Raw genomic sequence first — 243,063 nt, 5'->3', positions numbered from 1 at the left:
GGGGTCTCCCTTTTTCCCCATGTTCCCAAGTCTCCCTAGTGCTCTTCCTCTCTCCCACTGTCTTATCAGTGCACCTCCATTTTTCAGAACCATCTTCATTTGCAGCTCCACTGTGCTCCCTTTCTTTCCATGGTTTCAGGATTCACACATTCACCTCCCATGGTCTTAGGGCTCTTCATTGCCCTCTTTTTCCTCCCGTGGTTTCAGAGTTTCCTCATTCATCCACCACATTCTCAAAGCTCCCCAGCACTTCTCCACTCCCTAAATGGTCTCTGGCTTTCCAGCATTTTCTCATGCTGATGGCCCCACTGCCAGCAACCTTTCCAGGCAGGACCCATGGGCAGGTGATGAAGGCAGAAGAAAGGGGAGGACAAGAGCTGTCAATGCTGAGAGAAGGGACGGGCTGTAAATCCACAGGTCTCCCCAAAATGGACAGGTTGAGGACATCAGTGTGTCAAAAATATGCAAAAGGCAGATCCTGCACTCAGGCAGCCTTGGGGTAGCAAAGCAGGTGAGAGCTGGTCTCTGCACTGGAGCTGCATTGGCCAGGGCACACAGGGACATGCAGTGGCACAGTACAAAGCAGTATAACATGTGTTTGCTTGAGTGTGGGAGAGGGGAATAAGGACTGTTTTCCATAACCCTTGCTTTGAAATAGAGACAGTTTTCCCCAGCAGTTTTGCAATGCAATTGAGGCAAAGCGTGCCCCGGGGGCAGGATCCCAGGGTGCACACCCAGCTCCTGGTCCTGACTCCAGGGATGGAGCCAGGGTGGCAGCAGTCAGTCCTCGCCCAGAAAAAGAGGACGAGGCTCAGGCACACGGCTCAGATTTGGGGATTTCTCGCAGATCCACGGGTAGGGTTTGTTACATGGCTGATTCCACATTTCCCCGAGGACTAGTGACCAGCAGTCTGGAGAATGGCGTTTCCTAGGAAAGAAGGCACGTCTCAGGCCAGCAGTGACAACCTCCTCACCATGGACACCGCTTCCCATAGATCCCAGTGCTGCTGGGGCAGGCAAGGCACCTGGCACAGAGAGCAGCCTGAGGAAGTGTGACATTCCTCCTCCTGCTCTTCTTCTCTGCCACTTGGATATTTGGCACTGCACCCCAGAGCTTGGCTCTACCCTCATCCCCCTCCCTTGGGGCACGGCTCATGGGACCCCGTCAACCTTTTTGGGGTGTCACAGGGGCAAAACAGCACCTTTCTATCATGGCCAAAGGGCAGGGGCTTGTGCCAAGGATTCTTGCACTTACGAGGGATGTTTGCTCTCCATCCACATAGATCTCCTTGCCACATAAGGAGGTTTTCCTCCAATCCAGTAGTACGCCTTAGATGCATGCACAAAATACTAGGGGGGAGAGAAGCTGTCAGCCACCTGCTTCATGACCAGCACTTGCCAGGTGCCCAGGAGCCCCAGAGCTGGCTGTGCTTCTCCCATCAGACTGCCAGGATGGCAACCTGGGGCTCATGGTGCCACCCTGGCAGCTCCACAGATAGTGCTGCAGCTGGGGGTCTGCCCAGCACCCACCCTCTGTTGGGAATTTAGCTGATAAGGACTGGAAAAGTACAAAACCATGGCTAATTCCAAGTCCTGCACCTGCACAGATAACAGTGTCCTTGGGCCTAGCTGTGGTATAATAACAAACACTGAAAGAGACATGAGAAAAGAGAGATACCTAAGGAATGAGGATGCGTTAATGCTATAGTTTAACCAATAGATTGCTTGGCTTACAGAATAAGCTTATTATTTGCTGTATAAGTGTTTGATACTTTTTTTCAATAAACTGGACCAGAAAGACCTGAGGGTCCGGGACCGGACTGGACCTGAAAGGCCTGTGATGAACCAACTGGTGTCCTGGTCCCCTTCCTTTCGACAACCCTCCTGGGGTACCACAGCCCCCCTGCTCCATACCGGCACTGTCCATGGTGACCACTCATCCTGGACCAGCAGCTGAGCAGATCTCCTTTCACAGTCGTCCCTGCTCTGCTCCCAGGTCTTGTTTTTCACCGAGATGAAGAGGCACTTGCTCTTGAAGAGTACCCAGCCCCCTGAAGGGCAGCAATCTGGGGGCAGAGGCACAGCTCAGGTGCTCATCCTTCCATGGATGCTTGGGGAACTCAGCCCCCGCATCTCCTCAGTAGCAGCAGCATCACCTGTGCCCCAGCCCCGTCATGCTCTACCTGTGTTCACGCAGGCACGCAGGCTGCTCACGGCCCTCTCGCTGCTGTTGAGCCTCCCCTGCACCTCCTGCATCTCTCTCTCTGTCCTGCCCAGCACCCCCGTGACGCGGCGCAGCTCCAGGCTCAGCCTGTCCAGCTCCAGCTGGCTGATGTTGCCCTCGTGCCACGCGCGCTGCAGCTCCGCTCTGGCCCATGCCAGCTCCAGCTGGGTCTGCTCCAGGCTCTGCTCCTGCGCCCTCAGCTCCTGTGACAGGCGGCCCTGCTCGGCCTTGTGCTCACGGGAGGAGTCCTGCAGGCTGCGGGTGACCTGCCAGTCTGGGGACAGGGTGGGGTGAGCTGGGACACGAGCATGGGGCCCTGCCTGGGGCATGCCTCTGGCAAGGGAGAGTGGGATAAGAGTATCTGGCTGTGGGTGGAGATTGTCCTGGGGGTGCCAGTGGGAAGGGAATGGAAACCCCAGGGGTAGCAGGTGGAGGGGAGACATTGGAAGGCAGCAAGAGACAGTGGGAAGACAAGGAGAGTCGATGAGAAGGCAGTGGAAGGCAGTGGAAGGGAGTGGGAGGCAATGGGAAGGCAGTGGAAGGGAGTGGGATGCAGTGGGAGGCAATTGGAAGCAGTAGGAGGGTTTGGAGGGCAGTGGGAGGGAGTGAGAGGCAATGGGAACACAGTGGAAGGGAATGGGAGGCAATGGGAAGCACAGGGAAGTCAGCAGGAGGTGGTGGGAATAAAATGGGGAGGCAACGTGAGGCAGCGGGAGGAAGTGGAAGGAAGTGGGAGGCAATGTAAGACAGTGGGAAGTCAGTGGGAGGAAACAGGAGGTAGTGATGGGAAGGCGGTCAGAGGGATTAGGAGGCAATGGGAGGGAGTAGGAGGCAGTGGGAAGAAATGGGAGGCAGTGGGAAGACAGTGGGAGGAAATGGGAAGCAGTGATAGAGGGTGGGAGGCAGTGGGAGAGATTGGGAAGCAGCAGAAGGTAGTGAGATGGCAGTGGCTGGGCGGTGAGAAGACCATGGGAGGAAGTGACAGGGAGTGGGAGGCAGTGGGAGGGATTGGCAGGCAGTGGGAAGACAGAGGCAAGACCATGGGAAGGGGTGGGCGGTGGTGGGAAGGCAATGGAAAGGCAATGGAAGGGAATGGAAGAGACTAGGGGAGCCAAGGGGAGATAGTGGTAGGCAGTGAGAAAGGCAAAGGCAGTGTGGGGCAGCTCGTGCAGGCCATGCAGGAGCCCCGGAGCCCAGCCCAGGCCTTCTCCCTGGCAGCCCCTGCAGCCAGCCCTTCTCCCGGCCCAATGCCCTCCCGGCTGCCCCCACCCCCGGCAGCCACCAACTCACGGCAAACGCCCAGGGCCACCACGGCCACCAGCAGCAGCAGCAGCAGGAGCAGGCTGGCTACCAGCAGCGCTGTGGGGACGCGCCATGGCCGGGTCCAGCGCCCTGCAAGAGAGGAGCACCAGCGGCATCACCCGTGGGTATCACCCCGTGGGCATCCCCCTGGTGCCCTGCATCCCCGCAGCTGCTCCTTGTGTCCCCACCTGGGCTGGGCTCTGCTGTCACCAGCCCCAGCGGTGACACGTTCTCGTAGGGACTGTCATCGTCGTCGGGCGCGGTGGACGGCGGCCGTGCCACGAACTTCAGGTCAGCATAGACCACACTCTGGGCCATGCCCCGGGTGGCCCTGCGGGCTCTGCTCTGCTTCAAATGAACACGCAGATGGCTGCTGCAGAAGCAGAAGTGTGGCGAGGAGTGACGGAAGGGAAAGTACGGCCACGGCAGTGGCATCCTGCCATTGGCCAGGCACCACTGTTGGGCTCCCCCTCCGCTCCCCGAAACAGCTCAGGGTCCCCTGGGATGGCACTGGGGTGGTGCAGCTTGGGGCTGGAGAGTGGGGCACAGCTGCACGGCTCAGCCTACAGAGAATCCACCAGATTTCCTAGGGCAGGGCAGAGCAGGTCTGGCTTCCAGCTGGGAACAGGTCGCTCTGCTGCTGACTCCATCCAGGATGGAATTTCTCTCTTCTTGGTGCTCTGCTGCAGGATCTGAGCATCACTGCTCTATTGCCTAAAAGAGACTCCCACACTGCAGCATGAGCTTTCACTTCTCCTCTCGTCAAGGCCACATCTCTCCACTCTGCCACCAATTACACTATGGAAAACCACATCCCAGACACCAAAGTGTCATGATAAATGGCCCCGTTCTCTCCCCTCATCCCCATGCCAGTGCTTCCAAGCAGTAGAAGGCACACTGAGCAGTCACCCAGTAAATCCCACTGGCCTTTCCCTGCATGTCCTCCCTGGGTCTGGGCCCCTGCACGCCCAGGTGGACATGCTCCATTTTCTTCCAGGAGGTTGAGTAGAGGCTGCCCAACTTTTAGTTTTCTAAACCTCCTTCCCGTCCCCTTTAAATCTGGCATTGATTTTTTGATTTCTCCACTGAGGAAGAACTTCCCGTGGTCCTGCAGAGATGATGGACAGTGGCTATGTAACACTGTGCTCCCCCAGCACCACTGTGCACCTCCAGTGCTGTCCCAGGGACTGGCTGTGTTCAGATGTGCCCATCTGGCCATCTGAGAGACAGTGGGAGGCAATGGCAAGGCAGTGGAATGGAGTGGGAGGCAGTGGGAGGCAATGGGAAGCAGTGGGAGAGTTTGGGGGCACCCCTTCTGAAACCCACCCTTCTCTGGATGCAGTTCAGTAGAGACCTCTGAGACACTGAGGGCCTGGAGGGACCAAGACGGTGTTTGGAGGGACGAAGAAGGTGTTGTGAATGCTGGGATTGTGGTCTTGGGAAGGGAAGGCAAAGGGGACATCAGTGGTTTTTGTAGCTCTCCAGGGCTGTTTTGGAGCAATGCCAAAGCTGGGGTCTTCTTTGGCAGGGACCAGGGAGAGCATGAGAGGTAGTGGAACAAAATACATCATGGGGAAATTCCCACTCTCAGAGGCTGGGAGGGGAAATCTCAGTCTGTGAAGATCTCCAACGCTCCACAGAGCTGTCCACGCAGGCAATTTTCTCCTGTTTTCAGGATTGCCCTGCTCTGCCCTGCAGTCCCCAGATTTGGGTCCATCCTTTGCTGTGCCCCTGCAGTGACACCTGGCTGTGCTGCCCTCACCCTGCCCCTGCCTAGGGCGACCATGAGAACTTTTAGGGCGTGGGAGGGGACGGGCTGGTGTTTCTGGGACCAATGAGAGGGTGCTGGTCCCCGCAGCCGTGCCTCACTAGTCCCATCTGCTAGAGTGCAGAGCAAACTTCTGCTTCTGCAGATGCTGGCTGCACTTCTCCTTTGCACCTCTGAGGGACGGCGCAGTCACCGGGAGCAAAGGGGACATCTCAGAGAGGCATCCCCAGGGCAGAGTGGGCTCAGGGCTCGCCCAGCGTTACCCACATGGCCCAGCTTTATGCTGACCTGAGGTTTGCCAAGGTGATGGGAGGCCGGAGCACGGCCAGCCAGGCACTGGAGGCAGGTGAGAGCCCACAGGCCCCACCACGCTGTCCCTGCCGTGCCCAGCCCCTCGGCCTCAGCTGCCCTCCCCTGTCTTCCTCCCACAGCCTTCAGCATGAACGAGGCAGAGAGCCCCTACGAGAGCAGCCAGCCAGCACTGGCAGGGCAGGATGGGGATGGAGATGGAGAGCCCAGCCCAGGTGAGCATCCAGCTGCATTCCAGCAGACCCAGGGTAGTTCTGGGCTGGGTCATGGGTGGTGTTTTGGGGTCCTCCCACTCCCATCACCCACACCTGTGCTGTCATGCCACCACTCTCCTGCTTGTATCCAGGAGGGAGGTCTGGGGGCTGCCAGGGGTTTTCCAGCTCCTCGGGTGATGTCTGTTGTGTCGTGCAGGGTGCTGGTCCCGTCGGTGGTGCATCCCTGTGGGGCTGCTGACAACTTGCCTGCTCCTGGTGGCCACCGTGGCCCTGGGGACTTGCTGTGAGTTGGGGGACTGTGAGCATCTAGGGCTGGGAATGTGAGCATCACACTCCCTGGGTTGGGTTGGGTTGAGGGGCATCTGTCTGGGGTGGGCACTGTGGGTGAATGGAGGCAGCTCATGCACACTCACTGCTGAGTCCCTATGCTGTCTGCCACAAGCTGGCCTGTATCCCTCGCACGTCCCTCACACCGCCTTTGCCTCTCATCATCCCTCTTCCTCACCTTACTTTCAATTTCTGCTCCTTCTTTCCCATCCTGGCACTGTCCAGCCTCATATTGCTGTACCCTCCCTGCCCTTCACCTGCTGTGTCTGCTCCTATGCCCATCCTGCCTTGTCCTGCTCTCCCTGCAAGTTCCTACCCAACCCTTAGCCGTGCACTTCCCTGATGCATCCTTCCCTGCCACCTTTTCCATTCATGGTGGATAATCCTCTGCCTTACCCTGCCCGTCCCACTTGCCTTAAGCAGCGTCAGTCCCACATCCGAGCTGCCCCATGCTCATGTCCCAGCTCACCCCACTCTGTCCCCAGACTGGCAGGTCACCCGCAGCCTGCAGGACTCCTCCCGTGAGCACAAGGCCGAGCAGGGCCGCCTGTCACAGGAGCTGAGGGCGCAGGAGCAGAGCCTGGAGCAGACCCAGCTGGAGCTGGCATGGGCCAGAGCGGAGCTGCAGCGCGCGTGGCACGAGGGCAACATCAGCCAGCTGGAGCTGGACAGGCTGAGCCTGGAGCTGCGCCGCGTCACGGGAGTGCTGGGCAGGACAGAGAGGGAGATGCAGGAGGTGCAGGGGAGGCTCAACAGCAGCGAGAGCACCGTGGCCCTCCTGCGCTCCTGCACAGCCATAGGTAAGGTGCTGATGGAGCAGGGAGGGGGTGCTCCAGCACTGGCACTGCTCAGCAGGTGCCAAGGGCCAAGTGCTGGCTTTTTTGACCCCAAGGCAGGGACAGAGTGGTCCAAGAGCTGAAGCAGTGCTGAAGCAGACACTGGGCTTGTGATGCCTGCTGGGAAGGTGTGGGGCTGTTCCTTGCACCCCCCAGGGCATCTGTGGCTGAGCAAGCCCCTCAGCTGTGCCCCTACCCCCACAGATTGCTGCCCTTCGGGCTGGCTGCTGTACAGGGGCAAGTGCCTCTTCATCTCCTCGGAGAAGAAGACGTGGGAAGACAGCAGAGATGAGTGTGAGAAGACATATTCTCAGCTCCTGGTCACCAAATCCTGGAGTCGTTGGACTGTGCCGGTAGGGTGCTGGGGGAGCTGAGGGCAGGGGATGGTGTGTCCAGCCACGAGGTCCCCAGGTGGGCTAGCACGGTTCTGGGGGTTCCCTGTCCTGCCAAAACATTGGAGAGTGCAAGGCTCTTTTCTGGAGCACATGGCTGGTGGTTGACATGGGATAGAAGGGCTCTGGCACCCCTGGATGCTTCCCAAGCTGGACCAGGGCACCAGGGCTCAAGAACTTCCAGCCCCAGGGACTCCTTGGGAAGATGATCACCCTACTGTGAAGTAAATAGTACTGCAGTACATGGGTGCCATGGAATAAGACATGGAAAAGCACTTTTTCTTCTTCTCAAGACCTTTCTGAAGAATGCAGATGTCCCATACTGGATTGGATTGCAGAAGGGCAGTTTTCCCTGGTACGACTATGGCTGGCTGGAGGAAGAGGACCCAGACAGCGAGGGAGGCTCTGAGGCTTGGTTCTGGGTGGATGGCTCCCTTTATGAAAGGTACATGGCAGCACTGCCTCTTCCCAAAACTCCCCTCCTCTGGCATGGCTCTAGGAAGGGTTTTAAACCCCACCAGTACCCAGCTCGAGGCACAGGCCCTGGGGAACAAAGAGCATCAGAGCAGCAGGGACTGAGGGAAGGTGGGTGCAGAGGTGTGATGAGGTACTCAGAGGACACACAAATGGAAAGCCAGGACTCAGGGGGTGGGTAAAATGCAGGGCAAGAGAAGCAGGAGCCAGCAAGAGTGGACAGAAGAACCCCCAAATTTTATCTGGGGCCTAAGCAAGGTGTTAGAGCACCATGCCTACCTCCCACATACTTTCTTAATTCCTCTCCAAAGGGAGATCACAGCCTTCTGTGGAGAATCCTGGGCTCCTCCCTGCCACGTGCACCACCTCCTCAGCTCACTGCCGCTTCCTCTTGCAGTGTCTGAGAGCACTGGGGAGGAACAAGCCTGTCTGGCCAGGTTCTGGGGTGCTGGCCCTCCATCCTCAGCCCCGCCACGGGAGCTGTGCCCAGAGCGGAGCCAGGCTCAGGCCAGCTCCTCTGGTTGTCCTTGTGTCCTCAGGGAGGACCTGGCTCTCCCCAATGCAGGCATGAACAACTCCAGCAGCAAAGCTAAGAGGGGGCAGGCTAAAGGGGTGTCACAGGCACTGCAAACCTTTTACAGTGTTTCTCATCCTGTCCAGGGAAATGCATGAATGCATCAGCTGAGCCTTCAGCCTGTGAAATCAGTAGGGGAGGACTGGGAGATCCCCCTTTGACTGCAGCATCCAACCCCTCCTCTGCCAGTGTACAAAAGGCAGTTGTCAGCAGCGGCAACTGCCTCGGCAGGGTTTGTAGAACGAACATGTCAGTGCCTGATGTGTTGTTTGTTTCCCCATTCAGGCCGTGGCAGTCAAAATCGAACGGAACCTGTGCCATAATAAGCCGTGGGAGCATCAAACCCGAGCAGTGCACTGGTCCCAGTGACCTGCACCTCTGGATCTGTGAGAAGGCAGCAGGGCCAAGCCTCCCTTTCAAGTGAGGATGGCTGCTGGCCCCAGCACTGCTGTGGTGAGTCCTGCTGAGTCAGGGACACATGGGCCCTGTGGGTTGTGCCTGGAGGAAGGCAGGGAGCCTGCAGCTCTGCCTCTGGGATATCGACTCCCTCTCCCATGGAAAGGGAGAGGAATGCAGTCACCTCCCTGTGCTGGATGGACCCTGCCTCCATCCCTTCGCTGCCATGGGTGTTCTGGGTCTGAGGTAGCTCAAGAGCTGAAGCGATGGCTCAGCTAAGGGGAGAGATGGGGGAAAACCCTTTGCAAGGTTCTTTCCCAGCCCCATTGCATGTGTTGGAGGCTAGGCAGCATCTCACCTTCACGTCCACCCTCACCCTCCTCTGCTTCCCCCTGCAGCACCTGCACCCTGCACCGCCTCTGCTCCAACCTTGCTGTGTCCCTGCCCAGGATGTCCCATCCATTCCAGCCAACCCCTTCCCTCCCACACCCCGCTGCCCCTGGGCCACCCAGGGCCTTCCCTGCGATGCCCAGCAGCATGGATGCCTCCAGCTGGTGTGCTCTGGCCGAGTGGCACAGGCTCCATAGACAACCCCACACCTGCACGGGACACTTTGGGTCCTCCTGAGCACATCAGCTGTGGGCACTGGGGAGCTCAGAACCAGCTACAGAATGGATCAAGCTCTGGAACTCAGCGCTGGAGCCGTGCCACACACCCAGCATGGAGAGAGCTGTGGTGCTGTGGCATGTCAGGAGCAGGAGCTGGGGACAGCCCAGCCCCATCCCCACACAGTCCCCTCCCCACAGCAGGAGTTTTCTTCTTCACCCCATCGCAGGAGCAGCTTGGCCATGGCTTTCAGACAACCCAGCACTCGGCGGCCTCAGCAAAGCTCAGCACCCAAGGAGAGAAGCTGAGCCTGAACTGGTCCCTGCCTGTGCTGACATTTGGGGATTTTTTTGTGCTAATTAGAAAGTAGAGCAATGACCCTTAGGGTCCCATGGTGTGATTGTGCTTTTCAAAAGCAAAAGTTAACTCAGGCACTTGTAGCAGGCTGACGCTTTGCAAGACAACTCATCAGGACTTAAAATAGCTGCTAGACACGTGCACATGTGAAGATTAAGCAAAGCAGCCCTGATGTAACACTGTGGCCAGGTGAGAGCAGAGGAAGTGATGTTCAACCAGGCGAAAATGCTCTCAGTCTATGATAAGGTTGTGTGTGCCATATATAGCTGATGAACTGCTGTGTGAGTAAGCTTGCATGAAGAGGAAAAGGGTGTTAAAGGCAGGCTTTTTGGAGGGGGCACGTGTCACTCATCTGTCTTGTCTGCTGGCTAAACTCGCTTTATACCAATAAAGAGACCCAGTTTTTCTGCTCTTTGTTTTCTTGTACACCACAGCAAAAACTGTGGATTCAAAGACATGAACCCAAAGAACCTAAATAATGAAAATGAATTTGTCTGAAGGCATCTCAATCGCGATGGGTGCTTTAAGGGAGTTGAGATCTTGGGTTGAGCCAGGCTGGTTTGCAGTCCTGGAGGAGTTCCCCAGAGTGCCCAGGCAAGACCACGCAACCTTCTGGGCCCACATCTGACGTGCATCCAAGAGACAGTGCCAACAGTCAGAGTTGCTAGGACATTCAGTTTTTATTGAACACTTTAAATAAGCTGGGTATATATTACTAGCAATTATTATTAATAATAATAAAAAACACAAAGAGTTCTGCATTCACCAGTGCATTGTGCAGGAGGGAGGAAAGCCGGCTCCCACCCTTGCCGGGGGCCAGGCAGCCTAGCTGTGCTGCCCACTGGCCCCATCCCCATGATGCCAGGATGGCATCCTGGCCCCTCTGCCAGCATCCTGCTCCCAAACCTGCGTGCCAGGGAGATGTGAGGGAACTGTGCTGACTCAGCACCCAACCCTCAGCATCGGTCAGGCAGGGACAACCCTAGTGCTGGCAATCCTCCCCATGCACTGCCCACAGGCATTGCCCCTCTACGGTCCCCTGCCCTCTTCTCCCCATGTCAGGGACTGGCTGTGCTCCCCACGCTTGTGGACACACACCACCAGCCCCCCAGGATCCCCAAAAACACACATACACACGCTGACCTCTCTACCCCAGCCCAGTCCCTCTCACCCACCTGGGTGCAAGGAACTCCCAGGTCTCCCAAGGTAGCAGGTTCATTGTAAACCCCTCTGCAAGAGCCTGCAGGAAGGTGAGCCCTTGGGGAAAGGGGGTCCTGGATCCAGGGCTTGAGCCCCGTGGCCCCCGCGGGGGACCAGCCCTGCCGCTCGGGGCAGTGCTCAGGGCAGCAGTGTTATTGCACTTTGGTCCCCAGCAGAGACCCAGCCCACCTCCAGGGTTCCCTGCAGATCCCCAAGGCTGATCCTGGTGGGGTGGGTGCCTGAGTGCCTGGGCAGCGCCGCGGCAGCCACAGCACTTGGCACCACGGCCACTGGTGGCCACCACGTGCCGAGTGATGACAGACTGTGGGGATGTGCCAGGCTCCTGCACTGCCCAGTGCTGTGGCTGCAGAGGGGTGCAAGGGGCAGCTGGACTCAGCCCCACTCCCCAGGGTCCCCATCACTAGGACTGTGCCTCCGGCAGCTTCAGGCTGGGCTCAGCCAGCACTGGCCCCGGGGCTTTCTGGTGTTGGCCCCGGTCGTGGCAGATGAGGCTTTTGGCCTCGCAGTTGAGGTTCTGGTAGCGGGGCGGGCTGGGCGCTGGCCGGTGGCAGATGGAGGCAAAGCTGAAGGGACTGAGGCAGCAGCCAGGGCAGGGTAGCACTTCATCCTGCTCCAGCATGGCACTGGAGCTGTGCCCAGGCAGCATGGCCGAGCGCTCCGTCCGCTCCAGCGCTGCTGCGCAGGAGATACTGAGCTCAGAGGAGCCGTGCTCCAGCCCGCTGCCCCAGGCCAGAGGTTTGCTGACCATCATGTGGTTGTTGTTGATGAGGAGCCCGTTGGGGGCCCGCACGTCTGGCTGCCAGGCCCGTGTGCCCGAGGATGAGGTGCAAATGAAGTTGCTGTTGAGGGGCAGTGGGCCGGGCTGCGGCCGCTTGGAGCTTTCTGGGCCACAGTCCATCTGCTCCTCTGCCTTGGAGCTGGCGCTGGGGGCTCCTCCCCACACTGGGGGACGAAGGAGGGCGGGGGACTGGGGGTCGTCAGTGGGATGAGAGGACCCCATAGCCAGCTCCAGGCCCCCCCGGTGGGGCAGCTCGGGAGAGGAGGGCAGAGAGTGGCACTTGCGGGGGCTGCTGGCGGGCGCTGAGAAGTCGCACTGCACCTCCACGGCGGGCTCGGGTGTCACGGGGTTGCTGAGCTGCAGCGGGGCGGGGGGCGGCAGGTCGAAGGTGAGCGAGATGACCGACTTGCTCGGCGTGTCAAAGAGCTTGATCTTCCCCCCCTTCAGGTCCTCACGCTGGGAGAAGGGGTTGACACGGGGGGATGTCTCCTTGGACCTGGCCCCGCTGTAAGGCTCCAGTGGCTGCAGCAGGGTGGGTGACTTGGAAGGGAACATGTCAGACTGGCTGCGGGACAGGCGCTGGTCTGGCTGCAGGTGCTGTGTCCCCAGCTCACGCAGGGGCGACTGCTCGGTGTGGCTGCCTGACCTCCTGGCCACCCCTGGGCATGGGCACAGGAGAGTGTCACCAGCAGCCAGCAGCTGCCCCTGTGGGGTGCTATGGGGTGTCGAGCACCCAACAAGGTAGGGGTGCACCCCAAGGGAGGAACAGGGACCAGCTCTATCCCACAGACCTCACACACCCCTGTCTCCTCCCCTACAGCTGATGGGGTGGGATGGGAAACCCCACACTCCCCCACCTTTCCACCCTGCTACGGCATGTGCCCGAGGCGCCCACGTACCAGTGAGTGTGGCTGCAGCTCCAGATGCAGGCAGACTCTCCCCGATGCCAAACAGGGGGGTCCTGGCACCCTCGGCGCCCAGCTGGTGCTGCAGGATGCTCTCCAGGCACTGCGTGATTTCCAGGAATGAGGGGCGGGAGGTGGGCTCCATCTGTGGGCAGCAGGGATTCCCCGTCAGGGCTGTGCCTCCTCAGGCACCCCAGGGAGCCCTGCAGAGCAGAGGCAGCTCCCTGCTCGCCCTGTGAGCAGGCCAGGCAGCCTGTCCTGCCTGCCTGCCCTGGCTGGGAAGGGCAGCCAGCGGAGGTGGGAGTCTCACACTGCAGCAGTGAAAAGCCAGCTGGAGGAAGGCCGCTGGGCAGTCAATTCCCACCATGGTGCGGAAAGTGGTGATGTCCAGACCAAAATCCTGCACCAGGGAAAGGAAGAAGAGTAAGGCTGGGTCTCCTAGGGCACCACAAGGCCCAGGGAATCCAACATGGGCTGGCCCCCTACCCCCTGCACTGTCACACAGGACTGTGGATCTGGAAGCACCCCAGCAGGGACACAGCAGGGGAGGACTCTGACGTCACCCCAAATTGGGCTAAGGTTGGGGGATATTATGACACACATACCACTTCTGCCCTCTGCCTTAATGTAACTGCCCTGTTCTCCTTTCCAGGCTCACTGTGGGTTCTGAGGTTACCAGCAGAGACCATCCCTCCCTGGGCAGCAAGTGGAACACAGCACCCTAGCCCTGAGATGTGGGACCAGTTCTGCACATGGGTCTCTGCCCCATACAGAATGGCCCCCCCTTGTTTGATGAAATGGCCCCAGCCCCAGTGCTGCTGCCCACAACTCCCCGTTCCCATCCCAGAGTCACCTCAGTGCGGGGCAGGTAGTCGGGGTCAGCTGGCACACGAGCGATGGTCTCACACAGGATGATGCCGTATGCAAACACATCGGCCTGCAGAGAGTAGGGACTCGTCAGTGCACCCTGCAGCCCCCAGCTGATGTGCCCACCATGCTGCAAGGCCACAGCCCTTCTCCTCCCTGCAGCGCCACACTGGGGCTCTGGCACCTTGTCACCTTAGGGATGCCCAATTCCTTTCCGCTGGATGCACTTCAGGACTGCAAACCACTGGCAGCACACAGCACGAGCCTGAGTAAAGCCCCACACAGGGCAGCCTCACCTTCTCGTTGTAGATCTCCCCACGCAGCACCTCGGGTGCCATCCAGTACGGGGAGCCCACCACGGCCAGCGGCTCCTTCTCACTGCCCTCACTGGGAGATAAGGGGAATATCAGAGGCTGCCCAGTCCCCTACATGCCCAACCTCCCATCCCCCTGCTGCAGCAGCCCAGATCACCATCTCTATCTCCTTTCCTGGGCTAAGCCTCTTCCATGTGCTCTACAAACTTATCTCTCCTCAGTCACATCCCCCTCTTCTCCACCTCCTCCTAGCCATTCCCAAACTGCTCCTGGAGTCTGCCCTGCCAGGGACTATCTCACCACCCCCACTCCCGTGGCAGCACCTCTCTGGCTACAGACAACACTATCGTGGGAGAGGCTGTGAGAAGGTCAGAGAAAAGAATGCTAAGCAATTCTTGTCTTCGCTTGCTGCACCTGTTGTTGAGAACATGTGGAATGTGTTATGGAGAGTTGTTTACCAAACGGTGATTTCTTAACTGGCCACTGGTTTGGATTGAAAGAACGACTGGATTCACCTATATCGTGACCACCTGGTGAGGGTGATGGGTTTCTTAATAAGTGCAGTATAATAAAGTGATTGATCAGCCTTCTGAGAGTCATGGAGTCAATGCTAATTACTGCTCCTTTGGGGATGCCCTGCGGTCATTCCCACCCTTTTAGCTGCATCCCCAAGGTCCATCCCTCTCCAGCTTCTGCTCTGAGTGGGCTCCAGGCATGGGGATGGGCAGGTGGATGCTGCCCACGTACCTGTAGGTGGGGATCTTTTCTGCCAAGCCGAAGTCACCCACTACAGCTGTGTAGCCACTGGCCTCGCAGCGCACCAGGCAGTTCTGTGGGCACAGGAGGACCTGTCACACCAAGTGCACCAGCCCTACCTCCCTGGCCAGTGTTTTCAGCATGCCCCAGCATAGCCTCCTGCTCCCCAGCCTGCCACACCTCGGCCAGCAAGGAAGCAACACGGAGACGGGACAACATGGGAATGCGGTGCCCTGGGACATCCTGTACCTTGGAGGTGAGGTCACGGTGGAAAATGCCCTTGGAGTGCAGGTAGCGTAGGCCATGGGCGATGTCGAGGGCCAGCTTGACACGCATGGACCAGGAGAGGGGCACAGGGCTGTCCAGCAGCTGCTCCAGGTTCCCACCGTTGATGTACTGATGGGGAGAGCCAGGCCATTGCACTACAGCATCGCTCCCCATCTTTCCTCCTAATGCATATTCCAACCAACCCACACCACAGCCTCCCAGCAGGCCTTGTCTGCACATGTCACAGGCCAAGAATGTGTCCCCATAGGCATCACTGTCCCTTCCCCAGGCTTGCAGGAACCCCGAGACTCACGGCTGTTGCCACACTCTTACCTCTGTCAGTGCATGCAGCTGTCCCTGGTGCACACACACCCCCATGAACCTGTGAGACAGAGGAGATCTGAGGGTGGCTGTGGCAGGGACCAGCCCCAACAGCTTATCCACCATCAGCTCCAAACTCCCAGGCCAGGGAAAAGGGGGGCTGGCAGTGGGGGAGCAGGTCCTACCTGAGGATGTTGGGGTGTGAGAGGCGGTTCATGAGCTGCACCTCCCGCAGCATGTTGCCCCGGTTGCTGGTCAGCTTGTTCATCTTCAGCACCATGATCTGCCCCGACTGGCGGTGCCGCACCTGGAGGGGATGCAGGGAAGGCTGAGCCCCACCTCTGCAGCCCCCATGGACACCAGGCTTCACCCGGCTCCCACCCTGTGGGATCTCAGCACCTCAGGACTGAGGTGCTGAGTCACCGAGACCACCCTTGGGGGGCTCGGGAGTCCTGGAATGTTGCCAGAAGTGTCTGGTGGCTGGACTTTGATCCTACACAGGAGACGACACTTGTATGAGGATAGGAGGATTTCACCGGAGTGAATGGTGAAAGGATTAGTTAATTAGAGAGTGAAACACAGGGTTTAGGATTTCTGTACAGGGGGGTTTAGAGAAGTAAGATGGAGGAATTGGGGCGTGTCCTGTCCTTCTTCTTCTTCTTCTTCTCCTCCATCTTCTGTGGTGATGGTGGCACTTTGGGATTGGTCATTACTAAAAGTGCACTGGTCAATAAGGGTGAAAGGTATTGGAGAAAAATGATAAATATTGTACACGTAACTTTGGGTATAAAGATAGGTGACCGCCCGGAGGGCGGAGGAGTGTTCTCATGGCTGGCTGCTGAGCAGACCTCTGTCAGGCCGAGAGAAAATCTTTTAGATAAACAATTAATAAACACCGAGACCGAGAAAAGAACTGAAGCCTCTTCTCGTCCTTTGAAACGCGGGCTGTCCCAAGGCCACCCTGGGCCTTTCCAGGCCATCCAAACAGCCGAAAATTGGACAACACCCCAGCCCAGAGAGGGGAGCTAAGCATCCCACGGCACCCCAGGGACCACCAGGGCTAGGGGGGCACTTTCCCCATGTCTCCAAGCACTCCCAGGACAGATGACACACAGCCCCATCCCTCCTGGGGCATCCTGCCAGACCCTACCAGTATGGGGTGGAGCAAAGAGGGGGTACACTGCCCCTCGGAACCAGCTCTAGGTGTGGCCAGCTGTAGTTCTTGACCCTAGTCTGGCAGGGCATGGAGCCTGGATGAGCTGTATATTTAGCCAGCCCCAGCCCAACACTGTCATGCGATCTGGGGGCCTGGTCCCCCGCCAAGAACAGCAGCTGGAGCATGGCCAAGCACGGACACCCTGTCCACCTGCAGCTCCCTGGCATGTGGTGCAAGGGAAGAGAAGGGGATGCCCTGACCTAACACTGTTGTGGTGGGACCAAACCAGTGTTGAGGGTCCCCTCCTGAGCAGGTGCAGGGGGTGGGATGCCAGCCCCGCCTTGGAGCAGCAGCTGCCCAGGGAGACAACCCAGTGGATCCCAGCTGCCCCCCAGCACACACAGAGCTGTGCACGGAGGCACAGGCATTCCTCAGTGCTGCCGTCAGCTCCCTGCTCTTCTCCTTTTTAGTCAATGCTGGTTGAGGCTGCTGAGCTGGTGCCAGCCCTGGCCAGCCCCACAACACCCCCACAACACCCCTCACGTCAGGGATTGCCTTCCCAGGAAAAACACAGGGGGTTGGCAGGAGGCAGGATGTCCAGCACCCCTGTCCTGCTCCCAGCTTGGCCCTTGTCCCCACCACAACAGAGGGAGGCTGGCATGCTGGCCCCTCCAGAGCTCTCCTCTCACCCCATGGCCAGCACTGCTCCTGGGGTGCATGCCACGATGGGGATCTATCCAGCAGAAAACACCCAGGGGATGGAGCAGCAGCACATCCCTTCAAGAGGCCCTGGGGAAAATGAGTGCTCTATGAAAGTCCTTCTACATGTCTGTGTGCACTGATGCCAAACCAGTCCCAGTCAGAGTGGAAGTGAGAGGCAATAACTGTGTTGTGCCACCATCAGCTCCCTGAGCTCATGCAGAGGCTTTGAATAATTCAGCAGACACCTGCCTGTGGGCACCCTGCTCCAGTTACACCTGTGCCACCTCCAGCCAGCCCCAGAGAGCCAGCTGGCACTCCTGACCCACCGACAGGGGCCACGTGACAGCAGAGCTCGGAGTGGACCCTGACGAGTGGCAAGGGGACACCCGGACACCTGCCACCACAGGCCCCTATCCTGGCACCCACCATGCTGCAGGGAGAAGGGAGGGCAGATTTCCCCACGCCTCCTCCTTGCTGAGCACTGGACACACTGAGCTCCTGGGTTCAGGGAGAGCCTGTCCCAGGGTGAAACTGCAGAGCCTGCTGTGGGGAGCGCCCAGAGCGCTCCCTCTAATGGGGCTCCAATCCTCCCTGTGCTCACTGCTCTGCTCATCACACCACTGCCCAGCAGCACCTGGAACTGCTGACAATGCCATCCTGACACCCCAGGACTCCTTGGTCACACCTGGACCAAGGGCAAGGGGAAACCCCACCCCATCTCACCCATCGCTGTCCTTCCTCCACTGCATCCCTGTCGGTGGGGCAGCTGAGGGCAGCACCAGAAACAGAAACTGGGCTCTCAGCCAGGCTTCAGTGCAGGCTTTAAGGAGGTGGCCTGTGTGACCAAAGCAGGGTGGGCACAGTCTCCCTTGGTCCCTCCAGCTCCCCATGGAGCCGGGGGTTGAGGAAGGCAGAGCCTGGACAAGGCCAGCAGGATCCACAGCCTTGCCCAGCCTCTGGCACTGGGTGCTGCCCAGCAAAAGCTATCATTCCTGACCCAGCTCTCCTGGTGGCAGTGCTTCCTTCCCTTCCCACGCCACGTGGGGCTGGCAGGACTGGCTGGGTCAGTTTGGCTGGCACCAGCAGCTGCCAGACAGCAGGACCGGGCTCAGTGTTGCAGGCAGGCTCATGCCCGCCGGGATGGCTGGAGGCGGCATGGCTCCGGCGCCACGCGCCCACGCCAGGAATGCCGTGTGGCACGCACAGTGCTGGCACTTGGTGGCCACGGCCGCAGGGCTGGCCAGCTCCCTGCCAGCAGTGGCAGCCCTGCATCAGGGAACAGCATCTGGTGGGCGCCAGCTCAGCCCCACACGGTCGGGAGGTGCCGTGGCTGAATTCCTCATTGAAAAGCCACCTGCCATTGGAATGGGCTGAGTGAGGGCTGAGCGCAGTCACATGGGGTTGGACACCTTTAGACTGGAGGAGAGGCAGCCTGGGGGAGGGACGGTCTTGTGAAAGCCGCTTCTTCAGGAATTATCCCAGGGATCCCAGGAGCTCCTGCCCAGTACAGCCCTGCCCCAATGTCTTTTTCCATGATTCCACTCCCATGGGGCATGATGTCCTTGAGGCTGTCCAGTGAACTCACTTGTGAGGCCCTGTTCTGCCATCTCCCCTGCAAGGCGAGCCCACACCTGGGACAGCTCAAGGCAAGCCCAGGCCTGGGACAGCAGGGAAGGAGTTAGGCTCCCTTTCCATGACTCCCACAGGCACTGCCCAGTTTACCCAGTCTGTCCAGGTGCTAGCACCAGCCCAGCACCCTGGCACCCCCTGACACAGACCCAGCAGCAAAGGGCATCAGCTGTGGCTGCAGGGGGCTCGAAGCCCCCCACTAAGGGGGTTTCCTCCCATCCAGAGAAGGCAGCAGGCAGCACAACCTCCTCGGGCAGGAAGGCGTCCCCTCTCGCCTCTCTCATGCACCCTGGCATGGTGCCCAGGAATCCCAGCGCATTCCCCGGAGCTGAGCTCAGCCGGGCAGCCGTGTGGGGCTGCAGGGGGAGGGCATGCCACTTGTCCCCCACCCAGGAAACAGGCAAGCCCTCACCCCTCACCGATGCTCCCCGGCATCCCACATGGCCGGTGCATTCAGGGGTTCCGCAGGTGAGCCAGGGTGCCGTGGCATGTTGGTCCCCATCTGCCACCACCACACAGGGCTGGGGGATGGGCCGGGCTGGCGGCAGCCCCAGCCTGGGCACAAGGGATCTGAGCTCTTTTAACAGCGGAAATTAGAGTCTTATTTAAAGAGCATGCTAATCAGAGCAAGCAGACGGCCTGCTCCCTCCCCACAGCCGGCACTCCCGTCTAGACATGGGGCAAAGCTCCCTGACATCTCCCCATCCGGAGGTCTCAGCAGCCACCCCCCGGCAGCCTGCACTGGGGACAGCCTGGCACACAGCCCCACTCTCTGCTCATTGCCCTGCCCCACACAGGCAGGGCACAGTCACACAGGGACACCATCCTGCACCCGTCACCCCTGAGAGTTCTGTGGGGGACACAGGAGGGGACAAGGGAGCTTGCAATGCCACCGGTAACCCACAGCCACCCACAACAACTGCATCTGAGCTCACAGGAATCACAGTAACACAACAGGCTGGGACTGGAAAGCGTGCTCATCAAATGGAAAAGGCAGAATCAGTCAAGACAGACTTTGAGGATGAGACAAAGCACCTGTTCCTGGAGGGTGCTTGAGCACCAGCATCCCCCACCTTCTGTTCTCCCAGGGCACAGCAGGGGCCGGGGCAGTGCCAGTGTTACACTGTGGTGGCAGATCACTGCCTGGCCTGGCTGGCAAGGCTGGAGCATGCCCTGTGACAAAGCAGGAGAGGGGCTGGCAGGTCTCCAGCTGGTCAGCACAACACGTTTCCTGTGCCCAGGACTCCCAAGCGGCAGCTGCAGGGCCAGGGCTGCTCCCAGCCTTGCCATGGCTGGCTGACCTTGGCTAATTCACTTCCTCCCTGCCTGCCTTAGTTTCCCCATCAGTGTCACGCTGCTTCATTCTGCTCTGTAAAACGAGGCAAGGTCCCTGATGAAGGGCAGCAGATAAGAGGAAGGGACTTGCTCCATTAGTTGCACCGGAAAATTGGAAGTAAATAGAAAACTCCAAAGGTTGGTGGGGAAGTGAGCAGAGATGGGCAAGTGACAGTGATGCCAAAACCCTCTCCTGAGCTATGCCCATGCTGGGAGCTGCTAAACCACACAAACACACATACACAACATGGAAATGGGGTGCTGGACAGAGCACATCATAGAGCTGCACACTGGGAGATGGCATTTCCAAGAGGATGTGCAACATCAGGGCACAAGGCTGAGATTCAGATGAGTGAAGGCCTCTGGATAGAGCCCCAAGGATGCTGCCCACAGTCCCTGTGTCTGCTGCAGCCAGCACATGGGAAAGTAAGACAGGGATTTGAGGAAGAGATGCAACAATGGTTTAAGGGCTGGAGAAAATGCCTGGCACAAACAGACCTGGCTCAATCTGCTCAGTCAATTGGAAATAGAGAGGTGGCTTCCTGCAATGTCTGTGTATCTGAGAAAATGGGGGGGCTAGTGCCTCTGAAATTGCACAGGGAAAGGCACTGAGAACCAGCTGCTCCAGAGGGAAAACAGCCCTGCTCTGCAGCACAGTGGGGAATCAGCTATGAACAAGTGCCATGAAAAAGAGCAGCTTCTTGTCACTGGTGTCTCCTGTTTGCTCTGGACAGCCTTTCTGAGAGAGGTGCTTGACTGGAGGGGCTAGCTTGAGACACCAGGGCTAGGACACACTGAACCCTTTGGTTTTAATGCTGAGAAGACAGTCAGATGCTTGTCAGCACCCTGCCTGGCCCTGGCTCAGCTCCACACCAGGACCGAGCTACCTGTGCAGGGGCAGAGATGTCAAGGTCCCCTCCCTGTTCCCCTCACCCACCAAGGCTGGAATGACACATAGCTCAGGAGCCACACAGAGCAGGCAGATTCAAGTGCCCACAGCCTTGGAAAGCTACAGAAGGAGCAAGGGAGGTGGGAGGAAAATGGGTCCTGGGCTGCCCTGCCAAGCTCTGTCCTCCTTGCGAGCTCTGGCGGCCAAACCCCAGCTCAGATCCCAGGCTTACCCCACCATCCTGCTGAGCTCTTGGACTCAATCCACCGCACGAGCACAAAGCCCCATCTGGCCCCCTCCCATCCCTGCTTCCTTGCCACCATGCACACATGTCGACTACTGATCCTGATCCCTTCCCACCCCTCAACCTTTGCCAATCCCCCAAATCCTATGTGCCAGTGGCCCTACAAGAACCTGAACAGTGTATGGGAGAAGGAGCATTTTGTGGCTCCTGCAGAGAGGGGGAAAGCAAACAGCGAGGCAAGAAGAGACTGTGGCCTCGCTGAGACACCGGAGCATCCATTATTAAAGAGCCATATCCACGCCTGACATTATTAAATGCCTCCCTCTGCTCCAAGGTGTTGTTGTGCACTCCAAGCCAGAGATCAATAGCAGAAACCCAGCCAGCAGGGAGGTCATGGCTCCACTGGGAGCTCCAGGAGGGAGCATGGAGGAGAGGGACCTCTCTGACATTCCCCATGGCCCCTCACAGGACACCTCTTGGGTGGCTGAAGAGGAAACAGGTCTTGGGGTCCCACTGCTGAGTGGGTAATGGTGTCAGGGCTGGAGAGGGACCCCAGGGTACTGCCAGGATGTGAATGCCCTGATGGTTGTGCTGCCTGTGACCTCAGTGACTGTGGTGGCAGGTAGTGGGGGTTGTGCCCAGCCTTAAGCTGCTCTTTGAGGGATATGAAGCCAGCAGATCAACACTTAAGGGCAGTCCTAGCCCGTGGTTTATGGTACCTTAAGTGATGCCGAGGCTGAAAACAACACATGCACACACCTCCCCTCTGGTGAGGAGAGGTAGTGGTGACACCGAGGCACAGCCCTTCATCCCCAGAAGCAGTGCACTGGCCTGGCAGGATACTGCCAGCATGCACCTCTGCCTCACTGCTGGAGACCCCAAGCTCCCCACCAGCACTCGTACACCCCTATCCTGGGCACGGGCCACACACAGGCATCCCCACCCTGACAGTCCCTGAGAGGATGGAGGACAAAGGCAGTTCTGGGGGCTCAGCCAGGAGCCAGCCCCCTGCTCTTCTACAGCATCACGCACCTGTCCCACAGCCAAACACCTTCGTGGGGGTCCTGCGGGGAATCCTGCACACCACCTGCTCAGCAGGCCCGGAAAAGCCGGACATCACTTTGCAGTCCCTAGGAACGCTACCTGGATTGCCTGCCACCGGCACACCCCGGGCGGGCTCGGCTGTCCAGCCCTGTGACGGGGGTCCCCGGGGCTCGGCTGCCGCCACCCGACCCCCCGCGCACCCCACGGCGCGGCGCTCGGAGCGCTCAGCCTCCCCGGCTGTAAACAGAGCCGGCGTTCCCCTCCCCCTGCCCGGGGCGATGGAGCCACAACGCCCCGGCCGGGACGGGGCGAGCGCGGCGTCCCCAGCTCCGCTCGGCGCCGCCCGGAGCAGCCCCGGCCTCGCCCGGCTGCCGGGGGATCCCGCTCCCCAGCCGAGGGCGCGGCCGGGGCTGCGCTGTTGCCGCGGTCCCAGGGGACGCCCGATCGCGGCGGGATGCCCCGCGGCCCGCCATCCCCGCTCCCGCCCCGCACACCTTGAAGACCTCGGAGAAGAAGCCGGCCCCGATCTTCTCGCAGTAGAAGTCGTCGATGCGCGCCAGGGTGGAGACAGCGCTGCGCAGCGCCCGGTACGAGGAGGGCCGCAGCCGCCCGCAGCCCGGCCACGGCCCCGCCGCCTCCCCCTCGCCCTCGCTGGGCCGCCGCGGCAGCTTCTCCCACTCCATGTCGGTCCCGCCGAGCACCCCCAGCGCCATTCACATCCCCGCCGGGGCAGCCGCGCGGCCAGGGCGCCGCCGCTCTCCCGGCCCCCGGGGCGATGCTAGCGGCGGCGGCGGCGGCGGCGCGGGGCGGGCGGCGCTCCGGGGCGCTCCGCGCTCATGGCCCGGCGCCGGCGCCCCCCCGACCCCTGCCGCGGCCCGGCGCTGCGCCTCCGCCGCCCCGAGCGCTGGCACCGGCGGGGCGGGGCTGGGGCGGGGACAGCCCTTAACTCCTTGGGACCCGCCGGCGTCGCCGCCGAGCTCGGCGGGAGAGCCCCCCCCGCCACCGCCCTGCCCCGCCCCGCGCTGGCCGCCCGGTCCCGCACGCCCCCGTGTCCGCGTCCAGCGGCAACGGGCTCCGGTGGGTGCCGACAGGGCGTCTCCCTGCGCGCCAGAGTGTGCTGTGAGGCCCTGAGATTCCGGGGCAGAGCTTGGACATCCCACGGACACAGGGCTGTGACTGTCCTCAACCCCTGGATGCACCTTAGAGGCGTGGGAGTCTTGCTCCCCGGGGTCCCACCTGGATGCGCATTGTAGGTGTGGGACTTCCTTTTTTCCCCGGGCCCTGCCGGGATTTCTCGTTTAGCTACGGGACTCTCTTTGTCTTTGTAGCACCCAGTTCCTGATGGACGGACAAAAGGCATGGAGATCTGATCGGATCTCCCCGTATATCCAGCCCCACCCTATACAGTGTCGTGGGACCAGTTCCCCCATACAAGTAGCTGTTGGCAGTTTGAGCCCCCTTGGTACAGCCTTGGATCTCTGCCCTTGGATCAGGGGCTCGGAGTCTGCCCATGCACCCAGCCTGGGTGGTGTCCCAGGGGCAGTGGATCTGTCTTCCGGAGGAGCAGGCAGGAGCAGCCTCTCAGTGACAGCATGCCCGGTGCCTCTGGCACCTTTTCGCCTTCCTTGTTTTCCTGAGCTCTTCCACTTCTCCCTGGTTTCCTTCTGCTTGCTGCTCCCCCACCTCAGGCCTTTTGCCTGCTCTGAGGCTGATCTGTCCTGTCCTTCCTGCCCAGGGACTTTCTGCAGCTGGATCTGCCCTTGCTCAGTCCCACACATTTTGCTGACGCTCTCCTTGGCATCCACCTGCCTGTGCTGGCCCAGCCCTGCCCTAGCCTTCTCTCTGGGCGCTGCCACAGCCCTGACTCTGCAGCTCCCCTCAAACAGCTTTTCCCCTGTGTGGTAGGACTGGCTGCACATGCTCTGCACCACTCCAGCTGATTTTCCTGCTGGGAAAAGCAGCCACATGGAGTATCTCTTGGTGTGGCTTTTTTTTCTTTTTTTTGCCACCACTCGGCTCCAGGTGCCATCAAGCACGATATAAACACCTTGGACCATGAGCTGGGTTTTCTTCCTTGTCTAAGAAGGGAGAATAACCCTGTGGGCTAGAGCAGGGAACTGAGCCTCCCATTTATTTATAGTGGGAACAGTGCCCTGCCCTCCCCCTAGGAATTCATGGTATTCCTGCTCTTCCAGGCCTGCAGAGGGAGTGGGTTTGTGCAGGGCAAGTTTCCTACATGTGGGAAGGCAGAGACTCGGGACAGGGCTCAGCCAGTCCCTGTCTCATGGGGTCTGAGCCATCCTTTTCCTCACCAGTACCACTCCAGCCTGCCAGGCTGTTGGATAGCATGTGCCAGCGAGGCTTTGCAGCCATGGGGTGGAGTGCTGTGCAACAGGCCACATTCTTACATTTCCTCATCCTCACATGTCAGTCCTGCTGACAGCAGCCTGACAAAATGACAGGAGCAGCTCCACGGATGGGAGGAGAGAACGGCATCTGGCAGTGGGGTCAGGAGGCTTCAGTCTGTGCCCTCCTGCCTTGGTGTCCAGCTGTGGCTGCTCAGATGGGTGGCAGTGGGTGCCCACCCGGGCTCAGCCCTGGGTATCTGAGCATGCTGATGCACCCACATGAGCCCCATGAGCAGCTCCTCAGTGGTGTGGGACACTGCTCAGAGGAGCACAGCATGCCTGGGGCAACAAGGAGAGCCTCTCCCTTCCACGTGAGTGCAGCAGATTCCTGATGGTCAAGGCACCACAGCAGGGATGGGGAGGCCTGGTGAGGCTTCTTGAAGACAGAAACTCAGGACCACTGCCTGATCAGAGCTCCTGCTGCTCACAAGTGACTGGGTTTACATCCAATTAAGTTGTAATGGATAAATTAAAGCCCTGGAGATGGCTCTGACTGTGGAAATTGCTGCTGCAGGATTTGCAGTCCCTTCTCTCATCAGCACTGGTAACTCTACTGTGCTATTTCCATCACGCTCTGCTCCTGCCTGGCACAGCAGGGCTGAGCTGAGACATGGCTAAAAGTCTCCAGTGCCCCAAATCCCTCCCATGGTGCAGGCAAGTACACTAAGCAGCTGGGTGCAAAGTCAGGCTGGGCTGAGCCTGCAGCAAACCCTGAATTAAGCTCCTCAATCCCTGGTGAGGAAAAGCAGGAAGGAGGTCTCCCTGGCTGTACTCTGCTCACGTGGATCTGCAGGGGAGAGAGGAGGGGGGCTTTGTCCTCCTTGCCCTTCTCTTTCTGGGCTCTACACCCCTCCTCTCCTGCAGAGAAAAGGCTCAGGGATTAGTAAACATCTTCACCCTGCCTGCTGGGAATTGTGCATCACCCAGGCAGAGCAGGGGTGGGAGCTTTCAACCAGGCTATGGAGGCTGGAGCTGTAGAAGTGCAGAGTTCTCTTGTAAGGATCAGGGCACACCACAGGTGTGGGCTTGCCAGGCTCTGTGCAGGGCAGTGAGGGATGCAGGGGCTCTCCACGCAGAAAACCTGGTCCTTGCTGCACTCCCACCTCTATTCCACAACAGCACTGGGGGCACTGGGGTGGCACTGGGGTCCTTGCAATGCTCTGATTGGGATGAGCCACCAGTAATCCATAATCCACCCTGACCAAAGCCTTGCCCTGCTCAGAGCCCCAGAGCCAGAACGTGAGCAGTGCCCTCCTCTGCACCCATGTGCAAGAGCCCATCCCTACCTGAGACTCCTTCTCTGCAAATGCTTTGGAAAATCAATGGCTGCTGCTGCCAGGGGTGTGCTGCCAGAGCAGGCACAAGGCTAAAGTGCACGAGGGTTTTTCAGCCTGGAGAGGCTGTGCAGACACAGGGGTGAGCAGGACAAAGAGCACTGGCTGACTCAAATTACTCCCCTTGGTGCTTGTCTCCAGAATGTGGGTGCAGCCTCTTGGTCCCAAATTTCCTCTTTCCTTCCGTGCCAGGAGATCTCTGCTCTTTTCCCACACTACCACACATCACCCTGCACATCTCCACCCCCAAGTCCTCTATGTTCCCCAGCTCCCTGTTTATGAGACAGCTGTTCCCTGAAAAACATCTCATGCTTCTGTCCTGTAGGAAATAGGAGCTGAGGGCCCAGCAGGTGGGCCCAATTACAGAGTGACTGGAGCCTGCCTGGTCAGCTTGAGGAGCCCAGGGTACACGGGAGAAGGTCTCAGCCTCAGCCTGGTGGTGTCCAGTGGCACCCAGTCCAGTGATGCAGCTGGACTACATTTCCCAGTGCCCTGTGTGCTGCTGAGCCCATCAGGGCCATGCATGTTCCACACCCAGAACCATGGCTGCAGGCTGCAGCAGCCCTCATCCAGATGCCAGCAGGGACTGGCAAGGTCCCTGCTGTGCAGGCACATTGCTGTTGCCCCCTTTGCCTTCCTGTCACTCCAGCTGCAAAGCCATTGAGGGACTGTGTGCAGCATGAAGGCTGCAAATATTTGTTGTGTCATTAATATTCTCCCAGCATAGTCAGCACAGCACCTGGCAGGGTTTGCTTGCTGCCTCCTGTTATCTCGTCGATGCTTCTCATGCCTGGGTGCCAGAGCTGTGACATCCATGGAGACAGAATCCACATCCATCCCTGTCTCCTAGTGCTGGACAGTGATTTCAGCTCCCGGCTCTGCTTCTCCTCAAGCAAACACCAGTGCCTGTGCCTGGGAGGCACTGATGCCTGAGCCCAGTTGAGTGCGTGCCTGCTGGGAGCCCCATGGGGGCAGTGAAATTTAAAACATTGAGAGCACTGATAAAAAAAAGCCAGCCATCACCTCTGAAAGGAGGGACAGGCAGCTCTGGCTGTGCCTGCACCACGTGTAACCCAGGGTGATGTGACGTGCGGCCATGTGAGCACAACTGCACAGAATCACAGAATGGTTTGTGTTGGAAAAGACTTTAAAGATCATCTTGTTCCAGTCCCTCTGCCATGGGCAGGAACACCTTGCACTAAGCCAGGTTGCTCAAAGCCCCATCCAACCTGGTTTTGAATAGTGCCAAGGTTGGAACATACACAGCTCTGGGCAACCTGTTTCAGTGCCTCACCATACTCACATAGAAAATTGTTTTCCTAATATCTAATCTAAACCTACTCTTTTTGAGTTTGAAGCCACTGCCCCTTGTCTATCACTTCACAGTTCCTGATGAAGTCCCTCTCTGATTTCCCTGTAGGCCCCCTTTAAGACACTGGAAGGTTGCTCTGAGGTGTCCACACAACCTTCTCTTAAACCTTGAGCATCCCCAGCTTTCTCAGCCTGTCTTCATGGGGCAGATGCTCTAGTCCCCTTATTAGTTCCAAAGCCCTTTCCTTGACTTTCCTTTCCTCCAACAGTTCCAAGTCCACATTCTTGCAGTGATTCAGCACTACAGGGACCTTCACAGATCACCAGGAGCCAGGTCACTTCTTGCCAGGCAGGGACAATGCAACCATCTCCAGCATTATCCAGCCTGCTCCTGAACCAGCCTGAATACCTTATCCCACAGTACCTGGCCATGCTCCCATCCTTCAACACTGCCCAGCAGATAACAGGGCTTTTCGTTGTCCTCTTGACCTGGACCTAGGAAATGTGGCTCTCAACAGCTCCATGCTCATCCCACGAGGTTGTGTCAGCCTTTCTTCATCTCCTGCATCTTGCCAAGCAATTAGTAACACTCCCCAGGGACTTTGCAGCACACCTGAAGGGCTTATGGTTCTGCCAGATGTGAGGCAGGAGCACAGATGCCAAGAACCTGGTCTGGCTGCAGTGCTGGGACAAGCAGGGCCATACTAGAGTGGGCTGGCCTCAGACCAGGTGGTGCCTGTGACCCACAGCACCAGCTGAGCAAGCACCAGGAGAGCAAGTGTCCTGGTTTCATCTGGGACAGAGTTCATTTTCTGCCCAGTAGCTGTTTCAGTGCTGATTTGGATTCAGTTGAGAATAATGCTGATAACACACTGATGTTCCAGCTGTTGCTCAGCACTTTTTACCCTTACTCAAGGACTGCTCAGTTTCCCAGGCTCTGGCAGGGAGCAGGTGCACAAGAAAGCAGGAGGGGGCATGGCCAGGAGAGCTGACCCAAACTGCCCAGATATTCCATGCCATAGAACACCATGCCCAGGAGTTGCTGATAACTGCTGGGTACCAATAAGGGGGTGGTGAGAAAGTGTGTTGTGCCTCATTTAATTCACTCTGGTTTTATCCTTCTCCTTTTAATTAAAATTATGATTTTAAATTTCTATTATTATTAATAACAACAGCAGCAGCAGCAACAGCAACAGCAACAACAATATTGTTTAAATTATTAAATTGCTCTTATCTCTACCCACAACTTTTTCCCGCCCTGAATTTCCTCCCCACCATGGCAGAGGGAGAGTGAGTGAGGATCTGTGTGGTACTAAGTTGCCAGCTGCAGATAAACTGGGACATCAGGGCAGCCAGAGCCTTCACCCTGGTTCATCACTGCCCTTTGATCTGTATGGCTTGATGCTGCTGCAGGGAGGAGTTCAGAAGCAGCACAGCAATGTGTAGGGGAAGTCTGGTGAAGGCATGCATAGCTCAGCACAGTGCCTGCCAGAGATCCTACAGAACACACTCACAGGCACAATTCACCCCCGAGATCCTGACACTAGCAGACCAGCATCCTCAGCTTCCCCTGGCCTCCTTTCCCATCCAGAACTCACAAAAAGAAAACCTGCTAGGGGAAAGAAATGCTGGAGAACCATTCCCCTTTGAGCACTGAGCTTCTGCTTGAGAAGGACACATCCCACCCCAGCCCCATTGGCGTAAGAGAGATGCTCCCAGTCCCTTCTGCTCTCCTGACCCTAAGTCCTCCCAGATGCCTGAGCAAGAGGTGGGTGCTGCAAGGAGCTCCCCACTCTTGAGCCAGTGGTCAGCCAGGCTACACCTCCCTGAGTAACTCCCCCACTGGCCCATGGTCCTGTGATCATCCACACCATGGATTTTTGTTTCCTGACACAGTTACAGCTTGGGCTAAATAGGGCAGGTTAAAGGGAGGTCACGGCTCAGATTATTCACAGGAGAAAATATGAACACAGCCACCTCCAGGTAGAGAATTTGTCTGTGTGCCTGTCCTCCTGTGTCTGTTGGCTTCCCCTCTCTGTGCCAGGGCACAGGGGAGCAGGGTGACCATGCTGTACTCTAGATGCCCATGGGAGCCCTTCAGCTGGAGGTCACCATTGCCACAGCCATGTGGGGGCAGGGATGCCGTGTCCAGGTGTTGGAGGAGCTGGAAAGCAAGGGATCAGTTCCTTGCACGCTAGAAAACTGGGAGCTCCCTGTGACTGCAGGCATTTCCTAGCCCTTTCCCATGTCCTTGTGCCCTTTCCAGGCAGGGCAGGCTGAGGCAGCCCAGGCTGGAGCATGGCCTCCCAGTGTGGGGGGGAAGGCAGCTGTGCTGTGTTTGTCGTGGAAGCTGCCACTTGGAGCCAATTCAATCACAGCTCTTTATTGCTTCCCCCAGCTGTTGAAAATCTCATTATGTTTAGCGAGCTCCGTGAGCAGCCCTGCCAACCTTCCTTGTGTCCTGTCTTCTTCCGTGAGTCCAGGCACCCTGGCTGCTGAGCAAGGGCATCTGCACACTCCATGGGGCCTGGGATGAAAAACCTGCACCCCAGCATATATAGATGGATCTGGCATGAACAAGTGTACTGGGACTTTCCATGAAGACAAAGGCAAGGGAAGGGGGTGTGTTTTCGTAAGTGGGGACATCTCAACAGCATGACAGCAAGAGCACAGGGCTACCCACAGACAGCAGCCTTGTACTCCACAGTGGGTCAAAAATGGGGAAAGAGGGTGGGTCCTGCTTGGCTCTCTTAGTGTCAAATGTGAGGCTGATGGTCCCAGGTCAGTAGCATAAGCAGAGGACAAATAGCAGCAAGTGGGATATGTGCTGGCTCCAGCACAAGGCAGAGCTGAGACAAATGGTGTAGGGCTTTGATCTGATGTGTCCTGCATGCTGGAGCCTGGTTCCATTAATGCCTTTGATTGCCTTGACCTAATTTCTGTCCACCTGTGTCATGGGTGGCTGGCCACCCCACCCTGTGGAGCCCTTGTTCTCTAGTGGCTGATTGCACCAGCCCTGGACTGACTGGTCTCCAGGGGTAATTACAAGAGACACCCGGTGCTGCAGGCTGTGGGTGAGCCAAGTGTGTCACCACCAGCCAGTGCCTGGCATGTAAGTCACACCACGAGGCATGGCAGGCCCTTCCTTATGGGTCATTCAGGAGCATCTCTGTGGCTGCCCTGTAGCCTGGATTTTCACAAAAAGGGATCATAAAAGGCATTATGCATGTTTCTGCTGGCTGAAGGGCCATAGGGCTCCCCACAGGAGGTTGTGGCATGAGACAGAACCTTCCCTTTTCCCCCATGTCTGCTGTGATGCTGCTGTAGGTCTGCTCAGTATCTTGACCTTGGGCTGATCTTGGGCTGGAGCACACATGGATTTATGCACATATTTATACAACAAAGGGCAGCTGCTCTCTAAGCTCTGGGCACTGTGCCACCCGCACCACTCACACTGACTTACCAGGACACAGTGCCCTCTTCTCTCCACCTGCCCAGCCGCTGTGGAGGATCATTCCACCCAAGCTTTGGTCAGGGGCTGGGTGCTGGGAAGACAGCAGGCTCCCAGGACTTTTGCAGGGCCGGAAGAGGAAAGGAGTGAGCAGGGGCCCAGCCAAGACCTTGGCTTTCCAGTATCCCATGTGTGAAGGAAGCTGCTTTGGGGAGGTGTAGCATTCTACGGCTGGCACCTGCAAAGCCAGGACATAGACAGGCATCCCAGGACAAGTCAGGCAGGAGCTGTGCCAGCTCGGGGTCCCACTGGCAGCAGTGATGCCTCCTCCAGTGCACAATGGGTGCAGCACCTGGCAGGATGATGGGACTGTGAAGACCACAAAATACCAGATAACACCACCAGGTGGGCCACCTTATCCTCTCCACCACACCAGTGGCTTCATTTCACTGGAGAAACCACAGTTTGACTTTTTCTTCCCTTTTTGTATGGTTCCTTTTGCAGTCACTTCTCTCAGATACCTGATTGGCATATATTTGGTTCCTCAGGATTTGCTTTTACTTGGAAGCTGTACAGGCTAAGAACTGTAAAATGGGGAAGTCTAAGCCTTTTGTTTAATGGGATAGAAGGAGAGACTCCAGGCTCCACCAAATACTCCATCAGTTCTCTAGGAAAGAGAACTGTGATGGCTGGGGTCAGCACATGGGGTGGGGTGTAACATTTGAATGGGAGCAATGCACAGAGGCTTGAGTAGTGAAGGAGGTACAGGGTGAAAGGTTTGTCAAGGAGACAGAGAGCTGCTCGGGCAGCTGGAGAGACCACTGGCACAATATGCCACCCACGATGGAGAGCAAGTGGTGGGAATAAAGGCAGATAAAGCACGAGGGCAGAAAGAGCAGATGAGGAGCTCTGATCTTGGTGCAGAGAGTCTTTAGGCAGCAGGGTTTGGGGGGAAGCTAGTCTGAGCCAAGATACTGCCCCAAATCTTAAAATTCCCACCTCCTGGGCTTAGCCACGTTCCCTGTCAAAAACCAGGGTGGGATGTGCTGGAGATGGTTCTGGGGATGGGAACAGGAATGACTAGGCCAGAGGTGGAACTGCTTGGATGCCAGAGCTGGAAACATAATTTCTGAGCACATCTTCCTCAAAACAAAATGCAGCATCCCACCCCCCCATTCCCCCCCAGCCTTTCTCCACTCTGCTCCCAGCTGTGAACTGCTTATGTCCAATTTTATGTGCTAAAAATACCTTTCTGGGCAGTCAGCAAATGCACAGCCAAATGGAAGATGTTGGCAGTCTGAGCATGAAGAGGATTTGGGGTGTATTTAGGGTTGGTGTGGGCTGCAGCACCAGGTCAGGAGGGCCTGGATGGCCTGGGCAGTGGCCTTGCAGATTTCCAGAAGGATTTTAATCAGGGTGGCAGTGCCAGAGCAGAGTCTTACCTAGCTTGACTGTGTGCTTCTGGGGAGAAGGCATATACAAGTGGACTCAGAAAGGTGGGGAGATGATCCCTGTGGAAAGAACTCAGCAGGTCCTGCTCCCTCCCCTGGGAAGAGGCGATATACCAGTCATAGCAAAGGGATTATCCAACCCTCAGGGCCTATCCCTGCTCTGCCCAGCACTCAGGAATGCCCTCCTGAGAACCCTGCAACATGCTGGGCCTGTCACAGCTCTGCTCTCAGCACACCTATCTTGGATCAGACCTGGCAGCTCCTCCAGCCACCACAGGAGCAGAGATGTAGCCTTGTGCTGGCCTTTGTACCCTTGGATGAACAGTTGCATAAGAGGAAATTCCTGCCACTGTCCCCAACTGGGTGACAACAAAGGTGCCCCAGTGCTACCCCTCTCTCAGGCCAATGAAGCTCCCTGCAGACCTCCCAGATATTTTCCTGGGTCCAAGGCAAACCATGATAACTGATCATGACCAGGCTGTCACCTGTCAGGATCAGGGCTGTTCCCTCTGCACCCCAGCACTTCTGGGGCTCCCCTTACCCTCCTCCTGCCCATAGGTCTGGGGTTCTGCTCCCAGCTCTGTAGATGAGCTGTAGGAGTTTAAATATCTGTATTCTATCCTCATTTTGGGAAAGGGGCTGGACAGTTCCTAATTTCAGGGTGGCATGGGACATGGGCCATTGTCTCATTGGTGGCACTGCAAGATCCCTGTGAAGGAGCTTTGGGTCTGGTGGGGTTGGGAAAGTGTTGTCTTATATATTACAACAGTTCTATTATCATTGTAGTGCAAGGATTCCATAGCACCAGAGTTTCATACCTCCTCTGAGCACTCCCTGTTCTTAGTCCTTGAAACAGCCATCTGACTCCTCTGGCTTTAGTTCCCACCAATCCACTCTTTTATACCACTTGTGCTTATTTGCTACAGGTGTTGCCTGTTATCATCCGACCTGCTCCTAGTCTTTAGTAATTGGTTTCAGCTGCAACTCGTTGGGGGATAAGATTACATTCTACATTACCTTCATTTACCCATACTGTGCCCCTCTACAGGAAAGTTGCTGGAGCGGTGAGGAAGAACCCACAGTGGGGCTCAAGACTGGATTCTGGCGGGATTCTGTAGGCATTTTCCAGTTCTCCCTGCCAGAACATGCTCTAGGTTCCGGCAGCACAGGCTGCAGCCCTGACTGAGGCAGACTCTGTGTCCTGGAGAGGAACCAGCACCATGTGGGGACCCAGACCAGGTCACACAGGGTCATGTGCAGGGAAAAGAGCCCTTCCTGGCTTTCCCAGGGATGGATCTATCTGGGCTACCCTCCTCAGGCCTGAGCCTGACCCAGCAGCTTTGGGTTGACATCTCAGCCTGGCTGTAGCCCACCCCATCACCTGACCATCATCTGACACCACTATCTGTAGGTACAACGCAGAGTGGGATCCCTTGGGACAGGTGTGAGCTCTGGAGGACACTGAGACCCTAACATACTGCTGCTGTTTGTGAGTTCTGACACAGTAATAGATTTTACTAAGGGGGAACATGGTGGCTGTGTTAGCAGTGCTTTCCACAAAGCCTGATTCTCAAAAGCCACAGCTACTTCTCCTTTTCCTTGTGGTTTTGTGGACAGTTTTGAGCCTTCAGTGCTCTTCTCTATCTGAAGTAAATCTGATTGTAAATTTCAGGTGATTTGGGTTTTCCTCTCTTCAGACTGAAAGTTTGAGTCCAGGTAGTTCTTTGGCAACCAAATGGACCTTCATGAAACAGCCCATCAATCACATTTGCAATGATAATGAATTCAATGCATATGGCTGAGTGTGCTGGCTATCAGAATTTCTTCAGCATTTTTCTAATGGATGCTATACATGAAGAAAAGAACAAATCTCAAAACAATGATAAATTTTTAAGGAGGGACAGGCCAAACACAGATTTCCAGGCCTCAGGACAGGGGTAAAGAAATAATCTCATCAGGGGTATTAGAAAGTCTGTTGTACCACTTGTGAATTTTTGAAGCTTGGTTGTTTAATTCCATTGGTTTTTCTTCTTTAACATACCAAAGAGAGTAAGTGAGAGTGTTGGTGTCTAACACTCTCATTTTATCAGGACAAGACCCAGTGAGTGCTGGCTGTGGCCATTCTCCTGCACAGGAACAAGAAAAACCTGGTTCCCAAAGGACAGGGATCTCCCAAGGAAACAAGAAGGATGTAACTCAATACTGCTGAAAGCTTTCTGGAAGACTTCACCCATTAACCTCAAACAGTAGCATGTGACACAGCTGGACTTGATGCAATGATGTTCCCAAATGGACCTTAGCAGATATCTGGTTTACAGAAAGCCCTCAGTGTTGCTGGATTTCTGGGATATTACAGAGAGATATACCAAGCATTGTCCTGAGGATGGTGGCTCCTGGGAAAGGATCTGCCAGGGAACTCAGGGCCAATGAGTTCCAGCTGAGTGGTGAAAAACACCCTGGGTGAGAGCACCCATTCCTGGAACACTGAGGGTTGCACTGTAGGGCAATTGTGCTTGTCTGTCTAGGAAAACACACACACAGAGACTCTGTAAAGCAGAGTGGAAAGAGGAGTGGCCCAGGAGAGCTGCAACAGCACAGGGAGTCAGGACTCATGGAAGCTTGAAGTTGTGCAAGAGTTTGTGAGCTGAAAAGGGGCTCAGAAGAGAGCTTGCTGGTAACATCTGCAGGAACAGGAGACTTGGGGGAGTGTGAGCGTGTCCCAAATGAAGAGCACCTAGGAAATTCTTTCCCATAGCCAAAGACCCTACCTGACCTCAACTGTAACAGGAACAAGACACCTCCATGCATGTCCAAGGAGACCCTTTTATCCCCACATTGTCCACTCTGTCCTTGTCGAGTGCTTCCCATCCTAAAAGGCACTGACAAAGAGTAGCTCAGAGCAGGAAAGGTTTAGAGAAGAAAGGAAAAGAGAACACTTCCAGGTTCGGGTGCTTGTCTGATCTGGAAACTCTACTGATGGCATTCAACAGCAAGAATGTTGCAGCTGCATCAGTTCAAGGTAATAGGAAGAGAGATTTTTGGAAGTATTTAAAAGATAGGTAGATATGGTACTTTAGGAACATGTTTTAGTGGTGGCTTATTGTGCTGGCTTAGTGGTTAGACTTGATCATCATGGAAGTGTTTTCTAACATAAATCATTCCAGGATTTGAAAGAGAAAGTGATGATGTGGCCTAGGGTGGCATTGGGCACATGAATCAGGGGTGTGTTCCTCAACATCCTCCAGTGGATCTGGAAGGAGAGAGGAGAGAGACAGATCTGAGAAGGTTTTGGAGGTGCTTGTTTTGGAGCAGGGCTATGGGAGCCTGAGGTAGCCAGGAGAGAGGCTGGACTAAGACACCTGGAAGACTGCATGGAGCCTGTACCCACTGTCTGTGGGAGGATGTGTGAGACTCAACACTGAGGCTGGTGGGATGCTCTCCTTCCAAAGAGGAAGCCTCTTGCACCACACGTGATTCCCCTGTGGGGCTGTCTCACTTCTGTGTGAGCGCCCCTCCTGCACAGGGCTGCACAGACACCTTTCCTGAGCGGCCCTCGCCGAGTCCTGCCCGGGCACCTCATGCCAGCATGGCCCTGCCACAGCGGGCCCTGACATTCTTCCTGGCCCTTGCTCCTCTGCTGCTGGCACGGGGACAGACGCAGCGCGGCCCTGTGACTCCGTGGGTACGTCAGGAAGCAGGTAAGAGTGGATTGTGCCTCTCTCTTACGGAAATGGTTTTGCTGCTCCTCCACCCGTGTATTTGCTACACGGCCTTACCCTGCTCAGCCCATAGCTGAGGCTGTGGGAGGGCTGGAGCTGGTGTCTGCATATGCCTCAGACACTCAGGCATCCCTCATGTTGTGGGGGGACAAAGCTCTATTTGGGATGGAGCTAAGGGATGGAGGGCAGCAAGCCTCAGTGTGCTGGGAATTGTCCATGGGGCTTGCAGTGTCCCTCTAGGAAGTGGGTAGCGTTGCTGGGAGCAGGAGGTGGCTGGGTCTTGTCATGCAGCAGACAGATGAACCCAAAGCCATCAGAGCAGTGATGGCCTTTCTGGGCAGCCCAAGCAGCACCCCTGTCACAGGCGATGATGGTGTTCATCAAAGGTGTAACCTGTGAGCTCGGTTAGCTGGGATGCCTGCTCTCTCCCATAGTCCCTGGGATGCAGGGAGCTGTAGTTTGATGGGATTGTTCACATCAGGAGGCTTGTTCTGCTCTGTCTATATGCCAGCAGGGTTAGGGGCAGCTCCTGGGTCTCTGCTACAAATGTGGGCTTTTCAAAGAATGTGGGCTTTCCTGTGGTGATTATATGCTGTGCCCTGGGCTTGCTGGTACCTGTTGAGGTCCCCATGGGGCACAGCATGGCTGGGGGACCTGAGCTGTGAGTATTCTCTCTGTAGGGAAATGGGAGCAGAAGTGGCTAGCCGAATCATCAGATGGGTTGTGAGTCATGCTGCCTATCACTGGTGGCTCAAGGATGCTGCCCTTCCAGCAGTGGGCAGCTCTCAGCTTTCCAGGGCAGGATGGAACCTCTTCTCTCTTACTCTGTACTCATGTCTGGGACTGACCCAAAGGGATCCTGGATGTCACCCTCGGGCAGGGTGTGTGTTACTTCAGGGTGTTTAATGGCAGGAGGGAGAAAGGTGTGTGAAGGGGATGCCTGATGAGGCTGGAACCAAGTCAAGGGTTTCATGTCTGTCAGGTAGTTTTCTGTCAGTGAGGTGTGTGCTCTGAGGGAGAGACACTGTTGAGAGGGAAGAAGTTTCATGTCTGCACTATGTGGTCTAAAGGGCTGGGGCTGGTGACCACTGTCCTTTAGGGTGGAGAGCTGGGAAGAGGGTTGCCATGATGGCGTGGAAGCCTGCTGCCAGAAAAGGGAAGTGGTGAGTGCTGGTGGGAAGTGGGCAGCTGTAGCTGAAGAGAGGTGTTTATCCTTCCTGAGGGAAGTCCACTCCATGCCCACTGCCTCCTCATGGACTTGTTTTGCACAGGGTGAGCAAGTCTAGGCGACATGTCTGCCAGGGGAGGACAAGGCAGACTCATTTTGGGTGAAGTGCAGAGGCTAGGCTGAGCTCATTGAGCAGGGTGTGAGCTTTGTGGTCACTGGTGTGAACTTCAGTGGTCTGAGGGGCAGACTCTAGTTGAAAGCTTCTTTCTGCACTTTCACCCAGTGCAGAAAAATCTGATTAGCACACAGAGTCAAGGGATTTGATTTATTTACAGTTCTGCACAGAAAAGATTTGCTAGGTGGCAAATCCACACAGCCAGCACACCAAGGCAGAAAAAAGCAGGTATACTGACAGAGACACAATCTTACTGAAGTCACTGCTTGCCTCCGTTACTATGACTCATCCTTTCCCCTCTTCACTGTAAAAGCACAGCGTTCCAAGAAATCATGGTACATGCTAGGAGAGTGGTGGTCTTTTTGAAAGAAGGAGGCAAACGAACTGAGAACGTGGGATTTTTACTACAATTAAGAGCAAGGATTCATCACTAGGGTGATGAATAATGTAACAAAATTCGTCAAAACTGGGTGTTTTCTAGCTCATGGGTAAACATCCTGGATGAGAAGGGTGTTATTTTTTTGTTTTTGCTCTTTCAAGGACTTAGACGATTCATTTTCTGCCTGCCTCATTCCTGTTGTTACTACTCCCACTGCAGAATTGCTTGGTTCTTTCTCTTGTTATCTGCAAACTTTACTCCTGTTACTCACCATTGCTGCTGGCACTCACTTCCTGGGACCAAGCTGTGGAGTCTGGAATAGCAGCAGAGACTCCCTGGGCCTGGTGCACTCCCACAGCCCCACTATTTGTGGGAGAGAGCAGCATCTCCCAGGCTGCTGGGCCCCTCTGGCGGGGTGTCTCCTCAGCAGCAGGTGGGCAGGATAACCCTGTGGATTACCCTCCTGCACTGCCCTGAGGGTGTGGGGAGGGATAAAGCACCTGGGGGATGGGGCTCATCCTGGGAGGTGCCATCTCTGCCACCTCTCTGAAGAGAGAGGGATTGGCACCCCTCCGGATGGAACTCCCTCATCCTCATGGATGCTGCTGGAGCCCAGTGACCCTCAGGCTCTGCCTCCTGGCCTTTCCACACAGGAAAATGTAAAATTCCCTCTGACTGGGATCCCAAACTGCGGTTTACTCCGAGGAAGAGCGACTATGCCTTGGACGAAGTGGTGCAGCTCAGCTGTGTTGGGAGGTTTGCACCATCTGTCCCACAGATTGAATGCATTTCCAGAGGGGCCCATATCCTGTGTAATGAGACTCCCACCTGCAAGGGTAAGCACAGCCCTGCACCACCCTGACCCAGGGCCCTGAGCTGGTGGCAGACCCTCTGTGACCTGGTTGTGTAGATGACAGTGCAGGAATGGCAGAGCTGGATACCTTTGGCTTTCCCCATGTCCTGGCACTGACAAGGCTCTTCTTGTCTCAGCACCTTGCTGTAGGCACCTGCTGGGCTCTGTGCTCCTGGGGAGAGGAATCCTTCCCAGCCAGCATCTCCTCAGCATGAAGTAGGAATAGCTGCAGGGGTTCGGCTTTTCCCCTGGAAAGCTTCTCTAGGGTTTGGGTGTCTCTGGTGTGGGAGGCTGGTAGTGCAGCATGGCTCACTTGCGCATGAGGGAGACAAGAAGATGCAGGCTCAAATACCCCATGGAGGGGCCAGAATCCAAGGGAGGCTTGTGAGTCCTGGGGATGGGGTGATGAGGAGCCCTGTGTGCATGGAGAGTGCCTGGGCACATGACACTTGTATGTGTTGGGGTGAACAGTCAGTCATTAGAGACCGGTCCCAAGCCTCCTCTCATAACCTCCCAAAAGTACTCCTCACCCAATTTTACCTGTCTCATAACCTCCCAAACGTACTCCTCACCCAATTTTACCTCTGACACAAACATGCCAAAGGCCTGTTTGGTGGGACCCCAGACTCCAGCTGGCACCAGCCCGTGACAGTTACACAGAGAATGAAGTGACTCTGAGCTGCAACAATGGTTTCCAGCCATCCTTCACCCATGTCAAATGTGCAAGCGGGTTTCAGACATTGAATTATTCTGCATCTCCAAAGGAAGACATGTGGCTGGGGAGAAACAGAAGTGGTGTGTGGATTCAAGTTCAGGGGAATATAGTGTGCATTGGTAAGCAGGGTGTCAGGAAGTGCTTCCTACCAAACTCTTGGTCAATTTCTGCCCTGTTCATCCATCTTGTTGGTGCAGAGAAATGCCAGAAGCCCCAGTGGGACTCCAGGTTTATCTTTGACCAAGAACAGGAGATCTTCGACCCAAATGAAGTGGTGAAGATACGGTGTCCTGAGGGGTACTGGCCTCCACCCATGGAGATCAAATGTGTGACATTGAAGCCAAGGGAAGGTTCCATGATTCCTCGTAGTGGCTGGGGCATGAGGAGTGGCACAGATGCCTGGCACCCTGTGGAAGGGAACTTGACCTGTGTGGGTAAGTGAACAAGCCAGACACTCTCCCAGTGCTCTCAGTCTGTGCTCCCCAGGCATGGAGAGCAATTCTGCACGTGTGGCACAGCATCAGTGCCCCATGCTCGGGGTGGTCAGGGCATGGCACAGAAATCCAGAGAAAATTCTGGATGCATCCCAGGTTTATGTCTGGGCTGTTGGCAACTCTGGCTTGTGTAGTCTGGGAGAAGGCAGAATGCCCTTGCCTACTCTGTGCTGGGGACAGGCTAGCGAGGGAATGGTGGGGTTGGGGGAGTTTGATGTCAAGGCTTGGAGGGGGAGGGAGGGAGTGATCCTCTTGGAATGTTCCCTTCACAGATGTCCGCCAGGTTGTCCCTAAGATCCCGGAGATTTCCAGCACCAGCATCAAACTGAAATGGACCTGCAGGTTCCCTCATATGTGCCAGAATATTCGGGCCAGATGCCAGACGGAGTGGCATTCCTCCTCAGACTGTGAGACTGAGGAGGTGAAGGTAGAGGAGATGCTGCAAGGCTGGGAGGGAACTTTCATCTGCTCCCCTCTGCAGCCCTTCACTGTCTACAGTGTCACCATCTCCCGTCTGCCCAGCACAATCCTGTATGCAGACCTCCACACAACAAAGGAAATGGGTATGTTTACATGAAATGTCAGGATGTCCTTCACCCTGAAGCTCAGCCAGAGCATCTGCTCCCTGCTGTGATGGTCCTGGGATCAGAGCTGCTTGCAGCCTGTGGGGATCTGGGGAAAGAGCTGTGCAGGGCCCTACAGCACAGCCTTCCCCCTCCTCACCACACCATTTTGGCTGCACAGGCACAAGCAGCCTTTGTGGGGGACAAGTAATTGCCATCCAGGCATGATTCTCTTCTCCTGTGCTTCCAGTGCCAGACAAGCCAGAGAAGCTGTGGGTGGATACCAGCACAGGGTCCCTCAGGTGGAAGCCGCTATCCTCCTGCAAAGGGGAGATCACTGGATACCAGGTACTGGGAGTCCATGGAGTGTCTCTGGTCCCCCTCACCGTGCCTGGAGCTCTGTGCAGGCAGCCTGAGGAGAGCTGGGAACCTTCCTTGGCCAGGGCCCACAGGCTGTACCCTGCTGGTGCTCCTGGTAGGGCCAGCTCCCTTCTTGTGCCCAGCCAGCAGTAGCAGCCCCTCTCCACAGAGCTGCCCAGTGCAGAAGCAGGATGTTGGTGCTACTGTCTAGCAGCTCCCTGTTTTTCCTCCAGCTGAACATCACCACCATGAGAGCAGAGGACGGCAGCTTCATTGACTTCAGCCAGGTGTTGGTGAACCAGTCTGTCTCTGAGTATGTGCTACCTCATCAGAAAGCTGGCAACAAATACCTGGTGATAGTGCAGGGCCTGACGGCTGCTGGGGCTGGGCCTGCATCACAACTGGAATTCCAGACCTACGTCCTGGGTAATGGTTGTTCTGCCCTGTGTCTGGTTGGGGTGGCCTCTCAGGGGGTGAGTGCTGAGTCCAGAGCTGTGTGTGCACCCACCCTTCCCAGCTCAGACAAGGGCAGGGAGTGTGGGCACCACCTGGCTCAGCAGTGGGCATGAAGCTGGGGGAGCCCTTCCTTGAGGGCCTTCACTGGCAGGTCTGCAGAGGGCCTGCACCACTTCAGCCATTCTTTGTGCCTTTGATAGCAGACCTGCCCCCTCTACTCTTCCACTGAAGAAGGTGACACTCATCCCTGCATTTGGGTGCACAGGTGGGCTCATGGTCAGAGAGCACTAGGGCTGCTGTGTCTTCCTGCTGAGTGCAGGATGGCAGAGCAGGCTGCCAGGCCCTCCAGCTGGGTTCCATCTCCAAGTTTCCATCATCACTGTGGCCAGGGATGCTATTCTCATGCCATGTCAGGGCCACTTGGATCTCAGGCATTGGATACCTGAGACTATTCCCCTACTGAATTTTGGTACATCCTTGTCCTCCACCTGCCTGGACAGGCCCCAGCCCAGCTGACACACACCCACAGGGAAAGCCCCATCCCAACTAGCCTTGCCAAGGTGTCCCATCATAGCAGATGGATGTGTCACCTTCCCTCTCCTTTTGCTGGCTAGGGGGACTGCTGGGGATTGCTGAGGCCCCACCACATACTCTGCTCCTCCTTAAAACCTCCCAGCCCAACTAACATGCACTTTCACCTCTGCCAGAAACATGCCAAAAGCCCCACTGGGACATCAGACTGGCCCCAGACCAGGAGAGTTACAGGAAGAATGAAGAAGTGATTCTGAGCTGTCCCAAGGGTTTCCAGCCACCCTTCACCCATGCCAAATGTACAGGAAAAAATCTGTTATCAATGGAAAACCTATACACAGAGAAGCTTGGACTGGAAAGGACAGCAGAGGCAATGTGATCAATATTCAGACCAGGTTCAGGGTACAGTGCCTGGCTAAGGAGGCATCAGGAGCATTCTTGACTGGCCTGCTCTGCTCTCCCTGAGCAGGGAAGGCAGCCTGTGGGGGCACAGGAAGCTTCTGGCTCTGTGCTGCCTGGGCAAATGGCAGGTGCTGCTGAAGACAGTGTCGAGGCAGCTCCTGAGTCTGCCCTGGGGTTCCAGGGGTGCCCTGGTGGGGAGATGGCTGATACCAGCTTTAGTCCCCAAGGGTCCTGTCAGGAGGGAGTTTTGGTACAGAGGTCTCTACCTTGATACCAAAGCAGCCATTTTGGCAGTAAGCAGCACTGCCCAAGGCACAGGAGGTCAGGGACCATGCAGGGCTTCAGGCTGTGCTCACAGGGGGCTGGGTGGTGTAAGGAAGACACAGGTCTCCCTAAGGGCTTCTGGCAAGAGCATGTGCTGGAAAGTCAGGGCAACAGTGCTGTAGGTCTGACAGGTGTTTGTGGCACAGGGGACAAGGGTAAAGGTATTTCCCCCTCCCTGTCCCTGCTGCATGCAGTCACTGCAGAGCCAGCTTTGGGGCTCAGACTTTATGCCTTCTCAGGAGGAATCAAGGTGTTGATATCCTGCCTGAGGGACAAACAGGGCACCAGAGTCTCTGGGTAGGCTTTGTGCACAGTACAGACCCCTCATGGTTTCCCCTCAGTCCCTGACTCCAGCTCCTCCTAGCCCTTCCCAGGAGACCTGGGGGGAAAAGTTTGGAGTCCTTCTTGTCCTTATCCTCTTGCCAAGAATTGATGTGGAAGGGCTGCTCTGTGCAGTGTCCTGGAGCTCACCTCTAGCTCTGATGGGCCAGGGAAGGGAATGCTCTGCTCATGCCCTGCAGAGCAACACTGCCCAGCTAACACCTTCCCATCTTGTTGGTGCAGAGAAATGCCAGAAGCCCCAGTGGGACTCCAGGTTTATCTTTGACCAAGAACAGGAGATCTTCAACCCAAATGAAGTGGTGAAGATACGGTGTCCTGAGGGGTACTGGCCTCCACCCATGGAGATCAAATGTGTGACATTGAAGCCAAGGGAAGGTTCCATGATTACTCGTAGTGGTTGGAGCATGAGGAGTGGCACAGATGCCTGGCGCCCTGTGGAAGGGAACTTGACCTGTGTGGGTAAGTGAACAAGCCAGACACTCTCCCAGTGCTCTCAGTCTGTGCTCCCCAGGCATGGAGAGCAATTCTGCACGTGTGGCACAGCATCAGTGCCCCATGCTCGGGGTGGTCAGGGCATGGCACAGAAATCCAGAGAAAATTCTGGATGCATCCCAGGTTTATGTCTGGGCTGTTGGCAACTCTGGCTTGTGTAGTCTGGGAGAAGGCAGAATGCCCTTGCCTACTCTGTGCTGGGGACAGGCTAGCGAGGGAATGGTGGGGTTGGGGGAGTTTGATGTCAAGGCTTGGAGGGGGAGGGAGGGAGTGATCCTCTTGGAATGTTCCCTTCACAGATGTCCGCCAGGTTGTCCCTAAGATCCCGGAGATTTCCAGCACCAGCATCAAACTGAAATGGACCTGCAGGTTCCCTCATATGTGCCAGAATATTCGGGCCAGATGCCAGACGGAGTGGCATTCCTCCTCAGACTGTGAGACTGAGGAGGTGAAGGTAGAGGAGATGCTGCAAGGCTGGGAGGGAACTTTCATCTGCTCCCCTCTGCAGCCCTTCACTGTCTACAGTGTCACCATCTCCCGTCTGCCCAGCACAATCCTGTATGCAGACCTCCACACAACAAAGGAAATGGGTATGTTTACATGAAATGTCAGGATGTCCTTCACCCTGAAGCTCAGCCAGAGCATCTGCTCCCTGCTGTGATGGTCCTGGGATCAGAGCTGCTTGCAGCCTGTGGGGATCTGGGGAAAGAGCTGTGCAGGGCCCTACAGCACAGCCTTCCCCCTCCTCACCACACCATTTTGGCTGCACAGGCACAAGCAGCCTTTGTGGGGGACAAGTAATTGCCATCCAGGCATGATTCTCTTCTCCTGTGCTTCCAGTGCCAGACAAGCCAGAGAAGCTGTGGGTGGATACCAGCACAGGGTCCCTCAGGTGGAAGCCGCTATCCTCCTGCAAAGGGGAGATCACTGGATACCAGGTACTGGGAGTCCATGGAGTGTCTCTGGTCCCCCTCACCATGCCTGGAGCTCTGTGCAGGCAGCCTGAGGAGAGCTGGGAACCTTCCTTGGCCAGGGCCCACAGGCTGTACCCTGCTGGTGCTCCTGGTAGGGCCAGCTCCCTTCTTGTGCCCAGCCAGCAGTAGCAGCCCCTCTCCACAGAGCTGCCCAGTGCAGAAGCAGGATGTTGGTGCTACTGTCTAGCAGCTCCCTGTTTTTCCTCCAGCTGAACATCACCACCATGAGAGCAGAGGACGGCAGCTTCATTGACTTCAGCCAGGTGTTGGTGAACCAGTCTGTCTCTGAGTATGTGCCACCTCATCAGACAGCTGGCAACAAATACCTGGTGACAGTGCAGGGCCTGACGGCTGCTGGGGCTGGGCCTGCATCACAACTGGAATTCCAGACCTACGTCCTGGGTAATGGTTGTTCTGCCCTGTGTCTGGTTGGGGTGGCCTCTCAGGGGGTGAGTGCTGAGTCCAGAGCTGTGTGTGCACCCACCCTTCCCAGCTCAGACAAGGGCAGGGAGTGTGGGCACCACCTGGCTCAGCAGTGGGCATGAAGCTGGGGGAGCCCTTCCTTGAGGGCCTTCACTGGCAGGTCTGCAGAGGGCCTGCACCACTTCAGCCATTCTTTGTGCCTTTGATAGCAGACCTGCCCCCTCTACTCTTCCACTGAAGAAGGTGACACCCATCCCTGCATTTGTGTGCACAGGTGGGCTCATGGTCAGAGAGCACTAGGGCTGCTGTGTCTTCCTGCTGAGTGCAGGATGGCAGAGCAGGCTGCCAGGCCCTCCAGCTGGGCCCATGGGGCAAGGCTCGGTGCTCCAGAGCCTCCCTCTGCCCTGTCCAAGCAGACATGCAGGCAGGGGAAGGCTTACTGCCTGTCCCTGCAGCAGCCAGGGCAGCAGGGCCTGTTCTACATGTGCAGACACCCCGCAGCAAGGCTAGAGCAACTGCTGGTGCATGGCCCTGGCTGTGGCACCCACTGCTCTTTGTGTGTCAGTTTCAGGGCAGCCTATGGGCTCTTGGCCTGGGTCAGCAGTCACTGTGGTGGTGGTGGTGGTGCTGTTGATCCCCTTGTCTGCTGGGATCATCTGGTTCCTGCTGTGCAGGTGGGTTGCAGGAGATTTGGAGTCTTGGTTCTGTCTCGGCCCATGTTGTGCTGTGGGTTATGTGGGATTAGAGAGGTTCCCCAACTGTTCCCATCCTTCTCTGGGTGCAGAGGGTGCAGCTGGCTGGCCCTAACACAGATTTGCTCTGGGGCTCCTAGGTGGGGCTGTAAGTGTCTTCTTCAGGGCTGGGATGGGGCTGTGTGTGCTGAGAGACCCTGTTCCCTTGTTGCTGGTGCAGCCACCATCGCTGTCCCCTGGGGTGTGGGTGGCAATGCTTGCCAGGGCAGAGGGAGGGTGTGCAGAACCCTCTGTGCCACTGCTGCTGGGTTCAGCAGGGTCTGGGCCAGGTCAGTCTCTCCCTGACTCACGACTGCCCTTTTCCTTCCCAGAAAAAAGAAGGCCTTGCCCAGCAAAGTCGAGGAGGATCAGTACACAGGTAGGATCCCCAGCACAGAGGGGACTGTAGGGCTGGAGCTGCGAGGGGAGCAGGTGTATTTCAGGAAGGCCCGGTGGCATTCTGAGGTAGCTCCAGGCAGCCAAGCTGGCTATGGCTGACCTGTCAGACCAAAGTGTTCCACATGTATTCCCAGCTGAGACCCTGCTCAGTAGCCTCATCCAGCAGCTCCTGGCTGGGGTGTCCCTGAGGTGCCAGAGAGGGCTGGGAACTGCTCCTCCTTCTCACTCTCTCTGGGGTAGGGAGCAACTCTTCCCAGCCCTGGTGTCCTGATGATGTGCATCCCAGGATGATCTGCTGCCCTCGGTGATGCTGCCTGCCTGAGGCTGCCCTGCTCCTTTTCTCATAGCCCCCAGGTCCCTCAGGCTGTTTCTGTCCTCTTGTCCCCCCACAGAGCTCCAGCCCTATGAGAATGTACAGGGGGATAATTACTGCATGATCGAGACTTTTCCTGAGAAAGATGCAGGTAGGAAATGGGTTATCCTGCCTGTGACCCCACATGGCCCAGAGAGAGCGGGGACTGCTAGCTCTGATGGAGTTTGAGCTCCTCAGGTTGCTGAGGGCATGCAGCAGCCGTGGGTCCTCTTGTTCTCCTCAGGTAAGTGTGGCCAGGCTGGAGAGCCATTACCCCCGCCCCTGCCTGTTCGCGAGAGTCAGCAGTGAGGAAGAAGAGCAGCTGGAGTGGACATCTGAGGCACTTCTCTTCTCAAGGCTTGGTCCTCCACCACTGGAAGCATGACAATGAATTATCTCATGAGTTATTGCTTCCCCCCAAAATTTTCTTCTTCATCAAGCTCCAGAATCCTCTGCCACACCACAGGAGCAGCTTAAGGCATGGGTTGACCTCCTCATGACAGCAAGGATGTGTCGCAGTAGTTCTACAGTGCTCTGGCATAGCCATCTCACCAGCATCTTGGTGCCTGCAAATATTCCCTGAGAATGGAGGAGCTCACAATTCCTCTTTCCTACCTGTGTCCTTTTATCCATCTAGACCCTGTCCTCTGCTTGAGTTTGGCCTAGCTGTGCTGCCCTGGCCACTGTACTCCTGTGTCTGAAAAAACCAATAAATTGTTCTGGTTTGCAGGGGCTGCCTGGCCCACAAAATCTTCCACCTTGTCATGGGTCCTCCTTGTTTTGTATATGAAAGCCTTGACCCCATGAATCTTCATGGAGGAGCTTGGAGAGGCTTTCCCAGCCCCTGGCAGCACCAAGGAAGCACACTTGAGGTGCTGCACGTTCCCAGTGCAATGCTTTGGGTGACTGCTTTCCCTCCTCCCCATCCTATAGGTGACACCATCTCTACTTACATAGCTGGACCTCTGTGTAGGTCTGTGTCCTCCTCTGTGGGTGCTGGGGCTCATCTCCCATTTTGTGAGGTGCAACTGGCTCTGGCCCTCTTGGGACATCTGTGTCTTGCAGCCTTTGGGATCTACTGGCTCTTGGCTGCTGCTGCTGCTGTCTCACCCCCTCCAACAGGCACTTTCTGTGGGGTGCCAGTGCCCAGTGCAGCCTGGGTGCTGAGTCCAAAGGCTCTCCTTGGTGAGGGCTGCACTGCTGGCAAACGGGGCAATCAACCTCTCTTTTCTCCAGCTCTGAGTGTTGCCTGTGATGATTCCATCTCCTTCTCCTACCCTTGGGCACAGAGGCTCTCCTGAGCTCCCTGGACTTGAGTGTGACAAGCTGGTTCTGGTTGTGCTTTTTACAGTCCTGAAGACAAAGCAGTCATGGTCTTTTGCTTCAGTGTTATCTCCCTCCCTTGTCAAACCTGCCAATACCCAGTGCAGCCTGGAGGCTGAGGGGCAGCCTGAAGGCTCTCCTTGTGGAGGAGTACACTGTCAAAACATAGAGCAATTGACCTCTCTCTTCTCCAGCTTCTTTTCAGCCTGGCATGACTTGCATGTTCTGGTAAAGGCATGTTTTGACAATTCTTCATATGAGTTGTCTGCCCATCAGCTCAGTACCTGCAGCTGGCCCCTGGGACCAAAATATCTCCTTCCTGTGAACTGTTGCTGGTGTGACATGTGTGCCTGATGGAGCAGTTCTTTGTGGGTATTGGGCAGAGAGGAGAAGAGAAATTCAATGCAGTGTGGGTGCTGCTGGTTGAGAAAGGGGAATGAGCAAGCTCAGGATGGGGGAAAACAGTTGCAACCTCCTTGGCTACCCTGCTTCCCACTCCATCCCCCCACCCCTAGTCATGGTCTGGGCTGTCAACCTTGTGACTCCACCTGCTCTGTCCAGACAGTCAGTAAAGGGTTATGATTTGGACAGGGCTACCTGCTGTCCCCAGGGACTACCTGCTGCCCCCAGCACCTGCCTAGTCCCTCATTGCCCTTGTGAGCTGCTGTTCCCTGAGCTAACTGCACCTTGTTGAGGGAAGCCATGAGCAGGACAGGAGTGTGTCCTGTGCATGTGCCACAGAAAAACTGAGGGATAAGTATGGTCTCTGTGCCTCTGCAGCCCCTCATGTCTGATACCCAGGCTTCTAAAATACGAGACACCCAAAGTGGATGGGAGGTTCTGGGGGAAGAGAAAAGCGGTGGCTGTTGATGAGCAAGAGGCATGGTTTAGTACTGTGAGTGTTTTCTCAAGCACACAGCTGGCACTGTAGGGCAGCATGCCCTGCACACTTGGGGACAGAGGAGAGTGTTGCCAGGCTGAGAGGGAGCAGGAGGAGGAGGCAGCTGAGGATAGAGAAGCGGGGAAGGATGAGAGAGGGTGTGGGTTGAGTGTTTCTTTCAGAAGAGCCACAGACTCTTTCAGGCATTGAAGTACTCCTTGCAGTTCGTGTCCTCATTCCTATATGTGCTTCTGACCAGGTCTTTATGTAGTTTCTCAAAGGTCCTCCATCTCCTGTGATCATTGAGGGGAAGTGACTCATCACCACTCTAAAACCCACGCAGTGTCAGGAAGCACTTGAATATTACCTCAGTAACAGGAGTAATGCTTCTTGAATGCCCTGGTAACTAGGAGGGTTTTAGGAGGAAACTCTGGGATCTTGTGACAAAGTTCCTTCTGCTGAGTCCCAGAGCCTCGATGCTCCTGGGGCAAAAATATATCAAAAGGCAGAAGTACAGACATGGATGGGAGGATCCCTGCCCAAAGAGGAAGCCCCCTGCATCTCATGAGGAGATGTGTCTGTTTCCTTCCTGTGGTTGCAAGCCCTGCAGTCAGATACGGATGCCTGTGCTCAGAGGCAGTGAGTGGGGCTGAGATTGCAGTCCTGCCTGAGGACTTCATGCTAGGATGGCCCTGCAGTCACTGCCTCTGAAGTTTCTCCTGGCCTTTGCATCTCTACCGTCAGCACATGGCCAGGAAGAATTTTTCAACATCCAGATAGTGCCCCAGGGAACAGGTAAGAAGTGGTTCTTGCTCTTGGAAGCTTCTTCTGCCTTTCCTCCTCTATGCTGGATATTCATCTTCACTGCCTGCAGCCCTGGGCAGTGTCAGCTGGGGTAGCCTCTGTCTGCCCCAGGGACGGGAGCTACAATGCAGTGTACACTGGCCTTCTGTGGGACAGACAGGACTGGGCTGGATGTGCAGTGAGGGGTCATGCCCTCCAGAAAAGCAGTTTGCCAGTCATTCCCTGGAGAGAGTGGGCATGAATTGGGCATCAATTCACGCACTGTGAATCAGGGGAAGGGTTTTCAAGGAGCTGTCACTTTCTGTATAAATCCTATCCCCAGGTGTGCCTGAGGGGCACTGTGCCTGCTGAGGGCAGTGTAAGAGGGAGCTTGCTGCTGCTTTGCCAGACAGATGGATCAGGGCAGGGTCAGTGGCTGGGTGCCAGAGCATGGGGGGGGGGTTGTGGCCATGTGCCAGGGGGCAAAGCTGCTGGTTGTGGTGCTCAGCTGGGCATCTCTGCTCTTCTGCCATCAGCGCTCTTTGACTGCAAAGCCTCTGCACAAGGGGCTTGGCACAGCGTTTCCCTTTGTGCCAAAGTTGCTCTGCACCTTGTGAGATCCCACGTGTGCCCCTTTGGGTGAAGGCAGATTGTATTTTAAACCCCTTCAGGCCTCACAAACCTTCTTGCAGAGGCTTGAAGGGCAAGGGATCCTTCCAGAAGCCAGCATCCTTCTCTGTAGCAATCATTGCCACAAAGCCTCCCACTGCAGCCCTGGACAAACTGCTGGCACCAGTTGCTCAGCTACTGCCCACTGAGCCTGGGGCATGGTGAATTTGGTGAGCAGGAGGTGAGAAGAAAGAAGGGTTGTGTCAGAGAAAGGGGCAGGGGCATTGTTAAAGCAGGGGATGTGAATGCAGAAGGCACTGCTCAGCCCTGTCCCCCTGCCCAGCAGTGTGGGGCAGGAGGAGAGCAGCCAAGGCACAGAGGGAGTGTGAACAGGAGCCCCCGAGGGTAACAGGGGCCTGGCTGATTCCTGTGGCAGGGATGAGCCCTGGCTGAAGGGCCCTGCATGCCAGCAGCAGCGGTGGTGCCATGGCCCAGCAAGGGCCCCCTGGGCTGGCCTGGGTGACAGCCTGGATGAGAGGCTGGAGGGAGTCCCCTGGTGCAGGGGTGGTTGTGCTGGGAATGTCCCTGCTCTGGGCTTTGCAGGAGGGAATATGGTGCCCATGGACACAAGTGGGAATGGGGCAGGTTCATGGATGAGTGATCCTTCACAATTTCCATGCATCAGGAAAGGGCCTTCCCAACAAGGCTTGCCCTCAGGTGACATCCCAGCAGATGGATGTGTCACCTTCCCTCTCCTGGCATGGAGGGATTTCTCTCCCACCACTCACCCATACACATCCTATCATCTCCAGCCCATCTAACACTGACTTTCACCTCTGACAGGAGGGTGCAAAAGGCCCCAGTGGGACTACAGACTCCAGCTGGAACCAGACCAGGTGAATTATAAGAAGAATGAAGAAGTGATGCTGAGCTGCCCTGAAGGTTTCCAGCCACCCTTCACCCGTCTCAAATGTTCAAGTGAAGTCCAGTCCTTCTCTGGTGGGAAACCTGTATACAGAGAGCTCTGGACTGGAAGAAAGTCCCGAGGTGCCTGGGTCCGCATTCGCTCCAGCGTGGAGTGCAGTGGTAAGGAGGGATCAGGAGCCCTCTTGGCTGCCTTGCTCTGCCCTTCCTGAGCAGGGAAAGCAGGGTGTGGAGCACAGGAGGTTTTGGGCTCCGTGCTGTCCAGAGAATGGCAGGTGTCAAGTCCAGCCTGCAGGTCACCACTGGGGGTGTTGGTAATAAGGGTCTCCCTGAGGGCTTCTGGCAAGAGGATGTGCACAAAGCAAAAAAGCATGGGAGAGGGATTTGTGGTGGAGTTTGTGGCCACAACATGGCACCACTGTTGGAGCAGGATCAGAGAGCTTTACTGCCAGTGTGGCTGTGAGTACCACAGCTTGTTCCATGTGGACTGGGCCCCTCCAGGTTCTGCAGCATGGTGTGTGCAGGCTTAGCACTCTCTTCTCACAGCTTAGGGCATTCATGTTCCCTCCAAGGAAGAACAGAGCTGTTCCTGATGGAATGTAGAGATTATAGGACACACAGAAACCTCAGTTTTGAATGAATGGGGGAAATTGCTTGAGTGGTAGTAGTCCAGTCATTCACCCACATTCATTCCTGTTCAACTCCTCCTGCTCCCCTTTCAGAGGGCTGCAGTGACCACCTTCAGTCTCTCCTTTTCTATCCCATTGGGCTGGGTGATGAGCAAAGTGGTCTGACTGCAACATCCTTGCATGGCTGGGGTGGGAAGGGAATAAAGTGACCTTCTGGCAATCTTTCCTTCACAGAAGCGCTCCAGGTTGACCCTGAGAGCTTTGAGATTTCCAGCACCAGCATCAAACTGAAATGGACCTGCAGGTTCCCTGATGCCTGCCAGGGCATGAGAGCCATGTGCCGGCTGGCAGCGCCTTCCTCCCATCCCTGTGAGGCTGAGGAGGTGGATGCAGAGCAGATGTTACATGGCCAGGAGGGAACATTCACCTGCTCCCCTTTGCAGCCCTTCACTGAGTACAGTGTCACCATTGACTTGCCTCCCAACACAACCCTGTTCTCATGGTTCTTCACAACACAGGAATCAGGTAAGTGCACAGAAATATCAGAGACAAGGAACAGCCCAGAGCTGTGCCACAGGGAGGACAGATAAGGAACAGTCCAGAGCTGTGCCACAGGGAGGACAGATAAGGAACAGCCCAGAGCTGTGTCACAGGGAGGACAGATGTTCCCCTCACCCCTCAGCTCAGCCTGATCATATTCTCTGTGCAGGGATGTGCCTGGGATCAGAGCTGCTTGGGTCCTGTGCAGAGCCCTGTGGGGAAGGGGCTGGGAGAGCCCTGAGCAGGGCACAGCCCCTTCTCATTGTTCCACTGCACCTGGCAGTGTTGTGCTTCCCCCTGCTGCAGCACACACAGCCTTCGCAGGGGACAAACCCCTCAGAGGGAGTCCCTTTGCAGCCTGTCCCCTGGCCAGGGGCTGCTGCAGCCTCCTGTGGCCTCAGCCCCTGCCCATGGCCCTGTGTGTGACCCCATGGTCTGTGCTTGCAGTGCCGGACAAACCGGAGCAGCTGTGGCTGGATCCCGACAGGGGCTCTCTCAGGTGGAGTGCGCCGCCCTCCTGCAACGGGGAGATCATCGGATACCAGGTACCCAGGGAGCAGGGCAGACCCTCACCTCCCGGCCTGGAGCTCTGTGCAGGCACACTGGGAACTGTGGGAAAGGGACAGCTGGCATGAGCCACAGTTCCCAGCCAGTAAATATCTGGCTTTGATGAGCACAAGCATTTTCTGTGTCATTTTCAACATTCTTCATGCTGTAGAGATGCCCAGAGAGGTATGAGTGCTCCATGTCCTCTGGGCTACTTCCTGGGTCTGCTCTGCTCTGGGTTTGGCAAGCTTTTGGAGGTTGGTGTGCAACACATGGTGACATGTCTTCTGGGGTGGCATCCCAGGGTTTCCTGTTCCTCTTGCGTGCTTGTTTCTCATTCCCACCACAGAAAAACTTGTGGTTTGAGTAATCCTCTGAAAGTCCCTCCTGAAAGCCCCTTCTCCAGAGACCTGCCATTGAGTTTTCCTCAATGCATGGCTAGAAGCATCTCCTCTATCCCTGGATTTGGGAAACATTCCACAGCAAAACCCTGCTATCCAGTTGTGTGTGTGTGTGTGTGTGTGGTGGTGACATTGTTCTCAGAATGCTCTAGGTCCTCTCTGAGGACAGAGGTCTCCACAGCATGACAGGGACCTTGCAAGCTTTTTTCTTAGTTCTGTCCTGGAGAAACTGTCAGACAAGCTCTGGAAAACTTGTGAGCCTGTTCAACTGGTTTCCTGCTCCCAGACATCAGTGTTCATGAAAGAATCCTTTTATTCCACTTTCATTTGTCTACACTTTTGCATAACCCAGAATATATTTCTATAAAGACAGCAAATGAGAAGGGACAGGGATCTCATGACAAATTCAGATGATGCATGGGCAAATGGGGACCCTCCATCTCTATTACTCATGGAAATTTTAGTCTTTCTCCTTTTCTCTTAGAGAAGGCCTTCAGAGTCCAGCTTTACACAACAGAAAAGGGAAGCTCGGATAACTTGGGTGGAGAATATCACCACAGTGCCTCTTGTGTTGCAATACACCTGGGGTGACCTATCCTTGGGCTCAGTACATATATCTACAGTGTTTCAAAAGAGCAGCCTCCCTCTTCCCTTCTCAGAGGCCCAGCCCTTTGCTCACAGAGGTTGCTGCTCACACATCCTCAGGGTTGGCTCCAAATTCCTCCTCTCCTCTGTTCTGAGCTCTGCGCATGGGGCTGAGGCTCCCACCTGTTCCTCTCCAGAGCCTTGCCCAGGCTCAGGGAAGGGCAGGCAAAGGGAAGGGCAGGCTGGCAGGGACGTTGCCAGCTGTGGGCATCTTCCCAGCGGCAACCGGGAGCTGCAGCGTCCCAGCTGCGTCTCCTGTCTGCAGCTGAACGTCACAGCCAGGAACGCAGAGGACAGCAGCGTGCTGGAGACCGAGCGGCTGCGCCTCGATGGCTCCGTCACCGAGCACCGGCTGCCGGGGCACAGCCCTGGCAGCAGCTACGCCGTGATGCTCCAGGGGCTGACGGCTGCTGGAGCCGGGGCCGCGCTGACGAGGGAGTTTCACAGCAACAGCAGCTCCGGTGAGCTTTGCTGTGGGGCCGGGCCGGGAGCCCGGGCACAGCCCAGCCCTGCTCGCCGGCCTGCGCTGCCCGAGGCCGTCGCTGCTGCCCGCCCGGCCCTGCCGACGCTCATTCCCCGCTGTTGCCCTGCAGACACTCCGCACCCCCAGGCCATCAGCTGCCGTGGCGCCCGCGACATCGACCCCTCGCAAGGCACGGCCGTGCTCCCCCTGAGCCCCATCGCCCCCGGCTCTGAGGCCGCCAGGTGAGCGCAGCCCCGCGGCTCCGCAGCCCCGCCGGGGCTCTCCCCACGCCGGCGCTGGCCTGCAGCCGCCTCCCTTCCCGTGGCCCCCGGGCCCGCTGCCACTGCCTTTGGGCCCGCAGGGAGCACCAGCTGATCGTGGCCGCCACGCACAACGCCTCGCTGATCGAGAGCATCTGCTCGGAGCAGGCACAGCTCTCCAATGCCAGCGCCTACCGGGCCGCTCTGCTCAACCTCAGCGCCGCCACGGACTTCGTGCTGGGCGACGGCAGCCGCGGGCAGGGCACGGACAACGCTGCCCTCAGCCCGGGCCGGGATTACACGGCCCTGCTGCGCCTCGTCCGCCGCGGGCCGCAGGTACCCTCGGGGGGCTCCTGCTCCTTGCGGCTGCTGCCGCCCGGGGCTGGGCCCCTCGCTGCCTCTGGGCTGCCTCTCAGCCCACGCTCCTGTCCCGTGCCCCGGCACCGTGCTGTCCCTGGGCTCCCGGGCCACAGCCACCTCCCTCGGTGGCCCTGCCTGGGGACCTTGGCCTCCAGCTAGGCCAGTGCTGCAGGACTGGCCTGAGTTCTCCCTCCTGTCTCCTCCAACAGGCAGAGAAGTTCACCTGTGTCTGCTACAGCTTCTCTCTTGGTAAGTGTCTCCTTGCTCCTGGGGCCCAAGCCTCCCTCCTGCCTGCTCCCTTTTGCCAGCCTGACAGCTTCCCTGGACGTGAGCTGGCCCAGCACAAGAGCTGTTGGGTCTCACATGGAACAGAGCAAGATCCCCACGGGGTGATCCTCTCTCCCAGAAGAAACCTCAGCCAGGACACAGGCGTACACACTTGCACATACCCTTTGCCATTCTTGGGGCCATTGCCAGCAGGAGACTGGGTTGTGGATCTCACCCTTGCCTCTGTTTTTGTTGCAGGGCAGACTGTGGGCCAGTGGCACTGGATTGTGATTGGACTGGTTGTGCTGTTGGCAGTCATCCTTGTGGTTGCAGTTATCCTGTGGCTTGTGCACTCCAGGTGAGTGGGGAGGGGACAGGTTCAGCAGGTACAAAGGCCACAGGGTCAGCAGTTTCATACACAATGCCAGTTTCTTACCCAGCACTCCCCTTTGCCTTTCCAGGAAAAGGAAGTATTTGCCCAACAAAACTAAGGATGATAATTAAAAAGGTAGGAAAATGCAATTCTGCAGTCATCCATGGCAGAGGCACTATCAGGGTGTGGGGCAGGTGGGATGAGAGCAGCAATCTCCCAGGAGAACCTGAGTTCCACCAGAAGCAGCAGTTCATACACTGCACTGATACATCTCCTGATTTGCTTTAGGTAGGGATGATCAGGATGGCTCTGCCCACTGAGCCCCACATGGAGGCAGAGCCTGGTCCCAGGCAATGCTCCCTGCTTGCAGCAGGGACAGGGCAAGCAGAGACAGCATCCCGAAGGCTCAGGGCTTTGAGTGACTCATGTCTGTGGCATCCCTGCCATAGATCTGCAGGGAGGATCTCAGGAGGGCCAGGCTGAGGGGCTGCTGCTCTCACCCCAGCACTGACAGCAGCTCCAGGGCCCTGTGGTTGGGATGGAAGAGTTGGGCTGTGGCAGACTCTGCCATGTGCTCCAGCCTGTCTCTGACACTGGGTGCCCTTTTTCTCCACAGGTGAAGGTGGCTAGGCTGGAGATCAGGCACTTCAGCCCCAGACAGGACCATGGAGACATCCAGAGCAGTGCAGAAAATGGGAAGGATAACCCCTGCCTAGTGCTGATGGCTGCCATGTCCCCTGGCTCTCCTGTGACTGTGACCAGCATGGGGCTCTCATGAAATTCATGCTATTCAGCAGGGCAGGAGGAAAATCCAAGGCCCAGGAGAACTGAGCTTTTTCATTCCTCAGCCCCTTCAACTCCCAGGGTTTGCTTACTGCTTTTGCAAGGCCTCTAAATAGGTCTTTCTGTAATCCTTCTATTTAGGCTTTGCTTTCATTTTTGCATTCCTGGAGGGAGGACTTGTATGCTGGATTTCCCAGTCCCAGACTCACACAGGCTCAGGTTGATGGCATTCTCCTGCTGTCCTCTGGGTTCCCAACCCTTCTGCCCTCTCTGCTGGTATTCAGCCAAACCCAGGACTTTGCTTGGCCTGGTTGGACTGCTTTGTGACTCAGCCTGCTCCGTCTGGTCAAGAAATAAAGGCTTATGGATTGGAGAGGCTGCCTGTCCCACACAGCTTCTGCCTGCTCCCCTCATTGCCCCTGTGGAGTGATATTCCCCTGCAGGGAGCTGAAACTGTGCCTTGTTGGGGGGAGCCATGAGCAGGGCTGCTGTGATCCTGTATTCCCCTGGTGCTGCCTGACAGCTTTTCTGACCTACTGAGCTGAGCTGGACAGCTCTAATGTGAGTTTGGAGCAGATGTGTGGTGGGAATCCATCAGCAGTGATGGCTCTCCACACACATTTTGGCCAAGAGTGTATTCTGTGCCCATGCTGTGGTATCTCTGTGCCTTCAGCTCCCTTGTTGCCCCTGTGCCAGGCCAAACCTGGAAGAAAAGCAAAGATCAGGGGTCACCACCACCACAGCCTTTATTGGTGAGACACAGGACAGAAAGCCATGGGGTCACTCCTGCTTCTGAAGGAAGCCTTTGTTTCTGGGGTGCTGCTTGAAGCACATCCAGGATATTCCCGTTGAGACACCATAACGTGGGATTGCCATGGTGCAGCCACAGGCTGATGGGGAGCCTCTGTGGAGCTGGTAGGGCTGTGGCACTTGGAGAAGCACCAGGAAGATGCAGCCCCAGGAAGAGACTGTGTGGGGTTTGAAGGACCAGTTCAGCCCTGCAGGACCATGGGTTGTCCCACTCTTGGCTCTTGCTGACTCTGGGCTTCATGCTTCTCCCACGGCTGGACAGATATCCTGTGCTCCTGAGCACCATGGATCTTACAGCAGTGTGGGACTTCTCTGACCAAATACAATGTGGGTGCTGGTGCTACCCCACTGTCCTTGGGGCTACCTGAGGGGACAAGGGAACCTGCATGGGACAGCTGTGCTCTTCATCCTTGGCAAGGAAGCACAGGTGCAGTCCTGGTGCCTCTGCTCTGGTCTTCATGCTCAGGTGTGATTCCAGATAAGTTCCTGCGCAAATGCTGGGCAGAGGATCAGGTTCCCATTTCAATACTTGGCAAAAATTTGGAGACAGTCTAGCCTGTGTTCTCCAGCCATGGAGGACCCTTTTTGGGTGGTTTTTCAGGGCAGTGAAGCATCTTGAGGTCATGCACATCCCTTTTTTTTCCCTCTTGCTTCAACTGCTACTAATGAAGGGCTGTCCAGGGAGTCAAAGTCCCATCCAGAGACAGGCTGTGGTCATGCCCCTATTTGAAATTCCCATAGGTTTCAAATGAATTCAAATAACTGAGGGCTAGTTCATAGCAGAGCCCATACTGTTCCTGTGGATAAAAGGATGCACTTGAGGCTCCAGTGGACCAACACCTGCAGTGGCAAGCCAGCATTGGTCTCCAACAGCTTCCTGACACAGAGCATGCCACACACAGGTGCACTCCACCCTCCTCCTCCCAGCTGGAATCCACAATCCCTGCTGAGGAATCCAGGCATGTGCTCCAGGAGCTGGAAGGATGGGCTACACCAGCACTGGAACCAGCTGGTTTTGGCAGGAGAGCCAACATCCATGACACCAAGTGTTAAGCAGCCAGGTGGACCAGAAAGGGTCCACTCATCATGCAGGATGCTTTGGTGCCCCCTCAGTTCTGCAGAACCTGACACTGAGGGAGTGGGTGTGTCCAGCAGCAGAAACTGGAGCTTTCAAAGATCTCATTGGCACCTGGCCTCAGGATGATCTGAGCACAGAGGGGCCAGGGCAGCTACTGGGGCCATGCTAGATATGGCTCTTGTTGTGCTGCTGCCATCCCAGCTGGGTTAGAAGTCAGCACCTACCACATTTTTAATGAACTGTCTGCGCCTCCTCTTCAGCATCCTCACAGCCTGCGACACATCCACCATGCCCTCGCTTTGGATCTGCTCACACAGGAAACCCGCAGCACAGAAGATCCCACTCCGGCTGGCTCCGTCCCTGTGGAGGAGGGCAAGGGGAGCTTCATTTGCTCTGGGATGGCAGGTGGCAGGGCTGAGCCTCAGAGCTGTCCCCCTAGACCCCCACACTCTCTCCAAGAATGATCTTGGCCATGCATCCCACATCCAACCAACCTCCACAGGGAAGTCTTCCTCCCTCAACCTAGCTGAATTCATATCCACACATCCACCCCAGATGGAGCTGTCCCCAGTGTCACTGACACAGCCTGAGCTGTGTCCAGCTCTGTGCCATGGCTGCTCCTCCAGTAGACATCACTCACCAGCAGGTGACAAGGATGTGTCCATCCTGGCTCTGCCGATGGTGTGTCTCCACCTTCCCCAGCAGGCTGATGATGGTGTCAGGGTTGGGGGGAAGGTGCTGCTGCATGGGCCAGTCTGTCAGTTGATGTAACTGGATTTCCACTGCAGATTTCTTGGGCTAGTGGGGAAGAAAGACAGGGGGCTGGGCAGAGCAAAGACCTATCGGCTTCATAGAGGGAAGGGGAGGGACAGTGCATGCCCGTCCTGCCTCAGCCACGCACACTGGATCAAGGGAGCAGCCCCACAATGGGACATGCCACTCCAGACTTTGCTCTTCTTCACCAAGTGCTCTGAGAGCAACAGACAGAGCACAAGAGAAGAGCTGAGCTCCAGGTGCAGCTCAGACCTACACCAGTCTGTGTCCAGCTGCCTGCAATAGTTCCCCTTTCGTGAACAAATGAGATGTACAAACTCCATCCACAGCTGCTGTCCTCCAGTTGCAAATGCACACAAAACCACCTCTGAGTTCTACCTCTGCCTGCAGCCTCACTTCCTTGGGAGTAACCTCTCTGACAAGGCAAAAGACTCTGCCCTGAGCAAAAGGCCCACCTGCTGCCTGTTGCTGAGGACAAGTGTCCAGGTTGTGAAGCCAGCCCCAGGCTCCTCTGAGATCAGCTGCACATGGAAGCGGCCGTAGTCATCTTCACCCTGGCTGGGCCAGAACTGCACGTACGTCTGGGGGAAGGCGAGAGGGGCCTGATCACACATGGCCCCGCCTGCACGCAGGGCAGAGCTCGGCCCCTCACATGGGGGGCTCACAGCAGCCCCTCTTCCCAAGGCCACATGCACATGGCTCTGCCAGACACCTGCTGGGCACCAACCCAGTGCTGCAGCCAGAGAATAACACTCCATCACACAGGACACCGGGGTAGGAGTCAACAAAACCCGAGGGATGCTCATTTGCAGTGAGACCGAGGACAGCCCCCTGCTGTGGAGCTGGGACTGTCCAGGGCTCTGCCAGGTGGAGCCCCCAGGCTTGCAGTAGGTCCTGGTGCAAGCTGGGCTCTCATGCTAAGATCCTTGCAGGGGCAAAGGCAGAAATCACACTGCTCGCCCCCACAGGGAACCAGGAGAGGGGAGAGCTGTCAGAGCTTGGGCTGCTGACCTTGTCCAGCTCCTGGAGTTCATTCAGCACAACTACTGATGTGCAAGTGTAATCCCAGACCAGAGCCCAGAAATCCACCAGCGTGGTGGGGAAAGGCAGCTGCGTGATGATGATTCTCTCCTCCTCGGTGTATGTCTGCAAAAGACACGACGATGTGTGTGTGGGGAGAGTCCCACAATGCCCGAGTCCCACAATGCCCGCAGCGGGATGGCTCCCTACCGCCCTGCTGACATGGAGAAGGCCCAGCCGGCCCAGCCCTGCTCAGAGCAGCTCATGTTAGCGCTCCGCTGCCCTCTCAGCTCATCGCAGCCGGGCTCAGCTCGCAGCAGGCTGGGCTGGCACACGCTGCTGCGCTGCCTGCGCAGGCAGGCTCCGCCGATCGCGGTCGCGGGGGCCATCTCCTGGCAGCAGGGCCGGCAGGCACCGAGCAGCAGCCCGAGGGCCGAGACACCTCCCCCGGCCGGGGGCCCTGCCCTGGCCCGGAGCAGGGCTGCGCAGGAGGGACCCGGCTGCCCCGAGCAGCTCCCGCTCCCGCGTAAGGCGGCCGGAGCCTTACGCTGGCAAAGACGGCGTTGATGTAAGCTGGCGAGCCGTCTGCGTTCACCGAGGACATCAGGATGGGCCGGCAGGAGTCCGCTGCGGAGGCAAGGAGCACACAGGGGGAAATGATGGATCGTTCCCTCCCTACACACAGGCAGGGGGCTTTCCCTGCAACAGGCACAGCCAACAGAGCTCCCTGCAGCATGGGCTGGACAGGATTGAACGGACAGGCACCACCACACCCACGGCTGTGACAGCTCAGGCTACCCAGACAAGGGATGCCCAAAAAACCCTGTGTCTGGGGGCACAGCACATCCACCCTCCTCATTGCTCCCTGATATGCCTCATCTGATCTTCTCCACTGGGAAAGTTTGACCAGGGACATATTTATCCCAGGTGTACCTCATGTACCTCCAACAGGCTCAGAAGAAATCAGCCTAATCTGTATTTATTATCTCCTAAGCAGAATACAACAACTGGACCCTGAGCCAAACCTGTCAGTGTCATGTGCCAGGGAGGGAAGCAGCAGGAAAGCATCGTTCCCCCCATGCTGCTGTCAGGCTCTGGCTTTAGAGCAAGAGGCTGCCCAGCCCTGCCAGTGTTACCTGGCAAGATCCCTGGCTTGCGGTTCTTGGCTTGGTTTCTGGGTTTCTCTGCTTCTCTGCATGGCAGGAGCTGGAACAACTCAGAAAATCTTTGCAGGGCCTGTAGAGATGATTCACCCATGTCAGTCCTGCCTGTCAGCAACTCATCTTCTTGGGCCGCATTGGGAGCAACGATCCCCCACCTCCATCCCACTGCTGGGGAGGGGAGCAGGAGGGGGCTGGCATCACCGATGAGCCCCCACAGCACCAGTGCACCGTCCCCTGGTGGTACCTTGAACTCCTTCTCCAGGGCGCTGTTGCAGCCTGAGGTCTCATGGTCCCGCAGGGAGTGCACGCGGCTGGCGATGCTCTCCACGGGCACCCCGGTGCTGCCGCAGAGCAAACCTTCCAGCAGCGCCTCGTACAGGAAGCTGTACTGCTCCTGCGGGAGGACACGCCTCAGCTGCACGGTGTGGAGCCAGTCCAGGAGGAACCCTGGAGCTCCAGATCACCAGCTGTCTTCAAACTGTGCCACAAGCTTCATCCTTCACCTTCCTGCTGCAGATCCCTGAGGCCAGACACTTCTCATTGCAGGCAGCCCTGCTTGGGGACACTGCCAGCAACTCCAGCAACCCAGACAAGATCATCTTCCTGAGATTCAGTGCTCCCTCTCAGACCAGACCCCTGCTGTGGGGAAGGCAGCCCAGGAAACCTGCACACTAGTTAGACCTTGTACAAGAGGCTGCTTGGTCCAGCCCAAGCTGGTTTTCTCTGAAGTGGCCCAGCACTAAGCAGACCATGGGGACATAGTCTCTAGGCCAGGACACTGCTGCCCAGGAGCTCCCAGGTGGGGAGACTTCCTGAAAGCTGGAGGCACTGGTGGACTCTCGTTCATCATCCTGGCCTACAAGACAGCCCTTCTGTGTCAGGGTGACTGATACCTACAAATGCTGCTGATACCTCAGAGAGTCTCAGGGAAATGCAGATTCTAGCTACCTTTGGACACAGCATTGAGAAAAGATTCTTCAGTGTCCATCACCTGGTAGCCCTAGTCCCTGTGGCTAGATCAGGAGCAGCATGGCTAATGTGGTTTTGCATGCCACATCTCTGGGAAGGGTGGTGTTGACAGCAAAGGGTTAAAAGCAGCACAATGCTTTTAACCTGCTTTCATTCAGAAGGAGCATGGTGGATTGTCTCAAGTGGCCTTACAGCTGGGAGCACCAAGGTCTGGAAAATGACAGTGTGAGAAATCCTATAGGTTGTGTATAAACAGTCTACTGCTGTTGAACCTCTCTCTGCTTTGTGGAGTACAATCCATACAGAGGGAATGTTGGTGTTTACAGAGACCTGGAGCCCATTGCCATGAACATGGCTGAGCTCCCTGTTTTGGGACACATCAAAGACCAAAGGTCACAAAGACACAGAGGAGATCACAGCCCAGCTGGTAAATTACAGGTGCACAGGCCTTTGTTAAATGGGTGAAAAGAGCAGCCCCATTGTCCCCCAGGATGGACTGAGCCCGATGGTGCTGGTGTTCCCACTTATGTGTTACCTCCTGGCATCCTCCAGCTAGCGAGGTAATGAAATAAATTCACCCTTGGCATTTCAGCCATAGTTTTGTGGCTATTCTGGCCACTCGCCTGTGTCGACTCCCACAGGTGGGCATTGGATCTGCAGCCCGAGGTGTGCAGGGAGCAAATTCCTCACCTTGGTCTGCACCATGCTGACCCGCTGCTCCCGCAGCTGCTGCACACAGCGGAACACATCCACCTTGCCCTCAGCCTTGCCCATCTTCAAGAGGAAGTCCAGGGCGATGAAGGTGCCTGTGCGCCCGATGCCGGCGCTGAGGACACGGAGCAGCGCGGTCAGCGCTGCCCCCGCTGGCCGTGCCCCAGCACCCAGAGAGCCCCAGCGCGGTACCTGCAGTGCACCAGCACGGGGCCTGCAGGTGCTTCCAGCACCCTCTTGTTCACCACCTCCACCAAGCACAGCAGCTGCGACGGGTTTCTGGGCACCCCGTGGTCCGGCCACAGCAGGTAGTGAAACTGCTCCACTGCTCTTGGCAGAGCACAGCCTGCCTGCAGAAAGGGAGACACAGCTGGAACAGGGAGCTGCAAGCCACCAGGAAACTCGTGTCGAGTGACTGCCTGCCAACCAGGAGGCAGCAGTGGAAAACCACTTGAGAGGGGCACCAGCACAGAGTGCTCCCTCCAGCACCACACCATAAGGACTGCTCCACTACAGCTCCTCAGATACTAAAGGGCAGATTCACCCATGCCACAGCCATACCATTCATTTTGTCCTCTGCTTCACCGTGAGCAGTGAACGCAAAGCAGGAAAAGCAGCTCGTGCCCCAGAGAGGAATGATACAAATCACAGCTTAGGGTATTCCCACAGTCATCAAAAAGCCCTGGCTCGCCCAGAAAAGATGTACCCTAAGGCTGTTACTACACTCATGTGAATGTAGTCACTTGTTACCAGCCATTGCGATTTTCCCTAAACACCACATTCACTTGCCACAAACTAATGCTACATCTCACCATTGGGTGCTCTTGGAACTTTACATTTCAGCTGCATATTGCTATGAGCAAGACAAGAAAGGACAGAAATATGCATAACTGCAATTTCTTCATTTTCTGCCCTTTATCTGAGGTGTAACCTCCACAGGAGCACACATCTTGGCAAGTGACCTTCTGTAGGTTATCTTAAACCATAAACTATGTGTCCAGGTTTAGGGCTGTAAGTGACCAAGGAGCTTCAGTGTGGACCTTCTGCAGATTGATTCAGGTGACAGGCAGGCACCTGTCCCACCATCCTGGATGTGCAGAGATTCCATTCCATAGCCTTTATCTGCTTTTATACCCTTTGTAGTCACCTCACTTAAGCTATCAAGTATCTACAATATTCCCATGTGCAATGTCAGTCCAGACTGCTCTGGGGTGACCACTGGAGCTGACTGACTGCCCTTGCCTGGCACCGAAATCTGGGACTGATGGCCTGGCATGGATTCCATTTATAGCAACCTGCTGACACTGCACCTTTTTGTGCTGGATACCAGGCTCCCCACAGGGCCCATGTTAGACAGCTCCCACCAGCTGCTGGAATCCAAACACATCCTGCATTCCCACCTCAGCTCCATGCCAGGCTTACCTTCTGCAGGCAGAAGATGCGTTTGACAAGGCCTGTGGTGGTCCAGGTGTTGTTGAGTGTCACGGTGAAGTCTCCGTAGACCTGCTCCTGCTCTGGCCAATACTGCTCACACTTGATCTGTCAACACCAGTTAGATCTCTGAGCACAGGAAAACTGACAAGGAGAGCATTGCAGGGGTGCAGTGCTGCTCCCTGTCACTGCTGACCGCTGCACTGGGAGCACAGCAGGTGTGGAAGCCTGGGCTCTGACAATGCCCAAGCTGAGAGGTTTCCTCGGCTGAGAGGTTTTCTCTACCTTGTTCTGTTCCACTAAGCCCGTCAGCATCACAATGACTGAGGTCTTCTCCTGCCAGACCATGTGCCAGAAATCCACCACCGTCCCAGCCAAGGGGCCTTGGGAAGGAAGAGGAGAACCCTATGCAAGTGTCCACGCCATGGGCACATTTTTGGACATTCCCAGGCTTTCCTCTGCCTAGACACAGAGGTACAGCCAGGGGACATCAGCACCTGGAGGGGGTGCTGGCCACATCAGCTTCATCACCATGTTAGAAATTAGGACAAGGAGAAGGGAGGGAAGATGAGCCCATGTCAGGATTCACTGCTGCTTTGAGGGCTCCTGCTTGCAGACCCTTGAGATGACTGTCAGCTGCTCCCACATTTAGGACCCTATTTTCCAAGGAGCATTTCTGCAGCTCTGCAGGAAGCCAAGACCTCCTCAATGCACGCTGCACAGAGTTGACAAACACATCCAGGCTTTACACTACTGGGAAGAGACTGTATCCGAGTGCACTGGGTGCAGACATGCCAGGCACTTGCAGGATTGTCCCTATCATGCCAGCTGCCAAAGGGAACAAACTAGGCTTGTGAGTGGAAGGACCATGTCCTCATACTGGGCAGTGAAGATACCAGCTCCAGCTGCTGCCAAGCTACAACTGAGACCTTCCATGCCCTGTAGCACCTGTAACAACTGTTCAGAGAGAACTGAACAACCTCAGAGACCCTGGAGACACAGGGATTTGGAGTGAGCCATTCACAGCTCCCTGGCTGCTATCCCAGTTCCCCATTTCCCAGATTGATCAGGGTAGTGAATGGCATCTCCTGAGGATGAGGTTAGGGAGCACCTACCTTGAGCTGCAATGAAGAAGCGCGGACTTCGGTAGGTCTGCAGGGGAGAGATTCAAACAGCTCTGATCACATGAGTTAAATGTTTAACAGGGAATGAAATAAAGGATCCATCCCTCAGGCACCAGAGCCCAGAACTCTCAGCACAGTGTGTCCCACAGCACCTTTCCTGGCCAGCACAGACAGTGGGTACCCAGGGGCTGCATCTCAGTTCCTGTCCCCTCACGTGGGTCCCTTTTTGTTAGAGGTGAGAACTGCAGACAAACCCAGAGTATTCCAGGCAGCTCAGAGAGGATTCAGTGGAAGCAACATCCCAAGATCCGCCAGCTTAAGGGCAAAAAGTGCCAGACCTCAGAGCCCCCCATGTGAGCAGGACTGTCCTCCTGCCAGGCACCTTTCCTACCCTTCCCAGGGTAACAACTCCTCACTACCTACATCCACATAGCTGGCGTTGATGTAGCCATTCCCGGTGTCAGAGGGCTGCAGCACCACACGGCAGTGATCATCTGAAAGAGAAGGGAGGTGGGCTAATGCTTTAGGGCAGCAACAAAGAGACTGATTAAGGGGGAAGGCGTAATTTATTAATTATTGTTTGTTGCCTCTCCAGCAGCACCCAAGGCCTCAGGACATGTTCAGGGTTAAAGAACAGCTGATGAGACAAAGGGTGACATGGCACAGCAGGAAGTGCAATGGAGTTTTAAGGAAGATTATGAAATGGCCAAATGTACACACCGTGTGTGGCCCAGAGGAGCTTTAAAGGTTGGAAGAAATTATGTCACTCCTTCCACTTTCCCACAAATACCTGCCTCTGGATGGTACATGACAGTGTTCAGCACTGACTACCATCAGGAACAGGAATACAATGTTTGATTAAGTTTGCAGGAAGATTTGAAGAGCAGAACAAGGATATTCCAACAGGATATAAAAGAGTGGGGCCAGAAATGTCTCTGAGTTTCAGTGGCCATGGAGGATGAGATGAGTAACTCAGTATTTTTGAAGTGCTGGAGGGGCACCTACACCAGCCCAGCATCCTGTGCTACCCCAGCCAGCCCCAAGAGCCTGAGCCAGCCCCTGGAGAGCTCTGCTTACATGGGATGATGCTCTTGTAGCGGTTCTTGTTTTGATTACAGAGCTCCTTTCCAGCATTGCAGGGGTGCAACAAAGTGGAGGACAATTGCTGCAGAGGAAGAAAACAAGCCCACTCAGCACTGGGATATATTCTGGGGCTGTGGCCACAGCTGACCGCATCACACATCCAGGGAAGGAATGAGGAGTGGGGAGTGCAGCCAGGTGGGAAAGCAAAGCTAAACCAGACCTGATATTCTCTAAGAAGCCCAGCACCATGCCTGTTGACTGATTCATCATCTGTCTGTTCTGCCTCTATTTCTTCCCTCTTAAACATCTTCAGAGCCTCCAGCAATTCCTCCACCGGGATCTGTGTGTTTGGCTTGCGTACATCTGCAGAGACCACAAGGACAGGACTTCAGCACCCAACTAGTGCTAAACTGGTCAGTTCTGGAACTCTGCAACTGAGACTGAGATGGCATTGCAGCAGCCAGAACTTCTCCAAACCTTATACTGTCCCTCCCCACACTGGTCCCTTCTCCTGGGAGGAGTCCCTTTCCCTGTGCCAGCCAGCTCTGACCACCTTGTTCCTACAATGAACTTGTGGAACCTGCAATCATCCTGCCTGTGCTTTTAACAGACAGCCTGTCCAGACAAGGCACACAGGGCCCTTGCTCATACTGCACCTTTCTGACATCCTCTCAGGGGTATAGTGCTGCTGTTCTCCAACCCTCTTGAACTGTTGCACTTTAACCTGCAAAACAGCAAGGTAGGTGCACAGACCAGCAGAAGAGAGAGACAGAGCTGAAGCTGTTACCCATCTCACCACCCTGCCTCATCTCAGGCTCCACTTGCACACTCCATGCCACTGCAGGGAGTGTCCAAGGGGAGCTGGTGAATGCCTCACAGAGGGCAGGAGAGGTGAGCCACATACTGACCTGAAGATGACAAAAATCAGCAAAATCCCCAGTGCCAGGAATGCAACAATTAGTGCTACTGCCATAACCACGGGCTTTCTGTCCAGCAGAGATGGTGGCTCCTGCCCTGCAAGCAGCACAGGCCAGGCTCAGGCTCCTGCACAGCCTAAACCAAGCATTGGGACATCCCACAGGGACATGGAGAGAAAAGCAACTTCCCTTGTCTTCCACCCAAGGCTTTGCATTAGAGAAAAGCTGAGGTGGGACAGAAGAAGCAGGTGTTTCCCGGGTGTCATAACCCCAATTGTGGAACATGGGTACCTGAAGGCCCCAAACACTGTCAAGTGAGGTATCTACATGGAGGGGTTGCAAATACACCAGAGGAGGATTACTGGGACTAAGACTAAACCTGTGGTGATGGCAGAGATAATGTGCAATCGCCAGTGGCTACTGGCCCCCACCTATTCAAGAGTCCTGAGGATGTCCAAAGCCCATCTACCATAGATAGCCTCAAAATACAGAGAACTTCTATGAAGACCAAAGTATGGCAATATTCCACTGCATCTGCCCTGGGCCAGCTTGTATCCAGGCAAGCTGCCATGCTGGCAAAAGGGAGCAGGCAGGAGGGAGGCTTGGGCCCCAGGAGCAAGGAGACACTTACCAAGAGAGAAGCTGTAGCAGACACAGGTGAACTTCTCTGCCTGTTGGAAGAGACAGGAGGGAGAGCTCAGGCCAGTCCTGCAGCACTGGCCTAGCTGGAGGCCAAGGTCCCCAGGCAGGGCCACCGAGGGAGGTGGCTGTGGCCCGGGAGCCCAGGGACAGCACGGTGCCGGGGCACGGGACAGGAGCGTGGGCTGAGAGGCAGCCCAGAGGCAGCGAGGGGCCCAGCCCCGGGCGGCAGCAGCCGCAGGGAGCAGGAGCCCCCCGAGGGTACCTGCGGCCCGCGGCGGACGAGGCGCAGCAGGGCCGTGTAGTCCCGGCCCGGGCTGAGGGCAGCGTTGTCCGTGCCCTGCCCGCGGCTGCCGTCGCCCAGCACGAAGTCCGTGGCGGCGCTGAGGTTGAGCAGAGCGGCCCGGTAGGCGCTGGCATTGGAGAGCTGTGCCTGCTCCGAGCAGATGCTCTCGATCAGCGAGGCGTTGTGCGTGGCGGCCACGATCAGCTGGTGCTCCCTGCGGGCCCAAAGGCAGTGGCAGCGGGCCCGGGGGCCACGGGAAGGGAGGCGGCTGCAGGCCAGCGCCGGCGTGGGGAGAGCCCCGGCGGGGCTGCGGAGCCGCGGGGCTGCGCTCACCTGGCGGCCTCAGAGCCGGGGGCGATGGGGCTCAGGGGGAGCACGGCCGTGCCTTGCGAGGGGTCGATGTCGCGGGCGCCGCGGCAGCTGATGGCCTGGGGGTGCGGGGTGTCTGCAGGGCAACAGCGGGGAATGAGCGTCGGCAGGGCCGGGCGGGCAGCAGCGACGGCCTCGGGCAGCGCAGGCCGGCGAGCAGGGCTGGGCTGTGCCCGGGCTCCCGGCCCGGCCCCACAGCAAAGCTCACCGGAGCTGCTGTTGCTGTGAAACTCCCTCGTCAGCGCGGCCCCGGCTCCAGCAGCCGTCAGCCCCTGGAGCATCACGGCGTAGCTGCTGCCAGGGCTGTGCCCCGGCAGCCGGTGCTCGGTGACGGAGCCATTGAGGCGCAGCCGCTCGGTCTCCACCACGCTGCTGTCCCCTGAGTTCCTGGCTGTGATGTTCAGCTGCGGACAGGAGAGGCAGCTGGGACGTTGCAGCTCCCGGCTGCCCGCTGGGAAGGTGCCCACAGCTGGCAACGTCCCTGCCAGCCTGCCCTTCCCTGTGCCTGGGCAAGGCTCTGGAGAGGAACAGGTGGGAGCCTCAGCCCCATGCACAGAGTTCAGAACAGAGGAGAGGAGGAATTTGGAGCCAACCCTGAGGATGTGTAAGCAGCAAACTCTGTGAGCAAAGGGCTGGGCCTCTGAGAAGGGAGGCTGCAGTTTGTACTGAGCCTGAGGACAGGCCTTGCAATATCACAGGAACTGTGGTGACGTGCTCCATAAGAGGAGCCCTGAGCTTCTCAATCTTTCTGTATTTCTTCATGGCTGTCCCTTCCCACAGGTCCCAGTGTGCCTGCACAGAGCTCCAGGCCGGGAGGTGAGGGTCTGCCCTGCTCCCTGGGTACCTGGTATCCGATGATCTCCCCGTTGCAGGAGGGCGGCGCACTCCACCTGAGAGAGCCCCTGTCGGGATCCAGCCACAGCTGCTCCGGTTTGTCCGGCACTGCAAGCACAGACCATGGGGTCACACACAGGTCCATGGCCAGGGGGTGAGGCCACAGGAGGCTGCAGCAGCCCCTGGCCAAGGGACAGGCTGCAAAGGGACTCCCTATGAGGGCTTTGTCCCCTGCAAAGGCTGTGTGTGCTGCAGCAGGGGGAAGCACAACACTGCCAGGTGGAGTGGGACAATGAGAAGGGGCTGTGCCCTGCTCAGGGCTCTCCCAGCCCCTTCCCCACAGGGCTCTGCACAGGACCCAAGCAGCTCTGATCCCAGGCACATCCCTGCACAGAGAATATGATCAGGCTGAGCTGAGGGGTGAGTGGAGGATCTGTCCTCCCTGTGACACAGCTCTGGACTGTTCCTTATCTGTCCTCCCTGTGACACAGCTCTGGGCTGTTCCTTGTCTCTGATATTTCTGTGCACTTACCTGATTCCTGTGTTGTGAAGAACCATGAGAACAGGGTTGTGTTGGGAGGCAAGTCAATGGTGACACTGTACTCAGTGAAGGGCTGCAAAGGGGAGCAGGTGAATGTTCCCTCCTGGCCATGTAACATCTGCTCTGCATCCACCTCCTCAGCCTCACAGGGATGGGAGGAAGGCGCTGCCAGCCGGCACATGGCTCTCATGCCCTGGCAGGCATCAGGGAACCTGCAGGTCCATTTCAGTTTGATGCTGGTGCTGGAAATCTCAAAGCTCTCAGGGTCAACCTGGAGCACTTCTGTGAAGGAAAGATTGCCAGAAGGTCACTTTATTCCCTTCCCACCCCAGCCATGCAAGGATGTTGCAGTCAGACCACTTTGCTCATCACCCAGGCCAATGGGATAGAAAAGGAGAGACTGCAGGTGGTCACTGCAGCGCTCTGAAAGGGGAGCAGGAGGAGTTTGGGGTCATGGTGCTCTAGGAAACTGAATGTGAACCATTGGGTGAATTTCTCCAGTGGCACAGCCGCTCCTGTTCAGTCAAACATCAGGACACCTTGGGGAGAGGAGAGGGAAGCCAGGAGGGTATGTCCCCAGCTGGGCTACATCCCAGCTCACAGGGAGCAGCAAAGGGATCCTGCCTGCCTCAAACCCTCTGAGCTGTGTGGCTGCAGCCATCCTTTGGTGCCATGGCAGAGCACAAGAGGAGACATTTCCTCCTGGCCTGGAAGCAGGAGCTGCTTCCACAGCCTCCATCCTCACAGTGCTGTGCCCAAGGAAAAACCCTGACCTTCCCATGCTGTCCCTTCTCAGAGATGTTCTCAGGATCTCCCCCTGCAAAGGATTATCCTGCTCCAGGCCCCTCCCTTACCGGTGCACTCCACACTGGAATGAATGGGGACCCAGGCACCTCCGGAGTCTCTTCCAAGCCAAAATTCTTCATACCCAAGTGTCTCATAATCACTCTGGAATTGAGTCTGACATTGGATTTCAGTGAAGGATGGCTGGAAACCTTGAGGGCAGCTCAGCATCACTTTCTCATCCTTCTCATAGTTCTCCTGGTCTGGTTCCAGCTTGAGTCTGTAGTCCCACTGGGGCCTTTTACACCTTTCTGTCAGAGGTGAAAGTGGGTGTTAGATGGGCTGGAGATGATGATGTGAGGAAATGGGTGTGGGTGAGTTTTGGGAGAGAAATCCCTCCTGGTACTGAAGGGAGAGAGAAGGTGACACATCCATCTGCTGGGGTGTGACCTGAGGGCAAGCCTTGTTGTGAAGGACTTTCCTTGAGCTTGCAAAATGTGAAGGATTACTCATCATTGACCCTGCCCCTATCCACCCAATTCTCTCTGTGGCCACTCCTGTCCACCTCCCACAGCCCAAAGCAGGGAGATTCCCATCCTCTCTCTCTGTGCCTCTCTCCTGAGCATTGCCATGTACTACCATACCCCCATTGGACACAGCTGTGTCTCTGCCAGGGTCAGCTCTGCATCTCCATCCCCTGATGGATGGCATTGCTCCTCCCCCAGGTCCATCCCATACGGCCTCCAGTCCCAGTGCCAAGGGCTGAACCAGCCCTGCATCATCGGGGCCCCCTTCATTCCCCTCTGCTCCAACCCCTGCAGGTGCAGGAGGTGTCCCCCAGGTCCCTTATCCATGGGCCAGCAGGGGAACAAGCACACCTGTGCATTCCAGGGTGGCACCTGGAGGCACAGCAAAGATACTGGAAGCTCCATGGGCACCTGGCTGGCAGCCTTGGATCCTGCCCCTGGCCTGGCACCCAGCTGGGAGCCCCAGCCTTGGCCTGCTCAGGAACCACTGCAGGAGATTTCAGCTTGCCCGGCTGGTTCTGCCTGCTCTGTTGTCTCCTGGCTGCGTTGTCCTCTTCAGCAGTTTGCTCAGGCAACAGAGCCCCAGGGAGGGTGAAGGCAGAGGGAAAACACGGGAGAGCTGCTGCAGCCTCACTTACCCATGCACAGGACATCCCCCTCAATGTGTGTCCAGGCACCTGTGCTGCTCCTGCCCCACCAGGCATCCACATAGACTGGTTTTCCAGAACTCACTCCCAGAATTTCCTTTGCACATTTGACCTCAGGGAAGGAGGGCTCAAGGCCTTTGGGACAGGTCAGGGTCAGTTCTCTATTCTGTGTGTATTCAGTTTCATTCTCCAAAAACTGAAGTCTTGCATCCCAGTCAGGTTTTGGGCATTTTGCTGTCAGGAAGAAAGTGTGAGAGTCCTTCTCAGTGAGGGAATGCTCGGGCAGGAGAGGGACCGAGGCTTTTCCATGATGAACTGTGGTTAATGTCTGCATTCCACACCATGAGGAAACCCAAGGTACCCCAAGAGCAGAAGAAGAGCATGTGCCTGGGCAAGGAGGTGATACCGAACACTGGGAGAGAGGTGAAAACTGAGGGCAGGATCCTTTCTAACTTCCTTGTGAGGCACAACTCAGGAATAGACTGGGAGATGCAGGCATTGAAAATACCTGTCCCACACTGAATGCTTCTAACCCTCTCCACCTTGGATTCTGCTCCCAGCTGGGACTTGACTCTGAGGTGTGCCCAAGGTGTCCCACAGACATGGCACGATGTCCAGGTCCCCTCTACATTGACAGGTGCACATAGCAGGGGAGACCTAGTGCTTCCCAACTTACCTGTGGTGCAACTCAGTTTCTGAGCCTGCCTGTGCCATTTTCCTGAAATGTCCAACACCTGCCAAGCATTCCTCCAGTTTGCACATCTGATCACAGCAAGGGGAGGAGCGTCATTCTCAAAGCAGCTCAGTGTCACCTCTTCACTGGCCATGTAAAATGTCTGGTTTGGCCTAAACTGGAGCTGTGAGTCCCACTGGGGCTGCTGGCATCGCTCTGGAGAGGAGAAGGAGCTCATGTAAGCAGAATGGGAAGTGGTCTGCTGGGATATTTCTTGCTCTGATTGGACAGGGCTCATTTCCTTTGGTTACCACATTCAACTGCTTGCTTGATCCCTCACTTGCAGCCTAGGACAGAGCTATTGGTGGCAGCAGACCACCCCAAGAGCAGTCCCATCCATGCCTACTACAGTCTTGCAGACTTCCCAACTCAGGCTCCATTTGGGAAAAGCTGGACAGGGACTGAATTCCTTCAGCCAGAGTTCCATCCCTTCCCACCACCTTGGCCATACACCCACTCATTGTTGGAAGGCACAGGGTTTACAGTAGCCCCCAGTGCAGGGAGCCTTGTTCCTGCCTTTGAACCCCTCCCAGGAGCACAGAGCCCAGCAGGTGCCTGCAGCAAGGTGCTGAGACAAGAAGAGCCTTGTCAGTGCCAGGACATGGGGAAAGCCAAAGGTATCCGGGTCTGCCATTCCTGCACTGTCATCTGCACAACCAGGTCACAGAGGGTCTGCCACCAGCTCAGGGCCCTGGGTCAGGGTGGTGCAGGGCTGTGCTTACCCTTGCAGGTGGGAGTCTCATTCCACTGGATCTGGGCCCCTCTGGAAATGCATTCAATCTGTGGGACAGATGGCGCAAACTTCTCAGGATTCTTCGCAACACAGCTGAGCTGCACCACTTCGTTCAAGGCATAGTCGCTCTTCCTCGGAGTAAACCGCAGTTTGGGATCCCAGTCAGAGGGAATTTTACATTTTCCTGTGTGGAAAGGCCAGGAGGCAGAGCCTGAGGGTCACTGGGCTCCAGCAGCATCCATGAGATTGAGGGAGTTCCATCCGGAGGGGTGCCAATCGCTCTTTCTTCACAGAGGTGGCAGAGATGGCACCTCCCAGGATGAGCCCCATCCCCCAGGTGCTTTATCCCTCCCCACACCCTCAGGGCAGTGCAGGAGGGTAATCCACAGGGTTATCCTGCCCACCTGCTGCTGAGGAAACACCCCGCCAGAGGGGTCCAGCAGCCTGGGAGATGCTGCTCTCTCCCACAAATCCAGAGGCTGTGGGAGTGCACCAGACTCTGCTGGCACCACTCATCAGCATTTCTGTCATTCTGCTGGACATGATCTGCTCACACCCACAGGCACACTTGTTTGCTGCAAAATCCCACTTGAGTTGCCACTTTGCTTTTCTTCTGGATGTCACACTTGTTATTTCCTCTGCTCTGTCCCTCTTACTATTATCTCCTGGCTCCCAGCAGCAGCTGCGTCCCATCCCATATCCCTGCCATCCTCACCCAAGACAAGTGACACCCCTCATGTGATTGGGCTAAAGGGGCTTAGAGCACGTAGGTATCCCACCAGCTGCATGTTTGCTTGTGTTTTGCAACATGAAGATTGGGCAATTGATTGAAGTAAATCTTCATATTCATTTTCATTAAATTCTAGACAGGAGTGCTGCTGCCTCTCTGCATGGATCTGCATTTGGGTCTCTGCCCTCTGACCAGGCCCCACTTCTCACTGAACAACTGTAACTCTCTGTGAGTGTTCCTCCACCATACAAATTTAGCTGTAGCTCTCCAAACTTTGTCCAGTGTTACCAGGGTGCAACCAGGCAGGCACAGAGGGTTTGCACTGCTTCCTACAGCACCCAAGTGGCACCAGGACTCCCAGGAAAGCAGGAGTGCTCTGCAGACATCATGCTGTAGGGGACCACACCAGCTGCACCTCCTCAGACAGAATGAAACTCCTGACAAATAAGTGGAAAAAAATAGCTCCAGACTGGCAAATTGAGCATCAATTATTTCAGTTAGGTGACAGCTACTCATGGAAGCAATTCCCATGTTTTAATTTGCATTTCAGGGCCCTGAATTGTAGAAGAAGGCCTGCATGAAGACTATTTACTGAAGGGTATTCTTTGATCCTAGAGGTACCACAGAAATGTGAATAAAGTTTCTTGAAAAGAGTCATGTGAGTCCTGGCCTGAAGCAAGAAGCAGTTTGAGGTATGGAAACTCTGCAGTGGAGGTAGCCTTGGGAGCTGAGGGAATTGTGAATGCTCACGAGCATGTCTGGCCTCTCCCACATGGCCCCACTCTTGACTTCAGTGTGAGGGGACGGGCCTCAGCATTTTTCCTTTTGTAACTGTTCTACACCTCCTGGAAGCTGTGAGAGCTCCCAGAGCACTTAAAACCTACTGGCAGCACCACACATGGCAAGCTGCTCGGCAGGCAACCAGGAGGAAAGGAGAAATTCTCCTTTGCAGGCACTGTGCTGACACAGATGCAGATTTCAAGAGGTATCTGGGACAGCATCTTTCCACAAACAAGGATGCTCTGCTGGCAAGGGTGATTGCAGCTGCACAAGAGCTCTGCCTTGCTTGCAGCTCTCCTTGAGTCTTTTCATAGAGGAAAGCTCTCCGTGGTGAAATAACTGCAAATAAATCTCTCTACACTTGCCAGGCTTCCTTGCAGGGGTCGGGGTTAAGGTGAAAAAGTCACACCTCATGTTTGCTGCTTTAGAAGTGCAATATAAAGCAGACCTACTGTAGCAAAAATCAGAGCTAGTCTTTGTTTGAAGTTTGTAACTTTTCCTTTTACTAAAGGTGCTACTTCTGCACAACTGAAATGAGACATATTTAGTGTTATGCTAATTATTGTTTACAGGCATTTAGGACTCATTCAGTTTTTCATAAGAGTAAAGAAGGGCTTGTGCTGGAAGGCTCCCAAGGAAGATCACTTAGTTCCAGCCCTCCTGTCGTGCAATACATAGGTTGTCCAAAGCCATCCACAGTCTGGCCTGGAACACTTTCAGGGATGGGGCATGCAAGCTTCACTGGGCATCCTGTGCCAGTGGATATCAAAATACTGACTGCAGCACCTCCCCCATGGAGTGGTCATCTATCAGATCCATACATTCCCAGTTTGGAGACAAGGATGTCACACAGGACAGTGTCAAAGTCCCTGCACAAGTCCAGGTGGATGATGTCAGTCGCTCCTCCCTTATTCACAAACACTGTCACTCCTCCATAGAAGGCCAACAAATTACTCAGATATTATTTGATCTTTTGAAGCCATCACAAATAATTTCCATGTGCCTCAGAATAATTTCCATCAGGAACTGCTCCATTATCTTGCCCAGCGCCAAATGGAGACTGACTGGTCTGTAGTTCCCTGGGTCTCCCTCATTTCCCCTTTTTAAAAAGGGGGTTGTACTTCTCCTTTTACAGTCAGTGGGTACTTTACTGGAAGTTGCTGGCGACAACTTCTCAGCTATGATAGATAGGGTGTTTGCTACTTCCTCCACCCTCAGGACCCACACATGCATCTGATCAGGTCCCATGGATTAGTGCACCTTCAGGTGCCTCAGATGGTCTCAAGCCTGGTCTTTTCTTACATCAGGATGGTCTTCATTTTGCTAGCCCCTTCTTTTACCCCCTGCAACTAAGGTTACTTTTCCTTGGTCATGGGCACAAGAACATAGGTGCTGCGTAAGACCCCTGGGCTGGAAGTGGGAGTGAAGTGGCACTGAGCTGGCATAACAGCCACACATTTCTGCCTAGGTGTCCACCTTCACCAGGGCTCCAGCCAGTTATTTCTCTTAGACTAGGCACTTATCAGACTTAATCCTTTGCAGGAGTATCAGCCTCTTCTCTGTTGTCTTTGTTTCAGATAAAAAGGCCTTCACAGATGTGCAAACTTGATCCAGGGCTTCCTCAGTGTTCCTGTCAGTGTCTGCTGAGCTGGAATATGGGATACTGCTGGGATACGGCATGGATTCCAGCACAGCCTCAGGCAAGGGTAGGCATGGGTAGGTGAAATGTGTGCTTCTGCAAAGACCACAAGTGTGCCAGCAGTGTGTTTGCCCTTCAGACACAAAGACTGCACAGGAGAGCACTCCAGCAGGCAAACCCTCGTGCTCCCTGCTTCCTTCTTCTCTGCCCACAGGGCCCCTTGCAAGCAGCAGGGGGATTCCTGTTCTCTGCAACTCATCCTTTCCTTCCCAAGCTCTCTGAGCTGTGTTTGATGCCATGTGCTTGCTGAGAGGAGCTAAGAAAAGCAACCACTGTTTCCACAGAGAAAACCACTGTTTTTCCAGTTGCACTGGAGAGTTGCACTGTAAGCCACTGAGAACAAAACATGGGTCTTACAGCATTTCTCTGAATTTGGGAAGGGAGGTGATCATTTGGCCCCACTTTTTAAATTCCTCCCAGGCTCCCCTGTGCCTTTGGACCTGCCAGATGTGTCCCTGTTGTGCTCGGGGGCAGACAGAGGCTGACACAGCCCCCACATCCAAGCTGGGCATGGACCATGCTGATGGGAGCCCAGGGGCTGGGTGGGAGAGATCAGCAAAGGCAGGCAGAGCCCACAGCTCATTCCCATACTCAAAGAGTCCAGTGGTACACAGAGTACCACTACAGGGGAATGTGCCAGCCTCAGAATTATCCTGGAAGTTAACAGTGTCTGACAGAGGGGTGGGTATGGCAAAAAAAGGTTGCTTGCCTTGCAGAGGGGCAGTGTACACCAGCAGGGCAGCCTGTGGAACTGCCAAAGCCTATTCACCTTGTGCACACAGAGCACCCTGCCAGCAGTGCCCAAACATCACAGCTCCTCCAGGGCCTGCCTCCTGCCCACATTCCTACTGCTGCAGAGGAGCTGAACCCCCTGTCACAGCACTGACACCATGTGCATCCAGGCATCTACAGCTGCTCAGAGTCCCTCCTTGTGGCATTTCTGATGATTGTTTGAGGGTAAAGCCTAGAAAGCTCTGCTCCCTGCAAAATGGGGAAGAGAGGACACTTTCAGTCCATGCCTGCTTTCGTCTCAAGAATATTGTTGATTACAACCCAGCTTGGCCTCACATCTCCAATAAGTCCAAGCCTGTCATGCATGTGATTATCACCTAAGGCTTGTTGGAAGAAACCAATCTATGGCCACTGGGTGCAGTCAGGATGCACCTCTGTCCTCACGCTCCTTACACCCCTTCTCAAGTCATTCCATAGAAATTGGTGTGGGAAAAGAGCACCTTGGAGCAAATGAGCCTGTGCTCTAACCCAGGGTGGCTTCTTGTGTGCTTTGGAGATGTCCGTGGGAAGCTGTCAAGGGACCTCCACTGGAGAGATGGAACTCCCCATTAGTGCAAAGCAGTTGGATATATTTGTGGGGCTGACACACTAAGGGAGAAAGGAGAGTGCTCGACAGAAAGGGGAAAGAAACTCTCAGCTTCCAACCTTGTAGGGATTAACAGCAACTGGGAGAGTAATGGAACAGTTTTCAGACACTTTTTGTTGCCCTGCACAGTGTTATGCAGAGAGCCGCCTACAGGCTCTCTGCCCCAGCTAGAGGAAGGACGCTGAGTCAAGTGAAATTTCAGCAAGGAAAATATAGAGTAGATGTGACCAAATAGGCACCTTTTGTAACATGCAATGTGTGCTCACTGTGAAATGGAAATACTGAATGCCTGAGACAGGAGTGGTAACAAAAGGTTGGTCTATTTGCCTCCAAAGCCAGATATTTACTGTTTTGGATTTTTTTCCTAGTTAATGCTATTAAATGAATACTCTCATTTCTGATATTATTTCTCACCCATGAATATAGAAAGCCTTTTCCAGAAATGTCTGGCCTGCCTGTCCCTGCTGCAAGGAGTTATGAGCCTGGCAGGCTAAACAAAGGCCCAGCATGGGCCAGAAGGGGAGGGTCAGGAGAAAGGAGAAACAGCTATGCTGATAATTCAGGACAGGCTCCCAGGTTCAGCCCTTTGCTTAACAGCAGAAGGTGTCCTTTTTTACACGGTATTACCTCACACATAAAGAAGAAAGGACAAGGTGAAATCTAAGAAGCAGTAGGCGAAGTTCAACCCTTTTGGTAGGGCAGCTCCAAGCTGAGAGAAGTGACAGCAAAGTCTTGCTGTGTTGGGTGCCATGTGCTTGCTGAGAGGAGCTAAGAAAAGCAATCTTTCCACCAGTGGAGAGTTGTTTTGCAAGGCACTGCAAACACGAACACGGGCCTCAGAGCATCTCTGTGCTCCTGACTAGCAACCAAAGAGCTGCTGAGCCAGTCTTTAAGAGTGATGGAGCAGAGAGACCCTGGGGATGCTCCGCTTGGGAGTCATGGCAGCGAAAGGGGATAGCACAGAACGTCCTGAACAAGGACTGAACAAGGCATTGTGAGAAGAGCTGGGAAATGGTGGCACTTTAACCTCTACTGGTCCACCAGATGCTAAAGGACATCTGACACATGTCTAAGGACAGGAGGCAAAAGTCATGTTTCCTGAATCTTTGGATGGTGATGGGAAGTGGAAGCATGATAGAGCACACAGTTCACCACCCCTAAGGTGCTACAAGCCCCAGGCACTCCTCTGCAGTACCTCTTAGCACTCATGTTCCCCATAACTCTGGGCACACTTCAGAATCCAGCTGACACAAACCCTTTCAGATTGGCTATGGCTTAGTTTCAGCTACCATCCTCCCACCCCGTGGTCATTGCAGCTGTGCTCCTGGTTAGAACCTCTTGTCAGCTGCCACTAGATCACACAGAGAGTCAAACAAGACTGATGAAAAAAGCGTCTGAGACAGCTTGTATGTCAGGCCCTATGCACAGAAAACGTGTCCTGGAAGCTTCCCCACCTGCCTTCCAGGTGAACTGGGGCTGTAAGGGGAGAAGAGTTTTGTACAGGTATGGCATTTTAGGGAGGAAAAACTTCCTGTGAGAGCAGCACAGCAAGACAATAAGGTGACAATAGGACAATGACACAATGCACGCTGCACAGTGCATGGTGTCCCCATGATGGGAGGAGCTGAGCAGCAGGGCCAACCACACGTACAAACCACATCCTGTGCCTGTAACTGCACTGCTGTTGCCTTTACTGCTCTCTGTGGCACTATGCACAGCAGATTGTACCCTGTATCTGCCAGGGGATGTGCTCAGGAATCTCACTCTATTGTTCCCTCTCTCTGTCCAACAGCTTTACCTTGCCCCACTGCCTCTGTCAGCCCTTTCCACCCTAGCAGACCCTCCTGCCTCACTCAGGATATTTTCCTTGCCCTGTCCCTCTGCAAGAGAAGGACTCTGACCCATTGGTTGGAGCTCAGCAGAGGTGTCAGGATGGGATGAGCCCACATGCTGGGGATGCAGGCAGGGCTGCTCACACTGCTGGGTGTGGCCAGCACATGTTTTTGTCTTGGTTCCTCTTCTCACAAGCACCAAGGTGCAAACTCAGCAATATCATCTGTGTCACAGGCAGCACCAGACTCCTCTGGGAAGGCTGGGTGACTGAGACCTGCAGAGTGTGACAAGAGTCTGCAGGCCTACAGGAACCCTGCTGCATCCCACTGTACACAACACAGACAGATCCTGACCTTAGTGTGCACCTTGAAAAAAAACGGGAAAGCCATGGTTGCACATGCTGGCCTGGGAGAACAGCTTCAGCAGGGATCTGGGCAATGGGAAGACACTCTGGACAGGAGAATATCCTCTGTTGCAGTTTTTGCCCTTGTTTATTGTGTGACAGTGATGTGCTGTGCTTACACTCTCTGCAGCCAGACACATTTTCCCTGGAAACAGCCTCCCGTGACACCTCTCACATAGTACAGCCCCTGACGCCACTTCACATCAGCAATTAAAGTTTCTGATCCCATTCCCTGTACTCTGTCACAGCCACTAGATCAGCTGTTTTCTGTAGCCTGCATCCACCTGGATCCAACACCACAACAGACCAGGATGACAGGATTAGATGCTAGTTTAATGATTTTTGTCATCTAGCTCCAAGAAAATTAGTTTAGACAAATACTCTAAGGCAGATACAGAAGATCGCAAGGTCACAGTTGCTGCACCCACAGCTCAATTGCCAGGCAGTGCAGCCTCCTGGGAGGACAGACAACATGTGAGCCTGAAAATTCCCCCTGACTCCGCTGGCATCAAAGTGTGCAGCCAGGGAAGGAGGAGCCCAGCAGATCCCTGGCTGTGCTCTGATCCTTCCAGCACCAAGGGAGTGCATTGCAGAGCAATCCCAGAGTATGGTAAGTCCTGTCCCCAGGCTCTCCTGGACACCCAGGGGCTCAGCTCATGGCTCCCCAGGTCCTGGTTGGGCACCAGCAGCCATCTCCTCTGTGGTGAGGACACGGCACCCTGACACTGTGCCAGGACAGAGGGACACCTTGTATTTCCAGCTCCATGGAGGAACACACAGACTCTGCAGAGGCTTTCCCAGCAGCCCAAGCCTTGCTGCCCTCCATCCCCAAACGGAGCTCTGCCTGACCACAACCCAGCTGGTGGACTTGGGCCCCAGTGTGGACATCAGACTGCCCTGATACAGCTGCTGTATCCTGCACACCATAAGGCTGCACAGGGGCTCTGCAAAAGGAGCACAGTAAAACCTTCTCGTGGGGGCAGAGGAGGCAGCACTACTTACCTCTTCCCTGGGGTTGTCCATAGTTGTTGGGATAGGGCTTACCACGATTTTGTGCTGCCTGCAGAGGTGTGAGGAGCAGGAGAAGCATCCATTGCAGGGCCATGTTTGCCTATGCTCCAGGGCAGGACTGAGGTCTCAGCTACCCTGGCTGCCTCACTGCACACCCATCTGATTGTGAGTGGTGCGAGCACGCAAAGGAAACAGGCACGCAGAGAAATCACATATGGTGCAAGAAGCTTCCTCATTGGAGAGGGAAACTCCGCCAGTGTCAGCACTGCCTTCTTTCTCTTTCAGCTCCATGACCGTTTTGCAATTTTGCTGTCTCTAATTTCTTGTCTAAAACCACAGTTTTTAGGTCTTCTGTCAGGACCTGCTATTAACGATAGCTGGGCTGCCTCCTCTCCCAGCACAGATTTCAGAAGGACTTGTGAGGTGTTCTGGTTCATGGCTGGGCTCTCGTCCGACATGGAGCTGAGGTGGGAATGCAGGATGTGTTTGGATTCCAGCAGCTGGTGGGAGCTGTCTAACATGGGCCCTGTGGGGAGCCTGGTATCCAGCACAAAAAGGTGCAGTGTCAGCAGGTTGCTATAAATGGAATCCATGCCAGGCCATCAGTCCCAGGTTTCGGTGCCAGGCAAGGGCAGTCAGTCAGCTCCAGTGGTCACCCCAGAGCAGTCTGGACTGACGTTGCACATGGGAATATTTTAGATTCTTGATGGCTTGGGTGAGGTGACTACAAAGGGTATAAAAGCAGATAAAGGCTATGGAATGGAATCTCTGCACATCCAGGATGGTGGGACAGGTGCCTGCCTGTCACCTGAATCAATCTGCAGAAGGTCCACACTGAAGCTCCTTGGTCACTTACAGCCCTAAACCTGGACACATAGTTTATGGTTTAAGATAACCTACAGAAGGTCACTTGCCAAGATGTGTGCTATTGCAGAAGTCACACCTCAGATAAAGGGCAGAAAATGAAGAAATTGCAGTTATGCATATTTCTGTCCTTTCTTGTCTTGCTCATAGCAATATGCAGCTGAAATGTAAAGTTCCAAGAGCACCCAATGGTGAGATGTAGCATTAGTTTGTGGCAAGTGAATGTGGTGTTTAGGGAAAATCGCAATGGCTGGTAACAAGTGACTACATTCACATGAGTGTAGTAACAGCCTTAGGGTACATCTTTTCTGGGCGAGCCAGGGCTTTTTGATGACTGTGGGAATACCCTAAGCTGTGATTTGTATCATTCCTCTCTGGGGCACGAGCTGCTTTTCCTGCTTTGCGTTCACTGCTCACGGTGAAGCAGAGGACAAAATGAATGGTATGGCTGTGGCATGGGTGAATCTGCCCTTTAGTATCTGAGGAGCTGTAGTGGAGCAGTCCTTATGGTGTGGTGCTGGAGGGAGCACTCTGTGCTGGTGCCCCTCTCAAGTGGTTTTCTCCACTGCTGCCTCCTGGCTGGCAGGCAATCACTCGACACGAGTTTCCTGGTGGCTTGCAGCTCCCTGTTCCAGCTGTGTCTCCCTTTCTGCAGGCAGGCTGTGCTCTGCCAAGAGCAGTGGAGCAGTTTCACTACCTGCTGTGGCCGGACCACGGGGTGCCCAGAAACCCGTCGCAGCTGCTGTGCTTGGTGGAGGTGGTGAACAAGAGGGTGCTGGAAGCACCTGCAGGCCCCGTGCTGGTGCACTGCAGGTACCGCGCTGGGGCTCTCTGGGTGCTGGGGCACGGCCAGCGGGGGCAGCGCTGACCGCGCTGCTCCGTGTCCTCAGCGCCGGCATCGGGCGCACAGGCACCTTCATCGCCCTGGACTTCCTCTTGAAGATGGGCAAGGCTGAGGGCAAGGTGGATGTGTTCCGCTGTGTGCAGCAGCTGCGGGAGCAGCGGGTCAGCGTGGTGCAGACCAAGGTGAGGAATTTGCTCTCTGCACACCTCGGGCTGCAGATCCAATGCCCACCTGTGGGAGTCGACACAGGCGAGTGGCCAGAATAGCCACAAAACTATGGCTGAAATGCCAAGAGTGAATTTATTTCATTACCTCGCTAGCTGGAGGATGCCAGGAGGAAACACATAAGTGGGAACACCAGCACCATCGGGCTCAGTCCATCCTGGGGGACAATGGGGCTGCTCTTTTCACCCATTTAACAAAGGCCTGTGCACCTGTAGTTTACCAGCTGGGCTCTGATCTCCTCTGTGTCTTTGTGACCTTTGGTCTTTGATGTGTCCCAAAACAAGGAGCTCAGCCATGTTCATGGCAATGGGCTCCAGGTCTCTGTAAACACCAACATTCCCTCTGTATGGATTGTACTCCACAAAGCAGAGAGAGGTTCAACAGCAGTAGGCTGTTTATACACAACCTATAGGATTTCTCACACTGTCATTTTCCAGACCTTGGTGCTCCCAGCTGTAAGGCCACTTAAGACAATCCACCATGCTCCTTCTGAATGAAAAACCATTCTGCTGCTTTTAACCCTTTGCTGTCAACACCACCCTTCCCAGAGATGTGGCATGCAAAGCCACATTAGCCATGCTGCTCCTGATCTAGCCACAGGGACTAGGGCCACCAGGTGATGGACACTGAAGGATCTTTTCTCAATGCTATGTCCACAAGTAGCTAGAATCTGCATTTCCCTGAGACTCTCTGAGGTATCAGCAGCATTTGTAGGTATCAGTCACCCTGACACAGAAGGGCTGTCTTGTAGGCAAGGATGATGAACGAGAGTCCACCAGTGCCTCCAGCTTTCAGGAAGTCTCCCCACCTGGCAGCTCCTGGGCAGCAGTGTCCTGGCCTAGGGACTATGTCCCCATGGTCTGCTTAGTGCTGGGCCACTTCAGAGAAAACCAGCTTGGGCTGGACCAAGCAGCCTCTTGTACAAGGTCTAACTAGTGTGCAGGTTTCCTGGGCTGCCTTCCCCACAGCAGGGGTCTGGTCTGAGAGGGAGCACTAAACCTCAGGAAGATGATCTTGTCTGGGTTGCTGGAGTTGCTGGCAGTGTCCCCAAGCAGGGCTGCCTGCAATGAGAAGTGTCTGGCCTCAGGGATCTGCAGCAGGAAGGTGAAGGATGAAGCTTGTGGCACAGTTTGAAGACAGCTGGTGATCTGGAGCTCCAGGGTTCCTCCTGGACTGGCTCCAGACCGTGCAGCTGAGGCGTGTCCTCCCGCAGGAGCAGTACAGCTTCCTGTACGAGGCGCTGCTGGAAGGTTTGCTCTCCGGCAGCACCAGGGTGCCCGTGGAGAGCATCGCCAGCTGCGTGCACTCCCTGCGGGACCATGAGACCTCAGGCTGCAACAGCGCCCTGGAGAAGGAGTTCAAGGTACCACCAGGGGACAGTGCACTGGTGCTGTGGGGGCTCAGCGGTGATGCCAGTCCCCTCCTGCTCCCCACCCCAGCAGTGGGATGGAGGTGGGGGATCATGTCTCTGCAGTGGCCCAAGAAGGTGAGTTGCTAACAAGCAGGACTGATATGGGTGAATCATCTCTACAGGCCCTGCAGAGATTTTCTGAGTTGTTCCAGCTCCTGCCATGCAGAGAAGCAGAGAAACCCAGAAACCAAGCCAAGAACCGCAAGCCAGGGATCTTGCCAGGTAACACCGGCAGGGCTGGGCAGCCTCTTGCTCTAAAGCCAGAGCCACTGTCCTCAAACTGACAGCAGCATGGGGGGAACGATGCTTTCCTGCTGCTTCCCTCCCTGGCACATGACACTGACAGGTTGGGCTCAGGGTCCAGTTGTTGTATTCTGCTTAGGAGATAATAAATACAGATTAGGCTGATTCCTTCTGAGCCTGTTGGAGGTACATGAGGTACACCTGGGATAAATATGTCCCTGGTCAAACTTTCCCAGTGGAGAAGCTCAGATGAGGCACATCAGGGAGCAATGAGGAGGGTGGATGTGCTGTGCCCCCAGACACAGGGGATTCGGCATCCCTCGTCAGGGTGGCCTGAGCTGTCACAGCCGTGGGTGTGGTGGTACCTGTCCGTTCAATCCTGTCCAGCCCATGCTGCAGGGAGCTCTGTTGGCTGTGCCTGTTGCAGGGAAAGCCCCCTGCCTGTGTGTAGGGAGGGAACGATCCATCATTTCCCCCTGTGTGCTCCTTGCCTCCGCAGCGGACTCCTGCCGGCCCATCCTGATGTCCTCGGTGAACGCAGACGGCTCGCCAGCTTACATCAACGCCGTCTTTGCCAGCGTAAGGCTCCGGCCGCCTTACGCGGGAGCGGGAGCTGCTCGGGGCAGCCGGGTCCCTCCTGCGCAGCCCTGCTCCGGGCCAGGGCAGGGCCCCCGGCCGGGGGAGGTGTCTCGGCCCTCGGGCTGCTGCTCGGTGCCTGCCGGCCCTGCTGCCAGGAGATGGCCCCCGCGACCGCGATCGGCGGAGCCTGCCTGCGCAGCAGCGTGTGCCAGCCCAGCCTGCTGCGAGCTGAGCCCGGCTGCGATGAGCTGAGAGGGCAGCGGAGCGCTAACATGAGCTGCTCTGAGCAGGGCTGGGCCGGCTGGGTCTTCTCCATGTCAGCAGGGCGGTAGGGAGCCATCTCGCTGCGGGAAGGGCTCTCGGGCATTGTGGGACTCGGGCATTGTGGGACTCTCCCCACACACACATCGTCGTGTCTTTTGCAGACATACACCGAGGAGGAGAGAATCATCATCACGCAGCTGCCTTTCCCCACCACGCTGGTGGATTTCTGGGCTCTGGTCTGGGATTACACTTGCACATCAGTAGTTGTGCTGAATGAACTCCAGGAGCTGGACAAGGTCAGCAGCCCAAGCTCTGACAGCTCTCCCCTGTCCTGGTTCCCTGTGGGGGCGAGCAGTGTGATTTCTGCCTTTGCCCCTGCAAGGATCTTAGCATGAGAGCCCAGCTTGCACCAGGACCTACTGCAAGCCTGGGTGCTCCACGTGGCAGAGCCCTGGACAGTCCCAGCTCCACAGCTCCACAGCAGGGGGCTGTCCTCGGTCTCACTGCAAATGAGCATCCCTCGGGTTTTGTTGACCCCTACCCCGGTGTCCTGTGTGATGGAGTGTTATTCTCTGGCTGCAGCACTGGGTTGGTGCCCAGCAGGTGTCTGGCAGAGCCACGTGCATGTGGCCTTGGGAAGAGGGGCTGCTGTGAGCCCCCCATGTGAGGGGCCGAGCTCTGCCCTGCGTGCAGGCGGGGCCATGTGTGATCAGGCCCCTCTTGCCCTCCCCCAGACGTACGTGCAGTTCTGGCCCAGCCAGGGTGAAGATGACTACGGCCGCTTCCATGTGCAGCTGATCTCAGAGGAGCCTGGGGCTGGCTTCACAACCTGGACACTTGTCCTCAGCAACAGGCAGCAGGTGGGCCCTTTGCTCAGAGCAGTGTGTTTTGCCTTGTCAGAGAGGTTACTCCCAAGGAAGTGAGGCTGCAGGCAGAGGTAGAACTCAGAGGTGGTTCTGTGTGCATTTCCAACTGGAGGACAGCAGCTGTGGATGGAGTTTGTACATCTCATTGGTTCACGAAAGGGGAACTATTGCAGGCAGCTGGACACAGGACTGGTGTAGGTCTGAGCTGCACCTGGAGCTCAGCTCTTCTCTTGTGCTCTGTTGCTCTCAGAGCACTTGGTGAAGAAGAGCAAAGTCTGGAGTGGCATGTCCCATTGTGGGGCTGCTCCCTTGATCCAGTGTGCGTGGCTGAGGCAGGGCTGGCATGCACTGTCCCTCCCCTTCCCTCCATGAAGCCAGTAGGTCTATGCTCTGCCCAGCCCCCGTCTTTCTTCCCCACTAGCCCAAGAAATCTGCAGTGGAAATCCAGTTACATCAACTGACAGACTGGCCCATGCAGCAGCACCTTCCCCCCAACCCTGACACCATCATCAGCCTGCTGGGGAAGGTGGAGACACACCATCGGCAGAGCCAGGATGGACACATCCTTGTCACCTGCTGGTGAGTGATGTCTGCTGGAGGAGCAGCCATGGCACAGAGCTGGACACAGCTCAGGCTGTGTCAGTGACACTGGGGACAGCTCCATCTGGGGTGGATGTGTGGATATGAATTCAGCTAGGCTGAGGGACAAAGGCTTCCCTGTAGAGGCTGGTTGGTGTTGCGGTGCATACTAATTTCATTAAGTTGATTGTTCCATTGTTAAGTGGTATGTTCAGTTATCCCCCATTTTAACCTATATGATTCTTCCCTGAAAATGCCTTCCTATTTAAGTGTCCCTCAAGTTGCCTCCTCCCTTTGTTCCAGACCCTTCCTTGTCTGTAAAGTCAACCCTGCCCTTTCTGCCTTGTCCATCATGGTAAACCCTGCCCTTTGTTCTAGAATGTTCTTTGCCACTTGAACCAATCCCCTGTTAGAGTCTCTCTCCTCTAAACCCTGATTAGTTTTTCTCCTGAAACCACACCCGAAGAGTTACCCTATTGCTTATTCTATTGCATCCACCTCCTGGTGTTTTGATAGTTGAAAAACCTGTGTGCAGAGGGTGCTCAGGACTCTTGTTGTGTGGGAGCCTCTCCGTTGTGGTCTATAGGAGTGTTGCAGACGGGACGGTCGGGATGGATGGAGACGAGAGATCTCTGCAGCCAGGTCATGGAACCTGTGGTTTGTTGCAAAGGGCCTGGGTGCAGGGCCCTGCTGGGAGCTGCCAGCCACAGCTCAGAGCAGTAAAGAGAAGAGAGGGGTAGAGAGGATGAAAGGGTAGGAGCATAAGGGAGTAAAAAATGTAAGAGCGTAAAAAGGGTAAGAGAGCGAGGTTCCTGTTACAATACAATAAATCTTCTTCTGTGTTGAATATTCTGATTCTCACTAACTGATCTAGTACAATATACAAATCCTATGGCATTTATATACAGCCTATAAGAATCATTACATTACCATATTGTGTTACATTTTAAACCCTAAAAACTCCTCTTTGGACCCCTTCTGCCAAGCTGGCAAGGTCTGCTCTGAATCTTGGACCTGTCTGTAAGCAGAGGGTGTTGTTTCATCAAAAGGGGATTACCTTCAGCCAGCGCACCATTGTTTTCCAGTTGTTCAGTAACTAAGGGATCTCAAAGCTTACTTTCATTTCAATCTTGCTTATAGTTTCTATATTCTCCAAAACTTTTGCCAGGCAATTATATTTATGAGTCATTCCTGTTTCATCTTCCCCAACAGTGGGTATTTCTCCTGGTTATCTTCCATGTTTTCTCACCAATAAACCAGTTGAATGTCACCACAAAAGAGCCTGACCTGCCTTCTTTATCCAGTCCTTACTGCGTCGCCATAGAGCAACTTTGCAGAGCAGTAGGCTCTGAGGTTCTGACTTTAGCAACACCCTACCAGGTCTGTTCCCCACACTTGTCACTGCACTGGAACTTCACCAAGCTAGCCAGGGCTCCGGCCAACAGTGGCACCGTGGATGTGGGATGTGTGCCCGAGATAATCCTGAGAGTGTGGGGGTCTAGGGGCACAGCTCTGAGGCTCAGCCCTGCCACCTGCCGTCCCAGAGCAAATGAAGCTCCCCTTGCCCTCCTCCACAGGGATGGAGCCAGCCGGAGTGGGATCTTCTGTGCTGCAGGTTTCCTGTGTGAGCAGATCCAAAGCGAGGGCATGGTGGATGTGTCCCAGGCTGTGAGGATGCTGAAGAGGAGGCGCAGACAGTTCATTAAAAATGTGGTAGGTGCTGACTTCTAACCCAGCTGGGATGGCAGCAGCACAACAAGAGCCATATCTAGCATGGCCCCAGTAGCTGCCCTGGCCCCTCTGTGCTCAGATCATCCTGAGGCCAGGTGCCAATGAGATCTTTGAAAGCTCCAGTTTCTGCTGCTGGACACACCCACTCCCTCAGTGTCAGGTTCTGCAGAACTGAGGGGGCACCAAAGCATTCTGCATGATGAGTGGGCCCTTTCTGGTCCGCCTGGTTGCTTAACACTTGGTGTCATGGATGTTGGCTCTCCTGCCAAAACCAGCTGGTTCCAGTGCTGGTGTAGCCCATCCTTCCAGCTCCTGGAGCACATGCCTGGATTCCTCAGCAGGGATTGTGGATTCCAGCTGGTAGGAGGAGGGTGGAGTGCACCTGTGTGTGGCATGCTCTGTGTCAGGAAGCTGTTGGAGACCAATGCTGGCATGCCACTGCAGGTGTTGGTCCACTGGAGCCTCAAGTGCATCCTTTTATCCACAGGAACAGTATGGGCTCTGCTATGAACTAGCCCTCAGTTATTTGAATTCATTTGAAACCTATGGGAATTTCAAATAGGGGCATGACCGCAGCCTGTCTCTGGATGGGACTTTGACTCCCTGGACAGCCCTTCATTAGTAGCGGTGGAAGCAAGAGGGAAAAAAAAGGGATGTGCATGACCCCCAGGTGCTTCACTGCCCTGAAAAACCACCCAAAAAGGGTCCTCCATGGCTGGAGAACACAGGCTAGACTGTCTCCAAATTTTGGCCAAGTATTGAAATGGGAACCTGTCCTCTGCCCAGCATTTGTGCAGGAACTTATCTGGAATCACACCTGAGCATGAAGACCAGAGCAGAGACACCAGGACTTCAGCTGTGCTTCCTTGCCAAGGATGAAGAGCACAGCTGTCCCAAGCAGGTTCCCTTGTCCCCTCAGGTAGCCCCCAGGACAGTGGGGTAGCACCAGCACCCACATTGTGTTTGCTCAGAGAAGTCCCACACTGCTGTAAGATCCATGGTGCTCAGGAGCACAGGATATCTGTCCAGCCGTGGGAGAAGCATGAAGCCCAAAGTCAGCAAGAGCCAAGAGTGGGACAACCCATGGTCCTGCAGGGCTGAACTGGTCCTTCAAACCCCACACAGTCTCTTCCTGGGGCTGCATCTTCCCGGTGCTTCTCCAAGTGCCACAGCCCTACCAGCTTCACAGAGGCTCCCCATCAGCCTGTGGCTGCACCATGGCAATCCCATGTTATGGTGTCTCAACGGGAATATCCTGGATGTGCTTCAAGCAGCACTGCAGAAACAAAGGCAGGAGACTTCAGAAGCAGGAGTGACCCCATGGCTTTCTGTCCTGTGTCTCACCAATAAAGGCTGTGGTGGTGGTGACCCTTGATCTTTGCTTTTCTTCCAGGTTTGACCTGGCACAGGGGCAACAAGGGAGCTGAAGGCACAGAGATACCACAGCATGGGCACAGAATACACTCTTGGCCAAAATGTGTGTGGAGAGCCATCACTGCTGATGGATTCCCACCACACATCTGCTCCAAACTCACATTAGAGCTGTCCAGCTCAGCTCAGTAGGTCAGAAAAACTGTCAGGCAGCACCAGGGGAATACAGGATCACAGCAGTCCTGCTCATGGCTCCCCCCAACAAGGCACAGTTTCAGCTCCCTGCAGGGGAATATCACTCCACAGGGGCAATGAGAGGAGCAGGCAGAAGCTGTGTGGGACAGGCAGCCTCTCCAATCCATAAGCCTTTATTTCTTGACCAGACGGAGCAGGCTGAGTCACAAAGCAGTCCAACCAGGCCAAGCAAAGTCCTGGGTTTGGCTGAATACCAGCAGAGAGGGCAGAAGGGTTGGGAACCCAGAGGACAGCAGGAGAATGCCATCAACCTGAGCCTGTGTGAGTCTGGGACTGGGAAATCCAGCATACAAGTCCTCCCTCCAGGAATGCAAAAATGAAAGCAAAGCCTAAATAAAAGGGTTACAGAAAGACCTATTTAGAGGCCTTGCAAAAGCAGTAAGCAAACCCTGGGAGTTGAAGGGGCTGAGGAATGAAAAAGCTCAGTTCTCCTGGGCCTTGGGTTTTCCTCCTGCCCTGCTGAATAGCATGAATTTCATGAGAGCCCCATGCTGGTCACAGTCACAGGAGAGCCAGGGGACATGACAGCCATCAGCACTGGGCAGGGGTTATCCTTCCCATTTTCTGCACTGCTCTGGATGTCTCCATGGTCTTGGCTGGGGCTGAAGTGCCTGATCTCCAGCCTAGCCACCTTTACCTGTGGAGAAAAAGGGCACCCAGTGTCAGAGACAGGCTGGAGCACACGGCAGTGCCTGCCACAGCCCAGCTCTTCCATCCCAAACACAGGGCCCTGGAGCTGCTGTCAATGCTGAGGTGAGAGCAGCAGCCCCTCAGCCTGGCCCTCCTGAGATCCTCCCTGCAGATCTATGGCAGGGATGCCACAGACATGAGTCACTCAAAGCCCTGAGCCTTCGGGATGCTGTCTCTGCTCTCCCTGTCCCTGCTGCTGGCAGGGAGCATTGCCTGGGACCAGGCTCTGCCTCCATGTGGGGCTCAGTGGGCAGAGCCATCCTGATCATCCCCAGCTAAAGCAAATCAGGAGATGTATCAGTGCAGTGTACGAACTGCTGCTTCTGCTGGAACTCAGGTTCTCCTGGGAGATTGCTGCTCTCATCCCACCTGCCCCACACCCTGATAGTGCCTCTGCCATGGATGACTGCAGAATTGCATTTTCCTACCTTTTTAATTATCGTCCTTATTTTTGTACATCAAGTACTTCCTTTTCCTGGAAAGGCAAAGGGGAGTGCTGGGTGAGAAACTGGCATTGTGTATGAAGCTGCTGACCCTGTGGCCTTTGTACCTGCTGAACTTGTCCCCTCCCCACTCACCTGGAGTGCACAAGCCACAGGATAACTGCAACCACAAGGCGGTCTACCAACAGCACAACCAGTCCAATCACAATCCAATGCCACTGGCCCACAGTCTGCCCTGCAACAAAAACAGAGGCAAGGGTGAGTGCCACAGCCTGGTCTCCTGCTGGCAATGGCCCCAAGAATGGCAAAGGGTATGTGCAAGTGTGTACGCCTGTGTCCTGGCTGAGGTTTCTTCTGGGAGAGAGGATCACCCCATGGGGATCTTGCTCTGTTCCATGTGAGACTGAACAGTGCACTCCACCTGAGAGAGCCCCTGTCGGGATCCAGCCACAGCTGCTCCGGTTTGTCCGGCACTGCAAGCACAGACCATGGGGTCACACAAAGGGCCATGGGCAGGGGCTGAGGCCACAGGAGGCTGCAGCAGCCCCTGGCCAAGGGACAGGCTGCAAAGGGACTCCCTATGAGGGCTTTGTCCCCTGCAAAGGCTGTGTGTGCTGCAACAGTGGGAAGCACAACACTGCCAGGTGGAGTGGGACAATGAGAAGGGGCTGTGCCCTGCTCAGGGCTCTCCCAGCCCCTTCCCCACAGGGCTCTGCACAGGATCCAAGCAGCTCTGATCCCAGGCACATCACTGCACAGAGAATATGATCAGGCTGAGCTGAGGGGTGATGGGAACATCTGTCCTCCCTGTGACACAGCTCTGGGCTGTTCCTTATCTGTCCTCCCTGTGATACAGCTCTGGGCTGTTCCTTATCTGTCCTCCCTGTGACACAGCTCTGGACTGTTCCTTGTCTCTGATATTTCTGTGCATTTACCTGATTCCTGTGTTGTGAAGAACCATGAGAACAGGGTTGTGTTGGGAGGCAAGTCAATGGTGACACTGTACTCAGTGAAGGGCTGCAAAGGGGAGCAGGTGAATGTTCCCTCCTGGCCATGTAACATCTGCTCTGCATTCATCTCCTCAGCCTCACAGGGATGGGAGGAAGGCACTGCCAGCCGGCACATGGCTCTCATGCCCTGGCAGGCATCAGGGAACCTGCAGGTCCATTTCAGTTTGATGCTGGTACTAGAAATCTCATGGTCAACCAGGAGCGCTTCTGTGAAGGAAAGATTGCCAGAAGGTCACTTTATTCCCTTCCCACCCCAGCCATGCAAGGAAGTTGCAGTCAGACAACTTTTCTCATCACCCAGCCCAATGGGATAGAAAAGGAGAGACTGCAGGTGGTCACTGCAGCCCTCTGAAAGGGGAGCAGGAGGAGTTTGGGGTCATGGTGCCCTGGGAAACTGAATGTGAACCGTTGGGTGAATTTCTCCAGTGGCACAGCCGCTCCTGTTCAGTCAAACATCAGGACACCTTGGGGAGAGGAGAGGGAAGCCAGGAGGGTGTGTCCCCAGCTGGGCTACATCCCAGCTCACAGGGAGCAGCAAAGGGATCCTGCCTGCCTCAAACCCTCTGAGCTGTGTGGCTGCAGCCATCCTTTGGTGCCATGGGAGAGCACAAGAGGAGACATTTCCTCCTGGCCTGGAAGCAGGAGCTGCTTCCACAGCCTCCATCCTCACAGTGCTGTGCCCTAGGAAAACCCCTGACCTTCCCATGCTGTTCCCCCTCAGAGATGTTCTCAGGATCTCCCCCTGCAAAGGAATATTCTGCTCCAGGTCCCTCCCTTACCGATGCACTCCACACTGGAATGAATGCGGGCCCAGGCACCTCCGGAGTCTCTCCCATGCCAGAATTCTTCATATCCAAATGTCCCATAATCAGAGTGGAATTGAGTCTGACATTGGATTTCAGTGAAGAGTGGCTGAAAACCTTGAGGGCAGCTCAGCATCACTTTCTCATCCTTCTCATAGTTCTCCTGGTCTGGTGCCAGCTTGAGTCTGTAGTCCCACTGGGGCCTTTTGCACCCTCCTGTCAGAGGTGAAAGTCAGTGTTAGATGGGCTGGAGATGATGGGCTGGAGATGATGGGATGGGTATGGGTGAGTGGTGGGAGAGGGAAGATGACACATCCATCTGCTGGGATGTCACCTGAGGGCAAGCCTTGTTGGGAAGGCCCTTTCCTGATGCATGGAAATTGTGAAGGATCACTCATCCATGAACCTGCCCCATTCCCACTTGTGTCCATGGGCACCATATTCCCTCCTGCAAAGCCCGGAGCAGGGACATTCCCAGCACAACCACCCCTGCACCAGGGGACTCCCTCCAGCCTCTCATCCAGGCTGTCACCCAGGCCAGCCCAGGGGGCCCTTGCTGGGCCATGGCACCACCGCTGCTGCTGGCATGCAGGGCCCTTCAGCCAGGGCTCATCCCTGCCACAGGAATCAGCCAGGCCCCTGTTACCCTCGGGGGCTCCTGTTCTCACTCCCTCTGTGCCTTGGCTGCTCTCCTCCTGCCCCACACCGCTGGGCAAGGGGACAGGGCTGAGCAGTGCCTTCTGCATTCACATCCCCTGCTTTAACAATGCCCCTGCCCCTTTCTCTGACACAACCCTTCTTTCTTCTCACCACCTGCTCACCAAATTCACCATGCCCCAGGCTCAGTGGGCAGTAGCTGAGCAACTGGTGCCAGCAGTTTGTCCAGGGCTGCAGGGGGAGGCTCTGTGGCAATGATTGCTATAGAGAAGGTTGCTGGCTTCTGGAAGGATCCCGTGCCCTTCAAGCCTCTGCAAGAAGGTTTGTGAGGCCTGAAGGGGTTTAAAATAAAATCTGCCTTCATCCAAAGGGGCACATGTGGGATCTCACAAGGTGCAGAGCAACTTTGGCACAAAGGGAAACGCTGTGCCAAGCCCCTTGTGCAGAGGCTTTGCAGTCAAAGAGCGCTGATGGCAGAAGAGCAGAGATGCCCAGCTGAGCACCACAACCAGCAGCTTTATCCTGCTGCCACTCCAGCCTGTTTGGATGGAAAAGGAGAGACTGCAGGTGGTCACTGCAGCGCTCTGAAAGGGGAGCAGGAGGAGTTTGGGGTCATGGTGCCCTGGGAAACTGAATGTGAACCGTTGGGTGAATTTCTCCAGTGGCACAACCGCTCCTGTTCAGTCAAACATCAGGACACCTCGGGGAGAAGAGAGGGAAGCCAGGAGGGTGTGTCCCCAGCTGGGCTACATCCCAGCTCACAGGGAGCAGCAAAGGAATCCTGCCTGCCTCAAACCCTCTGAGCTGTGTGGCTGCAGCCATCCTTTGGTGCCATGGGAGAGCACAACAGGAGACATTTCCTCCTGGCCGGGAAGCAGGAGCTGCTTCCACAGCCTCCATCCTCACAGTGCTGTGCCCAAGGAAAAACCCCTGACCTTCCCATGCTGTTCTCCCTCAGAGATGTTCTCAGGATCTCCCCCTGCAAAGGATTATCCTGCTCCAGGTCCCTCCCTTACCGATGCACTCCACACTGGAATGAATGTGGGCCCAGGCACCTCTGGAGTCTCTTCCAAGCCAAAATTCTTCATTCCCAAGTGTTTCATAATCACTCTGTAATTGAGTCTGACATTGGATTTCAGTGAAGAGTGGCTGGAAACCTTGAGGGCAGCTCAGCATCACTTTCTCATCCTTCTTATAGTTCTCCTGGTCTGGTGCCAGCTGGAGTCTGTAGTCCCACTGGGGCCTTTTGCACCCTTCTGTTGGAGTCGAAAGTGAGTGTTAGATGGGCTGGAGATGATGATATGAGGAAATGGGTGTGGGTGAATTGTGGGAGAGAAATCCCTCCTGGCACTAAAGGGAGAGAGAAGGTGACACATCCATCTGCTGGGGTGTGACCTGAGGGCAAGCCTTGTTGGGAAGGACTTTCCTTGAGCTTGCAAAATGTGAAGGATTACTCATCAATGACCCTGCCTCTATCCACCCAATTCTCTCTGTGGCCACTCCTGACCACCTCCCACAGCCCAAAGCAGGGAGATTCCCATCCTAACTCTCCCTGTGCTACTCTCCTGAGCACTGCTATGTATACCATAACCCCACTGGGCACAGCTGTGTCTCTGCCAGGGACAGCTCTGCATCTCCATCCCCTGATGGATGGCATTGCTCCTCCCCCAGGTCCATCCCATATGGCCTCCAGTCCCAGTGCCAAGGGCTGAACCAGCCCTGCATCATCAGGGCCCCCTTCATTCCCCTCTGCTCCAACCCCTGCAGGTGCAGGAGGTGTCCCCCAGGTCCCTTATCCATGGGCCAGCAGGGGAACAAGCACACCTGTGCATTCCAAGGTGGCACCTGGAGGCACAGCAAAGATACTGGAAGCTCCATGGGCACCTGGCTGGCAGCCTTGGATCCTGCCCCTGGCCTGGCACCCAGCTGGGAGCCCCAGCCTTGGCCTGCTCAGGAGCCACTGCAGGAGATTTCAGCTTGCCCGGCTGGTTCTGCCTGCTCTGTTGTCTCCTGGCTGCGTTGTCCTCGTCAGCAGTTTGCTCAGGCAACAGAGCCCCAGGGAGGGTGAGGGCAGAGGGAAGACACGGGAGAGCTGCTGCAGCCTCACTTACCCATGCACAGGACATCCCCCTCAATGCGTGTCCAGGCACCTGTGCTGCTCCTGCCCCACCAGGCATCCACATAGACTGGTCTTCCAGAACTCACTTGTTGAAATTCCTTTGCACATTTGACCTCAGGGAAGGAGGGCTCAAGGCCTTTGGGACAGGTCAGGGTCAGTTCTCCATTCTGTGTGTATTCAGTTTCATTCTCCAAAAACTGAAGTCTTGCATCCCACTCAGGTTTAGGGCATTTTGCTGTCAGGGAGAAAGTGTGAGTCCTTCTCAGTGAGGGAATGCTCAGGCAGGAGAGGGACCGAGGCTTTTCCATGATGAACTGTGGTTAATGTCAGCATTCCACACCATGAGGAAACCCAAGGTACCCCAAAAGCAGAAGAAGAGCATGTGCCTGGGCAAGGAGGTGATACCAAACACTGGGAGAGAGGTGAAAACTGAGGGCAGGATCCTTTCTAACTTCCTTGTGAGGCACAACTCAGGAATAGACTGGGAGATGCAGGCATTGAAAATACCTGTCCCACACTGAAGGCTTCTAACCCTCTCCACCTTGGATTCTGCTCCCAGCTGGGACTTGACTCTGAGCTTGCCCAAAGTGTCCCACAGACACGGCATAATGTCCAGGTCCCCTCTACATTGACAGGTGCACATAGCAGGGGAGACCTACTGCTTCCCAACTTACCTGTGGTGCAGCTCAGTTTCTGAGCCAGCCTGTGCCATTTTCCTGAAATATCCAACACTTGCCAAGCATTCCTCCAGTTTGCACATCTGATCACAGCAAGGGGAGGAGCATCATTCTCAAAGCAGCTCAGTGTCACCTCTTCACTGACCATGTAAAATGTCTGGTTTGGCCTAAACTGGAGCTGTGAGTCCCACTGGGGCTGCTGGCATCGCTCTGGAGAGGAGAAGGAGCTCATGTAAGCAGAATGGGAAGTGGTCTGTCGCAGTCGAGGCGGTCACGACATTAAAGCAGAGACCACAAGCACACTCAGTCTTAGTCTAAGTTGTCAACCGTTAGCATCGTTTGCAACCGTTAGCAACCGTTGGCAACAGTTGGCAACACTTTATTAGTGAAAATGGCTGATGCACTTTCCAGTTGTTTCCCCTCCAGTTGCAGAATGCTCTTATCTTTCTTCTCTTGATCTCCTTGGTTCAGCTTCTTCTTATTATTTCTTGCTCCTTTAGCCAACAGGCCCGCTGCTATCCCTTTCCACAGTGGTCTGCTTGGATATTTCTTGCTCTGACTTGGACGGGGCTCATTTCCTTTGGTTACCACATTCAACTGCTTGCTTGATCCCTCACTTGCAGCCTAGGACAGAGCTATTGGTGGCAGCAGACCACCCCAAGAGCAGTCCCATCCATGCCTACTACAGTCTTACAGGCTTCCCAACTCAGGCTCCATTTGGGAAAAGGCTGGCAGCGATTGAATTCCTTCCCAGTCTTCACACAGAGTTCCATCCCCTCCCACCACCTTGGCCATACACCACTCATTGTTGGAAGGCACAGGGTTTACAGTAGCCCCCAGTGCCTGGAGCCTTGTTCCTGCCTTTGAACCCCTCCCAGGAGCACAGAGCCCAGCAGGTGCCTACAGCAAGGTGCTGAGACAAGAAGAGCCTTGTCAGTGCCAGGACATGGGGAAAGCCAAAGGTATCCAGGTCTGCCATTCCTGCACTGTCATCTACACAACCAGGTCACAGAGGGTCTGCCACCAGCTCAGGGCCCTGGGTCAGGGTGGTGCAGGGCTGTGCTTACCCTTGCAGGTGGGAGTCTCATTCCACTGGATCTGGGCCCCTCTGGAAATGCATTCAATCTGTGGGACAGATGGCGCAAACTTCTGAGGATTCCTCCCACCACAGCTGAGCTGCACCACTTCGTTCAAGGCATAGTCGCTCCTCCTCGGAGTAAACTGCAGTTTGGGATCCCAGTCAGAGGGAATTTTACATTTTCCTGTGTGGAAAGGCCAGGGGGCAGAGCCTGAGGGTCACTGGGCTCCAGCAGCATCCATGAGGATGAAGGAGTTCCATCCGGAGGGGTGCCAATCCCTCTCTCTTCAGAGAGGTGGCAGAGATGGCACCTCCCAGGATGAGCCCCATCCCCCAGGTGCTTTATCCCTCCCCACACCCTCAGGGCAGTGCAGGAGGGTAATCCACAAGGTTATCCTGCCCACCTGCTGCTGAGGAAACACCCCAGCCAGTGGGGTCCAGCAGCCTGGGGGATGCTGCTCTCTCCCACAAATCCACAGGCTGTGGGAGTGCACCAGACTCTGCTGGCACCATTCATCATCATTTCTATCATTCTGCTGGACATGATCTGCTCACACCCACAGGCACACTTGTTTGCTGCAAAATCCCACTTGAGTTGCCACTTTGCTTTTCTTCTGGATGTCACACTTGTTATTTCCTCTGCTCTGTCCCTCTCACAGTTCTCTGCTGGCTCCCAGCAGCAGCTGCCTCCCATCCCATATCCCTGCCATCCTCACCAAGACAAGTGACACTCCCTCATGTGATTGGGCTAAAGGGGCTTAGAGCATGTGGGTATCTCACCAGCTGCATGTTTGGTTGTGTTTTGCAACATGAAGACTGGGCAATTGACTGAAGTAAATCTTCATATTCATTTTCATTAAATTCTAGACAGGAGTGCTGCTGCCTCTCTGCATGGATCTGCATTTGGGTCTCTGCCCTCTGACCAGGCCCCACTTCTCACTGAACAACTGTAACTCTCTGTGAGTGTTCCTCCACCATACAAATTTAGCTGTAGCTCTCCAAACTTTGTCCAGTGTTACCAGGGTGCAGTCAGGCAGGCACAGAGGGTTTGCACTGCTTCCTACAGCACCCAAGTGGCACCAGGACTCCCAGGAAAGCAGGAGTGCTCTGCAGACATCATGCTGTAGGGGACCACACCAGCTGCACCTCCTCAGACAGAATGAAACTCCTGACAAATAAGTGGAAAAAAATAGCCCCAGACTGGCAAATTGAGCATCAATTATTTCAGTTAGGTGACAGCTACTCATGGAAGCAGTTCCCATGTTTTAATTTGCATTTCAGGGCCCTGAATTGTAGAAGAAGGCCTGCATGAAGACTATTTACTGAAGGGTATTCTTTGATCCTAGATGTACCATAGAAATGTGAATAAAGTTGCTTGAAAAGAGTCATGTGAGTCCTGACCTGAAGCAAGAAGCAGTTTGAGGGGATGGAAATTCTGCAGTGGAGGTAGCCTTGGGAGCTGAGGGAATTGTGAATGCTCATGAGCATGTCTGGCCTCTCCCACATGGCCCTGATCTTGACTTCAGTGCAAACTGAAATGGTGTTGAGACCTCAGCATTTTTCCTTTTGTAACTGTTCTACACCTCTTGGTAGCTGTGAGACCTCCCACACCATTCAAATCTGTTAAATAAGAGAGACAAGATCTACCTTCCAGTGATGGTGAGCACTGGAGAGGATGTCACCATCATCACCCACTCCCAGTGACTACTGGACTGGAAATTGGTACCTATGAATAGGGTGATCTCTGGGATTGGAGGAGCTGCCACCTCCATGAGGAGCAAAATCCATTGTAGAGGACCATCCATTGTAGAGAGGGCCCACAGTACCATCAAGCAGGTCATTGATTAGCAGCATGGGGGAGGTTGAAACCTTACCAGTCATTGAAAGATTGTGCGAAGCTCTTCATTTTTTAAATTGTCTTAATAATTCATTTGCAGGGCTAAATCCCCCCATTGTCAGGTGCTTCTGAAATTATACGAGTTCAGCTCATAGAGAAGCCACATGTGCCAATCAAGGGCCCCAAAACCAAACGGATAATGGACCCTTTCCAATTAATAGCTTGGCGGAGAGGATATGCCTGTGTGTCCACAGGATCAGTCTCAAAGTGGATCCTCGGCTCTTTTAGGGATGAAATGGGTGTGTGTATTCTATTCCTGTCTGTGAAGCAGTTATCTTCTGTTAATTAGGCCGTTTTCTTTATCTCTTCCTCAACCAATCCTCCCTCTGGGGAGATATCTTCTGTTAATGGGCCATTGAGTCCCACTGCATGAGATAAAATTACATCATCCCATTGTGAGAAGCTCCACCCAGACGGAGGAGCCAAGCATTTCTATCTGGATATAATCAGAGATTTGTAAAACCGCAGGCAGCATTTTCCACTGGATTCCCAGAGGAAGGCCAGGTCCATCTACACCACCGCTGTATCTTCAGAGGAAGACTACATCCTTTCTATAGGATCACTGCTTCAGCAGAACTACATCTGTCACTCCAGGAGGACTGAAGCCACCATTTAATGGGATGTCTACCAACACCCTGACCAGAGGGTGTCAGGTCATATTCTGACTCTGTCAGTGTTGGGTTTTATTACTGCATTGTTTATTTTATTTTTAAAATTTTCTTCCGTAATAAAGAATTGTTGTTCCTGCTCCCGTATCTTTGCCGGGGAGCCCCTTAAAGGGAGTTTACATTTCCCATTTCAGGAGAGGCTCCTGCCTTCCTCAGCAGCCACCTGTGTTTTCAAGCCAAACCACTGGCAAAATATCAAGCTGTTTCTAGAGCCACTGGATACAGCACCCAGAAGAACTCCTGAAGACCCAGAAAAAGAAGATACAGACCATACACATACAGACTGGAGAAGGAGAAAGAGAAGAAAGAAAAGAACCACACGCTGCACAGATCCAGCTTCTGAAATCAGCTCTGCTTCTCCTGCCCCCTGAAACTGCCTACTGGATTTTTCATATGGGATAAGTTATATCCCATCTTAACATCTTGTTATTTTTAACTTCCTTTTCTTTCATAATACTTCTATTTTATGCTATCCCCTAAGTTGCTACATTAGTTTCACTTCACTCACATCCCTCTAACATAAAAACAGAAAAAAGAGTGAGGTGTTGTGGGAAGAAGACAATAGAAGTTACGAAGTTACTTATTTCCCCAGTTACAAGTTCCATTTTAAGTCTCACAGGAAGAACTCATCTTTCCTAGGACATGACCATAAGTTACCAGCTACTCACCACCACACTCTGGATGTTCCTCACCCTACCACCAGTGACCACGTGGATCGTCCCACAGTCAGCCCAAAACATCTGGGTCACCCTGGCAACAACCCTCCAACAAGACAGTTTGTGTCTGTCCATGGACAGTGTAGAAAATGCACTGTCAACCTGCCTAAGCGGCCACAGATTTTCTACTGCTGGCCCATGGATAATGGCTGTCAAGACTTCGCCACGATGTGCTGTTTTAACTTATCCTCACATCTGAGGCTGGAAGAGCTCATAGAGAAAAGTGCTGAGAAAAGTGCTGATGAACTTACTAAACTCTTTGAAAGATGGGTACTCACAGGATGGGTTTCATCCTTGTCAAGGGACTGTTTTGGGTTTTAATTATGATTGTTGTTGTGCTAGTTAGGTTCCTGTGCTTTATTAAGTGTCTGCAGAGGTCCATGGGAGAAGCCTTTTCAGTTAAACAAGAGAGGGGAGTTGTGGAGGCCCGTGAGCCCATTGGGAAAAGGCTAGTGGGAATGCCCTGGAGGGATCCCCCATAAGTTAGGGGTCAGAAAGCTTCCTCCATGGTGCTTTGCAGCACTATGCTAATTTACCCCAGTTCTGTATTCCCCATTGGCCTGTTGACTGTCCCTACCCCTTCTATGCCTATATGATCTTTTTCTAGAATATTCCCACTCCCTGTTTCCCCGTTGGTTAATGTAATGCTGCCTGCCCAGTCTGGCACTCCGTTTTGGCTCCTGCCCTTTGTACTTCCCCCATGTCCTCAATTGATTGTCCCTGATGCTTTGCTGCACCCCCTCTTTTGCATATTTGTACCCTGGACCATCCATTGTATTCTGTCCCGGACTCCTACAGTGATGGACCTAAATAAAACCCTTGCTAGAACCCCATTCAGAAGATCCTCCTGTATCTCACCTGCCTGATAGCAGTGGTGTGCTTGAGTGCTGGGTGTGTGAATGTCGTGTGTCTGCCCTAACATTCTCCGTCTGAGGACACTTGTGGGGAAGCTAGTGGCACTGACCACCTCGCCTCACCACTAAACACACATGTGCCAGCAGTGTGTTTGCCCTTCAGACACAAAGACTACACAGGAGAGCAGCCCTGCAGGCAAACCCTCGTGCTCCCTCCTTCCTTTTTCTCTGCCCACAGGGCCCCTTACAAGCACCAGGGTGATTCCTATCCTCTGTGACTCATCCTTTCCTTCCCAAGCTCTCTGAGCTGTGTTTGATGCCATGTGCTTGCTGAGGGGAGCTAAGAAAAGCAACCACTGTTTCCACAGAGAAAACCACTGTTTTTCCAGTTGCACTGTAAGCCACTGAGAACAAAACATGGGTCTTACAGCATTTCTCTGAATTTGGGAAGGGAGGTGATCATTTGGCCCCACTTTTTAAATTCCTCCCAGGCTCTCCTGTGCCCTTGGACCTGTCAGATGTGTCCCTGTTGTGCTCGGGGGCAGACAGAGGCTGACACAGCCCCCACATCCAAGCTGGGCATGGACCATGCTGATGGGAGCCCAGGGGCTGGGTGGGAGAGATCAGCAAAGGCAGGCAGAGCCCACAGCTCATTCCCATACTCAAAGAGTCCAGTGGTACACAGAGTACCACTACAGGGGAATGCACCAGCTAGAAGAAGAAGGCTGAGTTAAGTGAAATTTCAGCAAGGAAAATATAGAGTAGATGTGACCAAATAGGCACCTTTTGTAACATGCAATGTGTGCTCACTGTGAAATGGAAATACTGAATGCCTGAGACAGGAGTGGTAACAAAAGGTTGGTCTATTTGCCTCCAAAGCCAGATATTTACTGTTTTGGATTTTTTTCCTAGTTGATGCTATTAAATGAATACTCTCATTTCTGATATTATTTCTCACCCATGAATATAGAAAGCCTTTTCCAGAAATGTCTGGCCTGCCTGTCCCTGCTGCAAGGAGTTATGAGCCTGGCAGGCTAAACAAAGGCCCAGCATGGGCCAGAAGGGGAGGGTCAGGAGAAAGGAGAAACAGCTATGCTGATAATTCAGGACAGGCTCCCAGGTTCAGCCCTTTGCTTAACAGCAGAAGGTGTCCTTTTTTACACGGTATTACCTCACACACAAAGAAGGAAGGACAAGGTGAAATCTAAGAAGCAGTAGGCGAAGTTCAACCCTTTTGGCAGGGCAGCTCCAAGCTGAGAGAGGTGACAGCAAAGACTTGCTGTGTTGGATGCCATGTGCTTGCTGAGAGGAGCTAAGAAAAGCAATCTTTCCACCAATGGAGAGTTTTTTTGCAAGGCACTGCAAACACGAACACGGGCCTTAGAGCATCTCTGTGCTCCTGATAGCAACCAAAGAGCTGCTGAGCCAGTCTTTAAGAGTGATGGAGCAGAGAGACCCTGGGGATGCTCTGCTTGGGAGTCATGGCAGCGAAAGGGGATAGCAAAGAACGTCCTGAACAAGGACTGAACATGGCATTGTGAGAAGAGCTGGGAAATGGTGGCACTTTAACCTCTACTGGTCCACCAGATGCTAAAGGACATCTGACACGTGTCTAAGGACAGGAGGAAAAATTCGTGTTTCCTGAATTAAAGAGCCACATGTGCAAACTATATCCTGTGCCTTGGCTGCACTGCTCTCTGTGGCACTATGCACAGCAGATTGTACCCTGCATCTGCCAGGGGATGTGCTCAGGAATCTCACCCTATTGTTCCCTCTCTCTGTCCAACAGCTTTACCCTGCCCCACTGCCTCTGTCAGCCCTTTCCACCCTAGCAGACCCTCCTGCCTCACTCAGGATATTTTCCTTGCCCTGTCCCTCTGCAAGAGAAGGACTTTGATCCATTGGTTGGAGCTCAGCAGAGGTATCAGGATGGGATGAGCCCACATGCTGAGGATGCAGGCAGGGCTGCTCACATTGCTGGGTGTGGCCAGCACATGTTTTTGTCTTGGTTCCTCTTCTCACAAGCACCAAGGTGCAAACTCAGCAATATCATCTGTGTCACGGGCAGCACCAGACTCCTCTGGGAAGGCTGGGTGACTGAGACCTGCAGAGTGTGACAAGAGTCTGCAGGCCTACAGGAACCCTGCTGCATCCCACTGTACACAACACAGACAGATCCTGACCTTAGTGTGCACCTTGGAAACAAACGGGAAAGCCATGGTTGCACTTGCTGTCCTAGGAGAACAGCTTCAGCAGGGATCTGGGCAATGGGAAGACACTCTGGACAGGAGAATATCCTCTGTTGCAGTTTTTGCCCTTGTTTATTGCGTGACAGTGATGTGCTGTGCTTACACTCTCTGCAGCCAGACATATTTTCCCTGGAAACAGCCTCCCGTGACACCTCTCACATAGTACAGCCCCTGACGCCACTTCACATCAGCAATTAAAGTTTCTGATCCCATTCCCTGTACTCTGTCACAGCCGCTAGATCAGCTGTTTTCTGTAGCCTGCATCCACCCAGATACAACACCACAGCTGACCAGGATGACAGGATTAGATGCTAGTTTAATGATTTTTGTCATCTAGCGCCAAGAAAATTAGTTTAGACAAATACTCTAAGGCAGATACAGGATGAAGCAAGATCACAGTTCCTGTACCCACAGGTCAATTGCCAGGCAGTGCAGCCTCCTGGGAGGACAGACAACATGTGAGCCTGAAAATTCCCCCTGACTCCGCTGGCATCAAAGTGTGCAGCCAGGGAAGGAGGAGCCCAGCAGATCCCTGGCTGTGCTCTGATCCTTCCAGCACCAAGGAAGTGCATTAAGAGCAATCCCAGAGTATGGTAAGTCCTATCCCCAGGCTCTCCTGGACACCCAGGGGCTCAGCTCATGGCTCCCCAGGTCCTGGTTGGGCACCAGCAGCCATCTCCTCTGTGGTGAGGACACGGCACCCTGACACTGTGCCAGGACAGAGGGACACCTTGTATTTCCAGCTCCATGGAGGAACACACAGACTCTGCAGAGGCTTTCCCAGCAGCCCAAGCCTTGCTGCCCTCCATCCCCAAACGGAGCTCTGCCTGACCACAACCCAGCTGGTGGACTTGGGCCCCAGTGTGGACATCAGACTGCCCTGATACAGCTGCTGTATCCTGCACGCCATAAGGCTGCACAGGGGCTCTGCAAAAGGAGCACAGTAAAACCTTCTCGTGGGGGCAGAGGAGGGAGCACTGCTTACCACTTCCCTGGGGTTGTCCATAGTTGTTGGGATAGGGCTTACCACGATTTTGTGCTGCCAGCAGAGGTGTGAGGAGCAGGAGAAGCATCCATTGCAGGGCCATGTTTGCCTATGCTCCAGGGCAGGACTGAGGTCTCAGCTACCCTGGCTGCCTCACTGCACACCCATTTGATTGTGAGTGGTGCGAGCATGCAAAGGAAACAGGCACGCAGAGAAATCACATATGGTGCAAGAAGCTTCCTCATTGGAGAGGGAAACTCCGCCAGTGTCAGCACTGCCTTCTTTCTCTTTCAGCTCTATGACCGTTTTGCAATTTTGCTGTCTCTGATTTCTTGTCTGAAACCACAGTTTTTAGGTCTTCGGTCAGGACCTGCTATTAACGATAGCTGGGCTGCCTCCTCTCCCAGCACAGATTTCAGAAGGACTTGTGAGGTGTTTGGTTCGTGACTGGGTTTTAGCAGGAAGATGTCACTTCCATACTCACCCAGATATTCAAGCAGTGATTACACCAGGAGAATCCTCACCTTTTTACTGCTGTAATTAGGATTGTGACAAACGGGACTTCTGAAGGGCACAGATACTCCTAATTACCTGGCAGTGTGTGTGCCATGGATGGCAACGCCAAGGTTTTGGCAGGAGTGGTTGCTGCTCAGGATTGGACTGAGAGCAGATGTTTGGGCAGGAGGGGACAAGAGCCCTGGCGGTCTCAAGCTCAGCTACTGTGGCACATTGTGTTGTCAAAATTTGATGGGAGCAGGAATGACCATGAACAGGCAAGCAGAGCAGAAAAGGGACTGCTGGTGATGCTGTCTGTGCAGCTGGAAGCTGATGGCACTGCCCACATGGGGGACCCCTCATGGGGGATCCCACATGGTCTGGGATGGCAGACCCAACCATCAGAGGAGGTCCAGGGCAGGAACTGATGAATTTTTGTTTCCCCAGCCACCTTGCTGGATGTGCCTGGCCTGCATCCCAACTGAAACACAGAACCAGGAGAAAAAACAAGCCCTCAAGTCTTCTCTGAGGCTTCACAGCCAGGCTGCATTCCCCTGTGATGGTTCTCCTCTGTTTTTCTCCTCAGCAAGGACTCGTATTCATACACCTGAGGTCAGGCTCTGCTTTCTGCTGATTTGCACACCCTGCAACACCTTTATTCAGCAGCACTGAGCAGGCCAGTGCAGGGTGGCCCTCTCCAAATATATTCCCCCTGGCACACCCAAAAACTAATCCTGAGCAAATAATGGTAGAATTCTTGTTTTCTTCTTTTTCTGCCAACATACGAGCTGCCTGGGAGCAGATAATCCTGCAGTCTTTTACCTCTCAGGAACAGAGCAGGAGACTGCCCAGCCACATTCCCTCCAAGGGTCAGAAAACCAGTCTCCTTTGTCTATGCTTCATCTCTTCCTGTAAACAGAGGCCAGGGGTCCCCACCTCCATGAGGTGGGGCCTTTTTATTTCCTTTGCTCAAATATGAAGCTCACCCATAATGAGTTCACTGTACTCAAACATATCTGTCCTGGAAAAGGTGACTTGGGGTTGCAAGTGCACAGACAGGACCCTGGCATGGCAGCAGGGCACAGCCTGGGAGGTGCCTGGGAGGTAGGTGTGATTTGTCTCTGGTATCTGGAAGGTTTGGGGAGCGGAGGGAAGAAACTGCTGCTCTGCCTTAGCAACAGCAGCAACTCAGAGGTCACCTCTCCCTATCCCTTTGTGCGTCTGGGCCTTTCAAGAAAAAAATTAAAGAGCTGCAAAAGCAAACGGTGTCAGTAGGAATAGGTTCTTCAGCTTGGAAGATCTTTGCAAAAGGAGTAGAAGAATTCCATAAATTAAAAAAGTCTAAAAAAAGTCTCATTCCTGGTCCCACTCTGCAACATTCCCAGCAGAACAATGGCTCTCAGCTCCTATGTTACCAGTATCTGGCATCTCTGAAAATGCTTCATGACCCTACATGAAACCTCAAAAGCCATGGACAAAGCAAGTTGTCAGGAAACTTTCTAATTCTTCACACTTCCCCTTGCTCCACATCATAAAAATTCAGCCTTGAGTGTCACCCAGGCTCTGGCAGGGAGGATGGATGGGTGTTGCAAATCAGTTCTGCTTTCTCTGGGGGGTCCAACATCTTCTGGTCACACCAGGCAGACTGAAAGCCACACAGACACCTGCATCCAGCAAGTCTGGCTCAGCTGGAAGGATGGGCAGGCTGGGTCTCAGCAGGTGTAGGGAAGGAGCTGTGTCCTGCTGGAGTGCCAGGGTCCAGGCATGCTGTCAGGAGTGTGCCCCATTTCACTACAAACTTTGCAGGGCTTTGGCACTGGAGACATTTTTGCAGCAATCGTGTCACCCCAGGGACGTCACTCGGCTGCAAAGACACGCTCTCCTGTCTACCCTACAGACACTGTAGCAGATCTGGAGTTCTTGAAGTCTGCAACAAGGGCTGCTGGCTGCTTTTACAGACTGTTCTTTGCTCACTTTTTTGTTTGCCTTATCGAGAATTTACGTCCTATCTCTCTGATACTATTTTTGTCCTCTAGACATGACTTCTTCTCTTTGAAGGAGCCTGTCTGTTTTGAATAACCTCTGGCCCTAGTCGTTATTCCTGCTGCTTCATCTCTACCTTTTGATCCCAGGAGCTCTGAAAGTTCTGCCTTAACTCTTTTCAGGATTGCTGGACACTCCTGACCGTGACTGTGCTGCTTTTTCTGTTTTCTCATTTCCACATAATTCCCCTTTTTGATGCTGATTAAGGTATGCCTGAGCTTTTCAGTCTTTGGTAATTATGCAGTATCATAGAAACAAAGCATTTTGTGGCTGTCACAAGCAGGCAGCCCTTTCCTGGGGAACATGTTTGGCTCATATTTCCTGCACAGAGCTCAGTTCCTCATCTTCATCTCAGTCTTGTGGTTCATGTGGAAAGCCACACACTGACAACTTGCTTGCTCCTGCCTGGTGTTGCAAACCAGTCATAAGAGGGCTTGAAGACCACCAGCAGTAGCCCTATACCCTGCTCCTTTCTTTCATTTGGCATTTCTGTTCCCAAGGGTGTATCCATGGTGCAAAGAGGTCTGCATCTCTCCTCTGAAGCAGGGGCCCCATCACTGGCCATGCCTTGGAGAATCACAGAATCACAGAATAAGCTGAGCTGGAAAGGACCCACATGGATTATCAGGTCCAAATTTTTGCTGTGCACAGGACTTCTTCAAGAGTCACGATGTGTGCCTGAGGGCACTGTCCAAACTTCTTGAGCTCTGCCAGGCTCGGTGTTGTCTTCACTTCTCTGGGGAGCCTGTTCCAGTGCCCAACCACCCTCTGGGTGAGGAACCTTTTCCTAATACCCAACCTAAATCTCCCCTGACACAACTGTAGGCTGTTCCCCCAGGTCCTGTCACTGTCACTACAGAGAAGAAACAGTGTCTGAAAGGTCTCGGCCTGCAGCTGGAAGTCAGTGCTTGCACCCATACATGATCCTCCCCTGCATGACGCTCTCCAGGAGTGGCATCTGCCTTGCCAACCCTCCCCTGACATGAACACACAGAGCTGCTGGCCCTCACGCCACCAGCGTACCAGCCAGGGAAGTGGCAGTGGGCCGTGAAGGCCGCTCATGGCGCTGCTGCGGTTCACTCAGAGGAGGCCTTGTGGGTTTCAGTGTACAGCTGGAGGCACTGAGGCAGAGAGGGAGTCACAGAAGGCTCAGGGGAGGAAGTCAGTATGGCAGGAGCCAATTTCAGTGCTGAATCCTGGAACAGGGCTGCAAAAGCAGCACTGTCCTTCCTCCGGCTGGACAAGGCCTCAGCCCTCCTGGCCTGCTGCCCCAAGTCCAGTCGCACTGACCAGGGAGCTGGGAAGTGGCTCCTGGGATTTTGGTCTGGGACAGAGGCAGTGCAGGGAGCTGGCCTGTCCCCAGGCTAGGCTGCAGCTGGGCTGACCCAAAAGCTGATGTTCAGCTGTTTTGAGCTCCCACACAGCTCTCAGGGGTTAATACGAGATTGTACTTATATTATGACCCCAAACTAGTGGCCACAAATATGACAGAGTCATCTGCATGCCCATCCCCAGCCTGGCAGGCCCTGCCCATCATGGTGCAGCTGCTGAATGGAAACTTGTGGGATTTCAAAAGTTCAAGGATGGGACTGGATTGGATGGGCCTCAGAGCAACTTGGTCTGGTGCATGGCATTCCTGTCCACAGTAGCATGGGTGGAACTAGATGATCTTTAATGTCCCTTCAAACCCAGACCATTCTTTAATTCTATTAACTGTGTGTGTGTCTGTGTGTTTGTGTGTGTGTGTGTCACTGCCCTCTGCACACTTACAGTCTGAGCATGGGATCTGGCTGCCAGGAAGGAAAGGCATTCCCTTCTCTCTTCCAGTATGTATCAGGCCTTTCCATCGGACACATGCATTCCAGAGTTCCTTCAGCACTGACACCCAGGGTCCATGGTCAGTGCCTTTGACCTGAGGACGAGCCAGGTCCTGATGACCTGGGCAGAGAAGGTCCAAGGGGACCTGTCAGAAACCCCTAGCACTTGACACCAGCAGGTCCCCCCTCCCTCAGCTGGCACAAGCCCCAGATTGTCATGCGCATCTGGGCTCCCATCTAGACTCCCTAAATCTGCCCCAGCCCTGCTGTCACTCCACGACTTTACTCCTGCCAGCACTGGGTCCCATAGTGATGTAAGTCATCCCCCAGCTTCTGTAGCATGTAACTGGATTCTTTTTTGCTTCCCACATGATGAATCTCTGCTCCCAGGGTTCACCCACAGAGCCCAGCACTTTGCTGAGACCTGCTTTGATATCTGAAAGGAAGCCAGGAGCAACTTTGCTGAGCAGCAGATTAGTGATACGTGTGAGGAGGAGGACACTGCTGCTGCTCAGGTGTCATGAGACTGGCAGGACTGACTGCATCTTGGTGCTGGTCCAGAGCTGCCCTGACCTGGCTCTGCACCTCAAGACATATGAGAGACTGGACCAGCAGTGTAAAGAGCAGGAGCCCCCATGATGAGTATCCATGGACACGGTGTTTCTTCTTCTTGCTTAGCATGACCCTGACAAAGCTCATAGGTCCACGTCCCCATCAGGATCCTAGAGATGACCCTCCAGGACCAGGCCACCAGTAGGGCCACCTGGTCAGAGCTCCAGTGCTGTCCCATACTGTCCCAATGTCCCATGCACATTGCTGCGTACTTTCAGCCTTGCAGGATTCATGGGCTTTGTGCCCTGTAGCCAATTCCTCATTGCCATAGGTTATCTGATAGCCACCAACCTGGATCTGCTTGCCTTCAGCCAGATGACCCCAGAGAAGACAGCTGCAAGTTCCACAGCAGCAATCCCAAATTCAGCCTCTGACACTGTAACCACCCCTCTGTGCTCCCCTGCACCCAAGGCTACCCCAGCAGCAAGCACCCAGGAAGCTGCTCAGGTCAGTGCCCACAATGCAGGCAGCTGGAAATCCTCTTTCCTGCCCCAGGGCTGACTCAGCCCCCTAGGGGGCTATTTGCCAGCACATCATCCCCTTCCTCCTTTGGGCCAGCCAGTGAATGCAGGGAGAGCAGGCAGGCTCCATGGAACTTGTGAACAGCCCTGACCATTGAGACCCCTGACCCTCTGAGAGCTTAATCAAAGCAGCTCATGTGCCGGCCCTGCCTGCTCTGTGTTGCTCCCAGACAGAACAGGGGTTTATGCTGCTTCAGTGGTAGATTTTTTTCAGCAGCTTTGATGCACTGCACATGTGCACATCATTTGTCCTCGTGGATGTAACAAACTCTGGAATGGTGCTCTTGCTGCGAAGCCTGGAGTCAAGAGAAGAGTTCTTCCCTTCTCCTTTTGAGCTGCTGAGGGGTAAAGAGAAGTGGTTCTTGGGGTTCACAATGGACTTGGAGGCCCAGTGTTTGTTTTGAGTCTAAGCTTTTTAGAATCTCTGGAGTCCTTCCTGGTGAGTGACCCACAGCCATTGAAACTCATGGCCAGGTTGTCCCAGACTATGGGTCCCAGCCCACAACCCCTCCTTCACCTTCACCTTCCCATGATCCAGGAGAAGCAGATTCCAGGCTGAGATGGTGTGATCTCCTGTCTGAAACTTGCTTGGGTGGCTGCAAGCAATGCAAAAGGAACCCCAAACAGCGCTGCTTCCCCAAGGCATCATTTGTAGTGCCTACTCCTCTACCCCTCAGGCCTGAACTGACAGGTCTGACTGCTGAGGGCAACCTGTGCCCTCCTGAAGTTCTGGTGGAGGCTGTGGTGAATGCAGGAGGAAGCCTGCAGTGCAGTGTCCCAGCACAGGTAACCCACAGACCCTTCACAGGGACGTGCTGAAATGATAAGTCTGGGTAGCAGGGAGCTCAATCAGCACCTTTTTTATTAATATGCATCATAAATAAAGAAATAAATAAAGGCGAGACACCTCATTCTAACAGGGAGATACAAATTAAATATGGTGCAACATCCGCTAAGCGATGTACAAGCAGGAGGTAACCTAGCAAGACCAGGGCCCCTTGCCATGGTGAAGCCAGCCCAGGCACGATGCTGTGAACAGCGTCAAGCCGGCCATGGCACCAAATACTGGCATGGCCTTTCATTAACACTGTTCCCCACCTGACAGGCAGGTGAAGATCCCCACTACAGCAGGCGGCATGAACATGGCAAGGAAGGGGTTGACTGGCATTGCCTCTACCAAGGACCCCAGGACCTCCAGTATCCCCTTGTGTTTGTGCACAACACTTATCCCCCCCACCCCACGGCACTGCTCAGCAAGACCAGAAACCCTGTGCCAAAGGGAGCACCACCCGTCCCTCCCCAGGCTCCCCAGCTCCCTCTAGGAGCACCCCCAATCTACTTGCTGAGAGCACTGCCCACAAACCCCTAGCCCAAGACAGGGACCCTGCCCTCATTCCCTCCCCTCCAGAACCCTCCACTGAGCATCCCAGGGCTTCCCAGGCACCGGTTCCCTGCTCAGTGTGGAGGGCACACGGCCTCCCCCCAAAGCACCCATCTCTGCACAGGGTGGCACTACCCATCCTGGACCTACGTAACACTGAACAACCCCGTGCCTTCCTCACAGCCCCTCACACCCCTTTGCTCCACACTCACACACATACCCCGTCCCCCTCCCCTGGCTGTGGCCACGCACAGCCCCAGCCCTGCAGTGTGGCACTGCCAGGACACTTGTCCCGGTACAACCCACTAGAAACCACTACAGCACACTAGGACAGGGATGCTCCGATGTGAGGGAGCCTACTTTGCAGTGCCCCAATAAACACAACCCATCAGCCCAGCCTCGCAGGGACCCTGCAAACGCAGGGTGCTCCCACCCCTTCAGCTGAGGATGCCGGGGATGATGGATGCTGCAGTCTGCACTGCCACCCCCCGGCAGGGGACGGCCAGCATCCTGCACCTCCAGCACCCAACTGCGGGGCAGTGCTGCCCTGACAGGGACTGCCTGGCTTCCTGTAATGTACAAGTCCATGGCCTGTGGGTGCTGCAGACAGTGAGGAGCGGAGGGGGGGGTCAGGCGGTCCCTGGTGTGGCTGCATGCATGGCGATGCCTGGCAATACGAGGTGCAGCTCACAGAAGACCCCGGGGGGCTAAGTTGGCTTTTGGCAGCTGCACAAGGAGGAGCAAGAAGGAACCATCTACGGTTACTGTATTCTGTAATGGCAGGAAAGGTAAGAAACTAGCAAGAAGCTGTGTTTGTTCCTCTGGCAGGGTAGGCTACCCCAGAGGAGCCCAGGGAACTGTGCTTGGCCTCCTAAACGTATCAATAGTCCTCGTCCTCAGGGTGGGTGACGTACATGATGGGCACCAGTCCCTTCTCGGAGCCAAGGCTGCACTGCAGCCAGTCACCATCCACCTTGGAGATGACCTGCAGAATATCCCCTTTGTTGAAGCTCAGTTGTCCTGCCTCAGTGGCAATGTGATGGCAAAGAGCTTTCACCTCACTGCAGGAAGAAGGAAAGTAGGGTTAGCTCACCTCAGGACACCCACCCCACCCACAGGCCCAGGGGGAGAGGAAAATACCCCTTGCTTCCCTCCCCATCCAGGCTCTCCGCTGCCCCCCCAGCTCCCCATCACCTGCAGATTGCAGAGTTGTGGTGGATCGATGCACAAGCTGCATCATTGCCCCAAACCATTCTCTGGTCCATGACTATAAAGAGGGCCAGGCAAACTGCAACAGGCAGAACCGTGCCACCCTCAACCTAACACATTCCAGCACCTGCAGGATTGTCCACTTGGTGTCACTCACCAGGTAGGGTGAGGAGACATCCCCTGGACTGGTCGTGCCACAGCAGGTGCCTCAGGTGGTTCTGGATGGGGAGGGTCTGGCTCCGGGGCTGTTTCACGCCACATGCTAGCCCCAACTGTCTGGGCCACCAGCTGGAAGACGGACTTGTCCAAGCTCAGCCAGCCGGAGGGCAGCCTGGAAGGAGGAGACAGAAGCAGTCAGTGGCAGCAAAGCGCACCCAAGGAAACGGAGCAGGTGCTCTCATGGCAAGGTCACGCCTTTGAGGTTTGGCCTCACGCACTGAGTGCACTGCTAGGGAGTGCCCCGGGTCTCCAGGCAGGGAGGGCTCAGATCTAACACCACAGCCTGGACTGGGAAGGACATTTCCAGTGGTCATTTTCAGGAGCAGTAAGGGTGAATAGAGGGAGAGGCAGTGCACAGGGGTCTCAGCTACTGGCAACTTCACCCTCCCCCCACCCCTGTTGTAAGCAACAGCAATGGCTCTGTGTTCTGTTCTCAACATGTAGTTTTGGGAGGGATGGGGTGATAATGGTGCCATGTAGCAGGGTTTAAATGCCAAGGCAGTGACAGCTGAGGCAGAAGAGGAAAGCCTATGAGATAGACTGAGCAAGGATATGAGAGGAATTAAGGCAGGCTGGCAGGACTGTGCAGGGTTACAGACCCTTGATGTACCACCATGGTGTTGCCCAGTGGTCAGGTCATGGCCTGACTTCCACCTGTGCTGCCATACTCCAGGTTAACCAGCCCTTCTCAGCCCCAAACCACCCCTGCCCTTACCTGTTTGGTTGTCTGGGCTCTTTCTGTACCTTCCTGGACCCAAACAAGTGTCCCCACTTGATGGGCTGGCTGCCCTCTGATGCACTGGTGCTGCTGTCCTCTTGGGGGGATGCTGCTGCTGCTCCCACTCTTTGCTGAGCCTCCTTCTCCTTGCTGCGCTTTAGCTCTGTAAGCACAGAGTCTGGGGGGCTGCCCATCCAGAAGGGCCAGCTGCGTTCCTTCACCTCTTCACCGACCACTACCTGCTGGGGCTTTTCCAAGGGCTCTTCCACGGCTTCAGGACTTGGCTTGCTGTCTGCCTTGGGCCTCTCCTCCAAGGTGCCCTCAGCAATGGGACAAGCCTCTGCACCCTCCACCACCCCTTCTCGGGGAGGTGGTGCCTTCTGGGTCTCCACTGACCGGGGTGCAGGATTCAAAGCTGCTTTCTTCTTCTCCGAGCGGATGAACTTTGAGCCTTCGGCTGAACTCTCAATGTAAATCTGAGAGGTCTGCATGAGCTGGTACCACCAGCCTGCCTGCTTGTCCTTCTTCCCCTCCCACGTGCTCTCTCGCATCTTGCTCTGCTCTTCCTCCCTGTCACCTTCTCCGCAGGAGGCCCCCACTCCCTTGACCCTCTTCTCACTCACAGCTTGCTGTGGGCTGTGTCCTGGTGAGATGTCGCCATCTCTGGCACCCCCTTGGCATGTTTCAGGGGCGGTGCTGCAGCCATCAGGATCCTCACTGCTGCCCCGGGTCCGCATCAGCTGCAGGGTGGAGTGCACAGAAAGCAGCAGGTCCTGCTTCACACGCAGCAGCTCCTTTTGCTGCTGCTGCTCTTTGCCCATCTGCATCAGGTGGTGCTCGAAGAGCAGGTCTAGATTGAAGGGCAGCAGGGAGAGCGGCTGGAGTAGGAGCAGGAGCTCCTCAAAAAGAGGTTGGCACACACTGTGAGACAGGCACAAGAAGCCCACTGGTTGATAGTGTGCCAGGATGATGTCTGTAGGAAAAGACATTAATTAGAGGAGACACTCTTGCCACCATTACCAAGCCACCACAAAGCTGCTGAAGCTATGAGGAAAGGAGATGCACACCAGTTTTTGGTCATAGCCTGAGGCTCAGGCCTGGGTCAGGGAGCATCAGATGCTCTGTGACCTCTCAGCAACTGGCCCAGACAGAGCTTTCCAACTGTACCTGCACATAGTACTTGCCTGGCAGACTTATCAGCCCAGATGACCTCTGCCACCAAATGCCATGAAAGAAAGATGGTAATAACCCGACAGCCACAGCTTTTGCTCACACTTCCAGGTCTTAATTATGGTCTAATAGATGGCTGTCTTCTGCTTCAGAAAGCCAGAATAAGCACAGACCCTATTCTATTCTATTCTAGTCTAGTCTATTCTATTCATCCTATCCTATCCTATCCTATCCTATCCTATCCTATCCTATCCTATCCTATCCTATCCTATCCTGCTATAAAACAGGCACATCCAGTAAAATCTGTTTTTTTGTATGTCAGGTTTTCCTTTCCATTTCTCCCTATTTTCCATGCCTGAAAAGTTTCAGGTAAGTGCGCACATCTCCAGGCATACAAAACTCTCAGGCACTGGGCAGGGAACATAGAAATTTGGAGAGGAATAGATCTGACCTCCTACAAATGGACTGAGGGATCTGCACTGACAGCCTTGGGTACTAGCTGTGGGTAGGAAGGGGAATGGAAGTCCAGGTTCAGGTGGAAGGAGCTGCATGATGCTTGGACTTCCACCTGGGATTTCCCTGCTACATTGAGACTGTGTAATAGCTTAGTCCTTCACCTCAGGGCAGAGAAGAGCAGCCCAAGCTGAGAGAGCAACAAGAGAAACACATTTCCATCCCATGCTCTATATGTGTGCAGAGTTTGGCTCCCACTGCAACCCACAGCCTTCAGGCTCTTACCTTCATGGTTGTAAAGGTGGTTGAACCAGAACTCCAAGGACCGGATACTGCAGGAATGGAAAATCAGCAGGGTAAGAAAGAAACAGTGAAAATCCATTAACCCCATTCATCCTCACGGATCTGCCACAAGAAGTGTGACTGGGAAAGGGCATTTACAAGGCATGAGCTTGTGAACCTGAGGGAAAGGACAGTGGCTCGCTCCCATCCGCATGCCTTGATCACAGACACTCAGCCCTGTCACTGAACATCTACACAGCTTTAAATGTGCAACTGGAACCACAAATAACCATGATTCCTCACTGTTCTCCTCCAATGTCCTTGATAGAGCTTTGTTTTGCTGAGAAGAGGCTGCTGTGGAAGAGGCAAATGATCTACAAAACTAAGACCAGTGCTGGTAGCTCAGCCCAAAATATGCCAGTGGAGGAGAACGGGGTCACCCTGCGTGGGGAGAGCTGGGCAGAGCTTGCTCCTGCCTGGAGGAATTCTACAGAGTTCCCAGAGATCTTGGGAACTCTGTTGCCACTGCCAGAGCTCTTGCTAACCACCAGAGAGGAGCAGGGAAACACCATCCTAGCAGTACTTATCCCTTCACCCACAAAAACATATTAAACACAGCAGAGTGTGCACATTCCTTATGCAAATTAGAAGGGCCAGTCTGGAGTCCTGGATCAGGGCAATTTCTCCTTCAGAACCTCATGCCTTGGGATCTGTTGCAGCTCCAGGAAACACTGGTTTAAAGAGGAATTTCCAGGAGTAACTCATACATATATTATGTCTAACCTCATATGAAGTTGGACAGAGTCTTCTCACCTGATGTTTGGGGCTACAACAGACTGACCCAATTCTTCACTTGGCTACAGCCACTCATTCTCACTCCTGACCTGGAAGGAGTTCTCTGAGACTTACAGCTTCTTCCTTCCCTAGCCTGCTTCTGGGAAGTGGCTTCCCAGATTCTTAAGTTTGTTTCATGGTCAAATCTGCCTGCCTGCAGTCAAGGACCAACAACTGCTGCCAGCCCTGGACAGGGAGGTGCAGCCACCCCAGGGGTCCTGCTTACTTGAGGAGGCCAAAGATGAATGCGTTGAACCGCATGGTGTGGTTGGTGAGCTCTGTGTACTGACTGATCTTGCTGTAGAGGCTGTGCAGCAACTTTGTGGAGGGCCCTGTGGAGAGGAGCAAATTGTTGAGATTAGCTGTGGTGAGCAAAGCCAAAACTGCACCACAGGATGGAGCATCAAGGCAAGACAGACACTGTCTGGGTGTGCATGCCTGTGTGTGCCCTGCCTCTCCACCACACCAATGTGAGCTCACTCCATACCAACACTTAGACTGCACATGGAAGATGTGCATCCCAAACCACCACTCCAGAACTCTGGGAGACAAAATTTCATTACCACAAGGACCTGCCTCCCACACTTCAGTGCCAATCATAGCCACTGGCTCAAAATCAGCGTGTAAAGAGAATACTGTGGTGTGTGCTTATAATTTGGGGTGTCTGCAGTCATAGAGATAACTGCAAAGCTCAAGATTGGCCATAGTCAGGCTATGAGGCTTCCCAGTATGATGTAGAAACCAATGTGGAATTAATTTTGTTGGGGTTTTTTCCTTCCTTTTTTTATTGGTTTGGCCTGTTACGGGAGAATTTGCAAATTTCAGGGGAAATGATAATAAATACTTGGGAAGAACAGCGCAGAGTCCCTCCCTTCTTGCAAGAAATGGCACATGTGCACCCTGATCCAAGCAGGAAAACGGGTGTTTTGCACCCCCATCCTTAGAGCCAACCTTCCCCAGCACCTCCCAACCACAAATACCACAAGCACTGCTGCCCAGCATCCATACCTAGCTGGGTGGACGCCTCCACCACGCTCCAGGGGATGTTCCTCCTCTGGCCAATGATCATGTCCAGGACGTAAGCCTTGAGCCCATCACTCAGAATGTCCCGGACAGCTGGGCACAGGTATTTCAGGATGAGATGCCCCACATTGGGGCTCACGGAGCTGTTCCCAAGTTTGGCCTAGTGGAAAACAGACAACAGGGAGAGTGTTGCTAACCATTTTCACAGTACAGATGCATGGAAACAGTTCAGTCCCACTACAGACACCCAGCAAGCAACATCCAGGCAACTCCTTGAACATGAGGGTCTTTGCTTTCACTCCTGATGCTTCATACACCAGTTCTGGAACGCTCTCTGCAAGCTCTTCCCCAGGCTGGGAAAAGGCAGTAACTTGAAAAAAGAATATCCTATGCTGGAAGAGGTTATCCCAATGAGAAAGCATGCCTGGGTCTCCCAAGAGGGATAACAAGGCTCTCCTGCTGGAGGAAGAAAAGAGCTGAGAATATTCCTGCTGCTGTAGATTTTCTTGCAGCTAATTTTGGATTAGGAAGCACCAACCCACATAGAACTACCACCACTGAGGGGTTCTAGAACACTTAACTCAGTGACATGTCAAGCTCTATCTCCTGGAGATTACTGTAAATATACAGGTAAGGGCAAAATGGATGGCCAGAGCTCAGACTGAGGTGAAGAGGAGGCATGTAAGAGCCCATGTAAGAGCCCAGCACCAGCAGAGCAGGGACACATTCTGCTGCTTACAGTCTTTGAGCTGCCAAGGGGTCTATCCAAATGGGTCAGGCAATGGTGCTCAGGGCACAGATTTTACCAGCGGAGCTGGAATTATACTGACCAGTTGGCACAGGTTCACAAAAGCCCTGAACTGAAACTGAACTTGGCTCAGGAATAATCCTGTCAGATCCACTGAGCATGGCAGCAGCAGGGATGTATGCTGCCTTTTGACAGGTGAATGTTCAGCCCTGGCACATTGATGTATAAAGAAATGCCAGGTTAAAACCACAGCATTGTCTGATAAGCAAAGTAATGGGGGAATGTTGCAATTATTCCCCAAACCTACACTGCAAGTATTGGAAATTCACAGTGAAGCCCTAAAAAGCCATGGGAATCTCAACAGCTCCAGTTATGCTGCACAGCAATCTCTGCATCAGAAACAGCTGTAATTAGGACAAAATTACACTGGGCTCTGAGATAAGATTGAATGGTTTTGGAATCTGTCCCAGTCAGGTTTCTCCTTGGGGATGGCATGCCAGGAGAGTTGTCATGTCCAAATAGTGTCACATTGCTGCCCAGAGTCGCCTGACTGAAGCCAGGCATTCAGCACTGAGAGGAGGCACCACAAACATGCTGGGTGTCACAGGACTGCAAACAATGCCTGCTGCAAACACAAGCAAAATTGCTCTGCTTCTGTGTTATTCCAGAAACAGGGGATGAGGGAGCACAGGCCAAATACAACCAGCTCTGGGGCAACCTAGATGCACTTCTGTGTTATTCCAGAAATTGGAAATGAGGGGAGCAAGGGCCTAACACAGCCATTTAGATATACTCTAAATACGCTAAATGCATTCATGGTAAGGGCTACCATGGGTGTGACCAGCTGCCCCAGATGGGTGAAGTCTGATGCACTTTTTTATCATTATTAAAATTATTCAGTATCTCATATTAAAATGTGAGATGCTGAGGGATGGGGAACACTGCACTGTACCCTGGCACCAGTGCCAGACCAGAGTCATGGGACATGTGAAGGAGGGAAACACATCTCTCCACTGTGTGAGAAAAAAGAGCTGGTGTGCTGCATCAGATCAGAAGGGCAGCTGGTCTGGTGTTTCCTCTTATGAAGAGCCAGAGTAATTACATAAAGAAAGATTTAAACCAGAACAAACGTACATAATACTTGCCCTTTATACTTTCACACCCTACAACTACTTCCAACTCAGAGTCTAAGCTGGACATTATTCCTATACGTTTAATACACGTAACTTCCCTGTGTTTTTCTGATCTTCCTTTAAATACATCTACATACTGCAGCATGCAGCAGGAATTGTTATAGATTTACTATCTGCTGCACGGTGTGCCATCACCTTTGTTTGATTTGTTTTTGCTACTCCTGCCTTTGTTAGATAACCTGTAGTTTTTGACTAGAAGAGAATGGAGAGGCAATCTTGCTCTCTACTCTCTGTGCCACCCAGAATGGAGTTGGATGCAAGACATACCTTCACCCCTGGATCCCTGCTGGTTCCAAAGTGAGCCACAATCAGGTCAACAGCAGTGTTGATAGCCTTCACAAGACCTAGTGGAAAACAACAGGTCGAAGAGCTGAGGGGCTGCTGGGATGGACTCTGCAAAACACTCCTGGAAATAATCAGATATAGGGGCACTACAAGCCCATGTCTACACACAAGCCCTCTCTGCCAAAAACCATGCAGAAGACTCTCCTAAATCCTCACCAAAACTCTTCCTGCTGGCTCCAGCACTCACCTATCAGGCTGCCAGTAGGACAACCTGTCAATATTCCCAAGGGTCACCTCCACGCCCCATGCCTGAGGCAGCAGAGATGGGATCTGAGGCAATGTGTCTTTTGCTGCCTTGATGCCACAGGCTGGCAGGGCAGAAGCCTTGCATTTGGCAGGTTCTGTCATGACTTTCAGTATCAAGCCAGTGGTGTATAATCTGTCACTTGCACCAGGATAATGTGAGAACAGAACTGAAACAGAAGAGAAAGCTGCCACCTGGTAATCATGAGCACATAGCTGGCAAAGGCATGGGAACCTTTCTGCACATCCCTTGCCTCTGAAATGGTAACAAATCAGCTTTCAAGTCCTGCCAGCCCTGCCCCTTGCATGGATCCCACCACAGCCATATCCTGCCCTGCTTTGGAGTCTTTTCTCCCACCTTTTTATATAATTGATACAATTTTATACTACTTATGTAGGACTGAACAGACTTTTAACCTAAATTACAAAATCTCAGGTTAGCACATTGCAACATCATACAGATACACACAGGTTTACCTTTGTACACAGAGCCTGGGGTGGCAGCATGCCCTGCCTTAGGGTCACACTCCTGTGCTGTCTGCTCTCTCTGCCCATTCCTGTGCACCTAAGATCCTTTCTAATCACATTTCCTGGGAGAAGCAGCTCAAGCACACTCCATGGCACATTACATGGTCCACCAGAGATGGTTGGACTCACCCTTCTTCTGCAGCAAGTCGATGGAGATGGACTCTGTGTTGCCATCTGGGGAGAGGCAGAACTCAGCAGGAGGTTTCTCCGCTAGCGAGAAGTAGTCAGGGAAAAAGTCATTGTAGGTAAGCTGGAGTTGCCTCATAGACTGCCCTGCAGGGATAAGACAGAGGGGACAAGAATCAGCCCCAGTCCCACACACCCAAGCAGCAGTTTTCATGCCACCTGTCCTCTGCTGGGACAGCAAGGCTACAGGCTTGTGGCTACCCCAGCAGTGGTTTGCAAAGTGTGCCTGCACAGCTGATCCCCACGGCCTACCCAATACCACCTCCAGCTTGACTGGGAGCCCACAGGTTCTGGAAGATGCTGTGGGAGGTTCACTCCCATGGGCTAGGGCTAAGGGAAACCTTGCTGCACCAGACTTCCCTTGCTGCTGCAAGCAGGGTCAGAAGTCAGCACAGAGAAAATCATTACTTGTGGCATACAGGCATCCACAGACAACAACCTGCATGTTTGCTGTCTGTTCTCTGGGATGGCCTCTGTTTTCAAAGGGTGACATACACAGGAGTTCTCCATATGCTTGACTTCTGTTTGTTTGACTCTGTGCTATGCATTTTCCCTTGAAAGATGGAGAAACTGTTTGGTTTGGTGGAGTGAGGCATAAGGCTTTGAGGAATTCCCTCCATGGCTTGAGGCTAGCCTGTAGAATGCTCTTCTTCCCACAGACAGACCACACTGTTCTCCCCACAGGAGCGTCAGAGGTTCAGTCAAAAGCAGCCTGCCCCTGTCAGCCCTTCCTGCAAGGTTTTGGAGGACAGGGAAGACCTTAAGGGCAAAGCCTGCAGAAGACAGAGTCCTGGGAAGGTCTTAAGTGTTGTCAGCTGCCTCATGAAATCTACAGCTCAGCACCCAGCACATTGTCAGGGCTGGGGCACTGGATGGTCAGGCACCATGGGGCACAGATCTGAGATCTCCAAGGGCCCAAACTCCTGCGTGAGAGAAACTACAAGCTAACCACAGTCCAGGAGCACTTACTGGGGTCTAAGCAGGCTCTTGGGCCATTCACTCTGCCCTTCAACCCAGCTCAGAGCTGGACCTGACTGCTCTCACCTCATGGAGAAGGAAGGCCCCACAAAGATTTGAACGAGTGAGGCAATTTTCACCTTCCTCTTGAACCCTTCAGCCTCACTGCGAAGAGATGCATCGCCCCTCCTGCTCTGAGCAAGCACAGCAGTGATGAATCCAAGCTTAACCTGAGCCTCAAGGAAACTGAGTCCCAAGGTGACCTCCCTCCAAGACCCCCCGGCAGAAAGGTGGTGCGCACCGTTCAGCTTGCAGTGGAAATGGCTGGTGCTGAGAGCGCCAGGGAGCTCAAGGATGGGGTTGCCCCGGTTCAGCCGAGGCTCTTGCTGCCTCCTGTCCAGGCTGCCCGCTAAGCTGGGCAGCCCTGAAACGCGGTCCAGACCCAGGGGGTTCCTCCGCCTGTACTCCCGCCACTTCAGTGCTTGGGGGGAGAGGTGGTTCGCTGGGATGCCGCGGGCAGTGAGCACTAGACAGGATGACGAGAGCACACGGGAGGATGCAGAAGGGAAACGGGAAGGGAGAGCAAGAGAAAGATGGAGGACAGAGAAAGAGAGACAGCACATTACTCAGAGGTCCAGCAGCATTTCAGGACATTAGCACACGCACATGGAGACAAGTGGATGCCACTGCCTGGCAAAGCAGGGCACGAGCTTGGGTGCCCTTGTGGATGCAGGCACAGAGGCAGCAGGTTCGGGGTGCAAGCACCTGGCATGGGGTCCTATAAGACCAGCAGCCCACACTGCACTCTCTGGAGACACAGTGTAGGAGCTGCGACTGGAGGGACATGCTCTTATTGCAGGTCTTCCTGCAGCATCCAGATGCGCTTTTATCCTGGTCTGTGGCTACAGGAAATGGTGACACTATAGGGAGCAGACAGAGCTACAGGGAGCTGTAGATGCTCCAGACTAGCAGGTCCTGGAGGATGGGTACCTACCATTGACAGGCCGTATTCCCATGCTGCTCAGGGGACCAGAGCTGCTGGTCTCACTGCCACTTCTCCAGTGTGAATCTGCATGGCCTCCTACTCTGCTCATGGACATGCCACCCACCGAGAGGGGCGGAAGCGACCCACTGTGGAGTCGGTATTCAGAGAGTGGTGGGCTTGGCTCAAGCGGGGCATCCTTCTTGGGAATAAGCTTGGGGTTCTCCTTTTGCCTCAGAGTATCAGCTTTGGTGGCTTTGGAGGGCTGCATGGCACTGACAGCAGGAGATGACCTCGTGGGAAGCAGGTTAGCAGAGATGGGGCAGGACCTGCTTCTGGGGGGCTGGCTGTCTTCAGCTCTCTCAGAAGTGGGCGAAGAAGAGGAGTCCACGCTTTGGAAGAAAGGCACGTTGCACCGCACGGGGGAGTAGCTGCCCAGCGGGGACGGACGGGTTGTTTCGGGGCCAGGCTTCTTGATGCCCCCATCGCCGCGCGAGGCAGCTCCGTCTGCTGAGCGCTGCTGGGTCACGAGCGTGCCATGGGCCTGGCTCCCCGCCACCGCCGCCTGCTCTGCCGAGGTGGCCAAGGCTGAGCACTGGGACGTGGAGATCTGCTGGTTGGCAGGCCGGTTGCTGGACAAGTTGTAGAGCTGGGAAAGGCTGGAGGCAAAATGGCTGTGCAGGGCACGTGCCTTGGGTGGCTTGCTGAAGTGGTGCTGAAAAACAAAGGGCTGGATAGGCAGAGTTGTGGGACGCTGGTCCTTGCTGTAGCGTACCACAGGCTTGCTGTCTGTGCCACCACCTTCAGGGAGAGAAAGGGGAAGAAAGGGTGAGGAATGGGCAGAGTAACAATCATCCTCAGCCAAGCAGAATACAGGCAAAAAGGGAATGAGCTGTCTGTTGCAGGAGGAAGAGGATGAGCTAGAGACCAGTTACAGAGTGGTTCAAGTCTGAACTGGTTGCACACATCAAGGGCTGGCAAGATAAAAGACATGTGGCCCCAAGTGCAGAGTTCCAGCTGTTTGGAAGAGCACAGCACCGCACCAGGACCTTGTCTGTCCTGGTAGGGTCACCAGCTTCATATCCTTTCCCAATCTCTTGCACGAAGCCATGGGATCAGGTGCCTGCCCTTGAGCTGCCTCTGCCCAAGCAGTACCACAAAGTCAAGGCCCAACACTTTGTTGTAGAGTCAGATTTCTCATCCCAAAGGACTGTCCCCTCCCACATGCACTGTGGACTTGCATAGCCCAGCATAAGCATTACATGCAATAGCACTGCAGCTCTGCATCTTGCATCACAATATATTGGTGCTGTAGCAAAGGCTGCCTGCTTCCCTTTCTCCCTCCCTATTCTTTTCACTGTAACTGCCCCCACTTTGGAACACAGAGCTTCCTTCATCCTTCATGCCTCCGCCAGACCTAAACAGGACATTCCCAACATTCCACCTCCAACCCTGGAAAGTGCCAGCCTGCTCCGCAAATGATGTGTTAGGAGGTCCTGAGGGAGTGTGGTGGGCTGATCTACATGCCTCCAGCTCCTGGTGGAGCCACAAATATCCTGAGGCACACATCTGAAGTGTGACACACTGTGCATTCAGTGCAAAACACGCAGCACTGGGTCTGTATGTGGGGCTGACTGAGATCCTTGATCAGCCCTGGTATACAAGCTGCCTGCAGGGTATTCCAGACTTTTCTCCCTGTAGCCAGCTTTTAGCAGGGCTTGCTTTCCCTCTAGCCCCTCAGAGAGCCTCTAGGCTTGCACGCTGCTCTGCAGCACAGCAGATATGCCTCCATCTCCAGCTGCAGGCAGGAGCTTTCTGCCCAGCCCTGATGCCTGCCTTGCTGTCACAGTGCAGAAGGGGGGACCCCATTGGTGTGGTGGGCAGCAACTGCTGGGACATTTTATCCTGAAAGCTCCTGTCTGCCCCCTCTTCCCTGAGCAGGGCCTGCTCCTTCCAAGCCCTCCCTCTGAAGCTAAGCCATGCTGCCCTCCCCCAGCAGAGACCTGCTTTCACTGCCAGCCCACACCAAGCACACATTCAGGGCTCAATAAGCAAATAGGATAATAACTAAAATCCTTTTACTCCAAAGGACAAAATCTCTCCTGCCTCTGCCATGGCAATAAACCACATGTTCTCACCCCCTGCTAGATATTTTCAGAACATTAAGTGGAGACAGTCTGTTAAGGCACAAGAATTTTTTGACATAATAGGGGCTATTTACTGCAGTGGTCTAGTTACCGGCATTTTAGAAGGGCTTTTACCTGTGAAGCAGGTATAAAATCTGCCTGGGGCAGAGACAGAAGTCTCCCACAGTGCTGGAGAAATGGCCATACTTCCAAAGGGAATGTCACACAGCTTCCCCATGAGAACAAGTGACAGCAATATCAAGGTGGAATACAACTCACATATTACAGCTTCCCCACAGAGGCAACTGTGACAGCGGCTCCCCCTGGGAACCTTTGCTGCACAAATCCACAGCACTGTGGGAGACATGACCAGGATATTCCAGCAGAGATATACAGATTAGACTCTGAAGGACTCACATTGTTAAGTCCAAGCAGAAACTGTGTGAACTTCCAGGACCTGCATGGAAAGGAGACTGCTGGCTACGCCTCTTCCCTTTCCACCTCTGCCCCACAGAACTTCAAAAAACAAAGCCTGTGACTATGACTCTGCTGAGCATTTTAACATCTCCATCTTAGGAGCCAAGGGCAGGTGGGTCTCATAGAGAAGCACAGTAAATGCCCTGGAAGGGATACAACCCTTCAAGCTGCACACTCTCTCAGTATTAATGCCATGTCCTTGCTAACACAATGTGAGAGATATGAACAAACCCTCAGGAAGCTTTACAAATACAAGGACTAGACACTTGCCCTGATATGAGACTTGAAAGTCTTCTATGACAAAGCACAGCAAGGCTTTGTCCCAGGGTCTGGCAGACCAGGAACCAAACTGCCCCAACACTGGTTTCTTATCACCATGCAGGTTTCCCTGCTGCTCCCCTCATACCCCAATGAGCTGCCTTTCCTTTTTACTTCTCCCTTCTGCCTTGTTTGGCTCCTTACCGTCTGCTCGGGCTCTAACATCTTTTTGTCCGTGGCCACTGGCAGAGCCACCCGAGAAGCTGGCATCTGCCTCCGTCAGCAGGGAGAGAGAGGCTTGCTCACCTGCCCCATGCCCACTGGGGACCTTCTCACTGGAGACGGAGTCTTTGGTGGAACACAAAGCCTGGCTGTCTCCAAAGGCATGATTCAAACAGAAGCCCTCGCAGCTCCGGTTCAGGCCATGGATGAAGGGCATAGGTGGAAGACTCTGGCTGCGCCGAGCTCTTTCTTCAAGGAAGGTTGGGCAGTCCCGCTGAGTCTCAGGGATGGGAGAGAACTCCAGGGAGGAGTCACCGCTGGAGCGGTGCGGTGGGGAGGTGCCGTTCTTCTTCCGTCCTTTAGCCAGCTCAGCGAACGATGTCACCCTCTTGGGGGGAGAGCTCTGAATGGGTATGGCTGGACTCTCACTCAGCTTGACTGGGCAGCTCACCATGCGCTCCAGGGAGCCCAGCCTGCTGCCAGGACTCCGGTCCAGGTTCTGATCGTAGCTCCTGGAGCGCTGCCGGCTTGTGTTGAGGTTCGGTGGTGACACATTGACATAGACCTGACCCTCAATCATGTTCTGGCTGGATTCTCCCTTTGGCTCCTCTTCACTGCACTCTACATTGCCTTCTTGTCTCAGATCGGGCCTTCTGAACAGATAGTATTCTGTGGGCTGGGCTGGGCTAGCCTTGGTCTGGTCTTCTGAGCAGCTAGTTATGGAAGATCCTGCAGGGCTGGGGGATGACTGGGAAGACAAGTCACACGTGACTAACTTATAGTAATTCTGAGTAGCCACAACAAGCCGTGCTTGGCTCTGGAAGCAGGCAGTGAGGTCTGAGCTCTCCGATGTGCAAGGCTCACAGTGAAGGTGGTAGGAATTGCAGTTGGCATCAAGGACAGGTGAGGAGGAGTGTTGACACCCACACACCTTTCCTGAACTTTCTGGATTATGCGACTCGCAAGACATCTTGGATTCAGTGGGTGATGAGTGTAAATCCAGGTAAAAAGCTCCTGTGTCTGAGTGGCTGCAGAAGGAAGAGTCACAGGACAGGTTAGCTGAATTCAGGTTGGACTGAGGCTGACCATTCATTTTGTTGTAGAGAGCACTGAAGTTCACCAGGACCCCATCAGAACTGTTGCAAGAAGAGTCACTGATGTAGCCCATCTGTTGGTCAATCACTTCAGACTGACTTGATGAACTGTAGCAGCGGCAGTGCTGGATCTCTGAGCTGGAACAACTGCATGTCCTGTGCAGGGCATCCTGATTCCTCAGTGGTTCACCCATGTTCTGGTTCCACTCCTGGTCACCACTGTCAAAGGAGAAGTTGGAGGAGCTGCCACGATGGCAGCTGCATTCATCCAGCTCCATGCGCTCCGAGGCCTGATGGCACCTGTTTGCATTGTTCCTCTTCTGGATGTCGTCACTGCCGAGTTTGTCCTCCTGCCCGTCCACCACACCAGACCGGCTGGCCATGTTCCAAGATTTCACAATGTGGTTGGAGTCGTGGAGGTGGAAAGGGGGCAAGGCCAGATCCTGCAGACTGAAGGGAGGCTTGCCATCAACGAGTGAGTTGTGAAGGTGGAAAGATTTTTGACCCAAGTCATCCCCAAAAATACTGAGGTCTTCACCCTCACTCAGCAGGAAAGGGTTGTGTCGCTTACTGACGCTAGGGACAATCAGATCCCTTGCTTTTCTTTCTTTGTGATCTGAGGCCTCTGCTGAGGTTTCAGAGGTCTGGAGAAAGCTGCTGTACACCAAAGAGTCAGTCTGTGAGAGGTCTCTGTCTGGAAGGGCAGAGGTCCGTGTAATGCTGAGCTCTGGCTGGCAGAAGGGGTTGGTCCTTTTGCTCATGGAGCAGCACTGTCTATCGGGGACCTGGCAATGCACCAGGGGAATGTGATGGACAATCAGCGTCTCACCAGTCAGTTTGGGTGGACTATCCATGGTGAGGAATACTCTTCAGGGCATCAGTGAAGCTGGTACCACCCATGAACAGGTAGGGCTGCACATGAGAGGCAGGGAGGACACTTCTCATGAGGGAGTTCAGATACCTACAGAGAGACAAAATCACAGAGGAAGTCACCTCTCAGGAAAGGCAGTGGCTATTTAAAGCACCCTTGGTTTGACTGAAGATTTCATGTGTTGACAAGGAACAAACATACTAGCTCCTTGTCAGCACAAGTCCCTGAGCACAAGATCCTTCTTCTAGGAAACAAACCATCACAAAGTAAAACACGTCACCCTCCATGCGGGCTCCTGGGACAACATTTGTGATTTCACCTGACCCCTCTCAAAGATACCTGAAGAGAGTAACTGATTTCAGTCAAGAGGCCAAAGGGCTGCACAGGATTTGGGCCAAACAAAGACCTCAAACTGCAGATGGCACTGTGTGCTCACAGGAACACCGCACAGGGTCTGAAGGGAAGCACTGCACTCTGGTGAGAGCAGTCTATCTTCTCACACTGGATTGAACAGTGCTTTGTTCTTTGCTTCCTTTTAGGTACATTGAACTTTCCTTCAAGAACCAAACATGGCAAGGTCTTGCAACAGACACACACAAATGTCCCGGAAGAGACTGGAAAGAGGAGCAGACTGGAATATAAAAGCAGCAACAGTCATTCCTTTCCAAAATCCAGGAGACTCCATGAGGTCCTGAGCCCTTTAAATGGTGCCAGGGGGACATGCCAAAATATGCAACCACTTATGTACACAAGGATTTCCCCAGTGAAAAGGAGTGGATGACCTCAGTGGGACCATGGGGAGCCACTGGCATTGGTCAAATAGGTCCCATACAGCACACTGACTTTTGCTGACCTTTGGCTGATGGTGAAACCTCAGCTCAAACTGGTCTCTACTGTGGTCTGGGAGGGATAATATATCTCTGCCACAGTATCTGTGTCTTTTACCTGCTTATTACCTGCTGCACTTCACAACAGTGTGACTGCCACAGTCCCAGGAGCCACACAGGCAGGGCACAGCACAGGCAGGGCACTGAGAGCCCCATCCTCCCTGTGTTCACAAAATAGCAGGTTCTTACAGAGCCAGAGGAATAACAAAATGGTTTGAGATGAAGAGACCTTAAAGAAAATCTTGTTCCAACCCTCATAGGACCAGGCTACTCAAAGCCCCATCCAATCTGGCCTTGAGCACTTCCAGGGATGGGCCAATTTCTGAGTAACCCGTTCCAGTGCCTCTCCACCCTCACAGTAAGGAATTTCTTCTTAATATCTAATCTAAACATGCCATCCTTCAGTTTAAAGCTTTTCCCTCTTGTCCCATCACTCTCTGCTCATATCAAAAGTCTCTCTTCATCTTATAGATGTTCACCAGTGCTTGACTTGGGAGAGCACAGGACAAACCCAGTTCTCCCGCCTCACCTAACCCCAAGGCCCAGCCTACAAGCACCTCCAGCACAAGTCTGGAGGGGGTTTTCCTCTTGCCTTCCCTTCTACAGATCAGATAATCCAACAGAGACAAGTGCATCAGCAGGCAGCTAAGGCAGCAAGGAGAGGGAGAAACCACAAAAGAGAGCAGTGATCCAGGATGAGTCTGAAAGATTAAAAAATGACCTAATACTCTCACAGATCAACCACTTGTTCTGAAAACCTTGGCCCAGGCACCCTCTGTCAGCATTACACATCCCATAACTCATCCAGGCATCCCCAGTGATCACTGCACCCTGAAAATTGCATCCTGGTATCCTGGGATTGCTCTGGACTCCAGGGCTCCCACCACTGGCCTTCAGGCTCCAGAAAGTGGTATTCACAGTGGCTTTTGCCTACCTTACCTCACCTCAGCATTTGTTACTGCGGGGTGATAATGGATTTGGAGCAGACCTGCAAAGGCACGTGGGAGCACAGAAGGGAAAGTGAGAAATGTGGGTTAAATGAAGTTAGAACAAGAGTATGAGCAAAGAGACAGCTACACAGAAACATCAGGAACTTCACTTCTTTCAAGGTGTAAGAATAGCAATTAGAAGATTATAAAAATGATCAAAAGAAATACTTTCCTCCCACGAACAGCAGTGTTTCTCACAGACACAGGATGATGCTGGCAGGAAATAAAAACAGAAAGAGGGACACAGAGCTAATGTTTGCAGTAAACATCCAATAATGCAAAAGTTAGAGAACAGACAGGCCTTCTGGTAGATGGCACCAGAGTCTTACATGGCGGGAACACTCTCCTACATGTCTGCTTCTCCTGGGATGTCTCATCCAGGTTTAGGCTCTGAGGAAGAGAGGACAACTTGGACCAGGTGGTGGATATCCAACTGGACTACTAACTGTGCAACCCTAAACTCCCCCTCATCTGTAGTCTCCCTAAAACCTCTATTAGCCTTTACACCCCTTTCAGGTGTGTAAACACCTGTGTTACACCTTTCAGGGGAGTAAAAGCTGTAAAAAACCTTTCAGGGGTGTAAAAGCTTTTGCCTTACAAGCCAAAGTCTTACACACCTTTGGCTCTTTCCCACAGCTGCTGCCACAGAGGCTGATGTCTACTCAGCCCAGATCCTGGGGGACAGATTTTCTTCATCAAGGATTCCTAAGACCCCATTGCTCAAGACCCACTGTGGATAACAGCAGCTCCTGACTTGAGGGCACACACACACACACTCACACACACACACACACAGACACTCTTGCTGGAAGGGTGTTCCTGCCTCAATTTGGACCCTGTGCACCACTGATGGAACAGCGGGAGCTCTGAGTTTATCTGAGTTTATTTCTATTGCATTCAGCAGGAGCCTATCCTGTCCTCCCACTCCCACGTCACAAGCATTTTGGGTAAAAAGCTGGTCTCTCAGTGCCTATCTTCTCATGTAGTTCACCCCACCTTTGTTCCTGCTGTTGTGTCTGACTGTAATGCTCACATCACATCTCTCCACCAGGCTTTGCTGTATTTCAAGTGCTGCCACAATGCAACCACCTGAACAGCATCATTTTGTAGATACAGACCGGGATGGCAGCGCACTTTGTTGCTGAAGCACCAGGTCTCTGCTGCCTCTAGGAAATGGTTGCTTGAAGCAGGCTCCCAGCACCAGCACCCATCTGCTGACAGGCCCTGCTGAGCAGCACACAATTCACGTCAGCACAGAAGCTGCTGTGGGAGGACAGGCTCGCACAGACACACTTTGACATTTGACGGTGAAATGTCAGCGCTGACATGAAGCCACTTCCCATCTGTCTCTCCGGTGCTCTGGCTGCAACACAGGGCTCTGCCCAGCTCTCTGGCTCCAGCAGCAGCACAGGCTCCCCGGAGGGCTGCACTTCACTGCCCAGCAGAGACCCTGCAGCAGACAGATGCCCATGCTGCCCTCACCCATGACCTGCTCCCAGCGCCAGGCTCCGAGGTGCAGGATCACAGGTGACATACAGACAGCTCCTGCCAGGAGACATTCTGATGGCTTCCCTAGAGATAGGCACGACATTTTGTACCATAGCTACTCCTTTTCTCTGCCCTGCAACCTCTCCTGGTTTCCTCTGGACTTAGGGGTGCAGGGAGGTTGGCAATGGCACTGCCACCAGAGGGATTCTTCAGTTCCCAACACCACAGAATCCTCCCATTAGTTGACCCTTCCTTATTCTGGAAAACTGCAGAAGCATCCTTCCTCTTCCTAACTCAGAGTCTGCTACACTGGGATTGATGTTGGGGAATAAAATGCAGCAAGCAGACCAGTTTCAGATCTTGCTGGTTTTGATCAGTTCTTCATGAAGCCCTCACTTCACTTTTGCAACAGGAAATTTACATATGTGGTTAGGCAGTTCATACCTGAACATTTTTTGCCAAATCAGTTAATTCTTCTTATTGCTGTCATGAATCCTGCTCAATGCTTCACACATGAGAGCAAACACAGCATCCAGCACTGATTCCTGCCTAGGGCACGGTGTAATAGCCGTGCAAGGCAGGGAGACATGCAGGGAGCACCACGACTCTAGACACGCCTATACATCAGCCATTTTATTTTCAGATGTCAGAATTCTTGCCTTCTCCATACTGACACCATCTGCTGCAACATGGCAGATATGGGTTGTTTATTCAGGGAGCTCTTCCTTGAGGTGCTAATGGTTACCTGGAGAAGGTGAGGGCCACATTGTGGATGCTTTATTCCAAACAGGATAATACAGAGCAGGGAAAACAGCTTTTTGTGAGATGCCTGCATTTGGTACAGAATTGCTCATGAATGATTGTTCCCCCACAGAAATAAATACACACAACAAAAACTCCTTAGCTGCAGCAAAGCTCTAGGTAAAAAGCAGGTGAGTGCTGCGCAGCAAAGGATGGTTCAGCACTGATCTGAGAGCTGCCTATCAGGTCATGCCTGAGCCTCAGAGAGGAGGCTGCATGCTGCAGGTAACAGGAGCATGCAGAATCCTTTGGGCTCTGCATGCCATGCCTTTTCAGTCCTTGCTGACCCCCACACAGAGGCCCTCAAATCCCTCTCCTGTCACACCCCTAAGACTGAGGACACTGTGCTAATTCAAAGGTGGCTGGTGCAGCTTCACGGCTCCTCAGCCTCGGGTACCAACTCCTGCCTCTGCAACACTGCTGGGAAGATGCAGAAGGCACCAGACCTGGCTGCAATTGCCTCCAAGGGCTGACAAATTATGTGTGGTGGCTGCACACCTCCAGGCATTCTCTGATACTTGTTATGGCTCCAGCCACAATTTTGGGAGTTCTAGAGCTGAACCCTTAATACCCTGCTCTGCTCAGAGCTGTCCCCTGCACATACATGGGGCAACAGGGTTCAGCTCAAGGTAACACAGGCTTCCTCCTAAAATGTAATGTATTGGAGGAGGCAGGCAGAGATATGAGAGATAAATGTGATTTTAATGTAAAAAGACTGCACATAGAGCACAGAGAATGAGGAAGCAAGCACAGCATCGTCAGAACTGTCAGCTGGAGGCAATGCTGGCTTTTTGGAGGATGGCTTTTCTGAACAGATTATTGTTTCTACAAACCTCAGTCACTTCATCCATGAAATTGAGTGTCCAAAGGAAACCTTTAACTGTGAGGGTTATTGCTGACTCCTTCTGTATGGCTTTGGTTTCACTGTCATCACCACCTTCCTCAGGCAGACCAAAATTCATCATGTCATTCAAGGGTGAAATATGCAAAAACAGGGTTAAAAGCTAGGCATTCAGTTTCACAGAAGAAGCAGAAAAAATTCTTTTGTATTAGAGCTGCCTGTTCTTTGAGGGTTGTTCCATGTGAAGCCCTGACTCCTACAATGCATTTGCATTAACATGCCTGAAGAAACCTCACAGCCCTACAAAACAAGCACAAGTAGCAATGCTGCAAAAAGCAACCGTTTGTGTGATCTTGCAGACAAAGGCACAATACAGACATCTCCTCTTTCCTCCATGGGAGAGATATTTTCAGTTTACTCCCTGCATGTCTACCTCTAAGCAAAAGGGCTGGGAGATTGATCCAAACTGAAAACCACCCTTCAAACAGTATGGGAGATCTCAGGGCTCACTGCATCCTTCACCAATGCTGCAGTTCATCCCTGTCCCAGCTCTGCCACTACAAAAGCTGCCAGAAAGTACTGGATGGTTTTAAACAAGAATTCATTAGGAAGATTCCAGAAAACTGGAGGGCATTCAGGGAGCAGCATCAGAGAAGAGGATGAGTGGTTCAGGGTGAGTGGCCTGGGGATGGGCCTGAACCATGGGAATGTGTAAGCAGAGGGAGGAGGTGAGGAAGCCTGTAAGTTGTTGCAGGATGAGTCTATTTAGTGGTATTTATTTGGACACCTGTTTTTTACTTGCCAGCTAATACATCTCTATCAAATTCACACCTTCATTAAGTGCTTTATTAAATCATCCAGTGAGTTTCATGAAAATAAAAAAGAAAAAGAGGTGTAAAAGGAAATGTTTATTGTTTAATTCATCCTAAACCTCCTGCTCTCCTTCCCTGCCTTAGGGGACAAGGAGCATAGTCAGGGTGGTCTGCATGCTCCCAGCGGGAATATTCCAGCACTTAATGTTTAAAGGGAGCTGCAGAAAAATAGAAAGACTAAATAATTCCTAAACTTCTGCCTCTGCTCAGGCTGATCCCTCTTATAATGCTGTGCAGTGATTCCTGAAAAGACCACTTCCCTTTTCTTTCCACAAAGCCCTGCCTTGGCCAGGGCTTTTTCCAGTGGTTTCCAGGACAGCCTGACTAAGCCCATGATTAATGTATCATTACATCCCAGAACTATATGGGATTATGATGTGTTCCAAATGGAAACCACAGCACGTGATGGTCAGTCACAGCCCTTGTGCTGCTGGCAGAAAGGAGCTGCACGGGCCAGGGGTTACCAGCACACACAAAACTAAGCAATGGGTGTCGTGTGTGTATTGCTGATGGTGACACAAGCAGTGTGAGGCAGGTATTCCCTCCCAGCCAGAGGACAAGAAACCCCAGCTGCTCTGTGCATTTAGAGTTACACAAGACATCAGAAACAGCTCAAGCAGCAGATCCATAGCAGCTAATATAGGAGCCAGGACAGTGACCCAACCAGTTTCTCCCTCTTCTGTGCTCCCTCGCTCTGTGACTCATCATCTGGCATGTGGCACTCGGCAAGAGCCATTTACAGGCCATGACTCAGAGCATCCACTGAGGTGCTCTGGGATGGAACCTGCTCCTCCTCCTCCATCTCCCGGCCCCAGCCCCCAGCACATATGCTCCTAATTACTTTATGCAAATCCGCAGAGAAGAAAAAGACTGATGTTTCTAGCTGTTCATATCACACAGAAATTGCTAATGAATTAAACTGCAGACACAGTAAATCCTTTCTTATCACAGACTCTCTAGTAGCAGCAGCAGTACAGCAGGAGGGACTATGCTTGCATAGCATCTTTTTGCCTGAGCATTCTGAAAGCTTCCTGAAGATCTTACAACAGCAGAAATCACACAGTTCCATTTTGAAGCACAGATCTGACTGGATGCTGGAGACTGGGTTTTGCAGGGTCACCAGAGTACCCAAGAACCCACAGAGAAAGAAAGAAAATCTTTTAAGTGTACGAAATTTCTGGGCACACTCAGTATTCAAAGTTGCCAAGACTACCCCTCCCTAACTGCACAGCTTTGGTCAGGCCTTAGTGATCCTGACCTGTCCAGTGGCTTCCCTGTCCATGGCAAAGGGGACAGAACTGGGTGACCTTTAAGGTCCCTTCCAACCATAGAAGCCATGGTGTGATTCTATGATTTGTGCAAAGCAGGGCTTCCAGCTGGTTGCCCCATCACTGTGCTCCTTCTACTAACCTGTCCAACTGAGGACCCCACAACCCAGCAGCTGCAGCTGACTGGTGACAAAACCACAGCCATCAGCTGTGGGTGAACCTGAGTAAAAGCTCCTAAAAGTCTGGACTGAAGGTTTTCGCACCACCTTATATGCCTAGGAGCTGTGAGCCCAAAACTCTCCACCACGGCAGCCAGAGGAGGAAGGGAATGGAGTGTTTGGCTGAGGGAGTCAGGCATCAAACTCATCTCGGCTTCGGGAATCAAGGCCAGCTCCCTGACCGGTGCCTGCACAGGGTGGCAAAACTGTTCCCTAAGTCTGTCACAGGGCTACATGCAATGGTGAATGGGCAGCTGCTCTTATTCAGGTGTCCACAGCAGGGTGAAGGCTCCTGAGATGACATCAAGAAATGGAGAGGACACAAAAGTCTCAACAGCACTGGAGATTTCTGGGCTTGCTGGGGATATGTAGCATCCCTCTAATTAGAATCACAGAATCATAGAATATGCTGAGTTAAAAGGGACCCATCAGGATTATCAAATCCAACTCCTGGCCCTGCATAGAGAACCCCAAGAATCACACCACTGCAGGGAAAAAAGGCTTGAAAGTGGAAAAATAGGGAAGACGAAAAACAGAATTGTTGTCACTCAAGACAACCTGGCAGCTGGGGGATGCTAAGACTATTCACTGTGGGAAATTTCAAGTATTGTGTTTGCTTTGTGTTGTTTTCTGTCTGTCTTGAGAAATGGAATTTCTGTAGAAGACAACAGAATGCTGTCTGAATGATTTAAACTTCATTCTTCACACACTTGGGTCTCCCCACCGGGACACAGAGAGATAAGAAGCTTGGAGGTTACAGAAAGCACAGAACTGTGAAACACTGCACATGGGCCAGGCCTTTTGAGATGTGGAGGCCCAGGAACAGGCCCATGAGCTTTTGGTCCCTGCTAAGATGGAGTAAGCTCAGCAGGGTATGTGTCCCCATCTGTTTCTGAAACCTTCCAGCCAGCGAGGTGACAGGATAAATCTACTCTTTGCACTGCAGCTGTGGGTTGTGGTCACCTTGGTTTCTTGCATCTGTCAGTTCACACAGCCCTGCACCACGCTTTGGAAAGACCTCTCAAAGAGAAGTGACATGTCACTTGCATTGGATTTTCTTCCCTAACCCTTACTGGAATCTGGCTTCAGGCAACACAGTGTTGGCCAGACCATGGCAAAGCAGATGACCTACTTATCCAAAGCTTATGGGAGGATAATTTCAGGAGCAGTCTTCATCTGCACAAAGAAAAAGCACACAAGGCCAGCTCTACCTCAAGTATCTTCCACCATCTTCATGACGTGGGGAAAAAAGACAAGCTAAGTCCTAAAACGGACAAAGAAAGTCTGTCTTCACTGTGAACAAGGTCTTGCTGCAGTACAGATCAGCACATCCACACAGATTCCAGCCACTCTGTGGCTTTGTATCTTCCCTACCTTCCTTTCTGTGCAGATTAAAACTGGCATTGCACTTCTGTCCAGACTGCAGGAATCACAGCTGCAAAACAATCCCTGCAAGAACAAAAACTCTCCCTGCAAGACAAAAGCATTAGTGACCACTTGAAAAAGCCTGACAAATAAAGAACTCAGCCTTAAAATAACTCCGTAAAAAGAGGCTGTAAAATTATGTTTACTGTCTCTTCAGCTCAAAGCACCACATATGTAGGAATCACTCTCAAGTGAAAAACAAACATTTCTGGGATGGCAAGTTAAAGCTGTACAACCTCATGCAGCTCAACAGAAGAAACAGAACTGACAGCAAAAGTGCTACAGGGGAGTCAAGTAAAACCACAGCCAGGCCAAGCTCTTGGAATAACAAAAAATCACCCCACAAGTCATGGTAAATAAAGCAGCTAGAAATGTCAAAAAGTGCCAGCAGGATTATTTTAAGACAGGAACACAGCTGTGCTGCAATGGTTTGCTGCCACACCCCAGTGAACAGGAGAAGCAGCGCAGGTACGGCATCACCCAGGAGTGATGGACATCGGGTCTGCCAGGCAGCCTGAATGCCTGCGTCTGCAAAGCTGCATTAAATGATGCAATCCTACACGGAATTTAATGCACACTGCGTGCAAACAAATCAGGAGCGCCAAAATCAGGCACAAACAGAGCACATCCCAGCAGCAGCCTGCTTTCACTCGATGTGCCTCTTCCACACTGCACATCCAAATGGTCTTTCAATCAGCAGCTGTGACCAACAGCTGACTCCTGCTAAGGCTGCAGGAGACTTTAACCCTTCCTAGCCCTAGGCTGTTCTACCAAGACCAGAAGAAATGCCTGGATACACAGGAAGACATTTTCCTGTGTCGCTTCTGCAGGAAGACACAATGGTCTGGAGGCTGGCAACTCCCTGATTTGGGGATGACAGCATAGTACAAAGCAAAAAAGCTCAGTAGCCCAATAAAAGCAGCATCTGAGGAATTAATACATAGAATTTATCCTGCCTTCTGAAGGACTTTAAGACCACATATGATATACATGTTGGTATATTATATTATATTATATTATATTATATTATATTATATTATATTATATTATATTATATTATATTATATTATATTATATTATATTATATTATATTATATTATATTATATTATATTATATTACATTATATTATATTATTACTAACATGAATATATATAATGATATAATACAAATACATTATATAGATAATTTATCAATACATGGATATATATTATAATTACACTGATACCCAAATGCTTTTAGACCCAGGCTGGATTTTACAATCTCTTGAAGGCAGCTGGAGGACAAGACTGTTTAGTGTTCATATTTGAAAATGGAAATTGCCTGATTACTGCTAAGATCATGCATTTCTTGACCCTATTTTTGGCCAGGTAGCTGAACAAACAGGTCCTCTGCAGTGATGTCTGAATCTCATTTCAGCAGAGTTCAATGTGGGTAAAAATAAAAAAGGCAGAATTATTCCTGGAATGTTGAGACAAGAAGTGTCTGATGTAGGAACAAATCCTTGGGCCATTTTGAGACTACCCAGTCACACGCAGCTTCCTTCATTTGGAAGTAGTTTACATTGCACAGCAGGTTTCATAACCTGCCCATCGAAATTTACAAGACTATACAATCATCTCTCAGTGTCCCTTTTGTTTTTTGGAATTCTTGCAAATTTTTAGAGCTTGTAACTTCCTGAACCAGTGCCTTCCACTCCAAATTACATGCCACACTAGTGGTTATCTGTCAGTTCTTTTGAACATAGGGATATTTAACTTCATTACTTGTCCTTGGGCTAGGGCAGGGAGAGGATCATATTTTCTACTCAATTTGCCAACCTTCAGTGCCAAGATTTCATTCTGCTCAAGCACAAGAGTATTCCCAGATCCTTGGTCCGATTACGAACCTCTCTCCAAGTATCCTGCTGAAGTGTGGGTGTGTTTGTATGTTCACATGGCTGGCAGCAAAGCAGAACTCAAGAGATTCTGGATGAAACCACAACATCAGTTTATATAACAGAATATTTTCCATGCAGCAGAACTAACAAAAGGCAAGCCAGAATCTTAATAAAATACTTATGAAGCAGACCAGACACTCCTAATGATTACACATATTTTCCTTCTGAGAGGGAAATATATCCCTTGTAGGGGCTGGCAACCCAAACTGAGCTCAGTTTGTGAAGCTCTATTCAGGACAGTTTATTTTAGGATATCACTCCACAAGACAGCTCATGTGCTAATTAGGCTTGGAATGACTGGGCTCAACAGAGCATTAAGGGTAAACTAAATCTGATAACCCTGGATTAACCAAGGTCTTCTGCTGATCATGTTGGGCCACAGAGACCTACTGACTAGGAAGAAAAAAAAGAGGGCAAACAAGGATGATCCTTGACTCTGAGAGCAGTCAGAGTTCCAGGAGACCCACCAAGTCTACTGAAAGGATGGCCAGGTTGGATGGGGCTTTGAGCAACCTGGTCTGCTGGGAGCGTCCCTGCCCATGGAGGGGTGTGGAATGAGAAGGAAACTCCAGGGTCCTTCCCAACCCAAACTATCCTATGATTGTGTGAATAGTCTGCCTTTAATCACTTCAAGGGTGTTTGAGACAACTGAAGAGACACTTTAAGACTGCAGGCTCACAGATCTTTGCAGATAGGACACGTTCACATTTGAACATCTTCTTGAAGCTGCTGCGTACTTTCTGGACCATTAGTCTCAGACAAGACATGTAGCTGACTGTGTTAAGGCCTTGCACTGAGATGGGCCTTAACAAAACTACAAGGTTTTAAAGCTCTGCAACTTCTGAACACATTCTATAAATACACTGGGTAGTCTTATTCACAAGAATGCCAAGCCATTTGGGAATACTGCTGGGCTTTGAAGTTTGAAAGCAAGATTCACGGACTAATTAATCACAGTATGTGAGAGGTATTCATATTATCAGTTTCAAATAATCCTCCTTAATTTCCTGGAGTGCTTTCACATTACAATCAGGGCACCTCATAAATCACTATTTTCTTTCTCTAGATTGTTAAGTATTTCATATCACAAACCCCACAGTTTCCCATTTACCATAAGTAACTTCAATTTTTTCAATCTTTCCTCTTAGGAACATTTTCCAGGGACTTTTTCAGTTTCCTAGGCAGTTTCTCAATTCCCTCCAGCTATGCATTCATGCTTCTGAGCTGGGGTGACTAATTTCACAGTTTTCCAATTGGCAGTGGAATTAGAAGCAGTAAAATAATCTTCCATTTAATTTCTTATGTACATTAACATCCATATGTATTTGCCTGCCAGTTAATGTCCCTTATGTCCAGGGTGACAATCAGTAAGTTTTTGCAGTTTAATAACATCAGTTTAATGAACTGGAATGCATTTAATCAGTTTAATAATTTGGAATCTGACAAAGTGCACTTTTGTGACCATCTTCTCTTAGACACACTTATGTAACTTACCAGCAAGCTAAAAAATTTCAAGATTTACAACAAAACTAGCCTAGGAGAAATTGGGGGATGTTTTTAAACATATCTGTTCTCTGAGGAAAGAAGTTTGTTTTCCCTCGTCTCTGGAGTGTGGGTTTTGGAGCTTGCTCTCTCAGGCTGCATAAATTCTCAGTATGTCAACAAGCAATTTCTCTTTGGGGTCCCTCAAGAGGTAGAAAGGTCCTCAAAGTCTTACTAGGGTCTGTGCTGAGGATATTTCTCCAAAGTGAATTTTTCCCACTAAAGCAGTGAGGTCTAGTGGCCTGCACCCTTGAAAGAATGTTCCCCTTTCATTTTGATGGGCAGGTGGAGAGGTTGTTGTGGTTTTTCTTTTCGACCTCAACTCATGCCAAGGGGAAAGCAGAAACAAGGCACTGGACCAAAATCCTGGCTGTTACATGTACTCTGATTTTGAGCAGAATCAGCCCTCAGTGCCCCTGGAACAATTACAAATGCACCAAATTACAATTTCAGTTTGGGGTGTTTTTCTACCTTGGGGTACCAAATAATGTCACCAGCACAAAGCCTGGGAGGGGTCAGGGTTATGGAGATGGAAATATTCTGTGGAGTCTCTGAAACTTTTGCAAAGTCACCAAGACAACCAGAGATCACAGAAACCCCAGTGTATCCAAAATTACACTCAATGTCTCAACCAGATACAGCCAAGCATAAACTGAATGGCTGTGGCTGGAGCACTGCCACCTTTGTGCATCAACCACGCCCATGCCACTGCCTGTCAGTGCCAGGACACACCTGTTTCCTTGCAGCTTCCCCCCTTCTCCTCTCCTGTTGTGCTACAGGCTGGGCAGCCCTCCTCACCAGGGTCAGGATGCTGGAGGTCTCCTGTGCTCCACGCTCCTCACCTCTCCTCTGACCAAGTGCCAAAACCAAAACCAGCCCCTCTGAGCAGCACGTGGGAGCCAACAGGCTGTCAGGCTTACTCTAATAAGCAGTCACCACCCTCAGAGTGCTTTATACAGTAATTATAAATAGCAAGGGCCTATGGAAATGAAAATGAGGGACATGACAAGGGGCTGAAAGTGGAGGAGACATCTGCCTAAGGACAATGCTCTCCTCAACAGCATTTCAAGCACTGCAACCTGCAGCTGGAGGGCAGTAGAATAAGTTAGATGCCAAATCTCAGCAGTAGAGTAAGTTAGATGCCATTGACTGTGGACAAGTGAGAGTAGCATGTTGCCAGTAGGAAATGGCTAAGTGTAGATGCCTGCTGAAATTCTCTCGCTGGTTTTCTGAAGGGAGCTACAATCACTGCTCAGGCTAAGACATACTTGGGCAAGAAACCCCTTGGAAGCCACAACAGCAATTCACAGGAGACCAAGTGGTGAAGGAGAGGTCGACCAGAGTAAGCCTAACCCCAGACAGATGTGTCACTCCAGGTATCAACCATCACAATGAATTAGGCCAAGCCAAGGAAGATACACTGTGTGGGTCAACAGCACCTTGGGACCAGAGATATGAAATATTCACTCCTCCCACTGCATCTTCTCCTTGTGTGGGCTTATCATTTTGCCACCTGAGTACCTGGAAAAGGTTTGAGGGTGGGACTACAGGGAAAAACACCATGTAAGCAAACACTGTAATGAACCTGCCTGCTAAGAGCAGAAAATTGTGCTAGCGAAATAATCAAGACAGGTCATTCTCCCTGCTAAGAAGGGCATCTGGGAGTACAGCAATGCCATCTGAGCTTACACAGGGGCTTACACATGGGAGTGAAGCCTGAGCATCCCTGTTCTTTGCCATGGGAACCCCAGAGAGGGACCAAAAGAAGTTATCTTGCTGAACAAATCTGGGTGAATTTGGCCTACAGGCAAAAGGAGGCAAAGCATCCATGTGGCTGGTCCTGCACCAGGCAGGCAGACCATAACAGAGAAGAACAAGCACAATGAAAACATTTAGGGCATGTTCTTCCACAGGCAATGGCAGCTACTGGGAGTCCATAAAGAATAAGGTGAGGCTCTGGAGTCAAACTGATGAGATTAGTATAAACTGGGTAGGGAGCAAGGACTCTAGTCTGAGGTAACAGAGGGTCTGAGGAAAGTATCAGCTGAAAACCTGATATTTGCTACGGTTTTCCATACAAGTTTTAATTGAATATTTTTTCCCTACAACTCCCAGAGCAGAAACTCCCTTCCTCCCAAAAAGAACTGGTATCATTCATACACTGGGACATATCTCTGACACTGTCCCCAAAAGCATAACAGGGCCAGTGACACTTGTTCTCTGCTTGCAGAGAGCATTTTGTGTTGGAGCACAGAGTGGCAGCTTGGTGGCAAGGCCAGTTCCCCATCACTTGCCAAGGGTCAGTACAAAGCATTGCCAACATGACTCAAATATTGATTATTTATCACTCAAAGGTACTGCCAGCTGCACAGCCTCAGCACTGCCCAAAAACCAACACATGGTCTCTCTTCCAGGAGTCCAAACTCAGAACTTGAGCCTGAGCAAGAAGTTGCCATCAGCCTCATTATGGCCACTCACCAACACTACAGCTCTGCCTTCCCTCTTCATCTGATTTACAGCAGTTAACAAACACAGCGGGTTTTGGTTGGGTTTTTTATCCCACTACTTGTAAATTTAGCAACCAATAGCCTTGCCCAGTAAGAAGCACTTGCATGCGTCTGAGAGGTAGAAAAAATATTGTCTATATGATCCTGAGGCTGCAACACAACTGAGGTGAGGAGACAAAGAGCTTCTGGGCAGCCTGCTTTTGTGCTCATCTTAACACATATGTCCTGGCTTTGACCCACTTTTTTCAGAAAATAAATGTTAAAATTATTTTCATCAAGAGAGAAAACTGAAGCAGAACCAGAGACCAGAGGTATTTTGACAGCCCACTTCTTTCTTATTGGAGAGTAAGCAATTTTGAGATGAGTGTGAGCACATGCAGGGAACCTGCTTGGCAGATAATAACAACAATGGCAAATCCCTGCTAAGGTTTGTTACCAATACAGCTGTCATTGATCATTGCTACCGATTTCACCCCCTTTCAGCCAAGCTCTCTCAGCTTCTTCAAGCCTTATCCCGCAGTCTCTCACACAGCTGGAATGTGTTGATGGGCTTCTGGCTTTTTTGGGCTCATGGACTGGCCAACCAGAAGCACTTTATCCCCATCAGAACACTGCCCATGAAGCAGCAGACGTAGAAGACAAATGAGGTTTTCCACTGCCAGTCAGTGCTTTCCACTGCCAGTCAGATTCCAATGGTTTCCACAGTAAAATCTTGTCCAGTATGGGCCTTGATTCCACAGCTGACAGGAAGGTACCTCTACCTCCAATCCTCCACCTCTTAAGCACCAGCAGATATCTCCTCATCTCTTACACTGGATCTACTTTTTTGGGTTCAACTATCAGAATCTTGCCTACTGAGATGAGTTTTCACCCACCACCCATGATACAGAAGTTGCTTTGGATTGAACATCTCAAACTGACCCAGTTTATATTAAACAGAATGGTAAAAAGCAAACAGAGCTGTAATGAAACGTTTTTAATTTTTAAAGAGCAGATCTCTGGCGCGTCAGAGCAAACAGTTATAATGCCAACAAGAACAAACAGCTTGAAGAAGTACTGCAGAAAATATTTTGAAATTAAGTTTAAAAAAAAAAATCTAGACTCACCAAGACAGATGAGGAGATTAGAAGAGAAAGGCTCCTGATCAACCTGAATGAGTAACCACACCAAGAAGGATATCAGTGGTAAGAAAAACAGCACCTTCAGTGGTGTTTTGGCAAAACAAATATTGAAGCTGCAGCAACGACAGGCTGGATAATACAGGGGAAAGAAGGGGCAGAAAAGGAAATTAGCTTTTGACTGGAAACAAATTCAAAAAGATGAAAGCACTCAAGTCAGAAGGACAGGATATTCTTGATCCCAGAACAATGAAAGAATCGCTGGTTGCTCACAGCTGGCAACTGCACTATTGATAAAAATACCCATTAGAAAAGAGAGGAAAAAGGTGAAACCGTGTGGCTGACAAATATTAAAGGCAAAAGTCTTCAGCTGTTCTGCAAAGGCAGGGAAAGTGACCCATGTTAGATATATCAACCTGCCCTTACTATTACATAAGTCTTTCAGAAAATGCTAGAAAAGAAAAATAAGACAGGGAAATAAACTGAAAACAGGGCAAAGCGCAAGATGGGGCAACAAAAGTCCGAGTATTGTCTGGGTATCAGGAACCACACCAGAGTGACATCTTTACTCACCAGGAACATCAGACTGGAAGAAAATGAAGATATCTGGGACTAAAAATTTGTTCTTTGTTTGCTCACACAGCCTCAGACACCTGACAAGCAGTAATGGAGCTGTGGGCAGACCATTCCTCAGTTCACAGCATATTCTCTTGGGCCACCTGCACTTTCTGCAATGCAGGTCCAGGTCCCTCGTATCTAGAGATCCAGCTGCACTTTATCTCCATCATCGGCATCGATGCAGTGAGGAAGACACAGTCCCGTGGATGATTTCAGCCAGTTCCACTCACCAGAACCTCTTGCCCATCTTTCAGGCGTCTCAGAGATTATCTGTGCACTCTCACTGCTTAACAGATGCTCCTGTAAGAGTGGTACCTACTAGCCAGGCACAGCCTGTATGCCTTGAGGACATTCCCACCCCACACAGAAGAGGCTGCATCACCTTTTTTTTATTCCTTAAGGCAGGCACTGTACACACATATATACATATACATATATGAGTTTTCTTAGGCATGCTGATGCAGGTATGTGTGTCTGTACATTCTGTTGCACATCCTGCCCTCCAGCCCGTGATGTGCTGCACACAGTCACGCTGCTGTTACCCACCACCCATCTCCCATAGGAACCTGCTCTGCAGCAGCACCACAAACCCAGTCTGCACACCTGCAGACACATCCCGCTCCCTGCTCCCATCAGCCTGAAAGGGCTGGATTCTGGGAGACACAGAGAGGTTTTCCAACGTCCAAGAGCAAGACAGGGGTGAGAAGGAGCTGCAGTTCAGGAAGCCTTATGTTGCTTCCAGGATATTGTCATCGATCTGCAAGAAGGCAACACGCCACTTTGAGATTTTGCTGGAAGCCCTCTCCTCCTCGCCTGGCTCACCCTGCACCGAAACTCTGGGTTTGCCTTCAGCACTGGGGATAAAGGCAGTGGAGCCTTGTCACTCCAGAGGGATGGAGGGGAAGCAACCAAATGAGAACCTGCAGCATCAAAATGGTTCCTCCGGAGAGCTACTGCAGAAAAGGCTGTGCTGAGGATCACCCCCACCCCCACAAACCCTGCAGGGCTGCACACAGCACTGAGCGTCGCGGGGAACACAGTGAGAGGCTGGAGAATGACAACAGAAACAACACATTTGCATTCCCTGACAATGACAACCCTGAATTTCCCCTCTGTGCGCTCTCCCACTGGTCTCCGACCCAAACCTCCTGCTCCCCCAGCCCTGCAATGCCTCCCATCTGCCTTCTCTTTCCATGGTTCCTCTGCAGCTCTGCTAAACATCTACCATTTTATTTACATTTTTCCTGTCATCCTGTTGTTCTTTATAGGCCTAAAAAGCTCTGTCTGAATTATTCCCGGGTCACTGGCAAATGGTAAAAAATTTTCGTAGATAGGTAAGACCTGCCAAGCTCACTCTTTAGCAGCACTGGTATAAAAGGCTGCAGGTGTGTGGAGGTAAAAATACAGATCTCTACTTCCCTTGTACTTTAGTGCACCTTTATGACACCCATCAATCCACACATTGTCTGATATGATATTCTCTGACTGCCATTTACTTCAGATTCACCCAAAATCCTGCAACTGCAACCCCACACACTCAGCATTTTCCATAACTCCAAAAGACTGGATCTGCTATTCGATTATCTCCTTTTGTTATGACATTCCCATTTGCACATTCCCCTACAGCCGTGTCATTTTAACACATATACCAAAATCTCATTCTTTTATACTTTTGCTTTATTGTTCTCACTGTCACATTGCCCCTCCAGCATCTATATCCCTATCCCACATATATCCTTCTCTTTGTTTGAGCCCTTCTCCTATTTGCAGAGGCAATTTAATGGAAGGATTTGTGCGGAGGGTGGGGGAGGGAGGAAGAAGGAAGGCAGGGAGGGAAAAGAGGGATTTGGCTATAACAAGACCATGTAATTAAGCTCCAGTAACTGGTACCCAGCCCGGACCCCTCATTTCAGTAATTAAAAGCAGTAATTCCTCCATTCCCAGATAACCTTTCTCATCTGATCTGTGAAAAGAGGCAGGGAGAGTGCATCCATTTACACAGCCAGCACAGACACACCCTGGCAACACAAAGGACTCCAGCCTGCACAGAGCCCGTGTATCACTCAGCAGAAGGACAGCGTTTTACATGCCACGATATTTACCCTATTGCCTTTTGAACGAATGATTTACCAGTATTAAGGGGAGGGAAAAAAGAAGGGAAAAACAAAAAGCAGTAAAAAGAAGGCAAAAGCCACAGTGACAGCAACCTTTCCTCTGTCTGAGCCCTTTGTCTCTGTCTTTTCATGGAAGCGCTGTCTGTCAAAACAGCTTTTGAGCTGCACAGCAGCATCACCGCCAGGGATGCTCGGCGAGCATGGCAGCGCCGGGACCACAACAACCCCAATCCCTGCGGGCTGGGCTGCCATGGCAGGCACAATGGAGAGCTGTGCGGAGGCACTGCCAGGGCGAAGCACGACTCGCCTCTGCACAGCCAGCCCCAGGCGTGACAGCTGCTGTTTCACAGCTACAATGGACAAACACACATTCTGCACGGCAGCCACAGCCTCCTCGTCCGCTCCCATCCATGACAGCCACAGCCAGCTCCAAAGCAATGCAGCCTCTGAAGAGACAAAGCAATCCTAAAATCCTTAAGCTCCGTCGGCTAGCTGGCATCCTCCACAAAAACAAACCAGCCACCGAGCGGCCTGAAAACCAACAGCACAGCTGACACCCGCCCCGATAATTCATCCATCTCACCTTTCCACAGATCCTCCGTCTCCCGTCAGCGAACACACTCTGCTCCAGCACTCCTGAGCGCTCAGATTCCAGAAGGCTCCGCGCTCTCTCACCAGGATGCTGTGGAAAACACAGAGTCAATTTTTTTTTCTTTTCTGATTTTTTTTTTCCTCCTCACAGCTGCATCCCTGGCAATGCAGAGGGTCTGCGCAATCACATCTCCGATGCTCCTGCTGCTGCTGCTGTGACGTTGCTGCGTGTGAAGGAGCAAGCATGCCCACAGCACCACCACTTCAGCTTGCAGTCAGTCCCTGTGGAACTCAGACAAGGCAGGGGATGGGAGGGAGCAGAAAAGGAGGGGATGATGGAGGATTGATTCTTACAGGAACAGGGAAATCAGGTAGGCAGCATTAGGAGAAATAAAAAGATCGAAGCCTGTGCTGTAAAATAGAGCTGCAGCATCCTATTTTGTGATGAGACTGGATTTCGGATGCTGTGTGCTTGTAGGCTGCCTGATCTCTTCACCCTGTCTTTGCAAGGAAAGCAAAATGGACTGGAGTGTTCCTACTGTTGATAATGGCAGCTAGAACCCTTGGAGATAAAATGGCAGCCTGCAAAGCAATGCAGAGGAGGAGGAGGAGGAGGATGGGAAGACTGCAAGAAGCTTCCTGAAGCTTCTTTACATTTCTGTAGTGCCTTGCCCTAGACAGCTTCATCAACAGTATCTATACAGCATCCCTGAAATGCAGACACCCCCAGAGCAAGACACAACCACCACCACTTCCCACAGTGCTGAACCCACCTGGCAGGGGCAGGATGTCTGCAGTCCCTGCTTCCACAGGGGGCCTCAAATCAAGGTCCCACCAACTTTTAGCTGCAGTTTGTGATTAAAGCCCATGACCTGGGCTAGATCCCAGCCTCTCGCCACTCACATCGGATCTTCCTATCTGAAACAGGGGGTCACCACCTGCAAAGCTCAGTCTCTCGCTGTCTGGAAGGGTTTTTCCATATCTGCCTTTCCAGAGGCAGCTGGTGAGAAGGGGTGATGGAACTTGCTTAATAGGCAGAGTAGTGCAGCTCCTGACAGGGCACAGTAGCTGTGCAAGGGACAAACGTGGCTGCTTTTGCTTTTCTACCCGCTGGGGCATAACCACACACCCTAGAAACTCAGCTGTGCTCTGGCCTGTGCTGTCCCAGGGCAGATGTTTCGAGCACTGGAGCGGCATCCATCCTGCAGGGACCACTCACATTACTGCCCTTTCTCATCCAGCCCCATGCCTACAGCCCTGTGTAGAGCCAAGCACAGCCCAGAAATTGGAGCACCCACACTGGAAAAAGTAAAAAAAAACCTGTGAGCCCCAACCTCCTAAACTGAGGCTCTGTAGGAAGCGAGCAGATCAAAACAAGGGAGAGAAGGTGTAAAATTGTTACACGGACAACAAAATTCTAAAAAATTAAGAACTGCCACATGGCTAAGTACTTTTTACTTTATGCCGTGATGTACCCAAAGCAGCAAGTAACACAAATACAACAACCCAGACAATATAGAACTTTACAATATAGAACATTTATCTCTGGAGAGGTCAAATAAAAAAAAGTTATGACATAAAAAGCTATGACAGAAAAGTGTTAGACTTATTACTGGAAGTGGCTGCCAATTATCTCAGATCCAAAAATACGACAAACTTTTAAAATGTCTCTTCAAGAAATATTTAAATCAGATTTCTGTCAGAAAACCATGGGGCTAGGGGGTGGTTCCTACCAAGGGCTTCAGAGGCAGGAGTCCAGTGTTCCCCCTAGCTCAGGACCATTCCACTAGGAAAAGAGGAAGAGCCTTGGGCTGTAGGCTGTGCAGACTGTTTGGAATGCACTGGAGCAGCATCACACAGCTCTGCTACTCACCTCCAAACCACAGTGAATGAATGATCACTCTACCAGTCCCAGAGGTCAGGCTCCACAGGCCAGGTCCTTCCCAAGAAGTCAATGCACTGGTCCTATCAGCAGCACTTTCTGCTCCCCAGCCCACTGCCTGCCTTTCCTGGGATGCTTGGGACCCACTCCACCAGCTGGTTCTGTTCAAGAGGCAGGGACAGGCCCCCAGGAGGATGCAGGAGCGAGGGACCTACCTCCATGCCTGGCCATTGCAGCAAGCAGAAAGCCAGTCCTGGCAGGCTCTGCTCCAGCCAAGCTGCTGTAAATGAGACTATTTACTGTGCTCCCATTAACGTGCAGCCCCAGGACCCCCATTTGGCCAGTCCCATTGTACTGTCAGTGTTAATTAAGGCAGGCTCAAGCAGACATCTCCGGCCCCTTCAGCTGGGACAGTCAGGGAGCAGCAGTGAGGAAAGAGACGGAGAGTTTCAGCTGTGGAGCTCTGTGCAGAACAAGGAGCATTTGTTACCCAGGAGACTCGTTCCCACAGCAGAGAGGAGAATGGAAACTATTTCGGTGCCCTCCCCAGTCCTCCACAAGCATTGCCAATGCTGAGGCCAGGAGGTACAAATGCTGGCAGGCTGAGTGCTTGCCTTCATCCCTGCCCCTGCCACAGGACACTGGTATTAACCAATTCCCTAACAGCAACGCCTGTCTGGGGTAGCAGACACCCATACTGAGCAGATGGAGTCGGGGGGGTTTTCTTTAAAATCAGAGTAGCGAAGCAGACAAGGGGTTCCTGAAGAAGCACTCCTATTTACAGGTCTGTTCCCAACACAAATGTCTGTACCTTCCTCCCCAAAATACATTCTGCATGCTCCCCAGATCTCAAACTCACATGGCCTCGACCCTCTGCAGCACACACCCCTCTGCAGCATCTCCCTCACCAGTCTGCCTCCCTCAGCAACAGCACTAGGAACTGACAGCCTGTCCCAAAGCTTTGCAGGCAGCAGGAGATCTCAGGTACTAATTAATAAAGAAGAACAAAGCCCTTTCTTGCAGACTGTCTTCTAGGAGATGACTTCTATTTGATCACAGAGATGAGTCAGTGCAAGAAGGGGAGCATGGCTGACTCCATGGTGTCATGCAAGGAGGAAGCAGGGATTCTGCAGGCTGTATTCCTTGGAGAAGGAAGGTGAGAGAGATGGAGGAGTCAAGCCTGCCCCTGCAGTAACAGGGGTTCCCATCTTGCTTCACCTGGTCAAGTGCTTCTCACAGACTCCAGCACCCTGCAGTGTAGGTAGCTTGGTAGGACAAAATTCCTTATTAAGCAATATCAGTCTTACTGTCCACAAGCATCCCAGGTGTTGGGCAGGATTTCTGCCATCTTGCCTTCTTACCCCATGTTCCAAGGCTGTCAGAACTGAATGCACAACCCAATCACCCACCTGTGAATTCCAGTAAGGAGGCACATCCTCCTCCCAGTCCTGGACTGCAGCAAAGCTTACCACTCTACAGGAGCCACAGGTGTTGCACTCACACTGGAAGTGAGCTGTACATGGACATGGAGCTCTTGCTGACAACAGCGAGGTCACAAATAGATCAACTGGGTGGTAGAAAGCCCAACACATTTCAGTCTTAGGCTTATTCCTTCATATACTATGCAGGAATTGGCTGCTAAGGTCAGCACATGCCCACATACAAGAACCCATTCCATTTTTGCCACAACTGTGCAGTAAAATCACCCACCAGCTGACCCAGCCTCCCACCTATTTGCTGTAAATCTGCTCCAGTGATGCATGAACTGGAAACAGCTCAGCCCCAGATTCCAGTCAGCTCTCTGGGCTGTAGCTCTGACACCAAGCACTATGCTAGGACAGGTCTTTAATCACCTCTCACCATCGGGTGTGGGGCACAACCTGCCCACCCTTGCAACTGCCAGGCGGCCCCAGCTGCTGCCTCCAGCTCAGAGCTGTACCCCAGCAAAGGGAGCTGTCTGACACCTCCTCCTAAAGGGTGGGCATTTTGACCAATCTCTCATTACCTTCAGCGTGTCCATGCCTCTTGAGCAAACAGAAGGTGGTACAAGCAACAGCAAGCTCTCCATCACAGCACAAAACCTGTGCCTTGCTATCTGCACATGCAACAGCAGCAACATGCCTAGGATATGCATTCTGGCCACATTTGTATTGGCCACAAGGACATCTTCACTCTTTCCTATGTGCTGGACCACTCAGGAGCAAGGCAAATGCAGCTCAGAGTTTCCACCCTGCTTACCCATTGTTTGTGGCAGAAATCTAAATCCCATGGCAGCCCCACCCAGCACCAACTCCATCCAGGCTGTTTGGGAAATGCGGGAGAGAGGGATGTTGGTCAGAGGTGAACTAAGAGCATGGATCTGCTCAACTGGAGCAAGGGGGAACCAGAAAACAGGAGACAACACAAAAGCAGATGATGAAACTTCGTCATAAAGGAAAACTAAAATAATTCTCCATTCCTTCAAGGTCAAATAACATCTCTCTCTCTGACACACAGAGATCAATGTGGGCTGATTGTTATTGACATACGCTCAGCATCTTTTCTGTTCAGTGGGGACAGACACAGGAGCTTTTGAGTGAGGGGTCAAAAATCCAAGCAGACTAATAAAAACATATGTTAGCGCAGTGGAAATGCCTGCCCTTAGCCCTCACATTTCCCTGGGGGATCACCAACCAATCCACACTGAGACTGCCTTCCAAGGGGAGCTAAGGACAGAGGCACAGGAGTCTGTGAGGTTTTGCCGGTCACAGACACGTTCTCAACATCCAAATTCACCATCCCAGCATGATGACCCTGTGTCCCAGTGAGCCCTGCCCAAAACAGCAGTACTGATTTCTTCAGGGCTAGCAACCCAAGGCAGGAGCCACACCTCCAAATGAGGAAATGGCTTCAAAGGAGAAAGTTGTTGCTGGTTTTTAAAAGTTGGACATTTGTTGTTGCTTGCTGTCTTCTAACAGAATTAATTCCCCGAGTTCAGTCCTCTGATGTTTAAGAACATTCTCTGACTTTCCAGCTTATCTTTATCCATGCACAGCTCACCCCTATTCACTCATGTTCCAAAAATGAGCTTTAACGTCAGCATTTATCCAGCCTGTGTTTAAAGTCATATCATTTGAGTTCTCTAATCACTTCACATTAGGTAGGCTTTCCATTTCTTTGATCATACCCATATTCCTTCTCTGGACCCGACCCAGTTTGCACACAGCCTTCAGAGAGTGACTGGAAATGTTCACAGTCTTCCAAGCAAGGTCTCCCATGCCTTAATATACTAAAATTTCCCTATGTCTGCTAGAAATGCTTTGTCCAGTGTGTCCCATTGGATGACATGTATCTTTTCCATGGCTACATCATGTTAGATGCTGACAGTTACCTTGTACATCACTCTGAGACCCTGATTTTTCCCCCCACTGTCACTTTCCCCCAGTGAGCCTTCAGACAGAGCTGAACTTTTTTTGCTCATTTCTCAGGCACACAGCCATTCAATTTTGAACCATCCAGTTCCCATTTGTACTTTTCCTTAAGGAATAATCCCAGCTCTTTATGCTGAATAACAATGAACAGCCTCTGATGATGCTTCCTTAGCTTTGTGTCTTTAGGAAATATCACTATTGAAGTTTTAGTTTTTGGAGCACAGAGCATTATTTCATGTATTGAACAGCTTCCATTTTGAGGCTGATCTCCACTAACAACTTCCCTTCAGAGCAGTAGTTCCTCTTTCAACATTCCTGTTATCTTCCTCTAGTCTGCTTACTGCCTCTTACTTCTCAAAGGGTACTATGAATGGAAGAATTACACACGGATTAAAGGGAGGCAGGACAGGCACTTGAGAGATCCATTTCAGGTTATTAAACAAAAAAAATACTAGCAAACGTCCGGGAACAAATAGACAGGATAGGGTACTTTGTGTCCTGCTCCCTCTCTTTGCTGACCATCTGCAATTACTTCCAGAAAAATCATAATGAGCAAGGTGGTTCCTCCATCCCAATCACCGTCTGAATTCCCAACTTGCTGTACTGAGGTCAAATCCTTCCTAGTGCTGGCAATTGATGCTTCACTGCCCAGGAACAGAGGCCCTCACAAGCTCCATAAAAAGTCACAGCACCCAGACTGGGCTAGTGCTGGCACGGCTCCGCACAGGGCTGGGCTCAGTTCCACATACCTCCACACCACTGAGGCATCTATGGGAAAACTAAACCCTGCCCACAACCAGCTGCCTGTCTCCAGGCCTTTCCAGCTCAGGATTCCAGTATGTTTGCACCCCAAAGGAGGCTGGGGTAACAGGGAGATGTGAATCATTTGGAATTCTTTGTGAAAGGGAGAAATGACCCTACACCCCAACTCTTAATGTGCATCTTCTACTCCTAATACTTAGTAATGCCAAAGCAAGAGCACAAAAAAGTAGCTGGATGTTTCTAGACATAGGGAAATCAGAACACAAACAGCAGAGCAGCTCCTGGATCACATCTGAAGGCTCAGCTTGGATCTGATAAGCCAGACTCATAAAGCTGCACAGAAAATCTTGAATTAAAGCAAAGCCTGGACATAACTGATCTAGACTGAGGTTTCAGGGTGTCTGAAGTAGGACCTCAGCTCTAAGAGCAAAGCTGTTTCTCCAAGCACTCACTCAGATATTGATGCTGCACTTACTGGGAATATAAACTCTCGCCAGTCAAAACCTTGGCAAAAGAAGCAGAAAAGGTATTATTTAAAAAAAATTTTAAAAGCCTTTTAATCTGGCAAACAATCATTCTGAATCACTCTGAGCAGCCGTGGTAGCAGTGGATATTAAGGTGTTAATGGCTTCACTCCTATTAAAATTAGTTTTCAAAGCAGGATCAATGCTGCCCCCAAAGCACCATTTACCTAAATAACTAGTTTCACAATAACTTAATAGTTCCCCACTGCCATGAGGAAAGCCTTAAGTTGCCACATAACATAACACACTGGGGCTGGTGAACTTGGCACCTACAGCAGCGCTGCATTCTGACCTCAAATAAAAATTATGTACTTCCAACTAAGCAGGTGAGAAGCTGCAGGGCTGAGCTGAATGTGCAGCCCTGAAATGGTTCACTGTGCAGCACGCACTGCCCGAGGACGGTGACTGCTCATGGCTCCCATGATGTGTAGCAAAGTGACATTCCCTGCCCACTCTAGGGGCATGGCTGGCCTGACTCAAAGTGAGGGTGACTGCACTGCACACGAGGCTCAGCTCACAGCAACTGCAATGGAAGGGATGAAGCAGAGAGAGGGCAAGCAGAGGAGAAGGAAAACATCACTGTTGGACACACAAGAGGCCACATCCAAGAATGGAAAAAACCCTCCTGCCCTCTTGCTCAAAGAGTGAGTCATAAACATTTCAGTTTTCCAAGGCAACAGTAAGTATGAAAACTGTTCTGGATTTGCCTGCCCAGGGCAGGGAGGTTGGAACTAAATGATCTTTGTAAGGTCCCTTCCAACCCAAACCATTCAATGGTCATATGATTCACACAGAAAACCCTCATTAACATCACTCTGCACGTGCCAAACTTCTTCCCTCCCATCCTCGCTCTGAGCAACAGCAAAAGTCAAACAGAGACATCCGTGAACTCGCCAAAAAGAACAGAAAGTTCCCAACAGACTTCCCAGCTCTCAAACATTCCCACTCCATTTTGCAACGAAGCCCAGGGAGTACATAACCACTTTATTAGAGACACATGATATCAGTTATGGCTGTCTGTCCTGATTTTCCCTCTAAGTTTCTCCAGTTACCACCCACACTGGACACACAGTGCTGCTCTGCACTGTTACCTGCCCCAGCTGTTTTAGTGGCAAATACAGCAGTGTCCTGGCAGCTGCAAAGCACTCTGTGATTGAAAGACTCTTCAAGATTCACTCCATGCTCACCTATCAGCAGCAACAGAACAGCACAATATTGGCAGGCACAGGGCTCCAGAGCTATACTATTGACTGCCTGGGCTGCTGAGCACCCACATCCCAGCAGGTACCTAAAAAAGCGGCAAAGGGGAGAGGGAACGGGACCACTGAAAACTTCTTGAGGCCGTGTCTTCCACTTGTACATTCACCTGCTGGCTCTCAGATGGAGCAGTTGTCTCTTACCCTTCACCTGTGCTGTCTACAGCCCTGTTAGCTGAGGGGATAAGGGCTATACACAAACAGCAAATTAGCATAAATTATATCCACTACCACAGCACTTCACACAGCACGGACTGCACATCCCCACCTTTAATCACTGTGCACGACTTGCTCATTCAGAAGGGATCTGTGGTAACTGCAGATCACAGGCAGAGCTTGAGCAATAGTGGCATTTTGCTTTGAAGCAGGCAAACAGTATGTAGGGCTGTGTGAATAGGCATGTCTTGCATGTGCAAGACTTGGAGTCATCCTTCCCCTCTGCCCACACTGGCACACAGCTCATGGACGTTTCCTAAATGGACAAACTGCTGAGAGCTTGAAGACAACACGGAAAAAAGGACAGAAAGGAGTAAACTGCAAAGCAAGTGGGTTAGTTCTCAGGGGAAAACCAGGGGGTGCATTAAAGCACTCCAGAATGTATAAAAGGCTTCTGCCAAGGGTAAGTGGACAAGCTGCTCTTCATGTCCTCAACAACAAAAAGAGGATCCCTGAGAGCCACCCAGGGGAGTTGAGGTATAACAGATAAAACTAACCATTCACTATTCCACCAAAAAAGCATAACAGTCAGGAAGTAAATCAGTTTTCTTAAATTTTTCCATGGTCTTTTGTATCTCAGAAGCTCTTTGCTTTATTTATTTAAAGGTATGCACACCTGTTAATCTTCACAGGCCCTTACTGTTAAAAATGGAAAAAATATATTTTTCCAACTTCACTGCAAAACAAATGCCCATGTTACACTCTTGGTCAACTCACAGCATTAGGAAATATCAACAGAAGGAAGAGACTGAATTGCTAAAATGAAGGATATAGCAGGTATGGTCCTGATCAATGGGAGCTTCCCACTGAGATTAAATAAAGAAACCCAAGGAATGGCATAGGAATGGCATAGCCCAGGTCCACTGTGCCTGCTCAGGGAGATGTGATTATTACATGGCTTTTGGAGGTCTTACTGTCGTGTGACTTCTGTTTGACTCAGAGAAACGGGAAGCCTCTAATGCAGGATTAAAAGCTGAGAGCAATTTATTCTGTGAGGCAGAATACCTGGAGAAACACAAACATGATCCTGGAAAGACAGAGCAAATGCACAGGTGCAGCTGCGAGTAGAACAGCACCCTGTGCCAGCTGATCGGGCTGCTAATCCACCTGGCTGTTAAAAACATACTCCAGATGTATCTTTTCCCTGAGCAGAATATGCTCTCTGTGAGCTTTCAGCCAGTGGATTCACCCCTTTTCATCCACCACAGCAAAGAGACCTTTTCCTCAAGAATTCAGTCCTCTTGGAGACGATCCTTGGTCACAGCTGAGAACCCTTCTAAATTTCTCTCTGGTTATTATTAACATCCTCCCATCTACCAGGGCAAGCTGTCATGGATCATCAGTCAGCTGTATTCAAGGTCTCCATGTCAGGTCAGCCCATGATTAAGCAACCTTGTGGCTCAATGTGCTTATCGGTGTACATTTAATTAACACAAAGAGTCTTAACTCACACCTCCCAGCTGCTGTGCAAGTTGTGCAAGGTCTGCCTCCTCCAAAAGTCATGTTCAAACAACAGGCAGCCATACCATGTGCAGACAGGCACACAGAGCCAGAAATGGGAAATTTGTTGGCTGTGGGCAATGATTTCACTGAGGCTGGAGAAGCACCCCCTGTGAAGGAAATGCTGCAGGGATAAAGGGGATCTGTGTGTGGGAGGAAATCCTGCTCTGTTCTTTAAAATAGAAAATAAAAGCTGGCAGAGGCAAAGCCCAGGCAGCAGTGGTGAGACAGGCCACAAAGGCAAAGCAGGTCACAGGAGACGGCTGACAAACGTGCCAAGCTTGGATTGTGTTGGGCAGACTGAAATAGGGCTCAGCCTCCTGTGAGGCAGATGAAAGAGCTGGGGCAGAGCTCCACACGCTCCCCATGGAGACATCTCGGCACCCCAGGAACTCCTGGAATCCCTGGTGTGTGACTCTGGCACCACAGAGACTACAGGAGAATAGTCTAGAAGGCTATTCTAGATAGAAGAGCCATTAGAAAACTATCAAGAAACATCCACCAAAGAGGTGCTTAAGGACAAGAAACAAGACGTCCCCACATACTCCAGACACATTCCAGTGTGGAACAAGAGCATGCCAGAGTGGAAGGAGCCCTAAAAGAGCCCTCAGGAGCTCTGTAATATATGATGATACACAGAGCCTTGGCTGAGGCCTAGTAATAAGCACCACCGTGGTGACTCAGAGAGCTCTTTGCTGGCTGGACACGGGAGAGCAGCAGGAAGGAACAGAATAACTGAGGAGCAGGAAGCCCCTGATGAAGGACTGGCTGCCCAGAGCACGTTCCTGGAGAAACAGAAACATGCTTTTCATCTCCATGACGTACTTCCATGTCCAGACAATTCTGAAGCCTGTGCTTTCAACATGTGCTTAAGAAAGCCTTCCGTCCTGCGCACACACCCAGCCTGTGGCTCTGGACACACAGCATGGAAAAGAGAAGACCAGCCAAAAGGTGAGAGGGCAAGAATGATGGAGCACTGGAGATACAACAGTACAAGCCAGAAGCCAAGCATCTGCTCTGCTCTCTCACTTGTTCTCAATACAACAGCCAGGGAAAATGCTTGGTCATGATGTTCCAACAGGACCTGCTCTCCATCCCTGGGAACATCTGCCAGAATTAGTAATCCCATATCAGAGGAGGTGAAGCATAGAGTGTCCAATAGCACTTGTAACCTTTTTAGCAATTTTCACTTGCTTGCTGCTTTCACAGCAATCTTCTCTTTCAGCTTAAAATAAATGCAGCCCTTCTGAAAGTGCTCAAAGACTACAGAACCACCGAATCACTGAGGTTGGAAAAGATCTCTAAGATCATCAAGTCCAGCTGTAACCACCCAGCCCTTCCCCTACAATGCCAGAAAGTGGAACTGATGTATCTGGGGATGCAAACCTGGGGCAATGAACTATAAAGGGGGATTAATGCTATCATTCTGAATTCTGATGCATCTGAAAGAGACGCATCCCTGTCCGTGATACAGCTGCTGACAACTCAGAGCAAACAGGTGAGCGCCAGCTTTGCCCCTGTGTTTGCACCCAGAGGACATCTCACCTCTTCTCCTGTGCGTGAGGCTTCATGTATTAAGCTGTGTAATTAAGCAATGGGTGCTCTACTCCCACAAGGGCTTCTACATTCCATATGAGACCAGGCCCGAGTGGAGCCACATCAGCCGTCTATCTCCAAGAGGCATTAGCTCTTTCTTCAGACAGGGCTTCTTTGAGCATGAACCCCTCAAGAAGCCTTTTTGTAAGCTCTGGGCTTCACACACCGAGCACAAGGGCTAAGGGAGCTCTGCTGCCTTGCAGGGAGGTCTCCTGCCTTCCAGCATACACCATGATGCTGCTGCAGCTTGGCAGTAGCTGAGTTGCATAACCAGCACAGAACCTGACCAACAACAATCAAAACTCAGCCTGAGGGAAGCAAACCACAGCTCCAGCTTCACAGTGGGATGGTGCATCCTGCACTGGCTGCACAGCTCAAGATGCATGGCTCCCCAGGTATTTCTGCTGCATAGTCCAGCTCTCAGTTATAGACACCAACTACACCATGAAAAGGGAAAAAATTTGGGATAATGTTTGTGTTTATATGGATGCCAAGAATGTCCAGAGCTACAGCCATAATGCAACAGACACTTAATATCCTTTCCACAGTTAAACTAATCTCCAGCTACCAGTCCTCAGGATAAACCTAACCCAGAACCAGAATGCCTCCATATCCCATTCTACAGCCCAAGACTTTCTAATGAGGCAGTGAGCCCCGGCCACCAGCAGGGACCTAGCAGCAGGCTAGATTAAAGCTAGATTAAATTTCCTGTACCTCTCATTAGACTCAGTGATAATGCTCAGAACACACAGGGAAAGCCCAGTGGCAAATAACCTAATTAGAAGTGAAAGTCTCACACCTTCCTGGTGACCAGTACATCTGCTGAAGCTGAGGGCCACAGTCCTTTGTAGTCAGCAGGACAGCAAGAAGATGAAAACAGGGGAAGCTGTTCTGGGCCCCCTCCTGCTGCCCCCACCAAGGGTCCAATGCTGCTCTCTATGGAAGATTCCCAACACTTTGGCTGAAATGACGCCAGCACTTGGGCAGGGCTTGGTGTTATTTTTAACACTTGCTCACATAACTCTTTGGATGAATCCTGGGAAGAGCTTGTCACCAAAATAGTACACTGTGGGCACTATTTATACACCCACTGGCAGCATCGCAGGATAAGCTAGAGCACCCCTTTATCCTCCTCACAGGGATACAGCGGGCCCTAAAACATGGTTTGTTGTTTGTGTTGGTTTGTTGTTTGAGCCCTCACCTGCAGGAGGCCTGGCCCCCCTGTTTTGTCCTGCTGAGGAGACAGACTCTCGTCCATATGGGAGGGAAGCCCAGGTACATTAGGCTTGGGGAAGATGGATGGCTGAGTGCACATCCCAGCTGCTGTGGACTAAAAAGAGAACAGTTGTGCCTAAACACAGAAAATGCTGATGCCTTCCTATTTTATCTCTCCTTGGCTGCTGCAGGGAAATCCAGCAGGGATTGGGTTTCTTGGTTGTCTCCTCTTTTCCCAATGTGGGAGCAGCAAAGGTGTGCGGTGGTGGGGGCAGGTGCCCGAAATGTCAGCAAGGTTCACTGGAAAGGAGGCACCAGACTAGCAAGACTGACTGCCCTTTATCCCTAGGGACAGCAGCAGCTTCAGGCCTTTCCATATAAAAACAGCGTGCCCTGAAGCACTAAAGGAAAAAAAAATCAAAAGCAAACCACCCTTTTGAGACTATGCAAGGAAAAGAGGCTCTTCCCCTGTCTGATTTTCTGGGTTAAAAATAACTTCTCTAAAGCCATTCCCGAGCCTATTGGAACTTCCTTGATTTTTGTCTTCAGTGAGTTTCTCCTCCCACCCCCTTTCTCCCAAGACACATCAGACTGCTCTCTGCTCTCACATCTCCTGGAGAAGCAGGTGACATGACCTGAAGAACATGCACAGGATGCTGCATGAGAACAGACAAGACAGAGAAAAGAAGACTCCATCTTGAAGCAGAAAAGTTTGATTTTCCCAGTATGTAGGTTAAAAAAAAAAAAAGTATATACCCATCGCCTTTCCCTGCAAGAGAGGCTACAGCCTGAGCAGCATACTGGCTGTCTATTAGAGCTACAGAACAATGCAAAATAAACCCACTAATTGACACATGCTGCAAAGGCAGGGGCAGGACTGGCCACATTATCCGGTCATTAATGGTCACATTACTTTTAGCAGAACAAATAGAAGGGATCAGCTCCTACCTTGCCAGACACAACCACCCCAGGACGTGGGCTCAGCTCAGCGCAGCTGGAAGCCGAGTGCAGCAGCACTGGCATGAGAGGCACAGGAGTAACACAGCACGCAGGGCCAGCGATAATCCAAGGGAAAACCAGCTCGTCCCCGTGCGGCTCGGGGATCAGCGAGCCGGGCTGCGGGGAGTCTCCGCCGGCGGCTCCCCTGTGGATGCAGGATGGCGGGCACAGGCAAGATGACAAGGCACTTCTTCCAGACAGGAGCTGGCTGAGGAATTCCCGCTGCTGCCAGCCACCTGCCCCCCGTCAGGCACAGCGGTGCCACGGTCTCACTCAGGGAGCATGTGGGCAGCAGCGAGGAGCGAGGGCCAGAGTGCTAATGAAAGCGCCAGTGTAAATACAGATGCGCACAGGAGAGGGCTATGGCAGAAATGCAGCTCGTGTTACACAGAGCCATTTACAGCAGGCGCGGAAAGCGGGGACAGCGCGGCAGGGCTGTGCGGGATGGATCCACCGCCTGCCTGCTCGGACAGGGAAGGATGGATGGATGGATGGATCCACTGCCTGCCTGCTCAGACAGGGAGGGAGGGAGAGAGGGATGGATCTACTGCCTGCCAGGGGAAGCATGGGGTGAAGTGACCACTAGCGACGGGAGACCTCCCCAGTTCTGCATTCTCCATCAGATCCTAAGCTTCATACGCAGTAAGTGCTAGCAGAAACGCAAACCGATCCCACTCCCCATGCTGCACCCCAGCTGGCACATCCCCACGCCTTCCCTGGGGCAGGGTGCCACAGCAGCCCACCACGCCAGGGAGAAAGGCTGGTTGGAGCACTGCTCCATTCACCTGCCCTGACCCACTCCTGTTGTCCAGGCCTGCTTCCCAGGCTCCAGGTCTCCACATCTTTGACACTTACCCATCTCTCCCCAGTTCAATGTCTTTGGTAACACCTGCCAGGATTCTTCTTTCCTTGCCATCTCAGGGTACTTTACAAGCTGTACTGCAGCTGGATTTACGGCAAATATGGGGAATAGGGACTAGGTTGGCATCACAGACTATTCTGAATTGGAAGGGACCCACAAGGACCATCAAGTCCAACCCTTAAGTGAATGTCCATTCAGGGGTCAAACCCACAACCTTGGCATTATAAGCACCGTGCTCTAACCAGCTGAGCTCATCTCAAGGTTAAGAAGCAAGGTTTAAAGGGTTCAGGGTCTTTTTCTCCACTGTGCCTTCAACTAGAATCAGCAGCAGAGGAGAGATTCGCAGGCTTCATGCATACCCATTTAACAAGCCTTGGAAGATCTTAGGGAGAGGCTGGGAAGGAGCTGTTTCAGGACATTTCAGAGCCCAGCAGGCACTGCCTATAAGCCCTGTGCCAGGCAGGCATATAGCCCACACCAGTGACTCTGGGTGACACTGGCAACAAAGAACAAGGAGTTCTTGTAGTTCTCGAGCAACCACTGTCTGTAAGCATCTGGGGATCTCCAGCTCAGTGGTATAAAACCTCAAGAAGACCATTTTCCCGCTCGGTGCCTCAGTTTCCCCCCTTGAAAAACAAGGACTATAACACTTACCAAGCTGCTGTGGATGCTGCAAAGTTAACTTCCTCATGGGATGCTGGAGCCCGTGAACAGGAATGAGCATTCTGTGGGACTCTCTTCCCACCCACACAGCTGAGATCCCTTGTGGCTTCCCTCAACATACAAGCTACTGCTTGCAGCTTCCTTCACCCTCAGCACAGCAGGTACCCTGCAAAGACAGGGATCCCCATTACCCCCAAAAGCAGGAGCATCAACCCCTCTACCAGCTGCGCCCAGGCCATTTGCCAGGCAGGAATGCAGTGCACCAGCCTCGGCCGAGCTGTCAAAGCAGCGGAAGGGCTGAGGCTGCACTGCTCTGGAATTCCAGAAACGCACAAACACCCTGTCAGCCTGCACCAGGACTCCTCCCTGCCCCGGACCAGGCTGAATCACTGGAAATACCAAAACAACGATGAGGTCACGTTCCCCGAACAAAGAACTGGAGCCAGATATAGCTGCACGGAGCAGTGTGCTAAAAGGGGACTCGCTGTAGGGGCTGGGGGCTCTGGCAGACAGGCACCATGGGCATTTGTCTCGTTTAAAAACAGCTTGGAGCTGCCAGGAGACTTTTTTTCTTCTCTGTAGGGAACAGGGAATTGGCTTTAAAGCTCTATCCTTCCCGCTAAAAGAGGGACAAACATTCTAATGTTTATGAGTTCAAGGAACAAGGCAGAAGTAAAATTATGACTGGATTCTGAGTCGTGTTCCCAAAAATCTCATTGTGATACAATGATCAGGCTTAACCAGTGAAGAATCCACTTGCAGCAAACTGAATGGCAGACAAAATATGGTATGTCCATTACTGCTTTTGCTCCAGCCGCAGCCAGCTTCCACAAAAAAAAACCCCAAACCAAAAAAAAAAAAAAAAAAAAACCAAAAAAAACCACCAACAACAGCAACAACAAACAACACAAAAACAACCAAACAGCAACAACAAAGCTAAAAACAAACCAAACAAACCAAAATGCCAGGAACATTGATTTGGTAAGTTTTCAACAGGATGAGCAGCAAGTAAGAAGGGCTGCTGTCAATGCTTCAAAAATGAGAACTTCATTATCAGCAAATAATGTATATACATATCTCCTTTCCTTGCAAGAGAGGCTACAGCCTGAGCAGCATACTGGCTGTCTATCAGAGCTACAGAATAATGCAAAATAAACACACCACAAAGCCTTTTCAAGGCTTTTCAAGGCTTTATAGTTCTAAACTTTCACAGATCTCTGTGGAGAGAGACTGGAGACATTTTGCTATTTAGACTGTGAAGGAAATTGCAACATAAGACTTGGAAAGGATAAAGGAATTCACAATAGAATTTGCAATAGTCTGTTCTTTCCCCTTTCCGTAGGACAAGACATTTGGATGGATAACAACACCACCCACAGTTATGCGAATAAGAGGCTCTAAGAATCCAGACTTTGCTCCATCAGGGCACAAACCATATTTTAATCATAAGCCAAGAGGGAAAAATGATAGGACTGGACAGCTAATGCCAAGCATGCCACCTGCCTGGCAGGGCAGGGCTCACTGGGCTGGCACACCCTGCAACAACCACAGCAGTGCCTGGCACACCGAGCCAGCCGATGGGCTGTGCCTGCATCAGTCCTGTTCTCCTGGAAGTCCATCCAGATTTGCTAATAAAAGTGATAAGAAAATCTGTGGTGAGCTGTGCGTGACTCCCACAGGAGACTCATGAGAGCAGAAGTGCTCAAAACCAAATCAGTTCATCTTCACCCCACTGTTCCAGCACGCTCTGGTAACCAGAACCACCTGAGAGGGTTGCACCACAAATCCTTCTGGTCTAGTGCCCTATCCCTGACAATGTGGCACTGGCACATAAAATTCACAGAGTGATTTCACTGAGTGCAGTCAGAGTGATCTCTCCCCTAAAGACACATTCTTCCAGCCTGCAACAATCAGGAGCTCCTACAGCTGGAGGTCACACGCTGACCATCATGTTTCAAACACTGAAACACATCTCTGCCATTGAGGTGTCTGGTTCCTTTTGGAATCTGTGTGTATTTTCAGTCTTCATGCCATCTCGTAGCAACATGTTCTACAAATCAACTGTGTTGAAAAAGGACTTCCTCAGCCTCCTGTCTAATAAATTATTTTGCTGGATGCACTTCCTCTGTGCTGTGGGAAATAGCAAAGTTTATTAAGGTCAGTCTTTACTCCTCCCTGCTGAATCCTCTATTACAGATGTTTGCTCTTTCCCAGTATCATCTACTTTTTCTTGTTTCATCTCTCTTCCTACAGAAGTTATCCCAGTCCCTTAATCATCCCCATTACACTTTTCTCTATCATTTCCAGGTCTACATTACTCTTTCTGAAAGAGGGTGACCAGCTGGTATGTCATACCCAGATGCAGGCACAACGTGTATCTAGTATACAAGAATATATACCAACAGATTTTGTTTCCAGTGTTTTTTGGCTACAGCTGAACAATTAGCTGATGTGCTCAGATAACAATCCATAGTGACTCCAAAGAGCTTGTTGTGGGAAGTGAGAAACTGTTTCCAGATCACCATTACATGTGGCATTTATCAGAACGATCTCCCATTTGCTGTTTTACCAAGCTAATAGTTCTGCATGATGCTCCTGTAATTCCTCAAGTAATTTTCAAACCAACCACCCAGACCAAATCAGAATCACTAGAAAATTACAGTCTTCACCCTGTTTTCCAAACCACAGCTGGATGTGTTGCACAGGCACCCCTGGGACCAGGCACTGCAGGTACCAGAGCTGTGATGCCCTGCAAAGCACAGCATTTGACAAGGAGTGCTCCAAGCACAGTGACCAGGAATGCTACATAACCTTTCAGGTCCCTTCCAACCCAAACCATGCTACATTTCCTGGCTACCAGGAACCTGTTAAGAAAATAAAGCTTTAATTGAAAATATGATTCAGCACCATCACCATTCTGCCAAAGATCCTTGAAAGAGCCTGCAGTGTTGGGTGGCAGAGACCATGCTCATCCACTGAGGACTCAGGTGGAAGTGCAGAGTCCACATGAATGCTTAAGTAACCAGAAATAAATATGCTCACCAAACACTCACCCCAGGCACAAGAGATGTGAACTGTGGAAACCATAATTTCCAGTCCAGGCAAAATGAGGAGATGGAGAAACTGTGGGCTTCAGGTGAGCAGCAGGTACCAGCAGCAAAACCTCAATGAGGCTTCATGCTCCAGAATCAGAAGAACAGAGACCTAGAGCCAGCGAAGCTCATTAAACACCCTGCTATGAATCCAGGGCTTTGGTGAAGAGCTGGGAATTAAGTACTCAGTGGAAGGCAGATTACATAAGGAAATAAAGAACTGGGGGTAGCCAGCCTCCCTGTACATCTGGGAGGGACACTACAAGCAGGAAAACTCCTTACAACCAAGTTTAACCTGAAGCACTCCAAGTTGATCTGGCAAACCAGCAGGTTCTGACACCTGGCCTGGCTGCAGCAGAGGTTACCACAGGAAAGAGCATCTACAACTACATAAAGTAATTTTATTTCATATTTTCCCAGAGCTCAAAGCTCAGGAATGAAGTGGAAAAGGGTGAAGGAGCACTTCATCTATCCCTCATCTGTTTTGTACAAAATACTGCTCATACTCCCAGAAGGGAGACAGAAATTAGGTTTTAATAAACCATAAGCCCTATGCAATATCATGGTTTGGGACATTACATTCTCCAGCTCACATTAAAAAAAAAAAAAGAATTATTCCTGGACATTGTCCATTGAACACTGCCCTGTCAACAGATGCACTGACCCATCCAAAAGGCAACACAACAAAGCCACAGAGTTAGGAAAATGCAGGATACCAGGCAGCCTGCGCAGGAAAATGTGTCAGACAGCATCTGCTGCCACAGCAAAAACTGAAACAGAAGCAGAACGGCAGAGATACTACTGCACAGCCATAAACCAGGCTTGCACCTTCTGCATATTCCATGATCCCTTATCCACAGCCTGAAGCTTTTTGAGGGATGACTGCCAGGAGGTGAGGAAGCCTCTAAAGCAGCTGCTCTAGGTGCTGCTGTCTAAGACAAAACGATGCAAACCCACTGCTGCCAGCAAAAGGTCACCAGACTGGAACCCTGCCCAGCAGCTCCCACAAAGCACACTGACTAGCAGAGTCTCAGACTGCAATTTTTCAACATGAGAGTACAAATTAGTTTTCTAAATACAGACCTGTTCTCTTCTTGGAATGAACGGCCTGGATGCCCGCAGGGCTGATGAAGGCTAGCACTTGATGACACAAAAGCCTTCAGTTTAAAATCCAGGGCAGCTACTGACTCCCTGAGTCACCTTGGTGTGCATACTTCAGGCCCCAGCAGCTCCCTGGTGAACGAGGAAATACTGATGCTCCCTGGCTCTCCAAGGAGCCAGAATGCAGTAAAGCTAAAGAGATCTCAGGATCCCTGCCATAAATCCCAAAATTAAGGGAAGCAAACAGGACTGCTCATTATGTGCAAAAGCGAGGCCTCCTCTATGAAGGGCCCGATTTGGATGTGGAGGCAGGATGCAGACAGTAACAAAAACACAGGCCTTCCCTGGAGACCCACTGCTCAGATCACACGATGCTGTGTTTGTGGGGTGACCTGTGGGGCTGGTGAGGGCACCTGCAGGCCTGGCACTCAGGCCTGAGACCAGCTGCTCCGGCAGTGCCCACAAGGAACTCAGCAGCACAGCCCTCACCAGGACACACACAGCTCCCCCACAGCCAGCACGATGCTCACAGAGAACATGCAAAAAGCCAGCAGTTGGGTCATATGTTTTCCTAATTCAGAGGAAGCCTGGCCCAGCTCCGATATCCCACAACATCTCCTGGTGTTGGGAGAGGGGGGTGGAAAAGTCGAGATCCATTTATAGCTGGAAAGTCTAGCAGAGGGCTCAACGTTGGGTGGAAAAGCAGGAGCTGACAGCTCCGTACAGTCAGCTCCACCCAGCTGGAGAGGAGAGGCAGGCTGGGGAAAGAGATAGGGCTATGGAAACCTCTTTCCTTCAATTTGGGGGTGATGGGAGAGAGGCGGCTTCCCTATAGCGCCAGGAAGAGAAAAAACACTCTCTACTTCTAAATTCAGTAAAAGAAGCAGGGCAGCAGAAGACTAGCTTTGGAAAAACTGAAGAGTAGCTATGCTGCAGATACAGCCAAAAGCACTCAGAGGTCAAGCCCAGGCTGCAGGGCTCTGCAGCCTTCCTGTGAGCCTTCATCACATCCTGCAGCAACACACCTTTATCACAAGGACAGGGACAGGGCTGTCTGGGGGCTGTGGCTGGGAACTCAGCCCCACATTTACTGCTGGGAGAAATGGCAGCTCCCTCACTCCAGCATATTTACATCAGCCAACACATCAGCAGATGTAGCAGAATGTCCTTGCCAGCCCTCATGGAAAAAGCTTGGCCCCGAGGACAAGGCACCAGTTTAAAGCATCAGCATGCGCAGACTTATTCTGTGATGACTTCAGCTCCTCCCCATGTTGTCAGGCATGAGAGGAGAGGTATTTATGTAGCTAACCTAATTTAGCTAACAATTGTGCATGTTCATAAGAAAATTATGAAAAATAACCACTAAAACAGTGTTGAAGAACACAGAGATGATGAGGCTGTAAGAAAAGCAAACACAATTCTAGGCGAGGCAGTGAAATACCAGAGCTATTGTATAGGCACTGATAAAAGAAGCATCATGCAAAAAAAATTCTGGTCACCCACATTTAAAAATTATAAACTCAAATGAACAGGTGCAGAAAGGGCCTGAGGGAAACAAAAAACCTATCAAACAAGAAGAAACTTAAGAGCCTGGCTTGTTTAGCCTAGGCAAATGTAGGCAGAGAGCGGATAGGATTGCTGTCTAAATATATCACAGGAGACAAACAAAAGTGCTGAAGCAAAAGTATAAAGCTGGCATGACAACAAGAGAATAAATGCAGTGAACACATTTAGGTTGAAAATTAGAGAGAGAGGAAAATCAACCCTTAGGACAGGAAGCTTTCCAACTGGAATACCTGGATTTAGAAAGAATTTTATCAGAGGTCTCATGGGGTTAGAGATACAGTGCATGTGCCCACAGACATCCAAGAGGGCCTTTGTGCTCCTGGTTTTGTTCCAGCTGGTAATTAGCATGGGTCATTACTGAGATGTCTCCATTCATGCAACAGACTTTGCTGAGTATCCAACTGGAGAGCCCAGGGCAAGCACGTACTGCTCCTCTGCCCTCCCATTTCCTAAGAGCTGCTCACGAGTAAGGACTTCCAGGCTGGAGGTCAGTGGGAGAGAGTTGTGTGGATGCACACGGGCAGAGTGAGAGCTACCAGGCAGCCTGGAATGCAGGTGTTGCAGTTAGCAATGGAGAACACCCTTGATGTGCCTCTGCCCAAACGCACCTGCTGCCCCACGGTATCAGGGACAGAGATTGCTCACTGTCACCCTGTGGGTTCAGGAGAGAGAGCTGTTCCAAGCTCTGCTCTGCTGCAGTGTAAGACAAGGAAACACGTCATCACTGGTTATCAAGAATCACAGAATGGTTTGCATTGGAAGGGATCTTAAAGACCACCTTGTTCCATCCCCCTGCCATGGGCAGAGACACCCTGCACCAGACCAGGTTGTTCAGAGCCCCATCCAACCTGGCCTTGAGCAGTCCCAAGGATGGGGCACCCACAGCTTCTCTGGGCCTCCTGTTCTGGTGCCTCAACACCATCAAAGCACTTTCATTATTATCACTATCACTATCATTATCATTCTCGACCCCCAAACTGCAGCCCAGCAGGGCAGCAAGTACAGGCACAACAGCAAAACAATGTTCAAACTGTGAATATTTATATTATGGAATAATGAGGAGGAAAAAAAGGAAGAGGGTGAAAACAAACTCCAAACTCTATTTCAGGGATTAATTTTTGACATGTCTGTGAAAAGCCAGAGCCTCATAGAAGACCAAATTATAATTTTCAGACACGGCACAGACGATGACACGCGGTCTGACCTGTCCCGGGGAGCCCAGCAGAGCGCCGCGCACACGAGAAGCAGCGGCCCCCCTCCTGCCCGCGCAATTCCCGCACAGTTTCCGCACATTCCCGCACCGCCCCGACACCGTCCCTTACCGAGCGCCCGCATCGCTCCGCTGTTTACAGCCGCTCCGCGGGGCGGGCTCTCCGCGCTGCCCGCCCACAACGGGCCCTCCGCCTAAGGATGTCTGACGTTTCCTCTGAGTTTCCTCTTAAAACATCCTAGCCAGGATGGAAAATTTTGGGAATTTGTGTGCTTCCCGCGTCAGGATACCGGATGAAAAGGGTGGCCGTCTCAAATCCATTGTCCCACAGACCGTCCCCCCACCCCGTGCACTTCTGCGTATAGACTTGATACATCAATTAACAGTGTGCCACGGAATCTATCATCCCAATATTCTCTTTTTATTAAAAAAAAAAAACACCAACAATTATTTTACAAAATCAGGAGTGATGTAGTACAGACATCACTGCCAGCTGATGTGTTTCAGATGCTGATTGTGTCAAACCACCCAAAGAATTGTATCTGGTGCAAGCTCACCAACAGCTTTATTATCCCCTACATGTTGTAGCCAACATTTTCAAATCCCCTTTTAGCCAGAAGGTGAGTACTTTGCACGTAAACTGTATGAGAAGAGAAGCACAGTGTCAGATTTTCCTTGCTCTGTCAGCACAAGATCTGCCTCTGCTGCTCTGCAATATATTCTGCTGCATCAGATAACAGGAACAGCTTTGATAGGACTTTCAATCCACAGACCAGTCTGGGTATCATGGCTCTGTCTGCTTATCTGCACAAATTCTCCTTTTCCCCCTAACCCCAGGGAGGCTGACTGTGAAAAGTAAAATCCTGGTCAGAAAGCCATGATTGTCTCTGCAAAGTGAATGGTAAATCAGGGGGAGGTGACAAGCATGAATTACCAGAGTGGTTTCCTCAGCCAGAGTGCAGGCTCTCACTTTACTCAGGTGTCTCCTTCCAGGGGAGATCACCAGATAATTTACTCCTTCCCTAGCAAGCAGCTCCTAGACACTGAAGTCTGGACCCAGTCCCAGCTCCAGTTTTGCACTGGCCATGCTGAAATTTAATACCACAGTTTGCAACAAGCCTCCCTAAGCAGCAGGTGCAACGGACTAGTATGGTTGTGGTTTTTGTTTTTTTTCTTTCCTGCACTGAGTTAAAACACAGGGAGATGAAACCTTCTATTAGAGCTCAAACAATCTCACACAGTATGTGCTGAAACTGGGACCACAGGCAGCAGGGTGTTCCATGACACGGGGACATGGCTGGCCTCTTGCCATCATACACTGCTTCCTGACAGCTCAGAGACTCAGGGCAGAGTCTCATAAATATCAACTGATTACTGCACAAAAAAAATCCAATTCAAATTATGAAAGGAGTCTAAATTTGTATAATGGAGCTGAAAAATAAAACCCAACCTCAACAAAAAAACAAAACCAAAAAACCACCCCGGTAACAACAGCCAGAGGCTTAGTCTTCTGCACAAAAAAAGCTGCATTTAGACAGCTCAGCAGTGCTGGCAGGACAGACTCTCATGCTGCCACGCTGGCCTTCCACCCAGTAACCCTGCTGATTATGGAGCTGCTGTGACAAAACAGCGAGCAAATCCCAGTCCCTCAGGATCACCACGTCTTTAGCTGCGTCTGTGCATTTTAGGTCCCTCTGCTGGCAGTCAGACTGGTCGGATTTTCAGCTCTCTGCTACCCACGTTTGATAGATAACCTGTTCCCAAGTAAAATTTGAGCCAGCACAGAGAAACACTGCAGCCATGAAACACTGCAGAGACTCCTGAGACCTCACTGAGTTCCTCTGAATTGTGGCCACTCTGCTCATCAGGGAGGGTGAGGGAGCCACCAGGCCATGCTTATCCCTCGCACTGAACCCCAGCACCAGTGGAGCAAAGGCTATTTCAGCTGCTGGCCATGAAATAGCTTTTCTGGCTTCAGTAATTCTGGTGTGATCACCATCAAGCCAGATGTGCACACACCTCATTCTGTTAAGGGGGGGCAGATGCCTCGTGCTGGCAGCTCAGGTGAGCCCTAATCATGGCATGGGCTTCTCAGGGGTCAGATTTCATGGTTTGATCCATAAGGAAGCCTGAGTCCCTTCTGCTCTTTTATTTTAAGTCTAAATTAAATGGCTGGTGCCCAGTTACAAAGCTTGAGAGGGTTCTGAGGACAATAATCCTTTACAAGAGCAGATTTGCAACCCAGATAAATCAGGGCAGGCTGATGACTGTCAGCTCCTGGTCCCTTGACCTACTAAGGGTTTCTCTGAGCTTGCAGCACTTCCTGATGGCAGATGTGGGAAGAGGGTGGTGTTTGGGTACTGGCCATCTCTTGAGAAAGTGGATCACAGTCAAAAGGCTACAAAATCACACTTTACAAAGGCTATGGATTTGTGGGTTGTGTGGCTGGACCTAAGGCACACCTGGGGTCAATACTGTCACCCCAGTAATACGGCCCAGAGTGGATTCATGAAGAAAAACAGAAGGCACATGACTGAGAAAGACATTGCCAATTCAACCTTTTCCTCAGGCTGAAATTCTCTTTGCTCTGAGGTATATAGTTAGAGGGAGAAAAAAACATTATCATTATGAACAATCTCAGGGAGCAGAGATGCCTCCCACAGCACGCTCTCTCTTGTGCCAGGGAGGCCCTCTGGGATACCAGAGCTCCAGCTCACCCTGCTCGCCTTCCCCAGCAGCAGCACACGTCTCTGGAGAAGAAACTAGAATCAGAGAGTGCACGTGGGTGAAAGGAAAGTCCAAAGTCCTTGATTTGGCAGCCCAGAGGGCAGAGTTCTGGGTAGCCAGTGTCTTGGTGCCTTGCAGGCAGCACAGCCTCCTCTCCTGACAGCCCTTTACTTTGGTTTGCTTTGTTAATCTTTAAGGGGAAAAAGGGGGTGAAGGGGGGTGTGTCTTTTTTCTTCTCTCCTTTTTTTCTCCTCCTCCGTTACAATCCTTTGTGTTTATATTTGTCACTGTTGGGTGAAAATGTTCCCGTTGTGGCAAAAGGTGACTTTGGCCTCATGTTCCTCCCGGACATGATGAGGGCTCCGAAGCCATGCTGGTGGGAGAAGGCGTAGCCGGAGCGGCGCGTGCTGGTGCGGCGCAGGCGCCGCTTGGGAGAGGGCGGAGGGGGCCTCTTCTTGGCTTCCTTGATCTTCAGCAGCACCTGGGAACCGCAAGAGAAGGCGGGAAAAGCGGAATCATTATTAACAAGCATCATTAAGTGCATCGGTATTAACAAGCAGAGCGGAAGGGGAGCAGAGAAAGGGAAACAAAAGCAGGGAATCCAGAGGAAAATTTAGGAAAAGGCATCTATTCTATTCTAAAAGGTGTTAATGGGAGCATCATCTGTGAGTCGTGGGAGGGAATGATTTCCATGATTTCCCCACATCTCTGATATGCCATGGTTGGGGTATTGCTGTGGGACTTTCACTCAAATCACCCACAATGTGAAAGTCATCTCAAAAAGTCAAAATTCCAGAAAACTAATAAAGAAACATTCAAGGACTGGCATATTTAATATAGAAAACAGGCTAGTAAAGGGAGTTTCTGATACATAAAAGCTTTTTATGATTACAATGATGAATGTTATAGAACTATGAAATCATAGATGGCTTGGGTTGGAAGGGACCTTGCGGATCATCTCATTCCAACCCTGCTGCCACTATATCAGGTGTATCAACACCTCATGCAACTTGGCTTTGAATGCTTACAGGGATAATTGAGAGATTCCACTATTCCTTGGCAGATGGGAAATAAATACTGCACTTTATTTGCAGATAGTGGCCTTTCTGCTCCCAGGTGGCCACTGAGTTAATCTGCTGCCAAGAACCTTTTCAGAATGGGGCTGTCTAATGCTGCTCTTGAGAGCCTGCGGCTCAGCAGAACCCCCAGCTGCCAGACTCCTGTGCTTCTTGCTTGGCACAATGGCAGCGGCAGGTGCTTGGCCTCTCTAAACATCAGGCCTGTCTGCTACCATCTGGGGGACTCTGTGGAGCTGGAGAGGTGGAAACCCACTCCTATCCTGTGACCATTCACTTCCAAGAGGAGGCAGAGAGGTAATTTTGTGCCAGAGAGAGAGGGATGCTCAACCTCAGCAGTGAGGCTGGGATTCTGTGCAACAGCCGTGTTTGAATTCTGCTCAGCTGGGGTAAACTCTGCCCATTTTTACACCCCCCAACTGCCTCCAGCTGTGTCCCAAGGACCTCCCTACCCAGCAGTGTTCTCTAGCACCCGCCTACCCTCTCTGCAAGGGCTGAGAATTCCCCTGACATGTTCTCCTACAGCCATCCCGGGGATGACCAGGGAGGGCGTCAGCTGCGGAGCCTTGCCCTGGGGCTGTGCTTTGACCCCGATTCGAGCAGCTCGGTGCAGGGAGAGGAAGGAAGCACGAGGTGGCAGCAGCATTCAGCAAATGCTCCTGCTTGGGAGCGAGCCCGGGGAGCTCTGAGTGCGCTGATGCTCTTGAGGGGTCCCTTGGCTGCACTGAGCAGTGTGCTCCCTGCCCATTCCATCGCTCCCTGCCTCTCCCTGCCCTTGTGCCCTCACCTTCATATTCCCAGGGATGGGAGGGAAGCTGGTTCCAGAGGGGGCATACAGCCATTGGCTACAAAAAGTAAATTCTGAAATAAGTAAAAAAATCCCCAGCAAATATATATTCCCTAGTGGAGGGTGAAAGCCTGTGGTCTGCCAGGCTAAAAACTGCACAGCATCAGGGCAGGAGGAACATGCCACTCCTTTGCCACTGAGCCACAGCGCTTAAACCCTGCACCTAAAAATAGTGCAGCTTTCCTGCCTCAGAGCAATCTAATCCACATCTAAATAATCTCAGCCTTGGTCCCAGCTGCAGATGGTTTGAACTGTGCCAAACCCAAAATTCAATCCTTGTTCTCTGGGGAGTCAGGGACACAGATGGCAGCAGTTGCACCAATACAGACACACTGCCCAGGTGATGCCAAGCCCATGAAATGTGGCTCCACAGTGAGCCTAGGCCATGGCAAGCAGGATTTCTGGTTTAATGAGGTATCTCCTTACTTTGTCACTGGGAGTAGGCTTTAACTGAGCCTTCAGGAATCGGAAGCCCACCACAGGCAGCACGCAGAGGGCGATGCTGAGGAAGATGGCCAGCCACACGTTGGGTTGGCTGAGTGTGTTACGAGCCGTACCTGGAAAACAAACAAACGCACACACGATTAAAACTGCAAAAGCAGCAGCTCCCACCATTATTCCCTGCTGCTCTCTGTGATTTCAGAGCACCTGGCAAATAGACCAAAATACAAGGCAGACTCATCTCCAACATTGAAATCACCTGCTGTAGAGAGAACTGCAAAGCCAGTGTCACTGTCTGAGATGAGCAAAGAGAAATGCAATGTCCAGACATGATTGCAGCAACAACCCAGGTGGACAAGGGTGTCAGAGTGAGTCTTTTCTCTCTGTGAAGAGTCAAATCATAGCAAAGGATTGATATAAACATTCAGAAGACCTTAAGCAGCAGCCCAGGACTCCAGTGCAAAAGGAAGAATAATGCTTTCTTGCTTCCCTGCACCATTTCCTAAAGGATATGAAATACTGGCTCTGCCCAGCAGGCAATGGGAATCACTGCCCTTTGTGAGAGGAGCATGTGTTGCTCTGGGGAGCTGCACAGTCAGTGTAGCCTAAAGGAGTATTGGCAGCACCACTGCCACGTGGTGGCATGTCACTGACACCTCCTTTGAAACCAAAGTGCTCATTTCTGGCTTTTACAAAACTGTGGGAATGTAAAATAGAACAAACAGTCTGCAAAACCCTCATTACAGGACTTAATGATGCTGGTGTTGGCAGTATATTTGCTGAATATTTTCTTTCCAGTTGGCCAAATTCTGCTGTAATACAGCTTCACTGAAATGTAAGTAAACAAGTTGTCTTAGTCCAGACTAGAAACACTTTCCTTAAAAAATGGTTTCAAACTGGGACCTTATTAAGAGGCCCTCAGCATTGTGCCTTCTTTGACCAATGTAGTAACAACAGAGCAGCAGATGAGATACCCCTGGCAAGTGAGTTATAACCATCATAGAATCCTCAAGATGGGAAGAGACCTTCAAGATAATCCAGTCCAACTGTCCACCTGCCCTGGGAAACTGAACAGACATTCTGATTTCTCTCACTCAGCATTTTTGATTCTTAAAGCCATCTCAAAGTGGATGTGATCATCTGCTTGAAAGATATGTTGCAACAACTAACCTGGATCTCAGATATTTCTAAGGCCTTTGCTGTTGCAGTGAAGATAGACAAAAGAAGTTTTTACTGAAAAAGTCAGCAAAAAATGAAGGCGTTGATTAATACAAAGATCTGAGACTTGAAATAAAAAGTGTTGGGATTTCATAAGTAGAGACTCATAACAATGTTTTATCTATATTGGCTATGGATGCACAGAGCTATTAAAAACATCTGAATTACTTTTAATTACTTTGCTTACATATAAGTACATGTTCTTCCTGGTCGAAGTCTCAGGAGATGGACTCATTTTTTATCCTTAATTTTTTGCACGTGTTCAGAAATTTGTTGTGTAAAATAACTACAAAGACCTGGTCACCACTGGTATGTTTTGTTGTTGGGGATTTTGCCATTTATCCTGGCACCATAATTACATGGCATTTTTCTCATGTCTGACTGGATGTTGTACTTCTATGCGTTCCTATGCCAAAATGTTAACTTCTTTAAAAAGATCACACAGCTACAAATAAGACGCTCCTATATAGCTGTAAAACCTGGATATTTGGAACCCAGACATAGAAGAGCAGCAGAAAGCATTCCATCCAGCTCATCAGGTTTATTTAAAAGACAATTCTTATGACTGCATGGGAATCTTACACAAGGAAGGAAACATGGCACACATTCACCTGGATGGATGGGATTCAAAATAAATCCCAGCAACCCTCAGAAATATCCTGGCATTTCTTGCAGAAAAGGCAACCAATATATCCTGAAATATACATAGAAATGCTTGGAAACTTTAAGCTCTGCAGTATATCAATTCTGAGTGCAATCCAGATTTGTCCCCAGGCTTACCAATGAAGGGAAAGGAGGCTGTGAAGATCAGGTACATGCCGTCACTGTACATGGTGAAGGTGATAGCAAAATAAACAGAAAGGCTGCCCCAGATGAAGAACTGGTTGACAACTGTCCAGTAAGAGGTGTCCAAGCCAATCTGAAAGAAGAGAGCAATGCAGCTATTGTCAGTGCCTTCCTGATTTAGCAGATCTGTGCTGAACACAGCTTGTCCTCTGCTTTGTACATCTCCCCCTGAGCATGCTATTCATTCAAGCCTCAAGAAATAACAGGTCACAAATCATAAGATTCTGGGAAACCATTGAAGGCAAGATTACTACATTTATCCTGTTGTTCCCTCTCCTCAAGCATTCACTAGTGGCCAGTCCCAGAGACAGGATATTAAGGGACTTTAAAGATCATCCTGTTCCAATCCCACTGCCTTAGGCAGAGACACCTTCCACTAGACCAGAGCCCCATTCATCCTGACCTTGAACACTTCCAGGGATGGGGCATCCACAGCTTCCCAGGGCAACTTGTGCCTGTGCCTCAACCCCCTCACATGGAAGAATTTGTTCCTAGTATCTAACCTAAACCCACTCTCATCTCAAAGCCAGTAACTCTTCTTCTATTACTCCATGCCTGTGTGAAAAGTCCCTACCCAGCTTTCTTGTGGCCCTTGGTAAGTACTGCAAGGCTGCAATGAGGTCTCCCTGGAGCTTCCTCTTCTCCAGACAGAGCAATCCCAGTGTCCTCAGCCTCCTTAGCAGAGGTGCTCCAGCCCTCTGATCAGCTTCATGGCCCTCCCTCTTCTGGACTTGCTCCAACAGGCCCTCATCCTTCTTATGCTGAGGGCCCCAGAGCTGAACACAGTATGTTCAAACAAGTCAGGCTTCATTTCCCCACTCCTTACACTGTAAGTTAGGAGAACAAGTCTGCAAAGACTTCAGACAGCAGGAACTGTTATCCAGGAAAGTGTGATTGATTGGTTTTCTTTTCAGAAATCTCTCTCATCCTGATGGTACCATCTGACTTTTCTACCACCAAGTCTTAGCTATTTCTTCCAGCAAGTTCAGGCTGCGTCACACATACATCATGCACTGGGCCAGGCTGCAGAGACATCTCCATAATGGAGAACCTATAAATAACTGCCTGATGGCAGACAAACAGCCCTGTGCTTCAAACCCTTCCCATAAAACTAGAACATGTCCTTCTCTATTCCCTGCCTTAACTAATTTGTCTGTTATGACTGCAATCTTCCCAAGGCAAAGACTCTTCTTTCCTGTCACCCTGATCTTTTATAGCATACAGATCTCCTGTTCTGTTGAACTTAGGAGACTAATCTGGTGTCAAGAGACTTTTTTTGCAGGATTGCACAATGCAGTAGCAAATGCAATGCTGTCAATGGCCCTCCAGATGCTGCTATCATGAAACAACTAATTCCTAAAACTATTACGTGGGATGCCTTACCTGTACAGACACCACGATCAGTAAGCAGGTCTGGGCCATCAGAGCAAAGGACTGGTAGTCAGCAATGGCCTTCCCATCACTCCTCATTGTATTGTACATGGCCCCATAGGGGATGAAGAAGAGGATGAGGGAGCTGTAGATCCCTTGCAACATGCACTTGACAAACACCACCTTGTTAAAGTAGAGGTTTTGCTGGCCAGGCACATACAGCTGAGGGAACAGCATGCTCCAGCGATCATCCACATCCTGAAAGCAGAGAGGAGACAGTCAGATTTGCTGGCAGCTACCCAGCCAAAGACACAGAGCCAGTTAGGGCTGCCATGTCCCTGTGACATGCATTTCCATGAGAAAAGGCCTAGCACACAATTCACTCCATTGTGCTTACTGGCATGGCACATCCCAAGGTCACCATAAAGTATTTTACCTTTCTTGTGCTAAAAAAAAATTGACAGCTGATAAAAAAAGAAAGAATATACACTTAATCTAAAGCAGACTCCATGGTCTGTTCTCCATAGAATTGTCTGGAAGCTAAGTGTTAGAAAATACCTCCTCATACAGGCAAGGCTGTCTCACTTGGATCCCTTAAGTGTCCAGAGTGGAGCACTGACCCACTGGAAAGTAACCAATGCCCCTTCATTTAACTTGTAAAATGCATATAGGAGCAGCTTTATTGCTCCTTTGTCTAGTCAAACAGTAATAGTGAGGTTGAAACTTGTGTGAAATTACCACAGAAAGAACTCACTAGAAAGGCTGAACTTGCAAAATCTATTTTCAGAGATCCAGTTAATTAATTGTTTTGTCTGGTCATTAGGAAGTCACTTGCCAGGCTTCAACAACACAGGTAGTAGGGTATGACTGCTCCAGGGGAGGGTTGCAATGGCACCTGCTGCTGTAGGCAGCAGCATAACCCAAAAGTCTCATCACACACTGAAACCTATAGGCCAAATCAGGGTAATCATATTTATCTCAACTCCCTGTTCCTCACAGGACTACTTAAACCCAAATTATGTGACTAGAAGGGAATACACCTTCTCTCTGGTGCATCTTTTTTTTTTTGCGATTTAAGTTCTCTCTGTCAGGTTATTATTTCAGAGGTTACCACAGTATGTAGCCAAAAGGTCAGGTGCTTTTGCTTCATGGAACCAACTCAAAATACCTGGATACAAAACCCCTATGAATAAAATCCCCGAAGTGATGACAGAAACAGTACCTGATCAAAGAGACTCATTCCTAGCACTGGGAGAGAGGTGTATACCAAATTGTAAAGTGTAATGAACCACTCATCATAGACAGTCTGGGAAAACAAAAACAAAAACAAAGCAAGTGAAGTTAGCAAAAAGTTGTGCTTTCCATTTCTTTGAAAGTATATGCAATTACCTGCTGCAACACCTTGGTTTGAGTTGATGCTGAGACAAAAGGGATGAGATGACTCAAACTCAGCATCCCTGAAGAGGGGAAGGATCACATTATGCCAGCCCAGCCTGCTGAGCACCCACTGCTGGCTGTAGCAAGAGCAGGATCCCTTTGCACCACCCTGCACCCCCAGCCCCTGATGTCTGCACTCCCCACGTCTGTGTTTAGTTGGAGGCTGGTTTGCCATGAACCAACTCCAGTTTTTTTACTCTGGATGTGTTCCTCTGGCAAGCTCCTGATGCCCACAGGCATCGCAGGTTAAACTGCTTGCTCCAAATATGCCAACAGCACAAGCGTAGATCTTACAAGATCTGCACCAAACTCTAATCTGTGTTATCAGCTGATGGTTACAACCACTTTGAATACTTTTGAAATTCCTGCAAGTGATGCATGTGCTTCATAATGCACCTAAATGCCGGAGAAAGTTTATACTGGATATTAGGGAAAAAATCTTCATTGAAAGGATGGTGAGTGTTTAAAAAACATGTGGATGTGGCACTGGGGGACATACTTTAGTGGTGAACATGACAGTATTGGGTTTTTGGTTGGACTTGATGATCTAGGAAGTATTTTCAAATCTTAATGGTTATATGATTACACAATATATATATTCTGTCTCCAGGTATCCATCCTCCAGCAGCAGCAATGGAGGCAGCAATATCTGCTTTATACCTATGTGGCCAAGGAATACGGACCTGAGTTTGTTCAGTGAGGTGGGAGGAATGGCTTAGTTTATTTCCTTATAAAATGTTTCCAGATACTTCACTTGGAAATGCTAAATGTAGACTTACAGAATGGTTTTGCTTGGAAGAGTGCAGTAAAATTCATCTAAATCAACCTCCCTCCAATCAGCACAGACATCTTCAGCTAGGTTGGGTTGCTGAGAGTCCCATCCAACCAGACCTGGAATGTTTCCAGGAAGGGGGCATCAACCCCCTCTCTGGGCAACTTCTGTGAGTGTTTTACTAAGTTCATTGCAAAAAACTACTTCGTTGTTAATCAATCTAAGCTTAGTTTAAAATCATGACCCTTTGTCGTATTGCAATAGGCCCTGCTAAGAAGTTACTCTACAGCTCTCTTGTAGCACTTTTAGGTACTGAAAGGTGCTCTAAGATCTCCCTGAAACTTTCTCATCTCCCAGATGAACCAGCCCTCCACCCTCAGCCTGTTTTCACAGCAGAACTGCTGCCTATGACCATCTCCACGTCCCTGATGAAACTGAAGCCAGACCTACCTGTGCTGAGAAGCCAGAGAAGAAGCCATACCAGAAATGCACCAAGGTGAAGGCAAAATTCTTGTAGAAGAAGTACTTGAGGAACTTGCACATGCGGATGTAGGACCAGCGCCCGTGGACCAGGAGCAGGCGCTGCAGGTAGCGGAACTGCGCGAAGGAGAAGTCGCTGGACAGGACCGCCTGCATCCCCTCCTGGCCACTGATGCCAACCCCAATGTGGGCAGCTGCAACAAGAAGGTCGTTGGTCACTTCATTATACCAAGAGTTTTCACTGCCCTCTTTTTTAAAATTAATTTTTAAAATGAATTATTCAGCATTGAATACCGTGTTAATTCCCTCACAGCCTTCATAGAAAGTCAGAATGAAAAGTTTTTAAAACAAACAAAAAAAAAATTGGTGCACTAATTCTTTCAGCAGCACTATGATTTTGGCTCTGTGATGCATTTCCCATAAGTGGGCTTTTATTATTTGAATGAAATTATAGGTTCAGTGACAGTTTACAGTTTTTTTCTGAACGCTTTCCAGCAGCACAAATACTGTTGTTTATAACGGCTGCTATAATGAAAAAGGAACTTTAATTTATATTGACATGTGACTTTTATTTAATATGCATGCAAGTCCTTCCAGGAGCCTTAAAATATCATCCCAGACAGGCAAAATCTTCAAACCATTTTAAATTTTCTCAGACACTGTGCTAAAAGGCAGTCTGTAGCCTTTTTATGTTTCCTGGGCTTTATTAGTTCAATCAAATAATAAGATAGAAGAGCCACATATTTTTTTTTTAATAGTAACTTGCGTTTATTAAACATGGACATAAGCTTAATGTGACAGCTAATTATACCGCTTTAACTAATGAATACAATCTTAGTGGCTGAAGGCTGGTTTGATTCAGATGTTTCCACTGAACTGAATTGATAAAACCCCGTAGTCTCAATCCTCTTGTGGGGGGAATGGATTAGTTTCTAATTATTATGTACACTTTAACTTTCTTCTCCTTTCTTTGCTGACTGCCTTGAAGCTCTCTACTTAGCCTTTTCTTTCTTAATTAAGAGGCTCCAGTTAATCAATTCTTGCAAATTAACACAAGGAATATTAGCAATAGGTCTGTCTGAATAATCTTAATTTAATTATACCTAGTTAGGATTTTTTTTCATAAATTCACTGAGGTAATGCAGCATCAAATGATGCTCAAGGATGGAGAGGCCTGGAAGCCTACCATATGTAACTCAAGGGACATAATTAACAAACAGTCCTGACACAAATAAATGCTGAAAAAAGCACCCCACATAATATTATACAGAATATTTACAGGCACAAAGATTTTATTTCTGCCTTGAGTCAGGCCCTCTATGGTCCACACTGTTTGTTATATACATTGTCCTTGCAATGGTGGCCATGCAGACACACTGATTGACATATCACAGCCCAAGCGGGCTTTTCATAGAATCACAGAGCCATTTAGGTTGGAAAACGCCTGTAAGATCATCAAGACCAACCATTTTATCTGCTCTAAGGGAGAAACCAAAGAAGAGACACTTAGTGCAACCTTAGCTCCTGAAGGAGCCCAGTGTGACCCACAAGGCAGGAGACACAACTAACCTGTAGTGAGAGTGCTCTGTAGAGATCTGCCAAAACCTGGGACACACGCACATGTTTCTACCAAGAGGGTGGTACAGGAGGCACTCAGATATGTGTTCCTGCTGCTAGCCTCCCTCAGAGAGCAGGCACCTCTTTGAGTCAGTCTGCTACAGCACACTGGCTGTCAGCCACCACTCACTTTTGATCATGCTGACGTCGTTGGCTCCGTCTCCGATCGCCAGGGTCACAGCCTTCTTGTACTTCTTCACCAGCTCCACCACCTGGGCCTTCTGCAGGGGAGTCACCCGGCAGCAGATCACCACTTTGCACATGCAGGCTGTTCTCACCAGCTCCAGCTCCAGGTTCCCTTCCAGCGCGTAAGCCTGGAAAGGAGGAAAAGAGGAAAGGAGGAAAGGGAGCGCTCAGGGCAGGCTCACAGCAGCTCCTGGCCTGGCAAAGAGGGTGCAGTGAGGTGCCCACCACAGCTGAGCCAGGCCCTTACACCAGTGTGGGTGAATCCATCCACCCAGTCACAGGGAGCATCCACACTGCACATCACACTGTGCACCCTACTCCTACAAGGCTGCACTTTGGGGGCACCACATCTGGATACACACCACAGCTGGGTATGCACCACATCTGGGTATGAACAACAGCTGGGCATGCACAGCACCTGCTCTGGCTGATTTAACCTGACAGAGGGCAGAAGTGTCAAACACCAAAAGCAGGAAGCTGCTGCAGGGCCTGAGACAGCCTTGTGTATCTCCATGTGAGAGAGTCTCTGCTCATCCCTCTTGGATTACTATTTAAGCTCTGGGAGATAAATAGGAAAGATTTCAATTTGTTAAGTGCCTAATTAAAAAAAAAACATGTAAAAAGTTAAGCTCAGGTGGGCATGACACAGCAAAACACAAAACTAAGGAGAAGGCTGCTTTATTCTGAGTACTGACCTTTTAAATCAGTCAGCTGTGTTATTTCTATTCAAGAAGCACTGAGATAATTGGATGTCTAGTCACCCCTCCAGCTTTTCATGAGGAGGAGGAAGCAGTGTGAGCTTTTCAAATTTCTTTCAGATCATGCTTTATGGCTCTGTTCTTTGTTGTCTCTTTTTAGCAGACATGTACGGAAGGAATCTTCAAGGCTCACTCCTGCTCAGAGCCATTACAGCAGGGCCCACTGCCTTCTCTGTGTAAGGGAGACAGTCCTCGGGCCACATATTCTTTCTTTTTGAAACAGAGAGCTGTGAGTCACCAGTGTTCCCTTTTTGCTCTGTCATGGCAGCAGGATTGATCCACAGGAGACCTTTTCATGGTTCAGCCTGAGTAGTGATGGTTAGTGCAGTCAGAGATGGCTTTTGCCTCAATTATCCTCGCTGCACAGCACCAGCCAAATGTTACCACTTTGTATATGTATAATATACCACTTTGTATATTAATGGAGCAGCTGCATACAAATAAAGTGGGGTGATGATGCCATTAAGGATGCTGACAATTTTCTGTTCACTGCTTTCTTCAGGCAACCCCAGATGTGTGCATAGCCCAGCACTGCCCTCACACCCCTCTACAGGCAGGGATAGAGCACTGAGCAGGTGCTCTGTGTGGGACAGTATCACACCATCGTTCAAGCTTGTAGAAATAAATAAATGACATCTAGATTTGCCTGCACTGTCCTTGTGGTCCCCAATGAGGAGAAAGCCAAAATCTTGGAGGAACTCATTGTGTCTACTGTGTGGAGTGGCTGCTCCCACACAGCCCAGACTGTGTGGGACATATCCCCTTGCCAGGGTGTAGGCCAGTGTGTGTTTTTCCAGTAATATAAAGAAAGCTTTGACATCACTGCCAGAGGCTCAGGGGCTACTCTGCAGGCTGAAGGGATGGATTAGGAACAGGCAAGGGGCTTCCAGCTGATGTCCATGCAATGTACATGGACCAAACCTGACAGACCCCTTGTCTGCTTTGCAATGGGAATCCGAGGATTATGGCCCTGGAGTTCAAGGAGAAGTGAGTGTAAAAGAGGGAGAAAGGCAACCTAGGCACTGTCTGACAGTGTTTGGGGTCTATACACATGGTACATGAGCCAAATGTAGAGAAAGATGAGATTTTTTTTTTTTTCCTGGGCTGGTGTAAAGGTGAGAGTGAAAATTTCTGGGCTGTCATTAAGGAAGGTAGCAACCACAGGGAACAGAAGCACTTTGTTTCTGGGGGGTGGCACCTCCCAGAACTTTCTAAATATGTCTATTTGCTATGTCTATTTGCTTTCACTGAGATCTGGGACAGTAAAATACAACAGATAAATAAACCTGACATAAATTACATATTCCTCGCAGACAGGTTTGAATTGATCTAAGTTGTTTTTTCTTTCCTTTAACTGGTTCTAAAAAATTTCCTAATATAGATAATTTATTGCAGAGTTTCACTGTTCTCCCCAGGAAGACATTTCACCCAGAACTCTCTTATCTCAGTTTAATTCCATTACTTGGTTTACCTGTTATAATTTTGAAGAGTATTACCAAGATTGATCAGTGTTCTCCAGGCTCAGAAATCCCCCATGCTTTCCAGATCATGCCTGACTCAGATATTTTTGTACTCTCTCCCAGTCTGGTGTTACCTACTCTCTTTCTAAGCAGTTAATGCAAACACTGAGCACCAAACAGATGTGGGATAACCCTCTGCAGATGACAGCTAACTGTTGTTTTAGATCAACAGTGAGGCCTTCACTTCCCCAGCAGTCTTTAATCTGTCACAATTTCATCTAGAGTGTATTGCTTCAGTTTACTTGGAAGATCATAGGAGAGAGTATAAATGAATTAGTAAAGTCATAATATCTATATCCTATAAATTAAGCATATCTGTTTTCAGCTATATTTAGTACAATATGTCCTTGGCATTGAAACCCACGTCTCAATGTTATCTTCTTGCTGCAAATACAAACCTTGTTATTTTTCTAGTACGTTTCCAGAAATTAAATATGATCCAGCTACTCTATGCCTCTTGTTCACCAAAGACCAAGGCCAACTCTTCTCTGTTCCTGAAACATCTTCTGAAACATTGTCTGTCACCTTTGATGCCTCAGATAACCACTGAACCTAGTCTTCAAAAAGGAGGGGAAAACCCCTTGCCCTCTAGAGTTCAATTTTTAAAGCATTTTTCAGACTTTCAGTATGTCTTGCAGTAAGTTTTTCAGGGAACTCATCCCTGGCAAGGTTCTGAACCTTCCTTACCAGGCTGTGGCCAGTGATAACCAGACCGTACACCCCATTTGCTTGCTCATCAGGTATAATTATTTGCTTTTTTGAAGATTTTTCAAACTGAATGTTGATTTCATCACTGTCCAGAAAGGAGTCTGGCTTCATCTTTTTTCTTGCATTCCTAAAAAAAAAGAAACCAGGATAATAATGAAAATCTGAAAATCTTGCAAATATATACCTATGTTTTGTAAAAGCAACTTTTTGAAAACAAAAATCAATGCTTCCCTTTGATAGTTCAGTCCAATTTTTGCTGTATCCCTACAACACTATGCATTGTTTAGCTGCTGCTGTCTGCACAGATCATCCCCATCTCTGAAACTCTAACAAAGTGTTGCTAAACTTCTGCTGATTTTAAGTCAAACAAACCATCTGAGTGCCATGAAGGATGGTATCCCAAAAGACATGCAGTTTTCTCTGCATGTTGTCTGGCAGCCATCTACTCCAAGAGAAAAAGACTGTGAACCTTTCCCATTTTCCACCTTTACCTGAGAACCTGTGTCTACAGAGGAGATGAGGAAGGAAGGTAAGTTCTCAGACACTGCCAAAAAAGTATCCAGACAAAAGAAATTCCTAGACAGAAGGAATGTGAATAAATAGCAAGAGCAGTACAGCAACAGCATAGCCCAAACCTGGAGCCAAAGCCTTTGTAGCTCAGGACCACTTGTTGGTCAATTTCAGCTGATATTCCCTATCTGACTCTGCTTTTAGAGTTATAAACCTTTATTTAATTTGAGCTCTTGGATCAAGAAGCTTCAGCATTTACTCTCAGAGGAGATTTCTACATTGTGTTTAGCTTCTGGATCTTCCAAGGAGGCAGCTCTCCCTTATCTAAAGGAGAGCTGAATGAACTGCAAGAAGGAAAGCTGACAGGGAAAAAGAAGGTGGAATGATACAAAACACAAATAGTGCTAGTGCATGGCACTGAAACTGTTTTTCAGCCATTTACCTCAGCTCATTCAGTACGTCATCAGATGTGCTACCTTCAACAATGAAAACTTCTTCCATGTCATCATTCAGCAAGTTGCAGGAGTAACCAATATTCATTGCTGTCTCTAGGAAAGGCAAAGCAGGAAGATAATCCATCTCAGCAGCCCCAAATTAATCCATTTCTGTGACCTTTTTGTTCACATAACAAAAGCTCTCTTTCTGACCCAAAAGAGATTGAAGCCTTTCAGAGTCAACAGTAAAAGAACCAGGAGAGCCACTTTGATGGATATAGCAGCAAATTTGACTTCACAAGACCACAGGAAAAAAATAACTCCACCAAAATGAAAAAGCTTAAAATACCCTTTGATAAACATATTTGGAGCAACAAAAAAAAAACCATTTCAGGCTGATTCAAATTTTTTTTTCAGGATTTTTAACTTGCCCTCTCCCTGCTTCCAGAAAAGCACCAAACCACAGCTCTGAAAAAGAATATGACATTTTGCCCATAAAATTCTGGAAAATATATTTTGGTATTTTATAGCAAAACTATTGCATTTGGAACATGACAAAATTAAGTATTTCATTTCTCTCAAAAATTCTCTGCTCATGTTTTGGATGAAATTATTTGCAAATACTTTTGGTCTCCCTGAAGCAACATTGTTTCAGTGAAAATGCTGTATCTCCAAAAGAATTCACTGGAGTCTATTTGCTGTTCTTTCTATCTCCAAAAGCCCATGTTTTCTCCATTTCTATTTGGGATGATAAGAGCCAGAAACAAGCTGAAATGCACCCAACATCCACTTTAAAATTAAAGTTTCTGGAAAGCAGGACAAGGTTTTTTTCCAGCTTCTTCATCACCTGAATGATCAACTGGATGACACCTTTTCACAGCTTATGTCAGGGACTATGGGATGCTTACTGTCACCTCTCCGAAGGCAAAGGATGCTGCCTTCACCCTGCTTCCACTCTCATGACAGAAATTAAGGACAGGCACGAACTAGTCATCTGGTCTAATTCCAGTTAACTGAAATTTTGCATAGCTGGCAATGAAGCAAAGCCGTGTAAGTTTGTCTTCGGTGCAGTTTTCAAAGAATGAGAACACAGGTCCTAGCAGAACCACCCCACCAGTGGAGGAGAAGAGAAGCAGCCAAAGTTGTAGTGCCTTTACCTTGCTTATCTCCAGTGAGAACCCATATCTTGATGTTGGCTTTGGCAAGAGTCTCAATTGTCTGTGGGACCCCATCTTGTAGCTTGTCCTCTATGGCTGTGGCACCTAGCAGCTTAACAGAAATGGCAGGGAGCTGGTTAAGTCCTCCCACTGCTACCAAAGGAGGCAGCATTAAATCTAATTATTTAAGCAAACACAAATGAAATCCCCAGAAATAAGGTTGTACTGATTGTCATTCTTCCTCAGCAAATTTACTGTACAGAGTACAGCCCTAATCCTGCAGATGTTCTAGGCTCTAATCTCCCCAGACTCCAATGGATTATGCACGTGCATGAAATTATTTGCAAGAATATTTGCAGAGCTACAGGCCTGTGTTGCTCCATGTGTTCCCTTCACAGCAGACAGAGCTTTAATAGAGGGACAAAGACACTCTGGATCCAAGAGTGTCCCCAAACCTCCTCTGGTGTGGAACTTGATCCCAGCTGTGCTGTACTGCAGATGTCACATGGCTGCTAAACATCTTCTCCAGCCCTTAACAGAGCTGTGCCTACCCCTGGTCCACACTGTCACACAGCTACACCACAGACTGCTCAGGACACAAACCTTCATTATTTTGAAGTTACTGCTTTTTTCTGCTGTTTGAAGGTATTTGGTAGCTTTAACCTGTCGTCAAAGAGACACGGAGGTTTCACTGCTACCACTAACCTCCTGCTGCTTGGAGACTCAATTCAGAGGTTGGGAATTTAAGCCTGGGATCCCTTTTGGCACCCTGAGATGTCCACGATACATCAGCTATGAGCATTATCAATGTAAGTAACAGCTCTAAGGGAACTTCTCTACAGGGTCCTCGAAACTCTACAATCCCTGTTTTACAGTAGTTCTGATCCAGCTAGAGAGACCATGGAACTTCCAAAGGCCAGCCTTTTCCTAGCTCACACTTGCTTCTTCCCTGAGCACTGCTGGCATTCTGGCATACAGCTAATGGAAGGAGCAAAGGTGTCTGCCAGGATTTCCGGGGTTTCAAGAAAGCACTGCCACGAGTACAAAAGCTGGATTGCTTCTCTTCAGATCACACACATGCTTTTCATTCATTATTCATGGCTCTAAAACACAGGCAAGTCCTCCAGGGCATTTAAAAACTGTAACAACTCTTGGGGAGAGAAGAATGACCCAAAGATCACAGTTTAGCTCAATTTCAAGTTGACATAAACATGCTCATGGATATCATCTACCCATCCTGCCCAGGGCTGGAAGAACAAAGGAAGCACTCTCATGGGCACTGGAAATTATTCACTGCCTGCCATTTCAAAGGCTGGAAAATAAATAGATCAGCCATTTGCACATACAAAGGATGGCTATGAAATATTTGTGTCCACGTCATCTCCTGCAGGCTCTGATATGTCACTTCATCACGAGAAAGCTACTCTGACACCCACGTGAGTTAAAATAAAACCATTCCCCTGAACTGGTGGCTGACACCCCAGTTGTGGGCTCCTGAAGGAGGTGCCAGTGAACACCCAGGGCTGCTGTGTTCTGACCTGCTCCTGTCACACAGCCCACTGTTGCAGAGCTGTTTGCAGAGCAGTGTTTACCAAAGTCATTCTGAGCTGTTTATTGACAAACCACCACCCTTGCTGCCTCCCTCAGAGCCTGGCCCAGATTTCCTGAATTACAAACCATTAGGTCTTTTTCAATCTCCTCATACAGCTCTGACAGTTTGTCTTCCCGTCCCTCCAAGGCAGTGCTTGCTTCATGGTGACGCCTGATCCAACCCTGGAAGTAGTCTTCCTCCAAGCTCTTATAGGCCACCACGAGTGTCCTCAGGCCTTCCCCAGCAAACTCCTGCAAGACAGTGGTGAGACAGAGGATCCCAGGTCCAAGAAGAACAGTCTGGTCACCTGGGCTTACAAAGGATCTTCAGAAATCGGATCGGTAAAAGCATCTTGGTAAAGTTTACAGAGGAAAGGTGAAAAAATGACACCTTAGGCCACAAATGTTGGGGTATTTTTAAATAGCAATTCAAGACCACTTTATCATTACCATCTGTTGTCCTTATGGAAAAAAAAAAAAAAAAAAAACCAACAATCTCAAAAGGGCTGTTATACTTTCTGGCTCTAAATCTTTACACTAACCAAGCATTTGTTTCTCAGGTTTGTATTTCTCAACAAGAGGTTCAAAACAGTGAGACCTAAATAAACACTGAACACAGCCTCAAATTTTGGACGTGGGTTCAGCATTTTTAGGGTATGAATTCTGGATGAAATGTACTGCAGGAGCATAGCTAGTCATGGCATCTCAGCAAGCCCTTATAACTGTGATTTTGATGGACAGCATGGAGCTCAGTGTTTGGTGGAACATCACAGATGCATTTGTGAAATGCATCTTTGGGAAGTTTCCCCCAGGCTTGAAGTAAAGGCGCATCAGAAACAAGTCACAGGTCCTCTAAATGTCATGCATTGGATTTGCCATCTTTGTCCATATTACAGAATCATGGAATGATAGAATATCTTGAGTTGGCAGAGACCTTAAAGATAATCTCATTCCAATCCCACTGCCATGGGCAGGGACACTTTCCAGGAGAACAGGTTGCTCAGAGCCCCATCCAACTCAACCTTGAATGCTTTCCAGGGATGAAGCATCCACAGCTTCTCTGGACAACCTGTTCTAGTGTCTCATCACCCTCACAATAAAGAAATTCTTCCTAATAAATCTAAATCTTCCATCTTTCAGTTTAAAGCCATTAACCCTTCTTTTATGACTACATGCCCTTGTAAAAAGTCCCTCTCCAGCACTCTTGTAGCCCCTTCAGGTACTGCAAAGTGTTATAAGGTCTCCCTAGAGCCTTCTCTTCTCTAGGCTGAACAAACCTAAACCTCCCAGCTACAGGAGATGTGCTCCAGCCCTCTGATTATCTTCATACTGATAGACTCACTCCAACAGGTCCATGTCCTTCCTCTGCTGAGGATGCCAGAGCTGGACAGTGTTCCAAGAGAGGTCTCACAAGAGCAGAGCAGAAGGACAGAATCACCTCCCTCTATCTGTTGACTGTCCTGGAGCAGTCCACACGGCACCAGGTTCTCATGCCTAGGCAACTAATTTGAAACCTAAAGCCATAGAAACTAATTTGTTTCTCTATTCCATAAATTAAAATTGGTGCTTAAGTGCTGTTTCTAAAATCTGGGGTTTTTTTTCCTGAAGACAAAGTATGCTGAAGAAAAGGAAAACATCAAATGCAGAGATGTTGTTGAGAAGGAAGCTCTTACATTCAGGTGTTCTGTGGTCTCCTCTTTGAGGGAGTTGCAGGATGGATGAAGCAGCTCATAAAGAATGGTGTCAGCCCCCTTGCAGTACAAAGTCAGGTCACCTTCTGGACTCCGCACTGTGAGGAAGAGGAGAAGAAATGCTACAAATCCCAGACTGAGTCTTTTGCAGTACAAAGCCCTTCCATCAAAACCAAGAAAAACAGTTTCTACAGGTGTCTGAACTTCCCCAAGTTTTGGCAAATTCCCATGAATCAAGACAAGCTCTGCTTAGAAAAGAGAGTGCAGGTCTGAGCAGACTCTACGTTGTCTCTACAGGCAGAGCTTCACTAAAAAGTGAAGAACTACTTGTTTTTAGGGAAGTAGACCTACTTCTCCTATTTTCCTACCAGTAAACTGTAACTACAATTACAATATTCCTGAAATATCAGAGAAAGTTGGAGTGTTAATAAAGGCTGCAAAAACTTTTTTGGATAATTTCTCCATTTTTTGTTTGGGAGAAATTGGGAATTTGTTTATTGGGAAAAAACTGTTTTCTCAATTTGTTCTTGCTTTCTCCTGTCCTACTTCCTCAAATTTCACTGAAAATTTAAAAGCTGATTAGAAGAAAGGCCTTTCCTGCATTGTAATGAGGGGAGCAAGATATATGAAAAACTAAGGGGCTTGCATCACTCTGGTCCAGATGCTAAGATTTATCCCACCTGCCTCCTTTAAGTATTTTTCTGGCACTGTTGCTGTGTAATTATAAAGTCAAAGCAGCCTATCTCAAATCTGCAGAAACAAATGTTATGCAGATCACATTGCAAAGGAGGTCTTCTAGAAAAATTCTGCATCATAGCAGAACGAGGGACAGCTCCAGAACTTAAAATGTCAGGAAGGAAAGAAAGGAGCAAAGGGAACATACCAATCACAGACATTCGCTTGCGAACATTGTTGAAATCAAGAATAGCCAGAAGTTTGTAGACTTTTGTTTCTCCCATTTCCACAACAGTGATGGTCTCTGGTGTGCGAGCCCGGAACACAAATCCAAAGTTTCTGGCAGCAGTGACTAGGGCTCCCTCATCAGGAGATTGTGCTTGATACACCAAGTTACCTGATATGCAAGAAAAAAAAGTAACATTTTTGACTTATTTCTGAGCTAAAAAAAAAACAACCAGCATCCAAGATATAATGCAGCAGCTATCCCTTTCCTTTTCAGTCTATCCACAGAGGTACAGCACTAAAAAGCACCTTATGTCCACACATCTCCATCATGTCCCACCAACCCATCCTCCAGGACAGGGCAAGAGGCCCTCTGGATTCTTTTGGGGATTTTAATCACTTCTTTGGCATCTAACATCTCACTGACAGGACAAGTTCCTTGGTTTAGCCCCTTCTAGTCAGATCTGCATGTATTTTTCACTTCATACCTGTCAATTAATTATAGCCTTTAAAGCATGGCTTTCATCCTGTCATTCTGACCTAGTAGCTGTGGGAATACTGGGTGAGAGGAGCTAATGAATCCCCAGTGCATAGATACTCAATGTTCTTTGCTTTCTGGGGCTAGGAGCAGAGTAGAGAGAGAGCAGGGCAAGCCTCTGCCGCCTCAGGGCGCTTGCAATTTCCGCACTCCAGAGATGTGGTGTTTGCAGTAGTGTCAGCTCCACCACAGGAACACACAGGGAGTGGAGGCCCTGGTCCTTTCTCTTCCTGTGTTCCATCTCCAAACACACTGATTTATGTGTAGCCTTACACTACAGAAAATCACCAGGGAGCCAAAAGGACCAATAACAGCTTCTGTGGAGAGAAGACATTCTGTGGTGTGAGTGAGCATAACCACTCATTCCAGTGCCCTCAGCAGTCCTCACCTTCCTTCTTCTCCTCTGGCATCACCGTGTGGCAAAGGGAGAGCAGCCGGAAGAACCTGTGGGTCGGGACATCATTCAGCTTCACAGCTTCAACCAGGCTGCGGTCATAGAAGGCAAACTTTGGGTCAGCTAAAGGGTTGTAGGAGAAGTCAACCTTCTGGGTGTTCTGAAAAAAACATGGCTTGGTATTATTTGTTGAGCTCTCACAGGGCTGTACACCAATTCCTGCCCAGCACTGCCCCAGTCTCCTCTTCATGTTTACAAAGGGCCCCATCCTGCCTATGCCTGGCTGCTCCTGGCAGAGATTTGTAGATTTAAGGAAGTGGGAGGTCAGGACAGGTATTTAATCATAGGACAGAACAGGCACTAGATGTGCCTTTCAGAGCAGCACTCAGGCCAAGAACCAATTAGCTAAACTGCCTCTCTGAGCAGCAGCTAATGCTCCAACAGGAGCCCTGCCAGTGGATACCTACAGCAAAGAAGTGCCTGCCTTAAACACATGTCTGCTTGGAAGCATTGTGCTCATGATGTCAAAAGCTGCCTGTGATAGTGGAGTGCAGGAGCCCAGCTTAAAACAATTCAGAAGTCTGTCTTATTCACCATGCTCTCCCAAAGCCAGAAAAAAATTCTGATAGTGAAAAATATAGGACAGACAGGTGAAGTAAAGGTTAAACTCCACAGGCACTACCCATTTTGTCAAAAAACAAGGAGCCCCAGGCAGAGTGGAACACACTGGAGAAATGTCCAGAAGCTTAGCACATGATGTGTCATGGAGTAATGGACTGCCAAGCCTGCCTCGGACAATTCTGACTCCCACCCCATCCCTGATGAGCTCAGAGTTTCCAGGATGGGAATCATCCTTTTGACCTCTGCACGCTGACATTTAGCACTCAGCCCAGGAGCACAGACAGACCGACCCCTCCCACACTGCTCTGTGCAGCAAGGCCCAGGCACGGCGGCGCTGTGGGCGTGCGGGCAGCAGGACTCTGCTCCAGAGAGTGTCACCAGCAGCAGGGTGGGGTGGACAGCTGGCAGGGGTCCAGTGTGTGTCACCAAGCAAGGCTGACGGAGAGAGGGCAGGCTGCAGGCACAGTGCTCAGCACAAACAGTCTGTTTCAGTGGGCAATTTAAGTTCTAAATGGATTGGAAATGAATCATCGGAATGAGGAGTGGGATTTTCATCATCATATTGCTGTTTGCTATTTGGATTTCTGCATGCAGCTTTCAGACATTTTAGAAATGAAGATGTGTGCATTTGTGCCTGCAAGCAGAGGCTAAAGATAAATGTAAAAATGACACATTTTCACACTTTCTGAAGTCCAGACATCAGAGGAATTTAGCAGTGACCTCGCTATTGGTGTGAACTGCACTCACTAATTCCACACTAAAGTTTCAATTAGCTGATGAGGTTAATAAAATTCACCAATGTCCAAGTTTGCAACAAACACCAATAGTGAAGTGTTCAAGAGAAGCTGTGCATGCACCAGGATGTCAGGTGAAGCAGAGGGGACACAGAGCTGTTCCCAATCTGGAGGTTAAACCCAGGCTTACTGGAAAGGAACTTAACTCTGGGAATTCTCTGACATCCAGAGGAACACACATCTCTGTTTGAGCATCAAGAGCATCAACTCTTGCAGGGTCAAAAACATAACCTTTGCAGCATTCTGTCCACTGATACTTATCCAAGTCCATTGAAAGCACAGATCCTGATAGCACTTGAGCACTTACCTCATTTATTTCTATCCTTTGCCCAGACATATCATACACATCACCTGCAAGCAAGAAAGATGAAATTATAGCCACAAACTGCGGGTAAGTGCAGTCTCTGAGCCACAAAAGTGAGTAAAGTGTTTCTAAGTTAGAATCTATTTTAAAAGTTTCAGTACATTGACATAGGCACTAATGACTGATGATGCATAACAATCAGTTTCCATGTTGACATGACAAAATCTGGAGACTGATAGATGCTTGAAACACAAAGCAGTTACCATAAAAGTGACTGGTTTTTGAGTGAAGAAGACTTGTCTTGAGTTGAACACAGAGAAAATAGAGTTTATAGTGCTAGACAGGAAATTAAAGTGCTTCCAGGGGATGACTTTTCTTGTGCCTTCTCCTTCAAAATCCATCTCCTGGATCCTAGTATTTACAGCAGTCCCTGGACACCCATACAGAAGGAGTTTTCAAAGCTCATTTTTCCCACATCTAGGTAGCAAGGCTGCTCTGTTGATTCTCCCTGAATGGCTGATCTGGTCATAGGAGTTGAAGACAAGCCACCTCCAAGAAACATTACTAGAACTTCTGCCTGGAGAAAAGTTTCACTGAGAAGGTCTGGACTGTCCCAAGGCTAGCCAGTCCCAACAGTTCACTGAAATAAGATCAAAATGCAATTAATTACAGGGATGATTGACTCATGTTTGCACCAGCAGCCTCAGCTATGACCAAAGCCAATTGTAGTGCTGGTGTGCCTTCATAAAGGCCCCTGGAGTGTAAAAGGCACACAGTAAACCCCTCTCCTGAGAATCCATGCATCAGCTCATTCCCTGGGAACCACAGCCAAGAGGCTTTTGTGCACCTCCTTCCCTTAAGCCTCCAGAGGAGAGCAGAACTAAATCATCCTTTCTGGCACTGCTTTCCAGAATCCCCTAAGCAGAAGAGAAGTACTGTGGTAGGAAGAAGCTAAACATTTAGAAAACTACAGGCAATAGATTTTTTTGCCTTCTTTGCATGTATTTCCCATTCATTTCTTGAACCCTTATCCTGTATCTACGTTAGTGGTGACATGCACTTCAGAAAAGTCAACTGAGGGCACTTGATAGGAAAGATTTCAAACTCCTCATTAGCAGTATTAATGTTAACACTGTTAAAACAGTATTAATACTACCACTGTTTGAGATAAGGTGGTCTCCAAATATGTGCAGATTCATAGGAAGAAATATCTTCTTTTATTAGCTCAGCTGATAGCACTGAGAAAAGATGCAAGCTTTCTGGCACATTAGTGCATCAGCAGGTGTGACACAGGCAAAGCAAGCATCCATATACAAATAAGCAGTGACTAATTTCTTTGGAGCATCTAATGATGTTAATCAATTAGTTTATAAAGTGCTAGCACCTCTTGAGCAGTATGAAAAAAACTGCCTGGGGCCATAGCATGAAAAAGCCTTTTAAATCAATAACTTCTAGGATCTAACAGAGCTAACAACTCATGTCTCCTATTTTTTCTAACTTCCTACAAACTTTTCTTTCTTCTGGTAGCTGAAGAATGTCAAGTGTCAAGACAAAGACCAGGTCATTGATTACTCCAACTATCTGAAAAGGATGAGGAAAATCACTGCTCATGACATGAGAAATTGCAGAGAGACACAGGGTGAGAAATTGACAAAATTTGCAGATGAGCCTTATGAGGCATGGTTGATTTCATAAATGATTAGAAGGGAGTGAGTTATGTGAATTATACACACACACACACACACATATATATATATATGTATGTATATGTATATATATACATATGTACACACACACACACATATATATACACATCTATAATATGTGTGTGTATATATATATATTTTATATATATATATATTTATATTTTGCAAGGTTAGAAAAACCTGGCTAGCCATGCCAATAATACCATAAAAAGCTGTGATTACCTAACTAGCGATATCAGAAAAAAGAAAAAAACCAAAACAAATTAGAGTACAGATGATGTAAATCTGGGACAAATGAGGTGAAACTAATAGTGTTGGGGCAGTAATGGGGCAGAAAAAGGGAGATAAAAAAGTGAGGAAAAAAGAGGAAACAATTATTAATACATGGCAAATGATGCAGTCAGGCTATCCAGATGCCCCTGATGGGTAGCCTTACACTTGATCACTGCAGTTCCTTACATGGCATTCTGCTCTGGATGTCAGATTTAGTCTCTGGGGATGAAGAGGCACACAGTGAGGAAAACCCAGAGAGTAAGACAAACATACCATAGGATTTGCCATTGATGGAGCACTTGTTGAAACACATGATGTTCTGGGTGAGAGTTCCTGTTTTGTCTGAGAAGATGTACTTGATCTGCCCCAGCTCTTCGTTGAGTGTGGTGGTTCGGGCCTGAGCTGGCGTGTCATTCACAGGGTAATACATCTTACGGTCCCAGTCGATGTAGAAACTGTTACCCAAGCGTATAATCTCCACACTGATGAAACAGAAACAGAAGATGATGGAATACTCCTCAGCTTAAGGGACAAGCTCTTCATCTTCAGCACCACCATTATCAATTGCAGTTAGAAGACAACTTTGAAGGTAATGACAGGTTGAACTCATCAGTCCATAGGTGGCCTGTGGTAAGGCCACTTGCTGAAGCAAGTCCCACTGAAATGATCGGCTAAGTTTACAGCAAACTCATTATAAAGCAGTACTTTACAAAAGTACTTGAAAAGTTTCAGCAGTTTTCGGGCTGAGAAGCGAGGCAGGAGCAGTGGGTTTCAGTTAGTGCCATTTCAGGAGCTGAGCCCAGTGGCAGGGGATGAGCACAGCCATGTCTCCAACCACAGAGAGCTCCACACCAAGAGAGCCACGGTGCCCTCAGTACAACCAAAAGAGTGGCATCAGCTGCAGATGACATGAGTTTTCACCTTGCTGGGTGGCATACTGGATAGGAATGGAATTCATTCCTCATGTTTACCAACACAGAAGAGAGTCTCAGTAGCAAAGCTGACTGAAGGCAGCAACAATGATAAATTGAACAGGGCTTTGCAGTCTCTACCCCAGCTCCAAGTTTTGAGAGCACCACAGACACATCGCCTACCTGTCACTCCTATTTGTCTATCACAATAACCAACACAGCTCTGCATTGTCTGGGAGGAGAGAACACTCTCAGCTGCTCATATAGCACCGAGCACTTGAACCTGGTTGCACCTACTCACCTGGCAATCCTCACACAGTCCTGAGGCCACCTCGAAGAACAGGCCATTCATTCACTGTTAGCAAGATCCTAATGGTGGCAGGCTTCCAGCCCTGCTCCTATAGCATCCTACACCTACACCTTCCCTTTAGCTGCAAAATCATCCTCTCCTCTTCCAGGGCTCACTGCTGTCCCCAGTGCAACCCTGACAAAACCTTCTGAAGGCAGCAGAAACAGGAAAAGCATCACCGTGGTTGTATAGGAGCATCCATGATGGGGCTGTACTGGGTTTTAAGGAAAATGCTGCTCCCAGTTAAGGCAAAAGCTAAATCTCTCCTAAGATCAAAAGTGAGAGGAGCTTCTGGCACGTACCTGACGTAGAGTGAAATGGGTACCACTGTGTTTAGAATGATCACGTATGACCAGAACATGAGGAAGCCAGAGTAGGAGGCAGAATTGACGCCCTCTGCCCAGGGCAGATAGACCTGGAAGTAGTAGCCCTTATCATGCTCCCAGATACCATTGCCAATGGCTAGGATGAGACACATCAGTGCTAAAAATGCAAAGATCTGAAAAAAATAAAACAAAACGAAAAACAAACCAAACAAATCAAAACCAAACAAAATGTAGTGCGTTTTAGAAACAAGGAATTTATTATGCGCAGGTTAATCAGAAGACCTTAATGGGATAGGTTTGGATAGCCTGAATCATAGGAAAATGTGCCTAGGGATGAAGAGGGAAAAACTGCAAAACTATGATACTTTTACCTCAAGGACAAAGCTACACGGTGCAGAGTCTGGAAACTTGGAATTAAAAGTCCTCAAACAGCTGGGGATTTAAATCCCAGGCAGACATCTCAACTAGGGTAGTTACAGCAGCCTGCTGTATATCTCAATAGAGGAGAATTGAAATGAGGGTCCTCAAACATCTGGCTGCACACTTGGGAATACAAACTGCCTGAAGGACTTTGCTTGGCCATTTGCCAGATGTCTCACAGTCTTCCCCACAATTTCTGAAATACTGCTAAGGATAATCCAGCAGTATACAATCTGGAATTTAGCACTGGATATTATTCTGATGGTTAGAGGAGAGTTAATTGCTTTCTCAAAGCTAATGGTTGCCTCGGCATTTGCCCTCACAATTTGATTACATTTCCTTTGAGCAAACAATAAGCAATACCAACCAGCGATGCGTATCCTTGGGCTTTAGAGAAGCCTTTTTCCTGAAGCCTAAAGTAACCAGGGCAACAGCAATTGGGAAGTGAATTTCAAATTGGGAAACCTTACTAAAAACCGGGACTTGCTCAGGAACACGATTTAACAGACACAAAAACATTACATAGATCATAAAGCATTTTTTGATTAAAAAAGACAAGACTGTAGCAATACATTTATTTGGAAAAGAAGACAGAACAGGAAGAAATAAATTTAACAGAAATTAATACAAACTGCAAGGAATTACAGAAGTGTTAATATCCAACAATAATAAAGAATCAAGAAAAGACAAAAATAAAGTCATAAATAGGTGTGTGAAAAGCAAATGTGTTAACAGACAGCCTTCCAAGACAAAGGAAAAAGGGAGAAGAAGGACTTATATGCCATATGGGAGATGAAAAAGGAAGATTATGTCCACTGACACAAAGCACTGTGTGGCTCTACCTGCTAATAAGCATTTTCAATGCAGCAAGTCCACTTCATTCAAAGATGGAAGCTTAGAGGATAGGTTTTAACCTTTAGCAACGTTAGTTTTTAACAATGCTTTAAAAACTGGGAAGACCCACCATCTTGGAATCCTGCTAATATAATTACAGTATTTGTAAGGTAGAAATGGTGATGGTGGGGGATATAAACTGCAGTTAACTTGTCATCCTTCCTGAACAAATGATGAGAAAATAATTCTTTTGGCACAGTCTTTTCCAAACATTTGACATAAAACAACCAATATAATAATAAAAAAGTGAAGATATGGAGTCAACAGGCTGCACAAAAGAGCAATTAAAAATCATCTTTTGCAAGGATAATCATTAGGGAGGAAATATCAGTAAGTTGGACCATTATGTAAAGGCCACACAGCAACAATCCCATTAAAACAGTAATCAACCTTTTTAAAAAACAGTAATTGAGGGACAAACATAGAAACATTGACGGTAAAGCTAATATTTGTACTGCTGAGTTAATCTGTGGGAGGAAGAAAGAAAGAAAGATACTTCTGCGGAGCAATATGAATCACTTGGTGAAAAGTTCATGCCTGATCAACTCAAGTTTTAATATCAAAAAAGCCACAAAAGGGAACTGCAGTGAGAAAAGGTGGCAGACTCAGTTTCAGGGGACACATTTATTTCACACATGAGCAGTAGCTTTTCTATTTAATTGTGCGAAGCCAAATAAATTGCTCAGCTTGTGAAATGGAGACAATATTGCTTGCTGGTAAGGAATGTGGTGCAGTGTTTTTAAACCTCTGTGAACCAGAAATTAAAACATACTTCAATCTGTGCTATTGTAATTATAAGGACTTAAGGGCATTTGAGAGGCATGACCCACCTCCCTGCCCCAGAGGTTAAAAATTATCCATTTGCAGAATATCACAGTCCCTGTAGGAATTTCAATGTGTGATTCAGCAATAGAAATATATGTGGGGCAGGACAGGAGCTGAACTTTCCCAAGGTGTCCCTGCCCATGGCTGGGGTGCTGGAACAAGATGATCTTTGAGGTCTCTTCCAACTCCAACCACTCTGATTCAATACCACAGCAGCTCTTGCCTACAGCTGCATTTGATTTATGCACATTTTGTTTTCTGCACACTTGGCATGTCAATGCTCTCACAACTCCATTCCTGTGCAACACTTGTGCTTGCACAAGGCTCCCTAACATTCTGTTTGATCTGAAACAAAGGGAAAGGACCAAGCCATTAAAAGCAGACGTTGAGATTAATTTCTATGCACAGAAACCACTCTGTGCAGGGTGCTGCAATTGCAACCACAGCCCCGAAGAGAACAACATGAAAAATCATTGCTTGTGCAAGGTCATGGAGCTTTCCAGCACGAGCATCATCCCTCCCTGGTTACTGCCCATGCACTGACTGCTGAAGATCTTCTTGGTAAGGGTTTTGTAAAGAGGAAGTGACTTTTGACTTCAAGACAAACATTGACTGTTGGACTGTGAATTAAAACAGTTTCAGTTTCTTGATTGGTACTTTGAGTTCTGCTCTGGGGTTTGAAGCAGTCAGTTGTTTAAGAGATGAGCGTGAGCGGTCTCTTTCTCTGAAAATTTGCTCCCCCTATCCTGCTAAAAAGCAGCTTTTGGAGAATAAAGCATTTCTGGAGCTGGCAAGTGCATCCCCAGTGGAGGAACATTAGCTTCTCTCTCAGATCGATGAGAAACACCTCCAAATGTGACAAAACAACTATGACTGCCATCTGGGGAGGTTTGCTTCTGATTAACCCTTGTTGGGGCAGACCAGGGCAACATTTAACAGGCACTCCCTTGGCGAGCCTGCTTAAACTCTGCTTTGTGCCCAGAAGTTTGACGGGCAAACACACACAAAATAACTTTGCCAGTGTTAACGTGGAGTAAGCTTCACTACATTTAAATTACCTATTTATAGTCAGACGTGGCTGCTTTGTATTCTCCAACTCAAGAGCACAATATACTGCCTGTTTTTATGACCACACTCCGTAACCTTCGACCACCCAGTGAGCTGGAAAAACCCAGGGCCCACATCCCCTTAGGTGTGCAAAGAGTCTGGTGTTTAATGTATGACAGAGCTTTACTTAGACACCAAAATTTTAGGTTCCTTAAAAATATGTAAAGGAGACAAACACACCCTTGGCTCCTCCAGCGCCCGAGAACTCAGGCAGAGGCTGATGCAATCGGCTGCAACTTGCTCAGTTTTTTTTAAAACAGAGCCAGGAGGTAAATTCATCTCATTTGTTTTTACAAAGAGAGGCCAAACAGATTGAAAGTCCTGGGTGGGACCCTTGGCTTGTGAAAGAAGATTTAGCAAATCCTAACTGAACATTAAATTCTATATTCCCAGTTCAGTTTTCCTCTGCTCTGTTTCTGTGCCCTGTGGATCCCTCCACAGCCCATTCTCCTCTCCAGAACATATCAGAACACCTAACAAAATGTGAAATTCTTCAAATGCTTGAAAAATTTTGAGTGTAAGAGGCCCAAACTTTGTTTGGTTTTGCTATCCACTTAAGGGGAGAAAGGGAAGAAAAACACTGAGGGAGACAAGCTGATGATAACTAAGCTTGATAAACCAAGATTTTCCTGTGGTAGAGACTGGTGCAAGATTATTAAAATAAAGGGCATGTCCTAACTGCACACTGAGAGCAAGGCCTGAAAAAGAATTGAAGTTAACCCTGGAGTGGCTCTCTGTGCTGTGGCACTGCTGGGCATCCCTAGGCTCACCTAAAGGACTTTTGGGATCCAAAGAAAAAAACCAGGAATACAGAGGCTGAGATGAAAGGTGGAGGTTGGAGGGTGGTGTCGCCCTGGAGATGTTTGTGATCCAAGCTCCTGTGCTGAGGAGGCATGAAGCCAGAGAGGGCAGGGAGAGCTCAGGACAGCCTTGCTGTAATGCACACACTTCTGCTGGATACCTCCCCCAGGGCTTGTTCCAGTGCCTGGGAATGGATCCTGTCCCAGCTGGCTGCTAGGGTGATCTAGAGAGCAAGGGTAGTAGGGAAGAAGCAGGAACAGTGAGCACTGACCACCAGACCTTCCCAGTGTCATAAACTGAAGGTGGTGCAGCATGCATAGGAAAGCATGACAAATTTGCACTCAAGGGGAAATAAAATCTGAAGTGAAAGCCCTTTTCTTCAAGCAATATTGATTAAAGTAGTGTCAGAGTGTATGTCTTCCTTCCCTGAGTGGCTTTGAACTCAAGCAGTAAAATCTTGAGAAAGTCTGTGAAAGAATCACTATTTCTGCCTGGAAGTATTTGCCATTTGTTAAAACCACTGATGAGCTTAACTCTAAAATTCAATCTGTTTTTCAGTCTGAAAACAGTGCCTGCTATGTAAGATTAGTGTTCTCAAATTTCCCTGCTGCTTAAAACACCAGCTTCTGAGCATTAATGAGACCATGTCCAATAATTTACCCTAACGTGTTAAGTCAGGGGCTGGCATCATGTAAATTAGCAAACTCAATTACCAAGTCCTATGCAGATATCACCAGAGATGCCAAGAAATCGGGAGGAAGAGAGAGAACTACTAATGTTTATTTAAATAGAAAATGACAAAATTACTAGAAGGAAAAAAGGGCTTTGTAGGCTTCAAAATATTTCTCATGCAAAAATGCAGGGGGGGAAAGGGAGAGCAGAGTGAACGACAAGTTCAGAAGGAAAGTCCTTAATTCTGTCAATGTAATGGCCTTGCTCTGCAAGATGGGCTGGCATAGGCACTGCAGAGCTCCGGCTGCTAATAAATTATGATGTACTTTTTCTTTTTATCATTAGTCACTTCTGATATTCCCCCATTTGTGTGGACAGAGAGGTGGAGCATCTGGAAATGATGAACACATCTGAAGAAAGGAAGACACATTAATCAGACTTACCACCAGCACAAGGACATTCATGAGCCGATCAATGCTAGTTCGCTTAAAAGTTGTTTTTCCGCTGTTCTGCATCAGTTTCGTGTCTGGCCCTGGAGATGAAGCACACTTGTTAATTTTAGTAATAAAGCTCAGCTGTTCTAAAGCTGATTCCCTCTGAGGCCCCACTGTGCTTTTCAGCATAAATAACCATCACAGCTCTCATGAAGTCAGGTACACACAGTCTAAGAATGCTAGTGGGAAACTTGGGCAGAAACAGTTTAAGTCATTTGGTGTGAGATTATATGGAGAGAGTCACATAAAACCACTAAATCTGGACTTTGACTCAACTCTTTTCTTTTAACATTCAACCCTTCTTTTCACGTTTAATCACTTTTCCCAGCATACTTGGTATTGCTATGCTATTGGTGACATATTATGCATTTTTTCACATGTCTAGAGTATAGAAACAATAGAAGGACTAGGCTCATGAAAAGCATCTATCTAATCAATAATATTATTGATGACCCTGATATTCCAATGTGGATGAAAATCATACAGAAATGATACAGAGTGTTTATTTCAGTACACTTGAGAGAATTCTTAACCAAATTTAATTGTTACAGTCTTTCTTGATCATCGATCAAAATTCCCCTCATGTACTTTGTTGAGTGGATTTCTGAAACAAGAAAGTTTTTTCTTGTTGTACCTGGTAGAAACATAAAAACTTGCTTCCTTTGTGCATGCTGAGTGTGATGTGTCCCCACCCCAGTGCTGCTGGGCTCTGCAATCAGCATGTCAGTTTTTTACCTACCCGCATAAATAACGAGCCCAAAGCACCACTCTGTGTTCCTGATAGTACAGCCCCTCAGCAACATCTTCTCATTGTCCAGGGCATATTTCTCTCCCCGAAGAGTAAGAGTTCCTGTGAATTTATCCAGTTTGTTGTTTGGTGCCTCACATCTGATTTCTCCTGTAAAAAGAATGTAAAAGCAAAAATGGAAATCTTGGTCCAGAAAGGTGTCATCAATACTGCATTCCCAGCTGCTCCTCAGACAATATTTCACACTCCAGTTACAGCTGACTCCTAACCCTGTCATTCCCATTCTATATCTTAAATTTACTGACTTCTGGGATGTTGCTTCTTCCCCATATTCATCTCATAATTGAAGGGACCACAGTGAACGTGCATCTATCCAATTCTTTAAACACAGCAATTTTTTATTGGTAGAGTACAAAACAAAGTTTCCACAACTTCTATGTGGGTGAGAAGAAATGTTGAACCAGCAACATACTTTTAATCCATTCACAGCAAGTTCATAGTGATAGGGAGAGTCACTGGATAACTTTAGCTAAAAGTGCCGACATCGCCTTTTTTCCTTTTTCATTTTCCCTTCAACTGCAGGAGCCCAAGCGAATAGAATCATAGCCTAAAGCCTGCAGAAGAGTAATTAACTGAGGTGTCTTTGTTCACTGATTTTTAATTTTATATGTTTTGTAACTCAAGTCCCAGGACTGCATTAAAAGATACCACTACCTTCTTTGGCCACTGAGCAGATACTGTAAGTGATTGGAGTGTCTAGTTCCATGCTTTATATTTATTTATTGTAATAAAATGTGTTCAGGTACCTCAGTATAAAAATGACTATTTAAATCAATCACTGCACCTGACATTTAAAGATTCAAAGCAGAGCCCTGTGGATGTATTGAGAACTGGAAAATACAAATATGCCTTACTGAAAGGCAATCTAAGAGTTCAGCCTGTTCACTTAATCAGCAGTTATTTTCATCACAGGCTATAAATACCTACTAAAATACTAGCATTTGCAGAGAGTACAGTTCTTCTAGCTGCTCCCAGATTTACACACCAAGCTCAAGAGACTGGAAACAAAATCCAGAGGAGTCCAGAAGAAAAGTACAGCTTTAAGTGTCATGACCGTCTTCACCACTACAGATTTAAAATCAAACATTGTGCAAATGATCAAAAAAGCAGTTCTAATCTAGGGCAGACTAACCATCACACAAGAAAGATTGAATAAAAAATTAGGAAATTCAGTGACACATATGGCATGAGAATTCATACTAACAACTGTGTTGCTCTTCTACTTTATCATCTGGTTAGTCCAACAAGGACCAGACCTGTGCCCCATCGTTTCTGAAAGTCTCTAGTGACCAGGCCCACCTCACTACCACCCTCACAGACACCTTGAAAAGCACAAATGAAACAGTGTCTTTGCACTGGAACCTCGAACAGCACAATGCAAAGCAAACCCAGGGCATGGTCTCCCACCAGGAACACCGTGCCTGCTGTGGGACAATGCTCCTGTGAGCACCTTGAGTGTGTCCCCATCTGCTTTCCCATAATCAGGTGGGTCTGGGCTTCTGGCATGCTGATTTTGAGATCAGAAGGGATTCATCCAAATGAGACAGACCACCAAAGAGTGAGAAGCTCTAAAGGTCCCCCCAGGGCAGCTGCACTGAGCCCAGCAGCTCTGCAAGTGAAGGCACCACAGCCAGGCACCATGCCTGCTGTCCCCCTCACCCAGTAACAGCAATAAGAGATCTGGGAAGCATTTCAGCTGAAAGAGTGAAATAGTGACAAGTCAACTGTGGTAAGTAGAGGGTAACTGAAAAGTATTGTTGCCTTTCTGGTCTCCCAGTTGCCCAAATCAAACAAAGAAATTCAGTGTTTTGCAAGCATCCTCCTTATCTGAATCATCAAACAAACATCATAACTCACATTAAGCATTCCGCTGAGTGCCTGTATTAGCTGCACAACCCTGTTCTCTCTTCCTGTCTTAAAAAGTAATTAGATAAAGAGTTACATAAATATTTAAATATTTCTACTGAGATTTGCTGAGGGAAATGCAAGGCTGGGTCTGATTCCAGGCACTCTTCCCAGTACACTGTCAAATATAAATCATCCTGGGAAACATTTTATTCATTTCAAGTATTGTGAAGAGGCCACTTTTATTTACAACATAGAGATTTAGAGAATAAATAAATATCCAATAAGAAAATTCTGCATTTTCCAAATATTTTTAAATGTTTTTATAATTAAGCACTTTCAAGAACACTGTGCCCTTAGATAACCATCAAGCTAAGCATGCTTGAAGGATTATCTAAGATTAAGATTTTGCTTACAAATTGATAGACACTTCAGCCTGCTCAGGAAAATAATTAAGGCATGCCACTCCAATTATTAACATTAAGCATCTAACTGTACACGTAAAAACATATTTCTCAAGACCTAGAACACCCAGAACCTCAGCCATCATTTCAAAGAAATCCTGATGTACTGAGCTGACACTTGGCAAAACTCACACATATTATTGCATAAAACCTCAACAAAGAAGGCAAAAGGAACTCTACCAGAGACAGCCTCAGCTATGCTCTCTGCCACATCCCCACCACTTGTCCTGGAATCATCTACTTATTTCAAAAACTTTTTTTTTCTAAAATTATTTTTCCTCTATATCTAAAAGTATTTCCTGAGAGCCTGCAATCCTTAAGGCATTCCAAGGACATCAGCACTCATTCCACCCCTTTCCATAATAACTCCTCCTGTAGTCTTGACCTCATATCCAAGCCAGCAGAGCAGTGCAGAATGTGACTAACACCACTCCGTCTGTTCCCTCGTCATCTCTCCACAGACAGATGATGTGTGAGCATGGAGGATTCTGGGTTTGACAGGTTTAGCTCCTTTCTCTGTATGTGCTGCTAAGTATTCTCTGGTATCCAGTGACAGGACACATGGGAATGGTTGAAGTTGCACCAGAAGAGGTTCAGACTGGGCCTCTTAGGAAATATTTCTTTACTGAGAGGGTGACCACTCACTGAAACAGAGAGGTGATTGATGCCCCCAGAGGCATTTTGACAGTGACCTTTAAAACATACTTTAATTTTTGGTCAGCCCTGAAATGTTCAGGCAGTTGGACTAGACGATAATTGTAGATCCCTTCCAATTAAAACATTCTATTCTATTCTATTCTATTCTATTCTATTCTATTCTATTCTATTCTATTCTATTCTATTCTATTCTATTCTATTCTATTCTATCCTATCCTATCCTATCCTATCCTATCCTATCCTATCCTAATTTTGCATTTGGTACAGAAAACAGCGCTGCGAAAGGTCTTGTTTCTTGTTAAGCACATCTATACTGCTCGCCTTTAGATATTTTAAAACTCAGTCTTTATTTTTTCATTTAGAGAGAAAAGGAACAGCTTCAGGGTGAGGCTTCAGTCACCTGTCCTGTGTGCACAGTTAGTCCTCAGGTCCATGTGGTGTCTGGGAAGTGCCACTGATCAGAAGAGAAATGTAATCAGTGCATCAGCATTGCTACATCAGTGTGAAAGTGCAGTGTGAAAATGTTTTGAGACCAAAACTAAGCATAAGGTTTTGGGAAAACAGTTTCCATAGTGCAGTTATGTGAACTCTTGTGCTGGCTTTCAAGGTGGATAGTCTTAACTTGTGCCAACAGACAAAGAAGAAAAGTGTCCATCCAGAAGAATTGCCACCAAGGTAGAGTCAGGTTATAGCCATGCGTGGCACCATGACCTGCAAGCAAAAAGGGACCTTTTCCTTTGCTGGTGGTGTTGATACCTGCTGTACAGACTGCAGAGAGCCTGTTCTTTTTTGCTGGCACTGTTTGCAGAGAACACCTAGCAAGGGATAGCTTAGAAGGAAGAATCTCAACCACTCTCTGTAATTTGGGCAAATCATCTGTAAAGCAGATTTTCCATTTATACTCACCATTGAACTCTGTCAACTTCTGAAGGTCTTCTCCAAGCTCTGCAGTGACTGTCAGTGCCTGCTTCACCTTCAGGTTTGTTTCACTGTGGTGAACAATGTAAGAAAAAAACATGAACTGAAAGTCATATGTGAACTGAAAACTCTCCTTGAAAATCACTTCTGCTCTTGAGGACAGTCTTCCTTAGCCATCTGATGGACTGTGATACTGTACATCTGTTTCACCTGGCCAAAGGGTGTAGATTGCACCCTTAGAGTTGCACTGACAGGCATTCAGAGGAATTCTGAGGAATAGTATCAAAGATGAAGTGGCTCTGTCTTCTTAATTTCACACAGAGCAGCGCACTCTCTACCCTGTCATTCATGACACATTTAAACCCAAGGTACCTAAGCATGTATGAGAGCTCTGAATCTTTTCTCCCATGGTATTCTGATCTGGAAGATTATTTTAGTCCTGGGACTAGCTAGCTGGGGAGCTGGAAATGCAATGTCAAAAGACTACTGCATTAGTTCAGGGCCTCTTAGAAGTGGCACTAGTGCGTATGAAAACTACAAACCTATTTTAAGCAGAAATCAGATGAGGAAAGTCCAGAGGGCTGTCTGTAGGGTCTTGGGAGAGACACAATTTCTTAGAATTTCTAGTTTTGCTTAGTCACTCAGACTGCTGCTAGTTCTGGGCAATGCAGAAAAGGTAATCTGGATCATAAAGATGAGTCAGCTCCAGTTTATTCCAATTAATAAAAGTTGCAGCCCTCTGGTTTTGTAGCCAGTTGTGTCCTGGAGTTGGCAGCATTTGAAAGCCTTTGCTGTGTGCTTGCACTGATATTATTCTACAACAGACTAAAGGAAATTACCAGTTATCCATTATGATTATTTCTCCCAGATAATCTGTCTCAAGGAAAATACTAGAGGAGAAAAAAGAAACAGCTTGTCATGGGGATATTGCAGGGACATGTGTCTAACTAACTCTCAGTGTTAGAAGAGCTGTCACTGAAAAGTCAAGTCCCCTCCTCACATGACATTTGCACTCAAGAAGCAAAAGTATCCAACAGATGACTTTATTTTCAAGATACCTATCCAAGGTTTATTCTACATGTAATGAAACTCTTGCTACCAAAGCTCTGGCAGGTGTGCCTGCAGCACCCAGGGTCCCCAGGAAGGTGGCTTTGCAGCGGTGGCAGGGGCTGCACGCCAGGGCCAGGCTCACTTACCCGTCCAGCTCAGCTGTCTCGATGTACGTAAGGCTGTGTGGCTCACTGCTCGACAGCAACAGGAGATCAGCCTGAGCACAGACAGACAGACAGACTTGGCATGAATTCATACAGTCAGCAGGCATCGCGAAGCACTGCTGCTTGCGGTTACTGCCACATCATCACGACCACTGATTTTCTTGTGAGTGATAAGAGTGGCAGAGATTAGCTGTGATCAGGATAGAGACAAACGGTACTCACTGTCACAAAGTTGTTGTTTTCTAGTTTTATTATATCCCCCACTTGGACATTCATCCATTTTTGCTCCTTTAACCTGCAAGGAAACCTCTAGTAAGTAAGCACATACAGCAAATGCCTCTTGGGAAAGTGGGGAACTTAGCTCTGCTCCTGGGGCCAGACTGTAGATGCCATCACGACTTGGGAGCAGGGCCTGCCATGATGTGTCCTGATCCATATTAAGTTGGGGGTCACCACAGTGCAAAAAAATAGCAGTAAAAATCAATAAAAGCACTGTTTGGGCTGACCCATGCTGGTTTGAGACCAACCCCCAAAACAGCAGTGCAGTCCATGTGCACTGTCCTTGTCCTTGTCTCTGCAGTGACTACTCCCTTCCTTCCTTTTCTTAAAGGGCCATTTTGCCTCAAAAAACTCTCTCTGCTTTGTGTGAAAGACTTAATCTGGGAAAACCGCAGATTGTGTAAGGTTTTTTGGGTGTGCTAAAAGCAAGAGTAGCCAGCTTCCAGGAAGGTCAGTGCAGGTGCTTTGGCTGTGCCCTTGACTGTCTGAGCCATGTCTGCAGTGGTCTTCACAGCAGCAAGCCAGATGTGCACACAGGAAGCCAGCTAAACTGCAGGCACCAACACAGACAAGATAGCTGTATATGAAAATTCTAGAGGTGAGAAAGATCAGTCTCAAAACAGGACTGAGAGCTCAAGCTTGAACTCAGTTTGATCTTGCTTATTCAGTGTTGGTTAGAGCTGGACAGGATCTGTGGTTTCCAGGTTTTGAAAAAGGCACAACATTATAAAATTTCTGTGTCAAAATTTGTTTCCTAGACACAGTAACTAGTACACAGTAAACTAAGAAACTGGTTTACTTAGCAGAGAGCACAAAAAACTATGTCCCTATTCTTCAGTTTCCACTTATATTCTTAACTGTTTGGTAATCTGTTGGAGTTTACACAACATACTGCTATCTATAGTGTGTGGAAAAAAGTCACAAAATACTTCCCAGCTGTCTACAGCTGTGTCCTGTGCATAGTTGGACTCCATGGAGCTGCAAGCACATCTGTCTGCCACGAAAGCCAAAGCCTCTGCTATTTTTTCTGCAGGAAAGAACTAGCAGTACAATGTCCAAAGCACGCAGCTGAAATGTTTTGGGTACATCTAAGCCAGAAGTGCTACACACACTCAAAGTATAATGAAGTGTATGAAGGAGATATTCCAGCTTCTTAATTTGAAATATCTTGTTGATAATGCCTAGTTTTGCTTAATGCAAAATAAACGCTATAATATAAATGGACCCAGAAGATAGCTTTGCATGTTACTTGTGGGGTAAGGAGTAAAGTAATACAAGACTCTGAAATTCTTACTTAAACATAAACAGCCAGGAACAGAGAAAGAGTTTAGTTTTTGTCAGCACAAGGTCACAGCCATAGTGTCTGTACAGATTCTGGTACTGCGTCTAGGGTTCATTAATCAGACACATAGTCCAAAACTGCATGAACTAGTGGCATGAAACACAATTCAGTTTTAAATTGTTAGTGATCCTTGAGAATCGTGCACACATACACACAAAAAAATCAAAAAAATTTACTAATAAAATGCTTTTCCCTGTGAGAACTACAGCAAAAAGGACTTACATGCCATTGATCAGGACCTGGACTGGGCGGTTGTTGACGTGTTTGTCGCTTTTGTGTCGGTTCTGAAAATTGGATCAGAAGGTTAAAAGGCATTTCCAGGAAACCAAACACTCAGGAGCCCTAGGCAGTTCATTAACATTTTGGATTTCCACCCAGCTGCCTGAATGGGTCAGGCAGATTAGGGTCACAACCGAGTCAGTGTCCAGCACATGTTTATGGCAGTGACACAGAGCATAACCAGACTGCAAAGGGCAACAGGCAAGGGCTTGCTCTTGGAGAGAAGAAGGAGGGTAAAGCCTTACATGTCACTTTAGCACAGCTCTGACTCAGCTGGCATTGCTCCCACCCACCTTAGTCTGTAAACACCAGAGAGATTCATTCCTCTGCTCTCATATGGAAAGTGGTCACTGATGTTCTGGCATTGCTCCATTGGACATCAAAATCATTTTAATAATGAGAGAAAATCAGATACTAAACAGTTCTAATATCACTCTGTGAAGTCAACTGGGCTTTTGACCATTAGCTCTGATGACAGCAGACAAGTGGGTTGAGCACTTGCTTCCTACCAAATTTTTTTCCATCTACATTGTACTAGATGACAGAGGATGAGTTCTCCAAAGTGGAAGCCTAAGAAAAGATTTCTGTGCCAGCATCCAGACATATCTATGAGTGATCACATTTTCAGACATGGTAAGCAGTTTCAGAGAAAGTCAATGGAGCTGCTGGGCTGTTCAGCAATTTGGAAATTCTAGCTCCTGTTTCAGTAACAAACTATAGATTTTGGGGACTTAATTTCAGACCCCATCTTAGTGCCTGCCACCAGCTGAGTTTAAGCAGTTTATTTTGGTTACTGTGCTAAAGAATCACAGACCAACTCCAAAGTACAGGTCAGAAATACAGATCTTACAAAATCATCAATGGCATCCTTGACTCCTGATACAGCCAGCACCAGCACCAGGGGCACCACTGTTGTAAACCAGGCCAGTGAGGAAATCTGAGGAATCAACTGTAGGAAGAAAAGATCTGAGTTAAGATATTTCCTGCCAGTTCAGAAAATCACTGTTTCCTAATCAAGCTGCAGACAACATCTTTCTATGATACCTGAATAGAGAATAAAGACACAAATGTAGCTCCATCTCTGATATGTGATCCGCCCCCCTCCAAAGGTGGGAGAGCCAGGGAACCCATGTTTTCCTTCCAAAACAAGCTATAATTAAAGTTAGAAAAATTGAGCTGTCAGAAAGTGTAGTGGGCTGCTCTTTATTGTTGTTTGCAGAATCAAGATTGCCAAGTCCTCAGGGTATTTCTTTGGAAGTACTGACATGGGCAAGCCTGCTGTGAGGGACTCAAGAGCTGTCTGAGCAAAACCAGCTGTGCAGAGCCCTCAAAAGCTTCTGTTCTTTGTTTCAGTAGCTTCTCACATTTTGCTGAAGTAAATTTTGCATCAATGGACAATGCAAACTGTTGCCAGGGCTGACCTTGCTGTCCCAGGAGCAGCACAGCCGCTTTTGTTTCCTACATCTTTGACAGTGAGAAGACCTAAGAGTTGAAGGTGGTTCTGTTAGGCTATCAGTCAAGCAGAGGGAGATGCCTCACCCCCACACAGTTCTCCCCTTCCTCTAGAAGTGCAGCACTAGGGGTGGAAGCAATGTGAAACCAGCATTAGTGTGTCCCTCAGTGTGGATCTGGGAATTGTCAGCTCCATGTGCGTTGTGAAATTAACATTTATGCACTGTCATAGCCCAGATCCTACAGGCACCACAGCCCTGCTCAGCTGTACAGGCTGCAACTGCTGCCTTCTCACCTCCCTTGGAAAATGCATGTCCCACTGCTCTGTGACAAAGGAGGGAGAGACAGAGTCCCCACAGCCTGCCCATCATATCCACTCCTGAGGCAGGAATAGTCCCACAGGGATGGAGTGAGGAACATGTAGACTAATGCCTGCCCTCTTTAGGCTATCTTGATGTAAAGAAAAAGCTGCGTTCTTTTATATATAGTCGACCCTAGATGGCCTAGCAAAACACACAATGGAATAATTTAAGGCAAATACTTTGAAATAGTAAGAATTTGACAGACAAACAGCTAGAGTGCAGCACAACAACGCAGGAACTGTGCTCCCAGCTCAGCTAAAAATGCACCTTCTCTTGAAAAACATAGATGCACTGTAGTTTCAAAAATTCATTTCCTGCAAATAAGCAAAAAGGATCAAAGCTGAAGGCTTAACCACATTTCACCTATGCTTTTCTGAGCTGAAATTGAAAAAAAAAAAGCATTTGAGACATTATTTTGCAAATCTGTGTGCAGTGAAGTGAAATGATCAACTTTAAAACATTAAGCTTGAAAGATAATCAAAATTATACCCTTCTTTTGATAACGTGTATTCTGATATGAGTCAGCAATGGCAGAGTACACAGCAAGGGGCAAAGGGGCAGAAATCCTGATATCAATTTATCCGGTGCGTTCAGCTTTCAGGGTATCATTAGCAGCAGGGATGAGCAAAGTGCAACACAATGCCACTGCAATCCACAGGGTTCAACAGTGCTGCCAGGGTCTGACACACTGCATACTGGGCACCTCCCTCACCCTGGAGAGGGGAGCAGCATATCCAGCTTTATGCAAACTAGCCAAAACCTTGAGCCTTGCTGATGTTAACTCCTTCCTTCCCAGGGAAACACCACAGGTTGCAAATGTGGTGTCCTTCTTGCTGTTTTCCTTTGTGACTGCCTGTGGATTTTACCTTAAAATCTGTGGGTAAGACACAACTTGGCTTTACACTACAGGATGAGTAAGTAATGCAAAACTGAGGACAGCCAGGAGCACTCAGAGGTAGACACAAAGGGACAGTAGGGCAGGGCATGAAAAAGTTGCACAATTTGTTGAAAACTAATTAACTTTTTTCCTTCATTTAGTTCAAACCCTCATATAAAAAGGTAAAAGAGAAAATTGCTTTTTTCTGCCCTACTTTCTATGTACTGTAAGATTTTACTAAGATGCTAATTCACACCAGGACTATAGCTTGCACTTCATTACACCTGTCAAACATAGACTGGCTTTGATAACAGAGAACAATCTGCTGGAAACAGCACGGTGATTTCATACCTGCAAAATCAGCAAGAAAAGGAAGTAAGCATTGGCTATTCGCTGAAACTGCTCAAACAGGTTGAGTGGCAGGAAAGTGAAGAAATTGTATTTCGATGTTTTAATTGAATTGTTCTGTAGGGAAAAAAAATGAAAATAAGGATTGGTAAAACAGGAAACAAAATTACAGCACAACACATTTCAACTATGTCTAACTTGCTTATATTTAGCAATAGCATTGTTCCCAACAGCAGCTCAAAAAGCGTTTCCTTTTCCCCCATACAATCATGCCAAATCTGGATAAACAGAGAATTCCTCTTGGAATGGGTGAAAACATGATGCTTGGCTTATGCCAGTGCTGCTGCAGGTAGATAAACTTGTATGTTGTTGCTCACAACATCTTCCCTTTATTAATAGTCTTCTTACTTACACAGTGCACATAGAAAATTGAGAACTGTAACCAGAGGACAGCAATTTTTCTGATGCTTTTTGTCAGATGCTTTGAAATATCCATTGGCTGGACAACCCTACAAGAGGTATACGTCCTCCCAGGAGCAGAATATGACATTATTATTATCATTTTCAGCACATTCAGAAAACTTCCAGCTCAGCAGCTTCAACGGGTGGCTTGTTTCTACTCCACAAAAATCACTTGGATATGGTGTTGTGCAAACAGTCCCTTATACAAGAACTCACTGTTTCAGTAAGTGAGCTGCAGCTTTGTTCCCTATTTCCAGTTTCCTTTTCTAATTTCAGATGGCCCCTCCAGCCACAAGAAGTGGCTACTCCCCAGTCTGTCTTTTGCAAACCACAGAAAGACCTAAGCGTGATATTGCAGAATGGGGTATTTTCTTACCCAAAGATGATTGGCCAGTCTGGTCCAATATGTGCCACCAGCCAGACAGGTTTCAATGCATCCTACTGACCCAACAGCTTCTGCTGTCCCTTTAGTTTTCAGGTCCAGGTTTAGTTCTGGAAGGATGAATCCCCCCCTACTGTGAGAACACCTTAAATTTTTCCCCCTATAAGGTCTCCAGACAATGCCCATTACCCCCCTTCCAGGGAACCTAAGGTGTGACAGCACAAGGAGGCAAACATGAAGCACACCTGAACTCCATAATAAATATGCTGGTTCAACAGGAGAGAAAATGGTGATTGTGGTATTTGTAATGGCCTTTAGATATTGGTAAGCTGGTGGGAGGACAGAAGCTACTAAGTATGAATCACAGCCCACTTCTTATTCTTGCATTAATCCGGGATCTCGACATCTACACTGACATGCATCAGCATGTTTCCAGCACTAAACCAATTATTTCAGGTTAGCACTGAAAGGTATGTGTGGAGGAAGCTATTCCATTTTTGGCAGTTACTGGATTTCTCTACCTTCAGACACACAGTACAGCGTATGTTCTTCAGCATTAAAATCAGGTTTTATCCCTTGGACAAGCCAAATGAGTAAATCTCTAAAAGGGCAGAAATTAAAACAGCTTTCGTAGAAGAGCTAGCCAAATCCTCCTCTTCACTGGACTCCAGCAAGAAAATATATTTATCAGTGATCATCATATATACAGTATTGCCTGTCTCCTGGTATCATGCAGCTACCTGCAAGTGTGGTTAACTCTGTCTATGCCATGACATGTAGTTAAATTTGGTTTATTTCAAAATCCTTAACCGTGGGGTATGTGTTGTGGACAGGCTCCATGAACGGTGCTGAAACAGAAGCAATGGAAAAACAGCATCCTCTGCAAACCCAGCATACTAGGAACTAAATTGCTTGACAAGACTGTGTCCATCAGGCACACAGTTTAGCAGATTTTTAATAAAAGCTGGGTCTAAATAAAGAAATCTGCCCACTATTCTGAGGACAACTATTATGACCAATTACTTAAAGAAAAAACAGAAGATTGTTGCTGCAGGAAAAAGTAAATGCAGGGGACTTGACCTTTGTGCGTCAACAGATTTCAGAGGGTTGCATATAACATGGGAAAAACTACTCAGTAAACACTCAGATAAAGTTTATAGATCTTTGCCTGCAAAATCTCAGAAGGGAATAAGAAAAGAATGGGAGTGGTTTCTTTCAATTCCTGCCTTCTATTTCTGTCCATTAATTACGTCAGGAAAATCACTGAATGAACCACAGCCATTCATTTTATTTCCTATTGCCATTAGGCATGGTAAAAACCCCAGACATAACAACTTCCAAATGCTTAACTGCAGGAATCTGGATAGTCAGTGTTTTCTCCATAGTTGTTCAGGATCATTATATTGTTGAGCACATACTGTCTTTTGGGACACTAGGGCACTTTAAACCTGAGGATAAGGACAGGGAGTATTATCATGAATCTTCTCATTTTTCTAGAATCTATAATTAAAATTAATCACCAGAAAAAAAGAACTTGTAATTACCACAAATATATCTAATTAAACACATAATTTGTTCATGGACCTCAGGGGCTAGAGGCATAGCAATAGCAAATTATAATGACAAACTAGAGAAAATTTCAGCCTTTCCAAATCAAAACTCTGCATTTCTACATCACAGATACAGCTGAAGCACTATGCAAGGTATCACATAATAATGGAAATATAGAATGGTTTGGGTTGGAAGAGGTATTAAAGATCATCTCATTCCAACTATCCCTGCCACGGGCAGGAACATCTCCCACCAGACCAGGTTGCTCCAGCCTGGCCTTGAGCAATTCCACGGATGGGGCACCCACAGCTTCTCTGGGCAATTTGTGCCAGTGCCTCAACACCCCAACAGTAAATGATTTCTTCCCAGTATCTAATCTAAACCCACCCTTAGTTTGAAGCCATTCCTTTGCCCTGTCTGCTACATGCCCTTGTAAAAAGTCCCTCTCCATCATTCTTGTGGGCTCTCTTCAGGCACTGGAAGGTCACATGTAGGTCACCCTGAAGCCTTCTCTTCCCCAGGCTGAGCAAACCCAATTCTCTCAGGTGTTGATTATGTTTTCAGACAATACTAGAGGGCTGTGTGCTTTGGCAGCTCAGGCTCTTGGCCAGCTACAGGGAGATCTCAGCTGGCCTCTGCTCTTGATTATATCCTCTTCCGTGATGCTTAACGTCATCAAACTTTGTCACTCTTTAGAGCTGGACCAGACCCTGACTCTGGGGTGGGAGGGGTGCTACAGGAGCCTGCATCACTGCAGTGCATTAAAGGGCCACATGCAGCCATCATTTCACAAGTAATACCTCTAATACATCATCTGCCTCACTGTGCCCACACTCTGCCTTCAGTGGGGGAGACTCCCATGGAGAAAAAGTCATGGAGAGGAATAATCTTTGTAACAGCAATTAGGTATTGGGAGGTCTCACTGAAATTTCTGATTTTCGTATAGATTCATGAAAACCAACAGCTAAGAAGAGCAGTTGTATGGGCTAAGCACAAAGATGGGGATGGGGAGCTTTACATTTACTCCCTGATCTGCCCCAGAGCTCTGGTTGTGCGAGGGCAGTCCCTGCATGCACCTGTGTCCTAAATGAGCAGGTCTGAGCGTGGTTGCCCACAGGCAGCCTGGAGCTCTCCAGATGCGAAGCTTGACACCAGAGCAATGTTGTCTGTGGGTGAGGGATTATTCTCATCTGCTCTTTTCAGGGGCTAGATTCACACCTCCTGGAGGTGTGACTCCACCAAAATGCTGTCCCTAAGAATAGTGCTCATCTCTCCACAGTTACACAAGTCCAGATCTGGCGGATGAGCTGTTACTTTGGGGGTGTTTTCAGAAGCCCGCCTGTGACGTCCAACAGCAAGCAAAACTCAGCAGATGGTTCCTACCTTAGATCGCTGAGCAAACAAATCATCTCCTTGCCATAAAAGTCACTGGAAATAAGAGACACTGATGCTTTTGTGGCTAGATTACCGGGGCTAAAGTGTATGGCAAGGTATTGACCCACTGAATTTATACCCCTGGCTCAGTGACATAATAGTTCCCAGCAGCTGGACAACCGAACCCCAAGTAAATTTTAACAAGACTTTGGTGACCCCACAGGGAGGTGTTATGTCACAACACTTGGCAATTCTGGTACTTGTGTAGCACAGACCAATGGAACAGCTGAGCAGCAGAAATGTCCTTCCCAGGTGTTTTGGTAAAGCCTCTCGGAGGAGGTGGCAGAAGTGCAATTCCATGGCACTCTGATTAACTGCAGCAGTGCCATTGGAAAGAACACAGAAGCCATAAGCAGAAATGTGATCACAGTGCTCATGAAAAATTTTAATAAACTCATGTAACAGTGCACAATGTGCCACCAGGGCTTTGTTTTCACAGGGAGTACAGAACAGTCAGATCAGATCAGTTTTAAAACTCCCGAGTTCACTGACTTTTTCCTGATGTTAGGCAGCAGTCCCAGCTCAACAGAAGACTGATAAAGGCCAAAAGGATGTGATGGTGTTAATCTGGTCCCTGTAAAAGTCCCTGTAAAAAAGCAAACTCCCAGGAGTAACAGACTGGCCAAACACTAGAAATAAAAATGCCAATTTCCAAAGCACAGTTCTCTCTTCTCCCCCCACAATTTTTCTTTTCTTTAAACAGAAAAAGGATAAGAATGTCTTACATATGCAATCCCTCGACCCTCTCTTGACATCACTAATGAAGTGAGTTCCAGGATCTCATCACATATGAAGTATGCCATGAAAATCTGTAGGAAAGCATGATCACTGGTTGTGTTTTTCTGTGTTGTTCCTGCAGTCTGGTGTCACCCCATTACTGAGCAATTAATCATAATGGTGGTGCACAGGGCTGGCACGACTTGGTAACCTCATGTCATTGCTCACAGACAAGCCAAGCACAAAAACCTAAAAGTCTTCTCTCTTCGGCATCCCCTTCAACAACACTGTGCCCTCCTCTGGCTCAGCTCAGCACCTGAAACTGCTGCCTGTCAGGAAGGAGGAAAGAAGGAGAGGGCAGAGCACTGCTGAGTGGTGCAAAGGAGACAAACTCCAAACCACTGTTTTGTTTTCATTATGGTCTCACACAACAAGACTCCCAGCCAGTGCGGTAAGAGTATTCTCTCCATGAGACTTAATCTGATGAAGACCTGATCCAAAGGAGTCTTTGGACTTCACTGAAGACCACATCTGGCACAGCTCAATGCTTATGTGCTTCTCAGGGGCCTGATATGCCTTGAGGACCTTGACCTTACCTGGTGTCTCCAGCCACAAAAAACCCCTGTCCAGAGCTCAGGAGTTCACTTCTGCTCAGCCAGGAGCCTTCTATCCTCACCTGAGCTATGCCGTAGAATTCCCATCTGCAGACTGTTGTCTGTCCTTGTTTCCCTGATATATCTATCCAGTTCTACTTCTTTGATGGACCTTAGACCCCTGGTATAGATTTGTCTTCAGCCCTGTCTCACCACTTCTGCTTGGGTTCCCTAAGAGGGCCCTGGACCTGGTTCATCACCTCACCTTGTCTGGAATGGTCAGGATGGATCCCATCACCAGCATCCTGCCCTGTCCCTGCCAGCCAGATGCTGCAGGACTGCACCCTGGTCAGTGGGAGCTCTGCCTGAGCTGGATCATCTCCCCTTCCAGCTTGCCCCTCTCGAAGTTCAGCCCTGCTCTGGCTGCTCCCTGACAGTGCCTCAAGTGCTCTTTAGATGGACCCAACTTACACCTCACTAAAGAGCAGTGCAGGTTGCTGCTGTAGCTATTCCTTCAGGGACTACTGAGACCACTTTTCACTTCATCAAACCACACTCCCCTCTGCCTTGAGCCTGAGAGACACTGGGAGATACTTATAGGTTGAGACAGGAAGAGAGGGCAGCTGGTGCCACAACCCTGACCATGCTGATAAGGACCTTGAGGATCACCCACCAGGCAGCCTTCTGAGATCAAAGCATGCAAGCAGAGGAGGTGGAGCAGAGTCTGAGCCATTACCAGAGCTCCCTGCTCTCCAATTAAATTTCAAACAGATAAGAGCCCAGGTGCTGATCCAGCCCAGGCAATGTGTATTGGCTATAGGAAGTCATATACATCCCTCCTGTTCCACAAGAGACTTCATCAGGTGACCCGAGTCAAGCAGCCCCCTTGCTGCTGGTCCTGATGAAAGAATGCTGGCTTCACCCTGGGTCCTGATCCAAGCTGAAATCTGTCATTGACTCACAGGCCTTGCATTTCCTTTCCTATTGTCTGAAAGCCAATTTCAAAGTTGTTTTTGCAGCTCTTCATGACGTCCCAGTGCAGCTGTGCTAAATTCCAATGTGAAAGCAAAGAATTAAAAAGGAACTAGGATCACATCAACATTAAAACTCTTCAGAAGAGATTTTCCTCTCTAGATTGTTGGTGGAGAGCCCATCGTGGTGGACACACAGAGGCTGTCCCCTCTGTAGCTGTGTTGGGGTGAGTGCAGACAGATTAAGTTGAATGAAGTCCTTAAATATTGCTATATCACATCTGCCACCCTGCAGATGTGGTATAGCAATATTTCCATTTTATTTCAGTTTTTACACAGAACAAACTTCTTTCTGAATTCAGGAAGGATCTTTCTGTCTGCATTGTGAATAAACACAGGATTGGGACTTGACTTATAATTTTTACTGACCTATATTGAGCCCTTTCCTGTGCTGCTCTAAGTGCCTTTTCATGCCACTCATTCACACTTTGTTTCTGAGTCATTCCTTACTAATTTTGTGAGCTGGTGGGTAGTGTTCATACCTTCACACTCAGCCCTTCCAGTTAACTGCACAGCACTTTGTTTTAAAGTTTGTTTAATTTTTCTAAGCGTTCTGCTCAACTACTGAGGCGTCATGGCTGGGGAAGTGTGGCAGGCAGGGACACACTGCTGCTTAGCATCTCCTGTATTTTCTGCCAGCTCGGGGAGGGAATTTGCCCTCTGAAGTCTCCTGAGGCTGTAGAGTGATGGAGGTGGACATGCCCTTGCATGCCGTGGCAGACGTGGCTTTCCACGGTGCAGTACCAGGTTCCTGCAAAGCTGGTTTGAGCCATTCGGGAATCTCGCTTCATTCCACGAGGGCCACCCTTCAGCAGCTGCCAGAGCTGATGTCAGACTCCACACACAATAGAGTTTTCAAGTCTTTATCAGTTCGTCTCTTCTCCCTTCACAGATATCCTGGAGACTTTGCACCGGCAAGGGACGAAGTCCCACCAGGAACAGGGATATTCAGGGACAACACACCCACCTCTGGTTGTACTTTCACACCTCCCTGCTCTTGCTGTGATAAAGAGGGACAATACACCCCTGTACCTTTGATCTATGCCTGCATAATAGAAACTGCCCGTTTAGTGAAAGGCTCAAATCTTCACAGCAGGTGGGACAGAAAGCCTGGCTGCACCAGAAAGTCAATATGCAACATCTACACTTGCTTTTCCCTTTCTTTTTCCTTATTGGCTTTTCTCAGCAACTGCCTCACCCTAAAGAAACATTTACCACCTCAGCTGGCTTTGTTGCAAGAACCTGCTCTATAGGTTTTATGGCTAATGTGGCCTTGAGTTACCAAGAAATCTGAAACTCAGTCCTGTGACTTTCACTGTCTCTAAAATACTTTTAAAGCTTTGTTATATTCGTGGGTTTCTTTAGGTTCTTAGTGGTCCTTTCCCCCTGAACCACATCCTAGTGTTTAGCAGAGCAACCCCAACATGATGAGTCAAATCTGAAAGTGAGGAAGGTACCCAAATTTAACCCTTGCCTGGAAGAGCAAACTTTCAGGAGCACCATAGATATGTTATGGTAGGATGCCAAGAGACTATCTCCCTTTTTGTCATTCTCACATAATCAGCAATCTACAGCATGGGGTGTGATGTAGGTTATGAGTTCTCAAGTTTAGTTCTTTCCATACACCCTAGTAATGTGGAGTTAATAGACTGAACTTTTGTGAGGACTAATTGGAAATACGCAGCCCAGGACATGTTGTGCAGCCCTGTACAGTTAGGGCAGTTCTTGCATCACCACCTAAAGTCTGTTAGTACCACACCATCCACTCGCCACTTCAAGGCTTGGCTCTTTCGGGCAGTTTCCTGGATTGCCCAAGCCTCAGTCTACACAGGACTCCGGAAATCATGACCCATAGCTGACTAAAATGAGGGGCATGATTACCAAAACTCACTGCCAAGTTTTAACGAATTATACTGAGCTGGCTTTTTGGCTGCCTTCACTTTATCATTTAATCACAGATTTACCGAAATTCTGAAGTGTTCTCAAAGTTGTCTACTTAATTGTGGCTATTTGCAAATCCCTGGGCACAATCAAGCAATCAGCTGGGAAGCACTGTCATGCAAAGTCAGTTTTCTGAATGGCTTTTCACAGAATTAGGCATGGAACCAGAAGAGTTGCTTGTTGCCTCTACCCTGACATACCTGCCCCATCTCCCTCCTACTTTCTTGTCCCACTACTGCACATTGCAGCCATTCAGTGGAAGATGACAAATCCATGTGTAGTGGCAATAACCATCACAGCACGCTACTGGCAGGCTGTGTGCAAATCAAGTTCACTTCCCCAGTCTCAAATCACCAGTCTTGATAAGACACTCATGCTGCATAGTACTTCACATATATTAACTGCCATGCATTTCATATTCAGGACATATGCAGCATCTCTGGACACTGGGACTCTCTAACCCATGTTTGTGGCTGAAAACTACTGAAAACCACATGTTGCCATCAGTCAAACCTGCTGGCAAGTCATACTGTTCCCATCACAAGAAATTAGTGTGTTCTAAAATGCTTAGTGTTTTCACCTCTTGCCAAGAAAATATTGGTGATGTTCCTAAATCAAAACATGATTCAAAGAGCTCCCAAGTAACTGAATGATTAATTTCACCACTGGAATTCAGATATTCAAAGGACAAAAATTCACAAAATTCACTTAGGTATTAATTGGCAGCTGCAAACACTGAAGGAATGCAGCTTCAGGGCCGCCTCACAGAGGGGATGACCCTGCAGGCAGGACAGATCTAGAAGCTGAGCTAGCCCTCCTCTCCATCAAAAAATGGCCCAGAAGCTTTGGAAATGAAGTTGCCCAAGTGGCTCCCTGGCAAATTAGCCTGGCAGCCCTGGCAGCCTGTGTCAAGGTGCACTTTGGAATCACAAATTTCATGGCACCTAAGGGAACCTAAGTAGAGTGTTAGGAATCTGGCAGAAAAGCTGGCAGAAAGCCACAAGGGCCAGATTCAAAACCTTCCTAACAGAGATGATTTCACTGCAAAAGCTGAGGAACTGACACATTTCCTTTCATGTTTTACTTTAAATGGAGACAAATTTCCACAGAAAACTCCCCCCAGGTTCCATTATTGAAAGGCCTTGGAGCTTGATCCTGCAAATGCTTTGACTCACAAATAATTTTCTGTAAGTGTGCAAAGTCACTGTGTCATGTATTTCCAGAACTGGATCTCCTTCAGCTGCCCGTTTTTCAGGCTGACTTAGCAGCAATCCACCTCTGATGGTTCATCTGGCTTGTGTTTGCCTGGTTTGCAGAGCCATAGCTGGCACACAGTTCTGTTCACCCCTTTGAAACAACACTTGAGACATGAAACAGATGCAGCTACATCTGTGACTACATCTGCATGAAACAACACACACTGGTTACTTACAGCATATTCAAACTGCAGATTAAAATCACGGTTGTTTGCTTGAAGTTGTCTCTCTTCCTCTGCAAAGAAAAGGAAACACATCAATCATGCGTGAGGGTAAGCAGAGTCAATACAGATGTGAGTGGAGCATCAGAAAGTGCAAGCAGAGCTTCTAGAAGGGAGTGACACAGAGAATGGAAGCCCCACGCCAGGGACCTGGGGTGGCCGGTGGCACTGATAGAGCTGCACTATGGATGGCACCATGGCACTCTTAACACCATGGAACAAGTTTCCTCCACGCACCACTTGCTGCAATGCCCATGCCTGGTCAGGTTGTTCACCTTCCCGCTCAGCTAGTGGTGCTCACTCTTCCTGCCCTGCTCCTTCTCTTCCCCCTAAAGTCTCTGGAGTTTTTGCCATCAGCCTACAGCTGGTGCCCTTCTTCCAGTACAGGTGCATTTCTGGGCGTCATCCTACTGACGGGACACCATCCCCACAGCTGTCATGAAATCAAAAATTACTGGAAGGATATCAAAAGGTCATCAAATCTGTCCTTTACCTCAAAGCAGGGGCTTGCCTGTCTTCCCCAAAAATGACATAGAAAGCTCCAGCACCAGTTGTTTTTCAATTGCCTATTCCAGGACTGAAGATTCCTCCCCCTAGGGCAGTCTTTCCTTGTATTATCTAAGGTAAAACTCATTACTTCAATTTCAAGAGGTTTTGTCTTCTCCCAGGAGGGTCAAAGGTGGTCTTCTGCTTCCCCTACGTTCCTTGTGCTACTTGCCAAGAGTACAGATGATTGAGGGATGGGATTGTCCCACTCTGCTCTGCACTGCTGCAGCCTCACCTTGAGTCCTGAGTGCAGTTTTGGGCACCACAGTGCCCAAAAAGGTACAAAAGCTATTAGAAAGAGACCAAAGGAGGGTCATGTGGACGGTGAAGGGACTTGAGGGAAACCCATATGAGGAACACCTGAGGTCTCTTGGTCTGTCCAGCCTGGAGAGGAGTAGACTGAGGGGAGACCCCATCGCTGTCCACAACTTCCTTGGGAGGGAAAGAGGAGGGGCAGGCACTGATCTCCCCTCTGGTGCCCAGTGACAGGACCAGAGGGAATGGCCTGAAGCTGTGTCAGGGGAAGTTTAGGCTGGATATCAGGACAAGGTTCTTCACCCAGAGGGTGGTTGGGCACAGCAGCAACCCTGACAGAGTTCGAGACACATTGGACAACGTTCTCAGGTGCAAGCTGTGGTTCTTGGGGCTGTTCTGTGCAAGGATTCTGTGATTCAAAGTTGACTACATCCTGAAGGCTGTTATGCCTTACACTAGCCTTCCTAAGGGTAAACAGTTCCTCTTTCTTCAGTCGCTTCTTATGCATTAATCCATCGGAAGGAACATCACCCTTGGTGCTATCCAGTGGGCTTCCCAGCTAGTGCAGCCCATTCTGGATGGATGCCCAAAGTGGGCCATGGTTTGCAGCTGAGGCCTTACCAAAGCTGACCCGGGCACAAGGGACATATAACTTTCCTTGCAGACCATGCACATCATGCATAAGAATTCACCCAGGAGTGATTAAAAGTAACTTCCTTATGCACCAACAGCACACAGAGGATGGCTTCCCAGAATATGATCCATTTTGGCAGATCCTTTCTGGCAGAGCCAGATGCCTCATCAGGCAGTGCAAATCTTTCATTTGTCCTTGCTGAACTGCATCCAAATTCTTTCAGACTATTTCTCCAACCAGTCAATTCCAATCCTATCTTTCAGTGTGCTTGTAGCTCTTGCCAGCATGGTGCCATTCACAGATGTACTGAGTGTGTTCTTTATTCTGTCAGCCAAGATGAAGAAGTAAATATTGAATACCAGATTCAGAATGGGATATACCTCTGATGAATCTTTCAAGTTTCCTTATCAGTCATCAATATCTATTGTTAATGTATTTTTTTTCTGAAAAATCTGGCACTCACTGTTTTGTGATTTTATCTCAGGCACAGGCACGTATCTCCAGTTTACTTGTAAAAATGCCACAAGTGACAGTCAAGATACATGGCAGCTATCTGAGGTTTTTTCAATAGCCCTCCAGCTACCACTAAAACAGAATTAATTTTGGTTTGATGCAGTTTTTCAGGACTGCTGACTGTTAATCATCTCTTCCCCACACACACACTCCTAGTTACTTTGAAGTGGTTTGCTGTATTGTTTTAACCTTTACTCAAGTGAAGCCAATACATCTATAATTGTTCAGCTTTTGTCTTTTCCCTCTGCTTGCTCTCTTCCCAGTCTTCTGAACTTTGCCTGCCTGTGAGCCAGACTCTCAAAGGCAGAACTGCTCCAGGGCATGCTTTACCTTACCCAGTCAACCCATTCTCTCTCTATTCCAGCCCAAAATCCACCCCTTTCTCCTCTGCTTTTGGCAAACTTTATGTTAGATATCTAGAGGGAAAAAAAGAAAAAAAAAAAAAAAGAAAAAAAAAGAAAAAAAGAAAAAAAAAACCAAAAAAAACAAAGACACCACAACAAAACTCTTCTGATTTCTTAGCTTTATTTGCTAGGCTTTTTCCACTGAGCCTCCCCAGAGACCCCAACTCTTACAGAACAACTTTTATTGCCCTTTATGTCCTTGATAGCCTTTTCTCACTTAAAGCCTTTACCACACTGTTTGTGCTGGATAAAACAAACTGGTTTGCGCCTTCCAGAGGCATCCTTCCTTTGTCTGAAGCAAATGGAGAGCTTCTGATTTCACCATTTGACTCATCCTTCTGAGCCTTTCTCTGAAAGGTGATAACTTATACATGTGCCCTTAATATCAATTAATAATATATGTGCCCTTAATATCAATTAATAATATATGTCCCTTTAATATAAATTATTTAAGGAAATGACAGCTCTGTCTAATTCTCCCCCCACCCTAGGATTCCTTCCCATGAGGTCTCAGCTGTTAGTTCTTCATATTTATTGAAGGTTTCCTTCTTCAAGTCAATGTTAAACAATTTGATACTGTCACTTTTTCCTAAGTATCATCACATCATTTTATAACTATTCCTGCTTACACTCCCTTCAGCTTTCAGAGGACCAGCCAGCTCCTCCCATTCCCTCCCTTTTGGAGGGAATCACTTCTGAAACAACCTCCTCTCCTCTCCAAAAAGTTACCCACCTCTGCACCAAAACTCTGTGCCAGCTGAGTAGGTCGTGTTCCTCTACACTTTTCTCTAGCTCTGCCTCTGCATGGATGGAATTCTTCATTTACCACTATATCCTGCCTCTCAGAAAAGTATTTTTTCTTTTTTTTTTTCTTTTTTCTCTTTTTTCCTCTTCTTTTTTCTTTTTTTTTTTTCATAAAAGACTGCCCTTCTTGGTTTTCTATGCTAGTGTTCATTACTTTGTAGCATTACTAAGAGATTTGCAATTTGCTCATCTCTTTCTTCAAGCTGCATTTCAGACCATGCAGTCATGAAAGGAAAGCTTCTGTTAACCATACAGAGTTAGTTTTATTATTTTCTATTAATATTCCAGCCTCGTGAGTTATCACAGCACGTGTCTATTACGCCTATTAAATGATGTGTTAAGATAGCTAGTTCTTCCTGTTTGCTCACTCTTGCATTAGCAAGAGTCTAAGTTGTCCAATGCATTGAGGTGCTAGCCTTCCTCCTTTTCCTCCAATGACCCTGTAAATACATAGCATCCCTAATTTTTAAGCCCTTTTTCAGGTCACCATTTTTTGGTCTCTGTCTGTAGGCTATTTTCATCAAGCCATCTAATCACTAATGTAAAGCTATGTTAGCAGGCAAACGTGCCTTTCTCCTTCTTCAGGCACATCTAACAGTATCCGTCATTTTGAAATCAGCTGCCATCGGCCCCAAATGGGTAATTCAGATCAACCACAGTGGCTTCATTCAATGCCCTCAAAGTGCTTAATCCTTCACTGCTTTCCTCAAATTTTTCTTATCTTCACAATAGGGACAACAATGTACCAAGAGATCAGTCACTTATCTGGTGTCCCAGAGGAAAACAGAAGCAGAGCTCAAGAGGTTCAGACTTGCTGGGCTACAACTATTGTGTTGTGTGCTCCTCCAGGAATTTGTCTGAGAACAACTGGTATCCTTAAAGCCGATGAAAGATAAAGCTATTTGTGAAAAAACAGAAGTTCCCAACACTTGCCTGTTTCCTGCCATACACTAAGTATCCCCTTATCCCCTCCTCAGGGGCTCCAAGCTTAGCCCTGGAAGAAGTGCCTCAGAAAAGATAAATGGTGTTAATGTAAATAGGAATAAATGACAAAGCTTTGGAGAGCCTCGGTGTCACACGGCAGCTTCTGAAGTCCTTAGTGGCTTTCTGTTCTGTATGCAGAAGCGGAAATCCAAGTGCTGCAGGCAACAGCTGAACATGCCCTGAGCTCCTTTGCTCTTCCCAGGGCACACTGAGGGAGCAAGAAGCCATCCCCTTTCTCAGGTTGCCCCCAGGGTCTTGGCAGCCAGGGAAGAGGCACTTGACACATGGATTTGAACTCAAGAGTCTCAAATGCACTTAGAAAAAAGCTGACACATGTATGTGCCCCAGTGGGGAAAGGAGCCTCTCAGAACAGTGAGAGATGCACTTTCCAAGTGGCTTTTATGTGAGAAATATTAATGGCAGCAAACAGCTCTGGGATGGCACAGAAACATGAGGCAGTGGGACATGAAACAGAACAGGAATGAGAATCAAGGCACTGCACTCCCATACAGCACCTAAGGGCAGGTTTCCTGTGATAACCCTTTCTTCAGGCCCCAGGTAACTGTGAACCTGGTTCAAAACTGAATGGAGCCTTTGCCTGCCATAGCCATCCATCTCTCTCAGAGGCAGTGTCCCTAAAGGCCAAAACACAAGGCTAATTCCTAGTGGTGAAATTTAATTTTTCCTGCTGGGTAACAGCCAGTATCTTTGACTAAATCAAGATTAACCACAATAAATGTCACAGGGAGTCTCATCCAACAGCATCAGCAAGGAGAGCTTCCTGTCCTCTGGCTACACCAAGGGAGAACCACTGTGACCACATGCACAGGGCAACACTGCCTCAGTGGCTTTTATCAGCTGAGGACTGTGAGGTCCTACTGCTGCCTCCTAATCCAGCAGCTCTCAACCACTGCAGACCACACGACTCTCATTTGTTTCTGGAACAGTCTGGACAGAAATGAAGTCTCTTGGATGATCACAATAAACAAAATATTAAGAAAAGTCAAGCATTACACTAGCTTTGCCAGGAAACCATAACTCAGGGTTTTTTGGCTGTAGATCCAAGCATGCATGTCTTATCATGCCCTGTTGATTCTGAAAGCAATGAGGAAAATGGGAGAGTGAAGCTGTACGGATATCAGATGAGAAGTTTTTCATTTCTTGAAACTTTTTAATATATCTCTAAGTAAATCAAATGTTCTGCTTCTGCAAATTGCATTCACTGGAAAGAAGGAATGGTATTTGTACTCCAAGTTATCATTTCACTGCCACTGAAAACTATTTTAAATTATTCATCAGTGGAAACTCGGCGTACATAAATATGGCTTAGTGCCCAGTTCTTGGTCTAACCACTGAGACCAAGTCACTGGGAAAGTGCCTGTTTTCTCAGGCAGACAGTTTTAGAAGCTAAACCTCAGAATAACATCTGTATTTAATAAAATTAAACCCATGCCAAAAAATCAGCTATAAATGTAACTGGCCAGCCCACCAGCCTTCTTACTTTAGGACTGCTGCATGGAAAAGTCCTGCAAAAGGTTAGATTCAAGATCTGGTCAGACTGCCTGGAAATTCGTTTCTGGGTTATGCTAAGGAGCATTTGCCAAGAGAAGTACTTTCGACAGGGTATTGGAAAAGTTTTGTAGATATTGGGTCTTGTGGCTCCAAGAAATGGGAGGTTAAGGCCTGCCTGGTTTTGCCAAGTGCTTTACAAACTAGGCACTGATACTCCATGCACGAAATGAACACAGCCCAATTAGGGGAGTGCCTGCGTAACTAACCCTGACAACAGAACAGCGACAGCATAAACTCTGTGAAAATAATAATCTCTCCTCCACCCTTTAAACAAGTGACCTCAAGAGCAAAAACTCTGCCCTGGACCAGCTACAAAGAATGGCATCCAGGAGCTGGACTCATCTCCCCAGCTTCCCTTATAGAGTGGTTCTTCACAATGCTATACCAAGTTGTGAAAGCTGTAACAGATTGTTCTGGCTCCAAGGGAACTGACCCTGCTGGGACTGTAATTCAGGTCTCTACTGCAACAGGCTGAAAGAGGTCCCAGAACACCCCCTCTAGTCACACATCTCATGATGTGTCTCCTAGCACCTCCTCCTTGTCTCACCTCCCTCCTAATTTTTGTTGTCCCTACTTTTGGGCACCTCATCATCACTGTGTGGCCCAGCTTCTGGTATGGCCACCTCACACCCAGCATCCAGGAGACCAGCCACCTCCTGATAGACAAACAAATCCTGGCCCTGTTTTCTGGTCCTTGCAGGACTGCTCCTCTATGTGCACAAGAGATTGAAAACTGCCATGGTGAGTCGTTCCCTCTACCCTCCCCTCAAAGAACCTGAGAATTACAGTCTCCACTGAAAGGCAACTCCATGGGAGAGGGCAAGTCATCATATACTGTGTTAGGCAACCAAAATCTTTTTCTACTAAGAGGTAATTATACAAGCTAATAGCTAAAGTCTCATTGCACCTAAAAGCAATAATTGCCCCTTTTTGCAACCATTTGAGGTGAAATAACTATGCAACAAGTGTCTCGATTTGCAGGTGCTGTGTCTGGGTAGAGTCCCTGCCACTGGGGTAAAGACAATGGGATTATTTCTTACAGCACTGGTACCACAGAATTTCACATTCATAACACAGCAGTGCCCTTCTGGCATCAGAGCTGCAACAAGTGAACTTCATCCAACACCAAAGCCAAGGATCTTTACACCAAAGGTTCACCCTCTCATATGGATCACAGGATGCATGGGTGAAGCAAAGAGCTGTGTGACAGGTTGAGGATCATAGTGATTAAATATCTATATTTCACAGCCAGTCTGGGACACAGACATTTGTCAGACCCTCCTTTCCTGAGTGCCATGCCACCCTCATGCTGTAACCTGAGCGGTGCCGTGCACCTGCTGCTCTGCAGCACGAAACCAAAGCCCATCCCTGCCCTGAACTGCAGCCAGAGCCTGGCAGGGCTCAGTGAGCGTGGCTGGGACAGCAGCAGCACTGAGAAACCACTGGGATGGAAAGGGGGAGAGGGAGGTCAGAGCCAAACCCAGCTTGGAGCAGGAACATGTTCAGCTGATTGGCAAGCAAATGTGGAGTTTTTTTGACTCATTGGAGGAGCTCTCCTGAACTCCATGCTACAAATCCACACATTTTTAATGTGCAGATGCCCCCTCTTCTGTGTAGACTCACTGACTGCTCTGGCTGGAGAGGATTTATGCTGGCAATCATGCATTTTCATCTCAGAAATGGAGTAGACTGTGCTGAGTGTGAGGCATTTAATTACGAAAAAGCATACACCATGACCTTACAGGGACACCATCATCAATGGGTTCAGCCCTCTTTCATCCTTCCTGTCCCTCTATTATTAAATAAATATATTAATTATATCTTTTTGCCTCAAAAAACCAAGAATCCTCCTTCCTCCTGAAGAAATAAAATGCAACAAATACCCTTTTGTGGTCATGGTCAGTGTCTTTGGTGATTGGTACGGAGCTCAGCCTCCTGCTAAGCATCAAACAAACACCACACATAGTGGAATTTCTCACACAAGTAAAACATTCCATATATCCCAGGCATAGAAAGCCAAAATATTTTGCTACTGGCATCACTAACAGAGGGCCCACTTTGGTGATGTACTGACCTCCTCCATTATCATACAGCAGATGAAAGGTCTGAAATAAAAAACCCTGAGGGTGAAGTGGAAATATTTTTTTGCCTTAGGTCTAGTGCATTTTTAATATCAACATAAAGTTCAGTGGTAGACCCTGCACTTTTCTAAAAGCAGCGTTTTCTGTTATCACCATAAGAAAAGAGAAAAGACGAAAAGACAGATCCAAAAGGATGCCCCAGATTTTCACAGCATGTACAACATTTGTGGTCAAATAGCACTCTTGGGACAAAGGTGGAAGAAGTGTTGGATAACCTTAAACATGATAATATTCTCTTGTAGCTTTTTCTAGGAAGGGACATAGGTTGACTCATCTCTTCTCTTTTCCCATCTCCTGCAATAACACCAGCTCTGGTTTTCCTTCCTTTCCTCCTCCTGGCAATATCTCAGCCACCTGCCTGGCTCGGGGCAGACATGGGGACTCATCATGTCTCAAAAATGCCTGGCAGCAAATTAATTCTCAAGAAGCATCCATGTCTTTTCATATTTGTTTCAGTCCACTTCAGAATGAAATACACATTTTTCAAATATAATAGCAATATAAATTGTCTTTTCTTCATTTTGAAAAACTGATTTTTCCCCCTCGACAGTTGGTTTAGAATTTTGTATCACTCTGTATCCTGGTTTTATTTCTGATAATAGTTCACAATATTTTGACTAATATTAGCATGTTCAAAAAAAAGCAGCTTTTTTGTCTTTTGGTTTTATTTTGAAAACTAGTCTGACAGTGAGTGGCTGGCACATATAATTTCCTTTACTAGAAAACAGTATCCCTTAGACATGCTGGTAAATTCCACAGCTTAACACAATTGCACTTGTTGTTAATAACAGCAATGCACAGTGATAGGAAGTGATGCAAAAAATCATAAAAATAAATACAGCTCCAAAACGAACTTTGAGAAGTTTTTAAATTCACAGTTATTTCCCCCATGGGAAATTATGTAAAAATAAATACATTTTTCATACTCAATGTCTATTGTGGTGAGACACTTCCTATTGGATCGGAACAGGGGTCCCAGAAGGCAGCTGAGCTAGACGTGCCAGTCATGGGCTGCCTTCCTCAGGAGCTGCCAAGCTCTGCCCAGAGCCTGCCTGCTCCAAGCCCAGCTGCTTTGGTGAGTGGCAAGAAGGAAAACCCAGGGGAGCCTTCCAAAAGCCCTAGCTCGATTTATAACCTCCTTCCTCCTCTCACAGTGCCCTGAGGCTGGGCTTATGGAGACGAAACTGCAGTAATGACTGCTCTTCCATCTCTGATGACTGCTTTTCCATCTGTGTAGATGAATTCTCCCTGCACTCTATTCCCATTTTTCCGATGGACAGTACCTGCCTATCCCTGTCCTTGAGGTATGAAGCTCCAATGCTGAACTAAACCACCATGGGAGGAAGCCAGTGTACAGAGATGGTCCACAGTTATCACAGGGCACCAGTTATTGGGATTTTTAAAGGAATTTTGAATGAGTTAGAGATGGGACCTCTGAGTTGTTTTTGATTGTGTGATTTTTTTTTTTATCTTCTACATAGACAGGAAGGGTGAGTTCAGCTCACATCTTTTCTACATGGTCCAGAAGGTCACAAAACGCCTAGTTACAAGACCTTTTAAGGATTTCTTGACCAATAAAGCACTACCAACAAGGATATTTATGTTTTTAAACCAATCCTTATATCTTTCATCTTACAGACTCATGCTACAGTGTAAGGCAATCTTACACTGTAAGATAAGCCAATCTTATGACCAATTTCTTAGCCAATCATGTTATGATACAAAAACCTACAGTACTACATTCTAAACGTCTTGTTTACATTTGTAAGTACTTTTTTTCCCCCTACATCTAAACTTTCTTCTTCTTAACTTAACATGTCTCTGCTTTAAACTATAAATCCACATTCTCGCTTCTAGTACTCAAGTTCAGAAGCCTCTTCCAAGGTCTCAGATTAACTTCTGTGTTTAATTCGAAGCTTTTACTTACAGGCCCAAAGTTCTAAGAATTCCTTGCATTTCAGATTCCAACAATCAGCCATCTCCAACCCTCCACACATTTGATGAACTAGAAGTGCCCCCCTTCCACCCATGTCCACTGTAGGTTAAACCTCAGTGTAAAAGATCTCAGGCCCCTTTTCCATAGAAACACCTCTGCTGCTTATCTAAGAGGTGTACTTCCCGGCTTCAGCTGGAACAGCTTCACCAACATTACCCAGCAACTGGTCTCCTCCAGGCATCTTTGTGTGTCAACATCAGCTGCGTTTTAGTTACACTCCTGATAAACTTCTATAAAGAACTTGAGACTATAAAAAGCCAACCCTTATCTCCAAGAAACTTAAGACCATGTAACCTGTCCTCTTAAACTAAACCTATCATATTTCACCTGCACCTCAGCTCATGTGGAAACCATGCCTTGCTGGAGAAAAATGCTGGGTCTCATGGGAGCAATCCTTACCCCAGGTCCAGCAGCTGATGCCTGAGGTAAAACATTCCCTCCAATTAAAGTCATATCATGAGCATGGCTCTTCAGCAACATTAAACGTCATCCAGCTTTGTTTTTGAAACAGAAATTTGGTCTTTCCATAAGCAGTACTGCCCCTCCAAGATGAGCACATGGGATGTTCCCTGTGGCAGGGCCTTGCCTGCTCTCAGGCAGCACAGTCCTCTGGACTTCTACAAACACAAAGACTCATAAACTCCTGGATTAAAATAGCACTTCAACACTGACATTCTAGTTAACATTCTAGTTAAACGTCTAGTTAAATGTTTGCAAGGAGAAATCACAGCTTTGGGGATGCAAGGCAAAATAATTAAAAACACAAGAGGAGGAGAAAACACTCTCAGCTTCCTGTTATGGAAGCTCCTCATTCCCTGATCACCTCTGCTTCCTTTATCCTCTGAACTTTTTCCAGTTTGCCTTCATTGGTTTTGAACTGATGATTGGATGTGAAAAGAAATTATTCTTCCCAGTAAAATACAGAGTTTATATCTAGGAAGATCTGAGTTCCTCAAATATTTGTTTGAGCGTGGGGGGGCTGAACCCTTCCCTGCTAAAACCCAGGCCAGGGCCCAGGCAAAACACAACACTCTCCTAATATAGCAACAGAATCTCTTTGATAATCTGAACAGCTACTGCATTACAAGTGGGGTGCCCTGAGTGGACAGTGGCTCACAGACAAACCTGTGAACCTCATCTGCAAAGCCAAGATGGGGTAAAAAGTATCTGGGGCTGGCAGAGATCCTTCCCTGGGAGCAATATCAACCTCCTCTCCTGGGACTGTCAGAGAAGCAAACGGATGCCCCTGTCTTAACACCAGGGCTCACAGTCTGCCCTGGTCCAGGAAGGGGAAATAGCAGCACAATTGCAAAAATAAACCCCTGGGAAAAAGCTGTTCAGTCCTCTGAGCTCGGAGAGGTTGGAAAAGAATTTCTTGTCAAAATACAAGTAGGGCAGTAATTCCACATTCATCAAATACAGAGGGGAACACCCAGAAAGGAAAGGCTAGAGACTTTCCCTCTTCACCATGTCTGCAGACCTGGATCCCCGACCAGAGACTGCACACTGGGTCTCTGAGGGTGCACACATGGGTATGCTCTCAGGGTCCATGTCTCTAATTTACTCTTCTTCCTGTTTCTGATTGGACAGAATATCTGGGCCATTGCCATCATAAAATAGAATCATACAATTGTTTAGATTGGAAAAGACCTCCAAGATCAGCAAATCCAAGTGTTTACCCAGCACTGCCAACTCCATCACTAAACCATGTCCTTAAATGCCACATCTACACATCTGTTAAAAGCACCTCCAGAGATGGTGAGTCCACCACTGCCATGGGCAGCCTGTTCCTAAAATTGACAACCCTTCTGTGAAGAAATTTTTCCTAATATCCAATCTAAACTTCCCCTGAAGTATTGAGGCCATTTCTTCTTGTCCTGTTGCTTGTTACCTGAGAGAAGAAACTGACCCCCACCTAACTACAGCTTCCTTTCAGGTACTTTCAGAAAACAATAAGGCCTCATTTGGGCCTTATTTTCTCCAGGTTAAACACCTCCCAGCTCCTTCTGCTGCTCTTTATAAGACGTGTACTCTAGACCCTTCAACAGCTTCTTTTCCCTTCTCTGGACACAATCCAGCACCTCAAAGTCTTTCTTGTGAGGGGCTCAAAATTGAACACAGAATTTGAGATGCACCAGTACATTTCACCATCCAAAGACTGCACTGGACTTTGCAATGTGCATTGCTCATCCACCCACTCCCGCAAAGGATTCCTGTAAAAAAAGCCACCAAAACCCAACTTCCCCAAGGCAGTCATGTGTCACGAAAGTGCACAAACTCTGTAGCTGCTCCTGTTGCAAATGTGCCCCCATTCCCTAGCACCCAGTCTGCAGCACTCCTCCAAGGCACTAGGAAATGCAGGAAAAGGAAAGAAAGCGTATTTTCTCCCACCTGCTCTGGGCCAGACATGCTCCCAAACAGGAGCTCAGGGACTTGCACATGTGCTGTATTTACATTCCTTTGCTCCCATGAAAATGGCATTAACAGACTACACTCACCTTTCAATTTCTTCTTTCCAAATTTTAATCCAAATAGAGACATCCCAAAATTTTATTTTAGTCCAACTCCATGGAACTTCTGCAAGAGAAAAGAGAAGGCAATTCACAACACATAGAGCAGCACAAACATGTCATTCTATGCCAAATAAATGGGGGGAAAAAATTCCCAAGCACTGTGGCTAGCAGACACAGTTTATCATCTAGAATGCATTAAAATACAAAACAATCTAAAATTTTCAAGTTGTATCAGTGGTCTACCTTACCTGGGACATGCTGGTCAATTCATCACCTGACATGGCACAAAGAAGGGACCAGGGAGGAGAAGCTGAAAGGGACGTTCTCACTACATTGGTGCCATATGAAAATGAGAAATACACACCCAGAGCTTGTACTTTAGGTACAGAGGAACTGTGTGTCTACCCAGAGCAAGACCAGCCTCCTTGAAGAGGAGGAAGCAGTGGGAAGCACTGGTTTCCTGTAAATCTGCTGCTGCTCAACACGTGCTGGCTCGCACTGTTGTCCATTCCTGGTCATCCTGCATGTTTGGGGCACACCACAATAAAACTTCTCCTCCGCTAGCTGCAAACTGTCTGGCCCAGAAGCTAAGGCCAGGCACCAGAAATGCATTTCAGGCTCTGAATATGTCCTGATAGGCAGAGGAATAGAGCATTTAAAAAAAAAAAAAAAAACAAAAAAAACCACATCAAAACTGGCTGGTAGTGAAATTTTCAGTGTCCCAATCACCAGACAAGTTTATTTAAAGGCTTTGAAGGTGGTATTGGGGCTGACAACCTAGACGATCTGTGCCCATGAGAAAAGCTGGCATTGCCCTGTGACCAGGAGCCTGAATCAACAGGAACACTGTAGTAGTTGCTTAAGTGGTCAGTGAGGCAAGCTGAGCCACTTGAGAGAGTCACAGTCTATCCAGAACAAGTTTTCTAGGTAACAGAATGTAGTTTTTCAATTTATCCTATGCTATCTGTGCAGAGCAAGGGTGCCTAAGGAGACAGGAATAGCAAATATATCATATTTTGGAAACACTCACATACAAATACAGCCTATGCCACTGCCCAAATGCAAGCCTGATACAACACCACCAGTGTGAGCTTGGACTTCATGTGCTTGCAGAAAAAAGGGTAAACTTTAGGGAAGACTCTACAATCCCCACATATGCCAGACTTGTGTTCCAGATGCTCCAGCAAAGCTATATTTAGCAGCTGCAGTTGCACGAATCTGAATTCAGTGAGGGGTTTGGGAGGCTCTCTGTGCCCACTCTGCTTGGAAGATGTGCTTTCTCTATTTACTCCTCCAATTGTTTCTGCTCATCGTGACAGGTGCTTTGGTACCACCTCTCCCCAGAACTTCTCTGGCCATGAAGACAAACCACTTAAAGTTAAAATATGCAATGTCACAACCTAAAGCTTTCTTGACCCTGCTGACCAAACTTACTTTCCATCCCTGACCTCAGTCTATCACTTTCAACATATTTCTTCCATGTTTTAGGATTACTATTATGTCTTACAAAACCCTACTAACAAGGACAGAGAGTTCCCCGTAAGATGGTGGGAAGAGTGAGACACTCCCCACACACATAGAGGTAAAGACCTCAGATTTCCTGAAGCACCAGGAGTCACAGATCTGATAATCCCTGATCTGGTAATCTTGGCTGCACAAAGATGGCTGTAATCAAAATATTGATGATTACATGATCCATATGAACTCTGGATGTTGCTGTATTTGCAGAACATTTCAGAAAAACAAAAGTCACTCCTCACTGTCAGCACAAATATGCAAAAGGTTAACTGGTTATAATCATCATATTGATGATTACATGACCCATATGAACCCTGGATCTTCATGTATTTTCCAAACTTTTTAGAAAAACAGTCCCCAGCTACCAAACCTCTCCCAGCTGTGTACTCAATTAACAAGGCATATAATTTCAGCAGAGGGTGAAAAAAGGATGTTTACATTTTTGGGGGAGCAGAGAAGCGAAGGTGGTTATAAGCTTTCTTTCATCAGTAATAACATGAAACAAACAATAGACTTTCACATCTTCCAAACAAAAAACCTGAAACTTCCTTCAGCTCTGACACATGGCTTTTGTTAATTACTGTGATTCTTTGAACCCTGGTTTCTGGTGGGACTGCAGCATGACAAGAAGACTGAAACAATACAGTGTTTTGATATGGAAAGCATGTAGTTCCCACAGCTTCTCAGTGCATTAAATCAGGACTGCATGCACTGAACGTCTTCATTCAGCAGTAAATTTAAATTACCATCATGGCAACACAAATACCCTTATAGGCTTTCAATTCCCACAAACCTTTGCCTTTTACGGCAGATGTGGGAGATAACTTTGCCACATCCATTTGCATCAATTACCTCTCCAACACATCACTACCACCACACACACTTGGCATACCTGCTCACTTAGTTAAATCCCAGGAGTTATGTATGAATCCTTCCCAAGCTGACCTGATCCTCCAGGCAAAACTCAGTTCCTGACTTGCCCAAACCACAATGTCATTTGAAAATGTGTCAGTATTCAATGGGCACACAGATGATGGCATTAAGGGCTGGACACACCCCTATTGCATTGAGGTGTACCCTTTATTTTCATAATATTGCAAATATCTTCCTTTACTGCTTTGTTATTGACTCACACATCTAATCCCCATAGTTTTTTACAGAGGAAAGCCACTCTCAGGAGGGCTGTGGCTTCTGTGCAAGGCTGCCTGCTCACACCCCCTTCTGTGACTGTGCACTGTCACACACAGGTGTCTGTTTTCAGTTTGAGAGCTCGCTGACCACCAGCTGTCAGTGTGAAAAGAAACACAAGCAAGTAATGGTGAAATTGTCCCCTTTGGTGGAGCCACAGGTACTGCTCCCGTTTGTCTCACTTATCACAGCTTGTGCAGACAGATGTGCTCTCTTGGGTGACCTTGGCTCTTCCTGCCTTTTAGCCCCAGTTCTTTTTTTTTTTTCTTAGGTTATTTTAGACTCTCAATTCTACCTGCATGGTCCAACGTCTTTGCACTTGAATTTATCAACAACGTCCCTCTGGGTATTTTTTCCCCCACAGATTTCACACATAATCAAAATTCATGCTCCAGTTCAGCTTTCTTTATTTTCCTATTTTTTAAATCTGAGATTCAGTTTCCACTCCAAACTTGCAATGGAATGGGTCATCAGCCTCCTATCACTCACATCTATTTTTAATTACAGTTTTAATTTCTCGTTATGCTTTCCAGGGAAAAAAAAAATTAAATTATCAGGGAAAAAAGGTTATCTCATATTTCTTTTGTTGTGTGGCATTAAGTACTTCTTAAATTTTGGTAGGACAATTTCATAGCCTCCTTTTCCTGAATTAATTAAAAACCCATAAACATACAAAAAACATTCTACAGTCAGAAAAAAAAGGCAATTTCCTGTTTGTGTTAATTTTCCCTGGCACCAGCTATGGCCAGGCAAAGTGAAGCACTGCTTCAGTCTCCTCTAGTTGCTTTCCGCAGTCTGTGTCAGCCCTTCTGGACTCTTTGTTGTTCCACTTTTCACTTGATTATTTTTGGATTTGCTTCATTTATTTTTACCCCAGGTACACAGCATTGTCAGTAATCAACTGGGGCTCAGAGTATTTGAGCACTCATGTAGGCCCCCTCAGCTTAACAGGACAATGTGTTGCTTCCCCATGTTTTCAGGCCCTTCAGAAATTATTAATTCAGAAATTATTTAAAGTTCGAATTCCCAATTCTCACAGGGAATTGGGGGTACAAGCTACAAATAAATTATCCCCGCTCACCACAGGAAACTGTTGTACCTACAGGGCTCTATGAACTTTCTGGTGCTCAACATCTGCAATGTGTGATAATCCACATATTGACAGTCCACCTGCTTTATGGCTGCTGACAGTCTGATCAAGAGCTCTGGGTGTTTCAATAGCCACAATTAGAAGCTTCTTTGACAGATCTTGAATAGGAAAGTGATGTTTTCTCACAACCCAAATTCTGCCTCATTTAAGAGAGGTAGAAGTGAGGTGGGTCAAGGTAATCCCAAGTACAGGTTGGGCAGGGAATGGATTGAAAGCAGACCAGAGGAGAAGGGCTTGAGGGAGCTGCTGGATGAGAAGCTCAACATGAGCTGGCTGTGTGCACACAGCCCAGAGAGCCAAACGTGTCCTGGGCTGCACCCAGAGCCCCGTGGGCAGCAGGGCAGGGAGGGGATTCTGCCCCTCTGCTCTGCTCTGCTGAGACCCACCTGGAGCACTGCATCCAGCCCTGGGCTCCCAGCACAGGAACCACAGGCACCTGCTGGAGCCAGCACAGAGGAGCCACCAAGGGGATCAGAGGGATGGAGCAGCTCTGCTGTGAGGAAAGGCTGAGATAATGGGGGTTGTTCAGCCTGAAGAAGGGAAGGCTTTGGTGGGATCTTAGAGAAAATTTCAGTACTTAGGCTACAGGAGAACTTGAGAGGAACTTTCAGCAAGGCACGTAATGCCAGGACAAGGGTGAATGGCTTCAAACTGAAAGAGAGTAGGGTTATATTAGATATTAAGCAGAAATTCTTTACTGGGAGGATGATGAGACACTGGCACAGCCACCCAGAGAAGCTGAGGGTACCTCATGCCTGGAGGCCAGGCTGGATGGGGCTCTGAGCAACCTGGACTAGTGAAAGGTGTTCCTGCCCTTGGCAGAGGAGTTGGAACAGGACGATATCTAAGGTTCCTTCCAACCTAAACCATTCCACAATTCAATGATTCGGCTTGAGAACACAACTGCAAAGCTCCTCCTGCATGAGGGGTAAGTTGCAATGAGCTACCACACATGGGCTTTGCAAAGGTTCACTGAGGGCTGTACTGCAAACTGGAGGAGGAGGGAGGCATTTCCCACCACCACAGCCTGGAGTGGGCAAAATGACAAAAGGCATGGCACAAGCTGGATGAATGCAGAGCAGATGTTGTGGAAGGAAAACATGTCTCTTTTCTTGGCCCTGCTGCTCTGGACAAAGCTATATGATACATCAGATTCAATGATAAATATGAATTAGAATATACTTAGTGCCTCTGTTCCTATCACTTCATTCCCAGACTCTGTGAAATGATCCATGTTAAATACAATCATTTTTGGAAGGGTTATTTTAATCCAGATCATGGGGTGTAGTTCAGTACAGACTGAAATTCCTGCCCAAGCAGTGGTCATATAAGATCTGAGGAGGCAGTGAGTTGTGCTGAAGTATGAGAAGCAAACTCCTAGAAATGAGGAGAATTAGTCAGAAAAACAAGATTTCTCCAGTCAGTTTTGCCACCAAATATCCTGTGGTATGCGTAACTTTAAACAACTCTGTGCAGGTACAAATTCAGAAAGAGTATCATGCCTCCACTCATCTTTTCATGTCAGGTCAGTTTTTGCACAAAAGTTTGGGGGTTTTTTTAATTTCTGTTTAGATGGTGTAATGATCACAAATACTCACTGATCTTAGAATTCTATTATTTTTCATGCTAAAGTACTAAATTTCCAACCAATAACTCAACATATGAGAAAACAGATTCCAGGCAGTAAGGGTCATGACAAAAAAGGTTGAAAGCTTCTTTTCTCCACTCATTGCTCTTGGTGGAGTAATAATGTTAAATACAAGATCTCAGTCCCTAAATTTTGAACATGTATCACTTTACGCTGGATTTGGAGGCACATCTGAGAAAATACTAAGGATTTAAAACACATCGGGTCCTCAACCTCCCTGTTTTATCCATGCCCTTGTGCTGGAGCTGGACAGTCACAGTCACTCATGGGTATTGCAAAAGGAGGACATCACAGAGCAGTGTTTGCCAAGGCTCTGGTAAAGCAGCATTAAGGCCTGGCACACCTGGCACAAGCTGACCTTCCCATGTGCCACACAAAGGTGTGTTTGCCAAGGGGCCCCTTTGAACTGAAGCTGGTACTAACTGTTTCAGTCAAATTTGTCAAATTTTGGTTCCAAAGAGAACAATCCATTTACTTTTCCATACCAAAAGCAGACGCAAAAATTTCAGCCATTAGTATTAATCATCTTTCAGCACTGAACTACGTTACTATTTGCATTTCTCCACCCCTCCTTACATCCTCTTGTGTTTGAATACCTCAAGAGCAAAACAGGGAATACCATGTGTTGTACCACTCCCTGCTTTGCAAACACAGAAAGTGAGCTGCAGAGTGGACAACCAAAATGTGTGTTTTGAATCCAAAAACTACTCTTTTACAGGACTGAAATCAGATTTGGCAAAATTAAAACCTGGCATAAGTTTAAGGCACTGTAAGTGGTCACTGCTGCCATCAGGGTTTACAAAAGCAGTGTAGCCCCTGGTTTAGATCTACTGACTCGGTGCGACGAGTTTGAAAGTATCCCTGAAACCTCCCTGCTTTTTCCACACCTGAACAGGTATTGTGGATGAGGTGAGCCAGCCCTACAGCTATTTTCTGGTGCTGTTCCAATCTATATATACAGAAACCCATGGAACTCCGCGCTCCCACCCCTACACTCCAATGTTCCAATGCAATTAGCTGTAATTGCTGGGAAACAGGCTCAGTCTGTTATCTGCCACGTCTTAAAGTAATGATCCAACATCCTCCATCTGTCTTCATTAAAACACTCTTTAAACTGACACCGGGGTGGCAGTCAAAAAACTGCATTCAGCTCCTCTGGGTGGGTTAGTAGCGACGACGCTCAAGTTACGGATCAACAGCTGTGGCTGCTGCGGAGCGGGTTCCCAAAGAGAAAGGCAGGCTGATCCCTCTGGAACAAACAATAGCAGCTTCCCCGGGCGGCTGCTGCTGCTCCCGCTCCTGCTGCTGCTCGGAATCATGCACAGCTCAGCTCACTCCACCCAGACGTCTCCCAGCTTGCCCGTAGGCAAAGCTCAACCCCGAGCGCTTTGATTAAGCTCCGCAAAACTCTTGGGTCTGGAAAAAAAACACCCCGCAAGTTTCTGTCCCCCCGCGCACCACCCCGAAACCGGCAGGAAAAACGAGAGAGCGGAAGGAACGCGTTCAGTCTTACCCTTGAAGGCTTGTAAAAGTCACAGCAACAAAGTTGCTGCCCTCCATAGCACTCCGGTACACTCCTCTCTTCTCATTTACACGCAGCTTTATCCCCTCCCCAGACCGACGGCTTCGCTCGCAGTCGCAGCGCCAGGACATTCACCTACGGCCGCAAACCTTATCTGCGCCGTGCGATGGGCATCGCGTGTCCTCTCCGACGCCTTAAAATCCGCCGCTGACTCGCTCTGACATACAATGTCCCGGCAACTACACTTACTCCAAGTTCCCCACTTCTTACTTCAGTCACTGGGCTTGGCTCCTTGCCAACTCCTTTTTTTTTTTTTTCTTTTCCTCCCCTTTTTCTTTTTTTATATTCTGTTTCCTGTAGGGACGGAGAGTGTAGTAGGTCCCTTAAAAATAAAATGTTTCAGTGCTACAAACTGTGAAGGAGTAAAGCAGAAAAGCAGAGCACCTAGGCTTGGGGAACCCCAATTAACTCCAGAGGAAACAGCTGCTTGCTTTACCTACCTCCTGCCAACGCGGAAGCTTTCAAAGAGAAAGCAAGCAAATAAAAGAGTCAAACATATCAAATT

At 50.2% G+C, this 243,063-nt stretch overlaps 10 protein-coding genes and 1 long non-coding RNA gene across 22 annotated transcripts; 4 read left to right on the top strand and 7 right to left on the bottom strand.

Annotated features, from left to right (window-relative positions):
- Nucleotides 1–684: 684 nt before the first annotated feature.
- On the bottom strand, nt 685–3,969 carry LOC135460098 (B-cell differentiation antigen CD72-like). Its single transcript, XM_064736769.1, is given in 7 exon segments — nt 685–928; nt 1,256–1,350; nt 1,915–2,066; nt 2,184–2,498; nt 3,515–3,616; nt 3,715–3,888; nt 3,891–3,969. Coding segments are annotated over 7 exon segments (1,065 nt in total). The 3' UTR covers nt 685–780.
- A 1,592-nt stretch (nt 3,970–5,561) lies between these two features.
- LOC135459937 (B-cell differentiation antigen CD72-like) lies at nt 5,562–9,345 on the top strand. Its single transcript, XM_064736432.1, has 8 exons — nt 5,562–5,640; nt 5,726–5,818; nt 6,015–6,101; nt 6,631–6,945; nt 7,186–7,334; nt 7,667–7,818; nt 8,707–8,874; nt 9,216–9,345. Exons 1-7 carry the CDS (start codon nt 5,562–5,564, stop codon nt 8,843–8,845), a joined length of 1,014 nt encoding a protein of 337 aa, XP_064592502.1. The 3' UTR covers nt 8,846–8,874; nt 9,216–9,345.
- Nucleotides 9,346–10,435: 1,090 nt separating this feature from the next.
- On the bottom strand, nt 10,436–23,037 carry TESK1 (testis associated actin remodelling kinase 1). Its single transcript, XM_064735554.1, has 10 exons — nt 22,703–23,037; nt 15,395–15,516; nt 15,222–15,270; nt 14,871–15,017; nt 14,613–14,695; nt 13,848–13,938; nt 13,538–13,621; nt 12,995–13,084; nt 12,679–12,829; nt 10,436–12,438 (listed from the first exon to the last, which is right to left on the bottom strand). The coding sequence occupies exons 1-10, from the start codon at nt 22,919–22,921 to the stop codon at nt 11,402–11,404; spliced, it is 2,073 nt and encodes a 690-aa protein (XP_064591624.1). The 5' UTR covers nt 22,922–23,037; the 3' UTR covers nt 10,436–11,401.
- A 10,200-nt stretch (nt 23,038–33,237) lies between these two features.
- Nucleotides 33,238–46,680, top strand: LOC135459687 (uncharacterized). Of its 2 annotated transcripts, XM_064735959.1 has the most exons (14): nt 33,238–35,861; nt 38,258–38,440; nt 39,370–39,606; nt 39,939–40,229; nt 40,480–40,577; nt 40,823–41,015; nt 42,867–43,103; nt 43,436–43,726; nt 43,977–44,074; nt 44,320–44,512; nt 45,099–45,207; nt 45,597–45,643; nt 46,056–46,127; nt 46,260–46,680. In XM_064735959.1, the coding sequence occupies exons 1-14, from the start codon at nt 35,750–35,752 to the stop codon at nt 46,322–46,324; spliced, it is 2,226 nt and encodes a 741-aa protein (XP_064592029.1). In that variant the 5' UTR covers nt 33,238–35,749; the 3' UTR covers nt 46,325–46,680. The 2 variants fall into 2 exon arrangements, with proteins under 2 accessions (XP_064592029.1, XP_064592031.1); XM_064735961.1 differs by lacking the exon at nt 45,099–45,207.
- A 2,146-nt stretch (nt 46,681–48,826) lies between these two features.
- LOC135459508 (uncharacterized) lies at nt 48,827–56,189 on the top strand. The gene is made up of 11 exons (XM_064735633.1): nt 48,827–49,013; nt 50,454–50,696; nt 51,398–51,688; nt 52,151–52,248; nt 53,561–53,756; nt 53,889–54,000; nt 54,120–54,354; nt 54,588–54,627; nt 54,904–55,003; nt 55,107–55,153; nt 55,635–56,189. Exons 1-10 carry the CDS (start codon nt 48,905–48,907, stop codon nt 55,147–55,149), a joined length of 1,467 nt encoding a protein of 488 aa, XP_064591703.1. The 5' UTR covers nt 48,827–48,904; the 3' UTR covers nt 55,150–55,153; nt 55,635–56,189.
- A 383-nt stretch (nt 56,190–56,572) lies between these two features.
- LOC135459612 (receptor-type tyrosine-protein phosphatase kappa-like) lies at nt 56,573–71,599 on the bottom strand. 3 transcript variants are annotated; one of them, XM_064735821.1, is made up of 26 exons: nt 71,499–71,599; nt 70,405–70,644; nt 69,542–69,832; nt 69,020–69,117; nt 68,384–68,579; nt 68,140–68,251; nt 67,786–68,020; nt 67,513–67,552; nt 66,873–66,978; nt 66,621–66,688; nt 66,185–66,327; nt 65,959–66,046; nt 65,305–65,375; nt 64,873–64,909; nt 64,043–64,140; nt 63,749–63,865; nt 62,519–62,676; nt 62,306–62,441; nt 60,891–61,040; nt 60,620–60,719; nt 60,031–60,110; nt 59,475–59,609; nt 58,919–59,044; nt 58,330–58,487; nt 57,914–58,049; nt 56,573–57,408 (listed from the first exon to the last, which is right to left on the bottom strand). In XM_064735821.1, the coding sequence occupies exons 1-26, from the start codon at nt 71,500–71,502 to the stop codon at nt 57,334–57,336; spliced, it is 3,198 nt and encodes a 1,065-aa protein (XP_064591891.1). In that variant the 5' UTR covers nt 71,503–71,599; the 3' UTR covers nt 56,573–57,333. The 3 variants fall into 3 exon arrangements, with proteins under 3 accessions (XP_064591891.1, XP_064591892.1, XP_064591893.1); XM_064735822.1 differs by having other exon boundaries at nt 58,919–59,017; XM_064735823.1 differs by lacking the exons at nt 60,031–60,110; nt 60,620–60,719; nt 60,891–61,040; nt 62,306–62,441; nt 62,519–62,676.
- A 590-nt stretch (nt 71,600–72,189) lies between these two features.
- LOC135460175 (uncharacterized) lies at nt 72,190–80,951 on the bottom strand. Its single transcript, XR_010443172.1, has 3 exons — nt 80,841–80,951; nt 72,963–73,157; nt 72,190–72,396 (listed from the first exon to the last, which is right to left on the bottom strand). It is a non-coding gene; the product is annotated as an uncharacterized LOC135460175 (long non-coding RNA).
- A 375-nt stretch (nt 80,952–81,326) lies between these two features.
- On the top strand, nt 81,327–89,812 carry LOC135459707 (receptor-type tyrosine-protein phosphatase mu-like). The gene is made up of 11 exons (XM_064735991.1): nt 81,327–81,347; nt 82,327–82,484; nt 82,562–82,697; nt 83,954–84,103; nt 84,274–84,373; nt 84,894–84,973; nt 85,399–85,533; nt 85,972–86,097; nt 86,525–86,682; nt 88,260–88,395; nt 89,807–89,812. Exons 1-11 carry the CDS (start codon nt 81,327–81,329, stop codon nt 89,810–89,812), a joined length of 1,206 nt encoding a protein of 401 aa, XP_064592061.1.
- A 70-nt stretch (nt 89,813–89,882) lies between these two features.
- Nucleotides 89,883–95,990, bottom strand: LOC135459509 (uncharacterized). Its single transcript, XM_064735634.1, has 7 exons — nt 95,754–95,990; nt 94,659–94,898; nt 92,962–93,201; nt 92,108–92,389; nt 91,308–91,407; nt 91,158–91,204; nt 89,883–90,676 (listed from the first exon to the last, which is right to left on the bottom strand). The coding sequence occupies exons 1-6, from the start codon at nt 95,755–95,757 to the stop codon at nt 91,162–91,164; spliced, it is 909 nt and encodes a 302-aa protein (XP_064591704.1). The 5' UTR covers nt 95,758–95,990; the 3' UTR covers nt 89,883–90,676; nt 91,158–91,161.
- A 15,228-nt stretch (nt 95,991–111,218) lies between these two features.
- Nucleotides 111,219–169,130, bottom strand: RUSC2 (RUN and SH3 domain containing 2). 8 transcript variants are annotated; one of them, XM_064736897.1, is made up of 14 exons: nt 169,075–169,111; nt 161,985–162,159; nt 147,101–147,199; nt 125,910–127,982; nt 122,857–123,645; nt 122,164–122,388; nt 120,849–120,992; nt 119,871–119,947; nt 117,648–117,822; nt 116,866–116,971; nt 115,809–115,855; nt 113,898–114,873; nt 113,121–113,294; nt 111,219–112,815 (listed from the first exon to the last, which is right to left on the bottom strand). In XM_064736897.1, exons 4-14 carry the CDS (start codon nt 127,873–127,875, stop codon nt 112,635–112,637), a joined length of 4,860 nt encoding a protein of 1,619 aa, XP_064592967.1. In that variant the 5' UTR covers nt 127,876–127,982; nt 147,101–147,199; nt 161,985–162,159; nt 169,075–169,111; the 3' UTR covers nt 111,219–112,634. The 8 variants fall into 8 exon arrangements, with proteins under 8 accessions (XP_064592967.1, XP_064592970.1, XP_064592969.1 ...); XM_064736900.1 differs by lacking the exon at nt 169,075–169,111 and adding an exon at nt 143,774–143,917 and having other exon boundaries at nt 161,985–162,289; XM_064736899.1 differs by lacking the exon at nt 161,985–162,159 and having other exon boundaries at nt 169,075–169,130.
- A 255-nt stretch (nt 169,131–169,385) lies between these two features.
- Nucleotides 169,386–242,804, bottom strand: LOC135459933 (phospholipid-transporting ATPase ID-like). Of its 2 annotated transcripts, none has more exons than XM_064736425.1 (28): nt 242,490–242,804; nt 235,458–235,536; nt 223,066–223,124; nt 213,526–213,639; nt 211,334–211,432; nt 210,427–210,488; nt 208,806–208,878; nt 208,566–208,636; nt 207,358–207,440; nt 203,417–203,575; nt 202,627–202,715; nt 197,441–197,637; nt 196,152–196,360; nt 193,903–193,946; nt 192,175–192,340; nt 191,232–191,420; nt 190,331–190,446; nt 188,745–188,909; nt 187,068–187,179; nt 185,919–186,024; nt 184,946–185,093; nt 181,925–182,108; nt 180,148–180,371; nt 178,711–178,794; nt 177,501–177,746; nt 176,052–176,190; nt 174,039–174,169; nt 169,386–172,170 (listed from the first exon to the last, which is right to left on the bottom strand). In XM_064736425.1, exons 2-28 carry the CDS (start codon nt 235,498–235,500, stop codon nt 171,949–171,951), a joined length of 3,534 nt encoding a protein of 1,177 aa, XP_064592495.1. In that variant the 5' UTR covers nt 235,501–235,536; nt 242,490–242,804; the 3' UTR covers nt 169,386–171,948. The 2 variants fall into 2 exon arrangements, with proteins under 2 accessions (XP_064592495.1, XP_064592496.1); XM_064736426.1 differs by lacking the exon at nt 242,490–242,804 and adding an exon at nt 237,883–237,945.
- Between the last annotated feature and the right edge of the window lie 259 nt (nt 242,805–243,063).

Source organism: Zonotrichia leucophrys, chromosome Z (genome assembly GCF_028769735.1).
Source record: "Zonotrichia leucophrys gambelii isolate GWCS_2022_RI chromosome Z, RI_Zleu_2.0, whole genome shotgun sequence".
In the NCBI taxonomy this organism is placed as follows: domain Eukaryota; kingdom Metazoa; phylum Chordata; class Aves; order Passeriformes; family Passerellidae; genus Zonotrichia; species Zonotrichia leucophrys.
This window is presented reverse-complemented; position numbering and strand designations above follow the sequence as displayed.

What these genes read in the sequence shown, in the direction of transcription:
- LOC135459937 (XM_064736432.1), top strand. Translation starts at nt 5,562, where the DNA reads ATGGCCCAGCTTTATGCTGACCTGAGGTTTGCCAAGGTGATGGGAGGC. An exon ending in CAGCCAGGCACTGGAGGCAG is followed by an intron (nt 5,641 to 5,725) that starts GTGAGAGCCCAC and finishes TTCCTCCCACAG; the next exon opens with CCTTCAGCATGAACGAGGCA. An exon ending in GATGGCTCCCTTTATGAAAG is followed by an intron (nt 7,819 to 8,706) that starts GTACATGGCAGC and finishes TTCCCCATTCAG; the next exon opens with GCCGTGGCAGTCAAAATCGA.
- TESK1 (XM_064735554.1), bottom strand. Translation starts at nt 22,921, where the DNA reads ATGGCGCTGGGGGTGCTCGGCGGGACCGACATGGAGTGGGAGAAGCTG. An exon ending in AGCTGCATGCACTGACAGAG is followed by an intron (nt 15,018 to 15,221) that starts GTAAGAGTGTGG and finishes TCTCCCCATCAG; the next exon opens with TACATCAACGGTGGGAACCT. An exon ending in GGGAGATCTACAACGAGAAG is followed by an intron (nt 13,622 to 13,847) that starts GTGAGGCTGCCC and finishes TACTCTCTGCAG; the next exon opens with GCCGATGTGTTTGCATACGG.
- LOC135459687 (XM_064735959.1), top strand. Translation starts at nt 35,750, where the DNA reads ATGGCCCTGCCACAGCGGGCCCTGACATTCTTCCTGGCCCTTGCTCCT. An exon ending in CGAGGAGGATCAGTACACAG is followed by an intron (nt 45,644 to 46,055) that starts GTAGGATCCCCA and finishes GTCCCCCCACAG; the next exon opens with AGCTCCAGCCCTATGAGAAT. An exon ending in TTTTCCTGAGAAAGATGCAG is followed by an intron (nt 46,128 to 46,259) that starts GTAGGAAATGGG and finishes TGTTCTCCTCAG; the next exon opens with GTAAGTGTGGCCAGGCTGGA.
- LOC135459508 (XM_064735633.1), top strand. Translation starts at nt 48,905, where the DNA reads ATGGCCCTGCAGTCACTGCCTCTGAAGTTTCTCCTGGCCTTTGCATCT. An exon ending in GATAGTGCCCCAGGGAACAG is followed by an intron (nt 49,014 to 50,453) that starts GTAAGAAGTGGT and finishes CACCTCTGACAG; the next exon opens with GAGGGTGCAAAAGGCCCCAG. An exon ending in CTCCAGCGTGGAGTGCAGTG is followed by an intron (nt 50,697 to 51,397) that starts GTAAGGAGGGAT and finishes TTTCCTTCACAG; the next exon opens with AAGCGCTCCAGGTTGACCCT.
- LOC135459612 (XM_064735821.1), bottom strand. An exon ending in CCCGTGCTGGTGCACTGCAG is followed by an intron (nt 62,442 to 62,518) that starts GTACCGCGCTGG and finishes CCGTGTCCTCAG; the next exon opens with CGCCGGCATCGGGCGCACAG. An exon ending in AACTCCAGGAGCTGGACAAG is followed by an intron (nt 59,045 to 59,474) that starts GTCAGCAGCCCA and finishes GCCTTCCCCCAG; the next exon opens with ACGTACGTGCAGTTCTGGCC.
- LOC135459707 (XM_064735991.1), top strand. Translation starts at nt 81,327, where the DNA reads ATGGGCCCTGTGGGGAGCCTG. An exon ending in TGGGCCCTGTGGGGAGCCTG is followed by an intron (nt 81,348 to 82,326) that starts GTATCCAGCACA and finishes CCCTTTCTGCAG; the next exon opens with GCAGGCTGTGCTCTGCCAAG. An exon ending in TCAACGCCGTCTTTGCCAGC is followed by an intron (nt 84,974 to 85,398) that starts GTAAGGCTCCGG and finishes TGTCTTTTGCAG; the next exon opens with ACATACACCGAGGAGGAGAG.
- LOC135459509 (XM_064735634.1), bottom strand. An exon ending in TTCCAGTGTGGAGTGCATCG is followed by an intron (nt 93,202 to 94,658) that starts GTAAGGGAGGGA and finishes CACCTCTGACAG; the next exon opens with GAGGGTGCAAAAGGCCCCAG. An exon ending in TTCCAGTGTGGAGTGCATCG is followed by an intron (nt 92,390 to 92,961) that starts GTAAGGGAGGGA and finishes TTTCCTTCACAG; the next exon opens with AAGCGCTCCTGGTTGACCAT.
- RUSC2 (XM_064736899.1), bottom strand. Translation starts at nt 127,875, where the DNA reads ATGGATAGTCCACCCAAACTGACTGGTGAGACGCTGATTGTCCATCAC. An exon ending in GGGAATACGGCCTGTCAATG is followed by an intron (nt 122,389 to 122,856) that starts GTAGGTACCCAT and finishes CATCCTGTCTAG; the next exon opens with TGCTCACTGCCCGCGGCATC. An exon ending in CCACCTTTACAACCATGAAG is followed by an intron (nt 114,874 to 115,808) that starts GTAAGAGCCTGA and finishes CTTTTCCTACAG; the next exon opens with ACATCATCCTGGCACACTAT.
- LOC135459933 (XM_064736425.1), bottom strand. Translation starts at nt 235,500, where the DNA reads ATGTCTCTATTTGGATTAAAATTTGGAAAGAAGAAATTGAAAG. An exon ending in GAGACAGCTGAGCTGGACGG is followed by an intron (nt 207,441 to 208,565) that starts GTAAGTGAGCCT and finishes TGTTCACCACAG; the next exon opens with TGAAACAAACCTGAAGGTGA. An exon ending in AGCCTACTCCCAGTGACAAA is followed by an intron (nt 172,171 to 174,038) that starts GTAAGGAGATAC and finishes TGCGGTTCCCAG; the next exon opens with GTGCTGCTGAAGATCAAGGA.